At 40.3% G+C, this 286,085-nt stretch overlaps 12 protein-coding genes and 3 long non-coding RNA genes across 31 annotated transcripts; 6 read left to right on the top strand and 9 right to left on the bottom strand.

The window, feature by feature from the left end:
* Window positions 1-1,829: 1,829 nt before the first annotated feature.
* On the bottom strand, window positions 1,830-12,015 carry mepcea (methylphosphate capping enzyme a). Of its 2 annotated transcripts, none has more exons than XM_004563975.5 (5): window positions 11,886-12,015; window positions 9,255-11,193; window positions 6,453-6,671; window positions 6,197-6,320; window positions 1,830-6,090 (listed from the first exon to the last, which is right to left on the bottom strand). In XM_004563975.5, the coding sequence occupies exons 2-5, from the start codon at window positions 11,079-11,081 to the stop codon at window positions 6,056-6,058; spliced, it is 2,205 nt and encodes a 734-aa protein (XP_004564032.3). In that variant the 5' UTR covers window positions 11,082-11,193; window positions 11,886-12,015; the 3' UTR covers window positions 1,830-6,055. The 2 variants fall into 2 exon arrangements, with proteins under 2 accessions (XP_004564032.3, XP_076745217.1); XM_076889102.1 differs by lacking the exon at window positions 11,886-12,015 and adding an exon at window positions 11,761-11,873.
* A 123-nt stretch (window positions 12,016-12,138) lies between these two features.
* LOC101484450 (serine/threonine-protein kinase PAK 3) lies at window positions 12,139-61,802 on the top strand. Of its 6 annotated transcripts, XR_013100543.1 has the most exons (17): window positions 29,466-29,661; window positions 45,806-45,999; window positions 46,138-46,238; window positions 48,589-48,742; window positions 48,866-48,903; window positions 51,753-51,815; window positions 53,165-53,320; window positions 53,402-53,576; window positions 54,211-54,274; window positions 55,287-55,335; window positions 56,384-56,496; window positions 57,263-57,380; window positions 57,562-57,661; window positions 57,844-58,040; window positions 58,174-58,311; window positions 58,980-59,765; window positions 59,968-61,802. XR_013100543.1 is itself a non-coding variant. In XM_004563972.5 (16 exons), exons 2-16 carry the CDS (start codon window positions 45,828-45,830, stop codon window positions 59,067-59,069), a joined length of 1,728 nt encoding a protein of 575 aa, XP_004564029.1. In that variant the 5' UTR covers window positions 12,139-12,249; window positions 45,806-45,827; the 3' UTR covers window positions 59,070-61,802. The 6 variants fall into 6 exon arrangements, 5 of the variants coding, with proteins under 5 accessions (XP_004564029.1, XP_004564028.1, XP_076745219.1 ...); XM_004563972.5 differs by lacking the exon at window positions 29,466-29,661 and adding an exon at window positions 12,139-12,249 and having other exon boundaries at window positions 58,980-61,802; XM_004563971.4 differs by lacking the exon at window positions 29,466-29,661 and adding an exon at window positions 12,178-12,294 and having other exon boundaries at window positions 58,980-61,802.
* A 12-nt stretch (window positions 61,803-61,814) lies between these two features.
* Window positions 61,815-71,699, bottom strand: LOC101485312 (calpain-5). Its single transcript, XM_004563974.5, has 13 exons — window positions 71,442-71,699; window positions 69,452-69,634; window positions 69,173-69,304; window positions 68,051-68,259; window positions 67,736-67,928; window positions 67,461-67,651; window positions 65,955-66,032; window positions 65,666-65,861; window positions 65,449-65,571; window positions 63,573-63,775; window positions 63,169-63,290; window positions 62,936-63,072; window positions 61,815-62,448 (listed from the first exon to the last, which is right to left on the bottom strand). The coding sequence occupies exons 2-13, from the start codon at window positions 69,614-69,616 to the stop codon at window positions 62,278-62,280; spliced, it is 1,920 nt and encodes a 639-aa protein (XP_004564031.1). The 5' UTR covers window positions 69,617-69,634; window positions 71,442-71,699; the 3' UTR covers window positions 61,815-62,277.
* A 4,230-nt stretch (window positions 71,700-75,929) lies between these two features.
* Window positions 75,930-100,153, bottom strand: LOC101484175 (neuronal migration protein doublecortin). The gene is made up of 7 exons (XM_004563969.3): window positions 99,995-100,153; window positions 95,809-96,234; window positions 93,148-93,488; window positions 84,084-84,186; window positions 81,452-81,541; window positions 79,113-79,210; window positions 75,930-78,984 (listed from the first exon to the last, which is right to left on the bottom strand). The coding sequence occupies exons 2-7, from the start codon at window positions 96,170-96,172 to the stop codon at window positions 78,928-78,930; spliced, it is 1,053 nt and encodes a 350-aa protein (XP_004564026.1). The 5' UTR covers window positions 96,173-96,234; window positions 99,995-100,153; the 3' UTR covers window positions 75,930-78,927.
* A 9,327-nt stretch (window positions 100,154-109,480) lies between these two features.
* Window positions 109,481-119,739, top strand: LOC101483903 (transmembrane protein 47). Its single transcript, XM_004563968.2, has 3 exons — window positions 109,481-109,827; window positions 112,591-112,731; window positions 118,930-119,739. Exons 1-3 carry the CDS (start codon window positions 109,611-109,613, stop codon window positions 119,109-119,111), a joined length of 540 nt encoding a protein of 179 aa, XP_004564025.1. The 5' UTR covers window positions 109,481-109,610; the 3' UTR covers window positions 119,112-119,739.
* Window positions 119,740-124,565: 4,826 nt separating this feature from the next.
* Window positions 124,566-125,670, bottom strand: LOC143420674 (uncharacterized). The gene is made up of 2 exons (XR_013100399.1): window positions 125,544-125,670; window positions 124,566-125,466 (listed from the first exon to the last, which is right to left on the bottom strand). It is a non-coding gene; the product is annotated as an uncharacterized LOC143420674 (long non-coding RNA).
* A 5,844-nt stretch (window positions 125,671-131,514) lies between these two features.
* On the bottom strand, window positions 131,515-144,182 carry il13ra2 (interleukin 13 receptor, alpha 2). Of its 4 annotated transcripts, none has more exons than XM_004563965.3 (11): window positions 144,056-144,182; window positions 139,765-139,884; window positions 139,506-139,624; window positions 139,084-139,232; window positions 138,145-138,301; window positions 137,930-138,050; window positions 137,093-137,277; window positions 136,799-136,950; window positions 135,263-135,410; window positions 132,634-132,757; window positions 131,515-132,549 (listed from the first exon to the last, which is right to left on the bottom strand). In XM_004563965.3, the coding sequence occupies exons 3-11, from the start codon at window positions 139,594-139,596 to the stop codon at window positions 132,462-132,464; spliced, it is 1,215 nt and encodes a 404-aa protein (XP_004564022.2). In that variant the 5' UTR covers window positions 139,597-139,624; window positions 139,765-139,884; window positions 144,056-144,182; the 3' UTR covers window positions 131,515-132,461. The 4 variants fall into 4 exon arrangements, with proteins under 4 accessions (XP_004564022.2, XP_004564021.2, XP_076745216.1 ...); XM_076889101.1 differs by lacking the exons at window positions 131,515-132,549; window positions 132,634-132,757 and adding exons at window positions 133,350-133,932; window positions 134,052-134,080; XM_004563967.6 differs by lacking the exons at window positions 131,515-132,549; window positions 132,634-132,757 and adding exons at window positions 133,350-133,932; window positions 134,052-134,125 and having other exon boundaries at window positions 144,056-144,181.
* An 8,202-nt stretch (window positions 144,183-152,384) lies between these two features.
* Window positions 152,385-188,272, bottom strand: lrch2 (leucine-rich repeats and calponin homology (CH) domain containing 2). Of its 2 annotated transcripts, XM_004563962.2 has the most exons (21): window positions 187,922-188,272; window positions 179,085-179,229; window positions 178,702-178,828; window positions 177,849-177,954; window positions 176,602-176,738; window positions 176,267-176,397; window positions 176,016-176,103; window positions 174,926-175,022; window positions 174,703-174,800; window positions 174,503-174,570; window positions 173,414-173,518; window positions 172,647-172,715; window positions 172,312-172,374; window positions 171,121-171,169; window positions 170,816-170,956; window positions 167,868-167,918; window positions 167,717-167,780; window positions 164,207-164,319; window positions 159,279-159,416; window positions 159,033-159,110; window positions 152,385-158,633 (listed from the first exon to the last, which is right to left on the bottom strand). In XM_004563962.2, exons 1-21 carry the CDS (start codon window positions 188,154-188,156, stop codon window positions 158,514-158,516), a joined length of 2,223 nt encoding a protein of 740 aa, XP_004564019.1. In that variant the 5' UTR covers window positions 188,157-188,272; the 3' UTR covers window positions 152,385-158,513. The 2 variants fall into 2 exon arrangements, with proteins under 2 accessions (XP_004564019.1, XP_004564020.1); XM_004563963.2 differs by lacking the exon at window positions 172,647-172,715.
* On the top strand, window positions 159,475-163,803 carry LOC143420805 (uncharacterized). Of its 2 annotated transcripts, none has more exons than XR_013100541.1 (2): window positions 159,475-162,319; window positions 163,460-163,803. It is a non-coding gene; the product is annotated as an uncharacterized LOC143420805 (long non-coding RNA). The 2 variants fall into 2 exon arrangements; XR_013100542.1 differs by having other exon boundaries at window positions 163,438-163,803.
* Window positions 188,273-190,817: 2,545 nt separating the features above from the next.
* On the top strand, window positions 190,818-200,030 carry zgc:163098 (U2 snRNP-associated SURP motif-containing protein). Of its 3 annotated transcripts, none has more exons than XM_012922670.3 (25): window positions 190,818-190,958; window positions 191,776-191,827; window positions 192,066-192,150; window positions 192,280-192,391; window positions 192,857-192,960; window positions 193,099-193,166; window positions 193,283-193,380; window positions 193,476-193,540; window positions 193,621-193,786; window positions 193,870-194,069; window positions 194,539-194,582; window positions 196,023-196,127; window positions 196,211-196,277; window positions 196,395-196,564; window positions 196,656-196,818; window positions 196,927-197,006; window positions 197,102-197,189; window positions 197,287-197,415; window positions 197,538-197,727; window positions 197,987-198,067; window positions 198,144-198,207; window positions 198,291-198,435; window positions 198,641-198,751; window positions 199,419-199,591; window positions 199,674-200,030. In XM_012922670.3, exons 3-25 carry the CDS (start codon window positions 192,073-192,075, stop codon window positions 199,786-199,788), a joined length of 2,616 nt encoding a protein of 871 aa, XP_012778124.1. In that variant the 5' UTR covers window positions 190,818-190,958; window positions 191,776-191,827; window positions 192,066-192,072; the 3' UTR covers window positions 199,789-200,030. The 3 variants fall into 3 exon arrangements, with proteins under 3 accessions (XP_012778124.1, XP_012778125.1, XP_012778123.1); XM_012922671.3 differs by lacking the exon at window positions 190,818-190,958 and adding an exon at window positions 190,987-191,136; XM_012922669.3 differs by lacking the exon at window positions 190,818-190,958 and adding an exon at window positions 190,996-191,161.
* Window positions 200,031-200,104: 74 nt separating this feature from the next.
* On the bottom strand, window positions 200,105-213,012 carry wdr44 (WD repeat domain 44). The gene is made up of 20 exons (XM_004563961.4): window positions 212,474-213,012; window positions 211,656-211,689; window positions 209,780-209,857; window positions 209,038-209,638; window positions 208,653-208,801; window positions 208,455-208,550; window positions 208,206-208,342; window positions 207,818-207,901; window positions 207,600-207,706; window positions 206,987-207,138; window positions 206,741-206,879; window positions 203,144-203,208; window positions 202,942-203,058; window positions 202,733-202,855; window positions 202,438-202,629; window positions 202,209-202,310; window positions 201,619-201,734; window positions 201,348-201,475; window positions 201,131-201,265; window positions 200,105-201,037 (listed from the first exon to the last, which is right to left on the bottom strand). Exons 1-20 carry the CDS (start codon window positions 212,548-212,550, stop codon window positions 200,949-200,951), a joined length of 2,721 nt encoding a protein of 906 aa, XP_004564018.1. The 5' UTR covers window positions 212,551-213,012; the 3' UTR covers window positions 200,105-200,948.
* An 865-nt stretch (window positions 213,013-213,877) lies between these two features.
* LOC143420803 (uncharacterized) lies at window positions 213,878-216,237 on the bottom strand. Its single transcript, XR_013100540.1, has 3 exons — window positions 216,123-216,237; window positions 215,753-215,864; window positions 213,878-214,843 (listed from the first exon to the last, which is right to left on the bottom strand). It is a non-coding gene; the product is annotated as an uncharacterized LOC143420803 (long non-coding RNA).
* A 42-nt stretch (window positions 216,238-216,279) lies between these two features.
* On the top strand, window positions 216,280-261,564 carry klhl13 (kelch-like family member 13). 4 transcript variants are annotated; one of them, XM_004563957.3, is made up of 8 exons: window positions 216,280-216,390; window positions 217,810-217,882; window positions 246,046-246,187; window positions 247,687-247,819; window positions 249,526-249,722; window positions 250,906-251,701; window positions 255,227-255,340; window positions 260,425-261,564. In XM_004563957.3, exons 2-8 carry the CDS (start codon window positions 217,830-217,832, stop codon window positions 260,910-260,912), a joined length of 1,923 nt encoding a protein of 640 aa, XP_004564014.1. In that variant the 5' UTR covers window positions 216,280-216,390; window positions 217,810-217,829; the 3' UTR covers window positions 260,913-261,564. The 4 variants fall into 4 exon arrangements, with proteins under 4 accessions (XP_004564014.1, XP_004564015.1, XP_012778148.1 ...); XM_004563958.4 differs by having other exon boundaries at window positions 216,301-216,367; XM_012922694.4 differs by lacking the exons at window positions 216,280-216,390; window positions 217,810-217,882 and adding exons at window positions 225,849-226,172; window positions 238,004-238,075.
* A 10,851-nt stretch (window positions 261,565-272,415) lies between these two features.
* On the bottom strand, window positions 272,416-275,267 carry LOC101480241 (LRRN4 C-terminal-like protein). Its single transcript, XM_004563954.5, has 2 exons — window positions 275,079-275,267; window positions 272,416-274,337 (listed from the first exon to the last, which is right to left on the bottom strand). Exon 2 carries the CDS (start codon window positions 274,322-274,324, stop codon window positions 273,608-273,610), a length of 717 nt encoding a protein of 238 aa, XP_004564011.2. The 5' UTR covers window positions 274,325-274,337; window positions 275,079-275,267; the 3' UTR covers window positions 272,416-273,607.
* Window positions 275,268-279,264: 3,997 nt separating this feature from the next.
* On the top strand, window positions 279,265-281,823 carry si:ch1073-224n8.1 (uncharacterized). Its single transcript, XM_004563953.5, has 2 exons — window positions 279,265-280,406; window positions 280,486-281,823. The coding sequence occupies exons 1-2, from the start codon at window positions 279,698-279,700 to the stop codon at window positions 281,436-281,438; spliced, it is 1,662 nt and encodes a 553-aa protein (XP_004564010.3). The 5' UTR covers window positions 279,265-279,697; the 3' UTR covers window positions 281,439-281,823.
* Window positions 281,824-286,085: the final 4,262 nt, after the last annotated feature.

Below are 286,085 nucleotides of genomic sequence, written 5' to 3'. Positions count from 1 at the left end.
GGGTGTAAGATTCAGATAATTATTTAATACTTATTATTTAATTATTTTAAATGAGAATAAGAAAGAAAAGTATGTCTTTTGCCCCCTTTTCCCTGTTAATGCCCTATCGGCCCCCCTGGCTAAACTTTGCTAGATCCGCCCCTGCACTGTTACCAGCCGTCAGTTGCGTGGAAAAGGATCCTGGTGTAGAAAGTAATATTAAATAAATTCTAACAACAGCTTATCAAGCTTAAACGTGCTGCTGTTGTTCAGCCGCTGGTTTCATCTTTCTGGTGCAAAGTGGGCCAAAAACAAACAAGAGAGACGGAGTCATGACAGAAAAGCCGATCAGCTGATCATTAATCAGTTTCATGATTGAAGTAGCAGCAGGAGAGGGAGGGAGAGAGAAGAGGCAGTGGCTCCATATATCGGTTGTTAAGCTTAACGGGAATGATTTACTAACATTCAGAGATGAACTTACACACTTGCTTTACTTCTCTCTGGGATAACTTTGTCGGAGATGAAATGCCGGGTTGGTAGCGAGGCTCCAAATGCTCAAACAGACCACCGACAAGTCTGGCGAGCCACAGCCGCTCTATCACGTGATGCATACTGCTCCTACTGCTAAGGTTATGAGCCGAGTTACGCCATGTCACAAGTTTTGTGAAGTGATTTCATGATATTTAATGGATCGGATTACATTTTTTATTTCTCTCTGATATCCGATCCAGTAATTTAGGCCAGTATCGGACTGATACCGATATGTAATATCGGATTGGTCCATCTCTAAAACTTACTGGTCGACAACAAATTTAATTGGATAAGCTGTATCATCAGACTGTTTGGAGGAAAGCCTGGTCTATTGTTGCTGACCCTGAACACCCTCTTGATTCTGACTTTGAATTAATGCCCTCGGGACAACAGCAAGGATTCCTCTAACTAACAAAAAAAGTGGTCAAAGGTGTTTTTATTCTTGTTGTATCAACGTTTTATGTGTGGGTATGTATGAATGTGTGTTGATGTGAAGTGATTTGATTGATTTGTTTATGGCTTGGCAGACCAAAGGCAATTTTCAATGAATGTAAATAATAAAGTTATTCTATTCCTAGTTTAACATGTTAACTGAGGCCTGTAGAGTCCTAGATGTAGCTCTTGGATTTTATGCAGTTTTCTCTGAGGATTTACAGTCTAACTTTAGGATGAATTTGCTGGGATTTTCACAGCAAACAACAGCAGTGTGTTAACACACACACACACACACACACACACACACCTAAAGATCAAGGCCAGTAAACCAATAACGTGTGTTATTATAGAGGTGCTCACACTTCCTGATGATCAATTAATCAAGTGCATCTGATTAGTAACTCCTGGGTATGAGTTTCACTCTTCTTCTTTTCCCCCCTTTTCAGTCTTATTGGAAACAGTAAAAGCTTTGACCGTTTGTGTTTATGACTGTTATTTACTTCTCCAGTTACTCAAATACCATGGTGAATATTAGTTGATTGTTTGGGAATGTATTTGATATCACAGCTATCATGACACTATTATTCTTGTGGTTATATAGCTCCAACATACTGGTAAATAACTTTTCTAGTGAATCTAATAACTTTGATCTGGTAGAAAGTGCACAACTTCCCTTTAACATGTTACTTTCTTCAATGCCACTACGCCTTTAGAAAGGCTGTGAAGGCTGTTTCAGTGTAAGAAACCTTATGGGTAGACCACAACCAGTGTGAAAGTTTTGATGTTTAATCAAAGAAACCTTTGTAAAAAAAAGTAAACAGATGTGGAAAAAAAAAAACCCTCTCCATATTTAATACCTCATAAGCAAATACTGAACCAACAAATCTGGAACAAAGTTTAATCAGTTAAAATGTTAAACACAGAAACATTCAGATATAGCTTGTTGTTCAGAGGCATGAAATGTAAAACATTCCCTGACAGAGGGGGTTATACTGATCAGTTTTTCCAGAAAACTGATTCTATGAAGGTACATGTAAAACATCAACTGCAAAAAAATGTACTAAACTACTTTCATTACCATGTTTCATATCAGTGCAAATTCAACATTTAGGTGAATTTTAGTGCCATGAAAAAAAAAATTCATTCCCCTTGAGGTAATACAATGTTGCAGTCAAAAATTATGCTTTGGCTATATATCAACTTTTACCTAGAATCTAACCTAGTGTATTTAGTTTTTGATTACACGCTGTAACTCCTAATAAATTAAAAAGCAATAATTTACAGCTGGGTCAGAGATTTTTTAAATTTGTTGCTAATTTAAATTAATGAATTGCTCAAATCTTACAATGCTCAGATACATATGATGTAGACATTAATTAGCACCACAATTTTACTGCAGTTACAGCAAAAGACAGTGTAAGCATAGTGTTTGTTGCATCCACAAGTGGGTTTTGCAGAGGACGATTAATAGATCATCTGTAATAATGCATCTCACAAAACCAAGAACACATGTCAAGTTCACACATATGTCACTCATTGGGTTAAATGTGCATTAAAAAAAAAAAAAAAAGACTTTAATTCAGTTTCACTTGTTTTTACTTTTTAAAGATCCTATTAAATTTATTATTAAACTATTCTGGTTTTCTTTGCTTTAATACAGTGAAGATTTAATAAAGTATTCCAATTAAGAGGATTTTCTTTTGCCCACTAGAACAAAGCAAAAGGCAGTCTTTGTTTACTACTATAACCTGAATAAGAGATCTGAGCACTATAAGTTTTAAGCTAGTAAAACTGAACTTCTCTTATTCCGGATTTTTGGTATGATTTAATGTCATTAACCAACCAGAAGAAGGAATTAATACAAATTGTGCAAAACCTCAAGGGGATTCTGAAATTTTATACAGCACTGTATATGACAACATGTAACTTCATACTTCCAGCAAAGACATGCTCTCACTTGGATGCCTGGATGTACAAGTCAGGCATACTGGGTTAAAATCTGTAAGACACCACTGCTAAGACGGTAAGGTGCAATATTAAAACATAGGTGGCAAAGCACAACCTAGGCGTATAACAATTTGTTGTTCTACTAAAATGCTGATTGCCAGAAGGAAAACAGCTGTTGATAATGCATAAAGCAAAATGCCCTTGAAAGTACAGCAGTGGGCCTGAGAGTCCGATTGTCTTAGCACAGGAGAAAGGTGTGATCTGGTGTTCTGTCTGATATGCCAACTGAGCTTGAGGCTAAATTGTGCAGAAATTCACAATGTATTCTGCTTGCTCAATTTATACTTTGACAACTTTTTCTGGAGAATTTGTTGGGAGAAAGAAAAATAGTAAACTTTCTATTATGAAGAACCTTAAACGTCTACAACATGGCAAATGAAGTGAAATGAGAGAGTGCACCGACAAACGATCTTTCAAACAATTTATAAAAAAAGAAAAAAAAAAAAGAAAAAACAAACAAACAAACAACTTGCCTAACAATAAATGTGCCTGCCAGGGCAGAACAATGCAAAATAAAAATTTGAACTTTGCAACGTACATACTTTTTTGTAGATACAAAGCTACCGGTCTTTTTTTTTCCCCCAGACAAAAAAAAAAAAAAAGGACTGTGACTCACTTGTAAATTGGCAGCAAACATTATAAAAGAACAAAAGAAAACCATAAAACACTGTATAAACGACTCAGGCCATTATGAACAAAATCTGCAAACTTATTTACATTGATCACTTAAAACAGAAACATATCGTCCATCATCGCCTGCACTATCGCACCCGTAACGGAACCAGCCACATGAAAGGAAGATTTTCTGTGCCAGCCTCTTCCAACGAAAGGTTGCAGATGGGTGGGCTCAGTGGAAACCAATTAAAAAAGCAAACACAAGGAATACCTGTACCTCCAGTGTTTCTCACACCTAGTTATTACTTGGGCAGGTCAATGAAGTATATTTGAGGACTCTTTTTAGCTATTATTGTTTTTTTCCCCACTCAAGAGATCACCAGCTTTTAATACTCAGATTACAAATTAATCGTCAACAGTCTAATTTTAAAAGCCAAGTTACAAGTAAACTAGCTAGCCACTGCCTTCTTGTATTTCCCTTCCACCTGACTTGATAGCCAAGTCTCTGTTTTAATGTCCTTTCATATCATTCAGCTGCTTGATCCTCTCAGGCTCCATCAACACTGTCTAGGTGGGGATGAGGAAAGTAGTCACTGTTGTCCAGATATCCACTGCAAGCTAGCAAGGACCAGTGGCGGTCAAAGGCTCATTTATAAGACAATGAATTCACTGGAGATGGTCTGCTATTTATTTGTCCGGAGATGCTTGGTCAGTTAAAATATTTACTGAGAAGCACATTGACAAAATGTGTGTAGCTTCTTTTGAACGCTGCCACCCGACACCCATCCCCAACACCATCACAAACAGAACCCAGATCTCTGGGAAACACTGAACAGGCCTTATTGGTCAAAGATTAAAAGCAGTGAGGGTGTGATCTGCCCCAACAGAATGACAGGAAAAAAATAAAATAAAATAAATAAAATACAGAAAAAATGGAAGTTTGTCAAAACAAAAAGCATAGTCATACTGAAATTTGGTTTAAAAAAAAATACAACAAAATAAAAACAATATTAAAGCAACAATTCATTTTCCAGTATTTTTTGTTTATGCTTACATGTATAGAATAACTAGAAATCAACACGGGGCTCAAGGGACTACTGGATGAGCATGAGAACAGACCCACAAAATAGAATGTCTCTGATTTATACAGGACTGATGACACCACAGGGCCTCAAATCGCCTTTGCCTCAATTTTACGCTCAGTTGTATCAGTCAGCACCTCATGAAGGACACTGGAGACAGCAGATAAGGTATGGCTATGGCTTAACTGTTTAAGAAAAAATATAAGAAAAAAAAGATGGCTGCCTGCTACAGATCTACTTAAAATAGTCCTTGTGGGCTGAATAATAACATGGATGTCCCACCATCTCAGTTCAAATTTAACTGGATGCTATTTTGGCTGTTTAGCAAACCTTTCCCCACTGTGCCTCATTATATTTCTATTTATTCAGACACCCCACTTTCCACTTGTTAAGGTCTTTGTGTGATGTAGGTGCTTTTTCTGACGTCGTATTCAAAACATGAAGAAATTTTGAGCACTATTTAACATGTATGAAAGAGAATTCAGCAAAATTTAGCTAATTAAAAAAACAAGGCAAAGAACACGGTGCGCATTAGGTTTGGAAGATGGGACAAACACATAGGCCATTAGTGTTAAACTGTCTCAGTGACTGACCGTGTGTAACTGTTTTAATCATCACAAACAAATGTGCGCTTATATGGTTGCCGCAAGAGCATTCAAGGGTTTAAACATATATTTAACAGGTAAGGCAGGATTTCTAAGTCTTCAGTAGTTACAGTGGGGGGGCTACATTCACAAGTATTGTGCGCAGTGTCTTGCACAGCATAAAACACTTTACTTTTCAAAAGATTTAATATCATCTCTTCAATGGCATTGTATGCATTATAGTGCAGCTTTGCTTACGCGACATACAGTTGATGAATATAACATCTATCACCTGTTAAAAATGGTGATTGCGACCAATTGGATAAGACTTCCCATCGTCCAATCCTAATATGTAAAAGATATAGAAATATGGTGGCACAGAATAACTTCCTGAAAGTAAAGATATGGCCCAAGATATTCCAACCCAAGTTATGGCCATGGATCAAACTGGGGGCATCAATACCACTAGATGGACCACCATGGAAATCTGAGCAGATGAACACCTCTTCCACACTCAGGCCAAACTAGGAGTTTTGTTCCAGGTTACCCATGGAGTCCTATCAGAGTTTACTCCACACTTTTAATATTTTCTAGTCACAGAGGACTTTAACATCTTTCTCTTTGACAGTCTGCATCCTTAAAAAAAATGTCATTCCACTTTTGGTCCCATTTTCCTTTCTGTTATTCATCTTCAGCATCAAACGCCGGAGTAACGGTTTCAAGGTTTCAGATTGTTCCTTGTAGTCCAGTGTAGATGGCTGGCTTGAATGTATGATGGTGGTTTAGGCTACTCACATTCAATGATGTTCAAGGCAGGCGCAGTCATTTGTGAAATACATAGATTGGCCTCTGAAAACCTGTCAGGATGATAGATAAATAAATAAAGATGAACATGGCAGCAAACTACAATGCTGGATACAATCCTGAGAATATATCTGCTTTGACAAATCATTGTGTAGTTACCTCTTACTGAACACTTGGGGGGCCCAATGTATTCAAAACTGGTGAAGCCCACTTCAGTTGTAAGATATGACGAAAACAGGTCAGGTTTGAGACGGATGCTGTGATAATTCCTGCTAATATTATCCTGTCAGGCAAGGGGAAAAAAGGGAACATTTGTTATATTTCAGCCAATCAACCAGGTTTTTTAAATGACCGATTTATATTCAGACAGTCTTCCAGCAATACAAACGTCAACCATGTCATCTCAGGTTCTTACAGTTAGCTTCTTTCTCCTCACGTAGGACTCCCAGGGCTGTGGCTCCAGGATGAAAAGGCCCCCATGACGGAGATGTCTGTAGACCCTCTTAAAGAGCCGCTTGAGGCCACTGTCCCCCCAGTTCAGGTGGACCCATTTAGTGACGCTCAAACACAGAATCACATCATATTCTGGTCGCTGTGTCAAAAGAAGATTATCGCTCTCCAGTACATAATTAGCCTAAAGGAGAGAAGAGATGAGGTGAGAAAAATAGGCCCTTCTTGTGCAATTCAATTTCATGGATCCAATACAGACTTCTTTTGAAGCTGGTCACTGCTGAGAAATTGGAAACTGATTAACCTCCCAAACTAGAATCTCAATCTCACATTTCTACCTGTTGAGTTTTGGTCAAAAATCAAAAACTGTATATAAAAGATGGAAACAGCCGTCATGACATCATTCATTTATAAAGTCCTGATCTGGGGTTTCGAACATGGCTATTTGGTCAGTGCTATCTTTGATATTTTACTTATTTATTTATTTTAGATCAGTAGCCCTGAAAAAGCAGTAGATCTGACTGAGGAAATGGGGAACAGCATTATGGGAATAGTCACTATTTTGAACACTGATAATATATATATGTATTTTCCTGTGACCCTTTGTGGGTCACAGAAAAGCCAAAATCTACAGTGTTTAGTACACTGTTAATGCCGTAAAATAAACCCACTGCCCACATTTGAGAACATTCTTTAAAAATAAATAAATAAATAAATTCTCTCAAAGATGAAGCTTAGTTTTTAATATTTAAATGTTCCGATTAGTAACTAAGAAAAATTCATCAAAATCTCAGAAGGGTACTGCCCTAAAATATATTTCCATTCATTTTACCAGTGTCTGGTATAAAGCAATGCACCTCCACTGGCAGAAAGTAGTAGTAGTGCTAATCTTCAACCAGCATTAAAAGATAAAAGTAGAAGAACACATTAATAACCTGACATCCTGATAAAACTGATAAAATCTTTTTACATTGTCAGCCACATGCACCCCACTTTGATTTTAAGTGGGCTGGACTAGTAACACTCCCTCCTACTGGTAATGTAAAGACATTTAAAATCCCAGCGATATCTTAATATAAGAAAAAGAAACACACTTTTAACAACACATCTCAGTTTTTCTACACAATAAGAAGAAACATTGCTGTAGTAAATTAAAGAAATCTGTTAGCATGAATAAATAAATGTAAAATTACAGAAAAAAAAAAGTTCTGATAGCTCACTGCTCAGACTGTCCTGCAATTACAACACCTTTTCTGCCTTTTTTATTTTTTTTAATTGTTAATCTACAACTTCATTATTTTGGTGTGCTATCAATATCCAATTCCACTATCACAGAAGAGGCAGTTATCAATTTCCTTTGGAAACTATGTATTTTTCCCCTTTTCCATTCAACAAATACATATAAAAGGACTGCAGAGTGCAAAAGCAAGTGTGGCTTAAACACAGTTGATTTCAGACACTTTAATGGAACCTATAATATTTATTATATCACAATATTAAATTGCTCTTTGCCGTTTTTACCTATTAGTTCAAAATCACCAGTTACCTAAAACTCAGGGAGCCTATAGTTTGACTGACACACACACACACACACACACACACACACACACACACACACACACACACACACACACACACACACACCAAAGTAATAATGCAGGGTTAACATATAACAAAAAATATATAAAATGGTTTTTCTTGATTTTTACTACTTTCAACACTGTAGAGACATACTGAGGTCATCAGATATATGAAGCAAAATATATGGAATTATGTAGCAAAGAAAAAAAAAGATAAATTCCTCAAATTCCTCAAAGTAGCCTCCCTTTGCTTTGTTGACAGCACTGCAAACCCTTGGCCTTCTCTCAGTGAGCTTCATGATGTAGTTACGTGAAATGGTTTTCACTTCACAGGTGTGCCTTGTCAGGATTACTTGTGGAATTTCGTTCCTTCTTAATGGGGTTGGGACCATCATTGGGGTTGTGCACTAGCTTCATGAAGCTCATCGAGGGAATTCCAAGAGTGTGCAAAGCAGTAATCAAATCAAAGTGTGGCTATTTTGAAGAATCTAAAACATAAAACATGTTTTGAGTTATTTCACATTATTTGTTTACAACATTTACAACATCCATACGAGTTAATTTATAGTTTTGATGGCTTCAGTTAGAATCCGCAAAGTAAAGAGTCATGAAAATAAAGCAAAACCATTAAATGAGAAGGTGTGTCCAAACTTTTAACTCGTAGTGTACATTGTTTTTGTTTGGTTTTTTTTTTATTTTTATTTCCTCCTAGTTAGTTCATTTACTCTGTTTTTTGGGAAGCATTTTACAACGCTGGTTTTGATAAGTGTTATGCAAATAAATTTTACAACCAATTACTGTATGGATTCATCATAATACCTTTTAATATTTAGCCACGGCTCAACTAATGTGACAATAATAAAATGCAAAGGTCAGTTTTTTTTTTTAGATATAATATATATATATAACTGTTTTATAGTGGGGAAGAAAAACAAAAATTCACAGTGAGAGGAAGTGTGTGCACAACTTGCATCAAGTTCTCTTGAGAGGCTGGTCAGTTCTCATAATGCACACACCTTTTTGTGCATTTTTACATTTTATTCAGTTACCCTAACATTACGTTATAAAGCAGGACACAGTGTCTAATTTTTTTGAATTTGCCATCTAGGCTTAAAATATGCAGCAACACAGAAATCTGAGCCATATTCCCAAAAGGGAAAAAATAAATTAAAAAAATCCTCTCTTACCTTGATGAAGGACACATTTGAAGGGAACTCCCCAGGCTGCACCGTGGATGTTTGTGTTAGCGGGGGTGCAGCAATGGGACCCCTGGAGATCCGTAGGGATACAGGAAAAGAGCAGCTCTCAGAGTGATCAGCGGGGGGTGAATCACAGTCTTCTTGCTCCATTTCCTCTGTTTTGCTGCCCTGCCTCTGGGTCTCCATCTCATCCGTGTGACACGACTCATTGTCATTTCCATCATCTGCAGGGCCACTTTCTGCTTTCACTGGTTTCCCATTTTCGTCCCTGCTCTCGACTTCGTTGTGCTCTTTTTCTGTGCCTGTGTGACTCGCGTTTCCATTTGTCTCCTCCTGTTTACTAGTCTTTTTGCCCTGCATTGCTCGCCTGGCCTCTTGGGTCTGCAGCTCAGACAGATAATGTCTTATGTTTTTACGAGCTGCATGTATCAGACCACTGTCAATGTCAAGGCCCAATATGCGGGCGGGTCTTAGCATTTTGGCGATATAGAGCGTTACATGGCCTGAGTTGCACCCCAAATCCAGTACTTCTTTACCTCTAAACCACTCGGGACGAAGCAAACGTAAACGAGGGTCTTCACTGCAGCCCGGGTTGCGGTATCCATAATACTTGTTGTAATTCCCATACTGGAACTTCTTCTGCTGTTCCTTTGTATGAGAGTGGGGCTGCTGGTGCTGGCGTATTCCAGGGCCTATTTTGGAACCAGATTTTGGTGTGTGAAAGGAATTTCTTGCTCCCCCTGCACCAAAATGCCTGTCTCCAGGTCCCGACTTGCCAATCGGAGTAGAATGGGTGACAGGGGGCTCCATTTTGCCCGAGTTGCGCCTTCGCTTGCGTCTACTTGTGTGCTGGTATGGTGCCCCTGAAGTGGAATCCTCCATGGATGCAGGTGGCATTTCCTCCTTGCAGCTTGCTGAGCTGCAATCTGTGTGCTCGTGGGACTCTGCCATGACACTAGAAACACTACCGGATTCGTTGTTGGATTCTAGTGCAGAACATGAGGCTAAGGTACCTTGAAGAGGTACAGAAGGACCTGTTTTAACTTCACTTTTTCCTGATTCTGAGAGGTTCATTTGTGTGGCTGAAATCCCAATACCGCCACCACTCCCACCTCCACCACCTCCTCCTCCCCCATGGTGCCTGTTGCGGTGTCTCTTCCTTCCTCCACTCTTGAAGGGAGAAGCCAAAAAGCTGCTGTCAGCTATCCCACTGTTCAGGTTCAGTGGATCTGTGATGTCCCTGGGGATGAGTATCTCCACAGGGTCTCGACTTTTTGCTGGCAGCGGAGAGGATTTGGGAGTCTCTGCATTCAGCGCCTTGTTGACCTCCTCATCCAGCAGGCTGTTGAGATTCAGTGGGTCAAAAATGTTCCCACCCAAGAGGAAGTTGGTGGGCAGGACAGAATCGCTCTCAGAGTTGGCCCTTCGTCTCCGTTTGCCAGATGAAGGATGCTTGAAACTAGAATTTGCAGTGTAGCGCCGCTTTGTTAGCTTCGTTTGTTGTTGCTGCTGCTGTTGTTGTTGTTGTTGTTTGGAATGATGAAAGCTATTTCTGCGATTGATGCTATTCTCGTTCCCTCTGGCTCTCTGTCCAGCATTGTCTGCGAGGGTGAGCGCATCAGTTGTGCTGGTGTGTTTTGGCGAGGCAGCAGTGCCCAGAAGAGGGCAAGCAGCTGCAAAGTCAGGGGTAGCTGCAGTTCCCTCCATCATCACAGACACACCACCGTAACCTCCAGGACAATCCGTGAGCTGCAGAGATGACGTCGAGCTAGGCTGTGGACTGCCCATTTTTGCAGTATCTTCATCAACAGACATCTCTTTTGATTTTCAGAGCTGATGAAGACATAGAAAGTTTTTTGTTGTTGTTGTTTTGTTTTGGGGTTTTTTTGGGGGGGGGGGGGGGGGGGGGGGGGGTAATTTTCTGAACCTGAGAAACAAAAGAGACAGAGAAGTTACAGGAAGGAAAACTCATGTCATAAACTTAACATTCTTTTAGATATGGTGAACAAAATTGCTTTAAACATGATGCCTCCTTATTGTTGTCATTACACACACACACACACACCTGTTAAGTAAAGTAACATAAGTTGGCTAATATTACAACAAAAATATGCTCAAGCCATCCTGGGATGTCCAGGCACTTGCACATCCAAGGGCCCCTGTATCTGTATTTATACCTATGTGGTGGGAGTTAAAAAAATAACCCTTTACATTCCACTGTGATTTCCTAATAACGATACACAAAATTCATCTTTTTAGATACAGAGAATCTCTTGGCTCACACCCTTATCACATCTGTAATGTGGTATCTGAAGCGTGTCTACACAGGGGTTGCTGACCTGAAAAGTTTAGGAGTCCCCGTCTAGCACTGTTACCCAGTTAGCAAGCTAGCTCTTAGCTTCTCTATCGCGGGCCAAGAAGATTGAAACGTCGAGTAAACGTTACGGTCTACTCCGGCCAGAAAGCGCTACCAGACAAACACCAAAGTACCCACCTCGATATGCTGCTGCCCGAACCCCACTAAAATCGTGAGTCACACTCACGAAAGTGATACCATTTAACAGATGGCCACGCGTAGTCAACAGGGTAGCAACCACCATCAAAATATAACAGTCTCACCTCGCAGCTCGCGACTCTCCCCGCCTCCGGCCGGACTGTCACTACCCCGCACTCTCTCCGCTTGAGCTAACGTTAGCGCAGCTAGCACAAGTGTCCCTACAGCGACACAACAGTGCTAAGCTACGCAAACAAGCGAGCAGGCACGGCACGGGTATCCTGCACTAGCCTGTAGGCAGCAAAGGCTCCGGTGGCCACGAAACTGTCTCATCGACTTCTTCAGTCAACTCCTAGTGGGCCAGTGTGAGGCAGGTTGGTGAATAAATTATTCCATTCGCTGACAGAGGCGGCATGGCGGCGCATCCGGGCTCCGAGCTGTAGCCCAAGATGACTGGGGCGGAGATCTCTGACTGGTGGCTGCGAGGCGGTGAGGAGAACTCTCTACGATATTATAATGAGCCTCCTACTGCAGGTAACATTAGAGCTGATGATAGTTTTGTTATTGATTGATTAGCAGCTTAAATTTAATTCATTTATTAGACAATATATAAAAGGGAACAACTTAACAAAACAGGAGGGCTGAGGGACACTCAAAAGTGAACATAGAGCTTTCCCGCCTTGGTTTACTACCCTGACTATCAATTCAGCTAGTTGAGATTAGTTTCTTTGTTGCTACTCGATTATTCGACTAATTTGTATAGTCCTAAAGTCAGACTTTAATGCATACACCCTTACAGCCCTAGTAGACTAATATTAAAGTAGGCCTTAATGGTAACCTGAGTACTGCATAGCCTGCACATTAGGGTTTTATAAAGTTTTGTAAAGCAGCAACCTCACAGTTTCCTTTTGTATGTCCTTTCCTAACTGATGTGCTCAATGCACTTTTGCAAATGCACGTTTCTGATTATGCATGTCAGGGGTATCACACATGAGGACTGTGGGCCAGAATCAGTCGGCAAAAGCAGCCCACTGGATGGAAAATGTGAAGGAGGACATAAACTATTTATATTTAACTGAATTTTAACAACTTCTACAGCGTCTCCTTCCCACATGGCCATTTATGCTACAACAAAGTAAACAATACACAAACAATTAAAAAAAATAAGGTTCCAGTTTTTCGCTATCTACTGTAGAAATGTATGATTTTTTTTTTATAGTGGGTTAATAGTATAAATAAAAGGCATCCAAAACATTGACAAAAATGTTTTTGTTTCAACATTTTAGTTTGTGCAATTTTTCTCTCATTTTACGCACTTATTTCTTACAATTTAAGCCTTAATCAGAAAAACTGCAATGTATTGTTGAAACTGCCCTTTTTCCCCCTAGTATTAAAATATTTCAAACATTAAGTATGTAGTGGAACTTTTTATACAGTGACAGAAAGGGGAGTTTCACTGGTTCAGCTCATTTAAGATCAAAGTGTGCTCTACTTAGCACCAATATTCACTAATATTCAAGAAGCAGTAGCCAAACAATCCCTGTAGTTATAATCCCTAAACATCACACGCACACATTTGTACCCTTTTTAGTACAGAGTAGCCTATGTAACATGAAGGTATATAGTGTGATGAGAGCTCACACTATATATGCAGGCATAATCACACCCATTGTAGGTACATGCATACCTTCATAGGGTGTGAACTTATTTTTGCTTTTAGTTTTGAAACTGGATGTCTCTGTCCCACTACAGCCTTTGCTTAACTGTCTGCATGATGTTAAAGACTGGTTAACACAGAAATTTCTCACACTAAATGAAAATACGACTGAAGTTATGGTATTTGGAACTCATGCCCCTTTGAACAAGTTAACTGACACCCTCGGTCCTCTTGCTTCTCATCTTTCTCACACTGTAAGGAATCTCGGAGTGTTTTTAGATAGCTCTTTTAAATTAGAGAAGCAAGTGTCCACAGTTGTGAAAACAAGTTTTTATCAGTTATGTGAAATTGCCAAAGCTAAGCTTTATCTTCCTCCAAGAGACCTAGAAACACTTATTCATGCCTTCATCACCTCTAGACTGGACTACTGCAATTCTCTCTATTTGGGTCTTCAACACTCATCTCTCCATCGCTTGCAGTTCGTCCAAAATGCTGCTGTGAGTCTTTTAACAGGTTTTAGAATGTATGAACACATCACTCCAGTTTTCGCAAATTTACAAGTATCGTATTGATTCTAAGATTCGTTTACTTTTAAAGTTTTAAATAATATGGCGCCTAGTTATTTAAACAAACCCCTCAACATGTATGACCCCAAAAGAGTGCTGAGATCATCTAACTAGATGCTTTTAGCACAACCGAGGTCTAGATTGAAGCATAGAGGAGATCGGGCCTTCGCAGTAGCAGCACCCAGACTCTGGATTAATCTGCCAGAGGATATTCGTACTTCAGAGTCTGTTCAGTCTTTTAAATCGCATCTTAAAACTTTTTTACTTTGGCTTTTAATTCGAGTTCAGTTTGAGTACCATCAGGCCTGTTTTATGTTTTTAATGTTAATTTGTTGTCTTCTCATTTATCTGTATTTGATTCAAAATTTATCTATATTTGTTTCCCTATTGCTTTCTCTTGTTCTTAACTGATTGTGAAGGACTTGGGTTAACTCTTTTGAATTTTGGTACTATAGCTTTGATTCTAACTTCAAAGTTAATTTAAGTGACACACTTTACAAGAAAGCCCTGTAAAGTGTGTCATAATTGCTATCTTGACCAGTGTTTAGAGCAGGGTTTTCAAACTCATTTTACATGTGAGGTCAAATATAGCGCATGTCAGTAAAAAGGCCCTTTCTGTCAGTGGAAATAAGTTTAGATGCACATTTCATTCCTGCCATATTTCAGTATATGAAAAAATGAAGTGCAATTTCAACAGCACATCTCAATTGTATTGCATGGTAGAGAAATGCCACTCTATTTAATTAAAGAAATTTGTCAACATGAACCTTTGGGGCTTAAATTGTAAAACATAAATGTGTAAAATTACAGAAAAAGTTCTGGCAGCTCATTGTCCAGACTTTTAATGGAGAAAGTTTTTTTTTAACCCACAAATAATAAAAAAAACAGACATTTCTATTGTGCGTTATCCATCCATTTTTTTCCACTTATCCGGGGCCAGGTCGCGAGGGCAGCAGCCCAAGCAGAGAAGGCCAGACCTCCCTCTCCCCAGCCACCTCCTCCAGCTTATCCGGGGAAACGCCAAGGCGTTCCCAGGCCAGCCGAGAGATATAATCTCTCCAGCGTGTCCTGGGTCTGCCCCGGGGCCTCCTCCTGGTGGGACATGCCCGTAAAACCTCGCCCAGAAGGCGCCTAGGGGGCATCCTTGTCAGATGCCCGAACCACCATAACTGGCTCCTTTTGATGTGGAGGAGCAGCGGCTCTACTCTGAGCCCCTCCCAAATGGCCGGACCTCTAACCCTATCTCTAAGGGAGAGGCCAGCCACCCTTCGGAGAAAACCCATTTCTGCCACTTGTATTCACGATCTCGTTCTTTTGGTCACTACCCACAGCTCGTGACCATAGGTGAGGGTAGGGGCGTAGATCGACCGGTAAATTGAGAGCTTCGCTTTTACACTCAGCTTCACCACAACAGACCTGTACAGCGTCCGCATCACTGCAGCCGCTGCACCAATCCGTCTGTCGATTGTGCGTTGTGTGGAAAGGAAAAAAAGAAACAAGCTTTTTTTTGTCATTTAATAATCTATTATCTTGATGTACTAAAGACTCAGGGGGAGGACATTAATCAGTCAGACAAGCTTTACATTTTTTGAAAGTAGACTTAAAAGTCCACAATGTATGCTCTTCTTCACATTTTTCAAAGATTTCTGATTCTGGGCCTTTTGTTCAACACCCCTGGTCTACACTGAGCCTTTTATAAACCTCTGCATCAGCTACAAATTGTGTGCAGTGTACAGGCAGCTTCTTTTCACTTCCATCACCTTTGAATTATAATTATCAAAATTTCAAGACACGGAAAACTTGATGTTTGGTGGTGACAAGGAAACATTTACTGAAAATGATAGATTTTCTGTAAATGTATAGCTTTGTCTGTCATTGAAACAGAAACATTAGAACTTAAACTTTAAATAATAATAATAATAATGGATTGCATTTATATAGTGCTTTTCTAGGCACCCAAAGTGCTTTACAATTCCACTATTCATTCACTCTCACATTCACACACTGGTGGAGGCAGCTACAGTTGTAGCCACAGCTGCCCTGGGGCAGACTGACATAAGCAAGGCTGCCATATCACGCCATCGGCCCCTCTGGCATAAAAAATAAGTGTGAACTGAACTAAACCTCATTGTGTTATGGCCGCTCAGACTGTCCTGTTAGTATAAATTAAAATATGAAGTTTATACTAACTCATAGAAAACGTCAGTGTACTTTGATGTTGTATGGATGGATCAAGTAAAAGGTATGAAAATACAATTAAAAGTTCAAAAAGCACTCCTTCACTTTTTATAAACTGAGTGGGCTGGATTGGAGTCTCCTTTGTTATCATTTTTAAGCAGGGGCAAGAGGTACTGGAATTTCCTGTATCTTGTTTTTAAAACCTTTTGGAAGATAACCTACTCTCTTAAAATAACAGTTAATGGTCCAACCCTAAAGTGAATCTCTCGACATGGCATGCTTTATATCCTGTATTTTTTTTTTTAGCTAGTTTTTTTTTCTATGATACAAATTAACTGTAAAGTAAGCTATGGTAAAATGAAGCCAAGACAAGTTGTAAAACATGTTTAATTTGACCTGGCCTGCTCAGTAAACTCCTTTTCCTTCCCCCGGCGATAAAGACTGATATATCATATTAATACCAATATTATTGTGCTTATTAATGTGCAATATATATTTGTGTAAGCTCATTATTTAGTGCAGTTTATTTACAAAATTAGTTATAAAGTTTCTCTAGGTGCAAAAATAGAACCCACCCAGTCCATCTTCATAATTTCTTTTAACAGCATATACTTCTGTCTCCTTGGCAGCTTGTTTCTGCCACTGAAAAAAAAAGTATTTAATGACAGCAAATTCCACGTTCTATTCCTTATTTTCTATATTTCCCAAGATGTTTCAGTTAGTATGTTGAAATTTTGAGATAATAAATTTTACTTATAGATTGCAGTTTATTTGTTTTATTTTTGTTTTTATTTTTTTCAGAGGTGGAAACCAGGATCCATAGTCTCCCAATCTTTTGTATTTTGTACCTTAGAATAAAAGATAAAGAGATGCTGTGCTGAGGGTGGTGCTATAGCATTTGGGATTTACTGAAGATGCTGTCCTCTAATTATCCAGAAGGGGGAGACAAAACATGATTTTGATACTATGCTGAGAGTACACCATGGACTGCAGATATTCACCTTGGTAGGATTTCTTTTATATAAGTGTTAAGTCTAATTGTTGAATGTTGCCATTGTGTTTCTTAAATTTGTACAGTCTTAGTTCAAGCAGTAGGATCAAAGCCATTCCTTTGATCCTGACCACCTCTCCAACCACTCTGTGCTGGGGGAGGTTTTATTGTAGATACATCCTATCTGAAAGATCTGTTTCTTTTGATGTAAACTTCCTGGGTTTACGACCCTTTGGTCAGCAGGAGGTCTGACACACACACACACACACACACACACACACACACACACACACACACTCTTACAGAAGTTCACACATATACATAAAATGCTTTGTCTTAGAACCAAGGGGGCGTGGCTTTGTTCTGACGTGTTTTGTGTGAACTGTCTCTCAATAAAAGGTAGCAGGAGGAGGTCAGATCTGGGGGTCATTTTTGTGGTGGACACAGACGAGGCCTCCCTTGCGCAAATAATCGATCGATCGACTGTCTTGTTTTCTTCATGATGAATAAATCTCTAGAATTAGCGGGGCTTGTGGAAACACAGACCCAACATAAGTTCTTCTTCTGGCTTAACATGTTGCAGTTACTGTTGTTGCTCTGCAGAAACATTGAATCCTAAATGTTACCTTTTAGCTTTTAGCAGATAAAGGAAGGCATTGCTTTTGAGAAGGTAGTTTTGTAGTCATGAGAAATTCTCAGATTGCGGTTGGTATGACTAATGAGTCTAAACAACAGAACGGCCTCATTCCAGCCACAGAGAGGCTCCGACACTGCTGCTGTGGCAACTTTAGTCTTCAGGTAAACGATGCCTCTAGTGAAATGTTGGAAGACGCTATTATCGCTCAAAAAAAAATCTGTAAAAGTTTGAATTTGTGAGATACATTATATTAAAACATTTTATTGACATTTAAACTTAGAATCGCAATATATTTGAAAATAATTGTGTTTTGATTATCTCACTGAAAATGTACAGTAATCTTTTTAATATCACAAATCTCTTTATTTAGGTGTTCTGGGAGGCTAATATAATAATAAACTAGAATGCTTCAATATAGTTAAGAAAACTTTTTTGATTTAAGCCGCACTAAATAGAAACAGGAGCCTAACGCTTGATGTTCTTTCCCTTAGAGTTGACAGTATCCTCTTATAATTGGGTTCCAAAGCAGTGCCTTAGAGTCTGCTGGGTAAATGAGTCACCCCCAGCCTCTAATCTTTATAGAAGTGGAAAACAGAAGAGAGGGTACCTGTTCCCCCGCCTCTGTCTTTCTCTTTTCTCATGCTAATGAGGGTGCGGTCCTCAATCCCGGGCACCATCTGTCCTTCCTCAGGGTCTGGGCCCCAGCACTCCAGACGTGTCCAATTGTTAGTGTGTGTCCAAGCAGAAAGTGGTGACTACACATGGTTCTTGTGGCCCAATAGGCTGTACATCAAGAACACGAGCCTTGATGCTTTGTGTTCAGGAACATCCACTGTTTGCTCTGCGTGTTCAGATTTTGTGTGTGATGTCATTGTAAGTAACCGTTGACCAAGGGATCACTGACAGGTCAGCATGCTATTGTAAGTGTCGCTGTCATAAGATATATTGGAGGTATTATGACTCATGTCTTGACTTAGCTAACAACTATAAATTTGATGCACAATTCATTCAATGTTGGCAGAGTGATGAGCACAGTTTTAATGATTCAAATTGAAATACGATTTTAGTTTTTGCTACATTTAAATTGTGCATTGCAAAAAAAAAAAAGTATAGGACCGCATGAACAATAAATAAAAACAAGGTACAGTATTGTGCCAAAGTACTGAGCCCTCTCTCTATATTTTGCAAGGAAAATGCAGAACACATGCAAACATGCATGGAGATACAGCACATAAGGCAAAAACAGAGTTTGCACTATTCTAACAAGCTTTACAGTAAATGTTTGTTATGAAAGTCTTTATTTGTAACTCTCTCAGGCAAGCTTTCTTGTCATTTCTTTAACCATGTATGCTTTTTATTGCATCGGCAGTGTGTTTGGAATGAATGTCATGCTGAAAATGAAGCTATTGGCAATCAAGTTGCACACCATGCCCATATACTGCAAGTTATTATCTAATAGCTCTTTGGTAGTTGTCTTGTTGGTGCAAAATGCTATTTTATGCCTGTCAAACTGCTCAACCTTTGACATTGTTCATTCAGTGTGTATTATTTGTCTTTGCAACAGGCTGCTGGTAACAAAGTACCTAAAGATGCCATTTAAAATTAGTTCTTTGCTACATTGCGTTGATTTAGGTGCATTTTTGGGTGTTTGTAAAGAAAGGTCAGGTAAGTGTGAACGGCTTCAATATTGTTTTACCTGTCCAAAGAAAAACTACTGAAAGCTTAGCTAAAAATATAAAGAATGAGGAATTGCTCAAGATTTTTGCACATAGCAGAATAATGACACAGAAAATGTATTTTCTTTCAAGTCGCTGTCCACCAAAATAGGATAACATATTCTGCAGTATATTCTTCATGCATTCAACCAAAGGAGGTGGATGCTGTGACCTCCTTGAGCTAATTAGTAAAGCTTTGGTGACATGCATCATCCCCACTGAGCTTAGATGAAATTGGGTGTCTGAGATGTGACAGATGGATGAATGAACTCAAGGACCAAACTGCCCTTTCTTAAGTCCATTATTGTAGTGGGAATAATAGAGTGACATATCAAAATGTCATTTGAAATTTTAGGAATAATAACCGGACATGATAACCTTTTGATTTAAATAAAACTAATTATTTTCTAGAGTCTAAAAGATTAAAGGATGGGTAAGTTGCAAAATATTCAAAAGTCAAATTAGGTAAATATTTTCAAAATTTTCTCCCTAAAACAGCACACTGTTGAACTTTAAAGTTAAAAGAAAAGTCTTTTGGGGGGCCTTCACATTCTCACGCAAGGAAAATTTGGAGGAACATGCCCTTTCGTCATAAATTCAGTAAAAAAAAAATTCTCATCTTGTCTTTCTATTAAGTATTATGCAGCTATAATGAGGTGTGCACAGTAACCCATCTAAGAATCCTCGTGAACTGACAAGCTAGCTTACCAGTAAACTGACACTACACTGACAAGCAGATTATGACTTTCCATTGGGCATGCCCTCCTCATTTTCAAAGCTACATGCTGCTGGCTGCATTGAGATTAGTTATTGAACTGTCCAAGCAAAGGGAAACAAGGCCGCTTCAGAGCGACTGCACACAATAAGCCAGCTGTCAGTGGGAGGGGCTTTTTTTCAGACCAGTGTTGTCATGGATAGTACTTTTGTGCTGCGTTGCCCTTTGAGAGTTGATAGGTGCGCGTATGCAAAGCTGCTATGCACTGATTAATATTGACAGAAGGCTTGATCGAGGACAGGCAAGTGGGCAGAGTTCAAGCGTGCAGCGGGGTTTATGCAACACAGAAATGTCAGTAAAGGTGACGTGAAATATGGACACCCTGTTTGCACACTCGTAGTTTGTGAATAACCATGAGGGGAGACAGCCTGCAGAGTGTGTATTTGTCCAAGAAAGTCTGATGCATATGGATAGGGAGGACTAGATCAGCCAGATCGCCCCAAAACAAGACAAGAGGACACAGTATGATCTGATAGACTGTGGTTACAGTGGCATTACAGCTGCCACGAAAAAATAGCTTGTTTCTAGACACACACGCGCATGCACACACACACTAACTGACTCCCAGAGGTCTTTCATTTGCCTCCTCACACCTGTTTTAAATTCAAAGGTGTGTCCCTGAGCCTCGTCTTGGCAGCATCAGAGCTGATGTCCTTGGTCAGTGTTTTGTTTGAGTGTGATTTCACAATGCTACACCGAATGATAAACCTGCACCTCTATGCTGCAATAACAGTGAAATAATGTACAAGAGTGGTTTAGTGTTATGATTTTTAAACCGTCGTTTACAGCCTTCCTTTGTTATAATTGGGTTACAAAGGGATCCAAACAGTGCAAGACTAATATGCATTTTCATAAGGTAATCTTGTGGCCTTTAGGCAGAATTTCTTTTTTCATTGTGTTTAAAAATGTGATGTAACACCATGCCATTTTAAATGAATTACACTGATGACTTATTATATCAGAATTTTAGTCATTTAAAAGTGTTTTTCTAAGCCCAAGCTTGTTACATACCACTGTAATACTGAACAGTCTGCAGCCTTGTTTTAAAGACTGAGACCCCAAATCCCCCCACACCTACCCACTCCACCAAAAGACCAGATTTCCCACACTGCATCTATCAGAGGCTGTAGTACCCTGAATGGTAAAAGTTAATGTGTTTAACAGCAGAATGAGACTGTGCTGAGTGCATACTATTTAACACTAACATCTATTTATTACCTTTTTTTTTTATCAGAACAAATGTATCAAATTGATTTTATAGCTGTTACATTACATTAAACACATCATAAGTGTTACTCTTCTCAGAGTAGCGCACACTACTCTACACAAAATATCAGAAAGACCAGCCTCCATTCACACCAGCGCCACACCACCCACATGGATAACAGTGTGGCACAGCCTACCATCCATGATCCAAAACACAGAGTAGCAGAATATATTCTCCCTTTCAGCCTTCGCATCATCTTTGAATAGACCAGTTGGGGGAGAAAAACGTAATAGAGTCTGCATTTAAAATCATTGCAAAACAGCTATGTTAAGTGCACAACATTAAACCGTGCTGTAATCTGTAATTACTGTGCTCTGCTCTCTGTGCTTACATTACAGTTCAGCATTTTTCACTCTGAAAAATGAGCAGGCTTAATGAGCGCCTGTCGTAACCTATCAATAGGTTAGTCATAATCAGCAGGATAGAGGCCCACTGACCTCAATTATGTTCCTTTGGGGGGATAATCTCAGCTGCGCCAGCATACACAGAAACTTATTCTGATTGTGGTTGTTGCACAGATGAGTGTCTTATACATGACACAGTGCACAGTGGAGGGTTTAGACGAGGTAATTTGATATGTTAAAATTTAGTGAATGAAAACAACAAAAGACAAGCATGCTAAGAAAGTATGCGTTCCTAAACTACATGAACCTAATCAGCATTAACAATTATTTTAGTATTGTGTAGTTGCTAAAATAATTTATTGATGCCCATACAAGAAATCAAAGTTGTCTTTGGGGGGTTTTACATTCTTTACATACACCTCTGCTATATATATATATATATATATATATATATATATATATATATATATATATATATATATATATATATATATAATTTCCTGTGAGGCTTAAAAGTCTCTCTGAAGATTCCCTTTACCTCTTCTCCCAAGGCGCAGTGAGCGCTACCATAATGTGATAATCTAAACCATAATTTGATATGTTTTATACACTAGTGATTTACCACTGCTGTGATTATTTGATTCCAAACCAAAGAACCCATCATCTCAAATGTCTTCCTTCCATTTTGCCCAGTGAAAGGCTTCATTCTTCTTGGACTGATGAAGAAGAATCCTCAGGAAATGCTGTACACAAGCCGTGATGACATTTCACATTTATATTGCAGACAGTTATGCTTGCAAAATGTGTGATGTTTTTGTTGATCACTGGCTTTACAGAGTTGGTTACCAGAGCGGTTCACCCTGAGATCAAAAAGGTGGAACAGGATTGGAAAGCTTCTTTGCATTTCCTTTTCCTCAGAAGGCAAAAACCTTTAAAGAATAAATAATAAATCCACATCTTACAATTCTTTATAGCAGTATGTGTAAGATACTGGAAAAACTAGTTCACTCCTTTAATGTTACTTGCCTATGTGGTGTTAAATATATACAGTATCCTGCTGATAAGACACGTCATCAAACAAAACTGCATCGCGACAAGTATGGCTTAGAAGATGAATCTACATTTTCCTTGAAATGAGTCACATGTCATGAAAACAAGTATATTCTAGGTTTGTTAATAATGTTCCGCAGTAATCGAGATCCCACCATGAATTCAATTCAGTCTACTTCAGTTTTATTTATGTAGTGCCAAATTACAACAGCGCTCGCCTCAAGGTGCTTTATATGGTAAGGTAGAGACACTGCAATAATAGAGAGAGAACCCCACCAATTAAATCATCCAATGAGAGCAAGCACTTGGCAACAAGGGGAAGGAAAAACTCCCTTTTAAGTGGGAGAAACCTCCAGCAGAACCAGGCTCAGGCAGGGGCAGCCATCTGCTGTGACTGGTTAGAGATGATGGGAGGAAAGGACCTTACGCCATAACCTTCCACACCAATAAGAAGCATTATGGGCTGTGTGGACCCCGACACATAGTTATATTTCTCAGGAGATGCATGTCAGATTACATGGGTGGTTACGTCATAGGGTAAAGAAGGCTTTCCAGTTACACTGTAAGTTAATACGTAGATTTCCTGCTGAAGCAAAAATTGCACATTGAGCCCTTTACATATTCACATACAAGGTATTTGGAAAACATAACTTTTTCTATGCATTTTTGTCCAGAAATAAACAATTTTGTTGACTGAAAATCAAGCTTTTGAAAGATTTTTCCAGGTTGATGATTTCCATCTCCATTTCATTGATTACATGTGGATGATAATAATAAATATAACTTAAAGGTGCACACTTTTGATGTTTTTATGTCTTTTTTGATGTCAGATTGTGTATGCTATTGTTCATAAGCTTCTGATTGGCCAATATTCTCTACAGTATCGACACCTGTTGCTGTAGCTCTTGTTTTGCATTTCCCGAGGTTTGAGATCTTTTCCAAAATGAAAGATACTTGTGTACTTGAGGAAGGAGACTTATGCTGGAAAGCTGCATCTATAAAACATTTAGGTGCAGTGCATAAGCTCATATATCTGTGAGTCAGATATCAGACTAATAAAATACTCAAATTTTAGTCTGCAATAGTGTATGGAAACCAGTGTGATAGCACAGCTGTCAGTTAAGGCTGCTACACTCCTAGCTATGAGAATTAACATAATCCATATGCAGAAGTTATTAAGAACAAACACAGTACAGTTGTTATGAAGGGGAAGGCAATGTACCAGTTTGTTATAAAAAATTATTATTTTTTTTTTAAAATCTTGTGTTTACCTGGGTATTTTAACAGGTCTATTCATGTAGTGTTTAACTCTAGTTCTTGGCACTTCTACAATGGCTTCATTTTGCCAGTTTGGAAGTTGGTTTAAAGGAAAAATATTTTAACATGTGAGGAAAAATGGAGGAAAAAGAGCACTGAAGTGAAATAAGCTGGCAATATGCTTTAAATTACCACTTTGTGGCTCTGTTTTTGTCAGAACCTACTTTATTAATATACTGTAGTAGGGCTGCACGATTAATCGTTAGAAAATCGCGATCTCGATTCATACTTATGTGCGATCTCATTTCCAAATGACAACGATTTAAAAAAAAAAAAAAAAAAGACGACGATTGTACCGCATTTTGATCCGGGACTTAATCTGCATGAAAACAAGCGCTCACTCCTCCTGCTCAACAAGTGACAAGGGCGGAGCCTTATACCACGTGATACAGAAGCTGTGCTGTATTTGTAATGCTTAAATGTTTGATATTACAAAGATAATCTGGGTAAATATAAAATGCAATATTCTAATTAAGCTCATCTTGTAACCGGAAGGTTGCCGGTTCGATCCCCAGCTCTGTCTGTCTTGGTCGTTGTGTCCTTGGGCAAGACACTTCACCCTACCGCCTACTGGTGTTGGCCAGAGGGGCCGATGGCGCGATATGGCAGCCTCGTTTCTGTCAGTCTGTCCCAGGGAAGCTGTGGCTACAGCTGTAGCTTGCCTCCACCAGTGTATGAAGTGAGAGTGAATGAATAGTGGTATTGTAAAGCGCTTTGGGTGCCTTGAAAAGCGCTATATAAAATCCAATCCATTATTATTATTATTATTATTATTATTAAGGCAAACCCTGATGGCCAGACATTCTTCTTGAAAATGTTTTTGCAGAGAGCAGAATTCATGTCTCCATCAGTTAGGGCAAGTTTTCCAGGTCCAGCCCCAGACCATTACACTACCACCACCATGTTTGACTGTTAGGATCTTTTTATCTTTTTTATGAAATGCTGTGTTAGTTTTATGCCAGATGTAATGAGACCTAAACATTTCAGAAAAGTTCAGAATATTTTCACAAAGTCTTGGGAATCATCACAATATTTTTAATAATAATAATAATGGATTGGATTTATATAGCGCTTTTCAAGGCACCCAAAGCGCTTTACAATGCCACTATTCATTCACTCTCACATTCACACACTGGTGGAGGCGAGCTACGGTTGTAGCCACAGCTGCCCTGGGGCAGACTGACAGAAGCGAGGCTGCCATATCGCGCCATCGGCCCCTCTGGCCAACACCAGTAGGCGGTAGGGTAAAGTGTCTTGCCCAAGGACACAATGACCAGGACAGAGAGCCCGGGGATCGAACCGGCGACCTTCCGGTTACAGATACGCTTCCCAACCCCCTGAGCCACGGTCGCCCCGCAAATGTGACACGAGGCTTTTTGAGATGAGGTTTTTTTTTCTTCTTGAATCTCTCTGATGGGTGCCATTTTTGCCCAGTCTCTTTGTTGTTGGTGTTGAATCATGAACTCTGACAAATGAAGCTTGTAGTTCTTCAGAAGTTGCTCTGGGTTCTCATGTGGGGATGGATCATCTCAGGTGTTCTCCCGACCGAAGTTTGGTCTGTTTTTAGCATCTTTTTACTGCCATTTGTGTCTGCCACTCAGGGACTCTCACATTAACTTTTATTGGGGGGGTGGAGTTGGCGTTCATCGAAACTAGCGAGCTAACTTCGTTAAACTTCATAAATCCTGTTTTTAATGGATGCCTGGATGCTAAACTTAATTGTTACACCTGGTAGAGCAGCCACACTGATCATTTTATTAGAGATGAAAGAATGTAACTCTCAACGATGCTGCAGTGGTTGTTTCACTTTGTGAACTGAAGAGGAGTTTGGACCCGGAAATGGCTAATGGCGTCAGGCTAAAGAGGGTGATGGCTCTCACAGTGGTGGAGCCTTTGAATTGGCTTTGTAACCCCTTCCAGACTGATAGATATCAATGACTGTGTTTCTTATCTGTTCTTGAGTTATCTGTTATTGAGTCTACTTCTTTGTCAGACAGGTTCCATTTAAGTAAGTTATTGATTAGACTCTGTCTTGCAGTAATCAAGATACCGAAACTGAACTCCGCTTTCCAAAAAGTGTGGTTAGTCGGTTATCTTTGAGTAAGTCAGGAAGGGGGCAAATAGTTTTTCACTGCACTGTATATGTTTTAGACAAGATTCTATGTAGATATATGTAGAAACTCATCTTTCTCTGTCTACAACACTAGTAAATTTCAGACAGGGCTTATTACAAAATGTCACCACAGAGATGCGCTCTGCGTCCAAGGATATTTATAGGATTCTTTATATAAACCTGATCACTGACAGGAGCCTATGGATACTAGTAAATCATGCTCCTCTGAGATTCAGCTGCGACTTGTCCTGTCGGCTCCTGATCTGAGCTTTTACTGCCAAGCATTAGGAAATGATTTGCCTTGTGTATTGCTGAGCTAAGTTTAAGTAAACAGGAGCACATATTTAGAAAAGTATTGCGTGATTCACTGCAGCAGTGAGAATGGAAAATATATTAGTAATGGCAACACACAAATACAGCACAATTCTTGATGGAAGCAGAAAAGCTTAATGTGTGTAAATCCAAAAAATGTTCTTATTACCATTTGTTGTGCTGATCCTAATTAAAACATGTCATGCATGCTTATCCATTGGGATTTATAATGGGGTAGCAGGTATGAGTACAGAATTTCTAAAGGGCATGTGGCTGTGAAAGAAGCACACCGGCTTTAGTAGGAGGTCTGTGCCCTTTCTAATCATTGTTGCCATCCCGGTTTGGGTTTTGTTTTGTTTGATTGTTTATTTTTTCAGGAGACAAAGGGCCTTCTTTTTTTTAGATTGAGAATCAGTATCCTCAAACACATTTTTTTCCTTTGGTGAAAAGGCTTTGTCATTTTACTTATGCTGTCAGATTTATTGTCATTTTAACACTTTTCTATAAGTGTGCCTATCTGCCTTTTAGTGTATAGTTATCCTTTGTTTCCTTAAGAGCAAAGATTATTTTCAGCTTTAACACTTTCCCCCATATAGACAGCGTTTTACAGCCCTCAGTGTCACCTTAATGACAAGTTTTGTCATTTATATCAATGAAGAAGTGGTTAAAACAGGCTGCAGGGTTTTATAAGCGTTTCCCTAGTAAGTCGATCCCCCTGACTAATTTCCGATGCAACCCAGGTTGTTTTGTTGTGGGAGCAGGGCCGAAACCACTCAGTTAAGAAACAGGAGTCGCCTGTCAAGTTCAAATGTTCTTGTGGCTAAGCTAAATTAGCATTTTTCCTTCTTTTCTATATTGGCAGGGTTTAATGAGTTCATCCTAAACACTTGCCTGCAATAGATAAAAGGTATACTGTCAGAAAATAAATGTGCACTAGATCAATCCTGAATGTAAAATCCTCAAGATTTGAGAGCCTGAGGATTATTACCAAACACTAACACCTAATATTATTCTAAAAAAAAATCTAATTATTAAATAAATAATTCAAAGCTGTTTTTTTTTTTTAGTTTTCTTTGAAAATATATTTGCTGTTCATTTAAAAAAAAAAAATCTTAAAAGCTACCTTCAAATGTGAATGAAAGCACTGCAAGGGGGCATTATCTTCCTGCAGTTCTCCATTTGAGTGAACAGACCGTCACCGAACAGCCATATTACTCTCTGACAAGGAATCGACATTACAGGGGTTGTCAGGACAACCAGCCATGATTCACAGAGCCACAGATAGGCCTCCACCTTGAGCTAAAAGCACTAGCCATGAGACTGAGCAGATGCTGTGCCAGTCAGCCAATCACAGGTGAGATAGAGGAAAAGGATGACATCATAGGCAAATTAGGGCAACTGCAGCGACAGTTTTGGTTGTCGTGTTCGCCTGCTTTTGAACTCAGAGACTCCGGTTTCACTACCTGCAAGTGTTTGGTGGATTTATCTCAAATTTCAAGGTGTAGGGGAACAAACAAACTAAATGAATGTTGGTAAATATTAATATAAAAAAAACAAACACTGTTATGTTAATTTGTCATTAAAACATGTTCTCAGTTACATTAAAATAGATATGATAAGAGCACTAACCACAAAAGCAACTTTATATATAAACATTGATACAGAAAATTAAATGTTATTTTGTTTTTGTTTTTTTTTAAAAAAAACATGGGGAACATGCAAAGTAGGTAGTTTATCCTTGCATAGCAACAGCAACTAATTTGTTAAATAAGCAAGACAAAGAAAACCCATTAGGCTGAAAGTAGCAGTAGTTGTAGTATATAATAATCAATCCATCTATCTTCTTCCGCTTTGTCCGAGGCTGGGTCGCGGGGGCATCAGCCCAAGCAGAGAAGGCCAGACCTCCCTCTCCCCAGCCACCTCCTCCAGCTTATCCGGGGGAACACCAAGGCGTTCCCAGGCCAGCCGAGAGATATAATCTCTCCAGCGTGTCCTGGGTCTGCCCCTGGGGCCTCCTTCCAGTGGGACGTGCCCGGAACACCTCACCCAGGAGGCGCCCAGGAGGCATCCTTGTCAAATGCCCGAACCACCTCAGCTGGCTCCTTTCGATGTGGAGGAGCAGTGGCTCTACTCTGAGCCCCTCCCAGATGGCTGAACTTCTCACCCTATTTCTAAGGGAGAGGCCAGCCACCCTTCGGAGGAAGCTCATTTCTGCCACTTGTATCCGTTCTTTTGGTCACTACCCACAGCTCGTGGCCATAGGTGAGGGTAGGGACGTAGATCGACCGGTAAATTGAGAGCTCTATTATAATAATAATAATAATAATAATAATGATAATAAAAATGTTTGGATGCATTTGTTTTCTTTTTACAATTAACTGTAAAGTCTCTACTTTTCATGCAAATTAATTCTCTCTGACTTTGATGCTATTCTAGCAGAAATGTTTGAGAGGCTTTGCCAGTTCTGATTGTTTATATGAACTCACCTGTGTTAAGCTGTTCTGTTCTTATTAAATCTGATGTTTTTTGAAGTTACAGCGGCATGTACTCACAGCTCAGGTTAGCATCGTGTTTAGTGTCTTCCGTGTTTGCAACAGAAACAGTCTTGAGCTTAATGTGCAGCATAATGCCATCCTCCCATCATACTCCCTCTGCAGCTTTGAGCTGTTAACCAGAAAACCAACTGTGTCTGCCTGTTGTCTTTCCCCTCCCCTGGACCAGCTGCCTGCATTAATATTCAACCCCTCAGCCAATCAGCAAACCAGGGTGGATGACATCATGGGCTAGGGAACAGTGAGCAGCCAGTGAAGCATCCAGCCTGCCGAACAAGCTTGCTTTTAGGGTCAGGAACTGGTCTGACAAGAGAATGGCAATCCTGCCTTTAAACTGTCATTAGGACTGTACGGTCAGCGATGAATCTACCACTACTCCGGGCCCAAAGGCGTAACCTGAGCAAGAGAATGTGAAGACATATTTCAGGTAATTCCCTCTCTGTGTGTGCAATAAGGGATGTGGAAGGGGGAGGCAGAGGAAGGAGGAGAGGAGGAGGGGGCTGTGTATGTAGGGGTGCTTTGTAGCCTTTTTTTCTTCCTCCACTCTGCATTCTGCCCTGCTAAGGAGGCAGCTGTTTCATCAGCAGTCTCTCAGTGAGGGCGAGATGGAAATGGATGCCTGCATCAGATGGCACGGGCATGTTTTATATCATTATATACCATCCTGTGCATCACATTGTTTCTGTGTACACTCCCTTTTGCCTCACAAATAGCATCTTTATTGAAGGAGGGGTGCAAAAATCAATGGTGGCATTTGTACAGGCCTTGTGGGTTTGTGTGTGTGTGTGTGTTTGTGTGTGTGTGTCAGTCCTGGAGAAATGCAGCAGCTGCAGCGGCAACACTGAAACAAAAAAGAAGCAACGCTATTTTGGGTCTGTAAACCCGCGGCTTATGGATGGATGTGAGCTGTATATGCTTCGGAGGGTACGTGGGTGTGTGTGTGTGGGGTGGGGGGGGATGGATGGTTAATATGCTGATGGATGCTCTTTTGTTATCTCTGCACCGCCTCACGTATGGCCTCTCTAGAGTGGGCTTCAAGAAGAAATGAGTTGTATTTCCATTTGTGCCTTTCAGTGATCTCTCACCCACACAACGGTGAAGTGCCTCCGCTTCCTCGCTTTAACATGGATGTGTGTAGCAGCTTCATGGCGGCTGTGGTGACAGGGAGATATACAACATCTGGTCACCTGACTTCACTGGGGATCGGAGTGGGGGTGGGGGCCGGTGCTGTGAAAGCTGAGCTATTCTACCTCAGATTCTTCTACAGCTCTCGGTGGTAGAGGATGATTGAAGAATTGGCCACAGTACAAAGCTGAATGTGTGCCTCTCCATCACCTGCTCCGATTTTAATTTTGCCGTCCCGGCCAACGTAGAGGAAGGACAGATTCCTCTCCCAGGAAGCGCAGTCATCCCTTGAGAAGCAGGGCCTGATGGGAGACCTGTTGTCTGGCTTTAGTGTGAAAGAGGAAGATGTTAGGGAGTCATATCAGTGATTTAGGGAGGGTGAGATGATTATAAAGTGGATTGGGGGAGGGGTTACTGAAGCTGTTGCTCGCTATGAACATTGGCCTTTTACATTGAGATCGATGTCTTGCATGCCCTTTCACACTAATCCTCCTGTCCACACTTCAAGCAAATATGACTGCATTTCAAGCAGTTAAACTACATCTTTTACTACATTTTTGCATTAAAATATTTAAGGTGTCTACTATATAAACTCCTCAACACCAAGGCAGAACCATTGGCTTTTTTCCCCCCATCACAATTTATCTAATATACGCCCAGAACTCTCTGGTTGGTCTATTAAATATTTTTTCTTCCCAGTGTAGCACATCACCCAGCTCCAAGCTTTCCAGAAAAACGGCCGGATACAGAGTGGTAATCCAATGCAGCGTCACAATCAGAAGGCGGCGAGACAATCAGGTTTTGCTATACCATCAGAGTAGAAGTGTTTAATATTTATGCATCCCTCTGTCGAACTGATCTGCGAAGCTGTCGCTGGAAAATTCGTCTCCACTGATCTCTTGGCTGTGCTTCACACCAGTCTTAGATGCTCTGCTTCACATGCCACATTGCATTATATATTCATCGCACCGTTATCGACACAGGTCTATTACACGCAAATGGGCAATTAATAGCTCTCCATTTTGTATCTGTGCGTGTAGCTGTTTACCATCAACAGAGCGCGTTCTTACCTGTATGAGCTTTTTTCTGTGAGTTGGTTACGCACCTCTTATATAAAATAGATATCTCCACTCAAAGTGTTATACTCTTGAATTTTCTGACGAGTGCAAAGTATGCTCAGTTTAACTGAAAATCTAAGTGAAATTATAGACTCGGGCATATGTTTGTTATGTAAACATGCACTCTGCTGGCAAAATGGAAGCATATTGTGGCTTGACTTTAATGCAAATGATTTCCCCACTTGTGACCAACTGACCACTGTGTAACTTTAGTACTTTTCTTTTACTTGTGATGTTCATTGATTCATCTGCCCAGGCCCGAGTAGCCAAAATAATGCAGTGTTTTTATTTAATGTGATCTTATCAATAACACAATAGGAGCAGCACTTCATTAGTGTACTGAAATGATCCTTTATTTAAAAAAAACATAACTATGGCAGCCAGTTTGTTTCCATGTGTATTATGTGCTCTTCTGGGGTTCCCCATGTTTTCCATTGCTCAGTGTAACCCAACACACTCGGCTTCTCTTACCTCACCTCAGCTAACAAAAGCAGTAGACACAGAACCTCATCTTGGCCTGTAGCCTGCTAACTGGCCTGCCTGAAATATGATAGCAGGACACACACACACACACACACACACACACACACACACACACACACACACACACACACACACACACACACAAAACACATACAACTAAGCCTCCATCTGTTGAGGGCTTAGTCTGAATGAGTTATTCTGCTATTGTTAAGTGAAGTTATCGTTTGGGACTCATGCTGAAAGTGTACTGGCCCTGTGTGTGTATACATGCGTGTGTGTGCTTAAGGGTATAGATGTTGAGAGTGGAGCACTGGTCTTATGGTAGGTGTGTCAGAGCTACAGTCTGTGTTGTGGATTAGCATGTTGGATTGCAAGCCATCTGGCCATTTTGTCTCCGAAAGGGGAGGGGAGTAAGCAGGAGAGATGGATGGAGAGAGACAGAGGAAACACTCACACACTGACACATTGACACAGCTCCCTGTGTAATCTCCCTACTTGATGTCTGTTGCTACTTAGACAAATATACAAGCAAGCTTATTCTATCTGTTTATGTGTTGTTTGTCTGGCTGCGTTCATTAAAAAAAAAGATATTGCCTGCAGTTTATAATGTTTCAAATACACACCGCAAATGTAGCCTCATGATAGATATTTCAGATGTATTTAAGTTCTAATGCCTTAACAGTAAGATGGATATTCCAGATGGATGCCGGCTGTGGAGAATATAGGGATCAAATTTTGCAGGGGGAGTGAGAGGGTTGGGGGTGGGTTAACAGATTAAAAAGTTTCTCTTTGTCATGGGTTTGCAGAGAGTTGGAGAAGTGAGTGAGCTTGAATAAGTCTGAAGATGAACAGATAGAAAAATATTAAAGGCCATCAAGTAGGAATAGTTTCCAGAGAACGAAAGGACTCTAGATGATCTGCAGATACTGTGACCACAAGGTGACTGTTTAATCTCCTCTTTTATAAGATGTAACTCCCTGATCGTTTGAAATTCACTTTTCAGACCTTTTCTTATTATTATTCTGGTTGTATGTGCTTTGCTTCTTAATGAGAGAACTTCACAGTTGCTCCATCTTTCATGATTGTATATCAAAGATTCTTAGTGTGTTTGGAAAACATCTGGAGAGCCAAAGAAAATTCAGGGCAGAGTTTGGAAAAAGTTTTGCTTTTGTCCATATGATCTTAGCTTTGTGTCTTCAGGTAGAGGAGACCTTGGAGCAGTGTTGACGCACTGCTTTGCCTCCAGATGAACTACTAGTGCTTCAGTTTGTGGTCTCAGTTGCATCGAAGTAGAGTGAGCGTGTCTCAGCTGATTCTCTTGTTGACACAAATATTAGTCCCATGCTAGTGTTTGCCTATGCAAAACCACAATGTAGCTCTGTGCACTTAGCAGGGGAAAGGTTATTAAAGTAGAGCACAGTCGGCTGTAGTGAGAGAACAGTAAGGCTATGCGATGAACAAACAGAACACACCACAAAGCTTTTTAACGCTTCGCACAGTTTCAGGGGAAACTATTTAGTGACCTTGAATACTTTGCTGGAATAAAAAAAAAAAAGAAGAAAGCACTTGGGGAGACTGTTTCCACTCTTTCCTTCAGTCATTACAATTGGTACATCTTAGCCCTTTCAGTGGTACTCGGAGCAGGTGCACCAGCTGGCTTAGGAGGGAAATCATGCCCCTTTCTGCCTCCAGATGGCCCTCGGAAAAGCTCATCCATCCCACAATAGTGGATAAAACCCTGTGGTACCTTTTTTTTAAAACCTGACAATAATAAAACATGTGATGCTCACCTGTACTTAGACATGCTATGGGTTGTATAGAAAGTCAGGTCAGCAGTCTTTGAAGAAAGAAATGAAAGTATAGTTTGATTCTAAACTGAGACAAATTACCTGTTAGTCATGAGACTTTTTACCTGTAATAAGCCTGTAAAATGAAAAACTAGGTGTGTGAATGCTGCCTCTTGTTATTCTTTTTGGAATTCATGTTGAGGTTATAATTTACATTTAAAGATTCATGAATCTTTATTAATAGTGTTTTTATTTCATATAAATAAAACAGTGGATTACAACCATCTGCTCTGTTCAAGGATTTGAGGGTTTCCTACCTCAACCTCATACCAATTTGTAAAATGTTTTAGACATCTTGAGTATTTTGCAGTTTATACATTTAAGAACATAACAAATCAAGATTTTTGTTTAAATCTGTCGTATTACTTTTACAGTAAAACATTTTCTCAGGTTGATCTGATATACTTCTATTAAGGATGAACATATTATACTGGGCATTTGAAGGTTTTCTTTTACTTTTATGGAAATCATCATCTTGGTTTTCTGAGAGCAGATGTAACCATAATTAGAAAAGGGGATGGAGTGCTAAGTTAGCAGCTAACCTTTACATGCTTGGTTAAATAACTGCATCTATAACCTTGACTGGACCTCACAGTAAGCCATAATATTTGTTTAATAATCATGTTTAAAATGCTGGATTAACAGATCCAGTTCACTGACTCAAATTAGTGGAGGTAAGACAGGTGCCCACATCAGTGTCCCCATTCAACCAATGTAGCCAAGCCCCAAATTTAAATCTTAACCTTCTGTCTGTTTTATTGTTGTTGGATTTTTTTGTATCAGGCCATTCCCGTAGTTTTGTCATTTTTAACAAAAGAAAGTATTAGGATTTGTTATTGAATTGCAGTGGGCTTCAAGTGGTTGCTGGATATACTGCACTTTTAGCACATGCTTAATCTTTCAGCCCTGGAGTGTACTACTAAGTGTGAAGTAATCACTCAGTTGAAGATCAAAAGACCTGGACTGGAACCTCTCAAAAGAGATGCTCTCCGCCCTTGTCCCATTCAACTCTGGAAAAATTTGTTCATGGAGAGAACATGATCTCACCTGGATGCCATCCAATTGCCAGCTGTACTGGGCAAGTTTGAGCTAAATGGTTCCTGTAGCCAGGTGAACTTTCTATTCTCGTACTACTAGCAGAATTGAGCTGAGGTTTTACTAGTAATTTTTCTCTAGCAGATTTATAAATTAGTCCGGAACACAGTTCTTCTATCAATATTCCTTCTTACTCCCACTGTAGATACATCAGACCAATAAGCAGAAGCATTTGAGTTTGATTTTTCTGTCAGTGTAAAGAAACTGATCCAAAGTTAACCGATGGATTTGGAGCAAACATTAAAAACAGTTGCCTATTGAAGCAGGATTTGCTTGCTTCGATGTAACCTCATGGTTAATCAATAACGATAAAGGTCTTAAATGTCGATTTTCAGTCATCAGAAACTCGTCTATTGCTAAGCTAAGTCTATTCTCTAAGTGAGGCTCATGCATCAAAGAAAAGCAGACTCTGACCACAACACAATTTTACCTGGAGGTGGGCTGTCAGGATGGGCTAAGAGAGGCTTTTTTGAATATGAGGAATGAGGAAGCTCATCCTGTTAGGGAAAGTATTGATCAGTTTGCTCTGTTATGTCATAAATGCCCATAAATAAACTACTAGTCATAGAAATGTGCTTTGAATACAGTTAGAATTTTCTGTCAGGAAGGAATTATCACATGTTAACAATGCTGCTTAGCTCATTTATACTGCTGGCAGTTCAGATCTGATAGAAATTTACCACCTGACAGGATAAACTGCTTCAATTAAAAAGTACTTCTGTTCCAGCTCATACAGAGAGAGCCACTCAAACTGTCATAACACACAGGGAACGGTAATTTTGTCAGCTCTGGCTGTTCACTAGTACTCGTAACTATAGTTTATTCAATTATTTTAGAAAGTGTCTTCTAACCTAATATTTTTTGCAATATTTACACAAAAAAAATCTACAGCCAATGAGAAAAGCAGCACTGCAGGTTTAAGACATGACATGGTGTGTGTGTGTGTGTGTGTGTGTGTGTGTGTGTGTGTGTGTGCATACACACACTTGAGGGAACAGCACTCGAGCAGGTTCGCCAGAACTAAATATTAAATGACAGAGTGAGCTCTCAAGCCTCCCCAGCAGGGGAATTTGGGAAAGGATGGTGCTCAGTAAAATGAGAGTCATGCTGGAGTGTAGACTGTGGGGGTAAAATGAGCCTGCAGTTTCTGCTTTGTTTTAAATATGAGGATCGGTGTACCCAAATCTGTCAGGAGAGTGTTGTTTAATTGAAAGTAAGTGAACCAAAGGGATAATATTTGGTAATACCACTGAATCCTTTGAATGCGAGGGAATAAATTGGCTACTGAAGAGAAAATAAGGCAGGTTATATCATCGTGCCTTTGCAATCTAATCAGTGTTGTGCTAATTGGAATGGGACAAGATCAATGTAAAACTTAACAGCCAAGCAAAAGGGTTCATTGCAGTAATCTAATTTAGCAGCATAGGTGAGAATATTGTGCAATATTTCTTCAGTGTACAAATATAAGCACCTCAAAACTGAGTGATTTTATCTTCTTAGTTTTTATCTAAATGGTTTAGCTACTGGAACGCTTAATTTATTCTTGTCATTTGCAAAAAGTCAGATATGTATGATACGCATACTGTCCAATTTACATTAATTTAATTAATAGTGATTTAATTTACACTGATTAGATACAGTTTCAGTTCAAAGTTGGGAATCCTTTGGAAATTTTTACATTTCTGCCTAAATGTGACACAAACCGTGAACATAACTTTCATATATCGGAAAAGTAGCAAAACAACCCAACTAAACTGTGGTGGGGCGTGGTCTGCGGTGCCGTGCAGGGAGGGCTCATGCACCTGCGCGGCATCCCCAATTACGCCCACCGACCTACATAATTGTGTTGTTGTGTGTTAGTTTTTTGTGGTGTGATTTGCAGCTGACAGCCGAGAGCCGCAGCTAGAATAAATAGAATGGCTCTAACACCGAATCTGTGGTCCTGCCGTGTCTCAGTCACGCCACATAAACAAATGAAATGCGAGTAGAAACGAAGCAAGTAAACGTCGACTGTTGACCGTTAGTTTGATGGTAAAAGTAGAATCAGGTGTTAGGGTGCTGCCTGTTTTTAAATTAAAACAAACATGTATCTAAGTCTGATCTTCAAAACAATCAAAGGAATAAATCATGGCATCAACAAGTGAGATTTATTGATTTTCATCAGTCTGAACAGGGTTACTTAATAAAACAAGACCAGTCACATTTCGTGTGACCTTGACATTGATCAGATTTTCACCAAAATTAATCAGCTCAAGCTGTTATTAATATCTGCCGTCACACAAAATTTGAACTTGATATCTTGAAAACTGTGGATGCTAAACTGCTAACAAACAGACAGAGAGACAAACATATTGCATGCTCCCTCCCTTCAGGGAGAGAAAAAACATTTGGAGCAAGGTTATTATAGTTAACTGAAAGCTAAAACTTGATGTGAAAAAAACATTTGAACTCACTAAAATAAAAATTAAAACTGCTTTCAAACTCAAGACCACTGTTACCCTCCACAGGAGTGGTTTAATTTAAGAAACCGTGGGTAATCTTTAAGCAACTAAAAGCCTCTCTCAAGTTAGCTAATGGTCATATTTGAGTCCACTATGATGAGAAGACTGGATTAAATGGTATATCTGACAGGGTTGCAAGGAGAAAACCCAGAACTTCACTAAAGGAACAGTGGTTTTCATCTTCTGTCTGTTAAAGATCACATGAGAAAGCCAGAAACATATTGGAAAGCCTTTGTCGACAGATGGGAACGAAAGGAAAACGTTGCATTTCCTGCAAAAGAACCTCAACCTTGGTGGTGTTAGTGACATGGGTTGGGTCTGATTTTACTGCATCTGGGTCAACGTGGTTTGGATTGTTCCTAAAGAGGAATACGTGAAATTCTTGTTCTTCTACCAATAGATATATTGTGAGAGGAACCTGAAGGGAAGAGTTCATGTCAGGAAAACCCCAAACATCCCAAATTTGAATGCGCCCGAGCATTAGAACAGGATACAGTTCCTGGAAGCCAAAGTGCAAGGCTGCATTTAGTTTAACTGCACAATAGGACATACAGTACTCGACATACTAAAGAGCTATTCTTTTTCTGTACATACATATGTATATAAGTAGCATTTCCCACAATTGATAAATGACCGGGTGTAATATTTTCATTTAATTTGTTTAATATTTATAATTTCTTTCCTATACATGTGGTTTTGTAGACTATGATCGGATGAAACAAGATCATACTCTGGCTCGTGTCTAATAATAGGTCAGTGATCAGAGATATTTCCAAACTGTGCTGTGCATTTTAAAAAAAGAAGAAGAAGGGAACAGAGAGCTCTATTACAAACACTGGATTGAAGTAAAACACCACGTTCTGTCTTAGAAAAGCTACTTGGATAGAAAAATATACTGTATGTGCATCAGCTGTGTTTCAGACCTCAGATCTCTGTGTTAATGGACATTTGAAGTGCTATTTCAAAGTGTATTTGAAAGCTGTTTCATTCATTTACTTTTTCCTTTGATATTGTGTAATCATGCTCTAGTTGGCATATTATGAGCGGGTATAAGCCTTTTTACTCACACGATTAAAAGATGTTCATAGCTTTCCCCCAAGGCGCGTGTATCCCCTAAAAATAGATGTTTTTTTTGTTTGTTCCAGTGAAACATGTGATTCTTTTTACCCTGGAAAAATAAACAAATGAAAGAAGTCTCACTCTTTGTGCAGGGAGGCATACTTTTGAATATGTTGTAAACCTGTCATCAGGCTCTTGATCAGGTATGGTTATTATATTATGGAACTTATATTAACTGTATTGGCATGACTATTAGAAGTGTGACAACATCTTTCTACATACAGCCAAACTTCCCCCACTGAAACATGAAACGAGGAATAAATTTGCACACCTCTGTCTCACCTGCCACCTGTTACAATAAAAGTGTGTGAGGCAGCTGTGACTTGTCCCTTTCATGAACCAGACGTTGGAGCTGTATGCAAAGCAGAGTTACAGAGTGTTGCAGTAGAAGCTTTAAACCAAAGAAGTGAAGCTTCATTTGACAAAAGTTGAAATGTCAGAATTTCTTTTGTGACTCGGGAATCAAGTCGCTGTCATGAGTTTTAGATGTGCTTTTGATGCTTTTACTTTTTCTTTTAAATGTTGAACAGTATTACATTAAATTGTAAAATTCACTTTACTAATGCAGAACAATAGAAAGTAAGAGCTGTAGTTTGAACATTTGCGAGCTTTAGAGGTGCTTGTGTGCGCATTTTGTTACTTTTAAGAGAGTGCACCCACTATCAATTCCAAGGTTTTACATATCACACATCATATATCCATTTTAATACAACCATGTCATTCTAAATTCAGTAAAAAGCCAAAATGCTGAAACGGTGTGTGCAAAAAATCAATAAATGGAACAAAAAAGAATATTTACCTTTACTGTTTCAGATGTCACCACTTATATTCTCTGTTTGATTTCACCAAACATGATACTGTGCTATATCCAAACATCTCGTGCCAGCTCTCAAGCACGGTGGTGAAGCAGTGATGATTTGAGCTTGTTTTGTAGCCACACGGTACCTTGGATGATCTGATATCCTCGTGTTGGTGTTGTTCCCAGACCATCATGAAAATGTTGTTCCAGGTTCAACATTGCAAGTGACCAATCACATTTTTGTGACGTTATTCTTTTGCGCGCCAAGCCATTCATGCATTTATGAAATTCCAATGTTGCAAGGACAATATCAATTCTGCTTACTGTTTATTAAAGGGTTACGGTTAGGGTCAGGGTCCGTTGATCGGCGGACAGAGGCGGTTTCACGCAGCTTTATTACAGTTTTTTGTTTTACGCCGGTTTTTCCCGAAGTCGCAAAAGTATGACGTCACAACATTCTGATTGGTCACTTGCAATGTTGATCCTGGAACAACATTTAGTATGATGATCTGGGAACAACACCAACACGAGGATATCAGATCAACCCGGTACCTTGCAGTCACTGAGTCCATGAACACTTTTTACCAAAGTATTCTAGAGCCTTACAGCTAAAACTTAGCTCGAGTTGAGTCATAACATAGGCCAGTGATCCCTCAAACACTAGCAACTGTACAAAATGATGGCTGAAAAGGAAAAGAATCAAAGTGGACCGGTCAAAATCTAAACCTCAACCTGATTGAAATGCTCCCTTAATAGAGCTATGTATAAGCACGTGCCTGTAAACCTTAATGAACAAACTCCCTTTTTTTCAAAGACTGGTTCTACAAGCAAGCTTTAGAAGAGTGTGCTTACACACATCATTTCAAGTTGCGTTTACCTTATTTTAAGACCTGGTTAGGATGGGATCATTTGTTAGGTCCTGATATGTAAAACCTTCGAACTGACAGATGCCGTACTGTGTTTTTACCATGACTGTAGCTGTGTGCCTTTGCTTCCTGTGCTTATGTTGAGATAAACAATCTGCTGACTGCATTATCACATGTCCCTGTTCAGACATAGGAGTGGCACCAAGCTTCTCATCTGTCTGCAACAAACTGTCAGAAAGTGTTAATGTGGATGACAATCCAAGAACTGCCAAAAATAGGTTTTTAACTGTCAGTGTCAGTGCCTGAAGAAATAAGGATTTTCTGACTTACCTATTTACTGAAATATTGTACACCAAGTTTCAAAGCATAGTCACAGCCTTGTATTGATAAATGAAAACAGCCATTAATTTAGTTTGACCACGAGTCCTCTTTAACAGACATGAATGTCAGACATCGCTTCCCCTGCCCCCCAGTTGAAATGCAAGGGGATGACATATGGAAGCGGGCTACATGACTGCGGGTTTTCTTCTGATCTTGAGGGTCCAGCCACGGGGGAGACGGGCATTTGTGTAGTTACATGTTGACAGCTGTTATTGTGTGACACTGTGTGCGTCTGTAAAGTGAAATTTATCTGACCCTGTGTTTATAAAATGCAGAGTAAAAGTTCTGTACAGATGGAGCAAATAACAATGATGATGTGCAGCTTCGAAGTATCCCTCCTTCCTCCTTATCTTTTGACCGTCCTCAAGCTGTGTATCCCATCCCAAGTAATCAGCATCCTTCATAGAAGGACAGCCGAAGCCAAGTCAACCAGAGAGCGTGTCCTAATCAGGGGCATGGAGAGCTGAGCTTATGGAGCCCTCCCCCCACTGTGGGGCCATTACTGGGCTGCCATGGGCTCAAGATTAGAGCCTCTTCCTGTGGTTAGCCATTCAAATTCAGCATTAATGTTTGAAAGAGCAAGGAAAATGCCTACTCTTCATGGATATATCAATATTTTATAGAAGAGAAATGTGAAAACATCTCCAGTAATGTCTGTGCTGGTTTAGTGTTTTATCTTATTTCTTTTTAGGAGGCTTGCACATTTGTATATCGCTGTCAAAATGTCACATTTTTCTAAAGCAAGTCAAAAAGGATGATGCTGGGGGTGTAACTTCTGTCAAATTAACATGTCATGGATCATTGTTACAGCTGCAGTTCTCCTCTTCTGCATTTTGACTCAATTAAAAGTGAAACGATGGAAATCTGTCTTACAATCCTTTTTTCCCCGTTGCTGGTGTAGTCCAGCCTCGTACCAGTAAATTCAGTATCGGTAAAAGTCATTTGTACACTTGATGTATAAGAGACTGGGCTGTGTGTGTTTCAGAAATAGTAGCTGCTTGTTTCAGGGACAGTGTACTTACTGACTGCTTGCCTGCCTGTCAGTCTGCACAGTAAATAGGTCAGTGTTTTATGTGAGCGAAGAATCGGTAATGTCTGGGCCTTCATGAATCTGCCATCTTTAGCCGTTCAGCAGAACTGCCGGCAGGAAGGTGATAAGCTAAACAGCCATACAGCATTAGAGACCACATTTAGATTTGTAATATCTAACTGTGATGCTGCTGCTGCTGTTTTTGTTTGTTGTGCTCACTCACGACTGCCTGTCATTAAAATAAACAGAAGCATCCCGAAGAGGGTTTTGGGGATTTTTTTTTTTAGCCATCATTCAGCCACGTTGCTTTCTGAGGACAGTTCTTTCCTAACGTTATCATATTTATGAGCACTTCAATGTTTTTATATAAGTGGTGTGTGCTCTCGAGGAGGACACGAGTATTGATGAAGCAAAGGAGCCCTTTCAGCCTGCCACTGTGAATTGCATAAGCGGATGGATGAGTTGTTGGGTAGAAGTCCATGTAACTGTATGTATTGTGAGCCCAATGCATCACGCATGCGTCATGGCTCCTTACTCCTCTGTTTAATAACAGAATGGCTATTAGAAGCCAACAGTTTTACAAATCCATGTCTGAAAAGGGGGAACAACTAACCCGACTAAACCTCAAGAACTCATTAGTTTTATGTTTGAAAAGTTCAAACTCTCCTGTCGTTGTTTGATGTTGTAACCACCGATTCTTCCCTCCATGTTTTCAGACCAGATATTGACTCGACAGATTAGAGCCCCATCGCTGTTGGCAGGTCTCGCTTGTTTAATGCGCACGTTACTGAATCCACTTCTGTGCGTGACAGTAAAAGCAGTGTGACTTCTATCGAAGCAAAACTGATAGCAAAAAAAAAATGATGTTAACGGATTAACAGAGGCTTTAGTCGCAGCTGTGTGAGTCTTAACAGGACAGGGATGTTTGTGTTTTTGCAATGATCCATAGACAAGGTAGACAGACAGCTTGGATGCCACTTTGTGACACTAAATCACTTATAGTGCTGCACTTTTTCACCGATTATAAAAAATTATACCCCGTGAACTCTCTTAATAGGATCGATGACAGACAGTCAGCCGGTCTGGTTATGGATCATTTAGAAACGATCAGTAACTGTGATTGAGAAGCAAAGAAAAGGATATGAGGAGGAAAAAATCAAAAGCTTAAATAAAAGTTTAGATGTCAAGTTCAACAGTATTTCCACACTCGCTGTAAGCCTGGTGCCACAGTATTAAGCCATAAAGCTTAATAATCCCTGCGATCCTTCAGCTAAATTTGGCTGATTGTGTCAGATTGCATATAAAGGTTACCAAACCTTGTCTTCCTTATTGCCTGGACAGCCGTGCTGTATACACGCCCTGTTTCTTTAATGTGTCCACATTGTGAATTTCCTCTGTAAATAGCAGAGTTTTGTTGGGTTTTGTTGTCAGTGACACGCCCAAACTCCAACCTAAGCAAACCTGTTTTTTGTTGTCGTCTGGAGTCTCGCATGGAAAGCGCCAGCATAGTGCTCCCCCACCAGCAATATATCTCATAAGATCTTTGAAATGCGGTATTAAAATAATAGCAACGACATAGTGGCGTTTTAAAATCATAGTATGTCTCTGGAGCTGACTGGTTATTCAAAAATAGTCGGTGCCTTCTAGCTAAGCCAGATCAAAATCTAATTTCAGTTAACCGTGCTGTCAGGAGTGAGTCACTTTTTTTTTTTTTTTTTAACAGATCATTCTTGGGAAAGGGTGATTTAAAGGTTTCTCAGGGATTCAACTGATGTAACCTCTGTTAAAGGAAGATGCTGCAATATTATTTTTATCCCTATCTTCCAGTGGTGGAACGCTTCTTGTTTTCAGTTCTTGTTCATGTTCATGTTTTACATTTCAACTCTACATTCATCTACAGCGAGCTGGGCTGCTATTGAATGCCAGCAGTGTGCATGGGCTGATATTCGCCAAATAATTTCCGGCAGTCGTTGTTGAATAGTTAATCTAATTGAAAAGATCGCAGTGCGAGCTATCACGTCACTAGCAGAGGAGAATACCAAATGCTGTCTAATTAATTAGACATAAAGATTATGTTGGCAGCTTTTATCTCAGATCCATGTTTAATCTCCAAGCTTTTATTTAATGTAATATAAACTTTCACATATTTTGTAGTTTGTTTCTTACGAGTCATAAACTCAATTCCTTACACATTAAAGCATATTGGTAATGTTATGCAACGGAAGAACATGTTTAATGTTTAAATGGAATAATGAAATCTGTTTACTGAATCCGTTGGATGTTTACATTCAATCAGCAGTTAACAGGGAAACAGTTAATGATGATGTTGTTTTTGTGGGTTTTTTGTTCTTAATCTGACATGTTTCTGAGGTAGTTACTGCACAGTTAAATAAACAAACAATGAGCATGTTTTGAGAAGCCTTGATTTGTGGTTCTGGTGTCCTGCCCAAACAGGTTTATGATGAAATGACACATTACTGACAAATCCCTTTCACAACAAGACAAGAATTTGAGGCAGCAGATGGAGATAGCCAGAGGTATTGTGTAATAACGCTGGTAACTGTCAAAATCTGATGAAACGGTGGCTTCTTATCATGTCGCATCGTTCCACTAATCAAGTTCTTTTATTCCAAACCAGTTCTTTTGGGACGTTAGGGAAGAGTGCAGCGTGATCTATCAAACTGTGCCTAGTGGAGGAGGAGATGGTTAAGTACAATTGTAAAGGCCACCACGAAGGCACGTGTGTGATTCGTCAAAGGCAAGGCTTGCTGTGTAAAAGCTTGAGAGCGTGTCTTTGTTCGCTTATGTAGGTCTCAACCAAGGGGGCGGCCCACATGGATGGCCCGCTTTCTGGGATGCCTGTGCTGCACATCACATGATGGGCTTGGCCTCAGGGTGCGGCACTCAAGGAGTCTAAGATGTGTAGATGCAATGGGTAGATGGAAGATTAGAGCATGAGTGATGGAAATATTTACTCTTGCCAGATTCTCTGAGAATCAGTTCTTGGTTGTTGAGTCAACCTTTAAATCTAAATTAGATTTAAATCTGCCGTGCAAAATATCAGCCGTGTCCACATAGGAAGAATTAAGTGTACTAGTACTGTTACTTATATTTAACCAGGAAGTACTCCTGAAATCAAATCTCTTTTACAAGGGAGAAAATCAGAAACATAATCAGAATCCTTAAGGAAATTATATGGTTACAGTTGCTCCAAGACAATAAGGACAGTAACAGACTGAACTAAATGAAATAATACAATAGATTACAAAGCTACAAAATATAAGAAATAGCTGTAATATATAGAAATAGAACTTTTAAATATCAAGAAACATTGTGACTCCTTAAACCCTCAAGAAATTAATCAATTAGTTTTAATAATTATTACCTTATCCATCACTTGAAGGGCTGATGGTTTGGTCCCGCAATCACTCCACATACCGAAGTTTTGCTTACCAAGACACTGAAACTCCTGATGGCTGTTGGACTTCTTGCATGGCAGCTTAGCTGTTACTATAACACTATAGCACTGTAAAGTGCTTTAAGTACCACTGAGGTAGAAAAATGTAAGTGCACACCATTTGCATGAACATATTAATATAAAATACCACTGTGGATTTTTTTTTTTACTGTGGCTTTTCTACTGTAAAACTGCCCCTTAAACTCCATGGCTTGCTCCTGACCTTAATAAAGATCAATCAGGCATAGCTTCTTCATGAAGTCATGCGCAGCCACAATCCTGGCAGATCAGCTGATCTCACTGCCAGTCCATATTAGATGGGGTGTGAGCCGATGGCCTACACGACCTACAATTTTAGCCTGTCCACGGGTGCTGTGCATCAGCAAACCGCTTTGCAACCCACCAGCTCCTTCTTTTCATGTTGTATCTGACTTACTCATTGTCATTACTCATTGGTGTTACTGATACCTGCTCCCTTTTACACAGCAGGTCTTGGTGAACCAGAACACCTAATATGTACTACAAATGGAAATAATGCTTTTGTGTATAAAAAATGGTATTCCTCAGTTTAGCAAACTTAACATTGTTGTGTATTATGCATAGGGCTAAGTGCAAGTGAAATTCAAAGCTAAGATCAGTGCAGAGGGTTTTTGTAGCTTTCATCACCTGCTGCTGTTTGAGTTCTTACTGATCTATACATAGACTTTTTCACACTGAGCTCCTACACCTCTCTCCTTCTCTCTTTCCCAGGGCATTGTGAGTGCTACTAAAGATGTCTGATAGTGTTGATATTGAAGAGAAACCACCAGCCCCCCCCTTGAGAATGAACAGTAGTTCCCGAGACTCTTCATCAGTGAATCACGCATCCAAACCGCTTCCAATGGCTCCTGAAGAGAAAAACAAGAAGGTCCGCCTGCGTTCCATCTTCCCCGGGGGAGACAAGAGTGAGTATCCTTCTCAACATGTCGCCTTCAGGCTCAGCAGCACATTGGATCACATGGTTTACTTGTTTCCTGTGTGTAAAGAAAAAAAATAGATGTTATAAATGAGCTTGTAAGCAGATTTTTGTCAATTTCCTTTAGCAAACAAGAAGAAAGAGAAGGAACGTCCTGAGATATCCCTACCCTCAGACTTCGAACACACCATTCATGTTGGCTTTGATGCTGTAACAGGAGAATTCACAGTGAGTATCGCTTTCACCCGATGATCAGGCATATAAATGAGGACAGATGTGCTTCTAAAATTCACCTCTCATTTGAAAGCAAACTTACAGGCACACATTTCAAAATTCACATTTCTCTAAATTGATAGAGTCAGCTAGTAATTAAATTTCCTCCACATAGGTTTGGTAATACAAGTGACCCGAATGACAATCACTCGAACCTATCAAGTGAAACCTGCACTTGATTCCTTCAGTGTTTCCTGGTAAATTACATTTTAGGTCCAGGTAATGCCAAAGACAATAGACTGTCTTTGGCATTACCTAGTTTGTGATTCAGTAGAGCAGTTCCAGCACAGATTTTTAAATGCAAAGGTAATTATTCTAATTATTTAAAGCTTTACAGATGTATGAATACAATTTACTACTCTGTGGTGAATTTTGAACAGTAAAAACTACAGTCTTGGGTAAAACTAAGTTCACCACATTATTCAATAACTCGGGGAACCACCTGTAATAGCAATAATGTGAAGTAATTGTATGTCTCTCACATCATTGTGGGGGAATTTTGGCCCACTCTCCTTTATGTTCCTTCATTTTACTGAAGTTTGCGAGCATTTAATTAAACGCAGCTCTATTAAGGTTCTGCAAAAGCATTTTATTCAGGTTGAAGTCTAGACTTTGACTTGGCCACTGCGACACCTTTTTTATTTTTTTATTTTTCAGCCATTCTCTTGTAGATTCATTGCTGTGCTTGGGATCATTGTCCTGTGCCATGACCCAGTTTCTGTCAGACAGCCTCACATTTGACTCTAGAATATTTTTTGCTATACCAGAGAAGTTTTTAGTCGAATTAATGACTACAAAACAAGCCCCAAATGTGGTGCTGTGCATTATGGCCAGGCATCTCCACGTTGGTTTCCCTTGTCCAAAGGACATTGTTCCCAAAGTCTTGTACTTTGTAAACCTAAACTATCCCGCCGTGTTCTTATTAAAGAGAAAAGGATTTCTCCTGGCAACCTTTCCAAACAAGCCATACTTGTTCAGTCTTTTTCTGATTGTACTGTCATAAACTTTAACATTTAACATGCTGAGGCCTGTAGAGTCTAAGATCTAGCTCTTAATTTTTTGTATGGTCTGACCTTGGGATGAATTTGCCAAATTGTGGGGCTGTGTTAACACACATTTGAATGCTCCAGACCAGCAAACTGCTAAAACTTGTGTTTTTTTATAGATGTGCTCACACTGGCTGATAACCAGCTCATCAAGTGCACTTTATTAGCAGCACCTGGCTGCATAACAGTTCTTTTGGAAGCAGTAAGGGTGTACTTATTTTTTCACAGGACCATGCGGACTCCTGTGTGTACAACAGTTGTTTTTATTGCACTCTTTGCATTTGGTTAGCATCCTTGGTGAGATTCTCGTTAATGGGAAAAGTATTAAAAAGATGCAGTAAACGATAAAAACAACATATTAACATATTCGTACACCCACTCACTCATAATAACAGAGATACATATATTGAACCTAGACTAGTTTGACAGTGCTGGGAATAAACTACTAATGCAAAATCTAGTCTAGTCTGTCCTATACTAAAAAATAATTGTAGGAAGTTTGCGTCTTATCATCACAACCCTATAAAAACGTCCTTACACTAAGGATTACATATTCGGGACTATTTGACTACCAAATGTGCAGCACAGGACCAGTAACAAATAGTTCCTTGTTCATTTAAAAGCTATGTGCCTGTGACACACAGAGCTCTTTTAAGAGTTTTGAAGCAGCCACTTTTACTTGTTTCAGGGTTTTCAGGGAGAATAAAGTACATCGCTCTCGATTTTTCCCTTGATCTCCCTCCAAGTATGATTTCTTTTTTTTAACCTCCATTGCCAGCCTTTTTTCCTCCAGCAGCTGATTTGCTTTTAATAGTAAAAATGTGCATGAGTTTACAAAGCTGGCATGAAAGAAAGCCATTGTTGACGGATATTCACTTCCCATTAAAGATAAAAAAGAATTGTCTCAAAAGATTATTTTATGCTCCGAGTAAAGAAAGCAATAATGCTTTTATACTAACCAATTAAATACAAGGATAAAGCTAGCGGCTTTCTTTTAAAATTCATTTCTTATAAAAAGCTAATCAATTTTTGTTGTTGACTGGCAATATAAAGAATATTTATTTACATGGAATATTAAGGATCTTTTTATTTAATCGATGTGTTTCAAATTGTTGATCACTGAGCTTTAGTGATCAAATATACCATGACGTTAAAAAATGTGAGAAAAGCCTACATAAACATTTTGTGTTTCTCTCAGACACAGATTGATCCTTTTGTCTCGAGATGCTTTAACCTGTGGCCTCTGTCTCTTTGTAAAGGGCATCCCAGAGCAGTGGGCACGGCTCTTACAGACCTCGAACATCACCAAGCTGGAGCAGAAGAAGAACCCGCAGGCCGTGTTGGACGTCTTGAAGTTTTATGACTCCAAAGAGACCGTCAACAACCAGAAGTACATGAGCTTCACTTCAGGAGGTAATCTCACCTAAATACTCATGGAAAATGTCAGTTAGCAATATAAAAGGCTAAAAGATCTGCATCTAATACAAAAGATTTTCAGTATGTTGTTTTAAAAAAAATGTCTTCTTTTCATTTCAGACAAGTCAGCACATGGGTACATAGCAGCAAACACTCTGGTGAGTTCTTGTAAACCTTCTTTGGTCACTGTTTGTGGTTTTCTATGACTAAATAATTTATTTAGAAATCATAATCTAACAGAGTTTATGCCAGTTGCTCTCTTCATATCCCTGGACTTATTACGATGGTATATCAAATCTCTGACCCATAGCCAGAGCCACGATCTCTGCAACATTTTATTGCTTTCAAAAATGTCTGATTAATGGATGCAGGCAAATAAATTCTTATAACTTATCAGGTAAGTTGCAATATTAGGTGGTTTATTTCTTTGTCCTGATGCTCAGAGTATTAATGTGCCTCTCCACCTACACCCCAGTAAATCTTCATCACTTCACCCTCGCTGTCTCTTTCTGGGATTTTCTAGAATAGACCGTGTTACTTTAAGGCACGTTCTCTTCACACAGCCTTCTCGCTCTAATGGACAGAGTGTGCGTGTTCCCCTCTGGAGGCTTACTGCCATCACTATGTGGCATAATTCCCTGATTTTTGCGTACATGACAAACACTCTTGCAGCTCCCGCATAGAAACGATGGCTGCTGCGAGAGCCACCACTGAGCTTTGTTTATTTTTCCAATCGACTTAACCAGATTTTGAAATAGACGGAGCTTCAACTGCATCTAGAAGGACTCCCGCTGTGCTGACCTCATTCCTGACTTTGACCAGAGTAATCTATGCTTTCTGCACGCTGGGTGAAGAAGTGGAATCCGAGTCTGTTTAGTAGGATTTGCTGCCCCGGGCAAACTACGCTGGGATCTCTTAATGCAAAGCTATTGCTTGATACAGCTGTATGCCTGTGAAGGGCAAATGGGTGTGGCAGTCCATCTAAAAGATTGTGTGAGTGAGCACAGTAAGGCTATTCTAAAGCATCTCAATCTTGGACCGTCACAGTGCTCAACAGCATGCAGAGGTGACTCAGCTATCGGTCATAGTGCCAATTTTAAGTCTTAAGGAAACAGAATTACAGGAACGTTGCCAAAAACTCCTCTATTGAAGAAAGTCCTCATCAGCTACAGTACCTCATATTATTTCAACATCACTTTATGCAGAAAAATATGTGAAAACTAATGTTTTGTTTGCTGTAAGCAGCTCTGTCTACAGCCAGAAGCGACCATGTTTAAATGGGTGCACTGCACAGATACAGATGCCTCTAATTACTGTGAAGTAATCTCTAATAAAATGACTAACTGCACATTGCTACAACAGCCTTTGTCTCCATCTAACTGTCAGTCAAAGCAGCTGCACTCCTAACTTTGGGCGTAAACAAAAATCCAGCTTCTTTTTTTGTACCAGGTTGTAAACATAATTATTTCTGCTGTAATGTTGAGCATTTTAATGTGGAAGTGTGCAGCAATTTACTTTGCAGCCTCAAGTGGTGATTAGAGAAACTGCAGCTTTTGCTATGTTGGTTTCATATTTTAGCACGTAGAGGTTGCTACCCATAATAATAATAATAATAAAATAAAAGAAAAACCCTATTCAATGTCTATATCTAAGATTTTCATTTGAGCTCTTTGAACTTCAGTTTGAGCCCGCGGTGTCTGCCTGACCTTGACTTTCGCTCAGCATACATATATAGCTGCATATTTTGGCAGTACAGACATCGTGCTGCATCCAAATCCAAGATTTGGTCAGGCAGAAATTCACGAGGAATTTAAAGTGCCAAACGTTATCCCCAGAGTCCTCCTTTATGAGACATTAGATACACCCCAGAGATTATTTTGGCAGCAATGATTACTTTGTGCTTTTTTTTAATTGTTAATAGAAATTACATTAGTGAAATGAAACAGTCAAAATAATTTGACACATTCTCAGGAGACATTGCCTGTCCTCAGTTTTCTTGGCTCTTAATTGTTGCTTTAAGTGATTCATGTTTGGGTTTTCCTTCTTTATTGGAGCTTTTTAGGAATCTCTCCCAGTTAGCCAACCGTTGAGTCATATGGTATAAGGCCACTTCACCTTAGCTTCCTTTTATTACGAGTTTGTCAACAAATACCTGTCGCTAAACCGCTGTTCGTGTTACTACATTCATAACAGGAGTGTGGGTTATATCTCACATTGCACTGGCTGTTTTCATCACTTGTGTATTGATGTTGTTACTGTAACGTCTGATACTTTGAAATCCAGCATGGTTGGTGCATGGGTCTTTTTTTTTTTTTTTTTTTTAAATGAGAAGAATAATATTTCATGCAGTTTGGTTGTGCTCACACAAAACGTGCATTCTGTGGATGGTTAATTGAGAGAAGAGTTTCCCAGAGGCTTTGATTTTTATCAGCAGCGAGTAGTGATTATGCTCGAGTATCTACAACAGTTACAAACTCCATCGACATTCCTGGCTGCCAGCTAGTGCAACATGACTGCGAAAAGTACTAGTCGTTTACTTAAACACAGTACTCTCGGGTTTCAAAGTAAATATAGTGGAAAGACATATTTTTGACACATCACTCTGCCTTGTGTGTGTGCGTGTGCTTGACTAGACTGGGTGTCATTCAGCTGCGATCTCATTTTAGTTGAAAAGGTTGGTTCATCACAGAATCAGACATTAGGCGCATACATGCATCTGCTCAGGATAATGTTATTGTCAGTACTGTAGTGTCCAAATATGATGGTTATATAACATAAAAAATAATAATAAAAAGACAAAGATTGTTCAGGACTTCAGTGCCATGGACAGGTCTCAGGTGACGTAGTATATCTCTATCATGTCCTTTCCTCTTGCTGGCTGTGGGATATAATGCACGGACATGACGTCCACCTCTGCCCCCTCCACCCTCTCCTAAAGTTCACATAGTCTTACACATGTGTGGGTTTGTTTTGAGTAAATCCTCCCATTTTCAACCTTCACATTCAGAACCGGCTGCTGTCATCTGGGCCTCCTGTCAGCCTTAGAACCTGCAGCGCATTATTTGACAAGGTAACTCCTCCATATTACTATCCACATGACTTATCTCTGCATTGGCCTTGAAGCTAAATTCAACTATTTGACCTCCTACTACTGACTATGCCATCTGGCTAATGCAAAATGCACACAATATTTCATTATGAAAGCATCATCACTCTCTGCACTGAGATTTCACGGGGGATTGATTGGATCTTTTTGTTTTTGATGTTCCAGATATATTTGTCATCTACCACAAAGAGCATCTGTTAATTCTTTTTTGACTGGATCGTGTAGCAGAGCAGTGGCGCATGCCACAGAGGGTTGTGATGACTGTCAAACTGCATGTATGAGCTCATACTCCTGAAAATTTAATCCAGTAATTTGCCTGTAACTTCATCACCATTGTAGACATTACCGCATGGCTCCCTTGCTGGCTAACTGCTTACAATTAGACAGACAGCCTTTCCTGTACTGCAGTCTTGGCCCAGCCCACTTTGGAGCAGGTCAGAGGCCCAGTATGTCTGAACGAAGGACTGAGACTTTTCCCTCAGCCAGACCCTTTCCCTTTAATCACTAGAACTAAGCTGCACTGCTTCATTTATGCATGACAAGACTTGAAATAGATGAAGTGTTTCCATTCCATAAGAGGAAGATGATCCAAGGCAAGTAGAGTTTTGGATTAGAGGGGGAAAAGGCTGAGCATTAGACATAATAAATATGTCTGGGGCTTATTAATCACACTTGTTAAAAGGTAACTCCCACATCAACGGTATGTCTGCAGCTCACCACCATGCTGCACACTGCTGCAGTATGCTATCTCTTACAGTCAAATATTTAACAGTTTGTTACTTAAAAAATTCATTCTCATGGCACACCTTACCAGTCCCCACAACTCCAAATGCTTCTGATAAACTGCACTGGATGCCACCTCACTCTTCTCTCTTTAGCTCACACCTGACTTATTCTTTCCTTTGCTATTAACTTTTTTTTTTCTGACAATTAATCCTGATTTGTTTTTGCTGCTTTCATGTGAGTGACACTGAAAATTGTTTTGGCTTCATGCTAATCGCAAGCTAACTTAAAATCAGTTTTGAATGCTATCTTTATTAGTCTCGGCGTACTTTTGGCCTTTAGTAATCTGATTATGTATGTATGTTGCACAGAATCATTTTGAACCTGAACTGGCCAAGAATCAGATCCTGCACTTTGGCTGGTTTGGGGTCTACAGACTGTTCACAAATAGCAGTAACAAAGAAAAACTGTAAAAGGAAAAAACAATGGATACGTTTAAGAATCTGCACTTTTCTTTTCATTCTCTTACTTTCATTCACTGGCACATACATCTACATACATCCACACTGACTTCTAACTCTACCCTCCAGGGTGCCAAAACATCAACAACAGAACCCCCGATTGCTCCGCCTGTGTCAGAGGAGGAGGATGAGGAGGAAGAGGAGGAGGAAGAAGAAGAAGACGAAGAGGACGACGACGATGAACTGCCCCCAGTCATTGCCCCTCGACCGGAACACACCAAATCTGTTAGTTGGCATAGTGCGCTTTGCAGAATTGTTGCGCTGTGATACCTCTGCAACTCCTTTGATATCTTGCCTCTCTTGCAGATCTATACGCGCTCCGTCATGGATCCACCAAAGCCTCCCACCCCCGTGAAAGAGGTGCTGACTCCACCGGAGTCACAGGTCCAGCCGGAGAACACGCCCAACACAATGTATCGCCATACCGACCGGCAGAAGAAAAAGTCCAAAATGACGGACGAGGAGATTCTGGAGAGACTCAGTATGTACAGTTACAGCTCCATGTTCTTACGCTCTGCCCTCTCCACACTTCTGTGGATAAATTTAGGAAAGACAGCCTCATCTATTTGCCCAAAATCAGTCGCATTCAATGTCATTGTCAAGCACAAAAATATAAAATATAAACTCCTTTGAGGTTAAAATCTGTATATTCATTATAACAACTCTGAGGATGTGACCATTTGTGTTCGGCACTAGCTAATGCTCTGATGTGTATCTGTGTCGATTTGTGTCAGTGTGTGTGGCCTGAGCTGTGCGCTGTACTGATTTAAAAAGAGAGGCTGAATGTTTGGTTTCCAGTAGCTGTTTTCCATATATTACATCTAGTACACAACCTCTATATTTGGTAGAATAATTCAAAAGAACATGGAATAGTGGATTTCTCCCATCTCTGCAATGCAACTTTAGCTGAAATACCCAGAAAGCTCTGTGTATTAGATGTGAGTGTACATAAGCTCTCTGTGCAGGGTCTGCCTGAAATGAAAGGCCATAAAAACATTTCCTTTTTTTCTTTTTTTGTGTGCCTGTGTGTGTTTGGATGAAGCGTCTCCTGACAGCGTGCACTGACACACACAGTACAGGACAATCATTATATATCTGCTTTCTCTCTGTCTCAGGGAGTATTGTGAGTGTGGGGGATCCCAAAAAGAAGTACACACGCTTCGAGAAAATAGGACAAGGGTAAGTCTTTCCATGATCATCAACCAGCCGTCACAGTTACTGAAATAGAGCAATTTCAGGAACAGCCAGCCTCTGCAGGAGATGGGGAGCTGTAGTGACCACTTCAGGGGGGCAGAGGCAGAGGGGAACTTGGCTGAATTACTGGAAGAAAAATAAGTAGAGAGGAAATGAAAACTCTATCCCGAAAAGGCCAAGAGCCAGATTAGCTCTGCCATTTTGTGTCTCTCCCTTTATCTCTCCTTGTCTTTTGTTCTTTTTAACACTGTGGCTTTCTGTCACTCTCCCTGTACATATGCACAGATAAAAGTGGTGTTGCTGTTATCGGCTCTGACGCGCTCACCTTTTCCATATTGGATCAGGAAGCTTTTATTTAAACAGTAGATGATTGTATATTTATTCTTTGTCAGGCTGACTTAAAATGTGCCTCATTATTCAGAGTTGTACAGGTGTAGCTGACAGCAAGAGACAGAGGGGGAAAAACAAAGCCTCAATTCACAGTGGAGGTTTTTTCTTGTATTACAAGTTATGCTTCCTAATAAGGACAGATTGGCTGCATACCATTCCTTTGAGCAGCTATTGGAAGCAAGTGTGTGTGCTTGTCATTGCTAAGGTTTAAATTAGGAAATCTAGCTCATTAAGAAGAAGAAAAAAAACATCTCTGGCATGAAGTGTGGACTTTTCCCCCTCTATGTTAATTCACAATTTCATAACATCATTAGAATACAACTTAATTTGAGACTTCTCTCCATATCAAAAGAAAAGGAAAAGGGAAATTTGGTCATATTAACACACTACAGTTAGCATCTGCTCATGCAACAGTGCAAAGGTCCAGGAGATAGTGACTCTGAACATGAGATCAGTCTGATGTAATGCAAGTAAAACCTGATTTATATAAGTCTGCCCTCGGGGCTTCTTTGTCACACCTCATATTTTAATCCTGAAGGTCTCTGAATAATGTAAAAAGTCACCACTATTTGCAGTGCTGGTGTAATTTTGATCTTGTGTTTTGCAGAGCGTCCGGGACTGTGTACACTGCCATCGATATAGCAACCGGCCAAGAGGTATAACAGACTGTAAACTGCTCAAAAAATGTAAAGGAACTCTTTATAATCAGAGTACAGCATCAACCCCCAAAACAGGAATCGTTTTACAGGTGGAGGCCACTGACATTTTTCCCTCCTCGTCTTTTCTAACGTTTTTTTTCCCACTAGTGTTGCATTTAGAATGAAGTGATACCTGAACCCTTCATAGGTTGCACGGGTAATCCCCCAGGATGACACATCAGTATGTGCTATTAACAGTCTTAAGAGCATGGAGGAGATTCCTGGACATAGGCAGTTCCAGGATGTAGGCGAGCTGGACAGGGCCGTAGATAGTCCCAAACCTAACAGCTGGACCGGTATCTGCTCCTTTGAGCAAGGAGGAACAGGATGAGCACTGCCAGATCTACAAAATGACCTCCAAAAGGATGCTAGCGTGAATGTCTCTGACCAAAACAATCAGAAACAGACTATATTGTCAGACCCTATGCTGGTGCAGTGGGTCCTGGTTGCCTCCTGGTGCACGACAAAACCCAGCAAGAGTATGCAGGCAATACCTAGATGAATGATCCCACGTTTGCCTGACCTAAATCCAATTGAACACCTCTGGGATGTTATGTTTCAGCCCATTCAATGCTGCCAGGTTGTACCTCAGACTCAGTGATGCCTTGGTCCAGATCTGGGAGATCTCCCGGGACACCTTCGTCTCATTAGGAGTATGCCCCAGTGTTGTCAGGCATGCATACATGCACGTGGGGGGCACACAAACTGTTGAGTAGCATTTTGAGTTTCTGCAGTGACAGTTCAGCAGAATAGATTAGCCTGCCGCATCAGTGTTTCACTTTGATTTTCAGGATCTTTGATTTCAGCCGTCTTTAAGTTGATAATTTCCATTTCCGTCAAACGATGCGGCATCCTTATCCAGCAAGACGTTTTGTTTTTGAAATGTTCCTTTCATTTTTTGAGGAGTTTATTTAACAACATTAACATTCTGTATATTGTTTCTTTTTCCTTACCGAGCCATCGGGGAACTTATTGTACACCCAGTATATCTTGTCTGTTTTCTCAGGTGGCCATTAAGCAGATGAACTTGCAGCAGCAGCCCAAGAAAGAGTTGATCATCAATGAGATCTTGGTGATGAGGGAAAACAAAAACTCCAACATAGTGAACTACCTTGACAGGTTTGATTTCACCTGTAGAGTCACAGAAATAAGTAGAAAGATTTATGCTTCTGTGTTAAATCTACACCGTAGGTGTAATGAGTTAATTATGGTAATTAATTATAGTTGTTAATTTCTTCATTGGACACAGTTAAAGCTTGATGAGCTGAAGAGTCGTAGTGGAGATTTTTTCTTCTTATTCCAGCCTCACGTTCTATGCAGTCACCTGCTTACTACATATATGTTGCTAGTTCCAATAACCAAACATTACACTACAATTTAATATGGATTTACTGTTATTACTTAAGTTTGCAAGTAAACTTACCCAGTGTATAAATATAACTTTGCCAGTAGCAGCTGATCTGTGATCAGAACAAAGTTGATGCAGTTGACTGTAGAGTGATTTTGGCCTAGTGTGTATTATAGTTACCTTAATGACATTGAAAAATCCTCTCAGCCTTCTTTTCTTCCTCATCTCCTCCTCTTTCTTGCTGTTCTTCTTCTAATGGTGGTCTCATTTCATCTTAAGACATTACTGACACCTAGTGTTGTAAAACCGTATAAGCATTCAGCAAGGGCACTCAGCTCATGCAGCTTTCGAGCATCTGTTCCACTCGGCTCCTTTTTTCTTTTGCTTTATGTCCCTTTGTCCACAGCTAGCGGTAACGTGCTTTAGCTCTTGCTTCTTGTCGTAGACTGCTCTGTCATCTCATTTTCTGGGCAAGGCTTGAGACTCGATTTGCCAAAGAAATATTAAATATGTGTTTCTCACTTTCTCTTTTATTAGTTACCTGGTAGGAGATGAGCTTTGGGTGGTGATGGAGTATTTGGCTGGAGGCTCGCTGACAGATGTAGTGACTGAGACCTGCATGGACGAAGGCCAGATTGCAGCAGTCTGCAGAGAGGTAAGAAGCCAAGTTTAGATCAGCAGTACTGCCAGATGACCCTAATATTAAGGTGGACTCATGTAGACAAGTTTACGCATTTTACCCAGCCTAGAGAAAAGGACCGTCTACGTCTAAATTTTTCCTGAACACGGACTTTCTTTCGTAGGTGAAGTTAGTAATGGGTTTTTTTTCTCTTCAGTGTCTGCAAGCTTTGGACTTTCTACACTCCAATCAAGTTATCCATAGAGATATAAAAAGTGACAACATCCTCTTAGGGATGGATGGATCTGTGAAGCTGAGTAAGCATTTATTCATTTTATTCAATAAACTTTGGCTTTGGTGAGGAGTATGATCAGGTTTAGAGACACTGTGTTGTGTTAAATGAAAGACTGCTGGGATCAAATAAAAAGAATAGAAATGCACGACTCAATGTTAAAACACCCTTGCGTCTCTCTGTCTCCCTCTCTCTCACTTCCTGCAGCCGACTTCGGCTTCTGCGCTCAGATCACTCCCGAGCAAAACAAGCGCAGCACGATGGTGGGAACGCCCTACTGGATGGCACCAGAGGTGGTGACTCGGAAAGCGTACGGCCCGAAAGTGGACATCTGGTCTCTGGGAATCATGGCGATAGAGATGGTGGAAGGAGAACCACCTTATCTGAATGAGAATCCACTCAGGGTAAGAGACAAAGCACAGCCACAACACGGAGGCTCAGTAGCCGTCTATGGTTCTTACAGTTTACGTGGAGATAAAATATTCGTATGTCTTTTTTCTGCGGTCCTTGCATGTTTGACTGCGATCATCTTTCCAGGCGCTCTACCTGATCGCAACCAACGGGACTCCAGAGCTGCAGAATCCAGAGAGACTATCATCTGTGTTCAGAGACTTCCTCAACCGCTGTCTGGAGATGGATGTGGACCGCAGAGGTTCTGCCAAGGAGTTGCTCCAGGTAAAAACAGAGACTTGAGAAATAAACAGTATGTAGACACGCTACCATCTGCTGCACTTTGACGAATATATCCAACTATGTGAGTGATGTGGTGTAAACGAGCCATAATTCTTACTACTGCACAAAACCAAATTGAGCTCAAAGTGTTGCATTTTGGCGTTCATCATCTTGTTCTTTTAACAAAATTATCTTTTTGGATAGGCAGGTCATGTACTAGGTTATCAACTTTTGTTAGTTACCCTGGAAACTGGATAATGATTCTTGGATAATGATAATAATAATTTCTCTCACCCCAACCGGTCGCAGCATATGGCTGCCCCTCCCTGAGCCTGGTTCTGCCGGAGGTTTCTTCCTGTTAAAAGGGAGTTTTTCCTTCCCACTGTCGCCGAAGTGCTTGCTCATAGGGGGTCATATGATTGTTGGGTTTTTTTCCTCTGAATGTATTATTGCAGGGTCTACCTTACAATATAAAGTGCCTTGAGGCAACTGTTGTTGTAATTTGGCGCTATATAAACAAAACTGAATTGAATAGAATAATATGATTCTAAGCGTACTATATTAAATCTACTCTTATGCTTGTTTTAATAATCATAACTGTATTTTTATGATATTGCAACACTCTTTGGATTCATAGGTACATTTTAAAAAATGATTTTTTGCATTTTCAGCATTCTTTCCTCAAGTTGGCGAAGCCTCTATCCAGCCTGACGCCCCTGATTGTAGCTGCAAAGGAAGCCATAAAGAACAGCAGTCGCTAAGGATGTGCTCTCTGTCCGCACCCGAGGCTGGAGCCCCGCCTGCGATGAGTGCTTTCATCACATCCAGGGGCTTGGGTGTATGGGTGTATGGGGGGCGGGTGACGTGACAGTGACAGCACAAGGAGGGGTTTGTGTGACTTACAGTGACAGCACAAGGACAAAAGACCCCCAGGCCTCAAATGTAGGATGGACATCTGGCCTTGCAGCGTCTCGGCCCATGCTGCTGAAAAGACCTTGTCTCCCCGTTTACTCCTCCAGCACTCTGTACATGTAGAGCAGTCTATCACAAGTGTGTGTGAGTGTGTGGGTGTGTTGGCCTGCGTGCGCGTATACAAACTGTGCACATTTCTTTGTGTCGTACGTCCTGTTTGGGAGGCGGTTGCTTCCCAAACCGAAAAAAAAAAAACCATGAGAAAATTGAAAAGAAAGCGTGCTCATTTTCAAGAAGAGGCTCCAAGAGCGACGAGGAGAGACAAAAAAACTAAACTTGAAGAGCCTGAATTTCCTTCCCTGGCAAGCTTTAGGCTTGATTATCCCTCCTCCAGTCCTTCCCTTCATGGTGCACCATCGGGCCACACCTGCACCTGCAGGGACTGGCTGATGTGAGAGCGTGATTCTGGACCCAGCCTTTGCCTGCATGACTACGGCTCTGTGGAAAAAACATAGCTACTCCTCTGCAGACTGTCACATCTCAAGGTGGAATATTTTTGCATTTTCTGTGTGTCTGTGTGTGTGTTTGTAAATGCGTGTAGTAGGGGTGCCACTACAGGGGAAAAAGTCAGGAATAATTTCACATGACCTATGCCAGCTTTAAACACCCTTTATTAATCCATTTCATATCGGTGAAGAGTTGGAGTTGGCGACGGTTGCCTGAAGTTTTGGCTGTTTCCTGTTGCAGACACACATGATCACTGATGCCAGAGCCAGAGCTGTGTGCTTGAGATGTTTATATTATGGAGATCTGTCATTTACTCATCCTAGAAGATGGTCATCTACAGTAAGTTGGAGGTCCAGCACCACACTCAATCACACCCAAGGATGCCCCAAGAATCACAGTGTCCTTAGTCAAAATACACCCAACAAACAAATGCTGTGAACAAAAAATATCTTTATCCAATTGAAACTGACAAACACGACATAAAGGGAAAGTACTTCAAATGCATGTGTTGTGTCCAATGAGCCACTGACCACCAGCTGCCCCTCCTTCCTTCCCTCCTTCCTTCCGTCCTTCCTTCTTCCTTTTTGTACTTATGATGCTGCTCATTCATTCTTTTTTCCCCCCTCATTTAATTGGATGTTATGCAAATTCTTTCTGTGATATTTACATTTTATCACCTTGTGGGTGTGCGTCAGATCAAAAAGAGGGGGATGTTATCAAGGGAGTGAAGCAGGAAGCAGGGAGTGCCATTTTACGATTGTACCTTGCCCTATAGCGCTGAAAACCCTAGCCGAGGTTCACATTGATCGCCATCATTCCTTCCATACTGGGTTTGCTTAAACTCACTCCTCTGTACAGAAGTTTAGATTTTGTGTCTGTATTTGCTGCCTTCATTGGACATTTCCCATGTAGCATCCCCCCCCCCCCCCCCGTGTGTGTGTGCGTGCGTGAGTGTGTGTGTGTTAGGGGGCTACCTCAATCTGCACTAGAAGATGCCTCACTCGTGTTGTCCACCTTGACTTTGAGGTGCAGGGTAGCTGCTTAGTCATATTGTACCTCCACTGTCCAGCGCAGAAGATGGAGTGACGTGAGACAGGAGGAAGCAACAGAATCCATGCATGTAAAACAAACTATACACTGTATGTCATCTTCAGATAGGTTAAGATTGTTAGGATATGTATGTATGTATGTAAATACGACGGGAACCCCCACTTTTTTTTCATAACTATGTAACTTAAAACGACAATATTCAGGTTGCTCTGTGGTATGTATCAATAATTGTTTTGCACCCTGGAAATAGAAGAGAAAAAAAGAGAGAAAAGCAAACACACAAACGCCGTCTCTGCACTCCTGGATCCACCTCTCCTGTTTGGGCTTTATAGGACACTCCTTCATCCGGACAGAGAGCCGATGAATGCAGCACTCTGTGTGCGGGCCCACACAGTCTGTCCTGAATACCACTGCTGAGTGTTTGTGCGTGTGTGTGCGTGTGTGAGTGCGCGTGGTAGGTGTGGGTGGCCTGTTAGGAAGCTTCGCCAGCCCTGGGACATCTGGCCTCTGCCCCATGTACAGGTCTGAACTATGAGCACAAAGGTGAATTTCGGGACGAGAGACACCGCCGACGTGCCCCCTTTTCTGTGGTTGCTCCTGTACATTCCTATCTTCTGAATGTGTAAACCTGTACACGTGGTGTGAAAATTCCTCTATTAATGTCTATCAAGAGAATGGAACAAAGACAAAAAATGTTACTTTTTAAATTATTATCTTTATTATTATTATGATTATTATTACTACTACTCTTATTATTGTCTAGCTTTGTAAAACTGCTGATCCATCTGGCATACCTCAGCAGGCCTTCCCCCATCTTTGGAAAAGGACAAATGAGTGAAGGGGAAATGAGGTTTTGGATAAACTATTTTTAATTGTGGTTGAAGCAATAGACTTTTTGAACTTTGAATTGTGCATGGCTGTGTCTTGAGTGTCCAAAAAACAAAAAAAAAAACTGAAGGAAAAAAAAACAACAAAATATTGCAGTTTGGGAACTGGACTGAAATAAAAAGAGGAAGAAAACCAGAGTCGTAGCAGTGTTTGGTCTTAGGATTTCTTTTAATTTTTGTTCCATTGAGGATTTTCTTAGTACTCATGAGAACGAACCATGATTGTAAACTGCTGGAGGAAAGAAACGGAAGAGGAATGCATACGTGTAACACCAGGTGTAGCATGTAACACGTTACTCTGCAAAAAGGCGACTGTACAGGCCGCGATCTTGGTAACTGTGAGGCCTGAAGGACAAATACTGCCATGTTTCTCACAGTGTCGTATCAGAATAATCGGGGTTACAAACACATCAAAATAAAAACTTTATATATAAATTATAAAAGCATGAATTAAAAAAAAAGAAGATCAAAAGTAACGAAAAGGGAGAGATTTTCAGTTTGTCCCATAATTCCCTGCTCACATAAATTCACCTTCATACAAATGCATCCCGCTGCTGGTTTTGATGCTTGTCAAATAAGTCAAAGCTGAGAAAGGATTCAGCCCTCTCTCCGGTCATATGGCAGTCAGCTGAACCGAGGTGACGATCCTTAGGCCGATGGTGCCGGGCATCTGCCGTCTTTGATCTGTGAGCTGAAGCCTCTGAGGTTCGGTGGGGTCGTTCACTGACCCGGACAACACGACTTGGCCCATAAATTCATCCTTCACTGCGTTGCTGTTCCACACCTGAGGAGAAACAGTCAGTTTGAAATATATTTATCTCCACACTCTAAAATGTAATGGCAAAACAAATGTTTTCACTCATTAAACAGATTAGGAATTTAAGATTTGCACACGCAGGATGAGACTTGGTCCAATATGCAAATTAGGCTAGTGGTGTAAAAAAAATGTATTGTTGTTGTTTTGGCTTTTATGAGCAGAGACGGCACTTAGTTTACATTTGATGCAGAATTGTGTGTAAGACTTCAGGTAAATTGAAAGTTTATTCACTGTTAAAAGCTGGGAAATTTGTTTTCTTATGCTCTTGAAGCCTTTTACAAACTCTTTAATGAAAACTTTACAGTCTTTGAGATTAAAATAACGCTGATCTCTGAAAAGCACACATGTCTGAGAGACATAGTTTCAACCGGACAGAGGTGAGAAATCCCTTTGCTCCACCAGTCACTGAGAATAATTCCATTAAGCAGGACTAATGAGATAGACTGCATATTACCTGCACAGTTATGGGCTTGCTCAGCTTTTTCCTGTAGAAAACACCGCTAGTTGCAAACTCTGGGTTTAAGGTGTCCTTGTGGATGGTGGATTTGACTGACTTGCCCTCACATGATATGATCACGTAGGGGTCTGCACCTGCGTGAAAGAGAACCAGATTTGGTGGATTAAAGACTCATCACGCTGAACAGAAGTGTTATAGCAGGAAGTTTAACTTGTGGAAAGTCTTCTAACCTCCTGTGCGGTCCTGATTCTGCAGCCCCTCAGCTGAATGTACATAGACATGAGTCACAGCTTGTGGGTAACCAATGATTGAACTCCAGCATTTTACCTGAGGCTTGTCCACTGTCAGCTCCCTGTGAGAGTAGAGAAGAGTTAAGAGTTGGCAATGTGGCCAAATAAAATATTTGGCCAAGAAAAGCAATAGAAGTTACTGTAAATCACATTTAAATGGTCCCTATTTCCCAAAACACTAATTTGAATGTTTTCTTGGACTAAAAACGTACAAACAGCTGCCATGTCAGTCACTTTCCCAGATAAGTGCGTTATTTTTGGAGTTATTGATATTACATTTTTGTCTGACAAACTCAGCTACACACTGTTGTTGGCTTGACCTCACATCTACGGCACTGTCCTACCTGCAGCCGGACTCCACATCAGTGAAAACCCGGAGCATGAAATCGCCCATCGTAAAAGGCTGGAAGGTGGTGGGGAAGATGACATATCGGCCCTGAGTCAGACTGATCCTCATGAACACTGTCCGAGCATTGATGTAGGTTGACGTATTTACACACTTTTGGGTCAGGATGTCATGTAAACGGTACTTCCTGTTCAGCTCCACCTAGAAAAGAATTTGATATTTTGTGAGCATAATTTACCAAAATCCTGTGCAACACAGTTTGGAGCTACTTCAATAAATTTCAAAGGAAATGCGATTACAAGTGACACATGAAAATATCACCTAAGAAGCATATAGTACGCTCGAAATGAATGCAGCTTGACATACAGGGTGAGCTTGACTGCAAGCTTAGCTTGCAAAAACAATTGATCAAAATAATACGACGTAGCAAAAATATACAAGATTACATAAATTACGTCTACTATACAAACAAATCTGGGTAGCAGAATTTCATTTTTCCCTGTTTAATTTATAGCCATCTTACTTAAAGGTGACTTGAACTCTAATGAACTGCACTTTTTACTGCATGAAGGAGCAAAACCTTCCGCTCCACCGCAGTCAGCTGCATCAGTATAGCAGCAATCCGAAAAAGTACCTGGGCAGAAAAATGACTTTTAAACTGCATTTTGCTAATTTTGTACTTAATTAAACTACATTTGAATTCGTGCCAGAGTCAACGAATACATGTTCTTCTTGTTCATCATAAACTTTAATTGATGCCTTTAAACGGCGTAGTAAAGAGAAGTGGAAAAGAGTTTTCTGCCTCCTGGTGGCACAAAATAGAAACAATAATTGAATTTTAACACGCGCATTACTGTGTTGAAATTTTATGGTGCTGATATTCATTCCTGTCCAGAGTTTTGGCAGCACTTCTATCAGCGTGATAATAGTGCACAGTGTGTGTCTGAACTTTGCCATGTCTCTGTCAACTAAAGTCTCATTACAGGAAATGGGCCGTCAGTTTTGTCACACTGGGTTTCATGGTCTCATTTAAAGGTGACAATCTAATCGCAACATGCAGGACAACATCAAGTTTTAAACCCGTTTCTGAAACACACCCCAGGTTGTAGTGATCGGCACTTATTGTATCTTGTGTCTGTTTCAGAACTCAGTGTATCCATGTATTTCATACTTTTCAGCTTTTTTTTTGGCCTGGTTATGATTTAGCAGACATAACACGTGAGTCCTAAATAATCCCTGCACACTGCTGCACAAGAACACAGGCATCCGAGCCGTCTGAAATCATCACAAAGATTTGAGTTTGGTGTTCGGTTCCACGCTGCTTTTCAGCCTGAAGCAATCACAGAAAGTATGTGGTACCTTTTTGTGTTTAATCATTTATGGTTCAGGCTGCTGAAATGGTCTGTTTTGGTTCTGATAAAACACTCAAGGGGTGTAAGTTGTTGGAAAAAACAAACTTATCACTGTTTGGTCATTAAATGAGAAGAGAAAGTCAATTCAAGCCAGATTTTTTTGACCAAAGTGATGCAGGATGGGGTGAAAAGGCTTTGCTTTTGACCAAAATAAACTGAACTTTGATTAATGTTTTCATTCCAGACAAGAATAATGAGCCGTTCACTAAATGTGGGCCTGCACCGTATTATTATCCCTCATTTCTAGTCCTGCATATTGAGACAATTTGACACATTTTCTTTAGACTTTAAACATTTACAATAGCTGTGAAGCTGTGAAGAAAGTCCCCTCAAACTCAGCACACACAGCAGACATTATTCTGACAAATGAGTATGACATGTTTGGCTATATTTTAAGCATTTCACATCTCCCACAAACACAGTCTTTCCCACATATGGAAGGGTTACATGACACTGTGATACCTTAAAGATGCCAAAGCCAATGGTAAGGTTTTCTCCATGACCTTGAGGTCTGTGGATTTTCATGTCTCTCTGTTGCAACGAGATGAGGACCTCATCAGTCTCCTTTGTCACATCAAATAAATACTGCAAAAGAAGTTGAAATGGAGTCATCACAGATGTGTACACATACATGAACAGAGGCGATGTAAGGAGAGAGGTCATCCAGAGCCTGCTGTACCTGTGGGTTCTGCAGGAATGTCCGTTTGTGGTTAGCACAGCCCCCACAGCGGTTTAGAAGTGGGTCAGCATTTTTGGACCAGCTGCCAAAGTGCACGTACTCATTCCAAGTCTTATGGACGCTAATCAATGAAGTATTTATGACACGGCACACGTCTGCATCAGTGAAGAACTTGCACCAGTCTGTAAATGACATCCTGAAGATTTGAACAGAATCTATTATTAAAATCTGGAAAAGTGGGATAAACTGTCCTGAAATAGTGCTGTGATTGAGGAAATTCATCACTTACCAGAACTCTCCATCATCTTCCACTGTGATGCCAAGCTTATGCCTCTCTGTGTCACCAACCTTTGCCCATTCCTCAGAACTGGCAAACAAGAATAAAGCAAGGAAGAATGTTTAATGCGCTTACAAACAGCGCACAGATCAAAAGACATTTTTTCATTTTTGGACAATTGCCTGTCTGAGCCAGTAGCAAAAGTTTCCACAGAGACTTTGTAACACTGAAAAAATAAAAATACCTGAAACTCCTTTTATAGATCTCTGTAAAAGTCTGTAAATAGTTCAATCTAAAATGCTGTAACATCCCCGAGTATTAGCCAACAACTTGCCCTAACATTAAATTACATTACAAATTTAATTTACAGACAGATGGAGGTTTTGCCATGAAGAAGTCATTATTTGGCATTATTAGGCTCAGTCATTGTAATTCATTATTATCAGGCTCTCCCAAAAACTCCCTAAAAATGCTTTAGTTGATCCAAAATGCTGCAGTGAGAGTACTGACACAGACTAGAAATAGAGAGTGTATTTGTCCCACATTGGCTTCTCTTCACTGGTTCTCTGTTAAATAAAGAATCAATTAATTCAATTAATTCAATTAATTAATCTTCTCCTGTTATACAAGGCTTGAATAATTATTCTCCATCTTATCCTAAAGACCTTGCATTAGTGTATACCCCATTAGAGCACTTTGCTTTCAGACTGGGGGCTTACTTGGGGTCTCTCAGGTATTTAAAAGTAAAATGGGAGGAGGAGCCTTCACGCCACTGTGGAACCAGCTCCCAGTTTGGACTCAAGAGACAGACACCCTCTCTACTTTTAAGATTAGTATTGAAACTTTCCTTTTTGATAAAGAATTGTTAGATTATTCTGTTATTATATGTTACCTTATATATGTAATCAAAGTAGTTGAATTAGAATACTGCTGTAGATCACATTATACCCTTTAATATAGAGTGTGTGAGCTGTATGTAGTTTAGTTCTCGTTATACTTTTGAGTTAACAGAACATATTCACATATTAGTTCATTAGATAAATGTGCATCACTCTGTATCCTTGATCTGCTGGGAATGTGTTACACTGTTTTCTTGACATGCTTAATTGTTGAATCATGAAGAGAAGGTTGTAAGCAGGTTGTCCCAAAGCAGGTTGTGAGCATTGATACACCGAGTATTGTCCCTCCTTCAGCCCAAAGATTCAAAGAATTGGGAGATTTCAACAGAATATAGATAAGGCTGGGTCTGACTGTTAGGGTCTTTATGGCTTCTTCATCTTCTGATGTAAAGTGCCTTGAGGCATCTGTTGTGATTTGCTACATAAATAAAATCAAATGTGATTGAACTATTTGAACCAACAAACCACGGCTCTGTTTTCCATATGAATCCAAAAAACACAAAAACAAGTTTGTAAGGCAGACAGCGTTCCATTTAAAAAGGCTTTTTTTGGCACAGTGTCTGCTGAAATCAGAACACATAGCAAAGACAAAATTAACTATAACAAGCTTCCTGCTCACCTGTCACTCCAGGCTCCTTTCCATTCAATCTTACCCCAGGGGTTTCTCATACGGATCAGAGGAATGGTTTCATTCTTGAAGTAGGCCAGCAGCCCATGACCCAAACGAACCCTCTTCACTGCAGTTACTGAGTACGCATGGCCTTTCACGAGCCCGTTTATCATCTTGAGCTCAATTTCATGAGGCTGTGCCTGTAATATTTTGCAAACAATTACTATCGGCATGTTTAAAGTGCTTAAAACACAAAGACGTGTATATTCAGAAACAGCACAGACCCTGATGGAGCAGCTTATGATTCCTCCTCGGTCGTACACCTTCAGCAGGTCATCAAAAAGCTTGTCTTGTTTTCCTTGGTCCTTATAAAATTGCCCTTCTTCTAGGCTGATGGCTTCAGATACAGCTCCACTGAAATCCACCACAGCATCACCAGTGTTTCCGCCCTCAAGGGACTGATAGCAGCCAGAGAGCCTGGGCACAGATGGTGTAAGAAATGCAGAAGTTTAGTTCAAAGCATTATAAATGCAGACGGGACCTAAAACTAAACCAAGTAAGAGTCTCCCCCCCAATCAGGCTATTTAAAGTATACTGACTTTGCATAGGCCTTTTCCAGCAGAGCACTCCAGAATTCGTTGGGGTCTTTCGAGTGGCAGTAGATGAGTTCTTCATTGATCGTAGGGAGTCGGTCATCGACCACCACGTCGATCCACTCACCAAAGATCCAGAACTGAAAGTGGAAGATTCCTGCGTAGTTCTCGGGGTGTTTGTCATCCCACTCCTGCTCCTTCCAGTCAGGAATCACCTGATTTGGCATGCGACATCACCCAAAATGAAATGTGCCCACAACAGATAGATTTGAACAAAATCACCAAAACATAAACATACTATAGTTTAGTATACACTATAACGAGTTCAACAAAACCCTTTAAATTACATCTTTGCTCATAAAGCGCTGAGTGCACGCAGAATTCAGACAAAAGATCTGCAGTTCTACACAGTATAGTGGAAGCATGCCTATTTAGTTCACATTATCTCATGACCAATACATGCAGGTGTTGTAGTGTTTTATGTGTGTTATAAAATCAAACGTTTGCAGTGGATGGAACATACATAACGCTGTAATAAAGAATTGGCCATTAAGTTCTCTAGTTGTACCAACCCCAGGGATTTGAGAACATATAATGTGGAGTGGGTAAGACAAAATAAGTGACATAGAATGCATAGCTGATGTATCCTCACACTTTCAGTTTTTCTTCCTCTGCTCATTTCTTGCAACTAAAATGTGGAAAAAAGGTGAAAGATTTCTACAAAGGACTAAAACTTTTTGGTTGACATTTATTCTCCATCGCTAAGCCCCTCCAGTTCCTCTTCAGGTTTCCCTCTTTTCCCTCTTCTTCTTTGATTTGTATTTTATTTAAGAAAAAAAGATAAACCCAATACAGTCAAGTTTCACAGACAATTTTCTAAATAGCTGAATTTTGTATCTCTCAGGTTTCATAGTCCCTTTGCCCTTAGTTATTAGCAAAGTTACAGTACAATATAATATGTTTGTCTGCCAGATATATTGAATATATCCATGGGAGAACTTCCTTCCTGAAACGAATACCCTGCTGCTATAGTTACAGTATTTAAGTTTTATTAATGTACAGTTATCAACTTTAACGCACCAACTCCTCGACACCCACATTAAGAATAAAGCAACAAAGTTAACACACCTTCTGCCAGAGCTTTGGCTTCAAGGCCAGACAAGAGCAGGCTGCAACAAACCAGCAGTTTCCCACAACTCCCTGGTTCAAATCATGGGAGCTGATGCCCTCAACAAACAGATGAGGTTTTTTACTTATCTCCTACAACAGAGAAAATAACATGACAGACTGTTAAGACTTTAACAGTATTGAAAAAAAGTATAATTATAGGTTTAGTTTTTTCCTTTTCTTACATGCTGTCTTAAAAACAAACATGTGGCTTGATGGATATTAGCCTTGGCCACTTACCGCAGGTCGTTTCCACTTTACCCTACCAGGAGGTGGTTTGTTATAATAGAGTGAAGCGTTGGTGGCTGGAAACTCTGGATCCTCAAACAGCGTCTTGTTCCTGATGCAGTCATTCTTCAGGTCAGCGTAGTGCTGTTTTTTGTACGGCTTCACCGAGGAGACCATCGTGCTGAAGCCTCACAGCTGCAGATCGATGAGAGACACCAGACATTTTCAGACTATGTAAAGGAGGAGGTCCCAAAGCTGATCGCTATTGGGCAAATCCAGCTGAAACTGTTCTCGTAAATCTCAGCGTTGTTTCATTGCCAGATCATAGCAGACTGACCTTTGACCCAAAGTCCCTTGAGACAGTCTAGGTTTACTGATGAGCATACGATGTTTACATAGCAATATGCAACTTTCTTATTAACTATATTCTAAAACAGGAAATGAAAACTTTACAGTTAGAACACAGATTAAAAAAATGAAACATTTGATGTAAAGGGATTTTTAATCATCTGACGAGCTGCAGTTTTCTGATTGAATCAAGTGTTTTACACTGATTTAGATCCATCAATAGTGTTTGAAATCTTAAGAGAAAGTAAATAAAAATACATCACATATCATTCAAAGATCAACAGCAGTGACAATATTTGTGGCCAAAAGACTTTATGTAAACTGGCACGTATTGTGAGAATAATATTAATTATATTAAGGCTACATTTTACTTTGTGACAGAGGGAGTGATCATCATCACAGCTGTTTTCTCCAGGGAATGACTCTTGAACTCTTCGTCCCACTCATGTCAACTTCTGAGTGCTGTGTTTAGTCAGCATGAGCCAAAATAATTAGTTTTGATAAAGCTTGATATTTCATTTTTGCCATGAATAACACACCACAGTGTACCAAATATCCTTTACTGGAAGCAACAAGCATTGAATTAAGAAACACTTTGTAACTGTTTCTTTATAAAATCAAACAAGTTAAAAAAAAAACAGGGCAGGACAGGACAGGAAAAATGATTTAGAGTGTGCACAGATCTAGCAGACAGACAGAAAGAATCGAGCTAACTCCAAAACGTAAAGAATGAGAATTTTCAGATTTTTCTATAAAGTTCAAAATCATTACAGATAACTCATTGAAGACAAGAAAACATATCTGCACTATACCTCTCAGACGGCAGGTGTGCACCTATAACTTCCTGGTCAACAACAAGGAAGTTTCCAGGTGTTGTACTTGCCTGTGTCTGAGAGCCACACCCCGGTTGTTATTGTTCTTACTGCACTGGATCTTATCGCCTTGGCATTTTACTGTTTGACCCGAATACTTTGTGATGTCATGACTCCCAGATTTCTGAAATGGATTAATAAATCATTCTGTGTCTGTGGGTAAGGGAGTACACAGAGTTGTTGGTGAGTTTGTGCTTGTGTGACTGTTATCGGTTTGAGAGTTCTTGGCTAAAGCGCTCAGACAGGCTATTTTTGGTTGGTTATTCCATTTACTCTTTTTTTTTAAAGGAATATAAGTGTTTACATGATGAAAACATTTGTTTCTCAACAGCACTTTGCAAGATTATGTCTCATACTGTCCTTTTAATCTGTATAATAAGTGAATGGCAGTTGACATTCCCCCCATATCCGGCATATCTGCCGGCACGTGACAGTGTTGTTAGAGATACAGTTCAGTGTTTTAGTTTCATACCACAAAACCCCCCCAAAAACTAAAGCATTTTATAGTCTGAGTTTATGCTGATTTGTGCCTGGGTAAATGTAATTATTATATTGTTGTAAAAATTACTTTTAAATGGTATCAGTGTGTTACACAGTAAAAATGGCTGCTGGCCAAAACAAAGATAAATCTGAGCCATTCAGTAAAAAAAAAACAAAAAAACAAAAACAAAAAAAAAACCCAGATGCAGTAAATCCCATGAATCCACAGTAAACCACATATACTTGTTGAATGTTAAAACTGAAAGCACTTAAGTGCTTAAAATCTTAAGAGCAACACTCACCTGTCGTCTTGTCCTTGCAGTGATGGGCTCAAACACATCCAATCGTCCCGTGGGGGCTCCTGTGAGAGCTGTTTAAAGATCAGTCCCAAACTCGACACTGCAAGTTGTCCGGTCCTTTCATAAAGTGTGCAATCTGGTTTATCTTTTTTTCAGAACTAGATGCCGTTTCTTGAGTTTTAACTTGTAGCACCGAGCGCTTCCGTAAAGAGTAACACATAACACAGTGCCTGAGAACTGGTCTGACGAGCACCTCTGCAGCAGGAGGTGTTAGGCTGACATGGTGATTGGAAGGTGGGAGGGACGGTGGGAGACTGAAACTGAATACTTTCGGTACTACCACCCAGCCCCACTAAGGTGCAGCAAGTATGAACCTGCCCTGTTTTTTCCTTAAACATTAAAACTTAGATTTAACAAACATCCAAACACTGTGTCTCCGTGATGTAGTGTTGCATATCTCTGCTAAGAAACAAAAAAAACAACAACTTGCATTATTGTTCTTTAACTTTTACCATGTCTAATTGAATAAACATAACTAATAAGCCATATGTTATCCTTGCACTTTAAGTGAACTGTGGTAATAGGACAAACTGGCAGGCACTGAGTGTTCTGGGCTTAAAAAGCACAAGAAACACTTTGACTTCCCCTGACTGAGAAAAATCTTGAGTGGCTAAATCCAGGCTCGAAACTGAGGAAAAACTGAGCCAACATTAATAAGGTAAATCCACGAAGGAGTAAAGGAGACAGGCCAAAAAAGAAACTGAACAGATTTTCAAAATAACAATAAATCATCTGGATTAGCTGTGATATGAGAAAATACCAAACATGAGTTTCTGATGTGATAGATAACGAGAATGAGTGTATCAGTGAGCAGGGTGATATCTAGACACACACCATATGACATGAGATTGTTTGAAAAGAAGGAAACACTTCCTGTGGTAGAAACGGGGGGGCCAGATCGACGCTGTCATAACTTAAATAGTGAAGATTTTAATGAGCGCCGTCTCATGGTTTCTTCAGTAAATGAGTCACGAGGTCAGCGCTGTCAAAGCCCTCTTCCTCGTGGGAATGTATAACCGTCAGATATAAACATTTGTTTGCCACAGAAAACACGCATGCGAGGGTGGAGTAATCACAGAAGTGTAGTTACATATCACCACTTAAAGGAGAGATTTAAATTGATCTGTTTTATCTACATCATATTTACATTGTGTCATAAAATTGGAAAAATAAAGCCAGTGAGAAATAATCCTTTCTGGAACGTTTTCACAGGTTCTGTGAAAACTTAAGTACACCCGATGACTCAGCAGCTTGTAGAACCACCTCAAGCAGGGATGGATGTGGAGCTTTACTAAATGACGTGTCCTTTGTGGTGTCACAGAGGATGATGTTATGCCAATTACAAACTAAGATGGACAAACCGTCACACCCTCTCCGTGACGTGCTGGACGGTCACAGGAGCACATTCTGCAAACGACTCATTCTATTGCAATGCACTACAGAAGCTTACAGGAAATCATTCCTACCTGTTATACAGCTCCCCCTCTAAGGTAGCTGCACTGTTTTTGCTTTCAGTATCTTGTATATATTGAAAGAGAAAATATATGGATATTGTGTGTTGTTCAACTTTGGAGCATTTATTTAGACACTTTCCCCCCCATCTTATATTTTAATTAAGTCTGTGTAACAAAGGGAATGATGGAAGGGATTAGTGATGTATTATTTTCTGTATGACTATCAGTCTCTAACGTCACTGTGAAGGAATTCTGGCTCTTCACAACATTGCAGGACATCACTCTTAAGGTCCTGCTGCAGCATCTCAGTCTGCTGTGGCCTCAACTCTTTTCTGGGCTTCTTTTCTTCTTTTTTTTTTAGCCATTCTGTTGTAGATTTGATCACTTCAAAATATCAACAAACAAAACCGGGGCTCCATACATACTTTGGTCTATAGTCACAGTCCTCTCAGGATGACTCTGACCTGCTGAAACGATCTCAAAACCGTAATAAAAGTACAAACGTGGCGCAAAGGTTTTTTTGAATTTTTGCCGAGTGCAATCATGTTCTCTTGAGAATGGCTCTTTTTACTTTAAACTTTACATTTACAAGCCTATTGCTGTGGCTCCAGAAGATATTTCAGTGTTTTACAGCTTCCAGTAATGTAATATTGTGAAGTCTGAAGAGTATCACAGCTGCTTAAACTATAAGAGCAGATTTTTGTGTCTTTACAAAAGCACTCACCATCAGCCCCACCCCCACAGTACATGCCATAAATAGTCATCCTTTTCGCAAACCAGGCACATATCTACATTTGAATTTCTTTACTAAGGAAGCTGCTTACAATAGAGGATTTCTTGTTTAGTCTGATCTGAACAATGAACAACCCCGATGGATCTTGTGACATTACGCAGTTTCACTTCTTTGGCAAGTTTTAGAGTCATTACACAAAAATCTTTTCTGCGGGTTTTACATTTTTAACATTCTTTTTAAGGAAAAAAAAGAACCTGTCAAACATTTACAGTCGTTTTAAAAGGTGAGATAGTGTAAATGATACGTTTCTGTTGATCTTCCTCCTCGTTCTGAAACATGCCCATTTAAAAGTCAGAGTGGAATTCAAATGTTTATTTTTGTGGGGTGCCTCTTGAATGAACCTTTAACTTCATTAGAGCAAACAACAGCCAGCAGATGGCAGGAGATTCATATGGCAACAAACGACAGCCAGCATCTCAGCAGGTTTTGTTAAAAATCTGTGTTTGTAGTGCCATTCTTGAGTCTTACAGAAGAGAGCGCCACTGTAGAGTCTTTGATGCTGGGAGGCGGCCACGTTCTCCAGCACAGCACAAAAAAAATTCTGTAGTCATGATCCAGACAGAAGCTGGTGTAATGGCTTTACATTAAAAACCTTTAATATTTAATATAGTTTTATAGTGTGGATTAAAAATTAAATGCACTTATGTGACTAAGCAATTATTGTACAGCACTATCATTAAATTCCATAGTTTAGATAGGCGTAAGGGTGAGTGGGTGTTGTTGCAAGTATAATGAATGCACAAACGGCGCTTGATGACAGTGACAATTATGGGGATATGTTTGTACCAACTGTGAAAATCTGAAGCAGTCACTTTTGCATAAATCCAGACTGTTTATTTATGGCCAGTATTTCAGAGTTATTAAAACCTGACATGCACTCCCTGGCCCATTTTCTTAGGCACATCTGTTCAATTGCTCCTTAAAGAAAATGTTGAATCAGCCAATCACATAGCAGTTCCTCAGAGCACACAGTCAAGATAACCTCCTGAAGTTCACACCAAGCATCAGAATTAAGGAAAAAGGGTCATTTAAGTGACTTTGAAGGTGGCTCAGTTGTTGATACCAGACAGGCTGTTCTGAGCATTTCGGAAACTGATCTACTGGGATTATCCTTCATAACCGTCTCTACGGTTTACAGATAATAATCATAAAACAAAAATATCCAGTGAGCAGCAGTTCTCTAGGCGACAATACCTCGTTGATGCCAGAAACCAGACTGCTTTGAGCTGACTGGAAGGTAAAAATAACTCTGGTAACTACTGGTTCCAACCAGGATGTATTCAGAAGAGCGTCTCTGAACACACCAAAAGCATCAGATGGTCTACAGCAGCAAAAGACCACACGGGCAACACTCTTAAGAACTGAAACTACAACAAAATTTGCACAGGCTCACCAAAACTGGACAACAGACTGGAAAATGTTGCCTGGTCTAATGAGTCTTTGCACTTGGATGGTGGGATCAGAATTTGGCATAAGCATAAAAACGTAGCCTTGTGTCAATGGTTCAAGCTTGTAGCATCAGTGTGGAGGATATTTTCTTGACGAACTCTTAAGTATTGTTTAATTGCCACAATCTACCCAAGTACTGTTGCTAACCATGTTCATCCCTTTATGATCACAGTTTGCCCATTTTCTGATGGTTGCTTTCCACAGGATAACACGCCAAACCTTTGAGATGTGGAAGAACGGGAGATGCACATCATAGACATGAAGCTGCAAATCTGCAGCAATTGTCAATATGGAACAAAATCTGATGACCAACTTGTTGGATCGGTACCATGGAGAACAAAGGGCAGCTCTGAAGGCAAAAGGAGCATTGAAGCCAGCGCTAGGAAGGTGTAACTAATGAAGTGGCCGGTTCTTTCTCCACAAATATTTGACTCTGTCCAGCTCACGAATTCTGAAAAATCTTGATGACTACAACACATATACTAACTTGCCAGCCTGACACTACTGGCAGCTGATCAGCTGTTTGATATATTAGGGCACAGCTGACAATGAGAAAGGCATTTCTTGTTCCCATGGTGATGAAAATGCTTATGGAGAGGGATCCACAATGAGAACAATTACTATTTTTACATTAGTCCTTTATTTTTATGTCTCCCAGCACACACACACTCCACTTTTCATATTTCCTATTAGTTTTCTGCTGTTACAGTAATAAAAAGAAACTCAACAACCAGAAAGGTGAAATACAATCGTTTTTAATTGCAAAAAGGATACCGGTTAATACATTGAATGAAGCACTGAAACAAGCCACTGTGACATTGCAAAATACCACTAAAAAGGACATTGTAAAATTTCAGAGAAACAAAATAAAGTCATTCATTCGATCAGAAAGGCATACATATGAAAGAGCGAACAGGAGGGGAGCATATTTACACCACGACCGAGAGTCCTGTGTCTCTACAAAACAAAGTGTGTTTGGAGGCCTCCTCATTTAAGACGTTTAAAAATGTTTTTACAAATGGCCGTTAACAAAGTACAAGCCTGTTATGTCCCAGTTTAACTTTCTATCAAAAGATGTTAATTTTAAAAAGAAAAGAAGAAAGAAAAGACGGGGGGGGGAAAAAAAGGCACCATCCATCTTACATGGCGGCATCTGGTTTACACAAGTCAACCAAAGTACTGTGGTAAGCGTTTTGTATGCTGTAAGTATTAAGCTGCAGAAAACTCAAGCTGACGAGAACAGTATTAGCACGTTAAGTTTTACAGAACTAAGTGTTTGAGAAGACTGACAACAAACAGGGTCTTTTGTACAAAAAAAATTAAAAACAATTGGTGAAGTGAGGTGTCCCTGCTGTTGGATTAGCTGATAATGTTACAGTAGCTGTTTTGCTGGTTTAACAGCGCTCCCTGCAGGAGAAAGAGTGTAGGACACAGCACCAGATAGTGTTGCTTTAGCCCATTACAAAGCTGCTATTTAAAGCTCATCTACAGGGCAGGCACCAAATCACTCCAAAGATGTGCAACTTTGGGAGTGCCGCTTTGTCACAATAGAATAACTACACGGAAATGTCGGGGTTTTGTTCGTTTCTTGTTAAGGTTATTTTAAAAAAAAAAAAAAGAAAAGAAAAAAAAAAGCCATGTACAGAAAGAAAAACCAAACTGATTTTTTTTTAAAAACCATTCTCGATTCCAAATGCATAGATATTAATTTAAAAGAATGCTACATATGCAGCACGTCATCTGTATATTGAGAAATTGGTTGTAGTCACACCTTGTAATGCTGGCAAGTAGGCAGTAAAGTGTCTGTTGCTGTGGTGAATAAGTAGCTCCCTGCTTTGTGCTTCACCATAGTCCAATTTAGAGATTTCTCAGGCTCGATTCCCTGCAAAAATCTGAGAAAACCCCCTTTCAGTAGATTTGCTTGACATACGATGCGAGTCCAAGTGATAGAAAAAGGGAATATGGCGACAGAAATAAAAGATTGCACACAAAAGCTTGGGGGGGGGGGGGGGGGGGGGGTGTTTAGAGCTCACGTGAGCAAGGAAAACTAGGAAATAAGTCCTACACAAGTACCCTCAATATAAATTAAACTTTATAAAAATTTAAAACCCACACATCGATTTAGACAACTTATGTTTTCATCACTCCTCCCCTCTTAATTGGAGAACTATGCTGAGCCATGCAAGAAAAAGGGAGATATCCCACTACCGTTAGCGCCCTGATAAAACTAACCGCCTCAGATGAGCATGATTTAAGCATGACATATTTGGATGCTTTTCAAAGGTAACATGCATAAAACTCCAGGTGTGCTTCTTCCACAATATTTTTATTTTAAATTGCTTAAAATGAAATACTCCCACCTTTTTTTTTTTTGTTTGTTTTTTTTATTTCTTTTTTATTTTATAAGTCTTGGTCAAAAAAAAAAAAAAAAAAAAAAAAAAAAAAAAAGAATACTTTGGCTTTGAGACCTTTATTTTTATTTATCATTTCAAACTATAAAAATGTCACCACTACTTGCTGTGAAATCACTTCTAATAAGTACACTGTAAGATGTGATAAACTGGTTTTAAAAAGGGATTCTTCAGACTGTCGATAAAAACTGTATACTGGATGTGCATTGGCTTTTTTTCTTCCTTCAGAAGGGCCTGTTGGATCTTCCTTTGGTTGTTTTTATGCACAGTTAGGTCCTTCAAAACAACATCATGTGCTGCCGCTTGTGACAATCTAAAAAACACAGGGTGGGGGGGGGGGGGGGGGGGGGGGTTGTTATGCAGCATGTAAAGCCTACTGTCTGTATAGAAGGTCAAAACAGAGGACCGGCCAACTTAAAGAGGCGTGGGATGCCTTTTCTTTACATAATCGTCCCTGCGCCTGATTGGATGAGATGAACAGCAATTAAAAAATGTGAGGTTGAGGGTTTTAGATCTTCGTTATTACATATATCAAGCCGGCAATATGAAATGTTATTAAGGAGGCGCAGTCAGGACTGCATCCCACACGTCCTCTGTCAAGGGGACTTCATTGTATTTTTTTTGTCCCACTTTACTTTGACCGTACCCTGTATCATGTTAAGCGAATGCTAGACATTGTAGTGACATTACGGAAGCACAGCAATGGACATTGGGCGAGATGTTATGATGGATAGCTATACACAGTATTTACAGCAGGTTAGAAAGACTAAAACTGGCTTAACAGACTTCCTCTGACAAGAAACCTTTCACTTAGAGGGCAGAAGGACACGGAGGAACATCACAAATACGATAAGTGATACAAAAGTTTTGTCATTTCTGACCAACACCCCTAAAAATACCCATTTGCTGCTTGGAATTCTGTGACTGAAATGTTTAAAAGTTAGGGTGCGTCCTTTATCAAAAATGTATGTATTCAAAATGATTTTTTTCCCTTCAATAATGAAATCTGTATGACAGTGATCAGTGAGAACCTTTGAGAAACAGTGCCCATCCCACATAGAAAAAGCAAACCTGGAAAAAGTGAGCTGATTGTGAGAAGAAAAATGATTTCTGTTCTGTTTGTGCCATTCTCAAGCAGCAAATGGTGTCGTAGCCCTGTTGGCTAAGGCCTTTAAAAAAAGAGACAAAGAGTGGGTTATGCTAAACAGGTGGCACTGTGAGTGAAGGTGGAAAGCAGCAGAGGTATAAAACTTCTGTGTATCTGATCTCAAAGAAAAAAAAAAATAAAACTGGAGGGGAGGGTGGCAGCAGGAGCCAGGAGTCTACATTGATTCACCAAGAGAATCATCATCATCCAGAGATAGGGGCAGGTAGAGATCCTGCGGAGATCCAGAGGAGCACAATTACTTTTGTAAACTCAAACTAAAGAGCAAAAAAATAAATAAAACACAAAAAAGACAACAGGCAACAAGATGAAAGGTCAGGAGAGGAGGAGAGGTTAGGGTACCTTCTGCTTGTTGTTGAGGCCTGGACTGGTAGGGGTGGAGGTGGGGGAATGCTTGGAAATCGGGGTGGACAGCTGGCTGCTGGAGCCCGTCCCGTTGGCTGGGAGAGCCAACGCAGAAGTAAAGAGAGTGGGGAGGAAGACAAAGAGGGATGAGGGAGGAGGAGAGGGGAAAGAAGTAGAAGAGGTAAAAATAGAGTGGATTAGAAAGTTTGCAAGAGAAGCAAAAAGGAGAGCAAGTCCTGAACTGTGGCCTCATTTGGCCGTGATGTACAGGGACCCTGCTGGTCCAGGTTTTAGGAGGCTGACAAGTTCTGTTTGTTAGGTGACGTTTTATTCACTCGCTCTGCGTCTCCGCGACGTTGCTAGGATTCTGTGTGTGTGGAACACCGTTTATATCTAAGAGCAGTGTGATGTGATGTAGCCGTGAGTGTTAAGTGGCTTGAAAGACTTTGTCTATAAGAGATGAAAAGAGCTTGAGCCAGATGGCCGGTCTAAGTTTAAGCCAGCGACTGTTGGAAACACAAGGTGGATAAAGCTTCATTGTAAAGCCGCTGGCTTCGTTTAAACACTCGGGCAGATCGACAGAAACCCCACAGCCAAACAGAGAAATCACAAGTCCCATTATCCTGGGCTCTTTAAATAAAATAACTGCACTCTCTGCTCAGTCTGTGTGGGAGAGCTGCTCGTGTTTAGATGTACTGATTTTTGAGACACTCAGCTGTGAAAAGGGCCAAAGACATCAAACGAACACAGAAAGTTGCCCGCACTGCCACGGTTTGGGTCTCAGATTTCTACATCTGGAATATTTATTCGGCTTCCGCAGAAAACCCCTCGCATTGTGTGGTTGTTTTGATTGCACATTACTGCATGTCATTGTGTACTTTAACGCTGGCACAATGGCAAACGCACACTAATACAAACTGCTATTCAGTATGTCATGGTATGTGTGTTAAAAGAAGCAGAAAAAAAAAAAAAAGCAGAGATGTTGGTGGTAGAATAAACTAATCCTCCATTTCAAATGAATAAAAAAAAAAAAAGAGCAGTACTGGGATTTCTAAATACTGTAATACCTCAATACTGCCCAAGTCTGCTGTAAAAGAGCCGTATTAGGACACGAATTCTGTAAAGTGCGAGTCTTGCTATGATCACGCCGTTTTTAAAGTGTACAGATTCCCTAGTAAATCCCTGAGACTGTTCAATTTTTCATAACATTAAAACATCCGTTTCTATTAAGGATTCAAAGCATAACTCAAAACATTACTGTTGTTGGGTGGAAACATCCGTTTTATATGGTTGTTTTAGTTTAAAGGCTTTTTCATTTGAATATATTAAGGTGTTAAGACTTGTTATGCCATAGCAAACGGCATAAACGACAATCATTCCAAAGCATAGAAAATCTAATTTCATTAAACTCATCAGTACTATTGATTAACTGACATAAATATGCACTTCCTTTCATGCCTCACGGGAATTACAAATGTGCTTAATGGGTAAATAGTTTACTGCCTCCACACGATGCTGGCCCACCACCTGCTGTGTTGGAGTCCAGACATTTACCATTGGTGATCAATAAATATCCATGACAGCCAAATGACTGAGGAAACCTGTAGAGAGCAGGAGACCTCACCTATTATGTAATGCAGCAACAGTACATGAAGAAGAAGAAAAAGAAGAAAAAAAAAGGGGCAAGCACTCCATATTCCTCAAGTCGTTTTGTTTGCTCGTTTTAAATCATGCCGACGATTTTAATAAAAACTATTCAGCCGCTGAATGGTAAAGCTATGTAAACCCGGATGGTACGATTTTCCTCACATGAAATATTTAAGCGTGAACCAGCTGTAGAGCCTCCATGCTCTCTCGCCTCCTGGATGTTATTATTAAATGTTAAAAAGTGCTTGATCGTCAAACAAACAGCTCAAAGCTGTTTAAATTGGCTTTGTTTACTTTTCATGTTTTATTCATGCTTTTAAAGAAACTACAGCAGAAAGATTATACTAAAGCTCAGAAGACCCACAACAAAGAAAAGCCCCCAGTTTATGCTGAGATTGAGTTTAACTATTTACTGCCTTTTAATCAAAATTACACAGAATAAAATTCAGGTAATATTTAAAGAAAAAAAAAGGTGTGATTAATGATGACATGGCATATTTTTCCTTTCAGATTAAGTCAAAGGTCAACATCAGTTACGTGAATCTGCTACAGTATCATCTTGTAGTTTCATTCACTTAAACAGAAAAGACCCTGTTTTAAATTTTACACCAGCTTTGATTTCTAAGGTGTGGTCGGCTGCTTTTAAAAAAGGGAAGGGCTAGAGTGTAGGTGAGATGTATCGGGCTCACTCGATTCAGCAGGAGACTTGCAGCGCTTGATTGGACCAGGACTCTTGGCTGAACCTCGCTGAGCTTTGGGTCCCTTCATCACTCTGCATTCTGTAAAGAGAGAGAAAATAAAAAGCACAAAGAAAGTAGTGAATAACATTTTTTCCCCTACCAACAGAATAATTGAGCTGCTCATACTCCCCAGTAGAAGGTTTTTCAAAATGTCTGAAATGAACCCACATGAACCCACCGTTCATGCCTCGAGTTCAACGTGTTCATTTCTGTTACGTCCTTTTTTTCCTCCAGCAGCTTTTTCCTTTGTTGCCAACCTCACATTTTAAAAATTGTGTGTAATCAATTATGATACATTTCTTCCCCCCCAACAACAATTTGGTGTTACAATAAACACAACATGCATGTAGGAATGTGCAGTCCATTCTGGGTCACTGTATTAATCAGGGTAGACAGACTCCAGACACTGCTACTCCTCCCGCTGCATCTTCCCCTCTGTTTGTACCGTCAGGCTCTCTTCCCTCCCTTCCTCCTCTCTTCCACTTTTGATGCTAATTATACTATCTGTCCTCCCTTCGTCTCCTGAGATCTCGCCACGTCTGTCTTGTCTCCTTCTCTCTCAACCTTCACACACCGTTGGGTACAGGCGCACATTCACGTGCTATTGTTTCCAAGGTGTGCCACCACGCATCTGACAGTACCTCAGACTAGCAGCTTGTCAAATCTTCTCAGTGGTCTCAAAGCAGAATAGAGTCTGTTAGAGTCCCTTTTGGCTTTTGTTAATGTTGCAACTGCATAAACAGACCTGCAGGTACTCATGCACTCCTTTCAGTCGGCATATTTATCATAAGGAGTGTGAAAAAATAAATAAAAATACTCGGGCGATATTAATCCATTTTGGTAGCAGTAATCATGTGATTGAATATATTTTTCCCATGTAGATCTTTCAAAGGTCATCTCCAGCCCAGAAAATGTTAAAGAAATATTTCATAGCATATTTGTCGTGTGTCTTTCTTGCCCGTACAGATTCTTAAATTTGAAAAAATGTCTGCTTGATCTCTATAATTTGTTATAGATACAGCCATCCATACCGTGATGAATCACAGAGAAGCCAGTCTCATCAACTCCACTGAAGCCAACTCAGAAATGCCTGCTTGAGCCAAGATTATTATAGGCTGAATGAAATGATTTAGCTCGAGTTCAGTGGGGGGAGTACACAGTTAGAAAAAGAACGCAGATCATTATAAACTAACCGGCATCTCCATCCTGCCGAGAATCTTACAAGAAACGAAAAGAGACGAAGGTAACATAATGATGGTTATGAACCCTGCATCAGCACTGCGTTAACATAAAAAGGCAGACTGAATGTTTCGAGGAGAGCACATTAGGTGGAAGTAGGTTGTTAAAAATAGGGATTTCAAGTCTGCGGGGAGAAACTCAGAGGGTTGGCTTTATATTTTCTCTCCTTGACTTCTCAGCAGTATCACCACCAACAGATCAGCTGGCCTAAACCTGTCACAGGACAGATTAATGGCTCTTCTTTTTCCTGCCTTTTCCCATCCCTGCTGCCGGGTGCAGATAAGACTTCTCTCAGCCTCCTTTTTAGCCTCCCTCACACATATACAATTCCATCCACAGAGCATTGTACATGAATAAAACCTGATGAAAAGGATACATTTCTTCATCTCTGTAGACACACACACACACACCCAAACAGAGTACACTTTTTGGATGCTCATGTGCAGCGTTAATTCCATCTTGCACAACTTGCACAAGAACTCTAGAAATTGGTCATAAAATTGTGCAAATGAAGCCGTGCAGAGGATTCATGGACAAATATGTTAACGTCATTTGCAGTTACAGGTCATCTCTCTATACAGCTGATATTACTGCATGATAGTTCAGTCTCAATGTATTTTTTTATTTATATAGCACCAAATCATAACAGCAGTCGCTTCAAGGTGCTTTATCATGTAAACTAAATATTATAAAGTAGCCCTACAATACTAGAGGGAAAACCCCAACAATCCAATGATCCCATTTGAGCAAGCATTTGGCAACAGTGGGAAGGAAAAACTCCTTTTAACAGGAAGAAATCTCCACCAGAACCAGGCTCAGGGAGGGGCAGCCATCGGCCATGACTGGTCAGGGCTGAGGGGAGGAAGACAGGATATAAAAACACTGATCCAGCCCAAACTATAAGCCTTTATCAAAAGGAAGCCTAATCTTAAGAACAGAGAGCGTGTCTTGTCTCTTGAATCCAAAGTGGGAGCTGGTTCCACAGAAGAGGGGGCCTTAAATGGGAGGCAGAGCCTTCAGCCTTAACTTTTAAACACTAGAGAAACCACAAGTAAGCTTTCAGTCTGAGAGCAAAGTTCTCCAGTGGGATGATATGGTTCTATGAGGGCTTTAAGATAAGATGGGGGCTGATTAGCAAAGCCCTTACATGTCAGGAGCAGGATTTTAAACTTGAGTCTGGATAACTGATCACTACTGTGGCTTTTTTTTTAAAAAAAAAAAAAGGGAGATCATAAACTGTTCAACCCCTCCTCCGACAAGCTGCATTACAGTGTGTGGCTACTCGCTTAAGTTGATTCCATAATGGGATGCAAAACAGACCAATTCAATCATGCTTACTAACCATTCTCATCCAAAGAGAAGTCGTCCTGTGCGTAGCGGAATTTCTCTGGTCCGCATGCAATGAAGACGTCATCATCGCCAAAGAAATCTTGGAGGCAGGTGACCTATTAAGACACAATACAGTAAATTTGAGAAACTGGAATATAAAATATAAAAGTAGAGTCTACTGGTAGATATTTTCTACAATCTATGACAAGGACTAAGACTACCAAGATTCCAAGGCAGAAAAATAAAGCCAAAACCCTACATTGACCAGATGTCGATAGTTGTGGTTCCAAGTCATCAGGTACTATAGAAAGAGTACCCTCATGTATCTTTTATACCGTCCATGGTCGTGGCTGATTCGTGCCAGCCTGTCTAAAGAGTTTAAGTTGCTTTGATGTGGCCACAGACCAACTAATTTGTCCTGTCAGCCATCAGCCTTTTAAATAACTCAATGTGCTTTTAATGATGTTTATCTTATATCATGCTTTGTTATATTGTTGCGCAATTACCATTGATGGTTGACCACATACAGGAGCTTCCTGGAAAGGTGATGTCCAAAAAAAAAAAAAAAAAAAAAAAAAGCTGTCAAGTGGGTGATACTGTCCTCTAGGAAAACACTGATTCGAACGCACAGACAATAGAAAATACTTTACTGAACACACTCAGGCACAACAGTGCTTTGAGCTAAACTAAGAGCAGCTAGCATGCTAACCTAGTTAATTAGCAATAAAGGTACAGCAGAATGAGAAAGCATGGAGGCTCAGGCATTTAGCCCCTTTCATTGCACCAATGTGTTCAACTGAATATTGATCCACTGCCCATACATAAAATATAAAGACATTCTCAATTGTACTCCTGTTCCCTCCATTTATCCTGGAGTTAATAGGAGTACATGCCATAATGGCAATCCATCCAACATATTAAAAAAAAAAAAACAAAAAAAACCCACACACAAATCTGTACCCGATTCTAGTGTCAAGGAAAGTTTCAGGGACCACCAAGTCCTTCATATTTTTCTTCTCCAAGGAGCAGAAATATCTGCACAAATCCGGCAGTTGCGGAGGTGTTTTAATCTGAATAAAAGACTGACGGATCTAGGTTAGGAGCATGTCACTAGCAAAAGTAACGTTTAAAAGGCCAACTGAAAATCAGAATCTTACTATAGAAGCTACGATTATGAGTTTGCCAAGAGGACTGCCAGCTCAAATGTCTATCACTGTATGTTAGATATGCTAAATGAAAATACACACACACACACACACACACACACACACACACACACACACACACACACACAGGTTTACGTGAATGAAATCACTAAATAAAAACTTCCGATCTTCAGGTTGTAGCAGACCTGTGTGTTTTGCTCGTCTTGTTTACATACCTTTAGATTCATGTAACAAAACATTAACACAAAAGGCACAAAAAACCCCAGACAGATGATAATGTTACACCTTTACTGTAATGTTTAAATGATTCGACTTCCTTCCCCGGGGTCTTTTCACTCTAAAGCAGCTGTTGACACAATATGGCTTACTGTATGGACAGATGTCTTTGTGCCACACCTTCTCCCCCGTTCTCCATTATACGGACTCTGTTACCAGCTCAGACACGCCTATTAAAGCCATTCAAGCTAAACACTGCTCTTCTTTCTTGTGCTGATGAGATCTGTTACAAAGCATATCAGTCAAATTTCCACTCTGCCTTTCAACACCTGTTGAAATCTCTTCCTTCTCGTTTAGAATTATAGGATCAAAGCACTACTACAAGTGAACTACAGATAACTTGCCCTTTATTTAAAGATGGAATTTGCTTTTTTTTAAATTTAAAAGCACGTCAGTTTTCACCAACGCAAGACTGTTTAGAGATCCACATGCTGAAAAACAGCCCCATGTTGGGGCCCATGCCAGGGTCAAGATGCATCATGGGTTGCCACTGTGATACACATTCAAACTATGAGCTCTGGATAATTTGGGATCTCACCACCCCAGCAGCTGCAATGTTGGTTCTCCGTCCTGCTAGACAAGCTAAAAGTGTGTGGTGGTGACTTGTTGGCGTGGCATCCAACAGCTGTACCCTCCTCTGTGCCCCACAATATTTCCCCCCCCATCACAGGCCTTTCAGAGCCCTGCCGAGGTACAGAGATGGTGCTTCGACTCCAGGGATCAAAACCTAATTGGTTTTTCAGCTGGGGCTAATTTACAGGCTACACACTTGGGTTCTCTTTAGTGTTCGTTATCAGGAAATTGGATACATACATACTACTTTCATTAGGTTAAACTGTTGTATGGCAAGAAGGGCACCTGACAGTTAATCATAATATGGAAGCATTAGTAGGTGTTCTTTCTACCCTTAAGGCGAGTGGGTGGAGGAAAGGAGATGAAAATGGGCCGAAACAGCGTGGGTGGGTAGACGCTACTGCATGTTTTTAATAGCTTTAGGAACAGAGATGATTAAAGGGATAATGTTTTAATCCTATAGTCTGCTACTTTATTCTTTAACAGATCGCTACTTAAATTTAAGATTCTGGCTGCCTGGCACGCAAGACCACTTTAACTTCCAACAACATGTCTAATCTCTGATGGGAGAATTCAGTATGAATGCTTCAAAACAAAAGATACTGAATGGGATTAAACATTGAAATGTCTGAACAATTGTACCGCTGCAAAGAAATTTAACTCATACTGGCTTCCAAAGCTAAACTCCTCACCCGTTCTCTTATCAGAGGCTGAAAGGAAATTAGCCTTACGTTCAAGCTTCCATAGTAAAAAACACCCAAAAACCCACCAAATTTCCCATCAAGAGCTTTGGACTTTTAAATGTTTTCAAAGTCCTAAATCCACATTGTATGATTACAGTGTCAAACTCTGCCCAAACCTCCATCTTGCGTCAAAGTCAGCAAGCCTGTTGTGTATTAATAGTGACTAACACGCCATAAAATTGGCCTGATAAGTTTGTACAGTTGGCAGAAATTTGTGAGGAAAAAACAAACAAACAAAAAACTGCTCTGCATGTGATTAGATCAAATGTAAAATGTCAGAGTCCATTTAGAAACATGGCATGAATGAGGAAGGCACATGCCGGCTTGGGAGCGCTTAGGTTAGGAAGCATCCTCCCTCGATCTGAAAAGGTCAACCTCACCCATCTGGCAAAGGGGTCCGTGAGGAGGACAATGAGCCGACCTGATGCCATTTTACTTAAATGGATCAAAAGTGCTGTCATACTGCATTTATACATATTACGCTTGTACTGCACATGTCAGGGTGAGTGTACCCATCTCTGCATTTACTGGGATGATATGGGCGTATTTTTTCTGAAAAACTGGCTCTTTACAGACTCCAGGTGCCCTCCACCCTCTGTCCCACCAAGCCCATCCCTAATCTCTGCCTCACCAGCTGTCAGGTCCACATGACCCCCAGGAAAAAGGGAAGAAGAAAAAAAAAAAAAAAAACCCACCAGCAAGCATGTAGGGAACCTCCAATAACAGCAACTGAATTATTCAGAGTTTCTTTAACCCAACTTGGCAAGGGCAAACACCCTTTAACTGGATGATGGTCTTCAGTTCCCCAATGCCAATTAAGAAGTGGGTGGAACCACGGTACTTAATTTCTGCAAAACAGAAACCTCCTGGGGTGAACAGTAGTTTTACCTCTCAGAGGTAATTTGAGAAATTTGGCTCCATATGTGCAGCACAATACGATCTCTATGAAACTATTTGGAAAAAGCACTGTAGGATAACAGTTTTAGCCATTGTCATAAAACACGACTGATATTAATAACATAGCAAAATAAGTGCTGTACTTGCACAGGATCAGAGCCACCCTTTACCACAACTGGAGGTAGTCTGTACCCTCAGCTTTCCAGCATATGGCATGCTACACATTCTTGTTTCAGGTGCAACTAAAATGCCTTTGTGCAAAGCAGCAGGGAGCATTTTCAAACAAAGCTATGCATCCTTTGTCTTCCCCCCCCCTTTTCTTTTAAGGACAGCTGGTTAATATTGACTTCAGCTCGGCCATTCAGCTGCAGTCTGAGCAGAAATGATTCACAAAGACTTGCATCCATCCATTTGTAAAAATAGTCACAATAATTCCTGTCAGTGCAAAAGTAAAGCTACTCAGTGCTGCATTCCAACAATTTCACTAACCACTACTCACCTTACGAACAGTAACGACTGAACATAAGCTTCAATGAGTCAACAGAAGGTTAAACACTGGAATAGAGTAGTGCGTAACTGATTACACACATCTGATGTGCTCTGCAAAGTATTCTCATATCAGCCTAAGGAGAGAAAAAAAAAAAAAAAAAAAAAAAAAAAGGGACCTTGCTTTTTTCAGCCTATGGGTAAAAACGCCCACAGTCTCTTCACTGAGCACACAGACCTGATCAATATCAGTACCTCTGCACTGAGTGGAATATTCCTCCAAAATACACACTCTCCAGTTTGTTCATTTCAGACAAGTATAAAAAAGCAGCACATCAGATTATCTTTTAGGACAGCAGCAGCTCAGGTACTGAGAATTTCAGGACAAATTTAGTAAATTGAAAAAGAAAAAAAAAAAAAAAAAAAAAGAAGGGGGGGTGCATTTGGACATCAGTAATTGCTTTACAGGAAACTGCTACCAGTTGCCTTTCTGACCCATCTATGACCTTCATGCACCAGCGTACTGCTTGTGCGTTATCGTAGGTGCTCTGGATGCATTTGGAGCACAGATGAGCCAGTTAGGCACAGATATCTGCACAGTCATGGGGACCAGCTGGTGCCTGATGCCGTTTTAACCCCACCCCTCTCGACCCCACGGAAGCAGGCTTTCCATTTAGCTGACTGATGTGGCCTTAACATTATTAAACAGTGCTTCCTCCTCTTCTCCCCCAGGTCATGCTCACTTGTTGATGTGGTGCTCATTGCATGAAAGTGGGGCTGTTAGAAGCTTGTACATGTATGCTTATTCCCTCTATGTCTGCTTGCAGTGCTTCATCACGAGGGACCACGCCCCTCCGTCACCCTGCCTGTCTGCTTGACTCAGTTTAGCTGCATTTGCGTGCACGCAAATGCAGTGAGCTTTTGACGGATGAGGACTAGAGGGCAGGGCAGGTAAGACCCAGCGTAAAGAGCACACTCAGCGCATTACAACCATTGTCACAAACTGAATCCATCACGGTGGAGCTTATTGCCATGACAACTGCTTCTGCAGTATGGCAAAAGCAGACACTGCTAGAGCACTGATAACCAGGGAAAAGCAGGCTTTTCTTGCCCGGTAGCAGATGTATTTTAGTCGTTAAGAAGCTTTGAACCCGAGCATACATCCGTCTATTAATTCAGTGAATAATTTGTTACCATAGTTATTAACCGCTAAAGTGAACTGGAATCTTTTGTTCTGACAATAACAGCGCGACCTTGTGCCTGAAGCATCCATCCCCCCCCCCCCCCCCTCTGATTGTTTAACAAATTCATTTTAAATGTTAAAACAAAAAAAAAAAAAAAAAAAAAAAAACAAAAAAAAAAAAAACAAAAAACATGAAATTACTGTCAATGCAAAAAGAAAAGCTGATTTTCTGCCTGTGACTGATTCGGTCATAAATGCAATGCAGCCTCAGAAAAGAGGATTTTTTAATTGAATACTTCCTCAGTCACATCTTACTTTCTCTTAATCTCAAGCAAACCTTAAAAACTAAAGATCCCAACCCGAGTCTTAATATTAAACACTCAAATCTGTTAAAGCTCTCTGCTCTGCTCCAGACTTGTGATAATGCACCAGGACAAAACGACACAGCAGCACAATGCATCATCAAGACGTTTCACAAATGATATTTGACTATGGCGTCTGTTAGACGATAACCTTTTCTTAAGTGCAATTCAAATGAGCAAGCAGTGAATCTTAAATGCAAATCAGAGCCAGTCTCCTCTGCAGACACCTCTATCAAAGAGGAAAGAATACAAAATGGCTGCCAGCAATTAGATAGACGCTCTCCAACCTGATGTAGAAGCAGTGAGGGCAAATGAAGTAATGCACTTTTTTTCCCCCTCCATAGACTCAGGGAATAATTAGCCCCCCCATCAGTGCAAATAAAATGATTCTAATTTGCTGTAAGAATGGTAATCCTGAAGCCACTGGCCCCACCCTTCCTGATTGGGCTGCAAAGCAGCAGCATTTGAGGGAAAAATGGGAGTGATTTTGTTCACAGCACTTGCAAAGAGGGGCGAGCGGGCTGTCTGCAGAGTCCATTAAGGAAAAGAGGAACGTCAAAGCATGAAAAGCAGCCATTTTAAAAATGCCAGGAAGACAACCTGCAACGCCTTCTCAAATTTTGGGCACCAGCAGAGCTGATAAAAAAAATTAAAAAAAAAAAAAAAAAAAACACACACATACATACACACACGCTAGAGTGTGCTCACACAAGTCACACCCAATGATGGAATGCAAGCAGGTAAAATAAACATGACATGTGGTCTTTTTTTTTTTAATATTTTCAATACTAAAGGGTTGCTTTGATAGTAAACTCTCACACCCACTACAGGATGTGGTATCTGACAGACCGGTCCACACCAGCTGGGCTCTTTGTGCCTGGGATGTGGTCTCCTAGCAACCAGTCCCAGCAGCTATCGCAGCGGAATGGGAAGAGGAGGATCGGCGCAGAGTCAGGGAGGGGTGGGCACTGCATCAATATTGCTTCTACCATATCACCTCCACCACAGAGCAGCTGCAATGTGCCTCTGCACACAAAGACGCCATAATAACGTGCACTGCGTTTCTCACATTTCTGTGCATTAATGTGAAACGGGGAGTCGCAGGCAGGAGCAACAGATCAGCAGACGTGAATTGTGAAAAAAAAAAAAAGAAAAGCTAGAGCTACCATGATGGCAGCACAATCAATATGCACTGATTGGAATGCCTGCAATATGATGGCTGTTGATGGTGTGACCACAATTCATTTATCATTACGCATGTGTGTGAGGGAAGAGGGAGGAGGGGAGGGATAAGGTGATTTCCATCTCCAGCAGGAGCTTCGGGAGAAAACCAGTACAAGACCCGGGGCGGCCAGACTGCACCCAAGGGACAGAGCATTAAAATCAAATAGCCTCCCATCTATCATTTCAGAACACCTCCCCTCCTCCAAGACGCATCGCTTTCCAGCATTATTAATACAAAAAGAAAAAGGCAGTTCAACATGTAAGAGATACCCCAGTCAGTAATGCATTTGTAATCAATAAGACAGGAAAAGAGGGTTTGCGCCTAAGAATAGGCAAACATTTAACCATATCAAAGAGAGGATTGAGGAACAGATGCACACACACACACACACGTTCCTCATCCCTGCATCTGCCAATTTGCAGCGCTTCACACTAGTCTGGAACTCACAGGTATACAGGAGTAACGTTATCATGAGAAAAGCAAGATCAGTTATACTATTACGGTTTAATAAAGTCAAAAAGGTCACCTCTGCAGACAAATCTGAAAGCACAATCCTCTCCATAGCCAACCTTTTTTGTAATGCCACACACACACACACACACACACACACACACACACACACACCTTTACAGTGACATCTCTTGATATTAAGGAATTAGTTAAGTGCATCATCTCAAACCTTTCCACAGCCTTACAGCTGGGTGATGCTGTATGGTTGCGGCTGCGCTTTAAAAGTATCCCAATAAAGTGTGAGCATGAATAATATATTACCGGTATGTCCTTTTAGCTTAGCTGGTGTGTCGAGTAAACAATAGCATCCCCAGGGAACGACTTTTAGGCAATATTAAAATGTGCGTGTGGGCGTCTCATGCGGACATTTTTCTTGGTTTTAGGTAAATTCATATCGTTAAAAACGGCAGCTCGGTAAACTAGTATATATGTGAAATAGATAGACTTAAATATAATATTGGTACAGTGACCATGTCCCAGTCTAATGGATTCTCCCACAATCGGCAGCCAGTTGGGTTCAAGATCAACAAATGGCTGATAATTTTACCTGGTTTGACAAACTGAGCTAGTCATATAAAAAGACCAACATTGCAGACTTTGAGATGATAGACTAGTAATCCTGTTACTGTGCAGGTTTGTCTATACCTGCATTTTTACCCTACACATGTGCTGTAAGGGTAGAAATTTAACCAAACGGGTAAAATACAAAAATTCAGAAAATAAGGCAACCTCTTGGCCAGTAAGGATGTCAAGCATTTATCTTAAAATTAGAACAGATGAATGTCAGCACTTTCATTCTGGAATCATTCTTCCAAGCACGAGAGGATGTCTTGACTGGTTGTTCGAACAATGGTCATTCGGTGTGACAATGTTTGCCTCCGAATGGGAACAAAATGGCAACAATACAGGGCCGGGCCCTTTTTGCACACTATAGTGGGAAGACATCAGAACTCCGCAGGACTTTTAAGCTTTTCAAAGCCAGATGGGACTCAGAAATACCAGTGGCCTAAAACCAGCTGAGCAACAAAAGGTTGGCAGGCAAGACTCTAATGTCTCTGACCACAACACAGGTGACTAGGTAGCATCAGAGAAAAAAAAAGTCTGAAGACAAACTGCTGACAGCGAAGGTCATACAAAGGTTGTTCCCACAGACGCTTGGATTTCTCATGGAGCGACTAAGTCATTGTTGGCTGAGGTTATGACAGAACAATAGGATTTTGTGGGCATCTTGTGTCACTTTTGAAAGTCATTGGAGTTAAAAGGAAACCACTGATGAGGTAACAAGATCGTTTTGTCTGGTTTTTTACATTTCTAAGCTAATTATTCTGCTTCCTGCTTTCTCTTGATCCCGTTCATCACTGCCTGTGTGGGGGCAGATGTATGAATGACACACTGTCCCTCAATCCGACCACAAATTTTCCTATTGTGAGACTTCGTTTACATACAGTACTGTACTGCCTTTATTTCACTTATTTCTCAAACAGAGGGCTCTATCCCAAATTAAACAAATGCAGACATAGAACTCCATCCGCAGCATGGTTCATTTGAATTTTAGCAGGTTAGACATTTTCATATGCACATCACATGCTGTAAAGTCAGATTTTCAGCAGCACGTGTGAGCCAATAACTTTATATCACGGCGTAAAGTGACAATACCTGCTTGCCATCCAGAGTGTAGATCCTCTTAACCACGCCACTCTCCAGTTTAATGGCCTCCGTGATGTCAGTGAGCACCTGCTCAAAGGAGTGTGCGGTCTTCTTATTGAGCAGGAAGCGGACAGCTTTGCGTGGCTTCACGCCGCTACGCATGACCGTTACGAGCTTGGGTCGAATAAAGTCCTTGGTCTCCCTGGACTCACCGGCAGCCTTGGCAGCTAAGGACTGCATGTTCTTCTGGCTTGCTGAGGCCTTTACATTCACAGACCAGTTGGGGTTGACGTTCTTTGTGTAGTCAACTTTCTTGTAGAAGTTCTCTGATGCGCAAACATAGCTTTCCCCTGCAGAGTCAAAGAGAAATTGGGTTAGTGTGTCGTAACACGCATATTATTCAACTTTGGCACCTGAGAGTCCCGCAGCGTCTCTCTACTCAAAGATTTGAACCTTCAGGAACTTTCAAGACTAGTAGGAGGGAAGAAAAGGTTTTTAAAATGACTGAAAATCACTTTATAGACATTAGCATGGCTGCTGAGGTCTTGTTTGAAGTTCACAGACAGGCTTTGAACCACCAGGCTGCGTTGCCATGAATATTTGCAAAATTTGGATCACTGGATTGCCACAAACTTACCCCATTTTACTGAGATGGTAGCACCATTACGACAAATACCATTAGAATTAACCCCTCTCCACTCAGTATGGAAACAAACTTGTTTCATGCTTTACCACTTTGGATCAGTCCTTGCTTTGAAACCTGAGGTAATAAGATAAATGTAGACTGTTTAATAACCATGTGTCAATGATTGCTCTTCATATACCGAATGATTGCCACATTTTCCTAAAATATCTGCTGTATTCATCATCAGTTCATAGTTTTCACTGCAAGCTAGACTTTAAAGACAAAAGGCTGCTGGGGGAACAGAGGGAGGGGAAGGAAAAAAAAAAAAAATCTGGCAAAAAGGAGGCAATCCAGAAGGCAACAATTAGGCCAAATGTGGAGAAATTGCAGAAGAGACAAGAGGAACAAAACGGGATTACACTGTGCAGAGGAGATTGAACAATTAATTATATCTCACAAAAGGAAGCACAATGAAATAGCCCCGCCACCCACAGTGCTAACTCTGCACCCCTGCTCGACACACATATACACAAAGATAATACACACACACACTCCTATCTTTCCTAAGCAGCTCAAGCGGCAGAGATGATCACCTCATTTTAGACAAATTAAGCTGCAGTTTATCTTCCAGCTTTACCCAAAACTCACCCTGTCTACCTCATCCCTCAGCAGCCTTAAAGGAATCTCGCAAAGTCAAGTCTGTGTGCGAGTGGAGAGAAAGAGGGGAGAAGAGAGAAAAAAAAAAAAAAAAAATCTGGGATGTTTTACTTTCTAAATATTATACCTGAGAAACCCTCATTCAAAAAAAAGAAAGGGGGGGGGGGGGGAGACAGGACTGGGGTTTAAGCAGCATTTAACTAATATCGTTGCTCTCACTTCATCCATCTGACTTTCCCCCTTTTCAAATTGCATTATCCCTCTGACACATCCCATGTCGCAAATTCAGCTTCAGGCTGCTGCAAATAAGCGACAATTTGACTGGAACAGCAATTTGCGACAAGCAGGTCAACACATGGATCATCCGGTTTGATGTCGAGCGAAGATTTCCTTCAGTCACCATGTTTGGCAACTTTCACTACATAAATTTTTGGAGGCAAATGAATCACTTCTTGTCCTAGTCGGTGTTCTGGTGCCAAATGGAACAAGAGCAATCACGGTGGCAGCTGCTCTTAAGGGTGTCTACACTACTCCAGCTATCAGACAGAAATGCAAGCTGAACAGCTCCCCAGATTCTTACAGTAGCTATAATAATAATCGTGACTGCTGAATCAGAAAAATCCGAAAATCATAAAAAGGTGTAACTTCAATTTATTTGGATTTCTTCTCACTGTTGCTATGGGTACTGTGGGAAAGGTTTAATAAATATGCATAAAGAAATGTGGCTGGTGGTTTCTTCAATGATGAGATCCTAATGATTTCAATTAACAAACTGCTCTCTCATGCTGAGTGTAAAGATCCAACTTTAAAGTACAGAAGGAAGCCCTCTGAGAGTCTAAACTCAACACTGAATCCCATTAAGATCAAGACAGAAGACCCACTTTCAGCTTTATTAGCTGCAACAGGAATTCCCCAACAGCAAGATGCTAAAATACAATTTACATTTAAGAAATGAAAGAGCATGCATGTGGATGTTTAAAACAGATTGGCTCTTTCACTGCATTTCCCCATTTGTCTCGGTTTTTTTGCCTTTGTCAAAAGAAAAAAAAAATGTTTTAAATGTTTTAAACAACTTCTGTCAAACAAAACTGCCCAACTACCAAAAAAGTAGACCGATGTCAGTCAACTGCATAAACACAACTCTTTAGCCTAGAATTTAATACATCATATGGGAGATTAGAGAAGTCTAGACTGAACAGATTAGACTTGTAATCTCAAAAAACTGCAAGTTTTATGTTTCTTTCTAATACTTCTCAGCAAAGAAACTGGCGGGTATCTTGAGGGCCCACCTTTTCACAGCGGTTCTACCTTTACTAAAACCTTACAATGCACCAATATTTCATGGTGTTAAATCATACATTTGCTTGGTCCTGCTGGAACATTTTTACCTTCCTCTAGGTCATCCAAGGTTGTGATCTTGCGTGCACCATCAATAGTGAAGATGAAACGCACACCCTGTGGCAAATTGATGTGGTCGGACAGCGAGCGCGTCAAGTCGGCCAGGAGGGCATCAAAGGTGCGGAATCGGTCGTTGGCTACAGCGTACACGATGCCTTTGAAGAAGCGGTCTCCGTTGCGATAGAAGCGCACCTTTTTGGCTTTCTTCTCATTGGTGAGGGCCTGCAGAGTGCGTGTGCGGTAGAAGCTGCAATGGGCGCTGTGAGTAGGGCTGGGGAGTCCATTCATACGCCCGCCCCGCGGGGTACGAGAGGCCTTGTCTCGCTCATCAAAATGTCCAAAGTCTAGCTCCATGATGACTGAAAGTTATGGTGGTCGTGACAGATGTGTTGGGGTGGTGACCAGCTCCAGAGAGTCTAGGGAAAGAAGGAAACAAGTGCTTGTAATGTATCACCAGATACTGCAGTAGTATTAACGGTTAATGGTCGTATGTTCATGACATTTCACTCAGAGCAACATTTAATTCCATGATTGTGACTTATTCATAAATCTGCATCTAAATAAACCAAAATCCAGAGCTAGGTGAGGATTAGGCACAGGAATGAGATTAAGATGATTAGCCAATTGTATCGCTAATATTAAAACTGGAAACCAATAGTCATTGAAGTTAAATTTGTACAGTGCTGCCCTGGCACTGCCCGTTAATTGTTTGCTTCTAAGACAAGGAGTATGTGTCCACTCATGGCATCTGAGGAACTTAACACCCAGTGGATTTGCTATTTTTAATTCCCCTGATATTTATGCAGTATAAAACACGTATCCAATATAAAGTCAGTATAAAAACATGGACATGTTTTATAAGAAATTAAGAAAAGAAAAATATGCCGATCGGAATTCCACCAGGTGATAATTGTTGTTGCAAAAAGACTTGAGAAAACAGCTTTCTGACTTGACCTCCATCAACACTTTCCTATGAATTTATGGGTTAGACACTCATTTTGGGTCATACCAAATTAAAAAAAAGAAGAAAAGTCAAGTCAGTTTTTAAGAACCTTGGTCATACCATGTTTCAGACTTATGAAACCACACATTCTTCGTTAACAAGGCGGAAACAATAATGCTGAGGCTTCAAAATGGGATTTGAGAAATTAATGCATGACATCTTGGTAGTAACGTTCATGCCCCTGTATTTATCCCACTGTTAGCAGGGAGCACAGCTAACAGGCTAATGTTTGCCTCCGTTTTCTTCTCTCCTAGACTGTCCTCACATCAACTATTTCAATAAAGCTGCTCTCATTTAAATCATTTTCCTTTTTTGTAGTTAAACAACATAATGAGCATTACATCATTATGACACACGGAGCACATTAAGGCTTCATGTTAACCAGCTGTCATTTATAAGCCATTTCCAAAGCTGGCACTGTGCGCAGCTAAAACCCTGATTTGATCATGATATCTAAAAGGAAAAACAAACAAACAATGCAAATAATTCAGAGACAGCTGCAGGTTATATTTACACAGAAAATAGTCACTCAGACACAGCAGCAACGGGACGCTTTCTCACATTCACTTAAATTAATTGCATAGCAGCCATATTGGTACTGCCTTGTTTTAGCCAAGGTATCCATGGCAACAGCCGGCACACCATTCTTCCTGAAAGAGGCGTGGCCAACCGGTGCATTTAAAGCTACACGTACTAAAACCGCTGGTCATCAATCCTGCATGTCAAACTAAAACTTTGTCACGCATGCATTAACATTTTAAAAATGATTTTTAAAATGTTAGTGCAGACTCTTTGAATTTCTACACATAAAATAGTATGACCCTAAAATACTCCAGATGCAGTGAGTGTGCAGCAGTACGTCTCACTGACTGTTACCACACTGCTTTATGTGGCATGTAGCACATGATAGCTCCCCCTCTTCTTCTGAAGTCCGCCTACAGACACCTCTGTGCAGCTGTCTCACTTGGCCAGATGAATCAGTAAGTGATGAATCAGTAAGCTAACCACTAACACAAAAGGTTTTGGAAATAATGATGATGTCAACTTGTATATTGTCCTATTAGATATCTGAGATATCAATGACATCAACGGAATCACAAGGAAATTATACGGCTCAACAACTCAAAAAAAAAAAAGCTTATTCTATGGAGGTTGACTGCCCAAGGTTTTATAGCAAAAGTAGTAGTCTGCTAGTTAATCTTCCACCTGATGACCACAAATAAACTTGCCAAAGCCACAAAAACTCATTGAAGAGCATCTTCAAACTGATACTTTTTCAACAACTGACACACAGACACCCATTAAACGCCCACACCCATTCACATGAAAGGGGAAGTGCAAAGTTTAAAGCCCCGATCTATGAGCAATGTCTCCCCAATTTAAACTTTAAAGGAGAGTATTCTTTTTAAAAACATATTTGACGAGACCGAGCCGAATAGCACAAATGTGAAGTGTCACATTTCTGTCACTTCTACGGGCCCCGATATCCTCACAGGACTTGTCATTATTGACTGAAAGGTCACTGGTCTTTGAACACAACTCCACTCCGAGTGGCATTTTAACAACTCAAGATTTGACTTTGACATTTTTCAAGTCACTGAAGACAGAATTCATTTGGCATCTTCTGCCACTGAAAGTCAATCTTGCGCCGTAATATGAGGCGGAGGTCCTCCAAATCATCAGGGAGTGTTTCAGTGGATGTAGTGAGGATATGAAATTTTAGGTGTCATTGTTTTGCAAAATTCTCAAACTAAAACTAAGCTTTTCACTTCCTTCTTCACATGCGAGTCATCTGATGTACAAAAAACACGGTTCGCTGCTTTCAGTAGACCCAACATGGTTATATGAAAATGAAGAAAGAAAGAAAAAAAAAAAAAAAAGGAAGCAGCTTGGAAAACAATAAAAATTTGAGGCCCCACCTTTTAACAACAAGCTGTTGTGCTGTGATATTCATTGCAAACATATATCCAGCCTTGGTGCTAATGTTAAGAAGGCCTAAACCAATTAGTCAAAACATGCACAGAAACTGGTGAATGACACAATGTCACAGCCCATAATCCTCCACTATCCTGCCTCTTTTAGTACCACATGATTACAGCACTGTATATAGTATAACCATACTGACAAACGGGGGGTGGAAGAGATCACCACCTATCCATGTGGCAGGTCGACACCCCCCTTTCCCCACCAAGCATGCTAACCTTTGGCTGATCTGCTGACTGGTGTTTTATGATAAGCACACTGACAGGGGAGGGACTTCTGTGGACTGGGTGCTCCTTAGCTGACAAAGGCCAGGTTTCAAGCCCATCTGCTGCACTAATAAGCAGAGCGAGCAGTGACCCTTCCCCAGAAAAGCAACCACTAGGACAGTCCATTGTCTCAAACGGGGTGCCTGCCTTCAGAGTGACATCACCATCGCTGCTGCTCCTGCTGCAGCCGGCTCAGTCTCCTGCTCAAGTCCAGAAAATACATCCTCCCACAGCTTTTTAGTGTTAATCTGCACGGACACGACTGTTTAAAGATCACCTCTCTTTGTGGCTGACACACTTGACGTTATCAATCAATAAATCTGGTTAAAAATATGCGCGCTTTCCCCACTTCCAAATTAAGCGCAAACCTGGACATCAGGCAGCACTGCGGTATCATTGTGTGGTGTCATTGATATATTTGTCTGGTTCTGTGTTCCTGACTGAGCCACCCACACCCACACACACTCCTGACAAACCAGCACCACATTATGACTCTCCAGTCCGCGTCAGGAAAATTGATCTGCGTGCGGTATGTCTCACACCAACACACGGAAAGGTAGGTATTAAAAAAGAGAGAATGAAAAATAAGAGCCACGAAAGGAAAAGTTTCATGACACTACTCTTTTCATTTATGATGGATGGCGTGTGGCCACATGGCAGAGACAGCAGCTTAAAATGCAAGTTCTGCTTGAAATGAAAGGGGAGGGTTGGGCGTGTGAACGCCACAATCCACCTGCTCAAGCCTAAATCTAAAAAAAAAAAAAAAAAAAAAAGCCTGATATAATCCCCTTCCAAAATGCAAAAAAATAAAATACAGTGATATTCAAAGTTGCCCCCTGAGAGTCAAAATCACTGCAATGTAATATATACTTTCTTTAAAAATCACTGAAGTCTGCTGATTATCCCACCCAGTAGCGGACTCACCTGCGTCGCTGATTGCGGAGTGTGTGGGGGAGTGGATGTGAGTGTGTGAGTCGATGCTGCAGGATAGCGGCACGCCGTCTCTCCCCTCGCCTTTGTCTGTTTCCGTCTGAGTGCCGGAGTCACTCCTTGCTTGAATCGAGCAGCCACTGGGTCCTAAAGAGCAGTGGACCCGCCCACTGAGGAAAAAAACTGTAGGTGCCAGTCAGTGTGGGCTGGGGTGGAGCTCCCATCAGGGTCACCAAAGGTAGTTCTAACGAGCAAATGAGCAAGAATTAAAGGTGGGGATTATTTACAAGTCATGGTTGAAAGATGAAAGCGGCTTTTATCATGTGATGTGTGAGGCAGATCTTTCTGTTAAGATGGGAGAAGAAAACTTATTCTTTTTTATTTAATTTTTTCCTGTAAGAATTTCAGCTATTTGTTTTATTTTGAAGATTGTGGCTTTCTGTGAGTGAACTGTGAGAGCTGAAGCTAAGGCATCACGAGTGCGTCCCTTTCAGACAAACCACAGTCTGATGCCTTTGGTCTGGTGGAGCTCTTTGTCAGGAGCAGATAAAAGCTTGACTAACTCGCAGTGATTGTATTTGGCTTTTTGTGTGTGTGTGTCTTCTCCTAAAGGAGGATTTCATTGTCGGTGAACTGTATATTAGTATCCCAGAAGTTGATTAAACATCAAGACTGCCCATGTTCAAAAGGGCAGCTTGCATTCAGCCAACTTGCTTTCTTGCAGAACATGTGCATTGTGAACATTTCCCACAGCTTCAATGGAAGGTGATTGTTTTCTGACTTGAATTCTACTTTTCAGTTGCGTGTTTGCTCTAGTGGAAACAGGAAAAATAAAATACCTGATAATGGGTACGTTGACCCTAATGGAACAAAAGTTTGACTTTGCTTATGAGGCAGTTTGTGCGATGCAATGTTACACAGAAATCATGCTGTCAAACAAAGAGGAACTCGTGCTGCAGAAAGCAGTTACTATGCTGCTCGACAACAAAAAATAAATAAATAAATAAAAATTAAAGGAACACTTTGAAACCGCAGCTGATCTCAGTGGGAAAAATCATGCTGCATATCTGTAGTGATGTGTACTTGTTAATGTGTTAGGAATGAAAGGATGCCACGTGGTTTGATGGAAATGAAAATTATCAACCTACAGAGAGCTGATTTTAAAGACATTGCATAGAGCAGAAGGCGACTCCATATTGCAGAAATGTCATTGCAACAACTCAAAAATGGTACTCGGGAGTTTGTACGGCCTTCCTGACATTGTCATGTACGCATGCCTGGCAACATCATGCTCCTAAGTTCACAATGGATGGTATCCTAATCGATCTCCTCGTGGATCTGGATCAGGGCATCACTGAGCTCTAAGGTGCAACCTCTTGGCAAACTAACCATAACGTCCCAGAGGTGTTCTATTGGATTTAGGTCAGGTGAGCATGGAAACCAGTCAGTGGTGTCATTTCCTTCCTCCTCTAGAAACTGTCTGGATACTCTCACCACTTGAGGCCCTGCCTTTTTATGGACCAGGAGAAACCCAGAACTGACTGCACCATTGTAAAGTCTGAAAATAGGTCCAAGAATTTCATCCTGATGTTTAATTGCAGTCAGGATGCTGATGCCTAGCCTGTAGAGTTATGTGCATCCCTCTATGGATATGCATCCCCAGACCATCATTGACCTCCACCAAACCGGTCATGCTGAATGATGTTACAGGCGACATAGCGTTCTCCACAGCTTCTCTAGACCCTTTCACGTCTGTCACATGTGCTCAGGTTCACCCTGGTATTCTATAGCGAATTCCCATCAGGCTCCAGCTTGCTGGGCTGTGAGCACAGGGAACACTAGAGTCAGCCTCTCAGGCCACCCTCGTGTATTCTGTTTCTGATTGTTTGGTCAGTACATTCACACTAGCGGCCTGCTCGAGGTCATTTTGTATATCTGGCAATGCTCATCCTGTTTCTCTTTGCACAAAGGAAGAACAGTGGGCAAAGCCACTCTGTTTCACAACGATATTAGTTGGCAAGTAAACGGTTTTAACCCTTGTGGCTATGAAAGTTGCTATGATTTTATTTTTAAATCTTTGTGCCAGTTATGTTGGTGCCGTATCAATATCACTGAAAACTCTGTTGGCCTAGTAGAGGCTTCATAGCTAACACCATAAACAGGGGAAAGGTGAGCTGCAGCGCTTTAGAGTTGTCACTTAATACTCCCAACAGGAATAAATGTAATATCGAGCCAAACTTCACATAACAAATGTGCACCATTGTTCTGAAATTTATGGACCAGAGATGACTTCTGGGGCTCAAAAGTAGGCCACAAAACAAGCGTATAGAGTTCCACGAACGGCATTTTTCCAATAATGCCTGAACAGCATAAAATTTTTAACACCTCCAGGTTCGCTAAAAATCAGTCTGAGCGCTCCTACACCATATTTTCTTCTTTATGAGCCTAAATGTCTCAAAGTTCTGTTTTTCAAATCCTGTTCTACTCATGAGTTATCAAATCTTGGGTTATATTATTCCATTTTATAGTTTAAAAGGCAACTGAGTGCATTCTTTCAATCTAACTTGCACTGGATTTTGGATGTAGATAGAAAACGAGTCATAATCAGCTTAACATACTGTAGAGTACAGTCAAATTTTGTAGATTCGGATTTCAGCCTTTTTATGTAGATTCTGACTCGATTAGACATTCATGTGCATGTTTGCATGTGGGAATTTAACTGCTCAAGGCATCAGGATGTTAATTAGGCCTGCAAATAAGGATGGCCTTTTTTATACTGTGGCAGCCATGTTCAAATTGATGCAAAAAAACACACTGTTAAGTATCCCACTGTGTTAAATGAAAAGACAAATGAATAACAGGTCTCTGTTTTTTTTTAAAGAGCCAACAAAAGAAGTTGACTCTTCTCACAGCAGACTTCGGTGTCTTTGTCGTCTATTCCTCTCCCCTCAGGCAGAAAAAGCTTCACTTTAAAACTCAGCTGTTGTCACATTCTGGAGCCTCTCCTTTGCATGTCACACATAACTCTAATTCACTCTGATCACTGGCTGTGCCACACCTCCCTCAGTGAGCTCCCCAAGGGCTGTGGACCACTGCCTGCAGTCTGACAAAAGGGACAGAGGAGAAAGCGGCAGTGCAGGAGGTGGTTTATTCGGTTGTGGGCATATGGGGAGAAAGCAGATTTGGGGGTTTTGGCTCTCAGCTGGGTGCTGTGTCACACAGAGCCACATGCCAAAAGTGAACATGTACTCAGCGACTTTCCAAATCTGGTCACATAATTCCATTTTTTGGCTATTAAATCAATGTCTGTCTTTCTATCTGACTTGAATATTATTTTTTTTAAAATGGGCCCCAAAGTTATACTATGTTGGAAAAATTCCAGTTGATTTCTTCGTTTAGAGTCTGATTCACAAGGTTGCTCCATCGTCTTAATCTTACACTTGATTCCAGTGTTGAAGCTCAATAATTCACAAGTTAAATCAGTGGGTGGGAGAAACCACTCCTGCCTTGAATTATTTTTATTTCAGTGTGTCATCTTCAGCCATCACCTCATGTGGCGTCCCTCAGGGTTCAATACCTGGGCCCATTCTGTTCTCCCTTTACTCCTAATAGGTCATATGCAACTTACTAGCTGATTGGGAAGATCGAATTGAAAATCCCATCCAGTTATTTGTTTTTTGACAATCAAATCACTTTGGTTCCCTTTTCACTGCATTGTGTTAAGTGTTTTAAGAGTTTTAAGCTGCTGTGACATGACTAAATCCAGTGTTAAGAGGAAGTGTTTCACATTGAATACATCTGACAGCTTCTCTCTTGTTGTCTGCTCATATTTTATCAGTGTTTTTCCCGGAGAGAAATGGAGATCAAAACCTCCCAACACAATAAAAAAAAAAAGATGAAATGGCATCCATAAAAAAAAGGATATATGGATGGCAACTAGAAAGTTCTGAAGGTCATTCTAGTTGGTCACCAGTGTAGTAAACAAATAACAAGGAAGAATTCAAGACTATGTTTATCTCTTTACTATTTAACCACAGGTACAATTTCCGATATCTAATTTGTTTTTATACATCTACATGGTCACATTGAATTTTAGTGTGCTTATTTAGATATTTCTGGGTCAGCAAACATAGAGCAAAGCACACTGGCCAGAAGCACTCCTGTCCTTGCTGTCCTTATCACAAGGCTGAACGAGGTTGACTGCAGGATAAGCATAAGTGGTTCACAGCTGGTGTCTGGGGGAAACACGAGAGAAGGGCGGAGAAGGGCCGATGGCAAGGGTGGGGGTGTGTGGTGGTGATAGTGGGGGGGTTGCAACCATGACGACTGATGGAGGAGGAAGTAAACAGATGTCCACAAGCTGGCAGACCAGGCCCAAAGTGGTCAAGTCACTGAGAGACAGGTGGGTATCCAGAAAACACAGGGGGGCTACAGCTTGAGGGTGAATGCAGAATGCAGAACAGAAACAGTGTAGTGTCCAGGAATAAATCTGCCATCAAGCAACAACATAAACTAGACTCAGATCTTACTGTTACTGGATTTCTCTTTCATTTAGAAGAAATGCAGTATTCACTGACACCGCATGACTCCATCTGGTGTAACACACTACAGCAAAGTAATTACTGAGATGATCTCGAGTCAAAATTTTCACCCATCTGATGACAACCGATGACACTAATCAAGCAAAAACATCCTTCTTATCTTATTGATCCCATTTGTCCTCTCTCCACCTTTATTGTAGATTGATGTCTTGCAGTGATGCAACAGTGATGACAGTGCATTTCTCAGTTCAGCACATTTAACTAATCTATAACTTTCCTATTCATAAATCATTCACAGTGTTTTGCTGACTCACAGTAACAGACTTGACTATAGACTTGAAACTGGAAAGCCATCAGTTTAAATCCCCTGATAAGCTTCTAAATCTGAGTGCATAAAGTAAAGGAGACATGCTGTCGACTCCCTCAGCATTAACTGTCAACATGACCTTGAGCAAGGCACTTCAAACCCAGCTGCTCTGAAATGAACTGGATCTGACTGTGATGACAGAAAAGAAAAAGAAAAAAAAAGGAGGAAATGCAAGTTGAGGAGTTTGGGGTTCAGGGTACTTTTCAGGAAATCCTGCTGCTCTTATAGTTGTGATGGGCAGAAATCGTTAGTGTGCTGCCATGTGTCATTAGTCTTGAGATTTAACCAGGAGTGACAGTGATGAGTGAAATAGGAAAACAACCCAAAGGGGATGAATAATCCATGGGGGATTAGCCACAGGATAAACACCTGGACCTATAAATGAAGAACTTAGGCAGTTGAATGATGAATGAAAAATGCTGAAGGTAAAAAATCCCAGTCCTCATTTTGGTTGAAAGTGACAAATCTGAACAACTGTAGATTGAATTGCTACAAAAGTGTACATTCATGTTTCCAGGAGGATGAATCACTATGACACAGATGATCTCCTGACTTTTTCTATCCTTTTTTGTTTTTTAGATTTTAATTTTTAATTATTATTATTTTTGCTTCATCTCATTTGTTGCTGCATTATTTTAATCAAACATAATGAAAATCCTCTACACAATAAAGGAATAAACTAATGACTGTATCCGAGTTAAAATCCCTGACCCGTGACGATTTAAAGGGAAGTAATTTATACACATCTGCTTCCACGGTCTGACTCCAACAGGACTCCTGATGATTTAATGGTGGTGTTACGGTAAAGAGATGAGCAGGACGCACTTCTTTAGTAATGGCAGCATCATTAAACGAGACCTCGTCAGTTACCATAGAAGCTTATTCATACCCAGCAAAACTCTGAGAGGCTTATTCTGAGTCTAATCAGCTGCAGCCACTCCACGAAGACAGTGATGAGCAATAGAGGATGACATCATGGGACAAACAGTTAAAGAAGCATTTTTTTCTAAGACTCAAAGTCACTTTTAACATTGTTATGAATATAACTTATATAGCATGCTGAATGAGACATGGGTGTTCTTTTCTCCATGCTCTGTCTGCCCCTTTTCTAATTTTCATTTTATCTAAACATTTATTTATTAGATTTGTGTATTTTTATCATGGCTGTTGAACAGCCATGTGATGTGCATCCATGTTGTGGGAGTGTATATAATATACCTAAAGGTTTAAAACGGGATTTAGACCAAACAGACATTTTTTTTTATAGGTGGGTGGCTGGGTGGACAAGTTACAATTAGGGAGAGGATCCAAAAAATAAATGCATGACCTGGATTCCCTTTATGCTCATTTAAATCACCATGTGGGGAGTCACCATTGTGCTGTCTCAACTAGCTTTGTCTGCTCGGCAGATTTTCTAATGAGGGGCTTTTGGAGGAGGATGACAGAGCACTCTGCCTGTTCAGTCGGGGAGGAGGGGCGTTTAAAGGAAACGAGCAACGCTCTGTCCATGGATATGCCTAATACTAGATCCCCCCTACTCAGATGCCCTGCTGGCGGCTTGGCAGTGCCATTAGGACTGAGAAGGGTGGCATTAGTCTGAAACTCTCATTATGTCAGATACACTGAAAACCTGTAATCCAGGCAACAAATGATAGGGGTAGAATTAAACCCAAATGGGCAGGAAGGCAGCAGAGGTGTAATTCAAAGTACTCCGTTTTGTTTGTACTTTACACAAGGCAACTTTAGTTAGAGAAAAAAATCATGTACTTAAAATATTTGTACATCCATTATGTCTTTTGTACAAAATAAATAATCAGGCTTGGATGTTGAAAGTGTGTAATGCATTTCTTCAAGTGGCAAAACTGTTAAAAACCAAAAATAATGATAATAATTATCATGATAATATATATACACAAATGTAATCAGTGCTGCAAGAAAACTATTTTTCTTGCTTTTTTTTTTTTGCATTTTTCTTGCAATATTTCTCATGGAGCAGGTCACATTCAAGGTGGAAAAAAGAAAGAGGAAATGGAAGTATAAGCTGCCAAAGTAGGTCAAAACAACTGGTTTAGCACTGCTGATATCATGTGAGGCAGATGTTTGACAGTTTTTTGGTCAATAATTTGCTCAACCAAAACTGTGTGAAGGTCCAACAAAATTCAATCACATCTACTCCCTTTCCTTTTATCTTTTTTTGCATTTTTTGTGGAATCAAGTAAATCGGTCACTTTAACTTGCTATCTGCACCATGTAAGGATAGTAAGCATCTCTTGTTCTTGTTCTTGTTGGTGTGACAGTGGAAGCAGTTGTTAGAATAATTGCACCCTGCTCCAGCACTGTAACAGTGGCAATATGTGAAAACACTCTCACCTGCACTGTCTTACCTCCATCTTTAGACAAACTTTTGGAACTATTCAACTTATTAATTCCGAAAAACTTCCTGCAAGCACGGCCTCACCTTGGAGTTCATACCCTGCAGTTATGCAGTTCACCAGAAGATGGAAATATATCACAAGGCATATGGACTGAAGAAGAACCTCAACATGATCATGCTGCATAGAGGAGCAATCCTTTTTCTTTCAGAGAAAATAAATGCCTCAGTAAAACAATATTGCCTTAAATACATCAAACATAATATCAAAAATAAATACAGGCATTAATTTCTAAAACCAAACACACACTGATATCTTTTACTGTTTAAATGTGTACTTATTTTTTGCATTGCATTGCATTCGTTTCTTTGTTTATTTGTGAGTGTGGGAGTTTTGTTCCTCTCTAATACTGTATAGTTAAATCTCATTTTACCCTTGTCATTTAATTTAAGGATTTATTAGGTGTTTGTTTTTTTAATCTGCTGCTGTTTATGGACGATATACAACGTATGCGTTTAGACATGGATCATTGAGGGATTGTTTTACAAAAGAGGTTAAAAAAATTTCAGAGAGCTCAGCCTACACACTGAGTGTTAGAAGAGGCCAAATCAGGATTAACAGAAAATACCAAGAAGCTGACAGTCAGTTCCTCTGTTGCACTGTCACAACAATTCCCAACAAACACAGGATTTCTGTGGTCAGCCTGTGCATAAAAATCCCTCTGTTGGTCTTTCTAAAATCAACAACACAAAGTGTATGAAAGTGGTGAGAGCAGAAATAGTTTTTGCTAGAGAATGTCGCATGTGTGCCCTCTGCTGGATTATTAAAACATCACAATATTTGCTTTGGTTTATGGGCGATGCCAAAAGGGGCAGCTCGCAATGTGATCTGAGGTACTTTCCATTCACGAAAGCTAATGCAGATATACACAAACATTTATAAAATAATAAAAATAATTTTAAAAAACTATTTTAAATCCCAACTATTGTCTAAACTCAGGCGGAGGAAATCTCTGCATGTTTATCAGAATCTGCCCCTTTGAAGGTGTCATTGTGTTACTGTTTAGTCTGTTTAGTCACTCTATACACAAACCTACTTTATCCTACTGTGTTCACTGAGTTTAGCTGAGCTTTAATAATGTCGTTTCTTCCGCCTTGCTGTATAATATGTATAATGTGTTTTTCAGCATTTAAATCCTTCTATTGTGTACACAGAAGAAAATACTTTTTTCGACCACTGCTTTTGAGAATTTCTTTATTTTTACAAACTTGTTGGGCGCCTGACAACAAACCAATCCACAAAGATCTAAAACAAGTCTGAATACGATGACTTGCATTTCAAAATAAAAGCACAGACACTGACACTCGTGTATCTCAGGAGGAATACTATAGGATTTATGTACTGAGTTCACGAACTGACAAATAACAAATAACAGTTAAATGTGGTTTTGTCTTTGTGTGTCTGTTTATTTAGAGATTTTATTTTATTTTACTTAATTTTTTTCATAGCTAAAAAGACAAATAAATAAATGGCATTCCACTTTACACTGCAACCTTTTTTCTTTGCGATCATTTACACCAGGGATGCCAAAATTGTTTTAGATTGAGTCCATATGCAGCTAACTTTGATCTTACATGGGCCAGACCAGTAAAACTATGATAAATGTCTAAAATCACAGAAAAACATTTTGGTGATTCATTGCTCGGGCTGTTTCCATGAATTAATTCACAGAGAATATTCTTTACTGTGAACTATAAAAGCAAAACAAATAGAAATTCAATTAAAAAAATGTTAGAGTAGATAGTAGAAAACAATTTTTTTCGTCATTTAATTGTTCATTACTTACTTTGTTTTTTAGTATGAATGGCAATGAGTTGGTGGAGTCTTTATTATATGTTTTTATATGTAAAACATACGAAAATTTAGTCAAAACTCCGGATGATCGGGCTGGAGTCTTTTCTGGGCCGATTCTGGGCCCTTGGCCTAATGTTTGACACCCCTAATTTATACAAAGAAAGTTAACAAAGCAGTAAATGTAACCTGAAAATAATAATGTAATGTTATCACTATACCAAAAATACTGCCAATATAATATAATATAATATAATATAATATAATATAATATAATATAATATAATATAATATAATATAATATAAACCCATAAAATGGATTATTTTGAAAAACTGATTCAACCGGATGTCTCCTGTTAAACTGTTCCAGCTGGACACGCGTGGAGCAGTGAGGGCTATGGTGGGAGAGGAAGCACGCAGACCTCCAGCGAGTTTAGTAACTGTGACCGACGTGCTGCCGTGTACCCTGTGAGGAGAAGATGTCCGTGAACGAGGTGTACGTGTTCCGACCCTTCAAGCTCATCGCTCTGCTGTGCGTCTTCCTGGCGCTGTGTCTGGACGTGGTGGCTCTACTCAGTCCAGCCTGGGTCACCGCGGAGCATTTCTCCCTGTCTCTGTGGGAGTCATGCTCCCAATCGGTGGCTCGGCATCCCACGGACGAGCCCCAGTGGAGCTGCTTCTCCACCCTCACATCTGGTAGGAACAGTGTGTTTTGTTTGTTTAACAGTGCGCTGTTGCTCTTGGAGCCCGAATGGTGTTTTGTTTGTTGAAGAGGTTGAAAACCCACGACCAAGTTTTTTGTTGTTTACAGCTCAGATTGATCCTATAAACACGTTTTCGATCTGAAGGGTGGTTTTAGTGATGTGGTGTTTGTAATTATGTCATAGCGCACAGGATATATCCTGTTTTGAAATAAACAAAGAGGATACTGGACTGCGCAAACAGTCTGACTACAAGCTCTGACCACCATCCCCTGGGCAGACTTTGTTTTAGTTGGCTGCTGGTCAATAGATGAGGCATTCAGACTTCTCGCGCAGCTGATAAATTTCCTCTCTACATTCCAGATCGATGACGTGGTTTCACCGTGACAGCCTCACAGTGATGCTCAGTGACAAAGCCACACCTGACCAAGCTTTAACTGTTGATTTTTGTGACAGCTGGATGAGAACTATTTAACAAAGGGCTGGTGCTCATTGTTTTCTAATGCTTTAACTCTGTGCTTAGGTAAAGTGTTTATATGCAAGAAAGCTATGCATAATCCCTCTGGCACACAAAGAGTTAACCCACCCCAGCAAGCAGAAGGCTTTTAGTGGATTTGGAGAGACACATTCAGCATCTTCCCCTTCATCGACCTCACCAAGCCAGGACCCCCTAAGTCGCCTTTTGTCAGGCAGAAAAGCCACGTCCCCCGACCCCCATCCTTTCCCCCCAGGGAAGCAAATCCGCATTAAATTTACTAGATTTGGGAACAGTTGACTTTTGTCCTGTACAGTAAGGCTATTAGCAGGAGCTTTCATCTTTATTAAACACACAGTCGCTCACTGTTACTATTGAAATAAATAAAGGAAGACTTCAAGGATAAAATTGGACCGTTCCATTTAAGTTTCCTCATTTTGTGGCTTAAATGTTTAAAATATTTAAAATTTTTAGCTGTTGATCATTTTTCACAGGACTTTGCACATGCACCCTTGGTGTGATTGACCTCTCTTTGATATTGTGGAATGTGTTGGGGTGAATAGGAGGCGGGTTTGTTGCTCTGAGTGTCTGCAGAACTCATTAAAACAAGAGCGGATGGGTGTGTTGAGGTTAAAGGTGCAGTTCATCCAGTGGCGAAAGAGACTAATTAGGCACGTACAAAGGTTCTCACCCTTGTTCTTGAATTTCATCTACAGTGGCAGTTCCTGATAGAAAAATTCACCATAGCTTTTTACCATCATTATGACAAATAACCAGAAGCTCAGGGAGAGACACACCCAGCGAAAATTGTGCGGTGAGCTTGTTAACCAAATGCAAATTCTCTTTCCGAGCCAAGTCGTTTAAGGTAGGGCGGGAGATCAAAGAGAGGATGCGCAATCAAGGTCGAGCAGACAAAAGATTTTCTCCTGAATGTGTTGCTGGTTTCAGTCTCTGTACCAACACTTGCTTGAACAGAGTTAAGCTCCATTCAAAAAAGGCCACGTGCTGCTTTTAAAAGCCTGGTGCTGTGGAGGTCTTTCCAGGAAAGAATGTGACGCGCAGGAAGATTTTAGTTTTACTTTTCCAACAGGAGCAGTTTGTTTGGAATATGTTAAGTAAATGTGGCATTAAAAAAGCCACTGTGGCTGCAAGAATTTGGAAGAAGCTGGCATTCACAATCACAAACTCCTGTTTCATAACCCAAAGCCTCCAAGGACCAAGGAGACATATACATAATACATAACCATAGACTGTATTTGGAAAATTTTGATTACAAACTCAGTTCCAAGAAAGTTGGAACCCTGCATAAAATATAAATAAAAATGAGTGTAATGGTTTGCAGATTTCAGAAACCCATATTTGTATTTGCAGTAGACCATAATAAACATATTGAATGTTTAAACTGAGACATTTTACTATTATATGATGGATACATCAACAGCACATCTCAAGAAAGTTGGAGCACAGGCATTTTGCAGCTACTTGGGAGCAGGTCGGTAACATGACTGGGCATAAAAAGAGACCAATTGAAAACTAGAATTTCACCCATCAAAACTGGAGCTGGACGTGCCTGGAATGGAATTAACCATGCATTTCACTGACTGAGTTTGCAGACAGGTGGAGGTAACAGCATCTACCTGCCAACCTCCTGCTTTGAAGCCTTAATGCAAGTTAAACGAGCATTAAAGAAAATAAATGGCAGAATTGTCACAAAGCTGTATATTAGTTTTAAAAAACAGATGTGTGTTTGTTCTTTTTTTTACCAGATTGCAAAAAAAAAAAAAAAAGTTTTATTTTTCTTGCAAAGTTTAACATTTGAACATAGGGCTGCTGATTTGTCTCCATTTGTATGCAGTTCTTGACATTTCTGCACAGGCCTGATTTTTTTTTTAATTCCAGAGGTTGCCACATGATACTGTCTTAGGACTAAAAATGTAGTTTGTTGACATGCACAAATATGAACAGCTAGAAAAGTAGGGCAAAAATGTAGCCAACCAGCAGGACAACTAAGATTAAATAACGTGCATTAACATGAGATTCAGCCTTGGATTTTTGCATCTGTTCTCATTACAGGGACTTTGAGTCACTAATTATGTTCTTGACGGTTGCATTCCTGATGCGGGCCTGATGGCTCTCTGCGTCATTCAGTTCTCTCTGCAGGATTAGCTCTTGTTTCGTGTTTGTCAACACAGCGGTTCAATTCAGCCGTGCTCAACTGTGAATCGAGCTTTTGTTGATGAGTAGGATGCTCCTCTTTAACCTGCATGTGTCCTGTTCTTGCAGACTGGCAGATCGCCACCCTGGTGTTGCTAGGTGTCGGTGCAGCCACGACTCTGGTGGCCTTTTTGGTGGCCGTTATTTCCCTGTGCAGGGGCACGCAAAGACAACACTACCGCACTGTGGCAATATTCCTCTTCACTGCAGGTATGTCACCTTTCCCATATATTTATTTATTCATTCATTCACTTTTTATAATGTTTGGCTAATAACCCAGTGTTTCAGCAGTTTCCATATATGCCTGTGTTTGTGCTCCACTGCTCACATTAAATAGAAGCATGCAAAAGACACAGGCGAGTGAGCCTTGCAGGCTGAGCTTGTTTTCTCTGTGGTATTGCCTCTGGAGACCTGCAGGCTGATGTGCCAAGAAAAGGCAGCCACAGAATTTGCAGACTTACCAACAAAGTGAAGTCACTGAGAGGAAAAAAACAAAAAAAAGCCACCACAGACTCCTCGCCCATAACTGCCTCGTAGTTGGACTGCTGCTTCTTCCGTGCTTTGTAAGAATTGCCCTTAGGGTAAAAATAAACTGTGACACTGATGAGAATGAATATAAATTAAAAGCGTATAATTAAAACGAGCGGTCAGAGCATATTGCTCCAAATGGTATACGGCACCAAAGTGACTGACTCAAAGATTGTGCTCACTTTACTTTCAAAACGGTGATGAAGCGCAAACCACTTTCTGCTACTTCACTCGTGCCAAGTTCAAGTTTTCCAGTTTGCGAAATAAAATTATATAAGGAGCAGACAGTTTTACACTGTGCCTGTAGACCAAACCTGAAGTAATAACTGTCACATTTTAAGAAATCTACAACCCCAATTCTAAAAAGCTTGGATGCTGTAAAATGTAAATGTAAATAAAAACAGAAAATTATGTTTTGCAAACAGCATAAATCTTTATTTTATTTTATTTAATAAAGGAAACGTATTTGAGAAAGTGTCCCTTTTTTTTAAAAAAAAAAAAAAAAGGAAAAATTAAGTGTAATGGCGGCAATATGTCTGTAAAAAGTTGGAACAATGCTATGTTTATCGCTGCTGAGTGGAATGATGTCCCGGTCATGTCTGAAATTGGATTCTGGGAGCTTTGAGTGCCGACGGTGTCTTTCTAAATATGTACGCAGCCATACCATCAGAGATGCTTTTGGACTGATTGCTGTCAACAAGATGGACAAGATCTCTTCTCCATACAGGGAGTGCAGAATTATTAGGCAAATGAGTATTTTGTCCACATCATCCTCTCCATGCATGTTGTCTTACTCCAAGCTGTATAGGCTCGAAAGCCTACTACCAATTAAGCATATTAGGTGATGTGCATCTCTGTAATGAGAAGGGGAGTGGTCTAATGACATCAACACCCTATATCAAGTGTGCATAATTATTAGGCAACGTCCTTTCCTTTGGCAAAATGGGTCAAAAGAAGGACTTGACGGGCTCAGAAAAGTCAAAAATAGTGAGATATCTTGCAGAGGGATGCAGCAGTCTCAAAATTGCAAAGCTTCTGAAGCGTGATCATCGAACAATCAAGCGTTTCATTCAAAATAGTCAACAGGGTCGCAAGAAGCGCGTGGAAAAACCAAGGCACAAAATAACTGCCCATGAACTGAGAAAAGTCAAGCGTGCAGCTGCCAAGATGCCACTTGCCACCAGTTTGGCCATATTTCAGAGCTGCAACATCACTGGAGTGCCCAAAAGCACAAGGTGTGCAATACTCAGAGACATGGCCAAGGTAAGAAAGGCTGAAAGACGACCACCACTGAACAAGACACACAAGCTGAAACGTCAAGACTGGGCCAAGAAATATCTCAAGACTGGTTTTTCTAAGGTTTTATGGACTGATGAAATGAGAGTGAGTCTTGATGGGCCAGATGGATGGGCCCATGGCTGGATTGGTAAAGGGCAGAGAGCTCCAGTCCGACTCAGACGCCAGCAAGGTGGAGGTGGATTACTGGTTTGGGCTGGTATCATCAAAGATGAGCTTGTGGGGCCTTTTCGGGTTGAGGATGGAGTCAAGCTCAACTCCCAGTCCTACTGCCAGTTCCTGGAAGACACCTTCTTCAAGCAGTGGTACAGGAAGAAGTCTGCATCCTTCAAGAAAAACATGATTTCCATGCAGGACAATGCTCCATCACACGCGTCCAAGTACTCCACAGCGTGGCTGGCAAGAAAGGGTATAAAAGAAGAAAAACTAATGACATGGCCTCCTTGTTCACCTGATCTGAACCCCATTGAGAACCTGTGGTCCATCATCAAATGTGAGATTTACATGGAGGGAAAACAGTACACCTCTCTGAACAGTGTCTGGGAGGCTGTGGTTGCTGCTGCACGCAATGTTGATGGTGAACAGATCAAAACACTGACAGAATCCATGGATGGCAGGCTTTTGAGTGTCCTTGCAAAGAAAGGTGGCTATATTGGTCGCTGATTTGTTTTTGTTTTGTTTTTGAATGTCAGAAATGTATATTTGTGAATGTGGAGATGTTATATTGGTCTCACTGGTAAAAATAAATAATTGAAATGGGTATATATTTGTTTTTTGTTAAGTTGCCTAATAATTATGCACAGTAATAGTCACCTGCACACACAGATATCCCCCTAAAATAGCTAAAACTAAAAACTACGTCCAAAAACATTCAGCTTTGATATTAATGAGTTTTTTGGGTTCATTGAGAACATGGTTGTTGTTCAATAATAAAATTATTCCTCAAAAATACAACTTGCCTAATAATTCTGCACTCCCTGTAGTTTTCCAAAAAGAATTCCAGTTTCCGATTCGTCTGATCTCAGATCAGTTTTCCACTTTGCCTCAGTATGTTTTAGATGAGCTTAGGCCCAGAGAAGACGGCAGAGTTTCTGGATCGTGCTCACATGGCTTCTTCTTTACTTTTGTGGATAGCACGGTGAACTGTGTTAACAGACGGTGATTTCCGTGACAGAATGATTCCTGTTTTAATGCAGTGCTGCCTGTGGGCCCGACTATTACGGGCATCCAGTAATTTTTTGGAATTTGCCCTTGTGCGTGGAGATTTCCCAGATTCTTGAATCTTTTGAAATAATGTACTGTGGACATAGAGGTATTGAAACTCTTAACAGTTGTAGATTAAGGAATATTCTTCTAAATTTGTTCCATCACTTATAGATTGGTGGACCCCATCCTTTTTTCTTTTTCTTTTTTTAGTTCCACTTATTTTTCCAGGCTTTTGTTGCTCCTGTCCCAACGTTTTTGAGACTTGTTGCTGCCATCAATTTTAAAATGAGTTCATTTCTTTCATGAAACAGTAAGGTATGCTGCTGTGTGGGTGTCGAATGAGCTGGTAGGTGGATTCTGTTACCAGTTTCCTCTTGTTACAGTCTGTGTGATTAGCTAACCGAGCCTGGAGCAGATTCATGTTCAGTGTAGAAACAAGACTTGTATCATCTTTCAAAGTCACACACTCTGAATGAAAGTGTTTCTTTATTTGTTAAAGTATTTCTGTTGCAAGTTTTCTGGTTTCTGTTGCAAGTACAAACAGTATGCATTGCCTTTTAAATACAGCATTAGATAACAGTGTGCTGCTGAAGGGAAACTGTAAGGGATCTTTGTCTTGCTCTGTATCTGAAACCTCACTCACAAAGGACCACTGTGGTCGACTTAATGGCTGTGGTTTTGACTGTTAGCCACTGACGGAAAAGCAGGGGAATGCTGTGTTATCCTTTCCTATGTGTAATTACTTTAAGAGCCTTGCAAGAATACAGCCGCCACACAGGCACGCAGTCCTCGACGGAGCAACAGCAGAAGGGCTGGACTGTTAAATACCCCTTGGCTTGACTGTGACTGTGAGGTATTTACTTTCTGTCCAGAAATATGACCTCAGCAGGGAACAAGCTCAGCCTGGGCTCCATCAGCAGCACCGCAGTCTCAGGCTACAGCCATTCCTCCTTCACACCCATTGCTTCTTCCCATAGGAAGGAAAGGCGGAGTCATACTTGCACAAAGACCGTTCCTCAGGCGTCACCTAGCATGCGTGAAAACGAACTGGAGCCGTTTGTGAGAGAAGGCCACAGTACCCTTTTGAACACCGACGCCTGGACTTCTGCATCCTGCGCGATGCAAAGGAAAAATGATTCACAGCCCTGGAAGCTGTTTCCTCGTGTGATACCTCGTGTGTCATTGAGATGAAAAGAATAAAGATGATTGTTCCACGCTTCACCAAAAAGACGAGAGAGTGTGAGAGAGAGCTGGGAGACTGGTTTTAGTTTAAAAGCCAGAATCTGCTGTTAACGTCAATCACTCTGGGGGAATTAAAGACAGGCCACTTCAAAAAGCTTCCAGCTTCCAGCGAGCAAGAAACCCACAGGGAGGGGTGTCACACAAAGATTGTTCTCTTCAAAAGCGTCTATTTATGGAGATGACAAACTAGATAGAAAACACAGAAGCCCATGAATGCTGTAACACACTTTTTTTTTTCCCTCTCTTAAAGCGCTTTTTGATCCTCGCAAGATAAGTGAATGCTATAAAAAGCTAATTCTTGTTATGCATGGATTGAGGCTAGATATATTTTCCTTAGATTGCGCGTCAGCCAAATCATTTAAACAAAGGACAGAATTATTAGAGTAAAACAGCTTTTCCAAACAACCTACTTTTACTGTGGATGCTTAAATCATTTTACTTTGCACATAAGAAAAAAATAATAATTTCACTTAAAATAAACGAACATTACCAAGGTCAAAATTATTAGCACTCCTGATGCTAACAGTCAGTTGTGTGTCCTTTTTGCTGGATAACAGCCTGCAGTTGTTAGCTGTAGTTTTCAGCGTGTCTCTCACGCGTCTGCTGAGCAATCCCAGTCCATTCTTCTTTGGGGAATCTCTCCTCCAGATGTGATGGTGTCCTGTCATGGACCTTGGTCTTCAGTTCACTCCACAGATTTTCAGTAGGATTCAAGTCAGGGCTTTGACTTCTGATGTTGATCTTCTGGAGGTCGTCCTTCACCAGGAGTGTGAAGTGTGTTTTGGGTCGTTGCGTTAGAAAACAAAGCGATCACCCAGACCCCGTTTAGCTGCTGACTGCTTGAGGTTTTCTGTCCAAATCTTCACATATCCTCCTTTTTTATTCCTTCCACCTTGATGAGATTCCCAATTCCAGATGCACTGAAGCACTCTCTTAGCATAATACTTGCACCACAGAGTATGGTGTGGGTTGTACACCTCTTCCTTCCATCTCTGTGGCCAGAGAACACTAGTTTTGTCTCATCCATCTCATCTAATCTTTCTCCAGGTTGTCCTTGGCATATTTAAGTCTAGCCTGAATTTGCAAAATAGGAATTTTCTTGGTCTGCTGCCTAACAGTCTTTACTTTAAGACTACACTTCCTGATTTGGCTCAGTCATTCACATGTCTTTGCAGTTGTTCTGGGGTCTTTAGACACATCTCTCGCTAGTTTTCTTTCCCTAGGCTGCTAGGCTTGTTTGGTACTTTGTAGCTCGCTTTGAATTTCTTGATGATGCTTCTCACTCCAGTTTTTGACACTCTGTGATAACTTTGTGTATACATCTCCTGCTTTGGGAACATCAGCAATTCTTTTTCCCAAGTCTAAATTGATTTCTTTTGTTTTTGGCATGATGCTTTCTCCACTGGCAGCTCAAACCCTTGCTGAAGTTTTTATACTGTACTGAAAGAAAACAAGCTCTGACTTTGACTCAGTAAAAAGTTATTTTTTTTCCTCAGGATGCTTTTGTGTGTGAAATAATACTGTTATAGAGTGCAGACAGAACAAATTTATGCTTTATGATAATTCCGTCCTCGTCTATAAACAGGACGAGGCTTATTGGGGAATAATCAGAATGTGTTTGCATATAATTGTTTTCATCTATGGCTCCTCAGGAGACATTCATTTATAGTTGTTCGTGCTAAATCTTAGGCAGCTCATTGTGACGAGATCACCTCACGGAACAGAAAGGCAGAGAAGAAAATCGCTTTATATAACCATTCTCTGCTTACCTATACCAGCTGCCTCCTCACTTCTTACACTTAAGCCTCTTTTCACAAGTAACTTTTTGCCTTTACAGCCATCTGTTTGCTGTCAGATTTGTGTTTCGCCTCGAGGAGGCCCTTTAATGTCACGTTTTTGACTTGAATCATGAATTTTGGGAGAACTAAATGGCTTTCACCTTCTGAAAGCACGAGCTAGTTATGTTATAAAATGATGTAGAAAACATTAAATGGATGATTAATCTGAAAGGCTTTACTTGTAGCAGTGATTATTTTAATGGTGTTGGAGTTACTGGGTTTGTTGATTAATCGCTTGGACAAAGGACAAATGGACGATTTTAAACAAACAGTGTCTCATGATTGTCTCTGGTTTCAGTGGTTCTGCAGGCCTGTGCTCTGGTTCTCTACCCGATCAAGTTCATCGATGGAACGGTCCTGCAGACTTATCACGAGTTCAACTGGGGCTATGGGCTCGGCTGGGGGGCCACCATCTTCATGCTGGGTGGAGGAATCCTCTTCTGCCTGCGGACGGACATATACGAGGATGCAATGTACTGAACTTTGTCAGCCCTCTCTGCTCTGCTGGAAATACTTAAGAGGAGAATACAGACCCTACGTGTCCATTTCCCTTGCTGTGTTATTCTCGCCGTTATTTTTAGATAGGCCAGGGCTGTAGGAGTAGACTGCCCTCCCCCCCCCCCCCTGCACCACACTGCCCCAGCCCTACCGGTATCGGGGGCGAGGTGGTAAAGCTAAAGCGCAGAGAGCTTTCTGGACACGCTCGAGCCACCGACGCTGGACGTTTCCACTGAATCTCTATTGTTAGAGAGGAAAGCAGATTCTCAGCACAGGCCTGGATGTGCAGTGAATATTTAATAGGACTGACTGATCACGTTTCCTTTTATTTTTGTAGCTTTTCATGAGGATAAAAAGCTAGTTGTCAGTTTATTTGTGGCATGATTTCCCACTTTATAGGAACAGTGAAAACCTCACTTCCTCTCGTGTGTTAGCCGAAACATATCTAGTAACTGTAAATTACTCAGCTTTGACGTATGCTATTGAGTGTTCATACTTTTGATTTTTTTTCTTTTAATGACACCAGTTTGTCTCAAATGGAAAAATGTAAATGTGTATAAAGTATTTCTACATGAAGAATTCTGAATAAATAATTGTAGTTTTGGGAGCATTTGGAGTGTAAATTGTTGCTTTCAGTATCAAAGGTGACATGCGGACACTCTCTGCTTACACGCTGACCTTTGACTCACTTTTTTTACTGCCCCTTTTTAGACTGGACAGCAGGGAGACAAAAATGCAAACCACTTTCATTATCGAGAGGACACATTCCTCAAAGGAAAACATCCCAGGCTGTTTAAAGAGGCAGCACCAGCTCAGAGTTATGATGGGTTTTTAATTTTTTTTATTTTTATGTTTTTAGTTTTTAAGTCCGTTTAGTTTCAGTTAGTTCCCAGAGCAGATTTTCTTGTTTAGTTTAGTTTTCATTGTTTCAATGTTTTGTTTTTATTCGTTTCTGTGTTTGTTTTAGTCTTTCCGGTGATTATTGAACGGAGGCGATATCTCAGAGCGAACATTCACATTTCTTCTAATATTTAGTTTCTTAATAGCCTTCTTAATGTCTTGTCTGGCAGCTTCTGCAATCAGAATCAGAATTAAGAACCGAATGCACTGCTGTGACAAACACATTTGCTTTTACAAGACGAGCTCTATAAATTCTCTATGGGCTCCTCTTGTTCATGTTTACTGTTTATTTATTCATTCTCATTATTGTTATTTTTATTATTACTCACAGTGGCTAAAATAATCATGTCAAAGCTGAAAGGCAGGAAAAACACAAAAGTCAGAAAAAAGAAACTGGGAGAATCAGGAGGAAATCTAATAAAGAAGACAGAGTACTGGATGGTCTCCTTTGTTACTTGTACTCAAAAAAATTGCTAAATTGAACTAATTTAAAAATATATAAATTTTCCATTTAATTGTATCCATTGTAAACTGTTACATGTAATGGAATCTGGTCAAATGAAATGTACTTGATTGGTAGATTAATGGAAATATACTTGGTATAAACTTAATGATTAATTATTTGAATAAATAACCCTTTTTAAAAATATATTTCAATTGCATTTTTCTCACAATTGCTGCTTTGTGGTTATATAGGGTCACAAATGGGATTTTTCTGAGTGCAAATTCAAGAAAATCAGCACATAGATTAGAGTAAAAACACTTTTTAAAGGCAGCTGACTGTCTCAGTGAACCCATGAATGCCTCATCAAGCAAGATGTCTGCAAGATCACAAAATTCTAGTTTTTATTGTAATTAGTTGAAATGTTTTTTCCACATCTAGTTTGGGTTTTTAGTTTTATTTTAACTATAATAACCTCACACCAGGTTGCATGTATGTAAAGACATTATGTGCTGGTGCAGACATGGGCAGCACGTCCTCCTGTATTTGTATTCATGACATGCATTTTCTATACATTTGCAAGAGACTTTTGCACTGCTCTGTTATTTTACTTATAATGGACAATAATAAGCTTTCAGCTGTGTTTTTGTGCTTAAAACCTTAATATTTTGATCTTTTACATTTTTAATTCGACGTGTCTGACAGTGCACGAGTCATAGATGTTTATTAGTGCTAATGAAAAGCACGTTTAAGAAGTCCTGTTATTTCTCAGGGTGTTTGGGAACAGAAGGTATTGCCACACTTGGAACATCCTGCTGAAGTCTTCGTTTACCCTACAGATTACAAAATGCAACAGCTGCTAAGGACTCCGGAAAAGTTGATAAATATTTTTTCCACAGCTGCAGAAGCGTGAAAACTCCCCAGCTGTGGACAGCGTGTACACAAGAATCAACAACTCTAAAGGGGAAAGGGTTCAAATCATTGCATTGTGTGAAGCTGATATTTTGCCCCTGTAAGCTGTGACGGGTGGAAGATTTTTCCTCGTCTCATTACCTCCCAGGAATCTTTGAAATATGCTACACAGGTTAAAAGGTGAGGCGTCATGTGTCAGGCTAAAAGAGGACACGCCAAGTTTTACCAAAATATCTGTCAGGTGTGATCCAGTTTTAGTTTAATGTCCCTGATGCATGTAAAACCTTTTTTTTTTTTTTTCTTTAGCTAAAAAGTAAATTTTAACTAAAGAAAAGTCCTTTGGCTGTAGAGCCAGCAGAGCAAAGAGACTCTTGACACTGAGCAAGTGAAATATTTACTCAGGACACTAAAAAAAAAAAAAAAATTTCTATGGTACAAGAATGTTTTTAAGCATTAATGTTAGATATGCACCCACAATATCCCAGCTGTTTCACATAATATGCACGTCTATCTCTTTGGCAGGAGGAGGTTCTGAAATGTTTGCCCACTCGTGTTAGAGGTCTCAAGTTGAAATGCCAGTAGATCTTTATGCTTTGCATTCCACCCACACAGTTGCTGTGCTCGCATAAAACGTTTCTGCAAAGTAAATTGACATTTTCACTAAAAAAGAAACCAAAAATATCAAGAATAAGAGTAAGTGCCAGATACCAAAGTCTCCTCTATATTTGCTGCATTTTCTTGAGGATTATGTTTAACCAGCACCTCAATAGTAATCATCTTGCCCCACCTAGTGGTCATGCTGAACATGTCAGGTGCTGCAGAGTGAGGAGGGTCACATTCAGGCACATTCTGGTGTAATAGTGAGCTCCCCCCCCATTTTCTCTATGTGCTACAAAGCTTTTAAAAATAGCAGTAGATTTTACAGTGTTTTTCATTTTTTTTATAAAAAAAAAAAAAAGAAAAAAAAAAAAGGAAAAAAAGTCCAATAAATGAATAAAACAAGAAATACCCACATGCAAACGTCCTTTATGAAAGCCATTGGGACATAAATCACTGTTATTTGTGTGAATTTGTTTGCATCTGCTTGACGATAATCTGGCTGCGGAGAGTAGCCTGGCCCCTCGGTGCAGTAACCAGCCAGGCCCTGCACACTTTTACCACGCAGGGACAGATTCCAGTTACTGAGCCTGGGGGACAGATGAAAAATTCACCCCTGGTACCTGTGGAAGAAATTTGTTTTACTGATACGACTGATTATGCACAGATGTTCTAAAAAGCTGAGAACATTTTAAATCCAAACCTGAAGTTGTCCAGCTTATGTGTTCCTTAACAGTGGAAGTCCTTGTGAACAAGGGTCAGCGCACTAGTAAGTCAGATAAATGGACTGGACTGTAACAGCCGGGCTATACATTACCCTCCTCCAAGTCCTCTGTTAAGACTGGCTCCACCAAAATTACACATTAACCCAAGAGCATTTCTCTGCCCTGCAACTTCTTTGGGTCCCATTGAACCCAGATGCAAAGGACACAGCAGGGTGTTAACGGGGAGCAAAATTCAAGCGTTTTATTGCTTGATGCAAAAGACAAATGCAAAGTCTACAAAGTAACAGCATGTGAAACATGCACAGGGTTGATTGAATAAGACGATACAGTTGGAATCAGCTGAAAACACTTAGGAACAGGTGAAAACAATCACAGCACCGTGAACAAGACAGGAAATGAAAACAAGAGCAAATGTGAAAAGCAACAAAAAAAAGTAGGATCAGCAAGTAACAAAGAGAAACACCTGCTATCACATAAGAAGACACAGAAAAACACAAAAACCAACACTAAACATGATTACACAATCTGGTGCAGACAAGCCAACAGAACACCAGGACTATAGTAAATAAATAAACAGTCACTGTGGATGGGGGCAAACTTTAACAATTGCTCAAGTATCTGAAAACCATCTGTTATGTCATTTGTAGTTGTCCACACTTTCAGTGCACATGTACACAAAAATAAAGACATGTTTCATATGGACACACTTTAATATATTTTCCTCTACCGGTATTAATTCTCTCATTAAGACTGTGACTGTGTAAGAAGTCCGAACTTTACCACCAAGCTAAGTAAGTAAACAACAGAGACACAGCTATCCATGGGAAGCAGCCAGCTGCCTACCTGACCTTGTGGATGTCACTGAATGTTGGATCAAACACTGAAAGCTGCGGTCAGCCCGGAGCCAGATGGTTATTTTCCCAACAAGAAAGCAAATATCTTGCAGCTGAAGCTCTCCGTTTAATTGCGTTTCTGCTATAGACTCATTCGTTTTGGGGTTCTATAGTATACACATAAGCTTCAAGAAAATGGTGTAATCATTTAAACAGAGCGTGTTAAGATGTTTGACATGTTTTTCAACACAACTCCAGTCTTTCTCAGGCAAATCTGCACGAGTGTATGGCAAGAAACATGCCATGCTCACGTAATCTTAACAGAGTTGAATTCAGCTATTTGTTTACAATCAGTCTATCCACGTTTCACAGGAGAGTCAGCTGAGAAACATCCAAAAAGACTTATTTTATTTATGAAATGCATATGCTACAGATTATCTGGGCAGTAGAGGGCAACAAGAGCTGATGATCCATCAGACCATAAAGCATATACAGTACTCTTGAACGCATGAGGGAGCTGGGTGAACTTCATAAGAGATTATTTCATAATGGGTTTTGGTGTTGAGCCACATGCTACAGATACAGTACAAAGATCATTTTCATGTGATAAATAACGAGGGTGACAGAGATGAATAAACATCAAGACATTGATATATCAAATCAAACCGCTTCCCAACACCAGTTAATGAGCTGTAAGAGAAATAATAAATAAAATCACTGAGATTAGCATATGACAGATTATCAACGTGAACCACTAAAGCAAACACAAACAAATCAGTCACCCATGTGGGAGCTGAGGGAGTATTACACTGACTAGCCACGCTTCCACTCTGCACTCCACATTTAGAAAAGTCAGGGAAAAAGGCTAAGAGTCGTCGAAAAGGCAGGCTGCATTTAACAATGCATTTGTTTCTTTTAAGGTCAAAAGGCACAGACTTTAATCCTTTAGCCTGTCTTTACAGGTAAAGCACAACAGGCTTATTCTCCTTTATCAGCTGAGGACTGTAAAGATCAGCAGAAAGGCAGCTTTCATGCAGGTATATGAGTTAGTTCATGTAGGGGGATTGGCAGACAAATATGTGGAACTTGCACTGGATTTATTCATACACTCCTCAACTTTTACAGTCAGGGAAAAAAATATTTGAACTGCCGCTGATTTTGTACATTTGCCCACTAACAAAGAAATGATCAGTCTATAACTTCAATGGTAGATTTATCTGAACAGCGAGAGACAGGACAAACAAAGAAATCCAGAAAAATGCATTTTTAAAAAGTTATAAATTTACATTTTCATGAAGAAAATAAGTATTTGATCCCTTTTGCAAAACGAGTTTTAGTACTTGGTGGCAAAACACACACACACACTAGGATCTGGAGACTGGCTTGGCCACTCCAAGACCGTAATGTGCTTCTTCTTGAGCCAATCTTTTGGCTTAGCTGTGCGTTTTGGATCACTGTCATGCTCACGACTCATTTTCAATGCTCATCCATCCTCCTTTTGATGTGGTGCAGTTGTCCTGTCTTCTTGGCAGAAAAACACCCCCAAAGCATAATGTCTCCACCTCCATGTTGACGGTGTTCTTGGAGTCACAGGCAGCATTCCTCCTACTCCAAACACGGCAAGTTGAGTTGATGCCAAATAGCTCAATTTTGATCTTGTCTGACAACACTTTCAGCCTGTCTACCTCTGAATCATTGATATGTTCAGTGGCAAACTTCAAACGGGCCTGTACATGTGCGTTCGTGAGCAGAGTGACCTTGCAGGCACTGCAGGATTTCACGGGGTAGTGTGTTACTAACTGTTTTCTTGATGACTATGGTCCCAGCTGCCTTGAGAACATTGACAAGTTCCTCCTGAGTAGTTCTGGGCTGGTTCCTCAGCATTGTAATTATCACTGAAACACCACAAGGTGAGATCTTGCGTGGAGCTCCAGAAGGAGAGAGATTGGCAGTTATTTTATGGTTCTTTTGTGAATTATTGCACCAACTGTTGTCACTTTCTCACCCAGCTGCTTAGCAATGGTCCTGTAGCCCATTCCAGCCTCGTGTAGGTCCACAGTCTTGTCCCTGACATCCTTGGACAACTCTTTGGTCTTGACCATGGTGTAGAGCAGGGGTCCCCAACTCCAGGCCTCAAGGGCTGGTGTCCTGCAGTTTTTAGATGTGTCCTTGATCCAACACAGCTGATTCAAATGGCTAAATTACCTCCTTAACATGTCTTGCAGTTCTCCAGAGGCTTGGCAATGAACTAATCATTTGATTCAGGTGTGTGGATCCAGGGTGAGATCTAAAACCTGCAGGACACTGGCCCTCGAGGCCTGTAGTTGGGGACCCCTGGTGTAGAGTTTGGAATCTAGATGGATTTATTGCTTCTATGCACAGCTGTCTTTTATACAGGTAACAAGTTGAGAAGGCTCAATGTCAGCTCATTACCTGTATAAAGTACACCTGGGAGCCAACAATCTTGCTGATTGATAGGAGATCAAATACTTATTTTCTTACTGAAAATGCAAATTAATTCATAACTTTTAAACAATTCATTTATCTTGATTTTCTTTGTTATTGTATCTCACTGTATTAATGAGCACATGTCCCATTGAGGATGCTGTTCTCACTGATGACGTCTTTAGTGAGAAATACAAAGACATGGCACTGAAATTAGAATCTTAGTCACCAGATCAGAAATCTTATGAAGGTAATGATCCAGATATCTATAATTATTGCCATAAGAAAGGTAAGTGAAAAAAAAAAAATCAATTGCAAAAAGAAAAGGGAAAGATGTGCATTTTGCTAATTTGGCTGAACCAGTAGAAACATCTTAGATCAGTTTGAGTTATGCTTCATTCTCATATTTGTCATATTTGTGGTACTTGATACTGAGGAGAAAGTTCCAGCACAATTTTTACAGGATTCAGGAGCATCCCATACTTTCAAACCTGAAAGCTGTGTACAAGTCAGAGGAATGGGTCTGCAAACATGTGCCTATGCATAAAAGTTTATGTGTTTTGTGGCTGGTGAGACTGGTGTATGTCCAAAAAACGTTTCCATTGTCAGTTCCAGCTGATCTGTCTGCGTCTTGGTCTGATATAGGAAGACACAGATGGCTTAGTATTGCTTGCATCTTAGGTAGGAAGTTAGACGAGGTTATTTTCTACAGAATTGCTTCTTTATTGCAGTTTTATAAAAAAATGTCTTCTGAAATCTGTGCTTCTCCTTAAAACGCAGATTTCTCTGCACACGTAAAGATTGGCCAAGTTGCCCAGATTATAACAAACCCCAATAACAATATAACTGCTACTCATATCTATCTAGTACCTCCCTCAAGCAGTTTGAACATCCAATTACTGACCGTATGAGTCCTCTTTCTCATTATAAATTGTGTTGTGCTCTTATTTGTTAACACTGATGCACCAGTCAAATAGATATCCAGCTGTGTTCTATCATTGCAACATCTGGAGTCAAGGCCATGAGCCAATTCATCTGCTCTGAGTGACCGAGACACGGTCAAAATACCAGATAAATGGAAGTCTTCTAAAAGCTCCCATGGTAGATTGCCTAAACCTTATCATGTGTGTAATTCCACGTAAGGAAACATTGGAGGAAGGTGAGAATAAACTTATAGAAATGCTAAATAAAACACTGGGGGATTTAGATGGGAAAAATGTAAACAACTTGTTCTTTTTAGACATGCAAACTCACACAAATGTGTAAGAATATGGTCTTACTTGAAGCAGGTAGCATATATGTTTAAATTAGTATTGCTGTGGGTACTTCCTCTAATTGGGCCTTCCCTTGTATTTTTAGAATTTAAACATGTTCACTTAGTAAAATCAGTACAGGGCATCTAAGGCAAAAAATATTAACAAAACCAGATTATTTTCCCCTACCAAGGAAGGAAGATTGTGTTGATTAAATAGGGATGGTAAAAATTGTGGTTTTGCTCTTGGCAGGTTGCCCTTTCAAGAAGAAGAGCAGCATCTGTGTTTTTGTAACCCTGTCAAAACATATATTCTTACAGCATCATGCTGGTTAGACAGTGTAATGCAGCCCGAGAACAAGGTTGCTGTGTCAATGAGACTAGAAGGGAAGGAAATATTAGGTCTACTGTGATGCACGAAGTACCTGCTGACAATGGTTACATTTGTGAATAATAAAGGGCAAGAACTTTAACCATAAAAAGATCCAGATTAAATTCAGACTGAAAGATCAGGGGAAAGAGAGGAAATGCCTGATTCAAACTTGGCCTCTGCAGTGGACCTTTAGAATATGAGTTGCTCAACTCAGTGAGTCACACTAGTGTCCAGAAGTGATGGAAGACTATTTTGATTTGCTCATTTAGAGTGAGAAGCTAATTCCTTTCTTTTGACTGAGGGTTTTTAAAGATTGGGACACTGTAAATGCGCCTGAGTCGCTCGTTTATAGTAACGTCTGTCACCTGGATCGATGGTTCATCTGAAGGCTGTCGTGGTCCCGGGTCAGCTGACCCAGTCTTGAGTTTTACGGGCTTTCCAGTTTTTTGTTTATTTAATGTGAGATATTTGGGTTGTGTAATGTCTGTATTATTTTGTGTACTCATCCATGTTCCAAATTACTTTAGAGTTTAGTTCCCCCCAGTGTTTCATCCTCTCCTGTCAAGTCTGTGTTTAGTCAGTCTTGTCTTATTTATGGTTTCCGTGTTCTGTCACCCATTGTTTTATTGTGAGAGTACTTCATCTCATTGCATTCTGTTAAGTGTTATTCCTGATTTATCCCTGTTGTGTTCCCAGCTGTATCCACTTCCCTAATTACACCTGTTCATTGCCAGGATGCTGAGTCACCTTCCCTCCGGCTCTCCCAGATCCAGTGTCTCTATCCCCAGTGTTCACAGTTTAGGTATGCTTTTTTTTTTATGCATTATGTTTGTAGGGTTAACACTAACACCAACCCTAACACAGTAATGTTTACATATGATTTTATACTTAATAACATACCAATTTGTGTCAGAGACACACAGCATAACAATCCCGAGCACAGGCTGTTGGGTGGTGGAGGCCATGAGAGAGGGGCCAGGTGGCTCTCATTTGGTGGTTAAGTACTGATTGATCAATCCATTATCCAATCTTCCATGCCACATAAACACGCGCACACACAACCCACATGATCTTGGGTCATAACATAATACATGCTTACACTTCATCCCACCATCATTATTTTAATTTTTTTATTCTGTTGTCTGAGCAAATCATCCCCAGATCACTTGCAAATGCTTCTCACCCAGTCTTCTGAAAGGTCCCACATAACAGGTTTCTTCCTTCTCACTGTCACTAAGTCCTTGCTCATAGTGAGTCATAGACTGTCGGGGATTTCTTGTATTATTGTAGGGTTTGTTTACAGTGTAAAGCGCCTTGAGGTGACTCATGTTGTGATTTACCACAATATGAATTGAACTGACACTGCCTCTCCATAAGGTTCAGTGTTCAATTCAAGATTTCGTTGATCATTTTAGGGCTATTCAAGGTCAGCTGTTTCCCTATATTAGTAAAGTACTATATCAATTCGTAATCACTACGTCTCTGAAATCATCTGCTCAGTACTTGGTGGTTGTATCTTGGTCCAGGTTAAAGAAAAAGGAGATTAAGCTTTTGAGATTCTGCCCTCCCAAGATTTTGGTTTAGTTTTGATTATGAAACACTTTCTGACTTTTGTTCTTGAAAGGGCCATATAATTATATGATGATAAAATCACATCAGCACTTTCATATTACAAAATATGAATATTACAAAAGTGGAGTTTGCTGAGGTTCACTTAACAACTACACTGCAGAAGTGGTTTATAAAACTTGCAGCAATAATTTTCAGTCATCATGATCACTATCATAATTTCTGTTAACTAAACAAAAGCTTCCAGTAGACCAGTCCCTTTCCCAGCTGGGATAGGCTCCAGGCCCTTTTTTTGTTTGGATGGGTAAAAAAATAAAATTAAATCAGATTGGAGCACGAACAAACAGGAAAATGAAAACAAACAAAAGATCAAAACACAATGTGGGAGCTGGGGGAGTATAGGCAGTCTGAGCAGGCCGGGCAGTCCTCATGCATAAACATATGCTTTATGTATACGCACTTTATGTGCATGCACAGCTAAAACAAACAAGTTAGTTTATTTTTTTATACAGCTGTAACGAGGAGCATCTGGAAGTAAAATGTCAGAAATAAAATATTCCCCCGCCTTTATGTTTTGTGTAGGTTGCCACGTCAATGATCTTGAGGTATTTTAGTGGTTTTGCTCTATTTGGTGTCCTGCTTGACTTTAACACATCAATCAGATTCAGCTGAGTGGGAATGAAGTACCACGACCAGCCAAGTCATTCAGAACATCAGGAATGTCCTAATAGCTACAGACAGATGACAGTACTGACAAGCACAGTGAATGAGTTATGACTTGAAATTAATATTTCAAGTTAAAAAACAATCAAATCCAAATAAATACCTTTTGCACAGAAATGATTAGAGCATTTCTAGAAATAGAGGTAAAGTTAGAAGTGTGTGGTTATTTATTTTTCTACAGTGCTTTTCCCACTGTTACATCCACACAAACCCACTCAAAACCAAATCTAAAGACTCTTTGCACAGCAAGCTTGCTGGGGGAAAATGCTCTTCTGGTACAGATTTGCCTTAGTGTTTAAAACAAAAATAACAAGGTATGTGTTGTATAAACCATTCCGATGATTCTTTTCCGTCAGGTCCCTCAGGAGATTTTACCCACCTTACATCCTATTGCCCAAATCCTATTTTGTTTTCCAGATACAACTGTGATGGATACATGATGAAAAAAATTAAGATATTCATAATTTATATTACAAGAGTGGTATGTTGTTGACTTTGCTGAGGTTGGCTTACAGAGTACACTGCACAAGCATGTACAAAACATGCGACATTGATTATTATCATTATTTCTGTTGGATTACCACCACCACCATCTATCCCCCATGATAAGCAGTTAAAAAATGAATGAATGAATGAATATCCAAGAATGCATGATGACACAGATGATGGAAAGACAAGGTTATCTGTATTTTTAGTGAATCACAGACATTTTAATAATAATAATAATAATAATGGATACTTTATTGATCCCCATGGGGAAATTACTTGTTTTTCTCTGCATTTGACCCATTCACTCAGTGAAGCAGTGGGCAGCCCACTAAGCAGGCGCCCGGGGAGCAGTGTGTAGGGACGGTACCTTGCTCAGGGTAGCCGTTAAGTGGATTCGAACCGCCGACCTTCCGATCATGGGGCGACCACTTTACCTACTGAGCTATCCCTGCCCCATTTAGGGCATTAATGTTCATACAGTATTTTATTGTTCTACCTGAATGCTTGTTTGTTCTTTGGCGTTGCTGGGAGGCCCATGATAAGTTGAATGAGGTTCAGAAAGCTGAGCTGATGTTATCAGTTTCAGCTGAAGCCTCACCCTTGTCCTGAATAACTCATAACTCGTTGGCTGCGTTACTATACTCACTCAGTATTCATTAATAAACTATGTAGCTTCTCTGCAAAACCACGTCTCACACTTATTTGCGATCTGGAGTGAACAAAGCGTTCTCCAGTGCGCCCCAGTAATCTTTGCCAATGAAAAAAAAAAAATGGAGTATGTGTTTGCTTCCTACAAACTTACATTCTGTTAAAACAGAAAATCCCTTTTCTCTTTTTTTAGTTTATATTTTTTTAATGCGAAGATGTAAAGAAGAGACCTTGAACATTATTCTTTATTTTAATTAGAATTAAGCACATAATGAAATACATCAAACCCAAATAAGAGCATAAAATACATTCATTACAAGCACTATTATTCCATAAAATATGCTTTAACATATAAAAGCTGGTAAGAATAACACTCAACACCAACTTGATAGCCTAATTTTATAGTATATGTTCTATTGCTTTCTAAAACCCACCAACCCCAACAGGATCAGAAATCAAAAAGATATATGTGATCCATTAATTTAAAAATGTAAACATTCATTATTTATTTGGACTAAATGGATGGCAGCCAAAAAGCACTTTCAATGTCATAAAAATTGGATCAACTCTATGATTTAATACAATAAATGGTGTTTGGCAAGGGTTGCACAGAAATAGATGTAACATTGTTTGGCAGGTTAGTTTGGATAAAGTTCAAGCCTCCAAAAACGGGGGGGGATTAAAACTGGCAAAGACATGTGGCATTTGAAACAACTAACTGGTTCAATTTCTCCATTTAATTCATCCATAGGTGTCAGCAAAGTTCCTTGACTCCAAGTATTTAGTAATAACTTTGTTGAAATCCATTTAACATTTATGAAACACATATTTTACACTTTACACAAAAACAAAAACAGTCTTTATTGTGTGAGCTGACTGGCAAGAATTGAGGCATGAGGTAAACAACAAACAGATTTCACTAAAAACGTTATTTCTCCACAACATCAATACAAATCCATGCGAAATGAACCAGATAAGAAATCATAAGTAGTAAAAAAACATATTTAAAAAACGTAATCCCAAAGTAAGTTCTCCTCCCTTAACAAATAGGCAAGTGTCATAGCTAAAAAGTAAACAACGATAGGATACTTTCTGGTACAGTGAAGCAGTCCAGTTAACAGGCCAGTTCAAACATTTATATAGAAAGGTATACACAAAAATACAAAAAATATAGTATATTGGAATAATATGTAGTTATATGATATAATACAAACACAGACAAACTATGACCTTCAGTCTAAATGTAATATCTTCTGAAACATGTGATTACAATCTCACTGTCTGCATGCTATGCCATCTTTGAGTGCTTCATTGTGCCTTTTGAAACTACAGAACCTAAACAATGACTGAGGAGGAGTGCAACAGTAAAATATTTATATGAGGTCCTCTTTGCGTCGGAGGAAGGTACAGCTTTTCTTGCCTTTTTAGGCTTGTGTGGGACCAAGAAGGGGACGCCTGGCAAACAGGGATGTAAGCAGAGACTCCACTTTTTTCTCTTGCACTGGTTTCTTCCTGAGATCCAAAGGACAGCTTAGTGCTCTGTTTGCTTTTTATCTGCATGTTGGCACATTTTGTAATGGGTGTGAATATACTTACAGTTTGAACATTGCCCACGCACACAGAGACAGCACTAGCAGTGCAATAATGGCAACAGCGATGTAAATGTAGACAGGTATGGCATCCCATATGGCATCTGGTTCAGGTGTCACGTCTTTCTGCTCTATAATAAGCACACAAAAGTAAAATCAGGTTGGAGAACAGCTGCTCATCTTCGATGAAACACATCAACAAAACGCTATAAAGTGAGGTCAACTGAAATCTGTATAACTACGAATCAGCACAAACAAACTGTCCAATATATAAGATCTGTATTTGCACGGTTTGCAGACAGAACACGTTCTCCATGCATTGTCCAAATTTTAAATTTCTTGTTGCTTGCTGTAATGGACTGGTGGACTATGAGAGTTGGGATAGGCTTTAGCCCCACCTCCTGCCTACCCATGACTGGATTAGCGGGAAATAAATGGACTTTTCTGTTGAAAAGCATAATTATCAGAAGTTGTTGTAGTAGTACAATGAGAGTAGTAGTAATAGCACTATACTAGAAAGTCTGATGTCTTTGTCTAAACCAACTCCAGGCCTTATTAAATGGTTAAATGATGTCCTCAACATGTCTTGCCTGGTAATGAACTCATCATTTGACTCAGGTGTGTTGACCCAGGGTGATATCTAAAACCTGCAGGACCCTCGAGGCCTGGAGTTGCCCACCCCTGGTCTAAACCAACCAACTGGATCTCAATGAAAGACTCATACGAGCACACCAATAAAAAATTTTATTCTGTGAAACTTCATAGGCCAAAAATACAATCGTATCCTGCATACTAATGCTTACAATCATAGTCTGAACAAATGTTTCTAAGTAGCAGTTGAAATGATTTAAAACAGGACAAGGGAAGGTCCGTTTTATGGCATGGTTCAGCGACTATTTACTTTATAGAGGCCACAATAAAAAGTTTGGGACACAACTGATCCTCCACATTGTACACCACCGCTCTGGCCTTAAAGTGCCTTTCAGATGTAGAAAAATGTTACATCTTACAAGATGCATTTTATTTACAACCTGTTGCTATGTTGAGATATCAATCATTACATTCACAACAGAAAGAAGAATTACACAGAAAATTAACACAACAATCTACATAAATTCTAATATTCCGTCTTTCATTGGATTAGACTGGAGATGTTCTTTTTTGTGTTTTGGATTTTGGACATTGGATTAATACTTTTGCAACATTAATTTGTCCAACATGTTATAAAATATTGTGCCGAGCCTGGATGAAAATGATCCTTCAGCTTTTCCTTCAGGGGACTTTCCAATCGTGGCAACATCGGTGGCTACAAAAAGCAAGAAAAAGAAGAAATCAGAACATTGTTATGCATATTTCGCTACATTGGTTGTATTGACATAAATTGAAGCGTACTGCATGCTTGAATGAGATAATCTTAAAACTTACTATTTCTTGGTGGCGTCAGGATCTTCCAGCTTGAAATCAACGAGACTACTATGAGGGTTTAGCAGGACTTGTTGCTAACAAAAGAAATGCTTTACAGCTTAGTTTGTAAATCCTTTACTTACAGGAAACACACTTTGAACAGATCGCTTAGGAATATGCTGAATTGGTCAACTAATCACTTTGTGTTATCCAACATCATGTAAGTAGCTGTGGCTCAGGAAGTAGAGTGTGTCTTCTTTTTAGTAGGTTAGTGGTTCAATGACGGGCTCTCCTAGTTCGCATGTTAAAGTCTTCCTGGGCAAGACACTGGACCCCAAAACGCCCCTGGTGCAGTTGTTGGAGTGTAAACGTTTGTTTAGGGGCTTGTAGCAAGAAAGTGCTTTGGGTACCGAAGTTTATAACAGAGACAAGATAAGAAAACTGTCTTCTATCATAGATGAAAGTATATCACATCGTGTTTTATTCTAAATATAGCACTCAAAATTAACATATGTGCCACCTTATGCAAAGTACAGACCTTAACCTTCTAGATTCAGTAGAAATCCATGATTTTACATACTGTACTGTACTTTATTTGCTATTTTTATATACGGTCCCTCTTCTAGTTAAAAGCAGCTTTGATTAATATTTCACAAAAGTCAAGAGAGAGCTTAGCTGTTTCTGATATTCCCTTTGCAATATTTTGCTAGTAAACAGGAAAATATTGGCCTTTTTCAGTTGTATTTCAAAGACTCGGTGAAGAAAGGACAGGAAAGGAGGGGCAGAGAGAGAAGGGGAAAGACACGCTGCAAAGGGCCGTGGGTCTGACCCGAACCCGGACTGGCCGCTGTCAGCCGTGTGGCATGTGGCCGACTGCTCAAAGCACCGAGCCAAACTGGCGCCTAATCTTTTGTTTTTTAGTATAAATGTCTTTATTTTTTCCAAAACAGGCAGTTCCAAGCTTTTGGCTTTTGTTATGTTTAATGGGGGGGGGGGGGGGGGGGGGGGGGGCTTTTTGTATTTTGATTAGTTGATTGTATTTTGATAAATATTCCTACTGCCCTAGGAAACCAAGAGTGCCACTTCCCAATATCAGTTACAAACTCATCAAAAAAAAGAATGGCTCTTTTGTGTCAAAAGAAGAAATTATATGGTTTTTAAATGAAAACCTGAAAACATCCAGTACTCCAGAGAGCCAAAAAATAAGACGTTTTTGTGCGAAACATTCTTACCTGGTTGGCATACTGGATGGCTCCAGTCACTCCAGTAGCTCGTGCTCGCACAGTACTTATGCACCTTAGACCGAACCCTGAAGCAGTGGGTCTTGTTGATGTCGATGGACAAACTCAGGCTTGTCCGCCCTCCTGGCAGAGATTTTGTCTGTCAATGAAAAAGATAAAGTAAATAATTACTACAACAACAGAGTTAACAGACCCAAAAAGTACTTAAGTTTTGATGAGTTTCGTCATCTTCATTTCGGTTTTATGACAGTTTAACTCACTCACCACTTTGCTGTCTAACAGTGTTAAGCAGCTGTTTTTGATCTGGAAAACCAGATTTACACTTCTTGTAAGTACTGGGTCTTTAATGCAGAGTTCTGGGCTCATACCCAAGCTTAAGCACTGGGCATCTGACCAATTAAGGCTACACTGCTTTGTCAAGCAGACAGCTTTCAGCTGCGTCTCAAAGACTCGTAACCCTATTTTATTTTGTACTTCATGGTACACTTAAATTCCCTTTGTAACCTCATTAATCTCCACTCAGTGATGGTCATGAGGATTTGTTTTAAAATTTGAGTTTTTACTTATTTTTTTATTCTATTTACTTTAAAACACATCCATCATTTTTTTCTTGACCTTTTACTGTGGGATTAAAAAAAATAATTGCATAGCAAAGCAAAACCACAGACTCTAATAGTTTCCACTTTTTAAAGGTCTATAAAACCACAAAGTCAAATTGTTAGCAGCTTTGTTATTAGCTGCCCAAAGCCACAGTGCCTGAAGTAATGTTAAGGCATTCCTTTCAATAAAAAGATATTTGATGAATGAAAAAGTTTGCATGTTTAATAAAGCGTGCACAGCTAAAACAAACAAGTTAGTTAATTTTTTTTTTATACAGGTGTAAAGTGGAATGTCTGGATGTACAACAAAGGAAAAATGTCAGAAATAAAATGTTCTCCCACCTTTATGTTTTGTCTAGGTTGCTGTGTTAATACCAGTGATCTTGAGGTATTTTAGTGGTTTTGCTCTATTATTGTGTTAAAGTCAAGTGTGACACCAATTAGATTCAGGTGAGTGGGAATGAAGTACCATGACCTGTCCTGTCAAGTCATTCAAAACATCAGGAATGTGCTAATAGCTACAGACAGCTGATAGCAGTGGCAAACACCATGAATGACTTATGACTTGATTCATTTTTTCAGTTAAAGAAGACTCAAATCTAAATAAATATTAATGCAATTAAGCTTTTGCACAGAAATGATTGGAGCATTTCTAGAAATAAAGACAAAGTGAGAACGTGAATTTTTAAGGTGGATTTTTTGCAGTTTGAGACATAAAGCTCTTCCCTGAATGTTTACAATCTCAAATCCTGTGTTTACTTGTTTTTATGCAATGCGTTCCCCACTTTTACATCCCCACAAACCCACTCAAACCAAATCTAAAGACTCTTTGCACAGCAAGGTGGAAGGGAAAATGCTCTTGTGATACAGATTTGCCTTAGAGTTAAAAATAATATTAATAACAAAGCACATGTTGTATAAACCATACCGATGGTTTTTTTCCATCAGGTCCTTCTTGAGTGTGTTCCACCTCATATTCTAGACAGTGGCCAGGAACCTTTCCATCTGGATGTTCCCAGTGTAGTTCAAACTTGTCAGGACCTGTTTGCAGATGCAGTTTTTTTGTGGCTGCACACTTCACTGCATAAATGCATCAAGAACACAGGAAAACAAAATCAGCAATTGTGATAGCATGCAAGGAGGTATTACAGATGTTGCGGATCTCGGTCAAATCAAAGTTGAGCAAGCGGTGAGTCAAAACTGGAGCAGGAAATGTATTTACCATGGTTCTGGATTTGCAGGGAGGCAAACGTTGGTTTTAGTGGCCCCTCAGGAGAGCTTCCATTTAAACAGAAGTTGATATCAGTGAATACAGGAAGCGGTACATCTGCAAATGTGCACCCTATCGTGACACCGCCTGATGTCTTGTACTTTGGGCATTCCTCAGCCTGTCCAAGTTCTTTGTGCCTGCAGAACAAACAGATCAGATAAGCTTCTGTATCCACATCCTGCTTTACATAATGTGACAACATCAAATCTTAATCAGCAAAAGACATGAGTAACTCAGTACTGAGGAAATCCTTCCCACTAAGAAAAGTAAAAGATGCATTTCAGCGTGAAGTGATCTTAAATGTTTTCGCTGCAGTTTCCAGATAATTGCGTGGGTATGTGCCTTAACAAGATTTATTCTCATTAAACACTATGCACATAAAAGTGTTGCCCAGTTTTCTTCCGCTCATCAGTGGAAGAAGACAACTGGATTGTTTTCTCCTTTTATTCTCCGGAGGAAATTAACTGGAGCTGTTCTTTGTTTTGTGGTGTTCTTTTATGAATGTAAGCCTCATTAACAATTAAACAGTGATGAAAACAGCACACATTATGAAAAGAAGCAGGTTTTACAATCACTTTAGTTATTACACCATTTTTTTGATGTACTGCCCTTTTTCATATCTTGTTAACTGGTGAATAGAAATCTCATCAAATATTAGAGAAAGTGGACAGATTTGTCTCAGGAAAAATTAAACAAGCTGATTATGTCATTAGCCGTTCCAAATGATAGTGGAATATTTTGTTATGGACCACAACACGAGCCAACAAAGCTCTGACATGGCAGACATACCAGAAATATAGCTTTTGCAGGGAGTTGTCTGGTATCTTTTCACTTCTTCTCCACTGGCACTCTGTGTACTCCATGTTGTGGAATACACATTTAAAATCCAGGACTTCAGTACCCAAAACACCTAAACATGAAAAAAGAAAAGAATCAAATTAGCTATGATCTTACTAATACTCCTTTTCTGTAATCACAAATCTTATAAGCCTTGGAAGGCTGACCTGTGCTGGGAGATTTCTGGATGACTTCAGTGTAGTCTGTGCTCTTGATCATAGTATCGTTGGTGCAGGTCCCACTCAGCAAGGTGTAGATTCTCACTCTAACATCTTTCATCAGGTCAAACTGAGCGGTGTAGGTCCTTTTACTTGTCCTGATGCTCTGCAAAAGCACAAATGAGTTACTACATGCCAAAGTTTCCTGATCTACTGAGTTTTTTCTTATTTCATTTAACAAAGATGTGTAGACAGTTTTCTCCCACAAAACTTTTACCGTATTACTGAGGCTTGTGTAAAAAAAACAAACAAAACAACAACAACAACAAAAACACAACTTATGCATCAATTTTTAGTAAGTCACATTATATCTGCTGTTTCATATTTTACTTGAGCCGTTTAAAGGATATAAAAGAGCTTTGCATAGTTGTCTAGACACGTCTCATTATCAGGCACAGTTATCATAGGCGCCGATAAGCTCGTTCTTTCACTCATTGTAAGATAATGATCAGTGCGTCATACTAATTGTTACTGAGACATAACTAACAGCATTGCCTCACCCACATTAATTGGAAAAAGTATCAAGAATATGTTCTGTTTTTATCTTGTTTAGACATAGATGCTTGGGCATAAATACGTGGAAGTGCAATTAGAAAATCCCCACAAATTTGGGTTTAAAATTACAGAGACACGAATCCCATCATGATGAAGCAGCTTTAAGAGGCTGTATGTTTGTGATCTCTGCAGAGTTACAGTCCTGCTGAGGTGCTTTTATACTGTAAAGTCACTTAAGATATCATTTCAAGTAAACATTTTATTGCTTGTAATTACGGCTATTAATTGGCCCATTACCAGAGCAGGTCATGTTCTTGAGAAAATCATTCTGGGAGGAGTTCAGGCAGGTTATGCGCTTCAGTGTAAGATCTGATAAAAAGACTAAGCACTTACAGCCCAGCTCTCCGGGTAGGTGTTGTACTCCAGCTGATATCGTACTGAGCACTCTGTCACGTTAGGCAAGCTGTCTGGGGGATTCCATGTAATCTCCAGTTGTCCAAGATGCCCCGGGTCTGTTATTACAAGGTTCTTCGGAGGACTCACTGTAAAGGAAACAAATATTTGTAGAGTTTGTGTTTATGGAAAAAAAAAAAAGCTTCTTTTATATCAACAGTATCCAGTGGAATATCTCAACAAACTGCTGCCAAATGTAAAAATAAATCTCCTTCTGCATCATATTGCAGGATAGGCTCTTTCCTCAGAACTCCAGTGGCAGAGGGCCATATTTAAAAACATTTCATATTAAAGGAGAAGCTTCCGTTTGTGTCATTTCTATCAAGCAAAGTCTAAGTACATGAAAAACGTCTGGGACCAACCTGTAAGCCCATTGCAATACGTGCTCTCCTTCCAGGTTATTAAAAGCAGCATCAGTGTTGCTGTGTAAGTCAGCCTGCATTTTCTCGCCATCAGTAGTTTATCGAGTGTATATTCAAGACTAAAGAAAATAAAAATTAATTAGGATAAAAAAAAATACAAAAAGAATTCTGATAAGTGATCTCACTTCATAAATGATTTAATTTTTTAAATGTCGTGAATAAAAGTAAAATAAACACAAATGTCCAGATTAATACTTACGTGATCGTTGGCTAAGAGCGCTGTTTTCCTGCTGCAGCAGGTTCGGGCAGAGCACAGCAGACTGGCACGGCGTGGGTGGACTGATGCATTTGTAGCCTCCCCGATTAGGAAAGTTTAAGACTACAAGTGAGGAAACAATTGAATAATAAACAGCGGCTGATTACTGTAAGTGATAATATCAAAATGAAGATTCTCTTCAGTGGAAGTGCAAAGTAAACACAGATAGGGAGGAGTCTGTAAAACGATTAGATTGAACCTGTATGTAACATTTTGATAGAGATTAAAAGGTACTCATTACGCGCGGCAGGAAGGGGGGAGAGAATAAAACCTAAGGATCCGTATGGCTTCACTTTACATGTCAAAGTTTATTTTAATTAAAGCGAATCCTTTTCCAACCTGGGCTAACAATGACTGGTCTCTGTGAGCACTTGGATGTGAGACGAGTGTGCAGGGACCGTCTACAAAGCGCAATACAGAAAAGAAAGAAAGACATAACATACATAGAGGTTTTTCCCCCCACAAAAATTACTTATCCTGATCACCTCACCAAGTTTTTGTTTTTTTGTTTTGTTTTTTTTGTACAAAATACTATTTTGTACAAGTGGTCTTATTGTGGTGATATTTAGTATTTAATGTGTTTTTTTTAAATTAGTAAAATTCTAAAGTTACAAACTAAACACTAATAATAATAATAATAATACAGTGAACTTTTAATAGTATTTAATCATAAACATCTTTTGTTTTTGGACCATTGGTTTCTATTTTGTTTATTTGTTTGTTTTATTCTATATTTTCAATTTTTGGGAGGTAACAGTAGCCAAGCAAGCGTAATACTGCTGGGAAAATGGAAGGGTTTGGGGGAGGGGGGGTTGGCTCAAGAAGGGGGTGGAAGTAAAATCTATACCACTTTAAAACATGTGGCTCATGACCAGTGACAATTAAAGAAGCAGTCAAAAGTACCTGTATGGAATTTACAAGATGGCACACAGTTTGGGGTTGGGTTCTGTGTGTGTGTGTGTGTGTGTGTGTGTGTGTGTGTGTGTGTGTGTGTGTGTGTGTGTGTGTGTGTGTGTGTGTGTGTGAGAGAGAGTGAGAGACAGAGATGGGGGGTTAACAGAAAATAGTATAACCAAGAAGAAATTTATAAGAAAGTCATTTGATTAATGCTCCTGTCATTGCCATTACCAAAATTCTATGTTTAGCTTAAACAACAAAATTAACATTTTGACAGTGAATGCATGGCCAGCAGTGCTTGCCAAATGGCATACATTATACATACTTATATTTATTTCCCTACATCTTAAACAGTTTTCTGTCCCACAATCTCATTCAATAAAACAACTAGATGTTACAAATCCCTGATATTGCATTGTTTCTAGTGCAGAAAGTCTTGAGGCTTGGTTACTTTGAGGAATGTCTTATTCCTGCCTATTAGACTCCATCCCCAGATTTCACTCCATGTGAGTTTTCTCTTTTCAACACACTCCCAATTCATCCGGCGACCCTGCTTGCCCAGCACGTCTGGCTGCTTCCTCCCGTCAACGCACCATTGCTCATTGTTCAGTTACAGATGCCTGTTGCCAGAGATGTGTTACTGCTCCAAGATAAAATCCTCCTCTGCCCTGTTGGACGTGACCCACCACATCATGATGGAGAAGAGCAGATTCCGCCTGTAGCTGTTACTGGGATCCACTTTCCCCCTGTTGCTGGTTGGGAGCACCACCTCCCACTATGGGCTTTCAGGAGTCCACGAGTGACGTCTCCAGCCTCACTTTTGCACATTTAAACTCTTCTACCAGGCCAGGGATGGGCAATGACAGCATCCCGTCGCTGTAGAGTTTAAGGCTGTTAAGGCATTTCGAAAGTACAAGGCACTTCCTCATGTAGACCTCAGCCTCTCCAGTCAGTTTGCATGATTAAGCATGATTAAGCAAGACCTCGTACATCATCAGCAGCCACAGTAGTTTGGGTAGCAACCCAAACTGCATGTTCTCTTTCACTACATCCATGAATCTTGTCTGTGATCTTCCTCTTTTCATACTGCTGTCAGATGAGCACAATGTATATACACAGATGAGTGGGAGCATTAGCAAGTAAACCACCAAATTACACTGTGACATAACAGATAAACTGGGTCTTGAAGTTACTGCGTACTGTAAAGAAACTTCTTTAATACTACAATAGTAGTGAAACACTACTATTGTGATACAGTTCCTTGTTTTTTCATGTAAATTTGTGGATTTATTCACATTGCCTTCTCTTCATTGATTTTGTTGTAGTTTTCACTTCCCTGTGCCTAGTCTGTGCTTCTGTTATGTCACCCATGTTTAGTCAGTTTTGTCTTTGTGTTTACTTTGGTCTGTCAAGTTTGTGTCTTAGTCTCCGTCTCATTGTTTTGGCTTCCTGTTTTATTTTGAGTCTCTCATCTCATGTGCATTATGTTCATTTCTGCTTCCCCTCTTGATCGTCAATTGATTTTGTTCACCTGCGCCTTGTTTTCAGCAGCTGTGTCTCGTTCCCTGATTACATCATGTGTATTTAAGCCCTCGGTTTTCCTTGTTCGTTATTATGTACTGCTTGTCTGTTAGAGTGGGCCCCTTATATGTTTCCTAGTTTCTTTCACCGACTAGACTTGCGGCCTCATGTAAATAAAGGCTTGGTTTTTGCTCATTTAAACCTGTCTGGAGTCTGCATTTTGGGTCCAAATTCTTCACAACCATGAGATCCACGCCATGCATCTGAGGCCGTACTGCATCTTTCAGAAGGGATTCAATCTCACAAGTTTTTTATTTGTATACATGAACTATTTATTTGCTGTTTATTGCAGGGAAATTGCCTTGAAGTGGAAAAATGCCTGAAGGTAAAGACTTGACAGAAGACAAGGTATTGCGTTATTTCCCAACTTGGCAAGTGTAAAGAACTGCCTAAAAGCACCTCACCCATTTTCATTTATTGGTATCTGTCATGTTAGAACATTACAACAAATTCTACTCAACTTCAAAATAATTGGCATCACTGCTTGTGGCCAACTATTTTAACACAAATCATTTGACTTGATGTCCATATGCAGGTATATGAACATCGGGTGGGGGGGTGGTATTTGTTTTGTTTGTTTTATGGAGAGGGTGGTATTTTTCCCATAGGTGTGATGATAGAAACTCTAAAAGTGTCACGGTCTGGTGGAGGCAGACTGTATGGAGTGACGTAGAGGACCAAAAATGCAGACACAGAGAACGAGGAAGAAAACGTGAATATTCACAAAAAGCGAGCCATTTAATATGGCTGATTTTAAAAAAAAACAAAAAAAAACTAAAAGTACAAACATAAAACATAGAGGCACACAGGAAAGAACCTAAATAGAACTAAACTGGGAAAATTAACTACTGAACAAAGAACAAAACCTTGAACATGGAAAGGCCCTGGAAAGGTGGCATGGAACAACAGACGACCTGACAACGAATGAACAGAATACACACAAGGGTGATGAGGGGAAGTGGAAACACATGGGGAAACAGCTGACACTAACCTGACATAACAAGCTGACTATACTGACATAGGACATAGACCTTCAAAATAAAACAGGAAACATGAGACGCAGACATGACAACACAAACTTGACAACAAAAGACACTAGGCACGAAACACATGAAGGGAGAGGGAAACTTAAATACAGTGGTAGAAAACACAAAGGGGATCTAATAAACAAATAACCTTCGCCAACCTAATGAACTTAAACATACAATATAAACATTAAAATAAATTAAAACTCAAAACGCTGGGTCAAAAGACCCAGGCTCATGACAAAAAGGGAACATACCCTATTTAAAAACACTCATTTACCATAAATCATGATTTATATTTGAACATGTTGATCGCTTCAGAAATCCAGGACCTGAACTAAAAATGTGCAATATAGCCTATAGCTCAGACGTTAACACATCTGATAACAGAGCACTACTATTTATCCACATTTGAATCTCTTACATATCCCCAAGGATCTGGTGCCAATTTTATTTCCTTATACACACTCTACATTAAAAGTATTATTCACAGTCATGGTGTCTTTTTCAATTTTAATGCTACCTTCTCTGGGTGTCATGTCATTTTCTACCACTGAACGTCCCTTGTGCAAATGGTAAAACAAACTCTGCTAATCAACAGCAAAGTTTGTGCAATCATTTTTTTATGATCTTAGCGAATTCTCAAAAAATACTAATAGTTTCTCTTTCAAAGACATAGAAATAGTTTTGAATCACCACACCTTGTTTACTCTAACAACATTTTCACCTACCTGAACCAAAAACAATTCAACACCGCTGCCAGGTTTTTGTCCAATGCCTGGAAGACAGTATAATCACATCAGTCCTGATTTAGCCTAGGATCCTTCAAGGGTTCTGTCCCAGCTTTCTTACCTCATAATACCCTATGCCCCAGTGTGTTTACGCTTACTTACTAGGCCAAAGGTCTTGGTCTTATCTAACGTTCTCATGCACATTCACGCTATGATGGATGCGTCAGGGGCAGCTCAGGGTTTAGTATATTGCCCAAGGATAATCTGACACATCCACCCACTGGGAGATCCATCTATCAACCTTCTGAGTGTTGGACAACCTTCAGTATGGCCCATAGGCCTTAAAGTATTGCATAATTACCAAAAGGTTGATTCTGTTCATCTGAACGTAGCATTTTCAGTGCAAGAAACATTTCGTCACTCATCCAAGTGACTTCTTCATTCTCAGCTGACTGAAGATTTCCCCTACCTTATAAAAACATTTGCACGATAACTGAAACTAGCACACTGAATGAACAATGAGCTGTGAGGTCAGTTTCTTGATAATTAATATGCAAATTGTCATGACCACTGATCAACAACCACTGATCAAGGGATTTTGATCAATGGCCATGAGTACCATTCGCAGAGAGTTGGGGAATAGCTGCAATCACAGCATTGTAAGATGGCAAAGGATGTGCCCTTAGGGCCCCTCCTAGATTCAGAGATGCTCTTTCCCTTTTCACGTAAATGGCCTCCTTGACTCCGTGCTCAAAACAGCGTTCCTCCCTGTCCAGGATGTGTACATCCTCATCATTGAAAGAGTGTCCACTGGCCTGTAGGTGTAAATAGACTGCAGGAGACATGGTGTTTAGAAAAAATGCATCTCAACTGTTCCGATACTCCTGACACTAAGGGTTTTCGCTTTGGCAGCAGTTGTCCTTCTCTTCTGGATCTGCTGGAGCTTTCTTTAGGCAACTTCCCAGCTTTGACAAATGTCCAGCTGGGATAATCACATTTACTCAGGGCCTTTTTGATGCGTGCCTCCCTGGCCGCTGTGTCTGTGGGGATGGTGTTCGCTCTGTGTTGTAGCGTCCTGATGACACCCAGTTTATGCTCCAGTGGATGATAAGAGTCAAACCTGCAGGCAGATGAGACTGAAGAAATGACGAAACGTTTCACTCGCTGAAAACACAACGTCCAGATGAACAGAATCAACCTTTTGGGATTTACTTACCTGGATGATTGAGCATGCATCAAGATATTGCATAATTACATTGATGGCTGTGGAAACACTGTTTATCCTTTTCTATAGAATATTCCAAAGTTTTGTTTGTTTGTTTTTTGTTTGTTTTTAATGGGCTTATATTATATCAAAAGGTGTCAGATGTCTGATGAAGACATGTGTTGTTACCTGGCTTGTGTACATATTGTCAGAGCCTTTCTTTATCCTTTGTTGTCTAGACCCTCATTGTTGTGTGTCCCCTTCATCTATGTTTCCTTGAAGATTCCTAGTATTTGGTTTCCTTGCTCCTTCCCACCTAATCTTTGGGGGATTTTTGTATTTTCTTTTTTTTTTTTTTGAGAGAGAGAGAGTCCTACATTAAAGCTTCATTTCGAGTTTATGTTTCAGTCTCCTGAGTCCTTCATTTAGGTCTCCATCCTGTTGTGCTATTTTCAAAGTCAAAGTCAATGTAAACTTTATTGTCATCTCTGCTATATCCAGTGCAGCATACAAACAGACAAGACGACAAAGCTCTGGTTACATCAGGGCAAAAAAGCTAATAAATAGTTATAAAAAGGAGTAAGAAAAATATCCACTTAAGTCATAGAGGATCAAGAGAAGTTGCGATTAGAATTTGCAATTTACAGTTTACAGTTTGGAGTGGTTTAAAGTGACCAATGTAGCAGCTTGTAAACCTGGAGTTAAAAAAATTGTCCATAGAGCAGTATTTTGTTTATTTTTATAAAATGTTACCAGATATTATAAAGTAACCACTCAAATGAAAGTGTTAAATATATTAAAGAGTTGCATGGTTTTGCTTGTATTTGTATTTAGCTTTCGATCACCTTTTGAGTCTGGAGCTGCCATTTTTCATCATGTGCCATTGAAAGCAAAAGAAATACTGAAAGGTAGGGCAACCAAGGAAGACCACCATGGTGGATTTCTTCGGTTTCCTCAGTTTCCTCAGTCCTTGGTCTTCCATGACATTAAAATTAAAGACCTGCTCTTCAGAAACAAGATGTGTCTGTGCCAATACCTAAAATGTGAAGACTCTATGAATAGCAATATAATACCATAAGTACCCTCACAGGTTTGGCCCTCAGAAAGCTGTCAGCATACCTCCTGCCTTTATTATCCCTGCATACTTAGTGGCTTCCACAATCAGCCCATACACGTTTACATGGTACTGACAATGCCCTTTAAGAGAGGTATGACATATGTAATTCATTTAAACAAGAAATGTGCAGAAAAAACAAAGTTTGAATCATTTCTTCAGTTATTTACCAAATTGCTGTTCAAATATATATATAATTCAATATTAAACTTGATATTTTATCTATTATCTCTATTTTTTGGTGAAATTTATTCAATTTTCAAACATTTTGAGGTTCTGTAGTTGAGAGAAGATTTCCTGTAACAAATGTTCAACTATAAAAGAAAATGAAACGGCCAAAGAAAAACAAAATTAAGACTCAAAAGGGACTCTATACAGTGACAGGCTTATTGTTGAATACTGGGAGCTAGCGTATCGGGAATTCCTGCCAAATTCAACCCTGTTTTCCAGGGAAAAACACATGCAGTAACACATTAGTTTCTGCATGTATGTGCCTGTGTTTCAACTGTAAAAAAAATCGTACTAAATTCTAGATAAAAGGACCTAACGTTTCTTTGCAGTACAAAGTTCAAAAGTACAAATCTATGTCCCAAAGTGTCTGTGTTTGTGTGGAATTACATTTCCACGCATTATTTCCAATAAACAGCACAGCTTCAAAACTTAAAAACATCAGGATGCTGCAGAAAAATCTTACTTAAAGCAGAATGCAGTAATTTAAACCCCTGTTACACTGCAATGTGACTGTGGGCATAAATAATATTTAAGGCCATAAAATAATTTCTGGTTTATATTATCATTTAAAGACTAGCATATTGACTCAGAAACAGTCCTGGAACACTGTAACTGCATTTGATCCTCAAACGCAAGCCACTGTCATGCAAAGAAAGAAAAGGTCTAGCAACACTGGCGCCAATGCCAGGCTTGAGTTCATTTAAGAGGGACCGAGGCAAGAAGGAAACCATTGTGTGGTTTGACAAATAAAAAAAAATAAAAAAAAGTTAAAGTTAGCTTTCCAAGCTAAAGAAAAAAAAGATATAATGTGACATATAAATGCATGGTTTAAAAGCTTCCATAAAGGTATGCAGGCACCATTAACATGAAATAAAGTATATACACATGTTGGAATGGGTAGTGCCACACAGACAACATTGTTTTTGAGGATTCTACAGCAACAGCAGCACGACTCTATAGTGAATGAAACCGGAGTGCTACTCAGAAACACGTAGTGCATTATGCACTGGAAAAATATAACAAAGTAAACCCACAGCTGCTGAGAAGTTGATAAGAAACAAGGAAGAATGGGAAACATTTTTGCTTTCACAACTATAGCAACTGACCTAATTTTCGTAATCACTTAAAATGTTGTTAAAGAACAGCAATTTGACATAAGATAAGATAAGATAAGATAGAACTTTATTAATCCCTCGGGTGGGTTCCTCTGGGAAATTTGACTTCCAAAAAAAGCACAGCAACGACCAAAGTTACAGTTACAGTGCAAGTGTGTCTCTGACCGATTCTTATACATTTCTCCCAAACCAACATCTCTCAGATTGAACACTTGATATTTTGTCTTTTTAACATTGTTAATTAAATATGAGCGCATAAATGATTTGCAACCTGTTGTATACTGCCTTCATGTTAATTTTAAGCAAAGCCCAAACTATTTTTTTAGCAATTTTTCCCATTCCTACTATGGTAGTGTCTACTGTTCCTGTTTCACTTGCAGTTAAATAACTTTTGGTTATTTCCTGTTGTACTTTGAAAATGTCATTCTACAGTCAATCCTCTGTGTATATATAGTCCTTCCCAACCCTTTGTCCATATCCTGTCATCTGTTTTCCCTTTCGTGCGTAGTTTGGGGTTTTCCACCTTTTTGTTACGTAATATTGGATTTGGTTATCAGATTATTTGGTATTCCATTTAGCTTCAGTGTCTGCGTTTGGCTCCTATGTCAATTCAGTTTTATTTATTTATTTATATATATATATATAAAAAAAAAAAAACACCCAGCACGCCCCTGCGGGCGGTTTATCCTTCAAGCTCGGGTCCTCTACCAGAGGCCTGGGAGCTTGAGGGTCCTGCGCAGTATCTTAGCTGTTCCCAGGACTGCGCTCTTCTGGACAGAGATCTCCGATGTTGTTCCCGGGATCTGCTGGAGCCACTCGCCTAGCTTGGGAGTCACCGCACCTAGTGCTCCGATTACCACGGGGACCACCGTTACCTTCACCCTCCACATCCTCTCGAGCTCTTCTCTGAGCCCTTGGTATTTCTCCAGCTTCTCGTGTTCCTTCTTCCTGATGTTGCTGTCATTCGGAACCGCTACATCGATCACTACGGCCGTCTTCTTCTGTTTGTCTACCACCACTATGTCCGGTTGGTTAGCCACCACCATTTTGTCCGTCTGTATCTGGAAGTCCCACAGGATCTTAGCTCGGTCATTCTCCACCACCCTTGGGGGCATCTCCCATTTTGACCTCGGGACTTCTAGGTTATACTCGGCACAGATGTTCCTGTACACTATGCCGGCCACTTGGTTATGGCGTTCCATGTATGCCTTGCCTGCTAGCATCTTGCACCCTGCTGTTATGTGCTGGATTGTTTCTGGGGCATCTTTACACAGCCTGCACCTGGGGTCTTGCCTGGTGTGATAGACCCCAGCCTCTATGGATCTTGTACTCAGAGCTTGTTCTTGTGCTGCCATGATTAGTGCCTCTGTGCTGTCTTTCAGTCCAGCTTTGTCCAGCCACTGGTAGGATTTCTGGATATCAGCCACCTCCTCTATCTGCCGGTGGTACATACCGTGCAGGGGCCTGTCCTTCCATGATGGTTCCTCGTCTCCCTCCTCTTTCTTGGGTTTCTGCTGCCTGAGGTATTCACTGAGCACTCGGTCAGTTGGGGCCATCTTCCCAATGTATTCTTGGATGTTCCTTGTCTCATCCTGGACTGTGGTGCTGACACTCACCAGTCCCCGGCCCCCTTCCTTCCGCTTAGCGTACAGCCTCAGGGTGCTGGACTTGGGGTGAAACCCTCCATGCATGGTCAGGAGCTTTCTTGTCTTTATGTCAGTGGCTTCTATCTCCTCCTTTGGCCAGCTTATTACCCCAGCAGGGTACCTGATCACGGGCAGGGCGTATGTGTTGATGGCCCGGATCTTGTTCTTACCATTCAGCTGACTCCTCAGGACTTGCCTGACCCTCTGCAGGTACTTGGTGGTTGCAGCCTTTCTGGCGGCCTCTTCATGGTTCCCATTTGCCTGCGGGATCCCCAGGTACTTGTAACTGTCCTCTATGTCTGCAATGTTGCCTTCTGGTAGTTCAATCCCCTCAGTTCTGACTACCTTCCCTCTCTTTGTTACCATCCGACTACACTTCTCCAGTCCGAACGACATTCCAATGTCATTGCTGTATAGCCTGGTAGTGTGGATCAGTGAATCGATGTCTCGTTCACTCTTGGCATACAGCTTGATGTCATCCATGTACAGGAGGTGGCTGACAACTGCTCCGTTCCGTAGTCGGTATCCGTAGCCAGTCTTGTTAATGATCTCACTGAGGGGGTTCAGGCCTATGCAGAACAGCAGTGGGGACAGAGCATCTCCTTGGTAGATCCCGCACTTGATGGTAACTTGTGCTATGGGCTTGGAGTTGGCCTCTAGTGTTGTACGCCACATCCCCATTGAGTTCCTGATGAAGGCTCTTAGGGTCCCATTGATCTTGTACAATTCTAGGCATTCCAGTATCCAGCTGTGGGGCATTGAGTCATAGGCCTTCTTGTAATCAATCCAGGCAGTGCACAGGTTGGTCAGTCTGGTCTTGCAGTCTCGGCTGATTGTTCTGTCTACCAGTAGCTGGTGTTTTGCACCTCTGGTATTCTTGCCAATTCCTTTCTGTGTCCCGCTCATGTATTGACCCATGTGCCTGTTCATCTTAGCCGATATGATGCCTGACAGGAGCTTCCATGTAGTACTGAGGCAGGTTATTGGTCGGTAGTTGGAGGGGACCGGTCCCTTCTTGGGGTCCTTGGGGATCAGGACCGTCCGGCCTTCAGTTAGCCATTCCGGGTGTCTCTCGTTAACTAGCAGCTGGTTCATTTGTGCTGCCAGACGCTCGTGGAGTGCAGTCAGCTTCTTCAGCCAGTAGGCGTGAACCATGTCGGGCCCTGGTGCTGTCCAACTCTTCATACTAGAGACCCTTTCTTGGATATCTGCCACTGTGATGGTTACTGGACCCTGTTCAGGGAGGTCGCTGTGGTCTGCCCTCAGATCCTCTAGCCACTGAGCATTGCCGTTATGGGTTGTGTCCTTCTCCCATATGCTCTTCCAGTATTGCTCCGTCTCCAGCCTTGGTGGTGCTGTTCTCTTATTGTTCCCTTGCCACTGAGAGTACACCTTTGCTGGTTCTGTGGAGAACAGCTGGTTTATTCTCCTGCCTTCTTTCTCTCTGGTGTACCTCCTCAAGCGGCTGGCCAAGGCTGTGAGTCTTTGCTTGGCAGTTTCCAAGGCCTCAGGTATGGACAGCTTGCTGTATTTCTTAGGCACCTTATTTGTCGCACCTTTCTGCAACTCCGTTAGTTGGCTAACCTCCCTCCGTGCTACTTTGATCTTGCCCTCTAGCCTCCTTCTCCATGGAGGGTACTGCCCCTTGTCGCTGTTCAACTTGTAGCCAAGCATCTCACTGATCACTGCTGCCGTATTGTAGATCAGCTTGTTAGTGTCGGTAATCGTGGTTGTAGGTATCGTCCGTAGTGCTGCATTAACATCATCTAGCAGACCTTCTGAGGGTACTTCGTACCTCGTCAATCTCTAGCTGTGAGAGCAGTCCCTTCTTTCGAATGTTGGAACACTGAGCTACTAGTTGTTTCGCCGTCATTGTGGATGTTGGGTATCGAAGAATCCATAGGTCCCTCATCCTATTCATGTAGCCCCTTCCGCCGGGGTTACTTGCGTAGTAGCATTCCAACAACGCCCTGTTTTCGTCCCTTGCCCACCGATGCCTTCTTGTTCCAGTAGCCCACTTTTCGTCAGGGTGCCCTGGTTCCTCAACACCTGACGCGGACCTTGTTGATCCGGGCGACGTCCGAGCCGGCATGCCTTCATATTTATCTGTCTCGCTCATGTCTGCGGTAGGCTTGCTTAGCATAGGGGGTCTAGCCTTAGGACCCTTACTGGATACAGACGCCCCAGGCAGGAATCGAACTTGCGATCCTCTGTTCCAAAGGCGTGTAGTTTAACCACTACGCTACTACGCTATCCAGCTGCTATATATATATATATATATATATATATATATATATATATATATATATATATATATATATATATATATATATATATATATATATATATATATATATATATATATATATATATATATATATATATATACACACACACACACACACACACACACACACACACATACACTCGGGGGTGATGTTATGGGTACAGGACAAAGGAGAGACATATATGCTGCAACCAACAGTCAACTCAAGACGCTTTACACTGGAGATTAAAGACTTGGGAGAAATCCCAAATAATTAGTAGACACCCTTATGAACAAACAAGGATGAAAAATCCTTTTAAAAGGCATCTGGTGTGACTGATTGTGTGTGAGAGGAAAGGGAACAGAAGATGATATAAAAGATAGACTGATACAACGATAGCAGAGAGAGAGAAAACACAGGCTAAGGCAGGAAGAAGAAAATAATTTAATCACATGCTCCACTTGTAAACACGTGCAGAGTGATAAGAGCGTGTGGAGAAGAGTCACTCAGTTCATCACATCAAGTCCCACAGCAGCCAGAACTTATAGTGACACACCTGATCCAGCCCTAACAATAAGCTTTATCAAGGTTTGGTTAAATCACGTCAAAGACTTGGGCAACAAATCTGAAGAAACCGGTTCCTATTAATTACTGCTGATGCAATCTGGCCCAGATAACATTACTTGAGAGTGTACATGTGCTCTACTGGTGAGTGAATGAAAGGAAAGCAATGAAGACAGCACAGACTGAGCTCCAAAGAATTTCACTTTATTTTTAGATTCAGCATGTTCGCTATAAGAAAACCTTGGAATTTACACAGATGATATGTACACAGGTTTAGCTTCAGTGATTTTGTAGTCTTGCATGCGTCAGACCAGTTTTAAATACAAAAAAACCAGATTATGTACATGAATTGTGAATTCTCTCGGCAGTGTAGCATTTAGACATAACTCACTATTTCACTGTTTTCTCCTAACGAGACGACACTTGTGAGACGTTAAATCATGGCGAGCGTAACCAATTAAACCAATAACAGATACTTAGGCACGGCAATGGATTTATCACATACAAAATTACAAAATAAAAATCAGCACCACTGTCTTTTCGTGTATGCATATGAATTCTACATATTGCAAGCTGTTCAGTAAGTATGCAGCAGACTTTCCCATTATTCCAAAACATCCTGTACATTGCTGTTCTATAGAAACACATAAACCTGCCCCCAGGCCTAATAAGAAACATTAAAAAAAAAAAAAAAAAAACAGCGGATGGATCAGTTGCTGAGGTAACACAATGTTCACTAATGATGAGAGACATTCATCAAGCAATAGTTACAGAAAGAGACATTTTCACACTTCCAAACAGTGCAAAAAAGATCACGTTCACCTTTGTTAACACCTGCCTCTGAACACTATTCATATATGTCAAGAGGAATCAGTCCCTACATTTATTTCGTCCAGTCCATGCTTGCCCTGAAGAAATCCCTGCTAAAGTATTGGAGATTAGAGTCCTTAAGGTAGGGCCAAGCTAAAGGGCTAGAGGGATCGTGCGCTTCTTTCTCTAATCTTATGTTGCAGTGTCCTCTTTGTGTTCTTTACTCCTCTAACAAAAAGATACTGAACGATAAAGTGGAAATTTCACAAGAAAACTCGTATGTTGTTAGCCCACCGAAGCCTTATCTTTGGTTGAACTTGAGAAACTGTCAGAACAAGGATTACTTCATGGGCAGTACAAACAGGGGCGCAGATTACAACACACAGATTTACTTTCGAGACTTTTAAATAAAGATTTACTAACAACCGCTACACATACAATGTCACAGAACTGAATTCAGTCAAAATGAAAATCCATACACTGGGTACAGATGGGGGGGTTTAAGCTTCCGTCAAATGTCAGAAAATATCACATCTCTTTTGCAAATACCGAGGTGTAAATATGCTTTGCAGAAACACTTCGATGACAAGATGAATGAAAATGTAATGTGCCGTGTCTTTGCAGGGGCACGAGCAGTGCGGTGATGACATAAGTATATTGCAGAAAGAGATAACAGAGGTCAAGCTGCTGCTCTCCCTTGCTTTCTACAACAACTTACAGAAGTTACACGCATCGTTAGAGTCCAACACCAGTTCAATTCAGCCTAAATCTGTACCACTTAAAACACCACTGAGGTTTTGTGTCCAATTGGATTTATTATAATTGCAGCCCTTAGGAAATGAGACACACCTGTTAATACAATATGTGTTACTATGGATATTAGAAATAGAAAAATACACAAGGGATAAGGCCTGCCTTGTGCTAATCTTGAGGACAAAGAACTCTGAGGGTGTGTGAGTGCTTTTTTCCAACTGGATTTATATGAAAGCGGTTTTTTCCACAAGGTGTGGTGAAAATTTAATTTGCTATTACTGAATATTTTATGACTTGTAGATGCACATATATTAGCAGAGGGTATTACTTGTATCACGTGGTTTAACCTCTTCTCCCCACAGGAGAGAAAATTATCCTCTGTTTATATTCCTTCACCTGTATGAGTCACTATTATCTGAAGATCTCAGTCGAATTCCATGGAAACCACATCAGTAACCGGATAATAATGATTAAAGCCACAAAACATTGTCTATGCGGTGAGATATTCAACACACTATGTGTCCCAGTCCCAGGCAGTCTTCACAAGTGACAAAATCATGAAAATGTATTCTAGTTTGTTTACAAAATTCTATTTTTCCTTTCACTTTTCACACAAAGGACCTCAAATTTGAGAGCAACTGCATTATTTAAAACAACAGAATATGTGCAGCAATTTAAAAGACAGAGATGAGGCAACACATTCTTAGCTAAAGTTCTGCACCATTGTTAATATTTGTAACAGTATCTATAGGTAAGGTAAGTTCAGGTATCAAGTTATTCTTATTGTTTAAAGATAAGAAGTTAGAAAGCTACCATCAGATATACCCAAAAAGCTCCTGTCAGGCTACCACAGTGTAATATTATTATTTTACGTATTATTTTTTCAGTTGTTACATTTGATTGTGTTTCAGAATAAAGGATTCTGCACGGCAATACATTTGGTGAATGCATACAGTAGATACTTTAAAAGAGAGCTCACTGACTGCTGCTTGCTTTGCTTGTTAACTAGAGCCCTGCAGGAAAAAGAACAACTACCACATTCCAAATGACACACCAGGAAACATCACCCAGTGACCAACAGTACAGTCATTCATAAAGACTCAAAGTTATCTGCATAAGTAAAATGTTTGACCTGAGATTCTGTGATGGTTTATGCATATTTTACACTCAAGGTCTGATAAACTGGAAGCTTAATTTTTATCTGTGTGATATCTGTTCTCTGGAACATGACGCCATAGCATCAATAGGGGGGAAAATACAGGCTATTCAGAGGAAGCAGAGGTTCTCATGAACACCATTCAAATTCAGACACTGGGGTTATTAACGTGAGGTGAAAAGCAGTAACATGGAAACCAAGAATTTGGCACACACGCTCGTATCCTGGAATCAAACCAGAAGTGCAAGTCTCTATACTTCCTTTCATGAAGTTTGACCACTGCATCTGAGCAAATTCTCCACAAGTAAGATGGCCAATCGGAGATGCAGCTCATCGGCATAGAAGCAGTTTAAGTTAACAACAACATAAATTATCCTGTACAGAGAAGCTAACCTACAAGTGAACAAATAAATAAATAAAGCTATCCCTCCTCTGAGGCACAGTAGTTCTACATGTTCTGCTCCAGTCTCAAATGTTTTTTCACATTAGTTTTTAGCCTTTGGCTCGTTAAGCTAGTAAAGCTAAGGCTCACCAAAAAAGGACAGGTTTGTGATCCGCCACATATTCACCAGACATCACTCTGCTCTAACCACCCTGTCAACTTGTTTCTGTGGTAAAAAGAGAGACCTTGTTAAAACACGAGACTGCCATAGCTGCGCTATCAAAGACTTCTCTGTCAGAAGTAATTTAACTGGTGTCATATCAGCATGCAAATTTAGAATCAATTAGCCTTCAGTGAAGTCTGTGGCTGTTGGCTGCATGAAAGCTATTGTGTGAGAATGGTGTGAACTAGGTCATCATACTTTGTTTCTAATGGCTGCGAGTGAAGAAACCCGAAGTTAGTGAAGTCAGTTACCGATCATTAACCAAGTTTTCTCTTTGTTTGTTCTGTCAGATTAGGGAACTGGGTATCCTGGCCCTATGAAGTGGTTAGGGATGTCGCGTTAGCCCATATTTAGTAGATCGTGTAGTCTTTTGCCAGTAATCTATTTAATGCAAATCCAATCATTAACCTCACTTTAGGTTTTAATTAAAACTGTGTTTTAAACACAGAGTGTATACACAGTCATTGTAAAATGACAGTACAACCCCTGTGTTGTACTAAGGTTTTGCACATTAGGACAAAATATATTAAATCTGTCCATCGCAGGTCTTAAAATGAGGTAAGCACATCTGGAGATGAACAATAACAGATAACATGATACACCATATCATTATTTATTTAACAAAAAGTAAGCCTTAATGTAGCAGAAGTAAGTCCTTGCTTATTATTCCTAAGCTCCTCTATAAAAGCAGATGCTTTGACAGTTTTCTGGTCTGGAGCACTCAGGTATGAACTGGTTCAATGCCAAGGAGACATCACCAAAGTGACAACAACTTTATGCCGCATATAAAGTTTGTTTAGAAGGCTTGCCAGAGGAAGCCCTCTGCTTTTAAAAGACCATGGCGGACAGCTTAGGTTTGCAAAGTTACATGTGTGCAACCCACAAGACTTCTTGAATGATGCCCTTTGAACAGATGAGACTAAAGTGGACCACATTTGGCAAAAAGAAAATACGATAAGATAAGATTAACTCAAATGTATCATACCTTAAACTGTTAAAAAGCACGGTGGAAGAGGAGTGATGACTTGGGCTTGTTTTGTTTGTATACCAAAGTACTCTAGAGTCAATTATGTGAGGTCACCTGTCCGACAGCTAAAGCTTGGCCAAAACCGGGTCATGCAACAGTAAGTGAATCTACAACAGAAATCCCAGACATCAACCTGACTGAAATCCTGTGGCGTGTAAAGAAGAGTGGGCCAGAATTCCAAAGTGCCTCTGCACTCTGGCGTCCTTTTTGTTAAATAACATTGTATTATGTCATGTATTAATATGTCCTTAGGGTTATTTAACCCTGGAGAACCCATGGGGTCAAATTTGACCCCATGGGTTCCCTAGTAAACCAATGGGGTCGGATCTGACCCCATGGGTTCTCCAGGGTTACGTTTTAGACCTGAAAAGAACTATACTTTTAAAATTACATCCTGGTATGATCCTGCTAACCATAGAAATGATAGATGATGAACTTCTTTTTAGCCATGGCTGCAAATCATGGTCTGAGAAATAAAGTTAAAAAATGTGTTTATATAAAAATAAAGAAAATTATTCTTCAGATCTCTTGATTAGTTTATGGTTTCAATTTCTGGTTTGTGTTTTGTCTGTTTTTGACGTGTGTTTTCTCATGTGGCAGTGAACTGAACTCTCAGATCCACCATATGGAACAGATTAGTGCCAAAGTTAAAAGCTTTTAGTCATTTTCCATTTGCTGGAAAACATTAGATTAACATCTTCAGTTGCATGTGGGCAGATAGTGAGGACAGAGACACACAAATCAAAAATGTACACAGTTAAAACAAGTAAATAAATAGATAAATAATAGAATTTCCCTGAAATAAAGTGTATTAGAAACCACACTAAACAGGATGGCTTAGTGGGAAAATAAGACCATACCGTGCGTGGGAAGTTTGTAAGGGCACCCTGAACCATTTTCGGATCCAGGCACCCATCAGTCAGCCGTTCACAAACAATATTCACATAGAATATAAACAATACGGCAGATCTGTGCTGCTAATTTCACATAACTGGCAAGCATTAACTGGAAACAGCTGGAAGCAAAGTATCAAAAGCTTCAGAAAAGGTAAAATCGAGAATGGCCTAGAGTTTAAAAAAAAAAAACACGGTGAAAAAATGCTACAGTACAAAACAAGATATCATGCTTTTGGCAAAAGCCAAGTTCGTATTATCACAGTGGTCAAATGTCAAGTCCCCTGGTGCATGCAGATGTGATTTATGGTCGAAAGGTGTTGAAACTGCACCAGAAAAACAGGCGTAAAGTCCTCTGTCTGCATGATAATAACATTAAATTCATTCCTAGATTACACCGGCTTTCAAAAAGCACTGTCTAAATGCATTACAAAAACAAAACAATTGATGAATCAGGCTTAGCTGCTCAAAACAGGATATCATCCTTGCATGCCTGATGAAGACTGTGTAAAACCATGAAAACAAAAATCAAGAAAAAATTCACTGAGAAAATAAATTTAACAAGTAAGAAGAGCAACTCAAGTGTAAGGACCCAATAAGGTCCCTCAGTACAGGCAGCCTAGTCCTTTCCAGTGAAAGAGTGAGTTATGTGTCTGTCATTTCCTCACTTCCACTTGGTCAGTGCTGACACTCGCAGACTCAGTGACTAGAAAGAAGGACGCACAAACCTTTAATGTCTTAGATTCATCGTCGTGTGTGCCTCTTCTGCAAGTTTTAGCTCAGCACCTTAGAAAACACACATCCAGGATGACCCCAGTAATAGGAACAGCATAAGAGTGAAAATGTGATGGAAGAGAGGTAAGTGGTAGCTGACATCATATGAAGAGACAGAAGCATTTAGACATCTTGTCTCCTGTTTCAGTCAGGCAAAAGTCAACTCCAAAAGACCCATGGGGCCACTGTGTCCTCGCCCCACTGGGATCTCTGGTCCCTGGTAATGAGGAAGAAGGTTTGGGCTTGGTAGAGAGGTGATCCTGCACGAGTGCAGGTCTGATGCAAAACTGAGGCTCGTGTCAAACAGTCGAGAGCTGCGTGGGCTTAGAAGAGGGGAGATCCAGCAGAGCCTGCACAGTCACACCCACTTTCACTAGGCCACGTTCTTCTAGGATGTGATGTGGCAGACACAGCTTGTCCTGAGTCAACAGAGAGATGTCTTTTTGTTAATTTTTCTCAGAGAAAAATAAAAAAGAAAGGTGGGGTTTTCAGACAGTATTTAACTGTTATAAGCTTTTCTGACAGGCAGATTTGACCAGAGACAAATAGAATATATTTGTCTTTCATTATTTATGACAGCAATTCTTCATTTGGAGAAGGATCAAGGATAAAGGCAAAAACCAGACCAGTGAGTATGCATGATATAACTTGCAGAAACTGTATGGAACTTGTGCTTCAGAGCCCAACGGTGGATATCACCATGGAAGGTAATAAATCTTCACAGAATATATTGCAAAATAAATACAGGTTAAGTGGTGTTTGAAGTGAAGCGTGTATGAAATGCCTGAATGAAAGTGTTAAATGGTTAATGTTAGTACCTGTGGGACACCCAGCTTCTTACAGGCATCCAAGAAGTTTTCCACGTTTCTCCGGCATTTGGCCATGCTAAGCTTTGGCTGGAAGCCCAAATATCAATCATTTTAGTTAATTAAACTCACAGCGGAACAAAATCCACATAGCTAAGCAGACAAAAATTTTATAACCAATAAATTCATGAGAATTTCTAACTCTTGGCATTAACAATTTTTAAAAAAAGACTCATTTTGAAGATGGGGTGTTCTCACCACTGCAGGAGATGGTACATGGATGCTGGCAACAGACCGAGGACAGATATGATTAGCTAAATGGCAAAGGACAACTCCGTCCATTAGAGCTGCTCCAACATCATCCGGAAGCAACACCTTGAGCCTGGACTCAATGTTCTGCAAACACACACACACAAAACGCACTAAGAGTAGAAAAGGTGTTTAATTTATTAACATTGAATCAATTACTCACAGCGGGTTCTCCATCCTCTCGCTTTCATTTCATTCTGTTAGTTTTAATTACTGTATTTAGCCAAACAGCTTCTTTGGACCAAAGGTTCACGAGAGTGTAATCAGTTAATGATCTGAGGTAAGTGCCTGGGTGTGTACCACACGCAGCTTAATGAAAGTTAAGCAACTCTGAAAGATCATATTAAATCCTCCTTTTAATACTTGCTATCTACTAAGCTATATTATTTTTGCTTCCAGTACACCTGAGCATGTGCGTTCTGATAATCACTCCCTGTTAATCAGATGATCTGCAGAGTGTTATTTATGTCTTTATTAAATATCTCCCACATAACCAATTTGTTTGTTTTTGTATGAATGGGTGGGTTAGTACTGCTGCCAGAGAAGAGAGTTGGACAAAATCCAACAAATACTTCTTGGTATTCTTGGTTTATCTATTTGCTGTGAGTCAGGAGTGACAGAAGAATTAGATACTTGCCTCAGGTGGGAAATCAGAAGGAAAGTTACTGTTTATCATTGCAATATATCCAAAGCAGTTGAAGAAACTGGTAATGTTATTGAAGTCAATTGTCTACCATTGAATGTTTTTGTGCATGCTTTCGAACGTGTTTTTGATTTCCCATGAAGTTCATGAATAAGGCACTGTTCTGCTCCTGTGGTGTGATGCTTTGCTTTCTGTAACTTTTCTGAAGTCCATCTGTTTCCGTTTGACCTTTTGCTTGGACTGGAAAGCATTTCTAACCAGCGATGACAATGATTATGTTTTTAGAAATGAAAGTTCTCTTGGCTGCCCAAACAGTGAACTGCTCTGTCCACAGTCTAATTTAAGCTTTCACCCCAGCACGGACAAGCACACCCTGAAATGTCACTTCAGTCAGAGAAGAAGAAGCCACTTGTATGGGTTGAATCCAGCCGTGGAAACTGTTTCTTTCACTTATACAGGCGTCTCCATTAGGACAAATGACCACCTGGCTTAATTTTCAAATATTAGAATTTAAATACTTCCCTTATAACCAAACACGGAAGCTAATACCCAACACCAACATGTAAATCCAAGGGAAATAATAAAATAAAGACAGGCTGTGTACTCTGTACTAGACTGTTAGGTAAGATCACAAACCCTTGCCAGAAAACAGGAATCTAACCGCATTACAAAGCAACTCTGGACAAGATTCAAGAACAAAACCTGAATTATTTATTGACCCATAACCTGGAGCTGATTGTCTCAGACTCCAAGACCGCCTACAAACACACGTTTCAACCACCCTGAAGGAGTAAACGGCACTTTGACAAAGACACTTCTGGTGAATCAAACACACTATTTGTTTATTGATACATTTCAGGTCAATCAGAAATTAATTAAAAGTACATTTCTGATTAGACTCTATGTGTTTATTATAATTTTCCCAGTAGTTTACAAATATGTGTAAATTGTGTATGAGCTCCTATCAATTAGGTGGAAGGTGTGACACTGCTCTATAAAATTATCCAAAGCTCTTCCATGTGTGGAAAAATGCCATCACTCCTGCTTAACAGACCACTGCCTGAGTTCAGAAGGCTCTCGCCTCAGATTAATCAGCCCTTCCTTACCATGGCTACATTGCTACAGCACGCAAAAACACTTCCAGTAACCTTCAGCTGTTATCAAAAAAATTCCACCCACTGCAAAAATCCCAGTCAATTTTAAAATACCAACCAAGTTAGCAATTGCTGTCAGGTGGCTGTCTTCTTCTCTGCTTAATGTTCCCACTTATTCAAGTCATTTCATCTGCCTTCAATTTTTTATTCTTATCATCTGATCATTAACGAACAGATCAAATGTATCGTAGCTCGCTTCCTGAGACCACTTTGCTTCCGCAACTTTTCTTGGAAACGAGGCGAGAATCCTCTCGCTGACAACATCTTTAAAAAGAGGTTCACCTCAATGCTATGATGGCCTAACACCCAGTAGAGCCAGGCACGGGAACACTCCGAGTCTAAGGAGTGCTGTTTTTCTCAAAGTAATGTCTGTTCTTTTTCCATAACGGAAAGTGTCACCTACGCCTACTTTGTTTTCCTTTTGTTAAGGACTTTCATCTCAATTTTGGAACACCCTTTTACTTTGTGCCCTTGTTTATTTTTTTTTCTCCTTTTGTAAAGATGTTTTGGCAGGTTTGACAAAGAGTTCTTTTGTCTCGGGCAAACCTTATTTGGCAAAATGGTATGTAAGCGTCAGGTATTGTATAAAACATCTGTCAGTGTGTGATGCTATCACAAGTATGCTGTGCACGCCTTGAATTTATAGTGCTTCTTTTACCGGCCTGTATTTCTGTGACAAGTGATGACAGGTTGTTTTCTTCCCCACTGTCATCTCATCACCTCATGAACCTGGCCTGATTAAGAAAATGAAAGCATTATTTTTCTTTAGCCTCTCCTGTAGAGACTTTGCATCTCTAATGCTTTTCATTAGAATTAGACTAGCCAGTCATTTTGATGTGTTTTGCTCTCTTCTAATGTTTATTATCATGCCAACGACACTGTGCATGCTTCGCATATTTTAGGTGTGTCTGACATTCTCCAACATGCTGACTGTTGGTTATACCTCTGGTTCTGTACAGATGGTTTGCAAGCAAATACGTTACTTCACTTTAGCACCATGGGACGCAGCAGGTTGCACGGGCATGTGTGCAACTACTAAACCACAATGTTAACCTGATCATTCGCTTTCCCCTGATACTTTCTTTGTCCCTTTCTTGCAGGGCTGCTTGAAAATGGCAAAAGTAAATAGGCAAACACATGCCACAGCTTGGCATTGAATGCCTCGTTAGCTGCAAGGATTCTCTGAGCTACATGTGAGTTGTACCTCTTGGGGTTTGTGCAGAATCTCTGATCATTGCTCAGTGTGACTTTGGGACCTTGTCCCATCATGTGTTAGAATGCCCGAATACTCCAGGCGAGAAGAATGCCAAAACGTTGACTTTCATTGAGGTGCTCAAATTTGGTGATGATGAATTAATCAAGTGCATTTGGTTAGCAGAACCCAGCTGCACACCTTCTTAATTCCTGTGGGAACAGTAAGAGTGTACTTACAAAGCCAGTTCGGAAAAATTGGAGACACTGTTTAAAACGTAAATCAAAAGATAATGCAATGATTTGCAGATCTCATAAACCTGTATTTTGTTCACAATGGAAGAAAAATATCAAACATTTAAATTGAGGCCCTTTACTATTTTATGAAAGATATTTTTTATTGAAGATTTAGAGCAGGGGTCCCCAACTCCAGGCCGGTGTCCTGCAGGTTTTAGATCTCACCCTGGGTTAACACACCTGAATCACATGATTAGTTCATTACCAGGCCTCTGGAAAACTGCAAGACATGTTGAGGAGGTAATTTAGCCATTTGAATCAGCTGTGTTGGATCACGGACACATTTGAAAACTGCAGGACATCAGCCCTCAAGGCCTGGAGTTGGGGACCCCTGATTTAGAGAATCTGGAGACATTTTTTTGCGCAGGCCAAAAGTCTGTACTGGATGTTGTTGATCTACATGCCCTCTGGTGGCACTCCATTTAAAACAGGCATGATTCTCTCATGGAAATCACTGAAGGGGCTCACGAATGCTTTCTAAAATTAACATCTGTGAACACAGTTTGCCATGCCACATCCACAAAAGCAGGTTAAAGCTCTATTATGCAAAGAACCGAAGCTCATTGGTTGAGGCAAAGTGGAGAAAATGTTCCGTGGTCGCACAAATCAACATTAGAAATTCTTTTCGGAAAACATGGATGCCACATTTTGTGGATGAAACAGGAGAGGGATGATGTGGGATTTTATTAGTGTTCAGTTAAGAAAACCTCCATCTCTGATGACAGCTTACACTTTTGGAAAGGCACCATCAGTGCTGAAAGATATACAGGCTTCAGAACAACATACGCTCACTTCCAGATAACATATTTTTCTTTGTTTTTAGCTTGCATATTTCAACAAGACAGTGCCAAATCACATACTGCATCTACTACAATCTGGGTGCTGAGTTGGCCTGCCTGGAGTCCAGCATTTGATGACCCAGGACTGTTGAGCAGCTTGAGTCCACTATTAGATAAGAACAGGAAAACATTCCCCTCCCAAAAGTCCTGCTGTTAAAAAAAGAAGAGCGGATGCTGCACAATGACAAACATGGCTCTGTCCCAACTTTGTTGACATGTGTTGCTCCCATTTAATTCAAAATGACCATTTTTTCTTCTTAAAATGATGTCGTGTCGCAGTTTAAACATTGTTTAACTGTCGTTTTCTGTGTTCTGTTGTGAATAAAATGTGGATTTATGAGTTTTGCAAATCACTGCATTCTGTTTTTATTTAAATTTCACACATCCTCCCAACTATGTTGGAATTAGTAGGTTGTAGGTCCAGCTAGGCATGCCCAGCCCACCCTGATTCCTAAATTATTTTTATAAGCAAAAACAAAAGTGTTTCAGCCCTCCACACCCATCCCTCCGTCGCTATAGCCCCAGCATAAATAGATGAGTCAATTTAGACTCAGCGTGTTTCTTAATTCCTTGGAAACCAAGTGAAGTCATGATGAATCTGTATTCCTAAGCAGGAAGGCTGGATAAGAAGCAATTGTCTAGCTCGAAGGCGTAAACACTGAAACAAAAGCAGGATCTATTGAGCTTTGGCCTCTGTATGACTCCATGACTCGTACAAACGCAAAGGCATAAATAAGCTGCAAGGCATCTGACCTGTCGTAACAGTCCTATCTTCTCCATTTCCTCTCTCAAGTGCTCCATCTTCCTTCTCATCGTGAAGCTCGGGTCTGTAGAGCTGATCTCCTGATGGCTTCCTCTGGTGAAGGCTAAAATTACAGATGGGGGTAACAATCCAAAGAACACACAAAGGAAATAAGAAGAACAGAAAAAAAAAGTATTTAGTACATCACAGTCGCTCAGTTCAATTTCAGGCCACCTGCTCGTTTTCAGTCTGACAATAGAAATGCAGAGTTAATGTGAAAGTCTATCAAATAATATGAGCTCTTACTGTATAAGACCAAATCCCAACAATGTCCAAGGAACCAATCTGTGCTGTGTGTTACCTGGAATTAGGTGTGGCTGTGATACAATCTAAATCTGTATTTACAGTAGGAAGCGTACAGTGTGCTTGTGCATGTCTTCCTTTATTTCAAGTTATCCCCATTCCTTTGGGTTTACGAGACACAGTCTGGCTGATTTAGTTTCATTTCCTAGTCAGTGAAGGTCTTCTTTACTTTTATCAAAGAGTCTCTGCAGGTTCTCAGTCATCAAAGATGTTGTTGTTGTAATCTAAGGAGCGTGGGAAGAAAGCAAGGCGAGAGGTGAAACGTCTTCAAGAAACTTAAAGACGTCCAGTCACTTTCTTTCCAACCTCCTTAGACTTTTATAAAAGAGCTTTTATAAAAATCGGAGCCAATTCAAAGAATATCACCGTATGCCAGGTAACATATAACAGGTAAATTTAAAAGAAAATTAAAAAACACTCCAAATAAGGCAGACAGAATTTTTTGCATTTAAATACAAAATGCAGTTTTTATATGATTTTGTAAATTAATGAAAATAAAGCTATCCAAAGCTACCTGACGCCCTTGTTAAATCATGAATTTACTGCGACTGCTCAAATTTTTTACAAAGCTAGTTTCAGTGGAGGTAAACTTGGAACAGTGGTGAAGTTTGCCAGGAGTGTGCCAGCGGACCAAAATTACTCCATCGTAGACTCATCCAGGAGGTCACGAAAGACCTGAGAGTCTTTCAGAGTTCATGATCCAACAATAACAAAAAGACTGGGCAAAATTCCTCCACAGTGATGGCAAGTTCTCATAAATGTTTGATTTCAATTCTTACTGCTATGGATGGGGCAACCCTGGACAAAGAACCATGCAGACTTGGATAGCTTGTTTCCCCTTAATTAATAAAATCATCGTTTAAAACATGCATTTTGTATCAACTCAGATTATCTTTATCTACTATTAAAATGTGCTGATGTTCTAAGTGTAGCGGTCCCCAACCCCCGGGCCTGGGACCGGTACCGGTCCGTGAGTCGTTTGGTACCGTGCCGCGAGAGTTGAGGCTCAGGTGTGAAATGTGTCGTTTTCAGGGTTTTTATCGGTTTTCAGCGTTATTTTGTTATCGTTTTTATCGTTAACTCGGTTTTCCTGGGTCTTTTCACGTGTGTTATGAATAAATTTCCTTTTTTTCGGTACCGGTACTAGTTTTATTTTGTTGTATTTATCCGCGACACCTTAAAGGCCGGTCCGTGAAAATATTGTCGGGCATAAACCGGTCCGTGGCGCAAAAAAGGTTGGGGACCGCTGTTCTAAAACATTTAACTGTGACAAATATGTCAAAATACTTTTTCATGATACTCTGATCGGTGTTAAAGTTTGTATTTTGTTAGTAGTTAATTTGCAAACCATATATAGGCTAAAAAAAAGTATAACACTTTATGGATTAAACTACAGAAAATGCCTGCATATTTTAAATGAAATTATTTTAAATGAAACAGCCAACATGTGACTAAAGTGCAGACTTTCAGCTTTATCAAAAATGTTACATCAACTATTTAGGAAGTAGAGATATTTGATATTATGACATATTCCAGTTTTCAGAAGCTCAAAATGGACTGGACGATAGTCTGTTCATTGCCAAAAGAGGCCTCTTCCCTCGCTATACCATGACAAATTATGTAAATAAAACAATAGAAGAGTTTTGTCTTGGGGCTACTATTGCAAAAGCACTGTCTCCTTTCATTCCCAGCCTCACAGAAGCTGTGTTAATAATCCAGCAACAAATTCTAATAATAAAAGCAGCCGAAAAGAAAGGAAAAGATCAGACAGATACGAGGCAGAAACCGCCCCAAGGCAGAACCTGAGACACACACTGAGTATCTCATTCAAGTAAAATGTGACGGTCAGAGGTCAAGCAACACCAGCAAAGCATTCTGCTTCAGCACTGTGCATCAAAGCTCATTGGAGACTTTTGTCCAAAACAGTTGTGAGCAGCTTAGCCATAACCTTTAAGCCTTTTAAATTTTTTAAAGACCTTTGCACAAGGCATTAGTACAACTTGGGCTTTCATGGTCACTTCTAACGTATTCCTTCGATGCACTTTATTTTGTAAAAATTTATGCTCCTTATTTTTTATTAGAATTCCAATAACTTTCTTAATTTTACTGATCAGTGTAAACCGCTGCGATTATTTTTGCTGTGCACTGGATAATAATAAAACTTCTTCTTCAATATGAGGCCCAAAGAGACACTGATGCAACTGAAGGAGACAAACAAAAGGTCGTTCTTAAAAAGAAAGACTTGTTAAGCCAGTTGAATTAAAGATGAAAGTCTGCACTTCAATCACATCTTGATCGTGTGACTTAAAATCGCCAGTGTACAGATGCAAGATTACAAAAATTGCGAACAGATTGTGGACATGCATTACAAAATGCTCAGCTGGCACTGCAGTCTACGCAAGGCAAGGATTAGCTCTTTGAGATTTATAGTCAGAGAGAACATGCAGTCAGGAGGTTGTCACATTAATCCTTATTGAAAACTGGCAGATGTGATTTTTCCCCCGACACTGTTTGTTTGTTTTTTTTGCTTTTGTTTTTTTTCAGTAGGTTAATTCACGATTTATTATCCTCCTGTCAACGTAAAACAAGTTTTATTTGTACATCCAGGAAGATTTCATGACTGTATCCAAAAGCTGGTTATGGGGATGCAGACCAGCAGTTCTTTAGAAAACCCTCCCTAATTCTTGTGAAAGAATGATGAGACTCCACCTTAAAAAAAAAGTGACTCAGTGTGAAAACAAGGCATTCTTAACATTGTCATTTCAACAAATATAGGCATCGACGATGTTTTCCGCGGTAACACATCCTTTAGACAGAGTTGCTTATTTTACCTATGATGTCTTTAGAAGGGTTTTTTTTAGTAAGTAAACACTATTGTTTTGTTTTTTGCTCAATGAAATTGGAACATATGAGAGAGATCTTTTTTCATATCCACACAACATGTAAAATGTAACGTACTTATATCACTTCAGCAGTTTGTTTTTTATTATCTTTTCAAATCGACGGGAAGGATGGGTTCTAACCGTCTGACTGACTTTATTTTTGTTACTATTTTTATGCCCAAGAAACCCCCGAGACAATCATTCCAGTGAAAAGGAAAAGCACTGAGCCAAACGATTCAGACAGTGTCATTTAAAGAACAAGGACATATGTGTTACCTGATCTTGGCTTAAGTCCAAACACTGTCAGGGTAGTGCTGAAATCAGTGTTGCGCAAACCCTCCTGAGGATAAAACATTCACATCCAATTCAGAATGGGACGCAGCATTAACACTTACACGATCTTTTAAGATAACATTTTCATACCCACCTCAGAGTCAGCGTTGCCACTCGAGTTTTTGCGAGCACTTTGGCATTTGTACTGTCAACAAAAGAGATAATTAGATCTTTGTTTCATGCTAATTGTTCATCTCCTGTTCTATTTATGGAAGCAAACCTGGTGCTACATGTTTGTTATTCATTTATCTAAACAGTGACACGCTTATTAAAAGAGTGATCGGCACATGTTTATACATTAAGTGGCTAGTGTGCCTCTAAATCGCACAAAAATAATGGAGCGAGTATCTTGCCCGTAGATACTGTGCTATGCAGACTGAAGGCTGGAAAAGCCAGGGATCAAACCGCCAACATGGCCATTAGTAGATGACCTGCACTACTATGCCGTTATTTTTGTCCCTCTATTCTAAATGCACGCAAAAAAAAAAAAAAAAAAATTGCAAGTGCAAATGTTGCATTTTGGGGAGAAAATTATTTTAAGTGAAGAAAAGTTTAATTTGAGCCAACAAAATCCATTGCTGCATACAAGAAATGTATTTCAGTGTTTGCTATTATCCATATGCACACACAATAACAGCCCCTCTCGCTCAGTTGTTGGGATTTGTTCTTGCTCAGATCTCTACTCTGTCTGCTGACAGACACCTGCGGACCTGTTCTCAACATTTCTGCACCCTGCGCTCACCTCTTTCTGTACACCCTTATAAGTGTGCCACAAAACCAACCAATCACAGACTTTGATGCAAAAATACTGATTGGCTGTTAGGGTCTCCAATCAGCTCGCTAGCTACTGCATTCCGGAAACACGGTCCAGAATGTAGCTAAACCCATTTTCGGTTACTATGTTTAATTATTTTATTTTAAAATATATTATTTTTCAAGACCATTATGGTTTTAATCTAGTTTAAACCAAACCACTCCACTGGGTTTAGCTACATTCTGGACAGTGTTTCCGGAATGCAGTAGCTAGCGAGCTATTGGTGACCAAAACAGCCATGAGAATTTTTTGCATCCAAGTCTGTGATTGGTTGGTTTTGTGGCACACTTCTAAGCAGGGGTGCACATAAGTGGTCCGCAGGTGCGCATTCGCTGTCAAAATAAAAGACACGCACCAGATAAGAAGTTGCAACGCGGATTTGCGTACATATAAAAGGCAGTGTTTTTGTCCGCTAGAGTGGGATTTTCACGGCATATTCTGCACCACATCTCTGTGCGTTCATCATTTGTTTGAAGCCAGCTCACCTCCTGCAACCACTTTTCCGAGAATACGAGCTTCTTTTGTGGTTTGGACTCCTGACATTTCTTTGGAGGTGGAGGAACACCAAAGTAATTGCTTAAAGGAGCTTGCTTCTTCGACATCTTTAAGAGTTCTAAACAAATGCCTGTCCTCCTCCAGAAAATCTTATGTACGCAAACAATGCAACTTCTTATCTGGCGCGCCTCTTTTATTTTGACAGCGAATGCGCACCTGCAGACCACCTATGTGCACCCCTGCTTATAAGGGTGTACAGAAAGAGGTGAGCGCGCAGGGTGCAGAAATGTTGAGAGCAGGTCCGCAGATGTCTGTTAGCAGACAGAGTAGAGATCTGAGCAAGAACAAATCCCAACAACTGAGCGAGAGGGGCTGTTATTGTGTGTGCATATGGATAATAGCAAACACTGAAATACATTTCTTGCAGGCAGCAATGGATTTTGTTGGCTCAAATTAAACTTTTCTTCTCTTAAAATAATTTTCACTCAAAATAGAAGCCTTTGACTTCCGTGTTCACAATCAGCGCGACTCTAATCATTCTGATAAAGTCATGCATTATTGTACATTTGGAGATGGCTATCACAGAAAATCAGATAGAGCATGCAATTCTGTCTGATAGCACAATGTATCCTGCAAGTTAGGGCTGTGCCATATGACCGATATAAGAATTCTATCGTCCGATAACGATATAAATGACAAAAATGTAACATTTTCTGTAAATTCTGTGAATCTCGGGCAGCTCGACTTGCGGGAAGTGTTTCCAACTGCGCGTCATGTAGCTGGAGTCGAGTGTTTTAACCGATGCATGAAACTATACATTTTTAGACAGCCGCCTTTTTCATTGTTTGTATTTATTACACGGTGTGCTGCGGGGGGAAAAGCCTGTTCTAACGGTTGAGTCCAAGGTTTATTTTTTAGCACCTGGCGGCTCTTTTTAAATTCTCATCCGTAAATAATCTGCTCTTTCACGTGATTCAGTTTATTTTGAAAAGTCTCAACAGGATCTTGAGCTTTATTGTGAAAGGTTTATGTGAAACATAAACAAGCGGACACGCGATGCTGTTACCGTCGCTGTTGCTAACGACAATGCATAAAAACAAATGCTTGTCTGTCTGTAGTGTGGTTATATTAAATATAAGAGAAAGAGAGAACTTTAAGAAATTAATATAGCCACTACAGTGACCATCAAAACGATGAAAATTTTTTTGCCGTAAACAGTTTATTTTGCGACACCACGAAACAAACGATAGCGTAAAAAGAAACATAGACGTTTTTAAATCGTCATCCGATATATATCGTTATATTGAACAGCCCTACTGCAAGTAGATGCAATCTAGAAAGTCCCTGGCCCATCTGCTCGCTCAGCATCTGGGAGCGACAGACATTGTTTTTTCTTCCCAGCAGTCTCCAGAAATCCAAGCCAAGATTATGTTTTGGTCTGTTGGTAGTTGTTTATGAATACGTGTGTGAATGCATGCATTTTTTGTTTTGGTCATGTAGACACTACATTTTGTTCTTCACAGGGACTGTTTATCACCTGCATTCATCCAAAGCCTAAAGAAACGTGACGGATTTTGTACAAGTGCAAGCACAGAGTACAAGCAGACCACATGCAAGAGAACTTTTGGTGGCAGAAATTTCGTCTCTTGTCTGTAAATTCTACACATCCAAATCCAGAATGTGTTTCAAAGACATTACTGAATATGCAGTGAGAATCTGGGAATTTGCACAACCTTCAGATAATCTTTTCGTAGATACTTGTTCCGCCTGCGGTCTTCATTCTGATTGAGGACAGGTGGGATCTCAGGCCACTTTGGCTCTGAATCAGACTGATCTGTCTTCAGACAGCCATCAAAGGAGCAGGAGGAAGAGGGCTGTAAACACAAGCAGTTAAAATTAATCTAAAGAAAATCTCTATAAAACTCTGCGCATCTTACAGAGAAGAATGGGAGGCACAATCAAGAAAAAAAACACAAGCCTGGAAAACCGGGCGTGAATGAAACACGGTATGTTTGCTTTAAAGAAAGTAAGTTGGTACCTGTCCACTCAGCACTGACGCTCCACTGCTTCCTTCATCTAAAGAGGCACTGATATAACAACACAATAACATCACAAGCTTTTGTTTGACATTCAAATACCATGAAGTTATGTTACATGCAACTAACAAAAGAGATTAGGGTCAACAAATATTTGGAGACAGGGAGACAAACTGTGCATGACTCACACCGCCAGTCACGTTTTGGAAAAGTTGATGCGTTCTAGAACAAATCTGGCTGCTCTGTGTTACTCACAAACAAATCTGTGTGCAAGACTCCTGTATATCTCACAGCTAAGTGTTACTGGAGAACACCACCGAGCTGCCCTGTGATTAACTTGAACAACACTTTGGAAGCTAGTAAATCACGTCTGCAGCAGTTTACTGGCCCCGGACATGTTGAGTTCAGCTTGAAAAATGTGAGAAGCAGCTGCCCATAAAGTGGCACGGTCTGACTTTGAGTACAGTTTGGGTGAAGACCCGTGAGGTGATCTTTGTGTGCAAGTTTCACTAAATCCTAAGCAACACTGTTGATTAGTGATTAGTGATTAGTGCTCCCCATTAGTGAGGAGTAGTGATTCTGGTGGACGCTGCCCAGACTGAGGACTCTATCGCTTAAGCTGCCAGATAAGACAAGAAGTCATAAAGATTTAAATGCAACAACACACAATTTTAAAATAAGCTAAATAATTAAAATTTTAAAAAAATCAGTAGCGCAGGAGTAAAGCAGGTAACCCTGGGAGCAATCCAAAAATGGAATAAATAATGAATTTTTAAAAATACATTAAAAAAAAAATTAAAAGTAAGGTCACAATAAGTCTTTGAATGATAATGCCAGAAAAAGGAGGTGGGTTTAGATTGAAAGATTTTAGCGCTTTCAGATTCTCTCAGGGACACCAGCAGAAAATTCCATCAGCAGTCCATAAAAGCTAAAGGTTTCCTCCCCAAATGGCAGATTGGCACACAAGGAACGAGAGGGCACACTGCTTCGCACGCTTGTAAGCATGTGAAACGTACTGGAGTGACACCATGAACAAGCAGAGAGGATTTAAGGATTTAAGAATCAACACAAACTGACAGGTGCAGGGGTGGGTATTAATGTGCTTTCTTAGCAAACGTGAGTTATTTTATCTACAAAAGTTACATCTCTCTAGTTTTCTTTGGAAGCTGAAGACGCACTAGCACAGAACTCACCTGCGAGCGGTCTGAGGTGTGAGTCTCGGTTTGCTGCCGGAGCTTCCAGAGTGACTGAGGAATCTGCAGACGGACACATACGGCAAACAGACGAACACAAGAACTGTTCAAACAGGCTGAGATTACATTGCACATGCAGTGCATGAAATATTTTTTGACCATGTCACAAAAAACCCCCAAAACCTCAGTACACTGAGTCACCAAACACTGAGTCACAGGAAGTGAGTGCAAAGAATCAAAAATAGCTGCTACTTTATTCTCGTAAGACGCCTGTATGTATGAAATTAATTTGAAAAAGCAAACTGTAAACCATGACAAAAAAAAAATCGCTCTACCTGTGTGCCCGGCCGGTCACTCTCCTCCTGTGAATTAGACTTTCGGCTCTGCAAATTAAGGACCGTCGTCTAAGAAGCCACGCAAACAAGCAGTAGGCAAGTCGGGGGAACAGGAGAAGATCAGGAAATGGCAAAAGTGGAGAAGAAAAAGTCAGGTAAAGCTGATATGGGTCTGACTTGCAAAGACAAAAGCGGTAAAGTGCAGTAGGTAGAGATGTGGCGTAAAAGACTGGGCAGGAATGCTGACGCAGTGGATTTGTTCAATGAGTAAACCAAACTGTCCAGTTCACTGGAAATGTAGACTTCGATGCCTGTCTGTTTGCTCTGTCAAACCACTTACAGGACTATTACTTAAAATTTCTATACAGCGGGGCATGTATTAGTCACGGCACATTTTTTATGACTACTTTGCAAAACGCTGGCATCAAACTGATGAAGCTTAGGCAGTAATGCTGCTTTGTTTTAAAAGTCACGCTCAACGACTTTGGAAAGTTTTTAAAACAACTGTGTTTCTTTTAAAAGCTCATGATGTAAGCCTACTTTGTAACGCTTTCCTATACAGAAAATTGTTAGAAAGGAATAGATTAATGAGGACTTTAAGCGGATTTAGTAATGCTGTTGGTATTATAGGCTTGCAGGGAGAAATCGCTGTTAGGCTAACTGCAGAAAGATGTTACATGAACAACACGGATTTAAGCAGCTAAGCAAACGCTGATGTACCACACAGCTACTGTTATGTTACGAGAGTAGACGTGAGGGCCACACACCTGTTCTGCTGCTCCTGCTGCAGAAGCTGGACAGCAATCTTCCTCAGGTCAAGCACTTCCTTCAGCTCATCGTCCTCTTCCTCAGCTAGCTGCTCCTTATCAGAACTGGGAAAGGTGAGGAACAAAATTACTATCAAGTGATTAATTAGAGATATATCTAGGTGTGGGCACACATCCATTTATTATTTTCTTCATATCCAATTCAGCTTATCCCAGCTGCCACAGGGCAAAGTTTGCCCACCCCCTCCCAAGCCTGGTCATCAGTGTGTCGCAGGGCCAGCACATATACAGACACGTGTGGAATCCCCAGTTAACCTATTATGTTTGTCTTTGGTTTCAGGCTGAGACATGCAGATGATTAAAGGGGGAAACCTGCTGGCACCACTCATCATCGAAGTCGCTGATTGATGTGAATGTCAATGCAATTTGGTAGAAAGCCATCAAACTGTGTCATCACCTAACGCGTCATTTCCAAAGAGATCTCCTTGGTAGTACATGCACAAAAAAAATAAATAATACAAAATGTCTTTTTGTGTGTGCTAAAAGCTCTGCCAAACCAAACACCAGTCTGGCCGCCACTTGCGATAAGAAACAAAGTGAAAGTTTTTTTTCTGTTCTCTCACGCCCCCTCGCTCTTTCTGCGCATGGTTTCCTCTGGTTCCTGTAAATTGCTGGAGTGGCACACCTGGTCTGTATTAACCACTCCTTGGCTCCAGTATAAATACCTAGGTCTTCCCACTCACTTCTCATTAGAGCGGGTGAGCAGTGTGGCAGTCACGCTAAGGCTAACCACTCCTGGTGTTTTCATGTCTTTTATTGGATATTTCTGATTCAGGTTTTTCTTTCAACCCGCTAGCCTTGGGGCACACTGAGCCCAACATCTTGGCTGTCCACTCTCCATATGCCTAACCTCATCTCCGGGCTTGCTTCCCTAAAACAAATTTTGCTCTGTTGGTCTGTCTGGATCTGATTTGGGTAGCAATTAGCACAACCTGTGCCAGCTCACCTTCCAGCGAGCGGTTACGTTACCCTAAAAAGTCCAGGGGATGGTGGAAAGTAACAGCATTGCACACACAAAAAAAAACTCACCCTGACTCCTCTTTCCAGCTGTCTTTATCTTTGCTTTGGTGAGACATGTTAAGAACTTTCTCCAGTTCCTGGAACGCACACAGGGACATCACGTCACGTCACGGGACCAAGCACACAGAGATAGATATTCTCTCCCAACGTGTCTTCAAAAGATTTCCCACATTCTTCTCGGTTTTCTAGACTGATTGATGAATTCATACCTTTATACAAGACACATGACTGCTTTGCTGCCCATTGCACTCTGACAGAGCAGGATCCTCGTCCGGGTTGGGCTCTATAAAGTCATAGAGATCCTGATCTGATAGAGGGAGGAAGCATCCGCGTTCATCACATGAACTGTCACATTTTTAGGCACTTTATTCAACAACCCCGTGTCTCTGTTATTGCTTTCAAAGGGAATATGTGATACTTATTTTCGGTAACCTTTGCAAGAGTCCATTTTGGAGAGGAGTGACAGGGCGTCGGCACGGGCTGTCTCTGAAACTTGAGAGTGCAGGCTGACAGTGTCATCGTCTGAAGGCTGAAGGAGAGGAAAAAAGAGGAATGGGAAGTCAAGTTTCAAATGCAATCAATTCACCTGAATTATTACTGTTGCTATTTTGGGTATTTAAATGGAAAAGGATTAAAAGGAAAAAAAACCACACCTGCAACACGTGACTGTAGCATTTGCCAAGTCACGTTTACAGCCTTACTAAGCAACTTTAATGAGCAGATATATTATGTATATATTCAGTTCCTCCATTAATGATCTTTTGAGTTGCATTTGTAGTTCTTTGCATGTATCCAGACATCCTTCTGAAAGTATCATTGTCTCTTATACTGGTTTGGGTCTCGTCGGTTATTCTCCTGTCACAACAATGAGCTCACACAGTGTTTTGCAATGCTATAGCTTACAGGCATAAGGGAGGCTACTCAAGTTTTGGAGGGAAGTCCTTTAAATATGTTATTCAGAGCTGCACATTTCCACCTTCTACTGTCACATCAGTATTTTTCCATTTGGATTTCTGCCACCTTCACAAAGCTTCACGTGTTGCTGCTGACAACCAACCTCCCTGCACATTTGCTTTCCATTATCCAACAGTGCCCTGCAGGTCACATCTTGCCACTTGGTCTAGTCAGATATTTATGTTGTTTTACCAAGTGTGCTAACATTTACTTCTGTCTGTATTTTTTTTTTAAACAACAGCCACCTATAAAAACAGCTCATATTATATCAAGAAAATGATACGGGTTACCCTTTCATAGTTATATATCTCAATATGTGCTCTTTCTTAAGTAGTAAAATGTATTTATTTTCTCACACAAGAGAAAATAAAATTGTATTCTACTTTCTGGGGCGTGGCTCACCTAGGAGTGACAACTCCCTAATATATAAGTCTGTTTAAGCTTTCAAATCCACCCATCACTGATGAGATCTGGTTTCAGAAAAATATAGCTCAGCTCGAGGCTCCAAAACAGGAAGGCACAAGTCAGTGAGTGATGTCACATGTGTGACACTTGTTTGGACTCTCACCTCTGTTGTAGACAGCCTCTTGTCACCATTGTCACTACCAATTCCAGAGTCAGGACCGTGGTTCTTACTTGGGTAAAAATCTTCCATGCTGAAATTGTGCAAAATGACATAAATTAGACAGCATTAAATGATTAGATAGCAGAAATGCAATGCATGGTGTTTTTAACAGAATAGAAGTGATAAATAGATGCATTATGATATAATGATATACTTGATGATGGTTGCAAGTAAGTTAGTAAATCTGTCAGCACCTATCTGTTAGTGGTTGCGGTAGGCAACGCTTGCCAAGAGAGGGGAGGTCCAGGGTGTCTGGTTTCTTATCCATCCTACAAGCCTGCATGTTCAGGTACTTAAATATGTGCACTTTGCCTTTAAGACAAATCTGAAATAGATAAACACAAAATGTGTTCTTGAAGTCACTCCAACCACTACAGAGGGAACTACAAGGAAATCCACGCGGGTGGATGGGTTAGATGTACAAAAACAACCACTATTTTTTTTTTAAAAAATCCATAAACCTCCAATTGTTCTGTACATCTGTTCCCACATATGGGCAAAAGCACCACCATAAAGCAAATCCTCATACCTGTGCCGGTGGAGACTGCATAGGGTTGTTGTCTAGGATGATGTGCTGCAGTTGCCTCAGCTTCCTGTAGGCTGGAGGAATCTCTGTGATCTTATTGCAGGAGAAGTCAAGTCGGATGAGAGGCAGGTCAGCCAACTCTGAAAATACAAATAACAAGAAACTGATGTGCACTGCTTCGACTGCACAATCATCAGAAATTTGTATGTGCTGTTAGGGTAGATCTTATAAAAATAGTTTAACAACATCATTAAAACAGAGTCAAGTTCTTGTTTTTGGGCTCTTATCTTAACCCTGAAGCAACCACAATAATTCAGCAAATAAAAAAAGATCATATCTGGTCATATCTGTATCTATAAATATGTTATTACACATTTTTTTTCAATTGCTCTGTTTGTCATAATGTACTCTTTCCATCCATCTATGGCAGAGGTTCTAATGTTAAGCTTTTCAAAGGTACTTTAATGTAAAAAGGGGTTAACTTGACTTGTGATTAAAATGCATTTCATCCTTCAAAATTAATGGCAATATTTTGCTATGGTTCTTACTTTAAGGGCATGTAGAAATATGGGTAAAAGTATCTCTAACTGCTTTTAAGGGGATTTTTTTAGTTCATTGTGTTGAACACGTGATTTTTTATACAGAATTTTATAAATATTATTAATCTGTTAGACCGGTTTATGTATATATTTTCACGGACCGGCCTTTAAGGTGTCGTGGATATATACAACAAAATAAAACCAGTACCGGTACAGATTTATTCATAACACACGGGAAAAGACCCACGGAAACCAAGTCAACAATAAAAACGATTAAAAAATAACGATAAAAAAATAATAAAAACCCTCAAAACCATAAATTTCACACCCGATCTTTAACTCTCCTGGCCTGGTACTAAAAAAGCCACGGACCAGTACCGGTCCACGGCCCAGGGGTTGGGGACCGCTGTGTTAGACAACAGCACAGACTGCATGGATTCATGTGCCACACGTAGGAATTGCTCGAGTTGGGCTTGTCAATTCAGGTATCCTTAGTTATTCAGACATATATTACTATAATTTATTAAGTTGCCTTCTGCTATGTTTATCTGTGCCAACAGTAACAAGACAGGCAACACAAAACATAAAAAGCACAGTTGTATCTCTTGGCTCTGAAAGTCTGGCATAGATGCCAAAATGTCTCAGTGATGCGCAATCAATGCGTCTCAAGTGAAAGAAACACACAGAGAGCTTCATGAGTGATGGATTTACCATCAGGCAGCATGTGAAGACTATTCTTCCTGATGTTGAGTTCTCTCAAGGCTTGAAGCTTTCCAACTTGAGCAGGCAGCGCCTGGATCTCGTTTGAGCTCACGTCCTGAAATCCAACCCAACAGGGGGAGGCAAAGAGTGAGAAACGGAATTATTAGCGTTCACTCTCTCACCTCTCACACACACATACATATAGAAAAATGGGAAATGGGTGCAGCAACTTACTGAGACATGCAAAGAACATAGAAATATAGCATAAAAGGCAAAGGCAGAGTTTGTACAAATCTATTGAGCTTGGAAGTCCATATTTAGTATGACCACCTTTATTCTTCACCACAGCCTGAACTCTCTTAAGGCAGCTTTTTTCTCATTTCTTTAAGCAGTCCTAAGGCATAGTTCTCCAGGCTTCTTGAAGGACAATAAAAGCTCTTCTTTAGGTTGGATCTTTTGTTCTCTTCTCTTTCATGATCATCTCGCACTGCTGCAGGTAGTCTTTCAGGCCTGTCACATTTTCTTTTGTCATCACTTTGTCCAGTTTTTAAGAACATACTGCACACCATGCTGAGATATGTCAAGTTCTTGGCTAATAGCTTATTGGGAATCACCTTGTTGGTGTAAAAATACAATTTTATGTCTATCGAACTGTGTTATCTGGCATTTTCTTATAGATTCAACTAAATGAATTGGAACAAACGGTTGTGTTTTTGTGACAGGCTGCTAGTTAAAAAGTGCCTAAAGACACAATTTAAAATTGATTCTTTGCTAAGTTTTCTGTTATGTGTAGACAGAACACTGGTGTATGTGCCTCAAGCTCTGTACTGTATACAAAGGCTGATGTATACAGGCTGCTCACCAGTTCCATTAAGTCTTTGGCCTTGCCAATCTCTTCAGGGATGGACACAAGCTTGTTGTTGCTCACAAGCAAAACCTTCAGGGGAAGGTTGAAAAGGTATTTCGGCAACACTGTCAGAAGATTTCGGCTGCAGAGAAAGACAAAACAATGACCTGCATTTAAAATAGCATACAGAAGCGTGTAACACTGAGACGATGGTGACTGGGAATTGAGTTGTAGCAAAAGAGGAAACATCTCTTTCGCATGAACATTTTCACCCTGTAAGTAAGGTGAAAGGGGAACAGGCACTTTTTTGGCATATAACTGAATACCAACATTCACTCCTTTTATATTCAATTAGAGTCTGAAACAATAATAAAAGTATAGTGTTAGCAATGGCTCACCTGATGTCCAGATAAGTCAGCATCTGCAGATTGATAATAGCTTCTGGGATGCACTTAATGCAGTTGTGGTAGAGGTTGAGTGACTCCAGGGGGGCAAACAGACACACTTCTGGGGGGATTTCTGTGAGACGATTCTTAGACAGATCTGCAAGGAGAAGAAACAGAATACTTGTGTGCATAAGCACACTGGTGACAAACTCATTATAACCCTTTAACATCAGTTATGTGTGCTTTTTGCACAAGAAGCCATTTCCAAAGCCTCGAAACACTGATCAATACATATCTGTGACAGAGCAGTAGGAAACGTAGCTCTTCATCGAACGTTGGTCTAATATTACACCAGAGTCTTGGGCTTTATAGGTTTGAGTGCTGTCATACGTCAGTATTTCCAGCATCGATCTCACTGGGAGTGGCACGTTAATGGCTTTAGATTTGTATGAATGAGTGGAGAGTGTTGGAACTCATCCTACATCTGTCGTTTTTTTTTTTTTGAAAGACAAGTTAACAACAAAATAAAATAACCATAATTTTTTTTCTGGGTTACTTTTTGAAGAGAAGAATCAGGTTTGCTGAGGCACAGAATAATTTATTTAGGATCCTTTATAGGATTTATCTCTTTTTATTAAAAGAACGGTCAAAAGTGAATGAGTTCTATGATTGCATTTAACTGAAATAAGTCTTTTTATACAAATTCAACATATTTGCAATCATTTTATGATATATAATAGAACAATACCAGAGTAAACAACCATACTATCAACTGTTAAGGCTATAATAGCATGGCAGCATATCACAATGGCTAAATTGTTTTTCACGTTTAAGAGCTTAGTTCACCTTCACTCATATTAAAACCCACGCCAACAGTTAAATGTTAAGAGTTTTGCATGCATTTCTTAGTTAAGATATCAACAAAGTTACAAGGAACTCGTCTTAGGAGTCACTATTGTCCCTTGCCAAGTTCAATGCCAACCCATCTCAATCCTGTCACGACGTGTCACCTACAGTAAAACACCCGGTGCCAACTTCAAGGTGTGGCTAGAAAGGAAAATGAGTATGAGTCACCTTCTGGTAACCACAAATGGCAATAACAACTGTTGACAGTACAGCTAATGTGACAAGTTCTCCTAAACTTGTCGAGCTGTCTGTTGTGTCGCCTGATAACACTGAAGTTAGCTTCTAAATTGGCAGAAGATGAATGTTTAGCACACAGATTTGATAAGTAGGACACTTTCGTGTTTGCCAAACATATCTGTACAAACAAATGAGGTCAATTTTACCATTTTTATGTCGACCGAATCAGACGAGGCCTTTCGTTCAAGATATTTTGTGTAAACGACAAAGCGACAGCAGAAGTAGCGGTTAAACATGCTCTGTTTAACCGCTGAAGGCAGTTTGCTAAAAAAAAAATCATAGCCATGCATTAATGAGCTACATGCATGTGCTTTTGTTCTGCAACAGGAACATGAATGTAATCTCTGCTTCCACCCCCCATTTTTATCTGCCTGCTGTAATAAAATATTTAGAATTCATCCCAACAACGTCAAATAAAGGAAGCATACAGATACAGATGCTTAAGCTCATTATGCAGATATCTGTCCTCAGCCAGCATTCAGAATTTCCACATGTATTCCAAATACTTACTTTGGAAAGTCATATTAAATAATGTTTATCCTATATACTGCTGATGGTCTTTGAGGCTCAGTCTTCAACCTATGTTGCAAGAGGAAAACAGGAAGGTTCATCCACTGAAACATGACGATTAAATTTCACTGCTACCTGCCAACAAAATGTAAATATGCCCTGTGATCAATTGAAGCATAGCTTAACTCTTTATTTTCTTTTAAAGGTCTTTAGATCGTGCCCACATTTCCGCTTAAATAATCACTGACCCCGTGCACTTTAACCAGAAACACAAGGATACTTGTAAGGTTACCTTGCACTGCACTGAATTCCCCGTCAAACACTTATTGATTCAGTGTCTATAAATTATGTGTGTACGTGTCTGCGTGTGTGCTGTTGGTATTCTACTCGTGTTTCACTAACCTAAATCTGTTAACACAGTTACATTATGAGGATGTCTGCTACAAAGTAACATAAATCACTACCTACTAAGATTAATGCCTTTTTAAAGGTTGGGCAAATAGTAGTTTAGATCAGAGGAAATTGACAGTAAGTCAAGTTAATGTCCTTTAAATTCTTTGAGAATGTGGACACATTGGCACATCACTTTTCTAAAAGCACCTTACACCGCAACCTGAGTCTTACAACTCTGTTTTTCTACTGTACACATGCTCACATACGGATAATACACCAGGGTTCGGTGTAAGGGTTCAGTATCGTGGCAAGGACATTTCAACATGAGGAGAGTAGCAGGGGGTTAGTGAACAACCCGCTCTCCCTCCTGAGCCGTGCGTGTCTGTGTCCGTGTGCGTGTGTGTGCATGCGTGAACAATCTTGTCTTGTGAATTATCTCTGGGTGACAAGATAATTAGAGTGAGGAGCTGCTGCTGCAGAGCTCCAGATAAACAGAAGGCTTTCAATTATTCTGTCCCACATAACCAAAGTGCGCTATCCTTTGCTTGGGAAAACCAAACACTGCTGCGCCTCCATCCCCTCATTATGTGAAATTACATATAGGCACCACTATTTATTAAACAACTGAGCTACAGTATAAAGGTTTTAATGAAACTAAATTCACTTACCTGCTATTAAATGTTACTGTTTAGTATGAAGGATATCGTATCTAGTATTTAAATATGGGAAGTAAGGCCTTTATTCATTCATCCCCAGTGCAATGTAACACCTTCTCTACTTTTACTGAAGGTTGTTATCAGCTATGAAAAGAAACTGACCCGAATTGTATTGAAATGGCCTGATTTACCTGCATTTTAACATTACATACTATATGTTGAACCTTTCGCCCCATTCGGTCAGATTACAAGATAGTTTGAGGAGAACAAAACCGCCTGAAGAATCAGACAAACTGAAGAATCAATAATAAACTAGATATTTGTTCCATATCCTTTATATCAGATGTCAGTGTCCTCCGTGATCTTAGTCATTATCACTACTTGTCGGACATTTGATTGCAGCAGTTATTGTCTGGAGGGATAATTCTTGTTTTTGTTGTTTGTTAATTAATACCAGGGAAAAGAGAAAGTTGCATTTATTACATACATGCCACTAATACATGAAAGCAGATTAGCTTTCTGGTGCTACTAGTCTGATTCCTAATATGGCTTCTCACAATAGCATTTAAACAAAAGTGCCACTAGTTGCAGCAAAACTAGTGACTAGTCAAACTAAAACTAGTCAGTTAAAATGACCAAACGTCCAGACAGTGGTTATAGAAAACTAAGGTCAGATAATATGGATTTAAAGCTCAAGCAGGTTTCCACAGATAGGCTCTGACTGTGTAGTTGTCTATGGGCTCTGACAGCAGTCAGTAAGCAGAAGTGAGAAGCAGACTATGACACAGTCAGCAGCACAAAGGGAAAAGAAGCCAAAGGGTTAAGGGAAGCAGAAATTACCACATGGGGAAAGACTAATGCTGAGGTCACAAGGTATGCACGCTTTCCATTAAGACTAAACTCTGCCTCTCCCTCAGGCTTGGACCTTGATGCTGTAACCCAGCTGCATATAGTCAATTCCCCCATCTCCCTCCACACCCTAATCTGGTCCCACAACTGGGTATTCTGTGTTAGTAGCTGAATCATCTGGGTGATGGGGGAGCTGGGGGGTAGGTGGAGACAGGCTTTATATGCCTGTCTATCTTTTCCCACTTTTCCCTCCTCCAACCTAGGCCACGCACCATCTGCAGCGCACAGTGGGTCTTTAATCCACCTGCTTGCAGCCTCAAGCTCCCACAGAACAAGGCCCGCCAGGCAGAGAAGCACTCCACCAAGGCTCCACGGCACCATCAATCTATTCATTTGTGTTCGTAGTGCAGATGCTGCTTGGATATGTCCTTCCATGACACAGCAAAATGAATACTAATTGCTTTCTTCTGGAGCAAACAGTGAGTCTCTGATCAGCAAGAGACTGATTTTGAAGAGAGGATAAAAATAGCTTTAAGTTGCTATTTAGAAATTCAGCTTGTTATCACTAAGTTATTTGTCTCTAAGCTGCAGGAAAATGAGCCCATCATACTCTATTTACTGTATTCTGTCAATAATGCTGCAGGATTCAGTTTAATGAAAACATGGAAGGTGCATGTCAAGGTGTCAAGGAGATGATTAATTGGGGTTAATTAATTTTCACCCTGCAGCAGATGTGCCACAGCCACTATGGCTGTCAGGATTTGGGTGTGGTCCGGTGCTGCGGGTTGGACCGTGCAGAGTGCTCTTTGTGAGATTTGGCCTTAGAGATCGGGTAGTCTCTTGATCAGCTGCGTTTGTTCAGCTACTGTGCAGGGGTTGTCCGTGAGAGCTTGTAATCACCGTCAGGCACTAACGCGGTCCAATTGATCCATGAACCGCATCCTTTGATCTCTGCCCAATCCAGATGCTTCAGGATTGGGCAGAGACATGCTTCAGCAGCACCCGGTGTTGACAGACACACAGACACATTAATATGCGAAAACATTAATATAGATATAGATGCTATAGATGTGCAGAAACGGCTTCTTTCCCTGGACCATTTGGTCTGTAAACAAACACTATCCCCCTACACCGCATCCCTGTCCACCCACCTACCAATCTGAGCCATGGTCTTAGTAACCCTCATCACTCAGGCCACTCACAAGGACTCTACTCAGACCAAGTCCTTTGCAACCTGATCTGTAATGTGTGCCTTTCCCTTGTTTTGTATATATTTCTCCTGTTTGTTAGTTATTCCTGCTGCCTTACTATTTTTATTTACAGTAAAGGGCTATTCTATTCTATTCTATTCTATTCTATTCTATTCTATGATCATAGGCTTTTCAGACGTATTTGATTTTTGTTCAAACTATTTATTATACATTTAGCGCCTAAGATATTAACCCCAACATTAATTTTTCACTGAGTCTATTACACCAGAAATTAATTGAATGAAATTAAATCACATGTCAAGCATTTGATTCATGTTCCTATTTTTAAATGAAGAAGCAGACACTCTGGTTGTGTCACACTACACAAATTTGGACACTACAAATGTCTGATTGGAAAATTCAGACATGCCACATTGTTCCTGTTAAATTCTAACACATCCTACTTTGAGACGACACTAAAATAGTCACACTCTGTTATATGACACACACATTTCTAATTTACTGTGGTTATACCTTCATTTGTTGAGCTTTTTGTCACGCACGTACGCCACGCAGATAAAGCCTAGCTGCGAACTAAAAGAAAAATTCTGTGAACATGTCCTTGGTGCCTTTTTAAAATGTGAATGTTACTTCTGTTGAACGTGTTTGTAACTCCAGTGCTTTTTAAGCTGTTGCTTCACAGAAAAGAATCAATTAGAGACCACCGTTTCATTTTCTGATCATTTTACATTCAAGTCTAAATGTTTAACAGTGGCATCATTAATATACAGGCCTGCGTCTATAACCCAGTCTAGGCGTGGGTGAGTAAAGGCCTTTATCTCTGATATTTTTCAAAGACTACCTTCAACTAAAGGAAACTAAGAATTTTCTCAAAAAGGGATTTAAAGGAAAATTTTATGTTGTGTCTCATATATAAGACATAATTATGGGACGACTCTGTTGCCCGAAGCGCTTGCTGTTCTGCACAGGCTTTCAGGAGAGACAGAGGATGTTTGATTTAACAGAGCACAGAGAATGAGCAGCACTTTTAAAGCCTTTGGGGGGCGTCAGCCTGCTTGAACTTTAATGAGCTGTGGCGCTTTCAGTATTTACACTGGTTGATTATTAAGGCAGAGAATGTTTGCTTGATACTTGTGTCCTTGTGGAGGCCGTCCTTGAAGAGTTTAACTTATAAGGAATGCAGCAGCACCTTGTGAGATTTACTGTGCACACAAAGTCCCACAAAATCGAATAAAGAATGCCCAAGTTGCATTTTGGCCCCCTGTTTCAAGGACTTCCAGTATCTTAGTGGGCTTTTTGGTTTGTTCTTGGCTGTCAAATTATCTCTTTTTGTGACAAAAACTGCATTACACGCCTTTTTTCACTTACCTCTTCATTTTGGCCATTAAATATTAGATCAAACTATTAGTGGATGACGGAGTAATTAGCCAGACAGTGACGTGTTTATAGTGTGATGACAGATTAGGTGCGATCTTCAATTGTGGCACAGCCATTAAAAATGGAAGATAAAACCACACACTAAATCTAATGCATGTATTGTTGATTAAACCATAAATGAGTCATCATGGTCTCCAAGAAATCCCAATTTGAAATGTCTTTATTAGCATTTTTCCTGAGAAGTCACAGAAACAGCTGGTGTAAACTTGGCTGAATATCTGACAATAACGCACACCTGTGAAGGTACGGTGAAGGCACCTCGCGGCGGTGGGGTAATGGCAGGTAGAGGCATGCTGGGGTTATGAACCAGATAGATGCACTAACCTGCATGCACTTCTACACAAGTTCGGGGCAGCATTCTCAGCGCTTTCCCTGTGGGAAAACAACCCGACTGGAGACAAACTAGCAGCAGCACACTGCAAACGGACACCCTCGTGTGATGTCCGCTCCCTTTTTGGTTGCTGCTTAGCCGTCAGATGAATCCGTTCGCTTTCTAAGAGCAGCAACGCAATGTTATCGAAATAGCTTATCACGAGACATATCAAGAGCCACTTCTTCTTTTTTTAAACGCCTTTCAGTTTTCAGGTGTAACAAATAATGTAGCTTAACAAGCTGGGTCTTAGTTTACAGAGCTGGCACTGTTCAGTGAGGACTGAAAGCTGCAGCAAAGACTTATAAGAAAAGATGCATTAAAGTTAACTTTAAATTGCATCTGATTTTGACTGAGCCAGCAAAAATGACACCGTTTCTATTTGCAGCAGAGATTGCAATTGATGTAAAGGGTAGCGCCGTGAGGTGTTGATCTCTCTTCGCACATCTGAAAGTGACACTTCCCTTCTGGCACACCTTTAATTTGACAGAGTGAAATGAAGGCGTGAGATACAAGCGCGAGGCGTGCAGCATTTACAGCACCTGAATTGCACTGGCACAGAAATATAAACCTTCCCACCTCTTCGAGTTATCATCGCTGTTATAATGAGCACTCCAGATAATAGAAGCTGTTTCTAAATTTAAAACGCAAATAAATAAATAAATAAAACTCTTGGCAGATGTTTTGACTGAAGTTCAATGGAGCAAAGCTGACTAGTAGAAGAGCAGATCATTACAAAGACGGCCTAACAGTCTGTAAATAGTTCACCCCAAACTTCCTGTTTTGCGGTTTGTCACGAAACATGACTGGCAATCTGTGTAAAACAAAAAGGCCCTGAGCTCCTCTGGGTTATTAATGGTGTGTATTGTTATAAGTCCTGTTTATTCTGGAGAATTAGCACATATGACTATCAAATGAGCAAATTTCCATAGATCTGGGTGGACAAGCCCACTCACAAAACGATTACTAACGACTAAGAACAGCAGAGCAGCATGTAAGAAAATAGTTGGATTATAGCTTAGTACTGGAAGACATGTCTGCTTGTTCAGCAAACCTTTCACCTCCTACCAAGCCCACAACTGATTTTCAGTGGCTGGAGCCCTGTGCATATCGTGCTTTTTGCTTTATTTTTGATTCAGTAATTAAACAAGTCACTTTCAGGTGTGCTCAAAGAAGACTGTCTAGATGTGAAGAGGTTCTGAAATCTTGGAGTAGAAAATTTTAACACCCTGGGGGTACGGGTAAGGGTAAGAGCTGCACATGATGACAGATTAACACCAGATGGTCTATGGACACATCAGAGGAGGAGACTATCATTTCTGAGATTTGGCATCTTCCACATGCTCATGTTAATGCTTGGAAATGATAAATAGCAAGCCAGTATTACCAAAATTACCAAATGTGTGCAAAAAGATGAATATATGTATGTCTACCCTAATTAAACGCACAGCCACTGAAGTCAGGCCATTCCCAATAAAACTTATGTATGTATGACCTCACACTGATAACACAGACTGCTGAAAAACGTGACACTAATACTGACCCACTAACTACGGTTAAGGGTGACCCAGAAAAAGATCGCCCAATAAAGACATGGGTTAAAACAGGAATCAGCCTACACGTGAAACCAAAAGTAAACCCGTGTCTTCCTCCTGTCTGGTACATTACAAGCTACACTATATGGGCATATACAGCCAAGCAACCAAAGGGGCGTGAGGCTGCCAGCAAGAACCCTGCATCTTTTGTCTGATTGTGCCGAATATGAAAAAAGCCGCGCGCGTGTGTGTGCCACATGTTCATCACAAATGATATTCATTGAGCAAGAATCACACTCTTCGTTGCCGCAGTCTTCATTCGTGTAGTGCTCCAGCTGCCCCGTGCCGAATCAGCTGCAGCTTGGTGTGCAAACCACTGCACAGCACCTACTTGGGTGCGCCTGCCGTCTCATTCATGTGTCTCGGGGGGCGGGGGGGGGGGACTGAAAGCTACTGGCGTCGACCAACACAACAGCGCACTAAACTACATATATACGAGCCCCGGTGGACAGTAATTACAAGCAGGATGTAGCAAATGTGCATTTACAGAAGTCCGCGGAGTACACGGTATACTCCTATAAATAATGTCACGTTATCATAATCCTACACGTTATTGCGCCTTTATCCACAAAATCGAGATAAAATCCATGCACAATGCGGACATGCTGCATTCATCCACGAGTACGTGTTTTCTGTTGGTTTACGTTTTGTTTCCTGTAGTCCTCACGCGTGCACACCAACCCACCTGCTTGTGTTGTATCGGTGAGATCGTAGCTCATCCCCGGGTACTCCCTCAGCTTCCTGCCGCTCAGGTTCAGTATCCCCGAGCACACGGCATCCTCCAGAGCCCGGTCCAGGCTTCGGGCCGTGTGGTGCTGCTGCTGGAACGGTGTGATGCCCGGGCTCCAGTGAGGTCCGGTGGGATAGTGATGGCTTTGTAGAGCGGTGACAGCTCCCACGCCTCCCTGACTGGACGCCATTTTTTAAAAGAAAAAGAAAAAAAGAAAAGAAAAAGAAAAAAAAGAAATTACTCTTACAATAATAACAGCGCACAGCGGCAGTTTCTCCGCCCATGCGCATACACGGTACATTCCCAGCACGGACGCTAGGGGATGGGCTTCTGAGGTATTGGTGCTGCTGCTGCTACTACTGCTGCTGCTGGTGGTGATGATGATGATGATGAGGGGATATGGTGGCCATTTTGGGCTTTTAACCCTTTTTTCTCTCCATCTGGTAATAAACACCTTTTAACAGGAGACCCAGAATGACACAGGGGGCACAAGCATAGCACATTAATTGGTGCACTGTAGATAGTTATTTAAAAAATGTTTAGCGTATAAAGGTTTATTATAACATTGAAATAAAACATATATAATCTAACATGTTTCTATAGTACAGCTCTCATCACATTCACTGGATATCACTAATCATTTACTGCTTTACTGCTCCTGGTTGTCTGAACAGTGAGTCAAATAATTATCCTCTTCAGTCATTGTGAAAACTTCTCCACCATCATACCCGGGTCCTAATGGGGCATTCCACTATCCCAGTAATGTCACAGAATGGTGCTAAAGTAAACTGAAGGTTATCCAAAACAACCTATCTATCTATCTATCTATCTATCTATCTATCTATCTATCTATCTATCTATCTATCTATCTATCTATCTATCTATCTATCTATCTATCTATCTATGGCAAAATGTGTCTCACCATACGTTGTTGTTGTTGCACTGTTTGCAGTTTGAGCATGGCACATTGTACCATACGTTTTTCTTTTAAACTTTGGATCTTGAAACTGTATATTATCAATATATTTATATATGTATTTATCATAGCAACAAGATATCATAGGTTGAATGTAGTTCTTTTAATCTGCCCTGTTCTAATGAGGTTAGTAGTCTCTCTAAAACCTAATTAGCTATTGCAGACATAATACTTTTAAAATGACCAAAACAAGCAGAAGTGGTGTTAGCTAATGACAACAGGAAAACAGAAAGATGTGTATTTTAATAAAAGTTTCCACTTTTTGTATGTTGACATGCAGCTCATGAAGGCAGCGGATTATGACCTGAAACTTTTTAATCTAAGGTAGAGATAGGAAATAGACGACAGCAGGTGTGTGTGGACATTTACTATACTGCTTCATTTTCCATTTAATATCACATAAGGTTTCAGTTAAACTGTGTATTGTGATGTTCATTAATCAAAACTATTCTCTATACATGTACCACGTGTGTAAAACTAGTGGCCTTACAGCTGCAGCCTTTTTTTCAAATACAATATTTTTGAGGTGTTTCAGTCAAGTTTTTAAAGTACTTTTGAATTTTTTTTTAATTATTATTATTTCTTCAAACCACTGGCTTTGGGGACTCTGTTATACTTGTGCTTTTAGATCTCACAGTAGCCTTTGACACATTAGATCATAACATTTAACATCATGTTGGCAGAGGTCCTGCCTTTACTGGTTCAAGTCATACCTACCTGACAGATATTTTTCTGTCTCACTTGGTAAGTTTTGTTCATCTCCCTCCCATGTGGTGTACCTCAAGGATCCATCCTTGGACCCCTTTCTTTTATTTATTTGATGTGCTCTCATTTAACAAACACAATGTCTCATTTCATTTTTATGTAGATGACTGTCAGATTCACGAACCAGTTTTTACCGACCTTGGGGTAAAAATATGCATAAATCTTAAAATTGACAAAATAAATACAGTTTTCATCTCAGGCAATTCTCTAAACTTGTGTCTTTTATCACTTTTGTGAGTTAGAGAGTTTTACACGTATTTGTGACCACTCACCTTGATTACCGTAATGCACTTTTTGTTGGTATTGATCAGGCCTCATTATTGTGCCTACTAATAGTCCAAAAACCCAGCTTGTCTGCTGACAGGGACACCTAAACATGAACATATTTCCTTGGGTCTTGCCTCTTTACGTTGATTGTCTGTCCATTTAAGAATTAATTAAAAAAATATTTAGCTGCCTAGCTCCTTCCTACCTGGCAGACCTTCAACACATATACACTCCTCAAAGTGGACAACAAGGACCAGTCACTCCTTGTCTGAAAAAACACCAGGGGGACAAGCTTTTGCTGGTGTGGCTCCCAAATTGCCACGACAGCAACGTTGCCCCTCCATATTAGGCTGGACCTAACACTTGAGTTTTAAATCACGTTTAAAAACACACACTTTCTTCAAGGCATTTTAGGAGTAGTATCAGAGTTGGCTTCTAATCAGTTTTAGTCAGTTATTTGATTAGTTTTAATTTTTTTTAATGTATTTTTAATTTTAATTTATTGTACATCTTTTCTTTGTAGTTTGTAGTATGTTTTATTTATTTTTCCTTTTTGTTTAATATGTGGTTATTGTTTTTTATGGCTATCCTTTGGTAACTATGTTTTAAAGTCTATAAATAAAGTTGGATTGGACTGGATAATAATGGGTACAAATGATCATGAAAACAAGTAAGCCAAGGTCCACCAATTGCTTTGCAGCTTGATGATCGGGGCACGTTTTGAATTTATTATAATTATTTTATATACCTTAATATTTTCCATCACACGTGTCACTTATAATCAGTAATTGATTCGGACTGTCTTTTGTCCACTGGTGTTCAAAAGTGCTTTAAATCAGCCTCTTGCACTTTAATAAATAAAGGGGTCTCTCTCTCTCTCTCTCTTTGTTTAAACCCCAAACTGACATTTATGAGATTTATGAAAACCCCACAGCCGGTGACCACCACAAACCTGGACGTGAGGAGGCAAAACTGTAGCAGCAGGTAGATGAAAGAAAGAGAAGTCTCCGTAATGAGTGGAGTATGAGCGCACAGAGATACGGACTCCTTTAATTAAGCTGCGGACCGAGCAGAGAAGAGCAGGCGTCCTCTCACAGGAGCTCCACTCGTTTCGTGCTAGCACGATGTGATAAAAAAACCACTTGTCAGTCGCAAACAAATGGTGAAGCAATAGCTTAACACACGTTGTAAGTTGCGGTTATATCGGGTTGTGTGCATGCACTGTGGTTTAAACGCTGTCCTGCGCGGTCAGTCGGCGCTTTTGCGGCGTTTCAGAACAACATAAAGAGACAGTTATGTTAGCTAGCTAAGAGTGTCTGAGCTCTGTGTGAGTGTTAGCACTGAGGGAGGTGTTTGCGATTATGAAAGATGCAAATGTGTCCGAGTTACTGAATTGTTGGGGTCATAGGTTGACAGAGGAAATATAAGCTCTAGCATTATTCATGTGAAGGTTAAGGGTGGGCTAGCTCTTTATTCGTTAGCTAACATTAGCAAAGTGGAATGGTAGCCTGTGTGTTGTCCAGGCCTTTTAAACACGTTTATTTGCTCCAGATGGACCTGACCAGCTTCTCTGTTTAAGTAGTGCATGTTTATTGTTCAAAAAGCCTCTTAGTTTAATGCACTTCATCTTCTTGGCTTTAACTATCAAACTTAAGGGTTGTAAACACTCCAGTGTCCACCCCCCTTGTACCATAGGTTAGCACTGTGTGTGGTTATTGATGAGTAGCACTAGTTTTTTCTAAGCCTGTGTGTTGTTTATTTTATTTGGCGATTAATACTCTGTGTTTTTCTCCTTTAATAGTCTGTATCCAATATCTTACCAAAGAAAGGATGCCATAAGTGACACTAAATCGGTAAGATGACTCAACAGAAGACAGAGATTTCTATTGCTTTGCCCTTCAGTGCATGTCTGCTGCTGTGGGCTCTTCCTCCCACTGGATCAGGGAGCTCTCTTTAAGATTTACTGTTATTATCAAAGCATGAAAATGCTACAAGAAAGTGCTAGCTCTACAATTGCTTCTGTGCTACCAATTGAAAGGCATTTTAACATGAACTTTTCCACCCTTGTGTATTATTATGTACTGCTTGCAGCTTGAGCATGGCAGATAGAAAGGGGAAACCAGCAGCTCCACTGAAAACACTCACAAAGAAGGAACAAGAGGAGCTCAAAAAAAAGGTGCAGGGGGTTTGCGATGTAACATTTAGATACGATGGAGAGTGTTTTTTGAATGTTTGGCGGAAATAAAACCTTATTAAGATCATATGGTAATGAATTAATACAAATAGTGTTTCCTTGTATGTCTAGGAGGAAGAAAAAGCAGCAGAGGTGTTTGAAGAATTTCTGGCTTCATTTGAGACCAGCGAGAAAAGCAGAGTGAAAACTTTTGTCCGTGGAGGTATTGTGAATGCGACTAAAGGTGAGCAGCGAGGGTTTTCACAAGCATCATGATGTGATTTAGCGACATTGCAGTTATGTTCCTTTTGTTCAGCAGTGGGATGTCAGGACCAAGCCTGATTTCAAGTTGCATGTTTAAAATGCTAATAATAATAATAATGAACTGAGTGCCTGACTCAGCAGTGAAATAGTTCACCATCTTCATTTTTAAGGGCCACATGTTTGTGATGGTTTAATAAAATTCAGAGACTCTGTGAACTCTGGGAGAACTGGACTATAGGATTACTTATAGTTGAACATAGTTGCTCAACGTATTGTTATATGAACAGACATCTCATTTAGTTCACTTGTGAGTGAGTTTATATGAATTGTTTTTGGAACCAGTGCCACTTTCTGTCCGAATGGTGTTCAGGGTCAAGTCATAACAATGAAAGCGTTTACATAAATAAGCCGGATCAGTATTCGAGGGTTGTCTTAATCTTTGCAGAGGAGGAAGCAGCAGAGGTCAAGAAAAGTAAGCTCTACCAACCTGCTACCAAGTTTGTCCACGTGTCCCAGCATGTCTCACCGTCAGCTGAAAGCAAAAAGTCTGTAAGTTTATTCTTTTTTTTTTATTTTGGATCAAATGCATAATATCTGATTAAGTATTAATGTAAAAATACGGTCCTATTAGCCTTAGCTTTCAGTGTTTGAACGTTTTTAATAACCAGCTGTTTGTTTGTTTGATAGACCTTTAAAAAAAAGGCAGAAGAGAAAAAGAAGAGTAATCTCGAACTATTCAAGGAAGAACTTAAGCTGTAAGTTGATTTTGTTTTTTAATTTATTTTTCAAAAATGTGCTAGAAATCATGTTTCTGTGAAATATGTTTATCTTCTTGGGACATGTAAATCTGTTTTCATGTGTGGGGATACAGAATACAAGAAGAGCGTGAGGAGAGACATAAAAGGAAGAAAACTGACTCCGGTGGAGGACATTATGGAGATCTGGACACGCCTTTATCAGGACGATCAAGTAAAACCCCTCCTTTGATATTACTGTTGTTGTTAGTTGAATCAATTTGGTAACCTTTAAATTGACTTAACATCAAGCCCTTTTTCACCCTACAGCGTTATATGATGACCTGACAGTGCCAACCACCACTAATCTCTACATTAACTGCATAAGTCCAAAGGTAAAGGTCCACACAGACTTGCATAGGTTCAACATATTGCTCACGTACGACCCTCGCTTTAAATTTCTACTACTTTTCAGATGAATGAAGAAATGCTCTGTAAAGAGTTTTGCAAGTATGGTCCCCTGGCCAGTGTGAAGATTATGTGGCCCCGAACAGACGAGGAGCGCTGCAGAACCTCTAACAGAGCATTCGTGGCCTTCATGACACGGAAAGATGCGGAGAGAGCCTTGGCTGCACTAGATGGTACAGGTGACTCTTAAAAATACCCCTGTTACATATCACAGCTGTTTTTCTCACAGCACAATGAAATATGGTTTGCTTTGTAGGTAAAGTGATTATGGGGTTTGAGATGAAGCTGGGATGGGGCAAACCAGCTCGCATCCCACCTCAGCCACTCTACACGCCGGTGGGAGTTAGAGTCACACCGCCGCCGCCGTCCGGCCTGCCTTTCAATGCTCAGCCCAGGGATCGCTTCCGCAATGACTTCACCAAGCCGCTGGGCATGTCTAAAAAAGAGCTTGACAAGGTAAAATCTCATCCACAAGTAATTGGTGTTAACTGCATTTGTATGGTGATGTAATGAATTAGGAATAAGAGTGTGACAATTAAAGGAAAACTGTTTCTTTAAAGACCTGCAGATTTATCAGTATTACTATTATTATTATTTTATTATTATTATTATTATTTACTTATTTATTGTGGAAAGGCCTGCTGTTGATCTAAGTTTGGAAACTATAGCTAGTGACCAAGTCAGGGTAAATGTGTGCTTTGAAAAGTTATTTGTCACAGTTATTTACTCGAATCAGCTCAGCTTGTATAGATTGTGTAGTATTTTACAATAGTTCATTGGAGTCCTACAGCTGTGTCACCCTATCTCTTTTCACTGACCGTTAATACTGTCACCGTTTTCTATGCTGTATGTATCCTGCAGTGTTTCATCTGTACAAGTGCTCACGTTTTAACGTTTTCACTATTTGGTTTGACTTCACAAACAGACTCTGTCCGAAGCCGTAGTCAAAGTGGTTATCCCAACCGAAAGGTATACACACTCTTCTTACTATGACTGCCCAGCTGTTGTAACACAAGTGTTATAAGCGAGAGGCTGTGGTGCACTGTTCTTTTATCCAGATGTGTTGTTTGTGGCAGGAAGTCTCAGGTCTTAGGGCTGTTAGAAATACACTTGGCATCCCACAGTTGTTTTACAGTTGCTGTAAGTGGGTGGATACTTTGACATCTGCAACTTGTTGGAGGTGTGATTCTGCCCGTGATGATAAAAATCTAAATTTGGTCACCTTCCCCTCTCCTTGGGAAGCAGTAAACCATTTCCAGCAGAGCTGCTATTTTTAGAAGGCTACATGCTCAGGCGTGCTCTGACCATTTGCAGTTAGTGAAGACTGTTGTTGTGGCCAAAAAACACAGTTGCCTCATCAGTGCGCTGCACAGTTCCCCCCCCCCCCGGCCCCCCCGCCTTCTGTAGATTGAGCGACACTGGAAGCAGTCCAGAGCTACAGAGCAACCTCGAAAGGGGTAGATGGGCCAATTTTACATTAAGCCTGGTGTTTGCTTTTTAAGGGCAGAGTTGCAGAACTTTTGGATAATTCCTCACACATGTCAAATGTCATGGCTTGAGGTTTACATGCAATTCTTGTTTCAGTTTATTAAAAATCCATCAAAACTCATCTTGTTCCCACCATGTCATTCAGTTGTCAGCTATTTTTCTGTTAAATACTTAATTGCAATTGTTGTAAATATCCGTTGGTATCTGTATTTTAAACCCTGGATTTCCCATGGGTAGGCTGAGACACTGCAGACGATACAGCTAGAAGGCATGTTGATTTTTCTCAAGTCAGATGTCAGTAGAGTAGTACTTTTGTCATAAATCAAGCCAGCAGCTCCTTCAGGTCATAGTAGAGTAATATGTGAGTGTAACTATAGTGGCAGACATAACTGCATGAACACAGTCTACACTGATCAAGTTCAAACAGGTTTCAGGTCTGCAGCCCCAATCCAAAGTAACCACTGGATACATCTTTTTCAGACATTTTAGACAGCAAGATTTTTACAGGATGTCATAAATTTGGCAACCCTGACAACTAAAACACAGTAATAAATTACTGTTTTTTTCTTCTCAAAGCCTTGCATGAGTCAAATATAGCAAGACCTCAGGATTCTTGCATATTTGGCATCTTGAAGCTTCATGATTAATGTTAAACTTTGGATTGGGGCTTTGCAACGTGAGCCATGAAAAGTTATTGTGATTGTGTCATTTCTTCTCCATTCTTACATTCAGTTATCGGGAAAAAAGACAGGCCCACACGTGTGGTTTTCCTATTATATTTGGGCATGCATAAGCACAGTATATCTTGATTATTTAGTCTGCCAATAATATTCATGGGCCTTTTACTGTTAGAGATGCTTGAGTGTGCATTATGAGTTTTAATCTTAAACCTGGCTCTGATGCGCCTCTCTGTCCCCACAGGAATCTGTTATTCCTTATTCACAGGATGATAGAGTTTGTGGTGCGTGAAGGTCCAGTGTTTGAAGCCATAATCATGAATAAAGAGAAAAACAACCCACATTACAGGTATGTTTGCAGCACTTGGGCCCGTGTTGGTGTTAAGTTGAGAGAAAATTGCATCGTGTTTGATTTATCTGTTATTGTCTCAGATTCCTTTTTGACAACAAAAGCCAAGATCATGTGTACTATCGCTGGAAGCTTTTCTCCATTCTTCAGGTATTCTGTTTCTGCAAAACCTTGTTTCTGAACAGTTACCGGAAGTAACGGGGTCATGTGGATTTAAATCATCTTTTCTTTTTTTTAAAATTTGTCTGGTTTTCATCCGTACCTCAGGGAGAGTCCCCAACAGAGTGGAGGACGACAGATTTTCGCATGTTCCGCGGAGGCTCTTTGTGGAGACCACCTTCTTTAAACAGCTACTCTCAGAGAAGTGAAGAAAGGCAAGAGGAAGAAGATGATGTTTCCCATGAGGAGGAGGTGAAGAAAGGGCAACTCCGAGCCGAGTAAGTCATCTAGCGGTCACGGCGACATTTATTTACGCTTGTAACTTCAGTTAAACTGAACGAACATGACTCTTCTGTAAACATCTTTCAGGCACAGACAGAGGCTGGAGATGTTGCTTAAGGAGCTCGCTGCTGGGAGAGAAGACATTGCCAATGCCATGATGTTCTGTCTTGACCGAGCGGACGCAGCAGAGGAAGTAGTGGGACATGTCTCCGATTCCTTCTCCTCGCTCCAGACGTCCCTTCAGAAGAAGGCAGTTTGCTTCCATATATCTTTATATAAAACACGTGTTACACAGAAGCTCTGTAAAGCTACAATAACCAGGTCATATTGAACTTTTCTGTCCACTTCAATCTCACAGATCGCCAGATTGTACCTTGTGTCAGACATCTTGCACAATTCATGTGCCAAAGTAGCCGGTGCCTCGTATTACCGGAAATAGTAAGAGACTTTCCCTAAGTTTAGCCTGAGCACTCTGATCGCATTTTATTTCAGCTTTGTCTGACCATCTTAAAGTTTTCCCCTCATCTTTCCAGTTTTGAAGCAAAGCTGCCACAGATCTTTGGAGATCTTAACGCAGCGCACAAAAACATACAAGCCAGGCTGCAGGCTGAGCTGTTTAAGGTAATCATGGAATCCGCTTGCTTTTCGCACAAGGACATTTACTAAAAATAGGACAACAAAACATTTTCATGTGCATATTATCTCTTTCTCTCCACAGCAAAAGGTCATGAGTTGTTTTCGAGCTTGGGAGGACTGGGCCATTTACCCACAGCCTTATCTAATCCACCTTCAGAATATCTTTCTCGGCTTTGCCAAAGCAGGGGAGGAGCTAGCAGAGATGGCAGAGGTTAGCTGAATTACTCCCCTTATTACTGCCTGTTGGTGATGCCATTTCAACAATATAGACTCCCCTTCTTGTTGAAAAGTAAATGAACCTCGACATAAATGCATTTCCATGTCTCTTCGTAGGAAGTATCCTGTGATATTGACGGTGCACCAATGGACAGCACACCTATAGATGGCATACCTTTGGACAGAGCTCCTGTGGATGACTTGGATGGCTGCCCTATGGGCTGGGACCCTCTGGATGGAGTCCCTGTTGATGACATAGACGGTGTTCCCTTAGGGGTCACCGCTGATGACATTGATGGGATGCCTTGTGAGTCCACAGCATATTAATAGTGTTCTTTTTTTTTCTTTTTTTTTTTTAAACCAAAAAAGTCAATAATCCACCCAGCTCATACATCAAAACACTGACGTCCTGAGTAACGAGTGCGCATCTCGATCTCAGCAGGAACAGATTTGTGCTGTATTTCTCAGTCATTAAAGAGCAAAGTCACTGTTATCACGATCTAACTGGAAGCCTTTCAAGGATGACCTGTCCTCGTCCTAACCTTGTGGCTGTTTTATCTCCCCAGTGGATGAAGGCAGTGTTCCTGTCTCAAGTGTGCCTTTATCTAAGTGGGAGAAGACTACTGATACTGGGGTGTTTTCTCAAGGTAAGACTTGTCAGGATGTTACTGTATCATCAATCTGCCCAGATCATCGTGCTTATTGTTCTCTTATCTCTCATAGCAAAGACTGAATCTAAGTGGGACACTGTGGTGGAGCGAGACAGCGGCGATGAAGCAAACGTGAGGTAAGGCCCGAGTGTCTCGCCTCCTGTGTACATTTATTTAAAAAAAGAGACTGCAGTCAAATGGATCTCATGCCTGTCAACAGTGGCAACTCGCAAGAGGAAGACTCGGAGAGTGACAGCAGTGCCGATTCCTCCAGTCTATCAAACTATGACAGTGCGGTTTTTCAAAGCTCGCTCAGAAGTTTTCAGATGTCTGAGAGCAAAAGGAAAAGGCTGAGAGAGCTAGAGGCAAGTGAAAAGTTGTTCAAAAGCATCTTTGTATGAGTTAGATTTGCTGAAAACTGTGTACCTTTAGTTCTTATTTAAAAAAAAAAAACAAAAAAAAAAAAAAAACATGCCTGATGGTGAGTACCACCATCAGGCATGTTGGACAATAAGTCAGATTGTAGTTGGTAAATGTTCAGAACTGATTTGCTTTCTCACTATAACACAGGTAAAGGTTATGAAGATCCAAGATGAGCTGGAGTCTGGCAAAAGGCAGAGGAAGTCTGGAATGAGCTTACAGCAACAAGTGGAGCACTACAGAAACAAACTGCTACAAAAGGTGGGTTGATGAGCCACTTGAATTAGTATAGCTTTAAAATTACATTGCACTGTGTTTTACCTGTGGAGAAATAAAAGGTGCTCAGATTTTCTCCCCAAGAGCCCCACTTTAAGCAAAATACAAGTCACTCATGTATAATAGAAGCACATCCTCTAATAATGAACAGTGTAGTGGGAAAAAAAAAAGAAACAATTAGTTCAAATTGGTCAGTACAGTTAAAATAATGATTTAGTGGCAGAGTTGTAAATGTTTGTCAATATTGCACCATCTACTGGTAAGGAACTGTAGCTGCAGTTTATTTTAACCTAGGTGCTGTTGGTTCTTGTTTGTGCACAATTTGCTTTGTGTGGCACGGTTCATATTCACTACTAGAAATGTTGCTCTGTTGGGTATGTTATGTGTGGAGATCTCAAGAGGGGGGGAAAAAAAACTAGCAGAATTTGCTGGACTTGTGTTCTAATGTAGCAGCTTCATTGCATTTAAATAATTCTGCATTTTATTGCTTTTGCCCATGGACCAAAAAAGATGACAAAGAGGTTTAAAAAAAAAAAAAAATTACTTTCCTTGTTATAGAACCTGCTAGAAAGAAACTCCCATTAAACCTGACTGAGCTGATTAGGGAATTGGATAACTACAAATTAACAGGGATGTTTTTACTGTCCTGTAGGAGTTTGAAAAAGATGAAGAGAAGAATGAGAGATCAACATCAAAATCCAAGGAGAGGTCCAAGGACGACAGGAGGAGCAAAGAAAGGAGCAGAAAAAATGACGATGGGGATAGAAGACGTAGTAATGACCCTGGACACCAGGCCCGAAAATCAAGGAGCATCTCTCCTTTAAAGTAAGTCAACTGATGCTTTTGCAGTAGCATCCATCCTGAGTGTTATCTTTAAAGTCAGTATTTTATCTTCTGTTTTGTTCAGGTCTCCCAAACGGTCCAAACGTTCCCGATCACCATCTCCGGACCACAAGGCAGGCAAATCCAGGTCACGGTCACCCCGTGGCTCACACAAGAAAGCAAAGAAGAGCAAACATTGACTCAGCTCTGCAGTGCGTGCTCCTGTCCACAAAGTAACACAGTGCACTTCTGCAGCGCTCTTTCAAACAGACCAACCCGTCTGCTCTGTCATAACTAAAACACTCCATGCAAGATTCAGTACACTTTTATATGATGAAGAATGAACACTGTAATTATATTTATTTTTGTTTTAATGTTTGGTTTAAAACAAACAAGTCGCTGTAAAGTTCGGACACTAAATAAATCACCTTTGGTGATGGAAGCGTGTGTGTGTGTAAGATGATTCGTGAGAAAAAGCATCAAAATGTTAAGTTAATGACTTGTCGACAAGCACTCTTTTAGTTTGTGTGGATTTTTATTGAGGAAAGTAATAGAGCATTTGTTTACAAAAGCATTAAGTATGCAATGTTACACAGTAAATTTACACAACTGTTTTATAGAATGAAATGTGCTTTCATTGAACAAAGAAATGTATCAAAAGTACTTGACCCAATACTGGTTCTGAAACACAGATTTAAGATGCCCAGCCCCGATCATTAGTAGCCAAACATCTCCTGCACTGAAATGTTTGTTATCTGCTGAAATATTTGACAAAGTGAGAGGAAAGCTTTAGAAGTGTAATTTAGAAAGCAATCTAGACTCTGTAGGCACGAATATTTTGTAAATGACATTACAGGCCAGCTTTAGACACCTTGAGACAAATGCGTCTTAACACAAGACATGAAAATCTGCCCAACATCAGGGCCTTGCTTCTCTAAATTTCTTCTGAAATGTGGTAGCCAAAGAAAGCATAAGGTGCCCCATACTGTTACAGGTAGTCTTCTAGCTATATTCAGCCCTGACCATACCGCCTGAAATGTACACGTGCGTATCTGAACATATTTAGTTTCTGTTCACGCTTGACATGTCCAGATCTTTCGTTCAGACCAAACTGTTCACAGTTGTCTGGTATCAAAGATTTAAAAACAAAAAGTGGTAAGGAACCTCACTTTGTCCATTTACAGTCTATTTATTCCACCTAGTCCCTGTTTACCAAAAACCGCTACTACAGACAACTTTGTCTCAGTACCATTAGGTACTTAGTGACCTTACAAGGCTCTGAGACAAGTTGTCCTCAACCTTTAGGACTGATCACTGATAGACGGGCCTGAACCTGAAGAGCCAAGAGCCTCTAAAATGCTCAGTATTTTTTTACATTGATAAAAACCTTGATGGCTCCAGTGAAGTCAGCGGAGAGAAGAACTTCTGTGTGATCTGTCTTTAATGCTCCTGCAAAGAGAGAAAATGGCATTGCAAGTTTACGACACTGAACTGTGATGTTTTAAGAAATCTTGAGTCATATGCAAATTAAAGGGGGCATACCTGAGGGTATCGTTTCAGAGTCTGTGGAGTCCAGGCTCTTACACTCTGCTTCTGGCTTCTCTGCACCACTCTCCTGTGGGACAATAAGGCCTGGGTGGGGTGCGAAAATGGCTGACGTAACCACAGCGTTGTGTGCTGAAAGAGAAAAACTCTTTAGTGGCAGCCCCATGGCTGCTTACATTAAACGGTGTTTGCCACTTAGCATAACCACAGTTACCTTTAATCCCTTCCCAGAAGTCATTGCGGTCCCGCCGTACAGATGTGAATTTACTCAAGTCATGGTAAGTGCTCCAGATGTATATGTACTTGTCCTCTGAGCCGCTTACAATGAAGGAGTAGTCGTGACTACAGGAAAAAGGCCAAACAGGTTTACTGCAACATACTGTGTCAATACAACAACAACAACAACAACAGAAAGAGCTTTTGTCCATGCTTAAGGTTAGAAACTGACAAAAAACAAACAAACTAGAAGCAATGTACACACTTACCTGAAGCTGGCCTTAATCTGGCTGCTACTGTTGACATAACCCTTGTACTTCATTGATAGAGACAAGTCCCTCAGGTCATAAAGGCGAATGCGGGAATCATTTGATGTCACCAAAATCTATGGGCAAAGGGTACAGTTCAACATTTGGCATTTCACAAGTCTTACAGACACGACTTGTTACACTGACGACTAGGGCTGCAGCTGTCGATTATTTTAGTAATCAAGTATTCCATCGATTAGTTCAATGAACCAGCGCCTATCAGCATTCTGAAGTTTGCCCTGGACTTCGACTCAAAATTCTGTGCTGTTAAAAACAAGACTTTAATTATTAACATCTACACCATCATAATGTTAACAGCAATTCAGCAAAACCCAACAGCTCCAGGTCAGTCCCTCAAAGTTTTACTGACCAATATCTTTAAATATTAAGATTATATTTTATTTCTCTTTATATATTTTTTTTTATTCTCTTTAAATCTGAAAAATTAAGCTATGAAAGCCTTGAAATAAAGATGGTCTAGTAAACCGCAGTTTACCAAGCCCTATTGACGACCCACCGCAGACATATTTGTAGTGATGGCCAGCTGTTACCTTATTTTCTCCAGGCAGAGGTTCAATGCCAGTGATCTTGCGTCCCACTTTGTTCCTTCCTCTGGTGGACCGCACATGAATTTGCGTGTGGTATTTCAGACGCTAAAAACAAGGTGCAAACAGAAAAATGCATTTGCTTCATATTTGAATGGATGTGTTCATGAAAAAAAGTACTATAAAGAAATAATTAAACCATGTATTGGCTGGATGAAGCAATGTATGTGTATACCTCTGTGTCATAGAAGATACATCGACCATCATAGGTGCCAATCACTGCATATTTCCCATTTTGGCAGAAGTTGGCAGCGGTGATGAGCCGGGTTTGGCCATCCACCTCATTCCACAAAGCCACCTTCTTATCTGGAATGTTCCAGAGCCGTAGTTTTCCATCTAGAGAGCCGCTTAAAAAGTACCTGTCATCCTGGGTAAGAAGGAAAAAAAAGTACTATGAATGGAGTCTGTGAGACAAAATAATAGATGTATGATTTGCGCTGAGAGCAGTAATGCAAGGTGACTTAACGTACCCTGGGATGGAAAGCAATGGCTGTGACAAAATCAATGTGCTGAAAGCAGCAGAGACACTCTCGCCTGGATATGTGCCATAACCTGACTGTTTTATCCATGGAAGAGGAGAGCAGGAAAAAGTTCTAGACAAAAATTTTTTTGGAAAAGATGAGACAAGAGAGAAGAAAATGTGTGGGGGTAGAAAAACTTAACAGGGTGCTTTAATCACCTTTGACCAGGATAAGTCCAACAGATCAGCCGTGTGACCCTTGTACTTGCAGAAAGGGACTTGACGGAAAGGGGCATTCCTATCTTCCGTGTCTGGGTCCTCTGGAATACAACTCGCCTACAATAAAAATGTCACTTAGGTACACATCTGGAACAAAAATGGCTTAAAAATGTCTGATTTTTGTGTTAGTGTCATCACTCACCCCAGTCTCAGTGTCAGATTTAGAAGAACATAAACTTTCCTGAGAAGGAGAAGGTGACACTCGACCTGGAGAAGAAAAAACAAAGGAAGGTTTCTCTAACAAGAACTTGAACATCTTCTGGAAAAGTCTTGAGTCTTAATTTCTTTATATTTGGCTAGGAAAATGTTAAATAGGTGTAACAAACTATTTACTAAAGCATGTGTAAACATACATCAGATGCAGTATATAGGGCAAAAACAGAGTTGGCAGCTTGAGAAGCTTTCTGCTCATTTCTTTAAGTAGTCTTCAGGAATGGTTCTGCAGGCCTCTTGAAGGACATTCAAAGCTGACTGATAGTGTTTCACTCCGTTCTTCTATCCAGGTATGCCTTGTTACACTGACTGCCACATGTTCAGAAATATATGTCAAAATCTGATTTTTCTGCATTCAAAATTTCTTCATTTTTGATCTCCAGTAGCACTGGAGATCCTCGTTGTGCAACCCCTTTCCTGATCCCTTCCATATATGCACTGACAACTTAAACCAGAAATGCCAAATTTGGATCCATCACTCCATGAGACCTGCTGTCACTGATTTTCAGCCCAGTTTCTGTGTAACTTGGCTTACCTCAGGCTTTTCTCCCTATTCTCCTTCCTTAAGAATGGCTTCTTGAAAGCCAACCTTTCATTGAGACCATTTCTGATGAGGCTTCAGTGATCAGGTGATGGACCAGCACAAGGTCCTGCATCTTTCAGGTCCTTTGCTTGACCTTTTCCTATGTCTTACTGGGGATTTATGCTTCAGTGGGAAATCTATGCCATAGCTACATTGTAACCACAAACCCCTCTGAAAGCCTAAGGTGTAACCTGACGTGCACCTCCCTAGAAATGTAGCTACATATCAGGTAAACACAGTCTGTTTAGAGTCCCTGTATGCATTTCCAGCTACCTTTTTGCCAGGGCTTTTGAATTTATCACTGAGAGAATACCAATCACCATGTCAGTATAATAAAAAAATAATCATAGCATCAATATACAGGGAGTGCAGAATTATTAGGCAAATGAGTATTTTGTCCACATCATCCTCTTCATGCATGTTGTCTTACTCCAAGCTGTATAGGCTCGAAAGCCTACTACCAATTAAGCATATTAGGTGATGTGCATCTCTGTAATGAGAAGGGGTGTGGTCTAATGACATCAACACCCTATATCAGGTGTGCATAATTATTAGGCAACGTCCTTTCCTTTGGCAAAATGGGTCAAAAGAAGGACTTGACGGGCTCAGAAAAGTCAAAAATAGTGAGATATCTTGCAGAGGGATGCAGCAGTCTCAAAATTGCAAAGCTTCTGAAGCGTGATCATCGAACAATCAAGCGTTTCATTCAAAATAGTCAACAGGGTCGCAAGAAGCGTGTGGAAAAACCAAGGCGCCAAATAACTGCCCATGAACTGAGAAAAGTCAAGCGTGCAGCTGCCAAGATGCCCCTTGCCACCAGTTTGGCCATATTTCAGAGCTGCAACATCACTGGAGTGCCCAAAAGCACAAGGTGTGCAATACTCAGAGACATGGCCAAGGTAAGAAAGGCTGAAAGACGACCACCACTGAACAAGACACACAAGCTGAAACGTCAAGACTGGGCCAAGAAATATCTCAAGACTGGTTTTTCTAAGGTTTTATGGACTGATGAAATGAGAGTGAGTCTTGATGGGCCAGATGGATGGGCCCGTGGCTGGATTGGTAAAGGGCAGAGAGCTCCAGTCCGACTCAGACGCCAGCAAGGTGGAGTACTGGTTTGGGCTGGTATCATCAAAGATGAGCTTGTGGGGCCTTTTTGGGTTGAGGATGGAGTCAAGCTCAACTCCCAGTCCTACTGCCAGTTTCTGGAAGACACCTTCTTCAAGCAGTGGTACAGGAAGAAGTCTGCATCCTTCAAGAAAAACATGATTTTCATGCAGGACAATGCTCCATCACACGCGTCCAAGTACTCCACAGCGTGGCTGGCAAGAAAGGGTATAAAAGAAGAAAAACTAATGACATGGCCACCTTGTTCACCTGATCTGAACCCCATTGAGAACCTGTGGTCTAGGGCTGCACGATTTTGCATAAAATGAGAATCACGATTTTTTTGGCTTAGAATTGAGATCACGATTCTCTCACAATTTTCTTTTCCAGTATAAATATTTATTGCACTTATTAACTGCACATCAACTTCGTTGAAACTGAACATAAAAACAATAAACAAACATAAAAACAACAATTGTCTCATGTTTTGTTGTTGCCGCAAAATGTTGTACTGCTTGAAATTCCGTCTCCACTGTTGCTCGACACTGCGTGTATAGAGCAGGTAGTGCAACAATAGAAAAATAACACAGCACTGTGTAGCGTTTGTCTAGGGTGTTGATCATTTTCCTAAATCCCTCGTTTTGCACAGTGTTGATGGGAGCCATATCTTTGGTCAGGTGATAAGTAATAACCTCCGTAATTTCTTTGTGCCTGCGGGAGTTCGACGGGTATAGGGAAGCGCTGTATAAGATTCCCGTTATTGATGTTTGGGTGGTTGACCGGGACAGATTTTCTCCTGTCACTGACGTGCTCACCGTTGTTTTTTCCCCTGCTAATACCCTCACGTGGTATAAGGCTCCGCCCTTGTCATTTGTTGAGCAGGAAGAGTGAGCGCTTGTTTTCATGCAGATTACGTCCCGGATCAGATTGCGGTACAATCGTCGTCGTCTGTTTTTTTTTTTTTTTTTTAAATCGTTGTCATTTGGAAATGAGATCGCACATAAGTATGAATCGAGATCGCGATTTTCTAACGATTAATCGTGCAGCCCTACTGTGGTCCATCATCAAATGTGAGATTTACAAGGAGGGAAAACAGTACACCTCTCTGAACAGTGTCTGGGAGGCTGTGGTTGCTGCTGCACGCAATGTTGATGGTGAACAGATCAAAACACTGACAGAATCCATGGATGGCAGGCTTTTGAGTGTCCTTGCAAAGAAAGGTGGCTATATTGGTCGCTGATTTGTTTTTGTTTTGTTTTTGAATGTCAGAAATGTATATTTGTGAATGTGGAGATGTTATATTGGTTTCACTGGTAAAAATAAATAATTGAAATGGGTATATATTTGTTTTTTGTTAAATTGCCTAATAATTATGCACAGTAATAGTCACCTGCACACACAGATATCCCCCTAAAATAGCTAAAACTAAAAACAAACTAAAAACTACTTCCAAAAACATTCAGCTTTGATATTAATGAGTTTTTTGGGTTCATTGAGAACATGGTTGTTGTTCAATAATAACATTATTCCTCAAAAATACAACTTGCCTAATAATTCTGCACTCCCTATAATAAACACTCACAAATGTCAGCAGATTCGTGGAGGGAGATTGCTGAAACTATCGGTTCCATACTATAAATTTAAAATCGTTTCTTTGTTATGTTGTCTGTAATAGTTCAGAGAGACTCAAGACGACTTAAAAAAAAAAAAAAAAAAAAAAAAAAAAAAAAAGGCTCCTTCAAAGCAAAATGACAGGCAGCTGAATTCTTTTTCCCCCCAAATAATCAATTATCATACAAATAAAAAAGAAATCAAATATGTTGCTAATGCGCTTACCTTCAGTATTGTACTTTAATCTCATATTATTGAAGTAATCAAACGCTGTTTTCAGGACCCAAATGCGAACCACGTTATCTTGGCCCGCAGTTGCCAGCAGCCTCCCGCAGTGAGAAAACTTCATTGTCCAAACGGCCCCCTTAAAAAAACAAAAAAAAAACACAAGCAAACAAAGATCTCTTAATACAAGCATGTAGTAGCACACAGTGTGTCAGTGCATAAAATAACATGGTACAATAATCCCACCATGTGCTCTCCACTGAGGTCCTGCACAACCTTAATCTGGTCAAAGTCAAAGGGACCCTTGAAGCTATGCGCTGCCTTGAACTTGGCCTGCCTGGTGTAAGGCATACCCTCATCGTCGCTCGATGATGGATCATCCTGATCTGTATGGAAGACTGAGCGTAGGATAAACAAAAAGAAGAAGTGTATCAGGGTTATTTCACAAGCCTGTGTTGGCATTTGGGATATTCTTAAAGTCAGACCCATTATGCTCATTACCAGGTCCATATTTCTGCACTCTTGGACTCATAAGGGTTCTGTGATAATAGTCAGAGCTCTAATAGTGAACACGTACAACTGAGACAGAGTCAAAGACTATTTATTTTCTTGTGTTCAAGAAAACTGTATTTTTAATGCATTTTTTTCTTTATGGTGCTTAAAAAAAGCACACACTAAAAACGGTGTGTGCACACAACTTGTTATACCGACAACTAGGGTTGTAGTTGGACAGGACACTTTCTTGTAATGTTTAGTAAGTTATCCACAGGAACATGAATATAGGCTGTATGGTTTTTAAAAAAAAATACAACTGCCTCTGCACAACATCCTTTCACTTCCTTCTCTTTTTTTTTTTTACCTTCATCACGAACACTTTTCACTTTGTTGACTGCCTTCTCTCCGTACTCCTCAGCCAGATGCTTGGCCTTCTTCACCGACTTGCCGAGGAATTTTTTTAACTGGGTCCTGGTCAGAAATACCAACAAACCATTAATATACTTTAAATTAGATGATGTTGTGAAAGAGGGAAATACACTAAGTTTCAGCAAAAGGCAACCAAAAACCACTAGTCCTTACGTTCTCTGTTTTAGTTTTCCACCGTCTGTGTCTGTCATTGGAGTCTGAGTCTTCTCATCATCATCTGACTGTGCTGCATCATTCCTGCAAAGCCAAAAATATATCAGCGTCGTCTCGAAACTTTACCAGGTTCTTGTTTTAGATGATAAAGCTTAACCATGTTTTCCATGGGAAACTTATGTGAGCAATATCAGTGCAACCCATTGTAATCAACTTATTCCCTCAACAGGGAAAACCTTTTCTGAGAATCTGATCTGAAGGTCAAGTGTTTGGCTTCACCCTAATCTTTCCCTCATTGACTTGTTTAATAAGCTGTGATTTGAACAGTTTTAAATTGAATTTGACAACAGCAACACGAGCTAACCCACGTAAATAATGTTCTGCTTACGTGATGTACTCCTTGGTCCTCCTCATAATGTGCAGAGTGAGAGGGTTGATCCCAGCAGGAAGTTTCTCCTCCGCCTGAATTAGAGGAATTTCTTCCCCAGTGTCTAAATTCTTGATCATCACACTGGCCAAGATTTCCTGTTTTAAGATGCCCACAAGCATATTTTTGTTGCAATGACGACCGGTGCCAGGAATGTGTCGATTTTAGGTTGTGGCTTGGACTCAAGCACACACAAAAACTGACTCTTACTTCATCTGTCAGTTCTCTGCCAGAATTTGACCGAGGACGTTGAGGGCCTGGGGTCTGTCCTCCGCTCTGAGATGAGGTCTGTTCATCTTCATTTTCCTAAAAATAAATAATAAAAATAATAAATAAATAAAATAGAAATTACTGCACAATATTTAAATTCCTTTTTTAGCACCAAAAAGAGGTCTGAGCCTCACTCACCTGTGCCGTCACCACCTTGTCTCCACTGGTAGCACTGGCCAGATCCAAGGAATGCTGCAGCTCTTTGGTTAGACTCCTCACAGTGCTGCCAGGAGACAGGAGGCCTGATGGCTCCAGAGAATCACTGCAGACCACACTGACAGCAGACACTGGAAAAAATCACGCAACACAACAAAAAAAACTTTATAAGAAAAACCGTCTTCTTTTTCTGTCTGCTTTATGTTAGTGTGATTCATATGATGTGGCAGATAAGTACATAGACATACATAAAAGATAAAGACATTTTAACACTTGTTTAGTAACAGGTAACAGTTTAAAATCCCACACTGGATTGATGCAACACATTTGACATTGAGACCCATTAAAATCGCACTGTATTGCCTACCTTCCAGCCCACTTGGCCTAACACACTCCTGTGACTTCTTGGTAGGTAATTTCGGCCGAGATGGTGGCGGAGGTCTTGCAGGAGGACCCCCGCTTGGAGGGGGTGGGCGTGAGGGAGGAGGCTTCTTTGTGCTAGCTACAATGTCTGGCTCCACTGTGAACTGCTGAGGTTTTAAAGACCCAGAGGAGTCCGAGTCAGCTGGCCTGTCAGTCAAGGGAACCTGGTCTAAGATGTCAGCCGGTCTTGGCTCCTGACCACCTTCTGCAACCGCAACAGACAGGCTGGGCTGACTCTGTCCTATGGTGCTGGTGATGTCTGGAGGCTGAACATGTTCTTGTGAGCCAGCTGATGGCCCTGGGAGACCTGTGGGCTCGAGAGCAGGTATAGAGCACTCGCCGTTTGATACTATGCTATTCTGTTGTTCCTCTGGCCTCTCGACAAGCTGGGGTTCAGCAGCTGGCACAGCCAGCTCCCCAGGGAGCCTGTCACCATTATTCTGCTCATTTGGCTCGGCTGCTACATCAACATGCAGCTGATCTAACAGCTGAGCCACCTCACCTACGTCTCCCTTTTGACTCTCTTCGATGATACTATCAATGATCTAAAAGAAGAGAAAACACAGTCGATTTAGCAATACAACATCTATTTTTTTACGTTATAGCTCATCTCTAAGAAAATGTGTTTCTCTTTGCACAGAACTTAAAACAAAACTCTAAACAAGGATGAGACTAGAGAAACATACCTGTAACGAATCATCTTGCTGAGTCTCAGAAGTGGCACAGCTCAAATCTTGCGCAACGTTTACTGAATTGTGCAAAAGCTGTTTCGAAAAAACAAACAAACATATAGACCATTTACCAACATGTACTTACAATACACACACACACACACACAGGAGAAATATCAACAGTAACATGACAGCTAAATTACAGTTATTCAGGCGTATCCACACAAATGGAAACCTAGAGATGAATTGTTTATCTATCTTATGATATTCATCAACACAGTCTTGGAGGTTATGTTATGTAATAATTCTTTGTTTACCTTTATATTAATTCCTTGTGTAACTGCCAGCTTATGATATAACAAATGGCTTTTCTAGATTGAAAGTAATGTCTACATCTTGTTACCACTCAAAATGTGTATACCGCTCTCCTATTTTGGTCCCATTTCCTGCATGGAGTGAGGTCAGGCGATTGTTGTCTTTAACGTTTGCATCACCTTGCAATAGCATATATATTATTTTTGTTTTTCCTTGCAATTATTTGTGCATTTCATTGCAGTAACTTGTTTTCTCTGACAACCTGCTTTGCATTCCTGATGATCCATTTGAAAAGTTCGGTTGTTTGTTGGCCCAGATCAGGTCTTCAGTGACAAATGTGTCATACTACCAACATACAGTAGCATTAAACTCTTATCCTGGACAGCTATCAGCATCATCTAACATGTAACTAACATCATAACAATGTTGGTTCAGAATCAAAATTGCAAATGACCAAACACATTGTCTGAGCATTCAGTTAGCATGAGGCAAGAAGTTATCTTCTTTAAAAACGCCATTAAAAACTATCACAAGAAAACCAACTAACCTAAATTTGGCAAATGTAACTTAATAGCATATTTGTCATAATTCATAAAATAAAAAGGAAAATATTTGAAATGCCCACAATTTACTCCAGAAAGGATTTTTATATAAACAAAGGCATTTTTTTCTTTTTCCTCCGCATTCCAAAGCTATGACATGACAACAATGTGACTGGTCAGTTGCAATGTTCATCCTGGACAAACATTATAATAATGATGGATCAGGAGCAGGAACAACACCATCAGTACACACACACACACACACACACAGTGAATAATCAATGTTGCACCACTAAAACTTGTCACAGCCATAACTGTAAAAAACAAGTCTTGACAGCAACGATCTCTAACCCAACTCTGCAGTCATAAGTACATATACAGCTGAGGGTGTCCTGACTCTCACTGCTGTCACAACCAGCAGCAGTCTAGAATACCACATGACACCACATCATAAAACAGTAAAGCCTTTTACGATGAGTCAGAGGAAATGCAAAAAATTTTTGCGAGGTCATGCAAAAAAACAAAAAAAAAAAAACAACAACATGCAAAGTAATGCAAATTTCACTGAGAGGTAACATAAAGGTAGTCGTCAAAAAAACATTACATCGCCATGAGCTTGGAGGGGACCTTCTACAATTAGTACACAAAGGTGTTTAGGAACGGTATTGCTCATAGCCGTTTACACACGATCACCAAGGTACAGGTAAAAATCTGCACCTTTCATAGGGATAAACATGGATAAAGCAAGATTAATAAACATAACTGGAAAATGCATAGATCTCTATGTTTTTTGTTTTTTTTACTGTAGTCACCCCTTCCCAAAGGTCATTCAGAGACAGGAAAACTATAGACAAGCTACAAACTAATAGTGTTTTATGTGTGTGTCCGTGCGCATATATATATGAATTTGAAAAATCAAAAAGTCACTATTTTGTTGCCATATTACTTTGAACTATAGAGTAATCATTCCAAGAGCAACTCAGCACAACCCGTGACACCTTGTTTCAACAGTGCCTAGATTTAAATAAACATACCTGAGGTGAAGGAATGACGAACTTTGCGGGAGACCTAAGAAACACAAAACACGTGGTTTAAAACTGATATAGGCTAAACTTATAAAGCAGAGAAAAAAACCCAAATACAACACAAAAATCTAACTTTTTATAATTTTACCTGTCACCTAAGCAGTTGAGACAATGAATTAAATAACTTTTACCCCATATATAACTTTTGATCAGAAGAAATAATAGAAGCAACAGAGCACACACTTTAAACATTTACAGAGTGGTTCAGTAACCGCTTGCTTTTAAGCAGACACAAAATGAACCTTTAAAAGTTACATTACATTATTAATCTCTAATCGAGCTGTCATACAGCGGATCATACAAAAATACTGTTTTGTAAGCTACTGCTACCTTCAGTCGGGTTTTTTTTTTTTATTCCAACAAGCTATGTTTTGGATGAAAACTGTAAATTTGCATTGTGGTTTCAGCTTTGATAAGAAACCTGTTCCTTCAGTCCAAATCCTACTGTCATCATGTGACTTGTGAGTGTTTTGAGGGTTAGACTCTCCTGTACCTGCACTGAATAGCTGGTGAACATAAGCACTGTATGACAGCATATAATTAATATTCGGCATCTAAATACAAAACAGACTGGGTCGTATTTTGCACACGGCACATGACCTGGCTTTGAAGCAGCTTGAGTTCATGCTTTTCATGAAAGAATGGCCATTTTGCAAATCTAACGTTAGCTGTCAATACTACGCTAGCTAGATATATATGAGACAAGAAAAAAACAAGCAATTTAACACCGTTTTCAAAAGTAATATTGGCAAAACGTCTTTTCTTACACTTGTGGAGACGGAGTAAAATTGGGGTCCTCTGGAGCATCATAGAATTCCTCCGTGTCACTTGTATCTGACGCCATGCTAACGTCAATGTAGTTCGCTAGCTAGCCTAGTTTCCAGGCAGCTGTGTATAAGCCTAACCTGCCAATGACTGAAAGGTATTACATATGCGCTTGTAACGTCCTCTATGTTAACACTGATATTCCATTGCCCGAGCCCGGGAGTCGTCAAATAACAACTTTCCGGTCCAACATTACGCTGCAGCTAACAAATGTAATCCTGTCGAACGACTAAGCAGCACTTAATGCTAACTAACCCTGACCCTCTTTTAGATCTATCTTGCACAAAGCACAGTATCGACCGAAAAAAACGCCACAAGCGAGTTTTTTGTTATGCTTTTTCACAACATTACACACTTGATAAGCTGTCAAGCTAACAGAACCAGAGAACCGCGTCATAAACAAACCAGCTACACAAAAAAATACATCCTAACGAAGCAAGGGAGGGGCACAGGCGCCCTCTTGTTTCTTCTTCTTTTTCAATGGCGGTTGGAGAACAGCTTTTACGGCTAATACTGCCACCTTCTGGACTGGAATCTGAATGGAACAACTTGGTTGCTAAATCCTTTTTTTCAATCTTTTAACTCTCACTCATTTTACTTCACTAATATGAGTGCCGTTTTATAAAATTACTGTATACATTACAATACTCACTGAACAACCAAGAGAATAACAGCCACTGATCAGGTGGAGTAGAGTGTATTAGTTGGTCTAGCAGCAAGGTGTAGTTTTTGGTTCCTAAATAATCCACTCAGGATGATATGATCATGATTAGAGCAACAGTTTGTTTAACCCATATTTGAGAAATTATTATTATTATTAGTGTATCTGGCAGATGACTCTCTGACAGACATTTTTGAATTATAGAGGCAGGTAGCATTTGGTCTGAGAGATTTCTTATATCTGTCCTTGTGGCAGTGGAGCCGAAACAGTCTGTTGGAAAAGGTGATCCGCTGCCTGTCAGTGGTGCAGAGGGGGACAGGATTATCCATGGAGTTTAAAGTTTGCTCACTGACACCACATCTTCACCACAGTTTCAAAAGTGACCAGTTTGCTGGCATTTGCAGAGTTAGCCTTTTCAGTGATTCTGTTCATGTCACCAGCTCCCAAAGCAGACCACAGGCAAGTACACTGGGCTTGCAACGCCTAATTGACAGAAAATCTCATCATTTTGCCGTTTCTTCACAGAACACGCCACACAATCATCCACTGGTGCTCTGTACTCTTCCTGCCTATCACTAATAAATTCACTGCCACTGCAGAACTGTCAGAGTATTTCTGTAGGTCGCATGCATTGAAAGTCTGTGGAGCTTCTGTGCTGCACATCACCAAATCAGACATAGCACTGACTAATCTCTGTCAGTAACCCATGAGATGGTATACATGTTTACTGACATTTCTTATCGCTTTTCTCTCAGCAGAGAGAAGAGCTGGATCATTTTAATTTGAGAAATCAAAGGAAGTGATCCTCTGCATGCAGCCATTTTTTTAGATGGGAGTTAGCTCTCTGCAGCATGTATAGTTGCATCATGGCAGATTTGGTTTGTATGCAAACTGCATGTGACTTTTCCACTAATGAGCAGTTTAGAGCCTTGCTGACATTTGGTTGTTTTAAGCAGACACACAGACATAATAATTATATCTTAATTATTAGTTAGAATAACATTATTATATGTAAGGTCACCAGAAAAACGGCTAAATAAATGTGACCAGGATACAGTGATGGAAATAATTATTTTGATCTTCACTTACAAAGAAATTAACAGTCTCCAAATTTGATGGCAGTTTTATTTTAACCGAGAGAGAAAGGATAGAGGAGGATTTTAATAAAGAACCCAGAAAGAAAACATTACATAAAAATTATAAGATGATTTGCATATCATTCAGTGAAGTAAGTATTTGAGCCCCAATCAAAACATGATTTAGTACTTGCTGGAGAAACCCTTGTTAGCAAGCATGGTGGTAAGAAGTTTTTTTGTAGTTGGTCACCAGGTTTGTGCACATCTGAGGAGGGATTTCGGCCCGCTCCTCTTTACAGAAACTTTTTTAGGTTTCTTGGCTGCAACTTGGAAACTCAAAGGTTCAGCTCCCTCCACCAATTTTCTATAGGACTGAGAGAGTTTGGAGAGTGGCTAAGCTACTCCATAATCTTAATGTGCTTCTTTGTTGCCTTGGTTTTGGCTACTGCCATGCTGGAAAAGTCATCCTTGACCCATCTTTAGTGTTCTGGGTGAGCAAACAAGGGTATTGTCCAAGATTTTATTGTACATGGTCCTGCTCATTGGTCCCTCAATGTGGTGAAGTCGTCCTGTACCTTTAGCAGAAAAATAACCAAAAGCATAATGTTTTCACCTCTGTGCTTGAATGTAGGAATGGTGCTCTTTTGATCATACTCAGCATTTCTCAAACAATCATTTCCCCCACTCTATACACGGTTACTGATCAGTAATTAGTGCAGGGGTATTGTTAAGTATACTAGAAAGTGTAATTAAATTGTAGTGCTTAATAAATCCATTGAAAAACTCATTTAAGTTACACGCTCATATGTTAGCCGCTCTATGCCCCGCTCATTCTTTCTCACATGCTGCGACAGGCACAGTGAATGAGGTACGGAAAAATCACCACAGACTGAAGTGTTTTCATTTGCAATCAAAGCGCTCTTTGTTCCAGATCAATGCATCAGCTGATTGATAATAAGACTACAATCTAATGGATTATTCAAGAGTATGAAAAGGTGGAGGTTGCAGAAAGGTGATAATTGGAGAATCTGAGTGCATTTTAATGAATGCATACATTATTTTTACACATTTTGTCATTGTAGACTGTAGCTGTTAACTCAAATAACCACCCATTACAACCAAGGCATGCAGAAGAGGATCTCTGAGTCACAAGACAAAGTCACAAGACTCATCAAAGACTCAAAGTTTTTTTGTACTTTAAAAAAAGTACAAAAAAACCAAACATATTTTACAGGTAGCCTGTCATTCAAAAATGCATTTATGTCTTTTAAAATGATTTACATACTGTGAACAAATGTGGCTATTGTTTGTCTATTTGGTCATTTTCATTGCAGAATTGATCCATCTTTTACTTTTTTCAATAGTAAAAACTAATTAAAAATATTTTTTATGTATTGTTGTTATATTTTATTTAATTTTATTTAACATATTTATTTGTTTTTTTCTAGTTAACTTTACATGGTGTAAAAAAAGAAATTCCTGACCTTTGGGATAAATGAGGTATGTGTTGTCTTATTTATTTGTCAGAGTCCTTTTAATTTTTGCTGTTTGAGCTGGAATGTCATTGGGCAGCAGGAACACCGATCTCTGCTGTACCTGTGAAAAAACAAATCACTTCCATATTTCAACAACATTAGCCTCTCACATTAGCTCATCTTGAAATTTCCACTTGATTTACCACAATATTCAAACTCCAAATTCAGACTTCTGCTTTTGTAAACTAAATAAATAAATAAATAACCAACCTAATTATCATACTTTATGTGCGTCCCTGTCTCACTAATTTCCAACATGTGATACTTTTCATTATGAATATAGCTCACGAATGTTTTTAAATGGAAGGCTATGGTTCACCTCACAAAGTATTATCCAGGCATTTCAGTGTCCAGGTGCTTCAAATAAAAAAAGCTGTCTTAAAACCATTATTTAGTAACGGAAGTTTTAAGCCAATGAGAGAAGATTGCCATACTCTTCCGCCAATGGAAAGTGTGGATACTCCGGCTTTCCTAGTAAGCTACAACTGCATTGGATAAAACTAGGAAGGAGGCTTCAGGGGTATAAGTGGATTTGAGGGCTTGGAAGGAAAACAAGGACGCAAGGTAACGCTATATCGTTGTGGAAGGTATGGAATATGCTTTATAAAACTTTGCAGAGTATAGTTAAACTGCCTACATTAATGAATATGTTATACGTAGTATATTAAGCTCAACACATACCGGGTTGTCAGTTAGCCATAGGCATCTGTTGGTGGTGGTAGATCAACCAACCAACCAGACCAACTAATAACTAAACCAACTAACTTATATTAGGACCACAGTCCTTTGCGCCGTCACTGGTTAAGCTAATGTCGCTATGGGAAGATTGCTTAAGAGAAACTTACGCGACAACCACAAAGTCGACTGTCGTGATTTGATGTTATTTTAAGCTAGCAAATGTTAACGATAGGGTTAGCCTAGCTAGTTAGCATTAGCCTGTTCCCACCGGAGGTGTACCGACAGTATGGAGTCAAACATGGCCAGAAAATGAGCAAAGCTCCCATTTGGTTGCCTTGTCTGTTAAGTCTGAACAGCTGTCGCAGTCCGGCTAATGGAGACAGACGTGTTTAAAGATAGGAGCCTGAAGCCTTTGCTAGGAACAAAGTCAGTTTTAGTTTCTCTCCCATACATCACGATATCAAACCTTGAGCTTTAAAAGGACTAACCTCACCTTCTCCACACGTCTCTCCGACAGCTCGGCACTTTGTGGTGACAAACGTTCGTCCCAAATTAAACCCTGTCACTAAATTAATTCTTAAACAGAGGGAATCAAAGTTTTAGGAAAACTTCTCAAATATCAAAAACTTTTGAGCTAAGCTTTTGAAACAATCGCGATGACAGTTTGCTCATCTTTTCTTATTTTAAAGGTGATGCTGCTGTATTTTAAACGAGCACGAAGATTGTTCTCTCAAGTAACATAGACTGGAGCTATATTTAGCATTAATTAGCCTAGTTCAGTGTAAAGCAACAAGTTGTGATGTAACTGTAACATTTTAGCAGCGGATGGGGTCAAAGAAACACCCATTCACCCTTCTGTCAATCTATTTCAGCTTTCAGCTACAAAGTAACATGCATGCACACGCACTTTGTTACTACCAATTATTTAAGATGTTAATGTAAGTTTAATATCGTCTAAGGTGAAACTATATGAGGGATTTGTGTGTGTGTGGTACATCTCAGTTGATGAGAATAAGCGTTCAGATGGTGCATTGCCATGTAACTGAATGTTTGTGTCAGCTGACATGGGGTAAAGTGGATTAAGAAAAGATCAATGCCTTGCTGGAGAAGCTTTCTTAAACTGGCTCGTTAAAGTGTGCAAACTTTAAAACATGATAACGTAAGTTCAGTTTAAAAATGCTGTTAATACTGTCAAAACTTTCCTAAAAGTGCTGAATTAAAAATCACCTAATTAAAAAAAGTATTATGGCATTTTCTGGAGTTCAGAAAATGCCATAATGTGTGTGCTTCTTGGAGAAGGGTTTTAACACAAATATTTTGCTTTTGAGGTGTGGTTTTTGGCGAGGGTATGGAGCACCCTATACACAGAGGGGAGACGATGCCCGTCGGACTGCACGATAGGTATGGTAATGCGGCCTCATCTTGCATTTTTGTTTTTATTAATATGCCTATGAATTTTATATTTTGCTCACAAAACTTACCAAAAATTAAGGAATGTTTAACATACGGTGTAAGCAATGTTTAAGATTTTCTTTTCCTTCTCTTAGAATAATATTAAATGTAACCAGCCAAAATTAGTCGTTTTTAAAAAAAGCATCTTCCAATAGAGAATTGATGGTGGGCCATTTTTAAACTGTAGGTAATGCTTGGTTTAAATTCTGGATAGGAATGGCTTCTACCTGGTGTTAATTAAGTAGTATTTATTACATGTTAAGGAATTAAAGTATTAATGCATTAGTATACATAGGCCAGGACTGAAAAATACTGCTAAAACCCCTGAGCCTCTCCAGTGACTCTAATATATTATTTTGTTCTCCAGTACTTTACCTTTTACATCTTGCCTGAGTAGCCTGTGTGTAATAGTGGCTTATTTCTCACTAAACAAGCAGTATTTTCACATACTCATAGTTATTTCATACTTTTCTATATATACTCAAATTGGATTTTAATGGTATTTATAACTGGACTTGGTAATAATTGAAAACAAGCAGTTTCTTTGTTTTGTTTTGTCTTTGTTTTTTGTTTTTGTTTTTTACCCCCATCAAGTTGAGTCAAATGACTCATCAAGCTGAGTCATTTGACTCAACTTGATGTGACCTAATATGGACCAACACTGGGTATAACTGTGGTGGATGGTGCCCTCTGTTTTCGGTTCCTGGCGGGACTTAAAGTTAGAGACGGGCATAACTATTTTTAAAATCAATAGTGACACTCATGCATGCAGAGATGACAGAATTAGTCTTTTGTCCTCATTTTAGCTTCTTCCACTGTTGTTGGATTAAGACGGCACAATACCTACTGATTTGAATGGATAGGTGTTAAAGAGATTTATATAAGAAGTCGGAGCTTTTTGTAGATTTACTGTTCATCTTTTGCCTTTGTAGCTTATAACTTTCATTTTAAGCAAAAGCGATAGATGAAGAGATAAGGAAGTCAAACTGTGCACCAAAACTGTTGGTATTTGTGTTGCGGTTTCACTCTCGGTTTCATAACTGCTACAGCTCTTTGATGTGGTACTAATAGAATTAAGATGTGCACGTTTCTGTTGAGATCACTGATAGAAGACAACAATTTCATAGCAGGTATAGAAGAAGAAGGTACTTTCAGCTGGTCCCTTATTTCCCGAGGGTTCACCACACCACATGTTTGATTTGGCACACATTTTAGGCTGGATGCACTGCCTGATCTGATTCAATTCAACTCAATTTCAGTTAAAGTCAATGAAATTTTTTTTTATATAGCGCCAAATCATAACATCAGGCGCTTTATATTGCAAGTTAAAGACCCTACAATAATACAACCTAAGTATTATTAAGGTAGTGACCACTTTTATTGAACTTGAAAATTGATCATCTTTGGTGTCTTAGCACCAGCATTTCACTATCGATAAAAGTAACTTATCCAGGCAAAATAGGGAGTAATTTTAACTTCCTGAATAATGCATGCTACAAAAACAAAGTTTAAGTGAGCCAACTGAGTCATGGTAATTTCAGTTCTATCTCTAAAAAGCTTCAGAGCTGCTTATTTTCCAGGTAACAGATGTTTGCATTTAAAGGCCTGATTAACTGGTCAACCACTTTTACCAAAAAACATTTTGATGTGTAGATAGAGAGCATCTAGTCTTTTTAATAGAGCATCTAAACCCTTTGTCTTTCCAAAACATCAATGACAATATTGATTCTCTGGAGAGGGAACATTTTCCTTTGCCTCGTTGTTTTTTATTCTAGCCTGTAGCAAACAATTTCAGATGTATTTTATTGATCCTAAGGCCTTCGTTTAGCACTGAAGAAGCTTTGAATACTTGTTGAGATTGTGAAAGATTTGTAAGCATGCTTATATTTGATCTTTAATTGCTTTCGAGACTGTTTAACATTGGCAGGGTCGCACCTGAAAGAAAAGGGTGAAGTAGTCGTACATGCCATAAGATTGCATCTAAGCAACACAAAATTTAAATGGAACACATAATTATAGTTCTAATCAGATATGCTTTGCTTTAATAATGGGGCGGTGATGCTGATGCCTATTAATTTACACAGCAGACATTTTTCCCCAGCCTTCCTCCTTGGCTTTGGCTGCAGCCTTGGTGTTACTTTTAGCTGGAATTAGATTAATTTAATTCCTCATATTTATTTGAGGTTGTTTATTTTTTTAATCCTGCCAGTTCAGACAGCCAGTTTCTCAACCGTGACTTCTTTGATTAAAATTTAGTTAAATTTGAGTAGGTTAAACTCCCTTTGGACAGCTATGGTCTGTAAAAGGCGCTCGAGAACAGAACTGAGACTGTGTGGAGGTGGATGAGACACACCACCAAATGGATGGGCAGTTGGAGAACACAGTTGTGAGTGTAAAGTTAAGGCGGACTGCTGACTGTCTCTCCACAGCATAAGCTATCAGTAACACATTTAGAAAAGCCTGTTTAATAAATGAAAGAAGCTTAAAAACACCATAACTTCACTTCTCCTATGGTTAATTGCTTTTGGATAATAATCAAATTGTATTTAGCATAGAAACCTTGCTGTTCACAGTTCATTCATGTAAAATAAAATCTTTACACTGGTGTGGAATTATTGTATTGCTGCCATTTGACATGGACAGCTCTATTATGTGGGGGTTTGCAGTTGTTGGAGGAGAGTGATAGAATAGGACTGTGAATAATGGGTGTAGCACTGAGCCTTCAGGCTTTGACAGAAGCGGCACGATGACTGCTGCCCTTGGTTAAGACGCAAGGTCATTCTGCCAGTTACAGCGTAAGGTGTGATGATGGGGGTTGTAATACAGATGGCACCGCCAGTTGAGGAGAAGAAGAGAGGGGGAAAAGGGTCATGACCGTTATATGTATTTCAGAATGCAAGAGGAGAGAAGACTATTTAAAGATGTTATTGTTTGGCTAGTGCTGGGTTTGTATGTCATATGCAGGAATATCCACTACAGAGGGGGTGCTTGCACACACATGTAGCGTAGCTGAAATTTGACACAAGAACAGATTAAGTGGACAAATATTCATCTTTTCTGAGAGGGACTTTGTCACAAAATCAGCCACCAGAAAGAATTTATGCTTGAACACTTCACATGAAGCCTTTCCTGTAATAGCGGGACAGTGCACTCTTGGCCACTTGAAACTGCAGCAGTCTGATGGTGAGTTGAGGTTAGACAAAAATAACACAGAGAAGAAAGATTTATTTTGAAATGCTGCTACTGTTGTATTTTTAAAGAAGTAGATATTACATACATAGACATATTACGTTTTAATATTTTTTTTTTTTTGCAATGATCCAAGAAGTCTATCTGATATAACCGATTTGCAGTTTAATTAACACACAAAAACACTGTTTTGGAATTGGCCTCTGGTTGGCTCTCGGTGCTTTTCGCAGTCTCTGGCAAATAAAAAGTTAGAAGAATCACAAAATGTAATGCTAAGTGTTTTGAATTCTCCATATTCATATATGGCAAAGGTAGCATCTTAGGTGGACGTCTCACTCAGACCTCAGATACGCAGAGAGTGGTGAAGGATTTAAGACTAATTATGACTTGTGCGAGTCGAATCTGTGGAGAGCCTATTTTGTAGTCCACGCACAGGGCTGGTGACGTTGCCAAAATTTATGCTTGTGCTGTTGTGTCTCTGTTGTACTGCAGCTTTGCCTCCAAAACACTGGTTTGCAATCAAGTTTCTGTTTAAGTTGATCTAGTCCATTCAAAAAAAAAATAAAAAATAAGGGCAGAAACAGGAGTTGGAAGAAATAAGAAGAAAGGATTATACTGATGAGGTCAATCACAGTCATGTAGTTACATTTCCAGGGGGAGACAAGGGTGTGCGGTTACCCAGTAACTATGGTGTAGATGAAAATACAGGTGTACATTTTCACTGTTAGTTTGCCACAAGCAGGGAACATAAGTGGCCAAGTAAATGTGGCTCCATGGTGGAGTGGTTTACAAATTCACCTACCAAGTAAAACATATCCAGTTAAATCCCAGGGGCAGATGTGTATCCCTTTGGGGTTGTGTCAGAAAGCTACCTGCTGTGGTGACCCTTTTGAATTAGGGAGCAGGTGAATGTAGCTGAAGTGGACAAAAATATCAGCTGAACAGCTGAGGGTGAGCAGGTGTTAAGTCATTTTATGTCTTTTTTTCAACTTTTTAAAACTACTTTCCCCCCCAAAAAATCTTTTAGTTTGTTATTATGTGTACCATTTAAAAAACCAAAAAAAAAACCAAAAACTAAGACAGGCAATAACAGTACGATAAAAAAAATACATGAAAAAACTTGAGGGCTGGTTTTTTTTTTTTTTTTTTTTTTTTTTTTTTTTTGTCTGAACCACAGCTGTTAAATACAAAATTTTCAGAGTGCTCCGGCTCCGTAGGGGATAAGCTTACGCCTGGAATAATTTCTAAAACAGTCGTATGATAATAATGGTAGAAAGATGAAACCCCATCTTGGCTCCAGATAATGATTTACATTCTGACTCCTGTTTGGTAAAATAGATTTTTGTCAGCAGACATCAAATCGTGGAGCCTTAACTGGCTAGATACTGAATAGAGAACAGGATGATGATCAAAGCTTCGTGGACCTAAGCCCCCTGCTGGTTTGATTATTTCCCATTTGCATGTTGAGCAAACGATTAATCTTCCATGTTTTGCCACAGCAGACCTCGCAAAGGGTGTCGAATGTCCATTCTTTATAATAGAAGCAAATTATTATTTATTTATATATATATATTTTTTGTAATATGTGGTAATGTAGGGCTTGTAAATGGCATGTTTATGTTGAAGTACATGTACCTGTTCAGGTTAGTTCTATTGTTTGACCACTTGTGGACATAATGTGCACATATAATGTGTGCAGCTATTTAAAATATTTGTGTGTGTTTTTCAAATAAGAGTGACTTTTGGTCAGTTTTCCTAGTTTTCACAGCCCTTGTTGTCAGGTAGATAAATAATTGATTTGAGTTGGGGAATGTTAATCAAATTAGATATGTTCATTAAATGCTTCATTAAATGAAGTGTTAACTTTCAAGGGCAGCCCTGTTGCATATGTATAACTGTGCATAGCCTTTAGATGGATCTGCCCTTTCTGACTGTGGAAGCGGGCATAGCATAAACTGTGGTTGCATTTATCAGCCAATCTGTGGCGCTAAGGATATGTCTCGCTGTGCTGTAACTACTCTGCACTGTTTCTATGACCTCCCAGCCAAGAAAGCGTAGGTAAGACAAATGACTTACCCACGCAGCACAAGAGTTCAGAACCTGCAGTATGCACAGCCATTTCAGTTCGCAGCAGAAACCAATGTGTCAAAGCCTTTTAATCATGCCCGTGTCCAAAGCACAGCCATGGCCACAGCCACAATCACAGTGACAACTCTGTCGTCCCGTGACCACAGTCTGACTCGTACAGCCTGAGCAGCAGTTTTTAGGCTCCTCTAGTTAATTGCAGAGGTAGAAAATTATGCTATAGCTAAAAAGCTGGCTGTAGTCCGTAACGTAATATTCTATAACATCAGTGTAAATCTCAGCTGTCGATGTGTTCGATCATCTGATCTATTAATCAGATGGATTGTAAAAGGTGTTGCATTGTATCTCAAAGGTATTGTGACCTAAAGCAAAGCCTACTGGGACTCCTTACAGCAAATCCTTTGCAGTTAATGACTGTCTGAAGTCTTGAGTCAGAGCATCTTACCAAATGATGTTTCTTCCTGTGGAATGCATTGCCCTGCCTTCACTGCATCTAGCACCAGTACCTGCTTGTTTGTGGGTCTTGTTTGTGCCTTCCGTTTTATTTCTTTCAGTAAGGGAAAGGTGGGCTTAGTTGGTTTGAAGTTAGATGATTGGCTTGTCCATTTAAGAGCATTCCACTCCTTTGCCTTAATAAGCTCTTGGGTTGCTTCCATGGTTTTAGGTCATTATCCAACTGCACCACCAATCGCCTTCCAATCAGTTTTGTGTGGGGGATAATTTAAGAGGAAGAGAACATCAACTTGCAGTTGACTCCAAATCCCTACATGCTTAGGTTTGGTAAAGTGGAACAGTTCAGGTAGTGTAGTTAAAATTTTGATCAATTTGCGCTCTTTCTGTACTGTTAATTTAAAAGGCAATGGGAATATGAATATAGTGGCCCATGTCCAGTACTTAGTATATAGAACTATATAGTTTAATCAGTGACATGCCCATCTCTTGAGACTGGATCCTTTGGTTGTTTTTTTGTTTGTTTGTTTTTTAATTGACTTGTATATAGGGCTGGGCCATATTATACCGTTCACGGTAATACCGGTATAATGTTAGGCAACGATAGGAAAATGAAATATCGCGATAGAATGGGAGTAAAACGCGCATGCGCAGTGCCTTTGTTTTCATACGCACATGGCCGATTGTTGAGTGAAACAGATGAACCAGAATTGGTTTGTAAAAATGGTGCAACTTCCGTGATGTGGAACTGGTTTGGTGTTTGTCTGTCAGATACACAACAAAGCACATTTTTTTTGCAGAACATGCAAGCGGCCGTTGTTATTGTCGTATTTGTCGGACTAAGATGCTCTTAAATCTGGGAGTAATCTGGGTCCTAAACTCCGTATGCTTCAGGTCAAACAACACTGCAGCATCACTTAGAGTTAAAAACTGTCTAAATTCTTTCATCTTTAATAAAACGATCAGCATTGCTGCTTTACCAGGTGTAACTATAAAGTTTAACTTCCAGGCATCCATGAAAACAAAAGTTATTACATTTAACGGAGTTAGAAGTTAGCAGGAAGCTAGCGGAAGTTAGCTCGCTAGTTTCGCTAGTTACCTAAGCATGATATAGCATGTTCTGACTGAGAGATTTCTGAAAAAAATCAAACGTACAGCTCTGCTATCACTTCCAACATAAATGAAGACAGGAAACTAAACAGCAGTAACGTTTGTAGGGTTACTGAAGTTGGGCTAGCTGGTATATAATGATGTGCTACGTGATCGCTAGCGACACAGCTATGTTAGCATAACATAAACAGTGAAGCTGGAGGACGAACACTAACACTTTTCCACTTATAAAAGTTAACGTGAAGGTTCTTCATGGTTAGAGACAAATGCAATCGCATGGCAGGATGCTGTAAACGGACCAAACTTCAGTCAGGAGAACAACTGAGATAATCCATCCACAATACGAGGTTAGTCATTAATATACTGCAACAACATGGGAATAGAGCAGCTGCCAGAGAATTCAACATTAATGAATCAATGGTACAGAAGTGGAGGAAGCAAGAAGAATGAGTTTAATAAAGTTTGATTTATCTGACTGCTTTGTTTCGCTTAATGTGCCTTATAATCCCGTGCACCTTATGGTCCGAAAAATGCGTACTGCACACTGCAGTTTAATGTTGCAAAGCACCTCTTTTTAACTTCAGTGGATATTATACATGGTTATGCTCAGGATATGTCAGCCCATTTCTACTGGAAATGCCTTTTGGTTAAACTTTCAGCAAGGAATTTGCATTTGCACTGTTACATTTTTATAAAGCTTTAATGTACATAAAAACCAGCTTCTTGTTTAAGTGAAAATAAATGGAAGGCTGTCTTTTTGCGCTAGTAATGTTGTGGAGTTGTATTTTGTCTCGCATCAATTATATCGTCGGTTATATCGTTATCGCAAATTTTCAAATATATATCGTGATAAATATTTTTGGCCATATCGCCCTGCTCTACTTGTATATATATTTTTCTTAATCTACCATCCTTGTATTTGCACCGAAAGCCAAGAGCTGTAATCACAGCTCATCTAACAAGGTGGCACTGTTGCTTAGCTACTGGGCTATTCACTACCCTGAAAGGGTGATGAGAAGGCAGGGCTTCTTCCCCCTCCTACCACGAGACAACTGTGAATGCAGCAGGGCAAGTAGTCGTGGTGGATGCAATCTATTGGCTTCTCAGTGCTGCCGCTAAAGTCACAACCCCGACTGTAGCCCGCACTGCCTTTACCAGTGTATTTCTGTAGCTGCTGGTGCCGCTGCTGCTCTCCCTCCCCCTTAAATGGTGTGGGCAGAGTGGGATGGAAGACTGCATTGGGAACCTTTTCATGGAAATGGTCTTTGCTGTTGGTATTGCTGTAGCACCATTCTGGTGACAACAACATGCCGTTGAAATGGAAAAGCGGTTCTCCTGTCAGCTGGAAATTCCCAGTGCCAGTTCTTAAGACATCCAGGTCCTCACCCCTTTCGCCTGCTTACATGTGAGTAAGAGCTGAATAGCATTCAAGATATACAATTGCAGCAGCGCATATGGAGATGCAGTTATTTGCTTCTCAGTTTCTAATATTTTATTTTATGTTATTTTTTTTAAATGAGTGTGACACCGTTGTTTTTGTTGCAGCCCTAATTATGCGATTAAGCCTTGTAGTGTGTCAAGAGATTTCCCTTGTCCAAGATGAATTTTATGGTTTGCTGGGAGAGTGCCTTGCTCTCGGGCAAAAGGACTCATTTTGCTGCTTGTCTGGACACAGCATGCTCCACATCCCCGACTCTTGCCCTCTCCCTGTGGCTGTGTTTATTTGGGAACCGGGGACTCAGCAGCTTGGGAGGAGCCTGCCTTTGTCAGGATGTCTGGCGTGCCCTGGTTTAGAAGCTATTGTCATCTGCTACTGTTCAGGAAGGAGGAAGGGGGAAGGGTAGATCTGGAGTGGTTCACACAGTCCCTGCCATCATCTCTCTTTACATTTTTTTTTCTACCTGTAAGTGTCTTGTTTGACTTTCTGAACGGTAACGGGGTTGGTTTACAGATGGTAAGAACAATTTTGGAAGTGACAGTTTTCAAGACAACCTTGGCTAACTGAAAAGCCTAAAGGGAATTTCAGAGGCTAACTGGGCTTACTTAGAGGGATTTCTGCAAAATTGGATTCATGCAGTTCCCAGTAATCATGTATCTTTATAAGCTTAGGAGATTATTTTTGATGGTTTTACTCAAATATTTATTTTTGTATTAGTGCAGCACAGTAAGAGAAAGCCATGCTTTTACTTCTCTTATGTCAGGCTCCCCTTTAAATATCCTCAGTAGAACTGTTCATACTCAAAACACAGCTATGAACAAGCAAATGTACGAAATACATTTTTATTGTGTAGCATAAACCTAAACTGGATAGTATGTCCTGAATCCTGGAGAGGACTAAATTGTGAGATCTTGTATGTATAAAAGTTCACTAATGACACTATTGACTTGTTAATTATAGATTTAATCTAGATTTCATCAGGCTAGTTTAGGTTAAACATCCTGCCCGGCAGTCACAGTTATTGGCAATTGAGCATCTCCAGCAGAGCAGTTGGGTGTTAAAGGCCTTGTTCAAGGGCATCTCAGTGATGGTAGCAACCGAGAGGAAAAGGCGCTTCCTCATTTCCTGACAGCCTGTAGCTCAAACTACTGACCTTCTTGTTAATTTAATTTCTTTGAAACGGCGACACAGACCCCATAAAAGCAGTTGTCGTAAATTGGCTGTAAATGGTTAATTGTAAATAAGAAGTTAAAGTTAATTAAGTGGAAAAAGTTATTAACAGAGAAAAGTGAATGAGCATTTAAAAAAAAAAAAAAAAAAAAAATTCAGTCTGTAGATATGCTGAATTTGTGCGTCACTGTTGGAAAAAGGAAAACCTGCTGTGTCAGTGCGTTAAAAGTGACTTTTCTGCATTCTGGTTGAATGCCGGTAACGCCTTTTTGCCATAGCATTAATCAAGACCTTGTCAGAGATTGTAAGCATTGAAGCTTAACTATTCACATTATTTTCAAGGCTTGACATTGTGCAAATTCGAGAGGAGGATCTTCTCACCAGCACGTCAGCATGCCGTTTGGAGGAAAAGCACATCAAGTGTACTTAAGTGGCTGCAGACATCGTTTGGGTTCTGTTCATGGGAGATAATGTGGACACGCTGACAAGTGAAGCATATTCAGGCCTTGAGAATCCACCTCATCCTGCCAAGTGTGGCCCTGCCCCACCACAACACGTCTATTTTAAAAAAGTGTAAATAGTAAGCTGTGTTTTTAGGCGCGCTGATATTGGGCCCCCAATTATAGGTTACACTATGGGCAGGGAGAAGTCACTCTTTATAGGCCCTCCCTCTGTTTGACTCCAGACACATTTCTAATTCCATCTGCTGCAAGAGTCATCTCTGTATATGTATCCCGAGCAGGGTGGATACAGGAGAGTGAGCTTTTAGAGTATACAGTGCTCATCATGTATAAAGAAACGAGATGTATTTGCACAATGTGCTCACCTCTTTTGAAACCTCCCTAATCTATATATGGACTAGTGAACTGCCTGTGGTGCAGATTTCATGCCAGAAAAGAATAGTTAAGGTTCACTGGCAGCATGGTGTGTGGACTAATCTCGAGCTCAGTGAAGAAAAAGCACTGGGTTTATCTTTCCTCCACAAAAAGTCCTTGAAATGAATGTCATCCCTCATCTTACGGTGATTCAGTAGTAAGCACTTAATATATGTGACTGCTGTCTTTTGTAATCTCCTCTCAGAGGCATCACGGTGAGCCAGCAGCCTTAACTACACCAACACCTGTTTGATTCCTGCCAGGGACCTTTAACACGTCATTACCCTTTCTCCCTGTCCCCACATTCCCGTCACTCTTTGTCAGTATAATGCAATTAAGGGAAAATGCTGGAAAGTCTGGAAAACAAATTGCTTCTTAATATTTACCCTCAAAGAGTCTGTAAGTGATCGCTGTTGCTTTTTTCCATGACAGAAATGGACCATAAAATCCAGCACTCACAGAACGCGATGTCTGTTCATTAAAAGGTTTATTTTTATAGACAAGATGATTTTTCTATGTATATTTTTTTTAAATTGTATTGCGGCTGTAGCAGTGTAAGTGGTGTGACCGCATTAGATTCCATACAGATTGAACAGCTTTACATAAAATGAAAGCCCCGAGAATCTGTTTAACAGATTTTTGCAAATCAAGATGCTTCACATGTCTCGTGTGGCTCTAAAAGCCTTCTGCTGCTGCTGAAATCCCCAGTGCCACTGCTATGAAATGAATTTTGCTGTCTCTGAGGTAAATAGCCCTTTAGTTATCACCATTTTTGTGAATTTTGTCCAACCTTGAGGGTTTTTTTTCCTGTCAGTCTTTGTTTTGTTTAGTTCTGGGGTTTTTTTAATCAAAATTTTATCTATATTCAAATATTCTGAAAATAATCACGTTTGATTTGACAGCTGACAAACTAAATAAGAGATGTAGATTTTCATTTGCTTTGACTTTGAATTTCAGCTCCCTCTGATCGCAGGCATTTTTTATGGTTAAAAATACATAAATCAAGAGTGGCGGTATTCTCAAGAGTTTCACCAGATATATCACACTGTGATTTATGTGTTAATTGGACTCAGTCAGGTCTGACTGAGTTTAACTTCTGTGACAGCAGAAAAGTTGAAAGTGCTGTTTTTAGCTAATGCTGAAAACCTCTTTAAAAGTGCAACTAAATTTGGAGATCAGTGAGAAATCATTAATATACTGGCTTGGCTCATGTTCTGTCTACCCCCTCTAAACCGTGTCTTCTGCGATAATCTTTGCAGCAGGAAATTCCCTTGCTCTTATTTTGAAAGTTTAGTCATTGCTAACCAGAGCTTTTGTATTTTTTGCCTTTTTTCCCTACCAGCAGGCTGGCAGGTCACAGTTTGGCAGTTCTTGATATCATTCAGCTGCTGCTTGAGAGTTTGTTGTCCTGCAGTTTAAACAATTTTGGTCTGCTGCTGGTGACGGCTTTTTAAAAAAAATAAAATTAAAAAAAAGTACTGCAACTTAAAGCTCGGCAAGGCTGCAGAACAGAACAAAGACTTCCTTAGCTAACTGCTGTCCAAGACATTGGCAATGGGAATCTGAACAAGACAAGAGACTCGCTCAAGAGGCGGTTAATTATTGCTCTGTTTATTTGTCACAAAGTGGGCCAAGTTATTTTTGCCGAGGAGCACATTTAATATTTTAGAAGTTGATAATTCTTTTAAAAAAGCACTGGTGTGCCTCCCTTCATGTCAAGCAATGCTACGGCGCACTCCCAGCTTCCTGCACAAATTGAATAGCTTGCTAATAGTTTGCTTGAAAAAGCTTATAGTATTGAACCCCGTCATCACGGCATCAACATCTGCCGCTACTTTTAAACAAGGCCAGCCTTGGATCACGGCTTTGATATTCATCTGTATGCATCTACCTGCACACACAAAGAAGCTTAACGTCTGCTGTGCTGGTGGATAAATTAAGAACTTTAGAAAATTGTCTCTGAGCTTTTAATTTCCCTTCCCTTTGGAGCGGACATTAAGTTCCCGCTGACTTGTGGCCATTTTGTAGAAAAAGAAACAGCCACCCAGGGATCATTTATTTTCATTGAAAGGCCAGAGGAGAGGCACAGGCAGTCTGGCTGGCAGAGCATCAACTGAGTTCAGTCAGGTGAAACTGTCATATCTGCGCTCATCTAACACACACACACACACACACACACACACACACATGCACACACGCATACATGCACACACCTACTCAAAGATAAGATGAAGTTGGGTGTACTTTCACCAAACAGTTCACCTCTAAGTAGGTATCTAATCTGGCAAGAATAAAAAAAAAAAATGCATTGCAGTAACCAAATCGAACTCCCTTATTAGGTGGATAACATCAGACTCACAGTGCTACTGTCTGTCAGAACACAGTGCAGCGAGAGAGGAAAATCTTTTTATAATCCCAAAACTAAAACAGTGACTTGTAAAATGAAGAATAGTACAGTTGCCTTAAAGACTGGGGAGGACGACTAGAAAAATCAGAACAGCTGTCGAGCCCAGAGAGAACATTTGGGCAAAAAAGAAAGTGTTATTTCAGGTTTAAGGACTGGATTGGAAAGCAAATCCAGCAGAGCCAACAATAGATTCCCGAAAGAAAAATCTGATTCTTGACTCTTGTCAGAGGGTCAGTCAGAGCTACCTTACTCTTTGTCACTATATTTGCACCTTTGTTTCTTTTCTTTTTCCATAAGAGCTGCAAGTTTTCTCCATTCACTCCCAGAAAAAACTCCCTTCCAAGTACATTCTGTTCTACTTGGATAGTTTTCACATTGAAAGAATATAATTGGTTTAATGGAAGAGAGACGATACCACATTGGGACAGTCAGGGGAATTAAAAATAGAAATAAACATTGCTGACCTATACAATTGTGGCAGGATCTACAATTAATCATGCGTCCCTTTCTGGATATTGAAAGATTAAACCCCTTTGTATGCAAAGTTATGCCTCTGCTTAATTACTGCTCTACCCAGGGCAAGTTAGTGCCCCGGGTAGAGCACTGAGGGTTGTTCTTTTGACTTACATACAGCAGGCCTTGCTGGGTCATGTTACCTCTAACAACGTCCTTCGGGTTGATTTAACATTTGTTACATGCTGACAGATTGTTCCACCTATGAGCAAACACCGTGGGAAGCTTTCTTGACTTAGCGATTTGCGGTGTAGGCTGAAACTTTTTTTCTTCTTTTTCTTTTTTTCCTGAAATTCAGATAAAGTTCAGTTTCAGTTGTATTCATGGAACTTTGACCTCAAAGTGCTCTTTGATTATAAGGTGTAATTGCAGGCTCATTAAAGCATATGGAGACTGATTATTAGCTGCGATTCGGGCAATTATCTGGAGATCATGGATAGTTTGTCCTAGACAGAGAGAGCCCCAACCATGCACTTAAAATATCAGCGGGCCCAAAGCTTAATATTTTCCTTTGCATTCATTAGTTTTTCTGTTTTTAATTAAAACCAACAGGTTAATTACATACTATTTTAAATAAGGCTTCCATTTGTGATTGCCAGCAATTAAAAGGATAACTGTTGACTGTGTGACCAGTGCATTGTGAATATTGATTCAGAAGGCTTCGTTTTAATTAGGGAAGTGCCGATTTTCATCTGAATCAACAGAGCAAATGCAATTTGTCTGACACATCTAGACACAGGTATCTGAAAAGAACTGAGTGATCTCTTCCTTTTCTAGGGTAACTCTTGACCAAAAAGGGGTGGAAAATTGTCTGCACAATAACTTCATTAAAATCTCTGTTTTCACTGTGAACACATTTTCTTATTGCAGTCTATCCAACAGACCCGCTGTCACACTTTGGATGCACCGAGGTCTGTTTGATGGAAAGAGATGGTATGAGAGGAGAATTTTAAAGACTGTAACACTTCCTCCTTTTCTCTTCCCCACTGTTTCTTGTTTTGCGGGTCTGTGTGTGTGTGGTGCAGGAAGCGAAACAAAAGCTGCACCTAGAGTTTTCAGGTTAGTTGAAGAAGAAAGCGTGTTTTTGCTGAGGGAAACATAGAGATGCTGAGAAATGTGCAGCAGCTAAATTGAAGCACGCGTGTGTGCGGGGATTAAGACATTCATATGTCTAGGCTGATGCTGTAGGTTGGGTTGCATTTTCCCAGCTACAGGGCTTTTTTTTTTTAGCTGCGGCAGCACGGTGGCTTGGTGGTTAGCACTGTTGCCTCACACCAAGAAGGTTCTGAGTTGGAATTCAGTTGTCTGTCTCTCTGTGTTAGCCCTGCATCAGATTGCCGACCTGTCCGGAGTGTAATTCATGTCTCGCCCTAAGGTAGCCCCCCCCCCAATATGACCTTGATAAGGATGAGTGGGAGAGAATGGATGGATAAAGGCCAAATCTGTTGAGTCTGTAAACTTGTGGTGTTTTCTCTTGATGATGATTGATGTGATGTAGTGTTTGATCGTTGTACTGTACTCTTTATTTTTTTTTCATGAATAGGAGCTGCTCAGGACATAGCATTATTGCATTGCTATTCTCAGTGATTGAGAGTGACGCTTCACTATAGGTGTCTGTTTACTAAAGACAAATGGATTTTCCTCCTGACTCCACTCACTTAGCTTCAGAGGTGCTCACCCAGTCGTCCCTGTTTTGTTTCTCTCCGTGCACTTTGTCACCTTGTCTTGTGCCTTTCTATTTTCACAAGCGCTTTGGATTCAGCTGCTAGAGAGTGTATTGTGAGGGCACCAGCCAGACTGTAGGAGTCTTGTGATCTTTTTGTTGAGTACACACACACACACACACACACACACACACACACACACACTCAAAGCACAGTGGATTCAGAAGGTATGTGAGCTCCTTCACTTTGACACATTTTTATCTTGTAGATTTGATCTTGAATGGATGAAATTGCAATTTTCTGCCCATCGGTCACACAAGAATACGTAAATCTGTTAAAAATGGAAAAACTGAAGTCTTTCATTTTCATAATTATTTAGGCCTTTTTAATTTGGTACTTTTGGAAGTCCCTTTGGCAGCATTTAAAGCTTTGGGCTCTTGGGTAAGTCTCTACAAGCTTTGCAAACATGAACAATTTATCCCCTTCTTCCTTATAGATCCTCTCAAGCTCTGTCAGATTGGAAGGGCAGCATCTCTCAACTGCCATCGTCAAGTCTTTCCACAGATGATGCATGAGCCGTGTTTGCCACGGATGTGTCCTTGGAGGGAAGGAGGGGGGATATCTTTTCGGTTTCTCTTTCTCTCTCGCACTTAATAGTAATTATTTTCTCTTGTCTTAAAATAAGAGAGCTTCATTGTTAATTACAACATTACAGATGGATCAAAGCCCCTCCTCGTACTTGTCAGGACATTACAAGCAGAGCTTCTTGCAATCTCATCCATAGGTGCCAGGATCAGCATTTCTGTACACTCTGGAGCAGGTTTTGTGTATCTATTTGACAGTTTTCACGCAGCTCCTCGGTCACTACACTCCTGCAGTAGGATGCAGCCACCCCAAGCTTTAGTAGCTTGTGATGGAAGACTTCAGTTTTTCCATGAAACCCGAAGCTTTTCTCTCATGTTCTTGGAGTCCTTGAAAATGCCGTTTGACAAATTCCAATTGGGCTGTCAGATGTCTTTTTTCCTCGAGTGGCTTCTGTCTAGCCACTTTACCTTAAAAGCCTGATTGATGAAGTGCCATCGGCATGGCCATCCTTCCAGCAGGTATCTCTTCAGAGGACCTATGAATCTCACTCTGACTGACCACTGAGTTAGACTGCCAACTTTATGACAAGCCGAGGTGCTCCCAAACTTCTTCAATTTCATAATTATTGAGGCTGGTGTGCTCCAAGTTTTAGGAATGGCTTTTCTAAAACTCTCTGACTGAGAGTTACTTGGACTTCATGGTGTCTTCTTTTTCACTGACAGTAAGTTTGGATTTTGAGACCTGTGTTTCAGAAGAGATGTTTGTAGTAAACTGTCACGTTTCAGTAGGTCTACATTATTTACAAATCATTACATTATCCTTTATTTCACATAGTTGTTCTAAACTATTTACAGCCACTTTAGTTTGTCAGAGGTGGACTCACACAGGCCTGGAGACTAAACACTAACCCCCAGGTAATCTCCAGGGAAAAATGTGTGTATTCCTTGACAGGTTGGTGAGTGGTTGCTGGCTGTTGCTAGGTGAAATTTTTTTGCAAAAAGGGTGCTACACTCAAAACCTCTTTGTGATTGCTTTGATCTTTTGGACAATGTTCTTGTCGTTTGTGATTTGCATAGATTGTACTATTTACTTTCTGAGTTGTAATGAAACTTGAAAATGTGTGATGCAAACCTGAAATCGAGAGTGCTCACCTTCAGGGTAAAAGTTTTTTTGATCTGTGTTGTACTTGTACAATTTCAGTACTGCTGGGTGAGTAGCTTGCAAGTGTTTGCAGAAAGGTTGTTGCCTTCCACACAAACTACATCTACATGTAACTGTGGCAACCTGCTAGCTAACAAAGCAATCACAAAGAGGTTTTTGGTGCAGTATCCTCTTTGCAACCACTTTCACGCTAACGTTTTCCTTCGACCACTCACAAACAGGTCTGAGAATGAACTTCTTTCTTCTTTCTTTTCTTTCCCTTGTAACCTCTGTTTGCCAGATGATCACTGACCAGTCATCAGGTATGTGTGACTGAGACCTAAAGTAAACAGGATGCAGTTAAGTACAGTTTAAGGTGGCACAGAAAAACTTCCACTTACTTTTAAGAGGTTTCAGCTTTTACCACTGTTGTCAGTAATTAATGCATTTTAGGCGTCAGACTGACGGACTTGTTATTATTATTTACATATCGGTATCAGATATTAACGTTTTTGTATCTCTTTGTACAAGAGATAGGCTCACCCCAAAGCATGATCATTTAGATTATGATGCTGTTTTTTTTTCTCACCAATTTTATCTATGATTCTTTCTTTTTGCTTCTCCAACCTAAGAATAGAGATCTCTCCTTTTTTTTTCTCTCTTCTTTTTTTGTGAGTCTGCAAAGTGTGGGCAGGTATCACAGACACATCCCAATAAATCAAGTGCCTGCGGAATCGAAAAATCCCAAGTTCAGACTTTTCAAAAGACTTTTGATCCCCTCCCTGCTAGACGATATAGATGTTTCACAACTTCAAAACTGGACCTGCACTGGTAATTCCAGTCTCCAGTGTGAAAGCAGGGAATGAGTTCAGCATTCAATAAAAAATGAAATCAGACATGAAAAGCCGTCTGTCGGAGGCAAAGACGTGAAACAGAATGCCTTTGATTATGCTTGAACGCACCAGCCTGTTTAGCTCTTTTATTTTTTCCTGTTTAGACACAATGGCTGCGCTATTTTAGTGCCCTCCACTGCCATTATGATTGGTGTCTCCGTTTTTTCTCTCCATGTCCTCATAAAGACACACTCTATTCTGTGTATTAGTTATTGATGTAATCAAGTTGTGTGGCCTCCATGATTACATTTATACAGTAGGATTCAAAATAATGTCAACAGCCAAACAAATGGGGAAATAAATGCAATATGACAATAAATCTGACACGAGCACCGAGGACTGCAATGCTAACTTAGCGTTTACCCTGGTTACTTTGCACCGGGGTCCAGAAACTGACACAGGAAAGCCTTTTCTGATGGCACGCGTAGACACCAAGTTTTTTTGTTAACATTTATATATATATAACATGCAATGCTGAATAAAAAGAAAAAGTGATCTGTTTTTGTTTTTATTACGTGTGAAAAGAATTTCTGGTGCATTACAAATTTAAAAGCATCTGTCTCCAGAAAATGTGATGTTGGTCCCACAAATGTCAAAGAACCTAAAACAGATGAGATTAATAAAGTTCCTATCGATGCAAGGCTAAACATGACGAGGCAGTAAAGCCATACTCATTAATCTTTTAAGACCCTTCTGCTGTCATTCCAGGAGAAAGCCAAGTTGACTTTAGCTTCCTGAACTGTCAGTGGTGTAAGGATGTGTTTAAGCTTTCCACTGACATGAAGGGACTGGATAGGCTGCCACCCTTTCCCTTATTACTTCTTTTCAACCCTTCAGCTTCCTCCTCCGGCTCGCTGAAAATTAAGGCAACATTCCTGTTCATGCAAATCTCACTGATATTAAAATGGATTGTATAGCATCACATATTTTGCACTTGTCGTTGTAGTTAGAAGTACATTTTCTAGTGGTTGAGGAAAGACCTGAACAAAGGCTTTCATCTGTACCACCATTATACAGATTCTTTAACTGAATTGTTATCAATGTGCCAATGTAGTTGCTAAGGTAACTGCATTTCAAGGTACTACCTGATAGTAATTTTAACAACTTTGTCTATGCATAAAATCTAGGATAGATCTCTTTATTGACTTTAAAAGAGGGATTTATATCATCTGTAATCTATTACTTCACACTCAGCTTGTGAAGTGGTCAGTATTATGCATGTATTAAAATGTTTTAAAGTCAAATGAAATAAAATGGTTTTCTTAGAATATATTAAGGCTTCTGATATAATACCAACTTCTAGGGAATAGGGGGGTTATTCTATACATGATCAAGTAACTTGTGATTTTGTTTAAGCGTATTTATTGGAGAAAATGTAAAAATTTTACCTTCATGCTATATTATGAATAGTATATTTTTCATTACAGGCCCTCAAAGTACACATGTTAGTTATGCCTTTCTGTGAGCTCAAATTTCAGCATTTTAAAGAACTAAGGAACATCAGTTTTGTTTCTCCATTTCATGGCTGTTAGCTACATTTGCAACCGTTTACAATATGACTAAATTATAAAATTATTTTGACACGGTATGAATCACAGCCAGAAGATAAGCAAGGCATCAAAATGCAGGTTAAAAAAAATAGAGAGACGGTAGATATGCTATAATTTGTTTTGACAGCCACCTATCCCACATGGTAACGTTACCCCTTGAAGTTTAGCCAAAGTGCACTTTTTAAATTTCTTTCACATCCACGACACCAATGTTTGGTTTTCTTACTCTTTATGCAAAACCTTAAACTGATGACGTTTTGTTTTTCAAGTTGATGTATCCTGTGATTTTTGTTCTTAAAGTTGGTTATATGAAAAAACTTTCTTCAGTGGCTTAAAATGTGAAAAGTTTGCCCTCAATCCTGTGTACTTCAAGATTTTCATAGCAAAGGCAAGATTTTGCACGGCTTTATGTAGTACATACAAGTTATTGTACAAAAAAATAATTAAATAAATAAAAAATCAGACGGGAGGCACTGACTTTTAATGAAATTACCCCGGCAATATGTGTGACAGTGTATGATACTGAGTGTTTGATAAGCAGTTTTGCATTCATCCACCCTCCGTGTTCAAAGGCTGAATGTGCTTCATGACCTGCTGAGTATTAAACTGTGAAATGAGTTTAGCGTTGAACTTGTGACAGCTTTTATTGAGCATAATCTTTCATACAAACACAATGCCACAATTAATACAGTGTTATATATTGCTATGTTTTAAAAAGTTCGTATGTGATTGTGCAAATGTTATATACGCATATAATATAGAAGCTTAGTAGAATTTATTTGAATGTAATAGTACTTTTATTCAAGATCAGAGAAAAAAATCCAACATAATATACATATTATTTTTGCGTTGGTCAGTGCTGTGTGCACTAAAGCTTTGTATCTTCAGACTGCTCAGGGATGCAGCTAGAGATTCAAGACTCCGTTCTCTGGTCTGTGAGGAAGAGCAGAACTTTTATGTGGGATGCTGTAGCTGTTGTCTTCTTTGTTTCGTTCCGGCAGCCACCAACACTCCTTTGTGGTTTGGACAACCCACTCTCTCCTCGCTGCCTGTCCGACTTACCACCTGACGGGGTAAATGTACCAGTACATCGCCTGTGCTCTGTGTCAGTGTGATTGTGACTATTGTTAAAGCCATCAGTATTTCGTGGTAATGGTGTTCCTGCTAGACATGGTCCATTATCATCTCCTTGTAAAATGTACCTTATTACCAATTCCATTCTCTCATTGTCATCTAAAAGATGGTGCTGTATTTAATTCTTAATCATTCATATGTAACAGACCTGTAGTAATATAGCTAGATCTCATATTTCTAGTTTTCCTTACCTCCTGTGGTGGTAGAGGTCTCCGTGTTTTTGTGCTTATTTTGTCTGTTTATGTATCCTCATTGGTCCTCCTACCAGCTCCTCAGTTCAGCATGTGAAAGGAATAACAATTAGATTCACCCTGACCTTCTCTTAATGTTTATCCATCATATATCCCAAATGTCTTTGGCCTAATCGTTTGAGTCTTCACAAAAAAGTCTACACAGGAATGTTAGTTTGCTGAAGTCTTTGTGGTGTGTTAAAGTGCAAAGATGTGAAGCGAAGTGAGGTGACAGAAAAGCCTGCCTGATGAAGCTTTTTGTGAGTTTGAGGTCAGCTCAGCTTATCAGAGCCTAAAGTTTCTCTGTGAAGAAAAGAGGAGAAAGTTTTCCGCCCACAACTCCTAAGCTAACTTTTTAAATTTTTTATTAGCACGAATAATGAGTCTAAAGATGAACAATAATGACTTTTAAACCAGATTAGGCAGCAAAAGCATTCAGTGACATTTTTATAGTATAGCAAGTTGAAACCCTTTTTTTTCCCACGTCCAACTGATCCAAAGTAATTGTGCCTCACATCGTTAATAATTCTGCATTTCCAGCCCTGTGTGCAGTTTTCCTTCACGGCAAAAAGATTCAGCATCTATAATTGTTGGTAAAGTTAATTACTGTGCAACAGTTACTATAAAAATAATTACTGAAAGATGGCTATTTACATTTCACACTAATGTACATCAAAAACATTACAATACCCAAGCAGACATTTAATTTCCATTCTGTGTTTGCAGACTAATGAATCTCTGCTCGCTTACATACTTTATTTGCTCACAGAGTAAAGCATAACAATAGCAGCAATCAGGCCAGTAATGAGCATTTTATTTTACTTAGTTAATGGTGTAGATCTTTTTTAAGTGACCATTTGATTTGTTGGGTCTTTAGTTGTGGAGTTCAGTAATTATTATGCATTTCTGAGTTTCTTTAATATGTGCAAGGTTAACGATCTAATGATTCACCATTTACTTATTCTGAAACCTAAAGGCAAAAATGCTGTATGTGTTTAAATGGCATTTTATTTCAAATGGCGAATCCTTTTTCTTTTTTTTTAATTGTAACTCAGGAGAGTGATCTTCCCTTTTTTATTATCATTTCAATCTTGATCTTTGTCAAAACCATCAAAACTACTGTCTTAATACAGTCTTTAACGTTGACAAAATGGTTTGCGGCCAGTGAAAGTAGACCAGTTCTGTCACATTGCTTGAGGTCAGTTATTCAGGTCAAATGAGCGGTATTGCAGGTGATTCGCCAGCCTGCAGCCTGTGATGTTTTTAAAAATAAAGACACTGTTTTAAAAAACAATGCATGTTGCACTTGTGGACTCATTCATGTGCAGTCCTGTGAAAAACCATGCTATATGAGTCTTTGCAGTTCTGTAAATGCTGCATAGGGTTTGAAGTGAGACTCTGCAAGCTGATCCCTTATAGTTATGGTTCTCTCTGTTCTTGACTAATAATGGTAAGAATATAATTTTTATAGTGAAGTCCTTGCTGCAGCATCCAGTTTTTAATGCAAATCTTACCTTTGCTGAGAGGTGTGTTTTGTTTTTTTTGTTTTGTTTTTTCAATTTTGGGTTAACTATTGTGGAAAAGGAGACCTATTTGAGTTACACATCACAAGAAAATAGTCTCTAAAAAGTAAAACAACAACAACCAAACAAAAAAAAACAAAAAAACAAGTAGTCCCCCCATAGGGACTGCTTAAGAGGGTAAGTAGCAACAAGATACTGTTAATCAAACGTACTCAATTAACGGATAATGAGCCTCTGTGAGTATCTGTATAATAACAGAAAATTTGGCAGTTTTCTGTACAAAAGCTCAAATCCAGCAAATTTACCCCAAAGTCAGACTTTGCGGTGCTCAGATTTTTGCAGAAACCCCAAGAGCTGCTTGTCTGACTCAATTAGTATGTTTAGTGTTAAAGTTTGTGATGTTACAGTTAGAAAAAGAATGGCAAATGGACTGGAACTAGTTTGGTTTTTCTGCTACAACTCTCATTCACCCAATCACCTATACATTGTTACAGTGCCTTTATCTATACCTAATCACTATTGTATCAATTTACACATGTACACTGTGATGAATGGATCAGGGGCAATTTGAGCTTCAATATCTTTCCCAAGGATACTTTGACATATAGACTGTAGGAGCAACTCTACTACCTAAACCACAAGCGCTCTGGAGCCCTTTGTACACGGACCATTCAGCAGAAACTGGCTTCCACATAAGAAAAATAGGAGAACATTAGTATTGTTTAAACATGCATGCATGTATAATCTGTACCAATATCAAAGCAAACTTTGATAGAAGCAGGTGTGAATAATTATTTCGGCCTTTTAGCATTCATTACATCCTTTCTGTGAATTGCATCTGTTTTCCCCTTAGCCCACCCATCCATTTTCTTCTGCTTATCCAATTCAGGGTGATGGGGGTGGTTGGAGCCTATTATAGCTGCCATATGGTGAGCAGAGAGAGCAGGGTACAGCCTGGACAGGTCACCAGGGCTAACACAGACAGCCACACACACACACCTGTGGGCAATTTAGAATCACCAGTTAACCTAACCCTACTAATTGCTAGAGATGGCACGATACCACTTTTTTATGTCCGATACCGATACCGATATCATAAATTTGGATATCTGCCGATACCGATATGAATCCGATATAGTGTTTTTTAATCAACAAAACTGTTTTTTAAAATATCTTGCTGCATTTTGCAAGTCTGCAAGTTCATACTCAAGTTTAAAACAACAACTACACTAAAGCTATTCTGTTATACCTGTATACAAAAAAAATATTTCATAGTTCAGCAATACTGATCAATCTAATAAACTTAAACCTACACCATCCTCCCTATTCTGGTATTTTAAAGAGTACTTAGCGTAAATATTAAGCAACCTAACTAATAGGGTTCCAACTCCCAGCAACAACAAAAATAAATAAATAAAAAATAGGGAACCACCCCTCACGCGCCACCTCATGATGCTTAATCGACGTAATCAACCTTAATTTGATGCAGTGTGAAAAAAAAAATGCACAGAAATCAATTATTTTTCAAGAAATATTAAATAGATTCAACATCTTTCTTCAACAAAATTGCAGACTGCACAGATGGTACCTTCCCAAAGGAAAAAGTACTATAGCTTACTAGGGTATATATATTAGACTTAATAGTCACTATATACAGTAATGGACTTCTATTTATTTTGCATCAAATTAAAACTTTGTGTGTCAGATAATTATTTATTAAAAGCTAGACATTTTAAATGAGAATAAGAAAGAAAAGTATGTCTTTGTGCCCCCTTTTCCCAGTTAATGCCCTATCGGCCCCCCTGGTTAAACTTTGCTAGATCCGCCCCTGCACAGTTACCAGCGTCAGCTACGTAGAAAAGGATCCTGGTGTAGAAAGTAATATTAAATAAATTCTAACAACAGCTTATCAAGCTTAAACGTGCTGCTGTTGTTCAGCCGCTGGTTTCCTCTTTCTGGTGCAAAGTGGGCCAAAAACAAAGAAGAGAGACGGAGTCGCGACAGAAAAGCCGATCAGCTGATCATTTAAGCAGTTTCACGATTGAAGTAGCAGCCGGAGAGCGAGAGGCAGTCGCTCGTTAAGCTTAACGCAGGAATGCTTTACAAACATTCAGAGATGGACTTACACACTTGCTTTACTTCTCTCGGGGATAACTTTGCCGGAGATGAAATGCCAGGTTGCTAGCGAAGCTCCAAATGCTATCCAGACCACCGACAGGTCCCGCATGCCACAGCCACTCTATCACGTGAGGCATACTGCTCTGACGTGCTAACGTTCTGAGGTGAGTTACGGCGTGTTGCAAGTTTTGTGAGGTGCTTTCGTGATATTTAATGGATCGGATTACATTTTTTATTTTTCTCCGATATCCGATCCAGTCATTTAGGTCAGTATCGGACCGCTACCGATACGTAATATCGGATCGGTCCATCTCTACTAATTGCATGTCTGTGGACTGTGGGAGGAAGCCAGAGAGAATCCATGCAGACACAGGGAGATGATACAAATAGATGGCAGATTTAAAAACCCGAGTTCTCCCCTGTTCTTTTTCTTTCCCCCCACAAAAGAGATGTCATCAAAGTGTTTTTCTTTTTCATGACATGTTCAGTGTCCTGAAGAATTAGAATCACAGCAAAATACCTAGCTTTAACTATCTCGTTTCTTCTAATCAGATGTACCATGTTGTGCTACCAAATCTTTATGTAACAGATGAACACACCATCACACTTGATTACTCCTATAATAGACCTGCATCAAAAGCTTTAATGGATGTACAATTTACATAAGCAATGTTCTGCCTACTTATTACTGATGTACATAACGTTATATGAGATCAGTCTTAAAATAGATATGCATGTAATGCAGATGGAGGCAAGTGTTATATTCCCAACTTACTTTACCAGCTGGGACTATGTTTTCTTTATTTATGATTAAGTAAAAACCAGACATGTTAGAGATGCTGAGGAAATCTGAAGACTAGATGATTGGTTATTAGACTGAGCAGCTCCCTTTTTCTGTGATCAGAGTTGCTATACGAATATTGCTGCTAAGTAGAAAACAGACATATTTAGGAGACTCTCAATATCAAGAGCGTTCTTTAATTATTCATTGTGGGTGTGTAGTTTTCCGTATACTTAAAAAGAATAACTGTACACCCTCCTGTGTGTATGTTTATCTATCTGTTATTGGGACAGACATAAACTGTTTTTCAGTTTAAATGTGAAGCAATTTTAAAATATTACCTCCACCGAAATATGCCCCATTAATTTAATTTCATACATATGAAAGAAGAGCGTGACACTCAGCGGCTCACCCAGCCTTTTTATTAACATGTAAAAGCTATGTTTTATTCAGTGATGTTGAATAACAGCCCATCAAAGCACAGGGAACATTTACTCACAAATGGGAAAACCACTCCACTACCCACAAAAAATAAATAAATAAATTTTTAAAAAATCAAGCGCTCAGCCAGACAAGAACTTCAAATTACTTCCATTAGTCTCGTATATCTGACAAGCGCTGCCTGCTTATGGGGTCTGTTTGAAGACGCAAATTCACTTCTATGCTGAGCCAGACATTTTTGTGGGGTGAAAAAAAAAAAAAAGGATTTCTAACCAGGCCAGTATTCGTCTGAAAATTAACACTGTTTGAGGCCCCAATTGCACATTAATTGCTGTTTATGTCATCTCAATATAGTGCATGGAGAATAGAAATAATATTTCAAGCCTAGTTTTCATTCTGTGTTAGAAATACAGATTTTTAATTGGCTACTGTGGACGCAGACTTGGCAAAGAAAGTTTTGTTTCTTTCCCATTAAAACAACTGCCCTTATTCAATCACATCATTGTTTTTATTGTCGGATTGTCATCATGTTCTTGCTTTTCTAGAAATGCAAGACAGGTGTTTCCGATTCTTTTGCGAACTGTTAACGCCAAAGTCAGCTGTTTTTTGTTTTGTTTTTGTGTTTGTTTTGTTTTTGGTACTTGGAGTAGAAAAGCAATCCAAATGATTTGCTTATGATATACACTATAGAGCTGTGTTGCTTGATAGCAAATGTTAGTATTGTTCTTCTTTTGATCCACAGCTCTTGTACCCAAATGAGCTTCATTCTCTAATGTCAGTTTTGTCTGAACAAAATGTACTCGTATCCCGAGAGTATCTGCCTTGGGGATCTGAGTCACACTTGCCATCTTTCCATGTTCACCCTCTATGGAGCAGTTAGGGACTTTACACCCTATTACATCACATGTCGAGGTCGTAGTTGTATCTGAATTTTCATCCTTTTACACATTCATAGATTATAACAAAATGCTAAATTATCGTGCTCCCACGGCGCTGACTTTTTTCTCACAGACGGCTGCTGCAAGATTTCCCAGAGGACTCTTACTGTGTAGGATCCACGAAAGGATAAATGGCTCAGACATTATGCAAAACAACAACAAAAAAGCCCCAAAACTTTCATTTGCTTCAATCATCATTAGCAGTATTTTGTATCCTATCTTTTTTCCCCTCCCTAAGCTCTGAAACCTGAGAAATAATCACTGGACATGTAATATGCTTTCACCATTAGTCACATTATTTCTATTTAATGATCTTTTTCAGTGCTGCGCAGCTCATTTAAATTCATTAGAAGCTTTCTTCTTTTCATTTCCTCATTAAATTTCAAGAGATGATGCATTACATAGCTGTGATACCCATCAACATCCAGCTTGAGTCAAAAAACAGCTTAAGTGTCACTAAGTCTACATCGGGCGGTATTCTTGTTTGTTTATCACTTAGCCATTGCAGTTAGCTCATTTTTTTTTTGTGCACTGCAGAAAAATCCTTCAATGTCAACTTGAAGCCAGGCGCTTCACTTTCACCTTCACACTTACTTTTTCAAATATTTTGGTGTAATAATGTGTTTTGTGACACTCCGTGGCCTCCAGAGGTTTCAGTGTTTGTAAGAAATGCGCAATACTAAAAAACCTTGCACGAAGAAAAGAAGAGGGGAGTGGAAGGAAGGTGAGCTGCTGCTGAATGTATTGGAAGACAGGATGCAGTTGTCAGTGGCGAATCCATTTGCAAACTTTATGTCCATGTGTATTTCACTGAGATGTATATTCTTGCCATTTTAACATGATGGAGGCTCTAGATTGAAGGTGCTAGAGGTTGTCCAGAATGAAATCTATTCATCATCCAGGGACAATTCAGGGAGCTTCTCTTCATAATTTAAATATTGACTGTGTACTGTGGGAAATGGTGTATGTCTCCATTTATATAGTGATATTATCCTGTCTGTGTCTTGTTCACAAGCACACACTGGTGGCAGGAATCTACCAGGCACGGTGCTTTCCTGACCACTGCGACCAATTAGGAGTTTAGCCTCTTGTCCAAGGTCACTTTGACAGGTGGACAGAAGGAGCTTGGGATTGAACCGTTATACCACATCCACCTAAGTGGAAATCTTCAGTTCTGGCAAAAGGGCTCGTATACTGTGGCTACAGCAAATATCCACATCACATTTCATGTAAATTAGGGCAGAGGTCATTTTGGCACCGTGTTGAATATTCATGCCAGATCCTGCTGATGTTAGTGCTGGTGGTGTGACACAGACATATGTGCCTATAACTTGTTCATCTATACAACTAAAGAGGATAATGAAGGCTGTGAATATGACATTGGGATTTCAAAGCTTGTTTTTTTTCCACAGAATGTTTAGTGCATATCATTGCATGTTCATTTAAGTGCTAATTAACAAAAGTTAGAACGGATGCAATGTCAGCCTTGGGTATTTCACAATGTTTTACTGATATTATGGAGAAACATTTCTTGCATATTAGTATATTCTCATGGAATTCATGAGCAGCTTTTTAAGACTCGGGAGTGGCCTAGAGCTGGAGTCTGGTTGGTTAGAGCTTCGGGAAGATCATTGTACCTCGTTCACTTCCTTTGCCACAATTTCCCTCGCTGATTCAGTCTTGCAGTTCTACAACTTTTAGGTGACAGTCTAACAATTAAGCTACCGCCGCCCAAAATGTCCTTAAGCAGTGTCACTTTGAAAATGCATCTGTCCTACTTTCCAGAAGCTAAAATTAGAGGGAAATGTGCATTTGCTACCCGTTTGAAGTTAAAAAAAGAAAAAAAAAAAGAAAAACTTATTTCCTTTTTCCTATTAGATCCCTCGTGGAGGACGACGACGCTCACATGAAAGTTGCTCTGGGCTATGGTGATATGGGCATCTCTGCTCACCTTCAGGCATCAAAGACTGGAAACACTCGATTTTTCACAAGCAACACGCACAGCTCAGTGGTTCTTCAGGTGAGAGTGCAGAAACATAGAGAAAACAAAGTGTAGAGTCAAATATCACCTTCGTCTGATAATAACATTAATGTTTGGCCTTACCATTTCTTTGGCGATCTCGTGAGTAGTTTCTATAGCTCTGCTCACAGGTGTTTGCAGATTGCAGGCCAGCAAGATGTTGAATATTTGTTTTAATTGGATTTCTTTGAAGATTAAAAACTGTTAACATTGCGGTATCACACAACATAAGGGAATTGATACCATGGATTCCTGGGCACAGTTTAATATCTCGTCTCGTGTTTCAGTAATAATCCAAAACAGTTGGGATTTGGTGTCTATGTAATTTGATGTAAGGGGTGAGCGCAACCTGATTTACTGTTGATGAAAAATATAACAAAAGCTCACTCATCTTGTACATACACAACCCCCCCCCCCCCAAAAAAAAAAAAAAAGTCAGGAAGCTGCATAAATGTTACAGTTGGTGGCAGCTTTGGCATGTCACCGCTGATTGGTGCAAAGTGAAGATCAGCCTAAAGTTGTGCAAGTGAGTGCTGGCATCATGCTGTTTGCTGCAACAGCAATAACTGTCCTTCGTCATCGGCTCTCACTGAAAATGAATGGCCGTTGGCTGCTTTTGCAGCTCATTAATCTTTTGCTGCCACAGCACAGTAAGGGAATGCTAATGATTTTTCTAGCCTGATGTGATCGTACACCCTGATTATAGAATCTGTTAGTCTCAATTAGGTGGTGCATTTGGAAGCATCCACCAAAAAACCCGCCCACTGATTATTGCAGGGGTTGTGAGTCGGTATGTGTTATACAGGTTTTTTTTTTTTTTTTGCTTAATTCAATTTCGTTTTATTAAATAGCGCCAAATCACAGTAACTGTCGCCTCAAGGCGGTTTTTGGCTTGCACATTCTTAGTGCAACCCGCCATAACCATAATCAGAAGTGGTAGTCAGCTGGTAGGTTGTGAAATCAGGCGTTGGGTGAATAAGTGCAATATCCACTTATGAATTAAAGTGTGTTCGCCCATGTTTAGTGTAGGTAGTGCCTTTTAGCTGTAACTTTGCATCAGGTTTCTATGCCAACAAGAGAAAAAAATCCCTGTAATTCTAAACATGTCACTTTGAACCAGTTGTGCGTAAGAAAGCCAAGAAAATATGAAGGCAACAATCAAGTCGGTCAGCTCCAGCTCAAGACTAGAGTGCTGTCACGTATCATTTCAGGTCCATGAGCTCATGTCTGACAGGCCGTTGCTGACGGCATTTTGTTTTTATCCTCACTGAACCATACAAGTTCATTGTGTTGAGCCCTAAAGCAGTGACTGCTTTTTCCTTTTTTGGCAGCAGCCGTATTTGAAAGTTTTAGTATTGATGTTTTTCATCAGGCTTTGTCTAAGCCGAGATCTTCTTCTTGGGAGTAAAATCAGAGCTGTTCAGGTGCTCTAAGCTCAGGGTCAGCAACAAACATCTCTCTCTTTCATGTTTTTTTTTTTTTTTTTTTTCCTCTTTAAGGGATTTGACCAGCTGAGGATAGAGGGATTGCTCTGTGATGTCACATTGGTGGCTGGCGACTGTGATGAAGCTTTTCCTGTGCACCGTGCAATGATGGCCTCCTCCTCCGACTATTTCAAAGCCATGTTCACAGGTTGGTCTACAAGCCCTTACTCCAGCCAAACCACGATGTAGAATTTTGTGATATTTGTGACAGTGGCACAGGCATTTAAGTACTCTATATCTCTGTATTTTCCACTAAATTGCTTTCTTTTCATGAGGATTTCTGTTTCTACACAGTGGCAGTCATGTTGCTAGAATTTTGCATTGTGAATAAATTACTCAAATTGACCTTGTGCCCTCATCCCTCCAGTACTGAGCATATATTCATATTATAAAACCAGCTTGTTTGAGCCATTGTTATGCATTCATGTTCATGGTCATTTGTGCTGGCAATGAATATAAATGACCTACTTGCCTGTTTCATCTCCTTTGTGCACTGTATGCAGAGACAGAAGAACCTTGAGCTCTTTTTAAGTACATAGAGAGTGTTTGTGTGGTATTTTCAGGAATAACAGACTGCAAAAAATTTTCTTCGTTCACTTTCGGATAACAAAGATATCTGGGTAATTAAACTGAAAGCTTTTAATCTGACGCAGGGAAAACGAGTAGCACAGATGTTGTCAGAGAACGCAACCTTACTGCACTGAATTTATCTTGTATTAACCCGTAGGTGTTTACTTTCATGACTCAAGCTTTGATGGGCAACTTGTCATCAAGTAACATTACGTTCTATATGATGAGCAGTGCACATGAATTTCTTTTTCTTTGTTTGGTCCAGATTAGCTTGCGAAATATAACGGAACAGAGGAAAGCTTTTTGTTTTGTCTTATTTTACTAATGAGTTAGCTTAGGGCTGTGCGATATGACCAAAATCTCATATCCCGATATAAGAATTCTATTGTCTGATAACGATATAAATCACAAAAATGTAACATTTTCTGTAAATTCTGTGAATCTCGGGCAGCTCGACTTGCAGAAAGTGTTTCCAGCTGCGGGTCATGTAGCTGGAGTCTATACAAACTATACATTTTTAGACATAAGTTGTAAAGGCCGCCGTTTTTTTTTTGTGAGTATTTATTACACGGTGTGCTGCGGGGGAAAACCTGTTCTAACGGTTGAGTCCAAGGTTTATTTTTTAGCACCTGGCGGCTCTTTTTTTAATTCTCATCCGTAAATAATCTGCTCTTTCACGTGATTCAGTTTATTTTGAAAAGTCTCAACAGGATCTTGAGCTTTATTGTGAAAGATTTATGTGGAACATAAACAAGCAGACACGTGAAGGTGTTACCGTCGCTGTTGCTAAAATAAATGCATAAAAACAGGCGCTTGTCCATCTGTAGTGTGGTTGTGTGGTTATATAAAATATAAGAGAAAGAGAGAACTTTTAAGAAATTAATATAGCCACTACAGTGACCATCAAAACGATGAAAAAATATTGCCGTAAACAGTTTATTTTGCGACACCACGAAACAAACGATAGCGTAAAATGAAACGATAGATGTTTTTAAATCGTCATCCGATATATATTGTTATATCGAACAGCCTTAAGTTAGCTTATTAGTGAAAAGGGAATGCTCTGAGTGTAAATGTTGAACAAAAGTGCTCCCTTATGCTTACTATTCTTGGTGACATAAGTCATTTGACTGTAAAAACATTGGTATTGACATTTGCATCTACGTGACGTGTGCATATATTAGCTTTTATTCTTTTGAATAAAAAAAACTATCTGAGTTGAACCATATAAAGATACTATATGTTCAGTTAGTTTCTTCTTTCCCTTACTCTCCTCTGGTGCAGGTGGAATGAAAGAACAGGATTTAATGTGTATCAAGCTGCATGGAGTAAACCGAATAGGCCTCAAGAAGATTATTGACTTTATCTACACGGCAAAGTTGTCACTCAACATGGAGAATCTGCAAGACACACTTGAGGCAGCCAGCTTCTTACAAATCCTTCCAGTGCTGGACTTTTGCAAGGTCTTTCTCATCTCTGGGGTAAGGAAATTCTCACAAAAGTTGTGTTTTTACAGCTATCCTGCAGCTTTTAAGTTAGCTTATTGTCTGAATTAACTGGATATAAAATTTGAAACTTTTTTTCATAAACATTGTGTCATTTTAAACAAATTCCATCTAATCCACAAGTACAAGCTGCAATAGTTGCACACTCTTACTATTTGCACATCCTCTACAGAGAAAATAGCAAAGTAGAGTATGACAAGAGGGCCACCTCAATGCCAACCACATATATTCAATTTGTGTAATGTACTTGGATATTTATGATTTCAAAATATTGTATCTATTAGAGCTGTTTTGTTATATTTTCTAACTTTGTAATTTAATTTAATTTAATATATTTTAGTTTAGTTACTATTCTTGGTGTCTTTGACTGTGACCACATCATTTCATCAGGGATTAAAAAAGTATCTTGATTCTGAATATTTTGGATTTGAACTGGTGGGAAAGTTGTGAGAGCATGCCTGTGAGACAGGGTAAGAGCAAAAAACCAAAGACTTATTTTAAATGAAGAAAAAGTACGTTTGAAGAACAATTTTGTTTACGGGTTGTGCTTGTTGTACAGAGTCAAGAGAAATCAGCTTTTAATTATAATTTCAACTGTTAATATGTCTGCCTGCTTTCATTAGCTAAAGTTATCATGCAGTGACTATTAATGCTGACAGCAAAGTGTTTAAAAATGTATGTACTTGTTTTTTCTTTAATGCAGTGCATCAATCTGTTTTTACTGATAAATTTATCAAGGTGTATTAAAGCTGGTTTTCTTGCCAACTGTCTGAAAACCCACGTTTTTTAAATTTAAAGTGATATAAAATGGACAAAAGCAGCAGAGTCAGTTGACATCTGCTGTGTGTTAAATTGCTAAAGCACTGATTCTTTGTAATGAGACTTCTTTCCCTTGAGCTGAGAATTAGTCAATATCATAGCATATTCTTTCATTTATGTTTCATTCACTGGGACTTGAAACTAGCAAAAGGCCCGTAAATTCACAGAGCAAGGGACTGAGGACATTTTTCCATAGATTTCTATACAACTAAAGGAATGACCAATTGTAGGCCAAGAGTTTGTTTTACTTTCCAAGGGCTGTAAGCTACATCCATCCTTTTCTTTTCACGCTTACTTGCAGCTTTCCAAGATTTTTTACTTGTTTTTTTTTTCTGTCAAGGTTTCTCTGGACAACTGTGTAGAAGTGGGACGCATTGCCAACACATACAACCTCACAGAGGTGGATAAATACGTCAACAATTTCATCCTGAAGAACTTTCCCTCATTGCTGGGCACGGGGGAGTTTGTCAAGCTACCATTTGAACGCTTGGCTTTTGTACTGTCCAGTAACAGCTTAAAACACTGCACTGAGTTGGACCTGTTCAAGGCGGCTTGCCGCTGGCTACGCTTTGAAGACAGCCGTATGGACTATGCCCCAAAGCTCATGAAGAACATCCGCTTTCCTCTCATGAACCCGCAGGATCTCATCAATCACGTGCAGACTGTGGACTTTATGCGTACGGACAACACCTGTGTCAACCTTCTCCTGGAAGCTAGCAACTACCAAATGATGCCCTACATGCAGCCAGTTATGCAGTCAGAACGGACAGCCATCCGCTCAGACAGTGCCCACCTGGTCACTCTGGGTGGTGTTCTGCGCCAGCAGCTTGTTGTGAGCAAGGAGCTGCGTCTCTTTGATGAGAGGGCTCACGAATGGAAGGCGCTGGCGCCCATGGACGCACCTCGTTACCAACACGGCATTGCGGTCATCGGCAACTTTCTCTATGTTGTGGGTGGCCAAAGCAACTACGACACCAAAGGCAAAACAGCAGTGGACACGGTGTTCCGATATGACCCTCGCTACAACAAATGGATCCAGGTGGCATGCCTTAATGAGAAACGTACCTTCTTCCACCTCAGTGCACTCAAGGGACACCTCTACGCTGTCGGTGGAAGGAATGCTGCAGGGGAGCTTGGTGAGTTTATTTCCCCCACTTGTTTGCTTTTGTTTCCTTTTAAGCAACAACAGGGGCCTTTAATTAATATTGTATGAGATTTTACACTTTTAATATGAGAGAGCAGTGTGAGAAAGAATGAGCGCTTTAATAAGGCTGCAAGCATACCGACGCCAAGTAATCAAGAGCCGTGCATACACATCATTTGCTGTTTCAACATGTCGCACACATAATGTGTGTGTAATTTAATAAAATTTAGAGGATGGGCACATTATCACAAACACCCTCCCAATCGAATGTAATCCATTACAAAAGCATTTCAGCACATGCAGAATCAATTTCAGTCATCGCAGCCTCAGAGAAGTGTCATGGTTTTTGATGAGGTGTTGTTTAGGGTGTCATAATATATCATGAATAAAATAAGTTTAGATTTTTTTCTCTCTCCGTGTAATAAATTGCAGTGCAATACAACAAAGCCACAGCCTACGCTGATGCAGTCTTAACAAAGTCACAGTGTTTCTATTTGTTCAGAGCTGTGGTAGGTACATAACATTGAACTGTAGGTGATGAGATACAGCTGAAGTTGGCACACAAACTGTGCCTGCAGGGAGGATTAAATAAAGAGGTGGATACATGTTGCCAGTGGCGTTTTCAGTGATTAAAAAGGGAAGAAAAAAAAAAAAAGCGGGTCATATCAGATCAACTTGTATCAGTAATCTGATGCTTTTACAAGCTTTTTGGTTCACATTTCATCCCTCTGGTGGAAAGACGAAAAGCCAACAGATGTATTTATACATTTATATCTAGTCTTTGTAATTTGGTTGTTGATGCTGAGTAACCAATCTGCAATCTCTGCACCAACTGTAGACCACAGAGAGGTGCCACCCAGTACTTAAATTCAGCTCTGTAGCTGCAGTGGACAGAGAGAGGCTACTGTGGAAGCAGTCTGGGTTATAATTAGACCAAAAAACACAGCACCAGTTCACTGTCAGTCTACACAGCTGCCTCTTCCTTCTTTACGTTTCACTGCCCTTTAACTGCATGCGGTTAGGCCTCCATGTTTTTCTGGATGTGCCCCTTTTATTATATTTGTTTGCTCTGGGTAGATCACGAGGGTGTGGTTTTTCTGTTACGTCAGAAATGCCTAGATTTTAAAAGAAAATCTTCACGACATAGAAACGAATATTTAGAATATACTTGCAGACCTGAGTGTTGCATGGATTTTAGTTTTGTGCTGCTTTTATATTTTCAAAAGGATGTAACAAAGATGCACGTACTTACTAATTCTAGTTCACCATGTTGTAAACCCTTTTATAGCTCTTGCACAATAACAGCTCAGTCTTTTAATATAAAAATAAGACTGCATCAGGCACCTATATATGCTTTAATTGAAAAAGAAGCAAAATGTACAGGTCTCGCTGTATGTCACCACAAGCTGCCAGTTTTTAAAATTATTATTCTATTTTCTATTTTCTATTTCTATTGTTGTGGTGAAGAACTTGTAGAAAGAAAAAAAATCCATGCTAATTACAAATGTGACCTTTCCAGCTTACAGAAGAAAATCATACATTGAATACATTTCAAGGTTTAAATGCAATTTATAATTTCTTTATTGAGAAGTTGCTTGTGATGAATTCCATTTTCAGCAACTTTGCAGTTTAGATACGGTCAGCACAACTGTGCTATTTCCATCAAGTTGGTGTGAGAGTTTGTATACTGCTGAAGGTCACTTTGATAATAGTCGTTGAGCAAGCAGACCTAGGTATCCACTGATTTCCTTGGTGAGACTTATCCAGCTGGTCCAGAGGTGACTCACAATCCTTGTGAGGGAACATTGGATTACCAGGATTTCTAAACTTATTGATGATACATTTAAATTTGTTCTGACTCATTTATGAAGAAACACAATGTGAGTGAACTAATAACACAATGGTTTAATCATTTACAGTGCAGGCTGGAAAAGACCGGCTCCTGAGCTGAGTAACTAACAGGAGCTCCTCTATAACCCCATATACTTCAGTGGCTTATGAGTCTTGTAAAATGAGGAGGAATTTTGAAGGACTGCACTAAACAAAAATCTTTATCTATTTCTATAATGATATGATTGAACAAAACTCACAAGCTTATACTATTCAGACTATAAAAGCTGTTGTGACGCTGATTTTCTTGTGAGCTTGGGTTTATTGTTTTCTCTCATCACCGAGCGTTCTCAAAGCTTCAGGGAATGCACTGCTGCCCTGGAAATTTCTTCATTGAAATTTAGCAGTGCGACAGACTGGCGACCTGTCCAGGGTGTACCCTGCCTCTCACCCTAAGACAGCTGGGATAGGCTCCAGCCCTCCAGCCCAGCCCCCCCCCCCCCCGCCACCCTGAAAAAGGATAAGCAGAAGCGAATGGATGGATGGATGGAAATTTTGAATTCATTCTTCCCTACACTATTGTAAGGCACCCAGGCCTCAGGTAGCAAAGCATCCCTGAATAATGATACCACCTCCACTATGCCTTACAGCTTTGGTGTTTGTTTCAGGAATGAAAAGAGTTTAAGCAGGTTGTAGAGATTCGTTTTGCAGGTAACGTTGGGCTCATTTCCACCGTTTCTATTGGGATGTACTCTGTATTTAAGTCTGTTTGTGCTTAACTGTCTCAGTTGTAATTTTTGCAGGTAGCTGCTTCTGGAAAGTGGAGCAACAGTCCTGATTGTTCAGAATTTTTCCTCACTCATGTCTTTAGAAATACCTGTGTAGCCTTTCCCAGCTCAGTGTACTCCTGTAGCACTCTTCTGAGGTTCTGTGAAAGTTCATTGAAGCATGTTTATGGGGATTGGCTCATCTACAACCTACATTTCCAGACTCCGTAATTGGAGCACCTCACTTCAAATACTTTCTTCAGCAAGTTCAATCCAGAAATGTCGAAAACTGGATCCCAGATATAGTGAACGCAGAAATGATGAAACAGATCAGCCACTGGTGAAACCCATTTTATTTGCCAGGAAGCCTGGAGCAAGTCAACAGGGGAATTATGGGACTGTAACCCATAATAAATGGAGAAATTCTGGTAATTCTTAGTAGTTCACAAATCTTTGTCATAAATGTTAACAAGCTCTAGTGAAATGGAAACGTGTGATTCTGCATTGTTAAACTGTGGTGTTTGATGTGAAGGTAAATCATTACCCTTCTCCATCAATGCAGTGATCATACATGTTGATGGACCCTGGCTGGCTGGCTGGTTTTGGGGTTCCCAGCCAGCAATTATCAGCCTGTGAGCATCTGATATGAACCCTAAGGTCCCCTTTCTGATTTCTCTGATATTTTATAGAACCATCAGACACCTTAAGATGAAAGCTCGAACAATCTCACTATTTCCTGCACAGTCAGTGCATTCAGAGCTGGTGGGGATGTGTACTCTCTATTTAAATCCTTGTTTTAGCTCCCACGCTGAGACCCTCCAAGGCCTCATTTGCTGCTGTTTGTCCTCCTTAGTTGTGTCTTGACCTACTTTCTACTAATACAGTCTTTTTTTTCTCTTTTTTTCATCTGTTTCTTCAAGCTACTGTGGAGTGCTACAACCCAAGGACAAATGAATGGACATACGTTGCCAAAATGAATGAGCCACATTATGGCCACGCTGGGACGGTGTACGGTGGTTATATGTATATTTCAGGTAAGTGGCTCCAGGGAGTTTTGAGTTTATTATCGGCTTAAATAAATAGAGATGTAATGTTGCATGACTGGGTAAGAGTTGTTTTTTTTAATTGCATGTTTTAAAGTTACAATAGCAATAAACTTTATTCTCTGAATGTGTTATAGAACTGCAAGGTGGGGTCACAATAGTATCTCATTTTAGACAAACCGTACATAGAGTTCTGGAGTTATATGTGAGTCAGGATTTTTCTGACAGCCTGTTAATGCTAGGTGTTTTTATCTTTCAAACTTCATATAAAGAAAGTGTCTTTCACACTTCCAGACTTTTGCAAATCTTTCCTCACACTTTATTCATCTATGCTGAGCATGCTTTTGGAGCCTGCGAGGGTTCAACACTTAGGGCAGATGGCGGACACTGAGAATTGGGCCTTCAGCCAGCCAGTACTTTCTCTTTAGGTGACACCTGGGCACTTGTTCACTTAATACGACGGAAAACAAATCCTGCAGTATGGAGATGAGCCCTAGTTTCTTAGTGTGACTAATCCAGAGAGGTGCTACAAAAGATGGGGAACGGTGGTGGTGGTGGAGGGGGATTGGGAAGGATGGAGCAAAGTAGAGGACTAGAGCCTGTGTAGGAGGTGTAACACAGAAGAGACTGTAATAATCCCTCCTGGCCATGGGTACTATGATCCATCTGCAACACATGAGCAAAAAAATTGTTTTATGCAAAAATATTTTAAAAAATAGATAATGGTTTTCAGCATTGTTTTTTTTTTTTTTTTTAATATATATATATAGAAGGGGAGATAGAAGTAACAATCAGAATGGAAATGGTGTTGGTATTTTGATCCTTTAATCCTCCTGAATATGAATACATTATGAACACCAACACTTACATAGTTGCATTAAACGCATATTGTACTTACAGTGCCACCTGGGAAACTTTAGCTAATGAAAATAAAATATTGAAATGCTCTCTAGCAGCAATATACTAGCAGCAGTATTAAACCAATTTACAGTCTGAGGTGTTGACCAGCTTGCATGCAGTTTTATTAGATCCAGCAGTGTGATCACTGTGCACACAAGCCGTGAATTCAATCCACAGACCTGCAAATGTTTGCCGGTGTTAGATGGTCCTACAGAAGGCACCTCACATTCTCTATCACATTGGTTCCAGTTATCTTTCATGTTTAGCTGGAAAAAATTGCCACATTAAAAGTACATGCAGCCCCTTTGATTTGATTTTTATATCACCGAACTCTGACGTGCTGGAAAGAGGCCAAAAGCTAAGGACTACCTCCACACATGAGTACTATCAGGGTTTATATAAACAATTTTTAATTAGTTAATATTTCACATTATCAGGGAGAAGAACTGGGGCATGTTTGGGATCACACAGATCACAAGATTTGGCAGACCTAATATTAGAGTGGAGCCGAGATGAAAGCCACACATTTTACTTTTTAATATAACTAAAGTGAAATGATGAATAACAAAACGGTCACGGCCTGAGCTAATCTGCTGGTAGCCAGCTGTATGAATCGCTTCGCCCCTGGCAGTACTTTCCACTTCGTAGCGTTTATTTCCACTTTTTGATAGTCTAATGGCTTATCCTTTGTGTGTGTGTGTGTGTACGTTTGTGTGTTGGTCTCATGCTTCAGAGATACAATCAATCACAGTTCAGCAGTCTTGTAAATTCTGCTATTGTAACAGCTGGCTGTGCACCTGTGACAGCTGAAAATATGTGTCAGGGAAAATGAACGCTTGCGTTACACGATCAAGCTGGTCAGGCAGTGGTCAGGCAGTTTTCTGAGTACAGCTGTGGGTTATAACACAACAGCGTGTTTTCAAGTGCCTTTAATGCCCACGGCACAGGTAAAAGAGCATTACCCATTAGTGCAGTTTTGTTCCGGCGAGTCCCTGCTGTAGCGTCCGCGGTCTCAGAGGTTACAGTCGCGCTGTGCAAGGTGACCCGAGCTAGAGTGCACTTCTGTGTCTAGCTGTCACAGTACATCAGGTCACATTCTCCGGCTGTGCTGCTGCGCTGTCTGAAGGTATTCTGTCAGCTGGATGAGCCTGACGAATGCACTCAGCCCACAGACCATCACGGCTCAAGTGGTGTGACAGAGTTCAGACACAAGCACTGAAAACGGCACAGAGCAACGCTGCTGCTGGTCCACATTCCTGTCGAGAGATTAAGACCCTTTGGTTTTACTATTACACTTTTTCCGAGTGTTCTGATGATTTGTGTGTGATTGTTGCTTCACTGACTGGGGATTTTTGAGGTTTTCACAACTCGCTAGTTGTCTGCTAATGGTGTTTTTATGTAAAGAAAAAAATGTTGATGTAAATCTCATGGTTGAGATTTTTATTTTTATTTTTTTTCCTCCATTAAAGATGATTATATTTGATCATTTTATATTTTAAAAATCTAAAGTACTCTCCGCTTTAATTCATCTATGCTGAACATGCATTTAATGTCAGTGAGAGCTGACAGTAATCTCAAATGGATATGGTTCTGTACTGCAAACCTTCTTTCTTCAGGTTACTTTGAAAAGTGAGAAGAGGGTAAAAATTGGAGCTCAAGATTTTTCATTTTCTTTCATCATCCCTTTCTAGCCTCTTTATTTTAATGTCAGTGTCTATTTATTTTAAACCGTCTCGCAGTAAAACTGATCAATATATGGACGTGCTTCCTTCAGATCAGGATATTTTCTGGTGTAAAAATCTGCTGGGCTGAATGTGCTTTTTGATTCTTAGCTTACATGTGTGTTTATATTTAATTTCTTTGCATTAATAGTGACATTTCTGCACTAAGCTTGTACTGGCCTGCAGAGTTGTTTGGATAAATTGAAATAGTTGAAAGTGGTCATTTGAAAGATGGTTAAGAAAGATTCCTTTTCATATTTTTTCTTATTTCTGACAGTCTGCTAGGTATTTGTATGTTTGAACTCGCTACATCATTTAAAAACACTGTCTTTCACACTTACAGATTTATGCTAATCATTCCTCACACCTTTGATTCATCTGTGCTGAACATGCATTTGAAGTCTGTTTGGGCTCAGTGCAGAGAACTGACGGTGCTCACGAATATTAGGTTTCCAAATGGTGATGTCCTGTGATGGCTCCACATTGAATCATATGAAATGTTGGTCGTATTGACATAGTTGCTGCTCTCGTGATATAATGGAGGTGTTGGTTAAGACGGTTACAGCGTAGCTCCTCTGCCTTTTTTGTGTGGAGTTATGAAGTGAATTTAAAAAATAAGGGGCTTCTGCTTAAAACCTTAAGAGAAAGTGTGTTGAATTTCATTGTATGACTTAAAACCCAGAAGTGATGACCCATAATGGCTCATAACTGTCTGAAATTTCAATTTGCTGCTCACCTCAAGAGTAAATAACTGTCTATTTTATCAGGAATAGTGAATAGAGGGAACAGGGGAGCCATTTAGAGCTCATATTCCTGCAGGGACTAATAGTCAGAGTGAGATGTCATACGGCTGTAAAATGAACTTGACAGTACGACTTCAAGAGGGTGATTATGCTCAATGGAGAAACGCAAGTGACTGAAAGTATTTTGCATGACACAGAGGCCATAAATGCAAACCTCTCCATTCTTCAAGCCACTCTGAAAAGTGAGAAGAAAGTAAAAACTGGTTTCATCAAGCCTGCGCTGCCTTTTGTATGTTAATGTCAGTCTACATATATTTTAAACCACTCTGCAGTAACGCTAATCAATACATGGATACATAGATCGTTACATATGGGCTCTCTAACTCATTATGGGGTATTTTTGGAATCTGCTAAGCCCCCTCCCCACCTCCCCGTCTATTTCACATCATTTCTGTGAGTCCCACATATGTTGGCACTGATTCAACCAGGTTGCTGGTTTTACAAGGGGACTCTGCAGTTGTTTTATATCTGCATGGCTGAGCAGGGAAATGTTTTGGCGTGGTAAAACAAGGGCATATGTAGCAGACATTATGAACAATATCGCAGTCTGCCCTAAGGTGCCTATGGAAGGGCAAAAGCTCCTCGGCAAGTTTGTCAGAGCTGGGATCAATTTGGCAAAATCTTGTCTGCTCTTAGTGTCTCTCTAATGGCGCTGATTAGACAAAGATACTGGAAAACTGATCAGACATTATTGTATTAGGGAAAGGCCAAAGCTATTGAACTGAATCAAAATAGCAGCACACTCCCTTGAGAGGTATTACAAGGAGGCTATTTTGACTCCAGCACTGTTCTCTTGTCAGGGTTTTAATAGCTGATTTGCTCCGTGGACTACTTGGATAAGGAAAACGGATGGTGAGGCCATCTTTGAACCTGATCAGCTAAGGGGTTGCTCCATCAGAGATCTGAGTCATGGCAGCTGAATAGACGGCTTAGGCCTGAACAATAAACCGAGCGCACGATCACTGGGCAGCAAGAAAAGAGGGTTACTGCCTGTATTCGGCGTGCTCTGCAAATCTTCACTGGATTTGCTCCTAGTCAATCTGCCTGGGGGGGAGGGGTAGGCTGGCTTCCACCCAAATGCATGCTGGGATTGTGTTCCTCTTTATTTTAAGCCTTCCCTGTAGACATGTCCTGTTTTTTTGTTTTTTTTTGGTTGTGTTTTTTTCCCTCCTTCCCCACTTTCCCTCAGCATTGTGTGTTGCGGTGTCTACAGACTGTTTGCGTGAATGCGCGTGCATGCGTGGACGCTTTGTAATGGTGTTCCACTTTGTACTGAGCGCTCCTCATCAGCATTATTTCATGTTGTGGAAAAGAGGCTGAAAAGCTATTGATGTCACCTCGGTTTGTGAAATCAGTGTTTAGCCTGCAAATTGGCGGATGGGTTCGAGTGAAGGTGTGGAAAAAGGGGATCAAAGAGAAGTCAGAGGTCTTTTTTTTTTGTTTTTGTTTGTTTTTTTGTTTTTTTTTTAATGTGCGGCCTTCCAGCGTCAGAGCTGGCTGATGCTCCACATTGCCCAGATGAATAAAAAGGTTGGCTGACTTGAGCGAACGAGTCATTAATCTGTCTGAGTGACAGCTTCTCCCAACTAATGAGCCTTGAGCCCTAATTTCCATGATCTTGTTTCATTTTATATTTTTTTTCTTGCTGCAGGTGGAATCACTCACGACACTTTTCAGAAGGAGCTGATGTGCTTTGACCCGGATGCCGATAAATGGACTCAGAAAGCGCCCATGACGACAGTTCGCGGCCTCCACTGCATGTGCACGGTGGGCGACCGTCTTTACGTGATCGGAGGCAATCATTTCAGGGGCACCAGCGACTACGACGACGTCCTCAGCTGCGAATACTACTCCCCCGCCCTCGACTTGTGGACACCTATCGCCGCCATGTTGCGAGGTCAGAGCGACGTGGGCGTGGCCGTGTTTGAGAATAAGATTTACGTGGTGGGCGGCTACTCGTGGAACAATAGGTGCATGGTGGAAATAGTACAGAAGTACGACCCCGAGAAAGACGAATGGCACAAAGTTTTCGACTTGCCCGAGTCACTGGGGGGGATCCGAGCCTGCACACTCACAGTTTTCCCCCCTGATGATATGTCGGGCTCACCCTCCAGAGAGTCGCCGCTTTCAGCACCTTGATGAGCAAAGGGGGTGAGCCCTACTCCGCTCATACCCCCGTAACCCTTCCCCACCCCCCGACAGCCCCCCTCAACAAACACACCTTATAGACTTTGTTTGCACTTCCTTTATGGACAACATCTGTACTGCATCCCAAATTACCCCCCCAAGTCCACATCCCCTAAAGCTGTGCAGAACCCCGCCTCCCACATCTGCGTGATGAAACCTACATACCAACATGGTTTGGCAACCTAATTACATGTTAATTTTGCATACTTGGTATATTTTGGCAGGAAAAAAAACAACAACAACAAAAAAAACAACCTCCACTTGAAAAGTGACTTTGCAAATCAACTTTTCTACCTGATGTCCAGACTTTTCTTATGTCTCGTTTCTTTTGGTGTTCTACCTTGAGATGTTGACTACCACACTGACTCTCTCTTCTAGTCTATGCCAGGTTAGATGCAGGTGACGCCCTCCTCAGACAGCAAACGCATAGGGACCGATGAGCTTTTGAAAGACAAGTGGTTTTTAACTCAGGGGTTGGCCCAGGCCCCATCTTCGTCTCTCTTGCAGTTTCACTTCTTTCCTGCTGTTGGTATGAAACTGTTAACAAAAATGGTGTTTTCTAAATTTAATAAACATAATTTTGAAAGTAATCAAATATTGTCCTCTTCACTGGCTACAGCTTGAAGTTGCACGTATCCAGGTCGTATTTTGATGTCTGAGTGAATCTAAAATCTCTTATACAGGATTCATGATCATTAATCAGCTGAGAGAGAGTTGGCTTCCTTTGTTGCTTTGTAAACTTGTCTGTAATGAATGAGCTGTGAATGACGTGAAGGAAAAGATCAATCAGTCTGTTTGTGGGGAACGATGACTTCGCTTTTATACTGCGGAGCTGGACTGTATGCAGTAAAGGATAACCGCAGACATAGAGTGTGATTTTTCTTTTTAGAGCCACGCTGTTGAAGCACTGTCCACCCAGTGATGCAAACTACACTGCTGACAAGTGTTAACTGGAATTTGGCAATTCCACCGCTGTCACCTCTTCTCCTGCCATCATGACAGACGGTAATGTCGCCCACAATCTGCCCACCTGCTCCCGGATCATTAAAGCCTTAATAGCAGCATATGGTGTCCGAGACGTCGGCTTCAAGCTGTTACTAGGAACAAAAGGTTTGTGTAATCATCAGGTGAGTTGGCTCCAGAGCTTTAAATCCTCATTATAGTCCCATTATGTCCCTTTAATGAGATGCTGCAATGGTGCTTGAGATTTGAGATTTTAATGCCTGTTTCTGTGTTTTCCAGAGCAATAATCTACTATAGGTCTGTCTTTTAATTAGATTGTTTTAACATGTTATGAATTGATATGCGTTTGTGCCTTTTTTTAATGTTTCATTTTGAGGCTCTTATGTGCTAAACGGGTCAGTCTTGTTTCATTAGCTACATTTTAGCTTGGTCGTGTTTTTTTGAGGGTTATGTTAATGTCACACGTCAAAAAGCTTTTTTTTTTTTTTTTTTTCTAAAGAGTCTTATTATGAAGTCCTTTTTAAATGTAACAGTCTGCATCATTCATCTAGTTTTAAAAATAGGCACTTTGTAATCATTTTAATGGAAAGCCACTGAATACACAGAGGAGCAAAACGTGATGCGCACAGCTGCTAGATGAGGTTGCAGGAGTAGGACTTCAGTGCCGTTGTTGCCTGGACATTTAACTGAAAATAACCCTTACACTGGTTACCATTTACCCTGTGGATCCGCTGAATATGAGAGAAGTAATGAGAGCAAAGAGAAGAGGATGGAGGTAGAAAGTAGTAAGATAATTTGATAACCGCTTCAGTTAGCATGCTGGGAAAAAGGGTGATTATTTAGACTGAGAGACTCTTTAAGGCTAATAACCTAATCCACCTCCTATCGTGTAAAGTTTGATTGCTAAGAAACATTTTCTGCTAATTGAATATGTCCCTGATATAACGAGTTTATGTAAGTTTGTCAGCTAAAGAATCTTTCTTTTAGTTGTTATGCTGTGGTACTTTTCTTTTTATTATGCTTGCAGTCTTAGCCAGTCGGAGCAAATAACTGAAAGTATAAAGGCAAAGAATTTTCAAGCCATGCTGATGCTGGACTTTATTATCTGTATATTCTAGCAACTGGTAATTCACTCGGTGTAAATGGTAAAATAATTTCTTCTGGATCAGAATTATTATAGTTTTATTTTTTTTATTTCCTAATTAGTTTTGGTTTTTAATTAATTGTAGTTTCTTGAGTGGATCTTCCCATTTCAGTTTTGTTTGTATTGTTTGAAATGGTTTAGTTTTAGTTTCTAGTTTTTAAGCACGTTAGCAAGCTAATGTTAGCAAGCTAATGTTAGCAAGCTAATGTTAGCAAGCTAATGTTAGCAAGCTATTTAGCTCATAATCCCTCAGGGCTCAAGAAAACCTCAAAGATTTTTATAGTATAGATGTTTAACCTTATTATGATGACCGTTTTATCCCAAAAAAATTTATTTCACATAGCAGCTACACACTGAAAATATATTACTGCAAAAAATAAGGCACCACTTAAATTACACATAGGATCTCTATGAACAAAACATTCAAGTTGAAAATCTTTACAGCCTTTAAATTTGTGTAATTTATTGAGAACAAAATGACTTAATGGTCATAATGGAAAACCAAAATCATCAACGCTTTCATGGTTGGATTCAAAATTACACCAAAAATCAAGATCATTGATTTGTTATTGTTATTGAAATCACAGCCTGAACCAATCATAATGCCTGTATGCACTCTGACAATGTCTGGGATGAGGTTATGGATGGCATCCTGGAGGATATCCTGGACAGCTTTTTGGTGCAATTTAGCAGTGTCTCATGTATTACTACATAATGAAGTCTGGAGAACATGAGGACTAGCTGGTGGGCTCCAGGATCTGCCAAACATTCGCCTACCTAAAAGCAGCCAGGATAGTGTTGGCCGGTGTGTGAACCCAATTAGCCACCAATAATGTTTACATCCTGCTCTCACTGTGGAAAGACGTATGCTTCATTCTGCTATTATGACCAGGTGTAGTTTAGTGAAGGAGAAAGTAGTTCCTTCCTGAAAGTGCTCTTAGTAAGGTTTGTGTTGAAAACCAGGTCCTGATGTATTATTAGCTCTTAGAGCACAACAATGCAAGCACCATTTAGTTCCACTGTATTCAGGAGAAGGCAGGATTTTCTCCAGCCAATATCACCGCTCCATGGCCTGTGCAGTGATGCAATGAGCGATGATCCACATTAAACGTGTAATTCCTCTCGAATGGGTCGCGCTATTGTGTTTTTGCAAGCCGCAGTCAATATTGCATGATGCAGAGCTTTGTGTATTCTGAAGACTGAACATTTAGGTATTATTGGACAATGTGTCCTCGGTGCTAAACCAAAGAGAACTGGAGCAAAAAATTACAAGCGTTCACCCATCCTCCTCCTCCTCCTCCTCCCCTCCGCTTCACTACCTGTGTTTCTCGGTGGATTTCTTCGCCACTGGAGGCATGTTCTCTTGATTCATGAAGCAGATAAAAGAAGAGCGAGTGGATTACGACCTGACTCTTGACACATGAACGCGGCACACATTTGTGGCTCCGTGTGTCTCCAGACGACGACTCCTCCTCCTCATCTCATCCCAGTTAGAAAATGACCTAGATTCTCCAGGCTGCTGGATGTGTTTACATACACTGAGCGCTGATGACATTGTCAGTCAGAAAGCATCGCTCTCAGCTGCGAGGAGTGGGGCGCTTTTTACTGTAACCAAAGCGCCTATCCACCTCCCGTCATGATGAAATAGTGTGCAGAGCCACAGATCCCTGCTGTCCTCTGACTGCATGCATGATGGTGTTAATGGCTATTGATCCTTCTGACTGGCAGACAGCCAAGATATCTGGATGTTACGCCTGCTAGATATATTTATTTTTGCAGTGAACTGCAAGCTGCCTTCTGTTATTAGACTCCACAAAGGTTTTTTCTCTCCAAAAAAAAGAGATTTACATCTCTCTTCTCTCCCTCATCATGTATATTCACAAAAGGTCAAGTCCTTGTGCTCCTCCTGAGCTCTCTATCCCCCCTGACTGTGTCCTGAATAACATGTCCCTGATTCATCTCTTGTTCCAGAGCTTGTTCCTGCCCTGGCTGTATTTTTAATATAGCAGAGATGGGAGGGGTAGGCCTAATTGGGATTTGTTTTGTTCAACATCTGGCCATGTATCAGTCCTAGATTTCGCCTCAGTTGTATCTCACATGTAAAACATTGTATGTAGGGATCTGACTTGCATCTTTAAAAAAGCACATCGTTTCTCCCTCAGTTTGATCTTCTGTCCTTCGTCTAAAGGACAGGGCATGATGTGCCTCTCTGAACCACCTCACTGCATTTGTATTTAAAAGTCATATTTCTGTGCTGACATTTGTGAAGGTGCACTAGTGCTCGGGTTTCAGACTCGTCTGTGAAGACTGAGCTGTGGGAGAACATGCAAAAAGTCGACTGGAGACTTGATTGACAGGAAGCCTCTCCGAGGTGCCTCCCTGCTTTCAATCCATGCATGCTGGGGATATGCTCCAGTGCCCCCCTGACAACGGGCAGGAGAAAGTAGAGAATATGAAACTGGGAATTTTGTAGAGAACAGTGGAGTTTGCACACTTAGAGCTTTAAAGTGTAAAATTTGGCTACAAAAAAACTGTAATTAACCCTCTTTGGCATTTATCACACATTTGCCTCAGGTAAACTGCTTTAAAAGTCTCTTCCCTTTGACCAGCTGAAGAGAGCGTGGATCTAGAACAGTTCAACCGCTCTGGGAAAACTACTTGACCTCGCATGGGTTAAATACAGCTCCCGGTTAGCTTCCCTACAGGTTTTCTGCACCTGAGCTCCAAATGAAGCTTTTTACAAACTCAATTAAAACAAATTACTGGTCAAACATTCAAAGCATACCCGGCAATACAAAGCAATGTATCCTGACTGTAGCCAGAAACTGCGACAAGATAAGATTATTTAGGAAAGCAAGCCTTGGAAAAAAAATCAGCTTGACTCATTCTAGTAATTTATTTTGACATTTGTAAAACACATGCTGTGGCATTTTGAAACATAGACACGGCAGATTTGAAGCTTGTAAAATATTTGAATTCTATAATTGTCATTTATCATGTATGCATTGTCATATTGGGGACCTGCAGTTAGGGTTAGGGGTTTTTGCAACATATTTTTCATAATAAAGGTCCAATGCATGAAGATTTTTTTTTTTTTTTTTTAAAACAGGATGAAAGTTCACTAGTGGAGGAAGAAGCACTCAGATCTTAAGAACGCGTAAAGGGAAATGTCGAGTCAAGTCACCTTTTTATAGAGCACATTTAAAAACAAGGGTTGGACAATATGTACTTTGTTGAAGCAGTGCCTGCACAAGAATTCACAGAATAGAAAGTGCAAATTTGTCTAGAGCAAAGAGGGAAATGCAAAATATAAGCCTGATGAAAAATGAGAAACACTAGCAAGTATTACAGTCAAAGTGTATTCTGTAGTAAAATGCTTCCACCAGGTGACTGGAGGTATTTGAGTAGAGACAGCTCGCTGAAATGTTCAAGAAAGCAGTTTGTGGTGCTTTGAGCTTTGTGGCGTGGGGTTTTATCCTGCTGGAAGCAGCCATCAGGAGATGGGTGGTCATAAAGGGACGGACATGGTCTGCAACACTACTCGGGTAGGCTGTGGTGCTTAAATGGTCCTCCACACTATTACACTCCCAGCAGTGTAAACTGTTGATACAAGCAGGATGCATCCATGCTTTCATGTTTTTTACACCAAATTCTGACCCTACCATGTGGCTGTAGCAGCATTCAGCAACAGCAAATCGAGGCTCATCACGGTTTTTGGACGACTCTCTGTAAACCCTGGAGATGTTTGCGTGGGAAAACTCCAGCAGAGCAGACGAGGACTTTCTGAAATACTCAGGCCTGCATGTCTGGCACCAACAATCATGCCACATTCAAAGTCACTTAAATCTCTCTTCTCCTCATTCCCATGCTCGGTTTGATCTTCAGATGTGAGTGTATACAGTTGTATGCTTTTTATCGAAGTTTGGTCCAATTAAATGGTGTTCTGTGAAAAGCACAGCGATACCTTTTGAAATGTGATGTATGTCAAAACTGTGCCCTTGTACATTACTTGACTAAATATACTTCATTTGGCAAACCGGACATGGTTATGAAGAAATGGTTATGATGAAAAGCCTGCGAGGTCACATGAAGGGTGGAGGAGCAGAGCAGGGGAGCATGTGTGACAGTGCCGATGCCAAAGTGATTGATAACCCTCCTCGCCAAGCTGAGCTCAGACTCAACCTCGTCAGCTCCTCCTGTATAATGCCAGGTTGCCATGGTTACCCTAGCTCTTCATACAAGAAAATAAGGGGAGTGGGGCGGGGATGTGTTGGGGGGGGGCATTTTCTCCTCCTCCTCCACATCTTTTGACATGCTGTGGCGGAGCTTTCCTGGGGGGTTGAGAGTGGGGAGTGCTGACCTGCCTGTCAAACACTGAATATACGAGAAAAAAATAAATAAAAAAATAAAAATGGTAGGAAAGCAGCACTGATGGAAAGCTTCCTCTTCAAACACAAACTCTTCTCCTCGAACTCCCCCTGTGATGCACAAATGTGTCTGAGCTGATTACCACTGCAAACTCATTTTCATCCCTGTAAGAACAACTAATTTCCATTTCCAGCACATTATCACTGAGTGCATGCCAGAGGTGGCTTTAATGTCTGCAGTGCTCTTTGCAATAATGACCTCTAGTGGTTTCCAGTGAAGGCAAATGAGACTCGGGCTGAACCTGTTTGGAGAGATGTCTGGATGATGCAAAGGAAGTCCCACTCGTGCTCTTGCTCTTTGTTTTTTTTTCCATTTGCAAAAAAGGGAAATATCATCATCTATACATTTACCCCCCCCCCCCCCCCCCCCCCCCCGTCATCATCCTGCCAGTGACATCAGGCTTACACTTGGAGACAAAAGGTAATCTTTTTATTTACAGGGTTGCAGTTGTAGCCAAGACAGACAGACACGGAAGTAAACAGGATGGGACGCCTGCAGGGGGAGATCAGTTGTCACAACCACCCACTTAGACCCGCTGATTCCTCTGATGAAGCCCCCCCCCCCCATTTAAAAAGCTGCTTATACACTCGACTAAACTAAACCAGCTCATTTGGAAGAGGTTTTTGATTGACACCCTTTCATTTTCCCTTTTCATTTTCTTCATTGTACTCTCGTCAAAGTGCCTAAAAGACTAAAAGGGGAGGAGGACCAGTTCTGCATTTAAATCAAACCAGTGTGTGTTCTGGCACCATTTCCAATAATGGGCACTGATGGATGTCTGACCTACTTTGAACATTTTATGCCCTGTAAAACCTGACCCCAGCGGACAGAGAAAGCAACCATTAGTGCCCCTGCTGGTGGATTACAACTACTGATATTAATAATAACATTTATACATACGTAGTGCTTTTTTTTTCTTTTTTTTTTCCCCCAGTGCCAAATGCAAATTAATTTTTCACAAATGTTAACTGCCTGGAAGTGAATGACAGTTTTGAATGGGAACCTGTATAATGTTATGGGATGGATATAGTATTACAGCTTCCAATTATTTTCATTGCAGAAAAGCCTCTTAAAGCCTCACCTACGTGCTGCAGCACAATCAGCAGAAAGATCAAATCATGAATTGATCAGTCCTTATTCTCTGTGGTGCCGTCGCAATGCGAGAAGCAGAGAAATTACTGAAAGAAGAATCTGTTTTTTGCCAAAGCAGCTGCCAAATAAAAGGTCAAATCCGACTGGCAGTTATCATGTTCGGCCCCCTTTGTCCTGTTTTCTGCTACATTACTGAAGGTTAAGCTCAACTGCAGCAGCTCCTGTATCTGTCGTTTTCACGTCGTCGGTTTATTTGACGTGATATTCACCCTGACAGTTTTTGCGCAGTGGTGCGCGTCCCGTACGGTGATGAAAACAGCTGCTTGATGGATCGGGAAACGACATAGATGAGAGTGAAACTTGAGAAAACAGCACAAGTGATTATTCAGCTTTCATTTGACCTTTAAGGATCCTTCCTCCTCTAGTTTTGCAGGTGTTGTTTTGACTTGTGTGCTCACAGTGTTTGAGTGGAGGTGACTCGACCTCGAGGAATCTGTTTTATCTCATGTTGTTTCCAATCAGCACTGGGCCTAATGCAATGCCACTTGGTAGGCATGTTTCTAATTACAGGTATGCAACTTTGAGTCTTTGCCCATTCAAGCAGACAGGCCTCTTCTTTCTGACCATTTCTAGGCGATACATTTACTTCTCCAAGCCTAACGTCGGTTAAAAGTTAAATGAATGATGGATCCATGCTTCCACGTTATTTATGACAAATTCTGACTACCATCTGAATGACGCAGAAGAAATATAGACTCATCAGAGCAGACAAGCTTTTTCCAGTCTTGATGAGCCCCTGTTTTTTACAGGCGTGTCACCTGGTGTGGTCTTCTGCTTACTGTAAACCGTATCAGCTTTAATGTTGTGTCATGTCTTCAGAGAAGCTCTCCTGCATGTCTCGGTTGTAATGACTCACTGTTCCCTTCCTATCAGCTCAGAGCAGTCTGGCCATTCTTCTCTGACCTCTGGCATCGACAACATGTTTCCCCCCAAAGAACTGCCAGTCAAGGAATGTTGTCTCTCTTTGGGATCATTCTCTGTAAACCCCAGAGATGGTTTTATGGGAAAATCCAATAGATGAGGAGTAGAAATATTCAGACCAGTCTGTTTGGCCATTACCCTCTCAGGCTCAAATTAAACTTTTTGTTGCTAATGCACAACCAAGTCCTGCAGTGGTACTTCTGAGTAAAGAAAAATCATAAAATATGTATGTGGGGTAATCAGGTTGTTAGTTTTTAACTGTTGCAAATCGGCAACGCCTGCCTTGAGAGGGTTAATCATGAGACATTCAAAGTTAAATCACCTTTCTTCCCCATTCTGAAGCTCAGTTTGAACTTCAGCAGGATGTCTTGACCATGACTTCATTCTTAAACGCATTAAGCTGCTGTCACATTTTTGTCTGATTAGATATTTGTGTTAACAAACAGTGAAGTGGCCGGTGAGTGTAAATTTTGTGTCATATCAGCACAAATCAAATGACTAAATCAAATCTGTCCCTGATGCAGAAATGGTCGTGGATACTGAATGACACTAATGGCAGTCCTGGATTACGACATTGTGTCTGCTCCACTGTGAGAAGCAACGGCTTGATTTGTGAGCTATTTCGCAACTCTGCGCTTCTAAACATTGCAATATCATTAGCAACATAACATAACATCAGACTTTTGGGTAAAATCCCAAACTTCATAAACCCCGACGTAAACGTGTTAAGCATCAGTTCACAGACCAAACAAACACTCGTTCTGTCTGCTGGTTACTGATGTGGTTACTAATGTGGTTACAGTAACAGAGGTGTCAGGTAGAGACGAAGCTTCTTGTTGACACAGTCAGTGAAGCTGATTCACTTCTTTATATCTTACCTCTTTACCAGAAAATGACTCACCGGATCACTGAATGAGATTTCTATGATTCAGCATGACTCTTCTAAAGTGAGTAGCATCTGTCAGCACATTCCAGTGCTCCTAACCTCACTCCAACATTTCCCTCCTGTTGCCAACAAAAAACAAAACAAAATACCAAGACACCATTGCATCTAAAAATTGAAGATTGAGAAGCAGCTCTGCAGCACGGAAAATGCACCTCACATCTGTTTTTCTTCCAGATAATCTTCCACTTTATTCAAGTAAAATCCAAAATCTGTTTGGAGAGGCGCTGCGTCTCCCTGGGACGTGCTGTACAGAGCTTCAAAATGCGCTCTGCAAAACGCGGGAGAGTCATATATCAGGAGCCTCAAAATATTCACATTAGCAAATGATTAGCAGAGAACAGAACAGTCTGTGCATCATCTAGGTCCCAATTGAGCCTTTATGTAGTTAGTTATTAAGTCATTTCCTCAGAGCTGGAGATCATAAACGTTTATTGAAAAAACAAATTTCATGTAAATGCCTGATTGTAACACCACAGCTAAAGAATACTTCTTACAGAAAATAGCTCTGACTTGTTTTGGATCAGCTGCAGGTGTAAACGCAGGTATAAAAGCAAAATCTTGACTTTATTTTATTGTGTTTTGGGTTTTTTCTTCTTCTAATAGTTCACAGATTCAGCAGATCAGATGCTCAGTATTAAAATAAATTAAAATTAAGTATAAAAATGAATTTGCTTGGAAAAAACCCTCGAATTTTCAAAGTGAAGACTTCAAACCATGTAAATTCATTCTGATTGTTTAGATTTAGAATTTTGCAAATCTAATTCAAATATCATTTTTTATTAGTTGTTGAAACTTTACTCGCCTTTAATACGGATGTTTTATACTTCCATACAAGATCTTGGAAGTCTCTTGAAGAGGAAAAGACATAAAGTGTGACTTTATGTCTTTTATTGGCATTATAGATCTGTAGCCTTTTCATTTTAAACATCAAAGGACTCAGAAGCGTTTATACTTGACCACGGGGGGCTGTACACAACCTTATTTCATTTTCTTCTTCTTAGAACTTTACTGGATTCGGCACTCGTTCACGGGCTAAATTTTGATTTCATCAAAAATTCAAAAACATTTTCAGGGTTTGAAAAAGTAGTGTACTTTGAAATAAATCGAGCCGTGTGCATGTTGAAATAAGATACTAATGTATTTTTCATGTTCTTCTTCTGTTCTGCAGCCATCGCAGAAACAGTGTGAACTGTCTGTTACTGGTTTCAAAGTTTCTTGTGTTCTGCATTTGCTTTGAGCACAGAACGTCTCTTTCTATTTTAAACAGGCTGCTGCCAGCTCGTGTTTTTTTGGGTTTCATCTCAAAGCGGCCCATTCATGCAGATATTTCCCTCCCAGTCTGACAGTGACAGCAATGTGTGTCATAAAAGCAAACATCTTGAGGCCATTTGAGCCACTCAAACGAGCAGTCTGTTGTGTTTCCAAATTACAGATGTTAGATGACTTCGATGCTGCGCTCTGTGGTGTAAGTTGTGCAGTCAAGTTGGAATAAGAAAGACGCCACGCCAAGGGCTGTGGAACAACTCCATGGCAGCAGCCGGAGCAAAAGGGAATTATAACATTGCTGCTAGAAACGCAGATGGAGGCCTGAACATGAGATAAACTGAGGGGGGGGATTAAAATTTTGGACTTTCTTCTCATCATGGCAGAGAGAAAAAAAAAGCCTCAAGCTTCTCATCAGCCCGATGCGGCGTGACGGGAAGTCTCAGATGGGATGAGACAGCCCTCGCAAAATCCATATCCCTCTGAAAAAGCGATTGTGTGACAGCTGGAAAAAACATCATCGAACACTGGTGCTCGTCCAGGGCGCTGACATAACTTCCGTCAATAAGACAGATGGAAAAGCACACCCATCCTACCAAGTAAAAGATGATACAAAATGACACGTTTCGACACAGCGGTGGTGACTAAGGCGACGTTTTACTTAATTTTAATAGTCAGGCTCGAGCAAAAGTGGTCAATCAAACACATTTAACGTCCAGAGGCGAAAAAAGAACACAATTGTAATAAATACAGTTTAAGTCAGTTTCCAACAATCGATCCATTCACGCTTTAATTACTTCATTACACGAGGAGCTCTCACAGAGAGTTTCAATGAAAAGATTTCATTACAGCTTGCTTTGATCAGAATCAGAATACTTTATTCATCCCGAGGGAAATTAGGGGTTACAGCAGGCAGCACGCTAATGGCGCATGCGCACTCACAAAGGAACCTTCTGACCAACTTTACACAACATCACATTGGGGAGACATGTCAGAAAGGTAGGCTGATGTCTACAACAGTAAGTGACAGCATCTTTTTCCTTTCCTGGGGGAGCCTTCCTCAGCCCTCATAGAGCAGAGGAGGCGGTACAGCCCAGAGAGATCGCCATCCCATCACAGAGCTCAACAGCAAACAAACCCTAATTATATTATATAAAAATTATAGTGCCATTTGAACCTTTGCTACCATCTCTTATGCCTTCTGCTGTACTCTTTCAAACAGAATTTGTGCTTGTTGTCATTTTACTTGTGCTTTATGCTATTAACACTTTAATACACGTCACTATTTTGTAAACACTACTCCAAGAAACCTCTAATTTGCACAGAAGATTAGGAAAGATACATTTCTGTCAAGTAATAAAGTCGTGGAGCACCATAGTGGCGCTTTTAAAACTTTTATCATGTAAGCTTCAAATATTTTTACCCCACTATTAGCAGTTACACACTGTGCTGCTCAGCTAAGCAAGTTGAAAGCAGGGACCACATGCTGGGATGTTTTCCTTGATGTTTGTCTTCAGGGTTTCATTTCTGGGAAAAAAAAATATAATTTGCAAGTAATGAATTCTGCGAGTAATTTTATGCATTTGTTGTGGATGTGGGACTTTCTCGCACCGAGGGGTTTTCAGGATGGAGGCATCAGGCGATGAGCATAACCAGTTGGATGTATTCATGTGAAATGAATACATCGCTGCTTCCTCTTGTTTTGAGAAAGCCTCGTGGTGCAGGAAACCTCAGATGTTATCGTGTTTTCATAGCTAACTGCAATAATGCAGAAGAGTCTCAGAGCACAGACTTCTCTCGACGAGTGTCCAGTCTTGCGGTGCTTCCTGTTCACCTCGTCTCAGCTGTGTTGTGCATGGAGATGGTGGCCTCCTGTTTCCTTTGCCTCTTGTGCCTCCACAGCAGGACGGCCAGCAAGAGGAGCAGCAGGAAGCCCAGGGCTCCCCCGATGAGCCCTGCTGTCAAAGGCAGGCTGTTATCTCTGGGATGGTACATCATACAAGATCCTTCGCTGGCTCCGGCATCATTCACGGCCACCACGCAAACTTCTGCTATGTTGCCAACTTCGCCCACTCCTCCGCTTCTCCGGTCCTCCTCAAACTTCTGCCTCTCCTGCCCTCCGACAGTCACAACATAGGCTGTGACGAATGAATAAGGTGTGCACCACTGAAGTACAACTTCGGACCCGTTCCAGGATACTGAGCTTAGTTTGGGCGCTTCTGGGGGCACATTATTTAAAGTGAACCCCGGACACAAGCAGTTAGAGGAGGCTGCAAGCTCAAAACAGGAGATCTGGCCTTCAAGACAGGGATCATAGTCACACTGCTTAAGGGTCCCTCTACTTGGAATCAACGTCTTGGATGATCTAGTGGTTGTATCGTCATATCGACTGTAATCCTCATCGTCAACAAGAGAATCCTTGTCTGAGTGTGCGTATGGGCCGTGAATTCCCATGGGATGCATCCCTTCTGAGCTCATAGGCAGGGGGCAGTAACCTCTGATGAAAAGCAGGCATATGATCCCGAGTGGGAAAGTAAGGTCCCTCATGGCAGCCGTTGTACTGGAAAACATAAAAAAGTAGAATTCCATCAGAATATTTTAGAATCTGTTTTTAAGCCCCTCGGGCTTCTAACTGTGTGTACATTTAGTAAGTCAGTTGCTTTGTCTCTTGTATGAAAGAGCCAGAATGAGAACATATTTCCCCCTGATTCTGTGTCTTTTGGAGATGATCTACCTGCAGAGGCAAAGGACCGTTTCGAATGAATCGACTGACTTGAATAAAGCGCTATTTTCAGTGGGAAAATAAATCGGTCAAAATCAAAACTTTTTCCCAGCCCACATAGCTTTCAAATAGGCAAAATGACAAAATGCCGACACCTAAGTAGCTGAAATTGAGTGCTCTGCAAAGTGCTTATAAATGATGTCTAGTGTTGTATATCAAACTGCAAGTAATAGTCCTCATTTGTTAAGACTTGGAGGTTCCACACTCCACTTTAGCATTCCACTGGCCTATTGCACAAGAGGGTTCAAATGCCTGCACGCCAGGAATCAGCGCAGGCTTGTCAGCTGTATCTAGTTACAGGAAAGCTGCTGCTTCTTGAGAATCCACACGAGCGTACCTGAAATATGCTGTGTGGTGAACTTGCATAGCAACCTAACAATGGGGCCATTCAAAAATCTCAGTGCGGTGAACGGAGTAGGAGCCCCCATTGAATACTAATCTACTTTATGCAAGCTGTTTTGGCAACTTGCAGCTTAACGCTACTCACTGAAACTGTGTAATAAAAAGATATCCATTTACCTGTTTCTCGGAGAAGTTTGAAAACGCTATCAGAACACCGATGAGCTTCTTTCTCCTCGCCTCTCTTCCAGTTGCTCTCTCCGGTGTGGTCTCCCCCTCTTTATATGTTTTCCTTCTGCCCAACAATCGCCTCCTTCTTTCTGTCCTCCCTTATTCCTTATGCTTTGGCTTCTGCACCAGCTCCACCTCCCTCTTTGCCAAATTGTTTAGTGATGTGTCTGTGAGTGAGCAGCTGTGCACGCCATTTAGTGGAGAAATACTATAGTCTGCTATTAGTTACATCACCACTGGTTAATTTGGTGACCACATTTTTATTTTTGTCTCATTCTTTCACAACAAGCACATTATTCAGAGCATGTCTCATTTGTTAATGAAGGCTCGTTTCCCTTTTAGGGGAGAAGGGATTTACAGAAGACTGGAAAGCTCTAGCTTTGATTCATCTAAATGTTTTTCATCATTGGCATACACGTAGTGGCTACACGTAGACTGTGACTTCCATTGAAACAGCTCCAGAGTCAAATAGAGGAAACTGTTTAGCAGCTGTTCACCGAATTACTAATAAGGAAACAGACCGGACCTGTGCTGGGAATCATTTGTAACGTATGTACTTATTTCTCCTTGAAGAAAAAAATGAAAGCATAAAATAAATTGAGTAGAAAACGTGGTGGATGTCAAAAGCCAGTTGTATGAGATTATTTTTTGTTACCTGTTAAAAACTTCACGTGGCTTTAAACCCAACTGTTCTCTCATATCTCTGCCCTGCTTTTGAGCTAAAGTCACAGAAAAACACAAAGCACACCGTCCTGTACCTGAGGGATACCTACAGCTCAGATAAAGTCTGTTGAAAACTGATGCGCTGAATGAGTCACAATCCCGCTCAAATACCCAAATACATCGTTCCTGCCGTTATTCAGCAGACACCAGATGGATGAATTAAAAGTTTTATTTCCTATATCATTATCAGGTGCGGTATAAGTGTTTGTCGCTTCTCGCTTCTATCTGTGGATGTGTGAACATGTTTTTGGATATATAGGAGAGCGTGTGGGTGTGAAGGGGGCACGTATATATATATCTGCATCCAGGATGCTTCTGAGTAATGCTCTGTTTATATTGTGCAGCGTGTGTTGTTATTATATCCGAGTTCAATACTGCGAAGCCTGCGTCAGTTTTCCTCCATACTTCATTTCACACACTGTAACAAATTTCTATGAAAATACAGGAAACTGTTCACTTATTGTATAATAAAGTACGTTAACTTTATGTTTTGGGGTTTGTTTTTTGTTTTACTTTGTTGGGCCCAGAAGCTCGTTAGTGTGTAAATGTTTACGTTCAAGTAATTAATAAATGGGTATAGTCTAAGTCATGGTTTGCATTTTCATTGCTGTGACTGTGCAGTCTGGCTTCCGGTGTTTGAGTGGGTCAAATCAGTGTTAAACAAAAAACTGACCTCTCTGGCTTGGACGGGGTTCATCACACCCAGACAACATTCATCTTCAGGGTGGTTGCACAGTCTTGACGCTGACTTTTTATTTCTGTGTAATACAAATACTGAATCATGTGACGGCATCACATCATGTGACTCAGTGTGATGGCAGCTAAAGAGCTGATAGTATTATACTGTTAAGTTATATCCTCTATAACAAAGTAAGGGGGATTTTATTCACAATAAGTCAATAAAACATTTAACTGTCTTTAGAATTTAATGAAAGCAGAGAGGGTGTGACAGGCAATATGACAAATGTAAAGTCCCTGAGTAAGAAACGTTTCCCCGAAGTGACACAAATCCCAGCAGATGGTAACTGTTAAATGGGTTGTTGCATAATCCTGAAATGGTCTACCCTTTTTTATTTGCCACAGATCACATCAGTTTTTCCTTTTAAAAAACACTGCCCGCGGCTGGGGATAGGTCTGCTTTCCTCATCAGAAATGACTCTATAAGGAATTGATTATTCTTATATATGAAACTAAAGCAGCACAAACAAATACTCCAAGGTCCTGTTATATCTGGAACAGATCTCCACAGGAGATCTTGGTATGGTTAATAATGGTGCTTGCCTTCTTTCCACATGTGGTCACGTAAACCATTTACAGTTTTTTCCACGGCCTACAGGAAAAGAAAACAGTAAGTGGAAATTGTCCCGATAGTTCACACAATCTTTGTGAACAACCAGTATTAATATAAAAAGGAACATATGCTGAAGTCCTGAGGGTGTTCGTGTCTGAGAGGAGCCGGTCCGATTGTAAAGCAACGTCCAGGTTCTTATCTGGCTCATTCATCAGCCTGTGTCTCTAAAAAAAATTTTTAGAGGGAACACACAAAAAATCTTGATTACAGCAGATTTGTTCTGTGTGGGCCGTAACTGCAATGGGTGGATTTGACATTAATTAGTGTGCATGATGGATTGCACTGACATCTGCAAAACATAAAGTTCATGGTGCTTTTGGCCAGTTTCCTCAGATTTAGTGGACCTTTAGTGGTTCTGTGAAGCTTCGCCTGGAGCAGACTGCAGATGTTTTCTCCACAGGGTCAGCCTGACCAAGAGGTCGGTGACCTGGGCGTACTTCAGACTGTGAGCGCTACTTGTATCTATTATTTTTTTCTCCTCATCAAATGGCTGCTGTACTGCCAGGAATTGTGGAGCCAATTTCACCCTGAAACATGGGATTAAGGCTGTAAATCAGGATACACTTGTCCATTACACTTTAACAAACACTTTTCGCTCTAGTTGCTCCAGAAACCACCAGGCAGACTAAAAGTTTCATTAAATGGTAAATGGGCTGTATTTGTATAGCGCTTTACTGGTCCCTAAGGACCCCAAAGCGCTTTACACATCCAGTCATCCACACACAGGTGATGGCAAGCTACACTGTAGCCACAGCTGCCCTGGGGCGCACTGACAGAGGCTGCCGGACACTGGCGCCACTGGGCCCTCGTGACCACCACTAGTAGGCAACGGGTGAAGTGTCTTGCCCAAGGACACAACGACCGAGACTGTCCAAGCCGGGGCTCAAACTGGCAACCTTCGGAATACAAGGCGAAATCCCAACTCTTGAGCCACGATCGCCCCAAACAAGAAGACTCAAACTGTCACCCTCAGTTGAAAGGAAATATGTTCAGATGTTCCGGAAAGTCCCAGGCAGCTACCTAACTGGACAATCCAAATGCCTTCTGGTGAAAACTTTTATGGACAGAAGGCACAAAGACATTTGGCCACAATGACAGGTTAGGTATTGGATGCCTAAATGTGAGCACAATGTGTAGGACTACTACTACCTCCACATTATTTAACTTCACTTTAAATCAGCAGGACAATGACCCCAAACACACATTAAGAGAGGTTTTGAATGGATAAAGAAGCTAACATTGAACTTCTTGGATGGCCTTCCCAAAGTCAGGATTAAAAGCTAGGCTTAATAGTCTGGACCATACTAGGAAACCAAACCAATTTAAGTGAACTCTACCTATTTTAACAATAAGATTCTTCAAACATACAGCCAGAATTATCCCAGAAGCTTCTTCATGGTTACTGAAATGGTTGAGGTGCAACTTGCTAAGAGATATTTAACCAAATATTAGTGAGTGTGTGTGTGTGTGTGTATATTCTGTATGTATACTTTTGAGGCTGTGTGGCTTAGAATCCAAAATAAAATGAAACTTGTGCCACCAATACGTGTTTTTTTACAGTCATTACAGATGCTGTACATTCTTAACCAACCTGGAAAAAGAACGGTTAAAAGTATGGGCAGAACATTGTGCCATCAGAAACTGAATTTGAATAAGTTAAATTCGAATTTGAATTCCTCGGATTGAATCTAAATTGTAACTTGAATTCTTCAAATCCAGTTTCTGGTAGAACAAAGTTCTGCCCATAAAACTTTGCCAAAAGTGCTGACAAAACTGTGGCCAGTTGGGTGTTTAAAAAATTAGAAGAACTTACAGGGATTTTTTTCTATTTCACTGAAGAACATATTTTAAAAAGTACTCCCCAAAACATGAATCTGATATTCATTTTTGTAGCTGTAGTTCAGGGTAGAAGTAGAAAACGAAAGAAAAAAATGTACGAACTGGGACGTGTCTAAACTCGAATGTTTTGTGAGATTAAAGCAAGATAAGTCACTAGGTGCGCAGAACCTCCTGCGAGTCCCTACCCTGGGTAAAACGAGCCCCCATATTCTGACGTCACAAACACGCGACGGGCCTGCGCTTACAGTCGCTGCAGACGGAGGCAGGAGATGGGTGAGTCGCTGTGCAGAGTGGACGTGTTTTGAACAATAACTCGTAGACTTTATTAGGACAGCTAAAGAGCGGCAGCACACCTCTCCATCGGGGCCGCAGCGTTAGCAGTGGTCCTCTGCCGTCTGGCCTTGTTACTCCTGCAGAGAGCGGGCCAGAGCCAGGCCCAGCGGAGAGTTACCTACATTGTTTTTGTCGGCAGCGCCAGTTAAACAGCTAATGAGGCGCATGTAGTCATTGACAGTCATTGCTCTCACACAGTAAAGCAACAAAACCCGCAGAGTTTCCCCTCTCTTGGTGCTCATATTTGTGAGCTGTTTTCAGGAGCACGGCGTGTAAACGTTAGCTGACTGAATACCAGCTAGCTAACTGCATTATAATAATAATGACTTCCAGGAGGACGGGCTATGCTGGAAGCATGGATTCCTCCTCTCCGTCAAACAGCGGCAGCAGCTCGCTCCACAGTGGGAACCGCAAACAAAGCGCTGTTAGCATCCCCGACAGGATTGAGTCCTGTTACGATCGCAAAGCCGACAAGGGTGGATACGGAGGCTCGCAGGGCAGTGTGACTGTAACGTCGCTCAAATCGCGTCTCGCCCCGACCATCCAAACCGCCATGTCCGCAGCAGTGGACACTCTGCTCGGGGAAGTGGTGCTAGTGCTCAATGAGACTCAGCAGGAGTTGCTGCATAAGGAGCAGGAGAACGAAAGGCTCAAAGTGCGCCTGGAAGTGTCTGAGAGGGAGCTGAAGACCCTGCAGGAGTGCCTGTGCAGTGCTCAGAAGCTCATAGATCAGCTTCAGGTGTCCTACACGGGCCCTCAGTCAATCAGTCAGTCAGTGTTTGCCCCGCCGCTGTCTTCCATGGCTTCCATGACTTTGGACAGGGACCACCAGAACCCCAGAAACGTGAATGGAGCGGGTGTCGACTTGGGTCTTGGTGGCTCTGTGGATGAGTCACTTCATGGGTTTGAACCAAGAGATGAGTACAAAATGTGCCAGCTTTCAATCCAGCCAGATGGCTCTGTGACCAACCACGCTCTGGACTCCTTCACATCCAATGCATCTCATATGTGCTCCGATTCTGGCCGACCAGGTGAGTGTGGAGCTTTTGCAAAGATTGATGACTGTGTTCAAACATGGTAATGATGTACATGTTTTATTTTTGTCTATAGACGAGAGGCAGTCTCAGGGACCTGGTGGAGCGTCCAGATTTGAGATTAAAGAGGAGCAGGGACCAGCTTCAGGCTCCACTCAACCCAACAGGAAGGACAGCATAGCGACGGGGGACGGAGAACGGTCGTCACATAACGTGGGAGATCTTGGCTACGGTCAAGTTGGAGGAGAGGCAGGTTCCCAGCGATCTTTCCCTCACCCACTGCGTCACCAAAGACCCATGCGTGAATGCAGTAGTGCCTTGGGCGGACTTAATGGACAGAAACAGTTAGCTAGGACTCCTGGAGCAGGAAGAGGTGACAGCGCTTCATCGGGCGGAGCTGATGACTCTGCAGGACCATCAGCTCCTGACACGGCAGTGGTCGAGCCCCCTGGAGATCGGCCTCACCACTGCTTGGAGTGCGGAAAGACCTTCCGTCTGATCTCCAGCTTGAAGAAGCACATCCGCATCCACACAGGCGAGAAGCCATACCCGTGTGGAGTCTGCGGCCGTCGGTTCCGCGAGTCAGGGGCGCTTAAAACCCACCTGCGCATACACACGGGGGAGAAGCCGTACTCTTGCTCAGAGTGCGGAAATTGCTTCCGCCACCTGGATGGTCTGCGTAAACATCGGCGCACCCACACGGGGGAGAAGCCCTACGTGTGTGCCATCTGCGGGAAGCGGCTCAGTCGCCTGCAGCACCTGAAACACCACCAGCTGATCCACACCGGAGAGAGGCCGTGCTGCTGCCCTTTCTGCAACCGCACTTTCAAAGAGCCTGCGGCTCTGCGGAAACACATCCGCACGCACCGCGAGGAAGGCGGTCACATGGGAATCGGCACCAATGAAGACGCCGACCCAGACGCCATGGATGACATTAATAACCTCCATCCAGCAGCTCCGTCTCCGCAGATGAGGTTTGGGGAGTGGGGAGCTGAGGAGGATGACAGCTCAGTTGTAGACTGTGTCTAGGTGGAGGTTAAAGAGGTGCCTCGCTGTTGGTGTTTTTAAAAAAAGCACAGACTGATGTGTTTGTGTAGTTTGATGGACCACGAGGTCACCTTCACTCCGCAGTGTTAGGGTGATGAACCAGGCTACATATAACCAGAGCCTTGGAGCTTAGTTTGTCCAAGATATTAAAGTGTTACACTTTTAGATGTGAAGCTTAGTTTTAAATTACCACGGTACATTCTTCAGCAGCAGCTGTTCTTTCATACAGATGTTTATGGAGCAGTGCAGGTAGTGTACAGATTCCGGGAAGTTGCTGGATTGCAAACTTTCTGGCAATAATTTGGGAAATTTATTGCAGATGTGGGCACAAGCCAAAAAATGTAAAAAAAAAAAAAAAAAGGAAGAATATTTAAAAAAAACTTCGGAGCTGGGCATGAATTTATAAAACACTCACAATAATGAAGGCATCCTTACTGTTACAGAAAAAGGATTTGGTAACAGCATATTTAGTTTGTAGGTTTTTATTTTGTTTTTTTTAAATCATAATAAATTGATCAGGTTTGGGCATTTATAATCACATCAATGAAACTGACCAATGTCTAATGTGGGCGAATTTCCCTCAGCTGAAGTACCAGATAAAGGCCTTTACACACCAAGCACATTGTGGAAAAATGTCACAAAAATCCGAATTTATTTTGGATGCGAATTTGTCATGTAACGTCAAATCGACATCAAGAAGAAGAAACAATGATTCTGATTTTCTCCAGTTCTCACAAGCTGGTTTAATCCAGGAGTTGAAGCTGTATCACGGCAGCTTTCGTACATTTAAGAACATTTAACACCTGAGGAGGCAGAGAAATCATTTCAGTGAGCAGATTGACCCGGAGCAGCGTCTAGTTGTGTGTCTGAGGTAAAATAATATTATTTTCTTGTTTCCATATAATTGTATGTTCAGCACCGGTGTGCGCTTTGAGCACACTTGTTGGAAAACGCAGTAATCTGATTGGTCAGCTCTGTTTATGCACATGCGAAAAATTAGAAAAAAATCATACCTGGTTGGTATGAACGGCTGCATTAAGAACAAGCGAGGCTGCACAAAATATTTGTGTGAATTTTACATGTTTAATGTATAAAGGCCTTAACACTCAACTTTCAAATTGCGTAAACTATGATGGCTTTATAGCCAAGGTAGTCCAAGATGGTCTCCTTTCATGGTATATTAATATCTTCCCACCTCTGCTCCTTTCATCTTTGATGCTCATGCTTTATTTAAAGCCAGATTTATATGCACAAGCTGTTTCAGTGGTCACGGATCACAATCGGCCCAGTCGACCAACTTTTATCCTGATTTCTTTTATGAAGGTGCTAGGGCTCATGTTCTTGGTAACATTGTTAGTAATATGCCTTCTGAGATACAGTCACCAGGAGGTTGAGCGGGCCATCCACTAATCAGAAAGTTGATGGTTTAATGTCCGGCTGCTCCAGTGTGCACGCCAAAGCATCCCTGGGCAAAAAAGCTCATCAGAGTTTGAATGTGAGTGAATGAAGCATCTGATTTCTTTCACTGACAACTTCAGTAAAACCCCGGGTAGATACTTTATTGCCCTCTATAGGTGGAAACGGTAACATTTTAATCTAAAATATGCTGCTTTAAAAAATGACAACAGTATGCTTGTTTTTATTACACCACTGCTGTCCCTGCTGTTTCCTTTTTATAATGAAAGGCTGTAGCAATGCCATATAAAACACTAACAGACCAAAAGCTAAAGTGTAATTTCAGCTGTGTGTGTGTGTGTGTGTGTGTGTGTGTGTGTGTGTGTGTGTGTGTGTGTGTGTGTGTGTGTCGTGAGCCAAATTTCAGTCAGCCATCACCCCTCTCTCTCTCTCTCAGCCAGTTCTCCTCTCTTATCTCTTCCCGTCACTGTGCAGAGCCCTCATCGGTCCACAATTGTTATGTTATCAAACGGAAATTATCTGTGTCGAAGACATCCTGTTTTGAAGAAATCACTCAGTGCATTTATTTGTTTATCAAATCATACAGGACAATTAGCTGGCATCTTTGTGCACCACATCAGGAGCTCAAACACTCTCCTATTCTCTCTTCTCGCTAAATAACGTCTCCCCGTGGACCTCAGTTTAGCATTCCATTTTTATTTTATTCTTTTTGTTTTGTTTTTTTCACGCTGCTACTGTATGTCTGGAAAGATTTTCTTTTTCTGGACTTGTATCATTGTTACTAGGCAGTCGCTAGCAGACAGACGTTGGTGCTTGCATGTGCATATCTGTTCCTCCGCTGGCAACAATGCCTCTCAGCTGTTTGTGTATATAAGAATGTAGTTAGAGCATTTTTATTCGGTTTAGTAAGGGTTGTGCTTAAGTTGTCGTGCAACAGTTTTGTTTTTTAAAGGAAACACACATTGTGCTGAAAGCAGCAGTATACTAACATACCATGTAAATGTATGTAACCCAGTTACACTTGTTCCTGATGCTACAGCGCACCAGGCGTTAACAGCAGAGCATTAATCTTCTCAGCCCTTTGAGCTAAACTGTGTGGTGTTATTTAACATGTGTACTACTATAACGACCTCCATGTAACTATTCTATGTACAAGTCATTTTAAAGTGACACTAAAAGTGTTAAATATTTGTCACTGTGTATACCAAGAAGGTAGTCTTTGCCCCAGATAAGCATATTTATTGTTTTTTGTATTACACATGGGTGGGTTTGAGGGGTGGGGGGGACCTTTGCATGTAGGCTTGAACAGAAATGGCATTATTCCCTAAGAAATCAGTGTTTAAATGTGAAATGAATTACTTTTTTATGCTTATTTGTTCACCCACTTCACATTCATACTGTACATGTTACTATATTAAAGGGCCTTGTTTATAATTGTTTTTTCTCTCTTTTGTTTTGTTTTTGGGGGTTTTTTAGGGGAAAAAGGGGAAAAAGTTGCTTTAAAGCCAAAACACACCCAGATAATTTATATCGTGTGTAGGTAGTAAATAATCTGTGAGCTCGATCAGCCGCCTAACTGCTCACTGAGCCATGTAAAGCTGCCATTTCATCTTGTTTCATTTTATTGTTTTGTCGTATTATGGCAGGAAAAACCGCATTAAGCCTGGGGGGAGAGTTTCCACACTGCCTGAAACGCTGCCAGAATAGATTGTGTAGGTGGTGTGGTCACACCCAGACACAGATCCCAAATAACACTTTGCTCTCCTTGCAGTGCTGAGTAATGACATCTGTGTTCAAAAACACCAAACTGCTGTTTAAGGTATAAGTTAGCCTTTGGTACGATTACAGAAACTTAACAGGTTAGATGGACCTGAAAAAAATGAGAATGCTTTCCTCCATAACATTGTTGGCTACACTATAAGACTTAAAACTCTTTTCTTTTTGTAATATTTGCCATAAAACAGATCAAGGTCCCTCCTGGTTATATCCCCTCCAGAGGAGGTCACGCTCATCAAGGTTCATAGCACATAAATGTGTTGATTCGTAAGCGTAAATTGGATACGTCTTGATATAATTAGCAGTCATAGCTCCCAGAACGCATTTGCATAAAATACTGCTAAAGACATGTTTGGGATTGTCAAAAATATTTGGGACGTCTCACGCAAACATTATCCATTCAAAGCTGGATGAGCCTTTAACACAGAGAAAGGATAGTTAATGCTGTGATACAGTTCCAATCAAAGAACTGTACTTTCTGGTATACACTCACCAGCTATTGTAAGTGCACCTGTTCAGCTGCTTGTTAATGCAAATGTCTAATCTGCCAATCACATGGCAGCAATTCAGTTAAATTAGACATGTAGACTTTGGTAACCTCAGTCTTTCACTGAACATGCTCCTGTGACTGACCAGTATGTTGTGGAGTGGGTGGGAGGTGTTATCCAACATTGTCTTTATCTTGGACAACATCCGCCTCTCCAACACCACCTTAAGGGAGTCCAGCTCCATCCCCACAACATTACTGGCCTTACGGATCAGTTTATTGAGTCTGTTGGCATCTTCGACCCTCAGCCTGCTTCTCCCCCCCCCCCAACCCAGTATGCAAGGCCGTAGAGGATCACACTGGCCACAACAGACTCGTAGAAAATCCTGAGCATTGTCCGGCAGATGTTGAAGCACCTCAGTCGCCTCAAAAAATAGAGACTACTCTGGCCCTTCCTGTAAAGTGCTGTGGTGTCTTTAGCCCAGTCCAGTTTATTGTCAATGTGTATACCGAGGTATTTATAGTCCTCCACAATGTCAGCATTGACCCCCTGGATTGAAACAGGGGTCAAGTGTTTCCTGGTCTTCCTGAAGTCCACGATCAATTCCCTGGTCTTTGCCACGTTGAGCTGCAGATGATTCTGCTCACACCACGTGACAAAGGAGTCGACCACAGATAGGAAGGTAACAGTTACTTAAATAATCACTGGTCACAATCAGTGTGCAGAAGAGCATCTGAATACACAACACATAAAACCTTAAAGGAGATTTGTTACAGCAGCAGTAGCAGAAGACCACACTGGGTCAAAGAATGTGGGCTCCCCAAAATTGAATAATACAAGATTTGGAAAAAAGGTTACCTGCTGATGAGTGTTGATGGTAGCGGTTCAGCATCGATCCACCCTGCTGTGCATCAGTAGTTCGGGCTGCTGCTGGAAGTGTAATGGTGTA

The sequence above is a fragment of the Maylandia zebra genome, linkage group LG10 (assembly GCF_041146795.1).
Source record: "Maylandia zebra isolate NMK-2024a linkage group LG10, Mzebra_GT3a, whole genome shotgun sequence".
Lineage (NCBI taxonomy): Eukaryota > Metazoa > Chordata > Actinopteri > Cichliformes > Cichlidae > Maylandia > Maylandia zebra.
This window is presented reverse-complemented; position numbering and strand designations above follow the sequence as displayed.

What these genes read in the sequence shown, in the direction of transcription:
- mepcea (XM_004563975.5), bottom strand. Translation starts at nt 11,081, where the DNA reads ATGTCTGTTGATGAAGATACTGCAAAAATGGGCAGTCCACAGCCTAGC. An exon ending in TGAGGAGAAAGAAGCTAACT is followed by an intron (nt 6,321 to 6,452) that starts GTAAGAACCTGA and finishes CTTGCCTGACAG; the next exon opens with GATAATATTAGCAGGAATTA. An exon ending in CCCCAAGTGTTCAGTAAGAG is followed by an intron (nt 6,091 to 6,196) that starts GTAACTACACAA and finishes TCATCCTGACAG; the next exon opens with GTTTTCAGAGGCCAATCTAT.
- LOC101484450 (XM_004563972.5), top strand. Translation starts at nt 45,828, where the DNA reads ATGTCTGATAGTGTTGATATTGAAGAGAAACCACCAGCCCCCCCCTTG. An exon ending in GCAGCGCATTATTTGACAAG is followed by an intron (nt 51,816 to 53,164) that starts GTAACTCCTCCA and finishes TCTACCCTCCAG; the next exon opens with GGTGCCAAAACATCAACAAC. An exon ending in TTGCAGCAGTCTGCAGAGAG is followed by an intron (nt 57,381 to 57,561) that starts GTAAGAAGCCAA and finishes TTTTCTCTTCAG; the next exon opens with TGTCTGCAAGCTTTGGACTT.
- LOC101485312 (XM_004563974.5), bottom strand. Translation starts at nt 69,616, where the DNA reads ATGGTCTCCTCGGTGAAGCCGTACAAAAAACAGCACTACGCTGACCTG. An exon ending in TCATAAGCTGCTCCATCAGG is followed by an intron (nt 67,652 to 67,735) that starts GTCTGTGCTGTT and finishes AAAATATTACAG; the next exon opens with GCACAGCCTCATGAAATTGA. An exon ending in GAAGATGATGGAGAGTTCTG is followed by an intron (nt 65,862 to 65,954) that starts GTAAGTGATGAA and finishes TCAAATCTTCAG; the next exon opens with GATGTCATTTACAGACTGGT.
- LOC101484175 (XM_004563969.3), bottom strand. Translation starts at nt 96,172, where the DNA reads ATGGAGCTAGACTTTGGACATTTTGATGAGCGAGACAAGGCCTCTCGT. An exon ending in CTTGGATGACCTAGAGGAAG is followed by an intron (nt 93,489 to 95,808) that starts GTAAAAATGTTC and finishes TTGACTCTGCAG; the next exon opens with GGGAAAGCTATGTTTGCGCA. An exon ending in CTTCTCTTTGGATGAGAATG is followed by an intron (nt 81,542 to 84,083) that starts GTTAGTAAGCAT and finishes CTCTCTTTACAG; the next exon opens with AATGCAGAGTGATGAAGGGA.
- LOC101483903 (XM_004563968.2), top strand. Translation starts at nt 109,611, where the DNA reads ATGTCCGTGAACGAGGTGTACGTGTTCCGACCCTTCAAGCTCATCGCT. An exon ending in CTTCTCCACCCTCACATCTG is followed by an intron (nt 109,828 to 112,590) that starts GTAGGAACAGTG and finishes CTGTTCTTGCAG; the next exon opens with ACTGGCAGATCGCCACCCTG. An exon ending in AATATTCCTCTTCACTGCAG is followed by an intron (nt 112,732 to 118,929) that starts GTATGTCACCTT and finishes CTCTGGTTTCAG; the next exon opens with TGGTTCTGCAGGCCTGTGCT.
- il13ra2 (XM_004563965.3), bottom strand. Translation starts at nt 139,596, where the DNA reads ATGGCGAGAAAATGCAGGCTGACTTACACAGCAACACTGATGCTGCTT. An exon ending in GTATTGCAATGGGCTTACAG is followed by an intron (nt 139,233 to 139,505) that starts GTTGGTCCCAGA and finishes TTTCCTTTACAG; the next exon opens with TGAGTCCTCCGAAGAACCTT. An exon ending in GCGTGGGCAATGTTCAAACT is followed by an intron (nt 132,550 to 132,633) that starts GTAAGTATATTC and finishes TTTGGATCTCAG; the next exon opens with GAAGAAACCAGTGCAAGAGA.
- lrch2 (XM_004563962.2), bottom strand. Translation starts at nt 188,156, where the DNA reads ATGGCGTCCAGTCAGGGAGGCGTGGGAGCTGTCACCGCTCTACAAAGC. An exon ending in CACCGATACAACACAAGCAG is followed by an intron (nt 179,230 to 187,921) that starts GTGGGTTGGTGT and finishes TTCTCCTTGCAG; the next exon opens with ATCTGTCTAAGAATCGTCTC. An exon ending in GTCATGTGTCTTGTATAAAG is followed by an intron (nt 174,571 to 174,702) that starts GTATGAATTCAT and finishes TGTGCGTTCCAG; the next exon opens with GAACTGGAGAAAGTTCTTAA.
- zgc:163098 (XM_012922670.3), top strand. Translation starts at nt 192,073, where the DNA reads ATGGCAGATAGAAAGGGGAAACCAGCAGCTCCACTGAAAACACTCACA. An exon ending in TATTGTGAATGCGACTAAAG is followed by an intron (nt 192,392 to 192,856) that starts GTGAGCAGCGAG and finishes TAATCTTTGCAG; the next exon opens with AGGAGGAAGCAGCAGAGGTC. An exon ending in GGCGATGAAGCAAACGTGAG is followed by an intron (nt 198,208 to 198,290) that starts GTAAGGCCCGAG and finishes GCCTGTCAACAG; the next exon opens with TGGCAACTCGCAAGAGGAAG.
- wdr44 (XM_004563961.4), bottom strand. Translation starts at nt 212,550, where the DNA reads ATGGCGTCAGATACAAGTGACACGGAGGAATTCTATGATGCTCCAGAG. An exon ending in TAGGCCAAGTGGGCTGGAAG is followed by an intron (nt 208,802 to 209,037) that starts GTAGGCAATACA and finishes GATTTTTTCCAG; the next exon opens with TGTCTGCTGTCAGTGTGGTC. An exon ending in AATCTGACACTGAGACTGGG is followed by an intron (nt 203,059 to 203,143) that starts GTGAGTGATGAC and finishes TTTTTATTGTAG; the next exon opens with GCGAGTTGTATTCCAGAGGA.
- klhl13 (XM_012922694.4), top strand. Translation starts at nt 226,075, where the DNA reads ATGCCGTTGAAATGGAAAAGCGGTTCTCCTGTCAGCTGGAAATTCCCA. An exon ending in GAATGCTGCAGGGGAGCTTG is followed by an intron (nt 251,702 to 255,226) that starts GTGAGTTTATTT and finishes TGTTTCTTCAAG; the next exon opens with CTACTGTGGAGTGCTACAAC. An exon ending in TGGTTATATGTATATTTCAG is followed by an intron (nt 255,341 to 260,424) that starts GTAAGTGGCTCC and finishes TTCTTGCTGCAG; the next exon opens with GTGGAATCACTCACGACACT.
- LOC101480241 (XM_004563954.5), bottom strand. Translation starts at nt 274,324, where the DNA reads ATGAGGGACCTTACTTTCCCACTCGGGATCATATGCCTGCTTTTCATC.
- si:ch1073-224n8.1 (XM_004563953.5), top strand. Translation starts at nt 279,698, where the DNA reads ATGACTTCCAGGAGGACGGGCTATGCTGGAAGCATGGATTCCTCCTCT. An exon ending in CTCCGATTCTGGCCGACCAG is followed by an intron (nt 280,407 to 280,485) that starts GTGAGTGTGGAG and finishes TTTTGTCTATAG; the next exon opens with ACGAGAGGCAGTCTCAGGGA.